Consider the following 288,358-nt stretch of genomic DNA (forward strand, 5'->3'; position numbering starts at 1 on the left):
CATGGACTTAGGTAGCACAGAATGTGTGTAGAGTATCGGCAAAGCTCCTCTTGTACTTGCACAAGGCTAGGAATAATCTATCTTAGGAATCCTCAACATGCATTTTCAACATGCAATTCCTACATGCATGTTCTACATGCAAGTTCTACATATGATTCCTACAGGCAGTTTGTACATGCAACTCCTACATGCAAGTCCTACATGCAACATGCAACATGCAACTTCTACATGCACATCTTAAATGCAAGTTCTACATGTAGAGAGAGAATGTCTTACAATTCCTACATGGAGAGAGAAAAGATCTCCAACTTGTATAAATACCCCATAATGGAATGAAGCCCATACTCTTTGGGGCATTGTATTGAGTTCTACTTTGGTAATCCAAGCAATTGTCTCCAAGTGTCCATGCTTCCTTGCACTCCACGTCCAAAAGTATGTCCTAACCTTGCAACTCCTCCCCTCTCCTCCTCCCTTGCAACCCCTCCTCTCCCTCTTCTCCTCCCAACTCCTCCTCTCCCTCTCCTTCTCCCTTCTCCTCCCTCTCCTCCTCCTTTCTCCTCTCTCTCCTCCTCCCCCTTGCTCTTACACCTTCTTCCTCTCCCACTCCTATGCTCCCCCTAAACCCTTAACCCTTGACCTCCATGATCTACGAGGGAGACGATTTCTCCGCCATATATTGTACTCTGAACCTTGGATCCTCCTTCTAAACCCTTAAACCCCTTCTGAACCCTGTAACCTCTTCTAAACCCTGGACCCTCTTCTAAAACTTGGAACCTACCTTGGAACCTCCTTCTGAAACATGAACCTCCCTCTAATCCTTAAAACTCCTCTTGAACCCTTCAACCCCCAATGAAGGCGAAAGCCTTGAACCTTAATCTTAATGATGCATGTTCCTTTCACACATGCATGCATTATGTTTACTTACCACACTTAAGTCTATGTCTCTCACCAGAATACGACTTAAGGTCCTAAGCTACACTTAGACTACAAATGACAACACTGATAGATCTATAAGTGAAAAAAGCTTCGGAACCTTGCATACTGAGAACACCCTACTCTTCCTGTAGAAGTCATGGGAAAGAGCTAACAATGGAAGAGGGGTATTCTGTACTAATGCCACCACCTATTGAGCCATGTGCCATAGCACTGTCAACCCCACCTGTTATTACTGGAGTTCCCCATCAGACACCAGCATTGTCCTCTTTCCCCCTAGAGGTTGCTTAGCAATGTTACAAGTACATTAGTAGGTACCTCCAAATGGATGATCTAGAGGTGGCACAACTTAAGAAGGAGCCCTACACAAGGAGGTAGTCTGTACTAATGCCCCCACCTATTGAGCCATGTGCCATAGCACTGTCAACCCCACCTATTACTGGAGTGCCCCATCGGACACCAGCATTGTCCTCTTTCCAACCTAGAGGTCGCTTGGTAATGTTACAAGTACATTAGTAGGTACCTCCAAATGGATGATCTAGAGGTGGCACAACTTAAGAAGGAGGCCTACAGAAGAGGTTGAATGGTTAAGTTCCGCAATGGTTGCCATGATGAAGGAAGCAAGAGAGTAGTGAGTGTGATTAGAGGAATGAGTATAGTAGTATCTCACCACTAAAGCAATCAACCCTCTGAGGCACACAAGGAGCCATTTGCAAAAAAATGGGACAATTTCAAGAAGCAAGCCCTCTATTCAATCAGTCAGACAATATTTTGGAAGCATAGGGCAAGGCATATTCTAGCATGTCGGCGGTTAAAAGCCATTTGGATTGATGGAGATGCAATAGCAGAGCTAAAAAAATGTTGAGAACAATGAGCTTCAAGATTGTAAATCTCCTAAAGTAGAAAGAAATGGACAAATCCAAAGTTGCCAAAAATCCATGGATGGAAGAGGGGTAGTATGCACCAATGCCACCACCTATTGAGCCATCTACCATAGCACTATCAACCCCACCAGTTACTGGAGTGCCCCATCGAACACTAGCATTGTCCTCTTTTCGACCTAGAGGTCGCTTGGCAATGTTACAAGTAATTAGTAGGTACCTCTAGATGGATGATCTAGAGGTGGCATAACTTAAGAAGGAGGCCTACACAAAGGGTTGAATGGCTAAGTTCCATGGTGGTTGCCATGATGAAGGAAGAAAGAGAGAAGTGGGCATGATTGGAGGAATGAGTATAGTAGTATCTCACCACTAAAGCAATCAACCATCTAAGGCACACAAGGAGACATTTGCAATAAAGTGGGTCAATTTCAAGAATCAAGGGCTCTACTCAATTGGTCAGATAATATTTTTGGAAGCACAAGGCAGGGCATATTCTGGCATGTCGGTTAATAGCAATTTGGATTGATAGAGATGCATAGCAGGGCTAAAAAAATGTTGAACAGTGAGCTCCAAGATTATGAATATCCTAAAGTAGAAAGCAATGGACAAATCCAAAGTTGCAAAAAATCCATGGATGGAAGAGGGGTAGTCTGCACTAATGCCACCACCTCTTGAGCCATCTGCTATAGCATTGTCAAGCCCACCAGTTATTGGAGTGCCCCTTTGGACACCAACATTGTCCTCTTTCCAACCTATACGTCGCTTGGAAATGTTACAAGTACATTAGTAGGTACCTCCAAATGGATGATCTAAAGATGGCACAACTTAAGAAGGAGATTGATTGAACTTAGGGTAGAAAGGAGCAAAAAAAAAAAGATCGTTTGTTGTGACTGGCTATGCACAAGGTCAAATTTATGTCCCCATACCCTTGATTAGGACCAAAAACTTTCATGAGCCATATTGTCCTACAATAGCGAAGCACACTCCCAATTGCATACTTGGAGCCATCAATATGAACATGAAAATCAATATCCCAATTGGGAGATATAAGGATGGGATCTATGATTAGGTGCCACTTTAGATGCTCAAAGGCTTGGTCGCATTCTTCTGTCCATAAGAATTCCACCAACAATTTGTAAAGTGGTCTAGCTATCATGGCATACCGCAAGATAAATCTTCTATAGTAGCCAGTGTTGAGATATGGTACCATAGATTAAAGGCAAAGGTATGGTATAGGAATGTATTAAAGTAGCCACCCTAGGATGTGGACTACATGATGTGGAGATGTGGATCAAGGATATGATCCACAAGGAGAGATATGGATCATAGGATCCCACAGGTATTGACTATTCAAAGGGCTCTCTCTATATAAGAGGCCTATCATGTATTGTTGAGCAAAAGAAATACACATACACTCAAGATTTTATTTATGAGTCCAAGCTAATCTATCTTGGAACCTAATTGTCTTGAGGTACATGTCATGAGCACTCTCTTCATCATGTTTCTACATAGGTTCCATCCACCTTAGAGCGCTCCATAGATCTTGAGACACGCATGTTTTCTCATGGTATCAGAGCTTAGGTAAGGTCTCCTAGATCACTTATAGGCATGCCTTAGGAGCTCATGAGTTCTCCTAGGTTAGTTTTAGTTTTAGATTGAGAGTTCTCTTCTAGCTAGAGAAATTTCCATCATGCATTTTCGATCTTTGAGAGATTTCCATCCATAGAGATTCTTTGTGAGAGAGAGGTGTTTCGTCCAGAGATTTCATCTCTTTTCCGATTGAGAGAGAGAAAGATTTCACTTTAGTCTTAGGGAGAGAGAGAGAATAGAAACTGTTTGGATCTCAGAAAAGAAGATAGAGAAGTTTTTCTTCTCCATTTGTTCTCTGTTCACTTGGAGAGAGTGCTTGAGAGCCTGACCTCCAATGCATACACTTCAAACTCCCTCGACGATAGCTCATATGGATCTCTAAATGACCCGGGCGAGCAGGATCTACACGGGACTACGAGCAGTGAGTAAGGCAAGCAAAGCAAGCAAGCGAGCTGCATAGTGAGCTCAAAGCAAGCAAGCGACTCTAGCCTCTACGGCCCAAAGATTATCAAGAAGGCTCCTGCATGCAAAAGCAAAAGACGCGACGGCCACAACATCAACGACAGCCAACCGCAAGCACCAAAGATCAACAAAGGCTTCAAGCCTCACAGCCCACTGTCAACGTTCTCTAACGGGCAGCCATCTCCTTCTTTGCACCAGCCTCGTCAACAAGCAGCGCCTGCGCGCAGCCTATCTCCTACAATAGCTCCCAAGGCTCCTAAGGCTGCTAAGGCCCCGAAGCCTCCCATAGCCCAGCAGTGGCGGCTGACTCTCCAACTCCTACCTCCATGCTGACCTCCAGCTTCAACGATTACTGACAGTCGCGACCTGCCCATCTCAGCTTCAATGACTACCTGCATCCACGACTTCTGGCTCTCCAATGCTCGAAATGTTTGCATGCAGACGAGCAGCATGGTCACAACAAGATCCTTCAGCCAGAAACCTTCAACAGGGCGATGCTTCAACAACCTCTGCATATACTACAAGCAGATGCCCTTCGAACGCTCCAAAGCGCCTCCACGAAGCCTCTGCACACAGGTGTTCCACCGACTGCTCCACACAGCTCGTTCCAATAATGCTTGCCCGCGATCCCCTGGTCCGCAGATTGCTCCCAAGAATTGTGCCACAATGTACAAGAACGCATATAGAAATGACACCTTCCTCGCTAGGAACACGCTGAACGTCACAGCAGGATTGATGTGTCCACCTGAGATTCCAGCGGTGCAGTAGACCAAAATGAAGATCATTTCGTCGAACGCCCACGCCCAAGCTCCTACATGATTACTCCCTCCGTCGACAACACAAGTCCATCATCTTATCCTTCACTCTCTCCTAAGGTTCCCCACAATTGACACGTGGCAGTTATAACCAAGGTTAGTTAAAAGTACCCTTGGTTTAGTCTCTTATCTTACTAAGGTTAGTTTAACCTTACCTTGTTCAATGGTCAACTAACTAACAATAACCATGGTTAGGGGTTGGAGTAGATAAGTGCCACCTAAGCACATAGCCCTTGCTAAGCACAATTTGTAAGCAGCATGTGAACAGCCTCTGCCACATCATCAAAGGCTCTTCACAAAAACTTTGACAAGGCATAACTTGCAATCTAGGAGGAATTTGCACACTCTCCAAAAAGGAAAAGCGATCTTCTGTCAAGCTCTACGTGCTTGTGAGATCAGAATCATTGCTAGTAATTATACACTGCCAATATCAAAAGAAATCAATTGGTCAGACCTTTGAAACAAATGACAAATCAAGGCATGAATGCACAAAGCATACCAAAAGCACAAGTGCAGATGACCATAGCATAGAACATGGCATTCACACACAAAGCATTAAGGCACATATAAGAACAAAGCATCATGCATCAAGCTACATCAAGCGAATAAGAGAACGCCATCGACATCGAGTATTGAGAAGTAACAACCTTGCCACCTTTAGCCCACGTGTTTGTAAATCAAGCCTGACCACCTGAGAGTAGCTATATGAAAGCACCCGGGGGAGGTATTGACATGTAAAAGCCATGCTTAACCACCTTATGTAGCAAGGTATGCACTAAGGGGAGGTGATGGAATGTAAACTCACATCTAACCACCTTGCGGGTAGCCAAAGGATCATGGCACCAAGGGGAGGTGTTGAGATATGGTGCCATAGATTAAAGGAAAAGGTATGGTATAGGAATGTATTAAAGTAGCCACCTTAGGACGTGGACTACGTGATGTGGAGATATGGATCAACAAGGAGAGATGTGGATCAGAGGATCCCACAGGTGATGACTATTCAAAGGGCTCGCTCTCTATATAAGAGGCCTATCATGTATTGTTGAGCAAGAGAAATACACATATACTCAAGATTATGTTTATGAGTCCAAGCTAATCTATCTTGGAACCTAATTGACTTGAGATACATGTCATGAGCACTCTCTTCATCATGTTTCCACATAGGTTCCATCCACCTTAGAGCGCTCCATAGATCCTGAGGCACACATGTTTTCTTAGCTAGCATGTCCCTTAAAGACATGTACACCTTTGGAATTTGTAGGAGGAGGCAATTCCATGATGATTTTGATTTTGTCTATGTGAGTTGCAATCCCATGTTGAGAAATGATGTGTCCTGTATTTGATTAGAAATGCTTCAAGACATTTCAAGTGGTCTTGCTTGTTGGAGTGGAAGCACAAATCATCCAAGCATACCTGGAGGAACTTATTCAGAATTGTCTTAAAGGCGGTGAAGATGACTCTTTGGGATGTGGCCGGGGCATTACATAGGGTGAAAGGCATGACTAAATCAATCCAAGAAGCTGTACATCTCTGATCCAGCCACCTTTTCCAACATTGTCTCTATTAAGGGTAGGGGATAATGATCCTTGATTGTGGTGACATTTACATTCTTTAAGTTAACACATATCCTTAACTTCTTGTGGCATTTAGGCACGATGACAATGGGTGAAACCTAATCAATGTGCTCTATCTCATAGATGAATCCGGTATCTAAGAGTTTTTCTAGTTTGTCTAGACCATGGTGCCATATTATGAATTTGTTCATCAATAAGGTCCACATATCTTAGGATGGGCACCTTCCCTAATAGTTATCATGTGTACTGTCACTTTTGGTGAAATTTCCTTCCTTTCCTTGTATGACCATGCTAGGTAGTCTCGGTATTTCATTAGGAGTGCTTTTAGCTTTGTTTCCTCTTCTTGTGTGAGTTGTTTCCCAATGAATACCAATTTCTCTTCCTCCCCTTCAAGGGCGAGGTTTATTGTAAAAGTTTTGGCCGGTCCCTCATAGATTGGAGTCTCTCCAATGTTATCAGTTTCTTGCACTTTAGATTCTCTTACTAGCCTTGGCATTGCTATGGGGACACTACCACTTGTGTAGTTCTTAAAGTAATTTAGCACTTCTCGAAGATCAGCCTCTGATGGTGTCGAACTAGCCTGACATGGGCTATGGGCACTGGGTGGCATAGGATCATTAACCAAATTTTGAGGCTCTTGTGGGATTTCTTTTTCTGAAATCTCATTATCAAGCTTCATCCACACGTGGCCTAAACTTTCGAAACTTCTTACGTTGGGAATTGTGGGGTAACTTTTCCACTGTCAAAGTACTCCCAAGTAATGGTTCGTTTGCTGTGCATAATCCTTCAAGTCCATCAGGGGACCATTCAAGAGGAGGTGGCTCTAATTTTGGGGAGTTGTCTTGGAAAGATACAACTCAACAATCCTAGTTTGGACTCGTTCAAACTCATTGAAGTGGTCAGCCTTGGCTTGGCGACAATGTCCTCCTTCAGCTTTCTTGCGGGATGTTCTACTATTATTCAACTTTGGACTTTCAACTTTGGGAAGTTTGACCACAATTAGGGCATGGAGGATGGCTAAATCATTGTCAAAGACATGGTCTTCAAATTGAGCATTTTCATCCTCTGTTTCAAGGTCCCTAGGAAAATTTGAGTCCTTATTGGAATGGATAGCTTCTTCAAGTTTACTATTCCATTTAGAGTGGTTCTTCATGTGTGAGTGGACGTTTCCATTAGCATCAATTTGTGAGAAGATGGGATCTAGTGTATGGCAATTGTTAATGGTCGCCAATGCTTGGATCCAATTGTTGACATTACTTTGTGTATCGAAGGCATGTTGTTGCAGGGGGGTTTATTTGCTTGACATTGTTGTTGAAGAGGTTTCATACAACGCTCTAGGCACAATTGGTCTTATTGCTCTTGTCCCCAAATTGACTCTTATTGCGGTGTCGTGATTTTGGATTGTCAATCTATCAACTCCTCAATCATGGAGGACTGATGCCTCACGCAACCAAGGATGTCCAAGCAAGATTTGATAAGATGTCTTGGGGAGATCCAAGATTGTAAATTGAAGAGTAAAGTAGACTCCTAAAATTTTTTTGGACACTCCAGTCACTATTCCCAAGGGCTTTGCACGTGAATCATCTGCAAGTTATATGTTGAAATTAGCCTTTTGCATTGGTGGGAGACCCCATTCATCATAGAGCTCCTTGGATAGGACATTCACACCCGCTCCACCATCCACTATGGCTTGGAATTCATCATATGCTTTATGGATCAAAGGCACGGTGATGTTGCATATGTCATCTTGCTCACCCATCTGCACAGGGATATCATCGATGTCTTCCATAGGGGGAGGGGGATTTGCTAGTTCAATCCATCCTTTGAATCTCTCCCAGAGATTGGGAAATTTTTATAAGAAGATTTCGATGGGAATGGACACCGGGCAACTTAGAATCCTAGAGAGTGTGGCACCTTCAAGTTGGCGTGGTGGTACATTATGTTATGATCTTGTTGCTGAAACAGAGGCTCGAGGACAATGTCGATACTTGGTGGGGCCAAGTCAATGATTGGATATTGTGCTTGCTTCTCAGCCTTGAATTGAGCTTGTTCTTTTTGCACCCAGTGTTGAAGTGCTTGATATCGAGCCTTCTCCACTTCTGCATTAGGGTATGGAGCTTTTTTTATTTGAGGATCGGGAACTGATGTGGATGATCTTGGGGTTACTCATTGCTTGGCGAAGGTATAGGCACTTGTGCTTTCTTTTGAATAGGTCTTCTTGATTGAATTGGAATATTAGGACCCTTGGTGGCCTCTTTTTGCTGGCGTGTAATTCAGAGGTTGTAATAATATGCTTGCTTGCTCTAGACTTTGATGATCCACCTCAATAGTGCCAATTGGGACGTCAGGGTTAGACTCATTTTGTTGTGGGGCCTCATTTTTCATGGGACAATCCATCTAGGCATGGCCAATGCCACAATCTCTGTAGAGTGGTTGGAAAGTAGCAGGGCTACCATGATAAGGGCACTCTTTGATCTGATGATCCTCTTCACAACCATAGCACTTGAATGGCGCTCAATATGTGTTGGGCCAAACTTGATTCGCATAGACATGTACTTAGGCACCTAAATATAGTCATTGCTGTCATAGAAGCCTTGAGCCTAGAGCAACCGTTTAGAGATATGGCTCTTGCATTTTTTTTGTGTTGTCGTGCATCTCCTCATTAGAGATTTCTTCCGCTTAGCAGCCTGTACTCCTGGTGGCATGGGAAGTAAAGGGGGAAGTGAAGATGCGTGTTGGCTTTGACCTTTTGCAGATTGAAAAGTCGACATTGGAAGCATACATTTGGAAATCCAATGGAATCCTCTCTTTTAAAGGCAAGGTAGGGTTAGTAAGGGCCATTGGTGTGGCAAAAAAAGCTGCTATTAACCCTTTCTTCTTCCCTTTTGGTGTTGTGATAGAATCATCATGCAAGGATATAGATGCCGTTTGGGTGTTGGCAGAGGTGGATGGGGAAGCTTCCATTGTACTTAAGGGACTTGGGGCCTTCTCGTGGATTGACATTGGCACATTATTGATCTTATGGATCATGAGAAGCACCGGCAGGTGCAAGGATCCTGAACTAATTGAAATGGCCGAGGTTCAACCATCATTTGTTAATGTCATGCTACATTCTTGCCAATCGATTTGGCAGTTAACTACCGAGCACCAAGTTCTTTTGATGATTACCCATTCATCCATAGCACCTGCACACATGACATAACATCTACTAGCCACGCTACAGTTATTCACTAATATGGGCAATTCCACACAACCTATTGCGGGTGAGATCTTTTCGTTCACTACGCGTACCATGACACGAGTGGGTTCAAGTACTACCTAAGATGTTAGGAGCTGGGTGCACACCTCATAGAATATTAGGTCATGACTTGCCTCGAGGTCCACAAAGGCTTTGGCGGAGCAAATACTCTCTCTATATAGTTGGAAGTTTACCTATACCTTAGCAGGTGCAATAATTAGATCATCCATGGGGTTTAGCCCTTCACATATGCCTTGCAAATAGTCACTAGCCCTAAGTTTTTTGCCTTGGCCTACTAGGCTCTAGCTTCCTCTATCACTTACCGTTTCATGTGTGTGACCTTTCTCTTCAGCTCTTTTTCCCAATAAATGGCTTGCATTGTTTGAAGCATACGAGGTCCATAATAGGATTTGAGTTTACTGCCGTTGATGTAACAATCCATCTCACAATTCAGCATGACCCTTGTGGTGTGTTTTCCACAACTCTGTATGAACCCATACCATGATATTTCATCTTATGTTTCATACTACTTATGTTATAGAACTTGGAGTGCTATCCTACCTAATCTACCTACTCACATTAAAAAAACACAAAAACAAACATCTTAAAGCGACAAATGATAGATTTTCAAAGGGGGTGGCTGGAAAGTCATAGCACCTCATCTAAATCTGATTTAAACTCCATTTTTTAGTATTCCACGCATTGTAGGGATCTTGGAGGAATGCCGACAGATACTCCACTCCTGAGCAACTCCTTGTGAGAGCTTTGCAAGCACGTGCCTAACACTTGTGCCACTCAAGTGTCTATCGGATTTGATCAATGTGATTCCACAAGAGTAAAGAGGAAAGGAGAGAAGAAGGGGAGTTTGTTGGGTTTCTATTCACATATAGCCCGAAATAGTTCAATCTTGAATAGAATTGGCTAGTTGCCATGGGGCTTAATGGTCATCATTCATTGAGATTTAACTGAGTTTCAATATTTTTTGAGATGATTCAATGCTCAATTATGGAGTTCATAAAGGGAATAGGGTTAAGAAATGGGAGAGCTAGTCTCATTTAGAGATCAAATTTGCTAAAGGTTGAGAAGTCTAATCTAGGAGTTGAAGGGTAGATCAAGAATGGGAGAGAAGGAGAATAAGGATTGGAGTTAAGAAGAAGAGTAGATCTAAGAAAGGGAGAGGGTGAGTGTGAGTGAGATTGGGAGAGTGAATACATGGAATAAAAGGAGGGAAAATGGGAGAATGCAAGGTTAGAGCATGCTATAACACATTGACAGTGTTAAGGGAGCATGGACACAATGAGCGATAGAGCATAAGAGCACATAAGTGGAGTGAAGACAATACCCAAAAAGTGTGTTAACCGCCACGGTTAACAATTCATGCAAGTGCCCAGTGATTCTAAAGATAAAGCGGAGAAGTAGGAGAGGATGTGAGAAAGGCTCTATGAAATCTGCCATGGAGCCGTATGGGCCAAAGTGCTTCTAAAAAGAGAGAGAGAGAAGCGAAAGAGAGTATAGGGTTAGCCTTCCCTTCAAAAGGTGGATTGTGTAAATTGCCAAAAGTTTGACTTTGGTTCTCATTGTGTACTTGCAAACTTTTGAAATATAAGCTCTCTCATTATCTCTATCTTCTTGTTGAGTGAGACTCTTAAGCATGTATGATAAAAAATTAGCATAAGAGCTTAAAAAATCAACGGTATCCTATGCTAAGGTAAACCTTAGCATATGAGCATTAAAAGGTAAACCTTAATGGTATCCTATAGTTAAACTCCCAAGGCCCACATACACTGAAGAAAACTTCCCTTCACTACATACACTAGAAGAAAACTGTCCTTCACTTCATAGCCATTAATTAGATAGGACTTCACGTAGATATAATTAATGCACAATTACCTGTCTTATTATTCACTTATGATAATAAATTCAGCAAGATTGCTTACAGTGGAAGAGAAAATTTTGCCTCTTGCCTGTAGGAAATGCCCTCCATAGCATAGCCTCCTCTTAAATTTAAAACAGAGATGGAATATCATCGTACATAAACCATCCTGGTACTTAACTTCTACAAATTATCTTTTAAGCAGTACAAGAAATATGAAAATGACACTACTTTTAAAAGATGTTCCAAAGCAATGGAAACTCTCATCATAGAGTCCCAACACATAGCTCCATGTAGATAAAACCTTTATATTTCCAATAGAGTTCATAATTATCCTTCAAATAGAACATGGCAAAGAATCTGCATTCAACGATATATTTTCCATGGAGAAAAAGCGCATAAAAAACTCCAAAGATAGTATTATTGATATTTATTGAAAAGACAGGTTAATACTTAGCAATACATGGTTGCTCAGAGAGCACACGACCATGAGCATGGCCAGATAGTCCAGAATGCTAAGCACCACGATCCCAAAATACGATAATCGACAGATGTGGTGCATGAGAGGATCTCTGAAGGAAATTTAATCTAGAAAAGAATCACTCTTCTCGATGAAATACCATCCACACAATAAATATAGTTATCAACCTGTAAAGAAGTGAAAGATAATTTTAAATAATCAGAGAGAAAATAAAACTTCTGGTTTCTATTTACAATGAACAAATGAGTTTCAACACACATTAAAATTTTCAAAGCCTTTATCCACATGCACCATGAACAGGTACAAGATATTCCACAAACAATTAGAAGAATGTATCATGAAGCATCTTTGATCATGATGGTTTGAGTAGATCATAAAACACTGGTGGCCGTGTTTGCAAGCACAATCCCTGCCACAAGTGAAATTTCAGACAACGTTCTCTTTACTCTCTTTATTTAAAATAGGCTAGCACAAAACAGAACTTAAAACAGTTATAAATCACAGAAAACAAAATTCATGCCAGGGTCTGCATGCTAGAATAGAAACATATGCTTGGAATTTCAATGACATTAATTCAAGGTTCTATGCAGCTAAATAATTACGATAAGACAGAATATGGGTGTTAAGGAATAAATTATTAGCAAATGCTGTACAGGACCTACGAAGGAGAAATACCTCAATAGCTGAAGCCAAGCGCAGTAAGGTTGCCTCAGTCCAGGGTCTTCCTATCAACTGTAAACCAATTGGAAGCCCGTCTTTATCAAAACCAACCTGCGAAAGAAGTTGATATTATTTTACTTATGGAAAGAGAAGTACACATGTATATGAACACGGATATATTCATGTGAGTAGTTTATATTCTTTATATAAATTGCAAACAAATTGTAAGTCCAGACTCCGTCTTTATAAAACGAACCTGCCAAGAAATGATACAATTATGCTTGTGAAATGAGAAGTACATGTGGAGATGAACATGGATATATTTATGTGACTAGTTTATATTCAACTCCATCATGTTTAATCCAACCCTTTGTTTTGACACACAAAGGAGCCCAGTTCATCTTTTTATCCATGGCTATCGGTTTTGCAATTTGTTAGAGAAATTATTTAATTTGTAGGCTTACATAAGGGCCTCATAAGTTTGGTCATGCGGTTGAAAGGTGGCAGGTAGATGCCAATGTAGCTATGCATATTTGGTGGCCGAATCCACCATAGAACTGATTTTTAATCAAGAGTTGAAATCAAAGGAGTGATTTCTCTCTATGCTGGTCTTTAAAATCATGGTATTGACTCTCTTTCTTACAGCCATGTATCTTGAGTGATAGACTTCTTCTGTAGTGTCTCTCTCTAGTTATGAGAGTCGCGCTTCTTGATGAGCATATGGTAGCATAGCGGCTTCTCTGTGTGTAGAAGTTAGTTAAGTTTTCCCTTGAGAATGGATGTATCTGAGCAACAATCTCAGTCCCTGGATGTATCTGAGCAACAATCTCAGTAGGGACGAGCACCCCTTGTTGGTTTAATTCGATAAATAGTTTCTCTTGTTCCAATTGAATCCTCTCTCTTGCTAAGTCTATATTTCTTCTTTATGATCGGTTCTAGCAACTTGTGTCAGAGAGAGCATTGCATCTATTAGCACCAACTTCAACAAAATTCACATCAGATGCTTTCATGTTTTAACACAGGGAAAAAAGAGCGGCGGGGGGGAAGGGAAGGGGGGGAGGGGGGGGGTTAACATTAGCCTTCCAAAAAGAGGAGGTTGCTCTCACTGAAAGATTCAAACACACAATTCCTCTTCACCTACGGGTGCCCTACTTCTAAGATATGGAACATTTTTCTTTCCTAAATAGAACCAAGCAACTTGTAATTTGAAAAGAGAGCATGATATCCAACCCCCTTCATTAGTATTCCCCACCTCTAACCCCCCCCTCATTAATATCTCTTGAATTATTTCAACCCCCCCCCCCTTCTCTTCTCCAGGTTATTGGGAGCTCATGGGAGGAAGAGTTGGAAAAGTGAAGGAGGCTTGAGAGATTTTGACAGAGTCTTGATTGAAACAAAGAAGATGAAAAGGTGTTGACTTCATGCAAGCTTTTCCTCTTACCGTAGCTTTCACTAGAACTCTATGCGATCAGCCATGGGATGGCCAGCCTCTTGACTAATGTTGTGCCAATGTTTCCTTGAGGGAGGTATAAATGCTACCGTATTCTCCGGATGAATCCTCATAATGCCAGGCCCGAAATGCAGAATTGAGAATCATAGAAGCATCCTTGCCAGTTGGCATTTTCAATGAGCTGTTCACTGGTTCATTGCTTGATTTTTTGGTACTTTGGTCACTCCATGGACCAAGAGCACTTCTGGTACTTGGTCGCTCCATGGACCATGAGCATGCCTAGTACTTGGTCACTCCATGGACCAGGAGCATGTTGGGTACTTTGGTCACTTCCCTGGACTAGGAGCGTGTCTGGTACTTGGTCACTCCATGGACCAAGAGCATGTCTGGTACTTTGGTAACTCCCTGGACCAGGAGCATGTCTGACCACTTTGGTCACTCCTTGAACACTCCTTGGACCAGAAGCATGTCTAGTACTTTGGATACTCCATGGACCAGGAGCATGTCTAGTACTTTGGTCACTCCTTCAACCAAGACCATGTTTGATACTTTATTCACTCCAGGGATAAATGGTTTGAGGGGCAAATACTCCCATCTGGTAGGTTTACCCACATGTGCATGACTATGTTGAAACAACTTGAGCCACTCACATGATTTTCTTGGTAGTGGCTTTCAAAGCTACATAAGCTCCACCCATACCAACATGGGCCTCCTCTAAGATGGATTGATTTTTGTGCGAGAGCACACACATCTAGAGATGTGATTCTTCCCCCACTTGTATAGATGCCCTACAATCAATTTGAAAGGGGCAGCTTAAATGACGCATTTGGAGTGAGCCTTTGAGAGAGCTCGTTGGTGGAAAACACATGAACCACACTAGCATACGATGGTAGGAAGGAGTCCATAGCCAACAAGCATCCATCCAACGTTGAGGATAACCTAGAAAGGGTGTCAGAGACCTCAAAGATCTCTCCGAGTGGGACATCAATGGCCAGCTGCCACGTGTCACACGTAGGGCCGTGTGGGATCCAAGGCTTGCCTAGCTCCAAAAGGTCCACTCAGGGGATTGAGGAGAGAGAACTCTTCAGCCTATCAATCCTTGTGCACCACTGCATGTGGGATTGTTCCCCAAGGGCCACTGTAATGTGGCATCACCTCAAGCATGCCTTAGTTGGGCCTTGGGCTTGAATTGCCCATTAACCCATATTTCGGGCTCTAACATCATCCCTCAATTCAAGCACGCCGAACCTTGACGTCAATGCCAAGTGTCAAGATCTAGCAAGGGAAACACATCCATTGGCTACCATAGCATGCGACACACATCACATGGGTGCCGTGCTCGGTCATCAAGTCGCCATTTGGCAAGATCGGAGCCTGCCATCTATCAAGTCACAATGCTACGATGTAATTGTCGCAGTCACATTTCACACACTAGTCGGCCCTGCCTTTCGAGTGTGTGTTCAAGCTTGCATGCCTTTTCTCTACATAAGCCCTCAATAGTGCAGCCTATTTCTTCCACATGTTGCCTCTTGCAAAATAAAAACCTTGCAAACCTACTATTTCGATAGAATGGGTAGAGCAACAAGGAAACCACTTTTATACCATGTCAATAGGACGGGTAGAGCAACAAGGAGACTGCCTTTATACCATCAAAGATATGTCACGTTTCATATAGAAGTTGAGCATGTGCACACATCAACCTCTCATAAAACACAAAATCCAAGAACTCTTAAACAAAAAGGCAATCTACTTAGCAAATATACAACTACACCGAAGGAAAGCCATAAAACTTGTAGGGGAACCCCCCAGGATCAGATAGGAAGCTCTCTTCCACTCAAACCAGACAACTGGTGCCCACAGAACCTCTGAAGGTGTCTTTGTATACTTGTCAATCCTGTAAATCCACAACCTGTTTCCTCAACTCTTCTCAAGGCTTCCCAAACATCTACTTCTTAACGCGTGAAACCTCTTGCATAAACCCGGCAGCAATATTGCAAGCCAGCAGCCTTCAACAACCTACAGAAAGCTCTACCAGGAGACTCCTTCCAACAAACCCAACACCAAACTTAGCACAAGAACAGAAAACCTTATGCCACAACACAGCGCCAACTCTCTTCATGTATGTGGCACACACAAGCCCACAACAGCACCTGGAAACCAATGCAAAAAACTGGCGCAATATCTCTCCATAACCTACCAGTCCTTGCAAAAGCGATAACTTCTGATACAAGGATTGCATTGATGCACTATAAAAATGAATATTGTAGCCCTCGAGCACTCTACAACTTTCCTTCAATAGTCTCTGCACTGCTCGCCAGTCTGTGAAAACTACAGGTATAAGGCAGCTCCCACGGCTCTCTTGTGCCAACATCTCCTCCAAAAACAATCCTGGGACCTTCCACATCAGCTTGCCCATGAAAAACACAACCTCCAAGCTTTTTGGCACTACCAATCCCTCCAAAATCAGCTCGACATGCAGAAAACAACGTCAGATCTGACATGCACCCATGGAACCTTTGCTTTTTCAGTTTTCACTAAAGATGTCTCCAAGTAAACCACATAACCACATGTAGCTAACCGACCTCCACTATTGGCTGCTCATGCAAACTTGCAACCATGATGCAACCACTACCTTTGTCATTAAGACTCCTGTAGAGTGCGCTCATCTCTCAATACTTCCCTTCGTCTCAAAAATCCTCATCACATGCACTTAGCTGCCAGCTTCTCAAGGTCCACAATTAGATTCTTGTGGGTGGAGACTGTCGACTCAAGCTGCAGCACCCTGCTCCCGAGCTGCTGCTCCTCCTGCCTTGCCATAGCCATCTCCTCCTCCCACCTTCTTGCTCCGCCTCCATCTCCCCTACCTACCTCCTCCTCCTCCTTCTCTTGCTCCTCCATCTCCCGCCATCTCCGCCTCCCGCCTTCTCCTCCTCCGCCTCCTCTGTCTCCCACTACCTCCTCTGCCTCTTGCCTTCTCCTCCTCCACCTCCGCCTCCTGCCACCTCCTCCTCTCGCCTTCTCCTCCTCCGCCTCTGCGTCCCGCCACCTCCTCCTCCTCCCGCCACCTCCTCCTCCTTCGCATCTGCCTCCCGCCACCTCCTCTTCCGCCCCCGCCTTCTTCCCTCGCCTCCTTCTCCCCCGCCTCCCGGCATCTCTCCCTCCCACCACCTTCTCCGCCCTCCTCCAGCTCTTCCTCTCGCCTCCTCCTCTCCTCCCGCCTTCTCACCCCATCCCCTCTGCCCCCCTGCTTCTCCTCCTCCTGCCTCTTTCTTCCCCGCCCCCTCCTCCGCCTCCATCGCCCCCCTTCTCCCTTGCCTTCTTCTCCCCCCACCTTCTTGCTTCGCCCCCGGGTCCCCTTCATCTTTCTCCCCTACCGCGCCCATCCTTCTCCACCAACTCTCTGTTGGAGCTTTTTCCTTTTTCCCTTTTCCTGCCCTCCTTTTTTCCCTTTTTCCACCCCGCCTCTTTCTTCAAGGACTCTCCCAAGCCTCCTTGGGGTGAGGCAACTTCCCTGCCCACCGTCCAGGTGGCCTTTTGTTTCTTTTTCCCTTCCTCGCAGCGGGAGTTTTTTGTGCTTGTTCGGAAAAAGAAAATCTTGGCGGTGACCCTTGGTCTGGCCAGAGGGGCTCTATGGCAACACCCTCGAATCCCACAACCATTAAGGTTATCCTTTCTCCAGCTAATAAGCAACATGTGCAGCATGCTGTCTAGTTACTTCAGGACAAGGTAGTTGTGGGCAGAATAGTGAGCCTCAGTCCCACAAGGAGATAGGTGAGAGAGTGGATCCAGGTGAGCTTGACACTAAAAGGAGACCACATCCAGTAGGAGGTCACCATCTATGAAAGAGACGTCTTTCTCATCCAGCTGAGCTCTCTTGCTACCGCCTCGACACTTGTGGAGCAGAGCTCCATCCTCCTTGGCCTGCATCTTGACACTTCTGGAGTAGAGCTCCATCCTCCTTGGCCCGCATATCGTGTACCTTTTCCCTTGATACCATGGCTTCATAGTGGAGGACATGGACACAACACACCATGTTCTTCGATTCCCGATGAAGCTCCACTTCTAGGAGCTTCCAAAGGAATACTGAGCCATCCTTCCATCCATTGGTAGAGCGTTTGGCACGGTGCTGGAGTCCCTGCCAGATTCAGCAGTTTTAGTGGTAGCAGATGACGAGGTCCCTAGGATTAGATTGGTGATTGAGAGCCGAGAGTCCCTAAGAGAGTTGATCCTCCTCGGGACCCTCAAGGGGGGTCCACTTTGTCAGAGAGTGGAGTTTCCCGGTTTACCAAGATAGTGTCTTCGCTGCAGGCAGATGGGCCATCTAGTCCGAAACTAACCTCGTGGTCAGGGACAGTAGACTCCTCCCCCCCCAACCCTCGTAGGACAGGCAGAGCTAGCAGGCTAGAGCCCAGCACTCCGTCAGACAGGAGCATTAGGAGTCACAGACCCCCTATGTGACACCTTTAGAGGGAGAGTGGACCCAGGTGGGAAAAAAGAAAAAGAAACAAAGTAAAATTGGCTCATAAGCGCCACAAACAATGGGTTATACGTAGGGGGAGAGAGAGAGCACGACGAGAGGCACCCGCACGAGGGAGACCCCTTCTTCCAAGCAGCAAGGGCCACAATTCAGCTTGGTGATCCTCCATTAGCGGAGGTGTACCGACCACAGTCACCCTTGCGTCAATAGCATGCCTCAGAAGCTCCTAACATTGCAATGGCAGAAGCTGCTATAGAGGGTAGCCCAGCAACGGTTCAGAAGAACGGGATCCAGAGTCGAGGTGTGCTTGATCAGCAGGGTGGGCCTCTGACTGCCCCTATTCCCTCCCGCCTCCCCCCCTCGCCACTCCTGCTATGATCATCCTCACCACCCGCCCCCCTCCCCCCGCCTCTCCACCTCCCCGGCCTCCCCCCTCCCACAGTAGCTTCTTCATCCTCCCCTCCCCCTATCAGACTTGCCTCGGCTTCCCTACCAGTAGGCAAGGGCAAGGCGGCATCCCCCTCCGCTTCCTCGTCTCAACGGCATATCCCCCTCCCTTCTCAACCCACCCATTCCGGGGGGGATTTAGAGGGAGGGGGCTCGTCCTCCCAATCAGTAGCTCCCAAACTTCAGCCTGGGCGCCCTCTCTTGAGAGACTTTTGGAGATTGGCCTTGGAATTACCTGGAGATCCCGACTTTTACCCTCTACCATTGGAGGTGACACTCATGATCTTGCAGCCTCGGAAAGTGGGTTTAATTAGCGAAGTGGGCTCCCAGACACATCTAGTTTTCCAGTTCGCCTCCACAGGATTGGAGAAGTGGACCACAGGGGCATTTGATGCTATGATGGGGGATCATATCTCACGCATGATGGACGATTGGATGGGTCAACTGGGACTAAATCTTTGGCACACCCATGGTGTTGAAGTGAACTTCCAGTTTAGCTTCACACGAGAGAAGCTGATTTATGGTTTGACAGTAGGGGTTATCAGATTGCCGCCTGAGGCAAGGGTTGATTTGGCACACTATTGGCCACTGCAAAGTGTGCTGAGATGTTCGAAGTGGGGCGTCTCCTTCATTTTGCAGTGGGCACAAAAGATTGGCATAGAGCCTATGTCCACCCTGGTATGCCGTCACATGGTAACGGACTACTTGCCCTCCAAACCCCCCTCAAAGTCACAAAAGGCAGTTTTTTTGGAATAGGCACCCACCCACAGGTGAGCCTTGTTTCCTGCTTCCCCGTCCTCATGAGTTGGACCATAGTGAGTTGGAACGTGCACGGGTTCCACGATCGTGCACATAGTTAACCGCAGTACCTGATCCTTCGGCAGGAGTTGCAGAGGACAGTGGTAGAGCGAGTAGTGGACTTCATTTTGATACAGGAGCGCATGTTCTCAGCATCAGACATCCAACGACATCATCACCTTCTTCGAGAGAGAGGCCCGGAGGTGTGGTCTCCTGCCGTAGGACAAAGCGGAGGGTTCTGCATCTCGGTCTCCTAGGCGGTGGCCTCAGAGGTCTACGATTAGGGTGAGCTTCCTAGGGCGGGCAGTTCGGATGGGAGTCACGATGGGAGAGTCCAAGATTGGTATCCTGAATGTGTATGTCCCAATGTGTAGACGGCACCATCCAACCTTTTGGAGGAGGCTAACAGAGTGTCTGCTAGATGTTGACTCCTGCATCGTTGGAGGAGACGTCAATAACCTGGAGTTTGGGGAGGACAAACAAGGGGGTGCCTTCTTTTTCGAGATGCCAGCAGTAGAGCTCAGCACGTGGGAGTAGTTCATCTTCACGATCAGTGGCAAAGACCTGTGGATAGAGCCAGAGTTTAGGAGGATTCCTGGCAGCCTTCTCTTCTCATTCGGCCAGAGGCGACATGATGGATTGCTTGAGAGGATGGATCACTTCTACATCGGAGACTGGGCACTCCATAGAGGTGGCTGTAGCTCTACAGGGATTCTAGCAGGCGCCACAATGTCAGACCACTCTCCAGCAGTTTTACACCTAGAGCAGCGTCGCCATGGACTTCCCCAAAAGGGGGTCCGCATTCCAAAGAACCTACTGCAAGACGAGGAGGTTCTCGGCTGGTTATTGTAGAGATTTGGCAGCAGCCAAAGTCAGTACCCCGCGAGGGATGGGCTTCGTGGGTGGCAGATGTGATTTAGGGGAGCAGAGAGGAGTTGTGACGGAGGAGGGCTCTTCAAGAGCGCGAGCATGCACGACAACAAGACCTCGCCTCCATAGAAAGGCTCAGGGAATAGGACCTAGGATCCTAGTGGCTCACTGATAGATTTGAGAGTGTGCGCCTCGAGCTCCTGGACACGGAGGTTTGGCAGGCTGAGTTTTCTTACCACTCCACCCGGGCCCGCTGGGTTCAACAGGGGGATACAATGACGAAGCAGTTTTTTCAGACCACTAGGCCTCGATTGGGAGGTACGCAACTACAACGATTACGGGATCCGCAAGGTATCTTGCACACTGATCCACATGAGATTTTAGAGCTGACCACGAATTGCTACAGCCAGCTCTTTCAGGTGGAGAAGGTGACTCCAGCTTGCCTTGTGGCCCATGAGTTAGTTTGGGACCATGTTCCGACAGTAGTCTCGAGGGAGTAGTGCAAGAGACTAAAGGAGCCTTTCATGTATGAGGAGCTTTGGGAAGCCTTGAAGGCCCTCCCGACCCAAAATTATCCTAGCAAAGATGGTTTAACTCTGGCCTTCTTTTGTAACTACTGGGACATCATTGCCAACCCTTTCGGCTCAGCTTGCCAGGAGATTTTCGACACAGGTTCCCGAATCCCTGAGCAGGGGGTGGATTTGTTTGATCCTGAAAGGGGGAGATAGGTCAAACATCAGGCAGTGGAGACCGATCACCCTGCTGGACACCGCATACAAGATCCTTGCTAAGGTCTTGAGTTTGTGGTTGCATCCTCATCTCACTGACATCATCCATGATACACTGATTGGCTTTGTACAGGAGCGCAGCATCCTGGACAACATTTTCACGTTCTCAGAGGCAATGGATTGGGCCAGGGAGGAGTCACAGCCTTTGGCCATCCTTCTCTTTGATTTTGAGAAGGTTTACGAGACAGGGTGGAGTGGTCTTTCCTAGAGGGCACTAGTTAGAGGTTGGGTTTCTTAGATAGATGGATTAGAGGAGTCTCTGTGCTCTATGTGGGGAGCTCTAGTTAGATGCTGATTGGCAGACACACAAGCCATGCCTTCTCTCTCTCTCGCGTGCTCAATCCCCCAGGGCTGTCCCCAAGCTCCCTTTCTCTTCCTTTTTGGGGCGGAGGCAGTAGGCTACTACTTGACATCACAAGTGGCGGGCCTCACAGGGTTGAGGCTCCCCATCAGGCAGGAGGAGTTGTTAGATTCGGAGTTTGCAGATGACACAACCTTGTACGTAGAGGACACCATAGTGAGCTTGGAGAGAGTTCGAGGAGCCCTGGCTATTTATTGTGAGTCCTCTGGTGCACAGATCCACTGGACAAAATTCATCGGTTTCTTATAGGCTATGAGGAGACACAGGGGACTCGAGAGTGGGGAGTGCCTTTGGCTTCCGCTGGATCCCGCGGGCTAGACAATGACGAGGTACCTCGGGTGCCAGGTGGGTATTGATACTACAGCAGAGCAACAGATCGCCCCGGGTCTTGAGAGTATTCGGCTCAAGCTTCTCTACTGGAGCTCGGCCAAACTCTCCCTAGCGGGCCGTGCCTTAGTAGCAAACCAAGTCCTTCTTGCCACGGCCTGGTATATTGCCTATTGCTAGTGCTTTCACAAAGGGTGCATTGGACAACTCCGATGCATGGTTCGGTATTTCCTTTGGGCAGGTTCGGACAGCAGGAGGAACACCAGAGCCCGGGTCGTTTAGCAGACGGTGATTATGCCACATGCATTGGGAGGCTTGGGTATCATTGATCTGGAGATGCGGAGCACAACCCTCTTGGGCAAGTTGGTGGTGCGCGGCCTCACCCCTGGTACAGAGCCCTGGAAGGCTCCTCTTACAGCGAGGGCTTCTCAGGAACACCCCATGCACTAGGGGTAGTGGCAGCATTCACATAGATGGATCTTCTCAGAGGCCCCCCTTACGAGGAGGGTTCCCCATGATGAGGAGCCTCCATAGGGTATGGCAGAGATTAGCAGGGGTCTCATTCATGCTCAGCCCCGTTGCAAAGAGGAGTTCGATTGTCAGTCTCTCATTTGGCACCCGAAGATCAGGGATCAGGATGGATGTATGCTAGGAAAGCGGACTCACATTGGTTGGGCACAATGGGACAGTGGCCCCGACCTGCTCCTTTGGCAGATGAAGCAGATTACCCATGGAGGCAAAGGCGAGGCTTGGAGCCATAGCACATATGCGAGGGGCAGGGCAGCGGATGAGGGAGATTGACTTGACCATCTCTGAGTCTTGATGGGAGGGACTCCACATTTGGATGGACAGCACTTGGTTGGGTCAATTTTCTTGGACTAGGGTCCGTTTGAGGAAGATGATTCAGTGAGGCAGCAAGCAACCTGGTTTCTTCCATGTAGGGCCTGGAGGCCTACTTCAGGCACTCACTGAGAGAGACCCGGAGATGGATAGGAGTCTAGATGGGATTCATTGGCAAATGATAAGAGTTGTGGGCCGATTCAGGAAGGAGTGGCACATTGATCCTCTAGCATCCCAAAGCACGATGCCCCCTGATTTTGCCTTTGGAATTAGGAAAGTAGGCCCCTCAGGGACGTCCAATGGAATCTGAGAGAGTATTTTTGGCCTTCCAAGATCAGCCTTATCAAGCAGGTGGACGAGGTGCCCTTCTTTTCCTATACTACTCGGATTGGCAGGAGGCTTCAGATGGACTCTTTGACATGGACCCCTTCGAGGGAGAGGCATTGGGTGGACTAGGAGGTCCGTTCCAGGTTTTGGACTTGCCTATGGTCTAGTTTGCGGCCGAGGAAGATCTACTTTTTTTGGCTGGCCGCCCATGGAGGCTTACCCATAGGCCTATGGTTGGAGCAGATGCGGGTGGAGGGGCAGTGTCATTGTTGCTCTGCTGGTATTCTAGAGACATTCCCTCTGTCTTTGGAATTGTCGTAGCACAGAGCGGATCTAGATGGGAGCCCTCAGGATTATGACACGCATTCAGTGCCTTCATAAAGACTACACCTAGGGGATGGAGGCCTGGTTGACTGAGGGAGGTCACACGTTCTAGATTGATGAGGTCTCTCCACCTTACCGGATACAGGGTCAGAGCATTCAAAGGATAGAGCTCCATGAGGCGGTCCCTCCTTATAGCCAGGATCCTCATTCCCCTCCGGAGGATAGCATGTGGGAGGTAGTAGGCAGTATCATGGCATGGAACATTTGGGTTGCTTGCTGATGGGTGAACATCCGGTTCCACCTTCGGCTAGCTTGGTCGCCATCTAGTAGGATATCATCTACACCTGGGAGCGTGGAATCCTGCGGTGGGCTCTAGGGCGACTGTTGCGAGGCGCGCACGTTTCTGCAAGACTTGGCCTATAAGAGTTTTCTGCATATTCACTCCGCGAGGGATTCACTGGTTGTATAGTCCCCCCACTTGGCTGTTAGCCCCTATAACGATTCCCTAGGCAGTGAACTGGTTTCTCTGGAACACTTGTTGATCTTGCCAATCAAGTTGCCACTGCTTCTCCACAACCATTTCCTCAACTCGTTCACAAATCTTCTCAAACACTTGCTTCTCAATGTATGAAATCTCAGGCATGAGCCCGGAAACAACCTTGCAAGCCAGCAGGTAGCAGCAACCTATGGAAAGCTCTTCACAGCACGAAGACGCTTCTTCCAATAAACTCCAAATCCCAATGCCAGACTCAGTGCAAGAATAGGAAACCTTATGTCACAACACAACACCAACTCTCTTCCTAGATGTGTACACACAAGCCCATAACAACACCTGGAAACCAGTGTAAAAAACTAGCGCAAAAATCTCAACTACCTGTCAGTCCTTGCAGAAGCGATAACTTTCAATACGTAAGTCGGATAGATGCACTGTAAAACAAAAATTGTAGCCCTCAAGCTGCTCTGTAACTTTCCTTTAAAAAGTGTGTCAAAATTCAATGTGTAGCTCAACATATGGTCTTTGTACTGCTCGTTAGGTTGTGAAATCTCATGTATAAGATAGCTCCCAAGGCTCTCTTGTGCCAGAATCTCCTCCAAAAACAACCCTGGGACCTCCCAAATTAGCTCGCACATGAAAAACACGACCTCCACAGCTTTTTGGTGCTACAAATCCCTCTAAAAACAGCTCGTCGTCATGTAAAAAAACAACCTCAGATCTACTTCTAGCTGACATGCACCCATGCAACTTTTGCTTTTCCAGGTTTTGCTAAAGATATCTCCAAGGAACCACAAGACCAGACATAGCTAACCAACCTCTTACTATTCGCTGCTCATGCAAACTATGCAACCACTACCTTTGTCATAAAAAAGGTTCCAGTAGAGTGCGCTCATCTCTCAGTACTTCCGTCAAGTTTCCAACTCCCTCATCACATGCAATTAGCTTATAGCTTCCCTAGATCAACAACTAGAAGTCCGTGGATGCGCTAGTTATCTGTTAGTAGCGCATCATCATCACTTCTTGTAATTAGGTTCCATCTACAAAATCATATTAGGAAAATCATTATTATGTACAAAAGCAAAACCAAAACTCTTATAGGTTCTCTATTGTTGCTTCCTAGCTCCTATGCCTAGATCTAATCAACACTAGCCTAGATTTATGCTTAGCAATGCTAATCCCACCTACCTACTGGTGCTCCTACGTATGATATATACAGCATGTACCATATTTACAGTAATTTCTTGGGCTCCAAAAATAGGCCCAACAATGTGTCATCACTTCATAGGAAGGTACATGCCCACTTTGATACCATGTCAGAAAGCTCAGAGATCTCTTTGAGTGGGACACAAATGGCCAACTATCACGTGTCACATGTAGGGCTACATGGGCTCGAAGCCTCGCTTGGCTACCTTGAGCATCTAGGAAATCATCCTCAACACCAGTGGCTTTGTCCCTTGAAGATATCCTTGACAAGTGGTCTATGGATTGACGTAACCACTTGGGACACACTAAAACCTTGGAGTCCAATCCTTGGAAAAGAAGGATCCATTTGTTGGTTCTTCCCACAAGAGTGTGCTTATTCCACATAGACCTAAACTCGAGAAGTAGGGTAGAATATACTTAAGAGCTTGATGATCCATTCTTAACTCAAGAGTGTGCTTATTCCACATAGACCTAAACTTTCAGCTCCGTACATAAGCAGGTTCACCTTATGGTCTTCATCAAGTTGGGCTAAGATTGGCACCAATGGCCAAGCTGCTAGCATCCACATGAAGATGAAAGATACTTCCAAAATTGGTTAACGAAGAACGCGTGCTCTTACTAGACATCCTTTTGGATCATCAAATGATAGTTGTTGGGATTTTGAGCTAATAAGCACCATTCCTCGCAGAGTTCTATAAGTGATACAACTATGCCAGGTAAGAGAAATCTTCTATAATAACATACATGCCCCAAAAAGGACTTCACTTCTCTAGGAGTGTGGAATAGGTAACTTAAGTATCAATTCCACCTTGGCTGGACATCAAAGTATGTACGGTGTCTGTCCAGATACTAGCCAATGTGTGCGAGGGATGAACCTGAGTACCCTCCAAAGCCTTTCTGCATCTGGCTCTCCAGATATGCCAGGATGCTATGCTCGCTAGAATTTCCCAAGAAGTATCCACAGAGGCATGTACAGCTGTAAAAGGAAGGTGTGGTACCACATCCAACGAACAGGACTCAATCTGATGACGTCGAACTGAAATGGCCCGAGAGGAGTCAGATCTCTCATAGAATACCTGAGGCCCTGTAAGAGAAAGCCAAGCCACTGAGCCCCATGTCATAAAGAATGAGGAGTGGGCAAAAGAGTGAGGCAATCTTGCCATTGAAAGCAGAGAAGTCATCTCAAAAGACCTTAAGAAACCTCAAGAGTCAAGCGGAGAAGTAGGTTCCCAATTGGTTCACAACACTGATGTTCTTCCTTGACCTGGTTATACCCATCCATGAACGACTACAGGGCATGCCTTTTCACCATCTCTCCTATCCTATTTATGAATGGTAGTTGAAACAACATGAGAATGGCAATATTCAAGCTTTGGTAGTCCACACATGTTCTTCCTTGGACTGATGTTCTTCCTTGACCTGGTTATACCCATCCATGAACGACTACAGGGCATGCCTTTTCACCATCTCTCCTATCCTATTTATGAATGGTAGTTGAAACAACATGAGAATGGCAATATTCAAGCTTTGGTAGTCCACACATGCTCGAAGTTTGCCTGGTTTCCTTTTGGGTAAAATGACAATAACACTTCCCCAATCAAAGTAATCCATTGGATAGATTAAACGCACTTGCTCCATTTTCTCGATGTCTGCCTGCATAGCTTTGGCATAGTTAGGATTCATCTAGAATGGCCCTTTGACCATATGGTTAGTGTCCGGATACAAGTCGATGAAGTGCTCCATGATCTCATTTGGGACTCCCTTTAGATCTTTGTAAGACACGCAAAGATATCCATGTATTCTTGGAAACAATCAGTCAATGTAGATAAGTGAAAAGAGAAGAATTAAATCACTGCAAGGAAATGCCAAATTTGTGAAGCTTGCAGTAAAGTATTATGGACCTTTCCAGATTTCTTAGACTATACAAGGACATGCAGCGCCCTATAGATTGGCATTACCACCTACATAGAGGATACGGAATGGATTTGTTAGCATTTTGAAGGAGTTCTAGGTACAACACCAAAGATGCCAGCTGAAGAAGAAGAGCTAGAGCTTGAAGATAGAGTTCAATTATTTGTTCCTCAGTGTATTGTGTTCCATGAACTTCATATACCAGCCGTAGTGGTGAATGGTTCCGGTTTTCAAAGAAAGTTTAAATGATAAGCAATCGAAGATGGCCAATAGTTTGATGGAGTTCTGAGAGTATAATCGAAGATCGTAGAGGCTTATTGGAAGGATCTAAGATGAGCTCATCTATTTCCCAAGTAAGAGGGCATGTCACAAAACAAGACTATTTGTGCTATGATCCTGCAGGATCAATATGGTGAATCCATGCATTACCCTATGAAACACGTGGATGTTGTAAATGATATTGACCAATTATTAATAAAGATATGCACTCCTTTTTTCTTTTGGTGAAATCCATGTATGTTTATATTACACAAAGAGCAGTCCCCAAAGAGGAGACATGCAATTACAATATCAGAAGATTTCATTGTAAGACAAGTAAAAGTAGTAATCTATCTGACGAACAGACATGCAATCACAAAGATATGCACTTACACATATAGGTCCTACGAAGGATATAGAATGTGTAGGATGCATGTGGGTATTGCATTAATAAACGGTACACATTGTCTGTCATAGACTAACTGTCATAGACTAAGGGTAGAACAATGGGGATGCCTGTGGGTGCCAACCCAAAAGATATGAGAGGGTATAGCCTCTCGTACGTTTCATGGTATGGGGAATGCATGCATTCATATGAGGGATGTCGAGAATGTGACGAGCATATAGAGAAGTCAATGGAAACAAGCACACTCACACGAGCCAATCAACCTTACTTCTGCATGATCTTGCATTCATGTGGTATCAATTCTATGTGGTAGCTGATGACAACGTAAACCAGATGTGATCGTTGGATAAAGAACTATACCTTTGACTCCTTATCAACTGAGGCATCTGTAAATGTGTAACTATTGAAAATGAAAGACCTGTCCATCTATTAACTGTGCCTTAGATTTGCTATCTTTAACTTGAATATTAAGCTTGTACATTCAGTCAACACCCAAAGGAGACCTTCTCAGTAGTCCAGTAATGCTCTTGCAGTCTATGTGCGAAATTGGCCCCAATTGGGTGCTGGAATAAAATGCGGTATAATAAGGTTTGACTTTTTGACATTCATCCAACAGTCTTGGTATCCATAAATGCTTGGGCGCTTATGGATAACAAGATTTTGACTTTAGGATCGAAAAGTTTTTGGACATTTATCCAACAGTCTTGGTATCAGTAAGTGCTTGGGCACTGTCTAGACTTGATGATCGTAGTGCAGAAGAGCCTACCCATGCACACTAAGCTCATGATAGACCTTAACTACACGTGCATGAGTATTTAAGGTGCAGGAAAAGACATCATTATTGCAATGAAATGAAAGAAAATGGAATTTTGAAAACAAAATTGACAGAAAATAACTTTGATCAACAAGTTCATAATTTTTCGAGCATTGCAAGAAGATTGCCACATCTAGAGTGACACCCTGACCTTGGAAGGAAGAAATGGTGAAAACAATTCCTAGAACTCGTAAAAGATGCATTAAATATCAACTTGATATCATAAGGTTAAGATCATTTATCCTTGCCATGAATGTAGCTTTAAGAAAATCCCGTATATCAGTCTCAGACATACTCATTCTTAAAAGCAACAAGAAGCCTAATACTGGTTGCATACAGTATACAAGGGTTTGTAAAATTGACTAATTAAGATATTGCTTACACACAAAACTGATATAATTAGGTACAAAAACCACATGGGCATATAAAAAATGTGGCTTACTGGAACCGTAATTGCTGGGAATCCCAGAAAATTTGGTGCAACAACAAAGCGCATTAAGCTTCCTGCCATAAAGACACTACAGAGTGCTCAGGATATGATCGTCACATTGTAAATCCATTCACTCAAACAATCTTTTCTTAGCTGATATTCAGATGAAGACATATAGAGAGACAGCAATCACATAAAGAAATTCTCCCTAATTGTTTCAAAACCCAATCTAAATAGAGATTAGAGAGTCAAAAAAAGTGATCGTGGGAGGCTCATTAAAAGACTAAAGGGATCCCAGGCATAACAAAACTGTAGTACTGAGAAATCGAAACAGAACGAAGAGGAAGATAGACTAGAGAGGGTATACATAGGCCAACCATCCAAAGCAGCGAGGACCGGATTACGTGAGAGCTCATGATTCCCAAAATACTCTTCCTTCTTACACCAAGAGTAGGTTTGTTCATCAAATACTTCAGGGGCTTATGGAATTGTGCTCTATTCCATTGAGTTGCCAAATTGTGTTTTTGCATCAAGTTGTGCATAAGGCTGCACCAATTGCGAAACCACTAACATATGCATGGACATGAAAAGTAATCTCCCAGTGGGGTTGATGACAAGGAAGAGGCTTATTTAAAAGCAGTTCACATCCTCCTAATGAAATCCACAATTACCTATGAAAACGAGTATTTGAATTTAGTCATCCCAACAATAATGGCTTAGAGAGAAAGCTAATAGGGCAATGAACAAAATATATAAATAATAATTGCAATATCACCAAGTCACAACTTTGACAAAAACTTCACAAAGTATGTTTAATCCCATGAGATGTGAGCACAGCAAGAAGGCCATTTTTATCTCAAACAATCCGTGAAACATTACCAAACGAGTTATCATTAAGACACATATAGATCGTTACCTCCGAGAACAAGATTGCTCTCCCCACATTTGAGTGCACTTTTTGGTATTACAGGCGCAGTCATGCTGCACGTCCAATTTGAAGTTATTTAAAAGAAATCAAACTTTGTTCAAGATTCACAACAGGTGCCACAAAAGGCCATTGAAAGGAGAGAAATTACGGAGTTGTTGGTGTTACAATAACATCTACTGCCTTAAATGCCTCCATATGGTAGAACATGGATCTCCTCCTGCTAACCAGAACCAAACAAAATTATGTGTTGTTTTTTAATCTTATGTTTTGTTTTAAAATCGAAGAGATTAGTCCACAAGAGTTCATATCTACGCACCGCAAGCGTTGAGCAGCCACATAATCACGTGAGCTGAATGAGCGCATTAAGGCCAATGTGCTCCGGACTTCATAGGAGATATCCTTTCTTCTCCTGCGTTAAAGAATGTGTGTTTAGAATGAATAATGTACACCCAGAAGACAAAAAATTAGAAGATAGCCTAGTTACATAGAAAAAGAAGAACATCCTTGCAAACTGCAGACTGCCTGGAGAACTTCTTGCTTTTATGAACATCATATAATCTCTAGACCAAAGAGAAAACCCTGTGCACCATATTTTTTTAACTCATGGCTATCACTACCATCTCCTCTTTCTTTCTTCTCCCCTATTTTTAGTTCATGGCTGTTGCTGTCCTCCCCCTATTAGCCACCTTTTCTTGTTGCCTCTGTCAATCGATATAGCCTATTTGTATCAAGTCTCCTTCACTCTCTGTTTTCCTCACTCCTGATCTCTGATATTCCTCCTTAGCCTCGTTTTCCTCCCTTTGACAGAAAGTATCTCGCTCCCTTTCCTCTCTCTTCACACCTCTCATCTTTTTTTTTTCCAATGCATCAGATCTCATTTTCTTATTTTTATCATTTCTCTCCTTCCCTTATCTATTATCATCGTTTTCCTCTCTTAAACAGATGTAATCGCCCTCCTATTCCTCTCTCTCCACCCCCTATGACTCTTTTTGTTTTCATTTATGCCTCATAGATTGCCCTTTCTCAGACAAATTTTCTCCCTTTTCGGTTTTGTCGTTCGGCTTTAGCTATCTTGTTTCTCCTACATGGGTGAGACTAGAGATTGAGTGTCTCTAAACAGGATAGAGGATCCCCCCCGCACTTGGAATGTCACGTCCATTTAGTATGAGTGCCAAAAAAACTCTTGCCAAGAAATGTATTAAAACACAAAGTGTCATCCTTGTTTTCAAAACATATCATTAAAAACACCGAGGCACCCTTAAATTACGCCAAGAAACTTGGTGGCTGGACAGAAACAAAGCACAAAGGTCTGGGCGAAAGAAAACTAGAGGACTAGGAAGCTAGGTGTATTGCAGGATGCCAGGTAGCAGAATGGTATAGAATAGAAGCTATGAGCACTGTCATATTATTTTAGTGCTTCTCTTTTCCATGTTTGTCTGCACAAGCCCATTGCAAACCCTCAACCCCTATCAGCCCCACCATTATCAGTGCTGATTTAGAGCGACATGGTATACCTAGAGTTCGAGCCTGGCCTACCCTATAACAATGTGTGTTCTTGATCACCATGTCTTTCCCCAAAATCTCAATGAGCATCCACATAGACAACAGATTGAGGCTTCTTGTTTTAGCAGCCAGTATAACCTTTGCAAGTAGTTTCAGCACCTAGCACAAAACTACATGCATCTGAAGACGCCTAGAATGTCCCCCGCTAGCTTGTCACCTCTGCCTCCTCCTCCCGTCACCTCTTGATGTCAGGCTCAAGTTTGTAGGGTAGCATAGAATTGCAGGTGCCCATACTCCCCAGTGCCATCTCGGACCCCTACTCTTTCGATTCCTGCTTCCTTGAACCACTTCGCAGCCCTTGCAAAAGGCGACAGGCCCCTTCAAGAGACGATGAAGATGTTGATGCAAAATAGTTTAGTTGTTGCAAACCCCACTAATGACCTATGTGATGAGGGCAGGGCTCCGACAGGATCCAAGCAAAGGATTTTATAGACCCCATTGATGACCTATGTGATGAGGTCAGGGCTCCGATACAAGATCGAAGCAAGGATTTGGATTTTATATGTGTGTGTGAGTGTCATTCTTACTTTATTTCGTTTAAAGGGATCAATACTGTTGCTGATGTTATTCATGATGATGGCTCTATGCGTCCCTTTTCTCTGGCCAGCCACACAGTATGGTTTGGGTTCTCATTATCGTACTTTGTGGCAGCAAATCACTTGTATGCTTTCACCTTTGGTCCCGATTTCCCTTTGGAAATCCAGGATCGATTAGAGGATTGGACATTGACTTCCCTTGGGTCCTCCTCTCGTCCTTTGAGGCTATCTCAGATTACTGTGCCTGCATTATACAAAATCCTTTTGCCTCAACCCTGGGTTTCAGAAAGGGGTAATTCTGTTTGGCGATTGAATCAGCCAACTAAGTGGTGGAGGAAAAGACTGCAGGAACTTTGGGCATACAAGGTTCCACTTCGGCAACAACTTTTTTTATGGCGAGTGCTTGTGGGAATTTTCCCATCTGGACAGCCGTAGGCACATTGCTCCTACTATAGGTGTCTGATTTCTCAAGAGACTATGCCTCATTTATTATGGCATTGCCAGTCTTCTCGACAGTTTCTGGATTCTCTTCGACAAAGGCTACGAGCGAGATTCCCGACTGTTCTCTTCAGGAAATTTTACCGGCGCTTTGGTTTTCATCCACAGCGACCAGAGTTTCATCTTTTCTTTGTTTGGGCTCACTTTTGGGCACTTTGGACTTTATGGACAGACCGCAACTGTAAAGTCTTTAGTGATCCCAATTTTTCTTTGTTTGGTTTCTTTAAGCGTTCTCTACAACAATCTTTCTTTGATTGCTTGCGGACTTGCCCGATAGATCAAGATGTATATTTGACTTATACTGAGATCTTCAATTGATGTATTTTTTAGCGCCTCTTTTTTGAGGTGAGTATTCTTGTAATATAATCAATCAAAGCTTTCACCAAAAAAAAGTGTGTGTGTGTGTGTGTGTGTGTACTTGATGGCAGCAAATCACTTATATGCTTTTCCCTTTGGTTCCGATTCCACCTTTGGAACTCCAAGATCGATTAGAGGATTGGACATTGACTTCCCTTGGGTCCTCCTCTTGTCCTTTCAGGCTATCTCAGATTACTGTACCTACATTATACAAAATCCTTTTGCCTCAACCCTGGGTTTCAGGAAGGGGTAATTCTATTTGGCAAATGCATCAGCCAATTAAGTGGTGGAGAAAGACTGTGGCAACTTTGGGCATACAAGGTTCCACTTCGGCAACATATTTTTTATGGTGAGTGATTCTCGGAGTTTTCCATCTGGACAGTTGTTGGCCCGTAGGCACATTTCTCATGCTTTATGTCATGGGTGTCTGATTTCTCAGGAGACTGTGCCTCATTTAAAATGGAAAAGAGTGATATATTCCATTCAAAACAAATCATACAATAGGTGGGAGAGAAAGTACTCTATCCGTAGCCTCAACAATGTGGCAAAAAAGCCATGGAGGTGATCTAAAATGCCACGACATCCCAAAAGGGGTCAAATGAAAAAATAATGAGCAGTTCCATGTCCTCATGAAGGATATAAGTCTCCCACGAGCTGCCAAAGAGGTGCCTGTACACCGCTCCCACTGACTCCTGAGAGTGAAGATAATCTCCGTCCAAAAAGTGTCAGCCTCCGTGCATAAATGGCCCCCAAGGACAAAAGAACATCACGAGCACCATATCCGCCATAGGGTAATGCTGGAAAGCACCTCCCAAGCTGACCCTGCAGCTGAAGTAGGCATGGAATCCTGAGCTGGTACCGGTACCAAAAGTAAATCATGCGGCTCCATGATGCTGGCCTCTGTGGGACCTCATCTCTGGCGACGCTGCATGAAGAAACCGTGGTCTCCTGGCTCTGACTCAAAGAGAGTAAAGGCTCCAGATCCTCTCCCCCAAAGGGCAGCGCCCCAAGTCATCAGAAACGACTCAGATGTAACATATGAGAACAACCTGAAGATACCTGTCCATACCACTCTAGAGCTGGTGCAACTCCATAAACAATGCTTGCTAGATTCCTCTGCAAGCTGACAACACATACACAAGGAGGGTCTACCCATCTGCTGAAGCCAAGTACCCACAGGTATGCCCCTATCTATAGTGAGCCAAAGAAAGTAGGAGACTTTCCTGGCTCTACTGATGCCCCAAAAGTGGGTCCAGTAGCTCTGCAAGAGCTCTGCAGTAAGTCCCTGTGCGTGCCAATGCTGGGAAGCAGATGGTAGGTGATGAAAGTCTCTCTGCTGAAGCCTGTAACCTGCCCTCGTCGAGTACTGGAAAAATGAAAGAGGACGAACGCCTGCCATCGGAGCAGGCCATGCCCACTCACCTGGGTCCCAGTCAAGTTCTGCAAGAGGTCGACCCTGAAAAATCCAAAGTCTCCATCTAGTATCCTCTGCAATGGTCAACCTGGAAGAATCTGTGGCCCATTCCTTACCCAGGCAACCAATGACCCTGACTCTCTGCCAAAGGAGCTCCTGTCGATCCAGGGGCTGAGTGGGATACAATCTGTGAGAGGAGTCCACCTCAAAATAAATAAATGGTGCCGGTCCTAAACGAACTCCAATGCATAGCCCAACCTCACTAAAACAACCTGATCAAGTAGAGATGGGATGAACATAGGCTGGATCTGTAAGTATATCCCTCCACTCCTGAGGAATAGCTCTCATGATCAGTAATCTGGTGGCAGCAATCTGTCCAAGTGGCCCATGTCTATCTCTGATCACCTCCTCTGATATCTCCACACCTCCCCTGAACCAATCTCCGATTGTCACAACCCCCTGAGCATGCCATCTGGCCAAGGGAGTCCTAAGTTCTATACCAGGGGAAGATCCCTGGTACCGAACCAGGGGGTTATGGTAAAGTGGCTGTCTGGCAATTTCCTCTCCGGAGGAGGGAACTGCGCTGTTGAGGTGCTGTCAAAAATGATCCCATATCTGAATAAGCCTTTTCACAAGTGGTGAGGAAGGCTGAGAATGCTGGTCCATCGGGAAGATCCAACTGACTCTACCTGCCCACTGACCTGCTGCTCTAGGGGTGCACTGGTGAATCCCATGCAGTAGGAACTGCTTCCACGGCTGATCTGCTCGGCTGATCTGCTGGAGTCAAACCTCTAACAAGAAGTTTGACTAAAAGGGCTCTGCTCTGCATCTTCGGATCAAGAACCCCAAGTCCACCATGCGAGAAGGGTAAATTGATAATATCCCATGAAACTCTGGCCCTAGTGTCCTCAGAACCATCACCACCACTCCACAGAAAGTTCCGAAGCAATCTCCTCACCTGACGGATCGAGTCAACATGAAAGCACCAACATGACGCAATGTACCACATAGTCGCTAGTAGAACCTGGTTGAGTACCAGCGCTCTTCCGGCCAAAGAAAGTCTAGCCGTACTCCAGTAGGCTAGCTTTCTCCGCATACTCTCAAGAACTGGGGCAAACTATTGCGTCGGGGACACCTCCATGCCAACCTAGAGGCCTAGATATCTCGTGGAGGTGCCTCTGGGTATCCATACAAAGCCTCTGTCTCCTCCCCATGCTGGGGTATCCTGCTGAGCTCCAATCCAGATGCCTTTTGATTTGTTCCAATTGACAAGTCCCCCTGAGGCTAGGCAGAACTTGTCAATTGAATCCGCAGCAATAGCAAGACTATATGTATGTCAGGCCCAAAGTGCCATGACTGGTAGCTTGCATAAAGTATCCCATAGCCTCCGCTACGAAAAGGAAAAGGTAAGGTGCAAGCGGGCATCCCTGTCGTACCGATCTAGATAGCTGAAAAGTCGGTCCTCTGCCTCCACAGACCACCATCCTGCTAGAGGAGTGAGAGTAAAGTGAGGAGACCCATAAAATCCATCTATCACTGAAGCCTAGCCTCCTCATAGTGCCCTCCAAGAAACCCCAGTCCACCCTGTCATAAGCCTTCTCAAAATCGAGAAGGAGAACTGCAATCTCCTGTTGACTCTCCTTCACCCAGTGAGTGGCCTCCCAAAAAGTGAAGATGTTATCCAAGATACTCCGATCTTGGACAAATCCTGTCTGAGTAGCTCTAATGATATCTGGCAGCATAGGCTTTAAGCGAAGAGCCAAGGTCTTCGCTAGGATCTTGTAGGGTCCCTAGAAGTGTAATGGGTCTCCAATTACATAGGACTGTCTTGTCTCCCCCTTTCGGGATGAGACAAATCATACCTGTGCATAATGTCTCGCTCAAAGATCCTGTATCGAGAGCCTCTGAAAAGGCAAGAAGTAGATGAGGCCCAATCGTATTCCAAAGAGCTCTAAAAAGAAGTGGCGACAAACCGTCCTCCCCCGGACATCTATCTCTGGGCAGCTCGTGTAATCCATCCGTGATCTCCAGGAGTGATAGTGGGCTATCTAAAACATGACTCATCCTGTCTGAGACCATCTGGGGGACATGACTCCAAATCTCCTCTCTGGCTCTGATCATCTCCTCGGTGACTGGATCAGCGGTGTAAAGAGTGGAATAGAAATCAGAAGTGATCTCAACAAGACAGTGAGGGTCCGTCTGAAGAGACCCGGCCTCATCCACAAGTCTACGAAGACTGTCCGAAGAGTATCTCTGACCCACTGCCCTTAAGAACTCTCTAGAGCATCTATCCCCCTTCTGGATCCAAAAAGTCTATTGGGAGTAAAACCTGAACTGGGCCCTCCTACCCTGAATCTCCTCTAGTCTCTCCTAAGCCTCCGAAAGCTGCCCTCTGATGAAAAGAGAATGAGGAAAACTCTGAATCAATCTCTGAAGTCTGGATACCTCCGCCCTTGCGTTCCGATCTCTGATTCTGAGCTTTTCCTTCTCCTCTTTTGCCCTCAACTGGCAGGCCATGCTGACTCTAGCCAAAGCCCCCTCTACCCACATCAACCAGCCCTGATCCACTGGAGTGTCCTCTGACAACCAAGCCTCTCTCAACGTTCCACGAACTCTGTGTCCTGAAAAACAAAGTCCGAAACTCTCAGAGCTCCAATCGAGAGGTAGGGAGAATCTGTAAAAGGACTGGAGCATGGTCAGATAAAACATAACCTGGGCGGATCCCAATCTGTCCTCCTCTGGCCTGGCCCCATTGGCCAATATAAAACCTGTCAAGTCTGACCAAAGAAAGAGAGCCATGGCAAACCCCGGACCAAGAGAACTGAAGACTGTCAGCCAAGTGACGAAAGTCGTCCAATCGAGCTGCATCATGAAGTCCAGCATGCAAAACAAAACTATCCCACTCCGCTCTCTCCCTATCAGAAAGGCCACCCTTTGTCTGGCCCGACTTGTCTTCAGAGAATTCACCATGTGGAAATCTCCTCCAACAATCCAGGTGTCTGCCTGAGGAAGGGACTCTCTGAGCTGTCTCCAAAAAGCCTGTCTGTCGGCTGGATCCGTGGGAGCATACACATTGAGAACACCAACTGCTGTGCTCTCAATCTGAAGAATAACATAGCGTGCCTTGCTCTCCACTAGTGTACCCTCTTGGGTGATCTCTGAGGCCCACCTGGCTAAAACTGAAATGCAAACTCCCCCCCTCGTGCCATCCGCTGGGCTCCAATATGTCCGGCTCTGTCCTCTGAGTAAGGATCTGCATCTGTCAATCCTGTCTTGGGAGAGCTTATGCTCTTGGATAAGCACAATGTCTGGAGGGGACCCTGAGGAAATAAACCAAAGGGAGTCCCTAAGCAACTGCAATCTAGGAACTCCCGATCTACGACCATCTGCATCTGAGGTAAATCTGCGGCCGTTCAGTCCTCTCACATTCCAAGAAATGATGGAAAACCTAGACATCAGATGGAAGTGAGGGGGTGCCAGTGGCAGCGGCACAAATCACTCTCTCTGATGGCACAATCCAAAGTTGGTCTCTGATCAAACTCCAAATCTGCCCCAACTCATGTAAAATGGCTCCATCCAAGGGAATAGTACTCTGGCGCGAACAGAGGAGCGGAAAGTCAAACCAACCAGCACTCCTGGGCAAATCAAAGTATCCCTGAACCTCAAAGAACAGAAACAGAAAGGCCCTGCCACCGAAGCCAGGTCGAAGAGTCCTAGGGCAAGAATGAATTTGCGAGCCGACAATACGGTGAACCGAAGAAAACTGAGTCATGCTCATGAGCTGTCTAGCACTCTCGCTGTCAAGTAACTCAACTGACCAGCTTTCGCTCCCCCGAGATCAAAAGCTGCCTACGGAGAAACAAAGAATGTGCCCCTCTCTAGAGAGAGTAACAGATCCCAAGTACTCCTCTACCTCCTCTGACCATTGACAAAATACCAAGAGAAGTTCCAATCGAGTGAGGGAGACTGTGGAAACCCCCGAGTCAAAAAGGGCCAAAACTCAATGCGCAAATCTCTGTCAACCATCCTGGGGTCAGGTCTAGGACTCAGAAGAGCTGAAAAGGGCTGAGCCGTCCTAACTCTGCTCCTGGAATAGGTGAGAGGGAGAGGAAGAATCTGCGACGAGGTGCCTGTAAGCATGGGTGACTGATAATCTCGCTCGATCTCATCTGCTAGTATCTCCCAACCCTCACGCCTGTCTGGGTACTGAGCGAAATCTGTGAACGCACTTGCAAAAGATCTGGATAAACCAGGAGTGAAAAGCTGCGAGGACGAGGCTGTACTGGGAGGGGTGTCTAAAAGCCCCCCCCCGCATAGCAACAAAAGAAGGTACTGTGCGACGGGGAAGAGAAAGAGGTCTCGAGGGAACCTCATACAGGCGCATGAGATCCTGGGACGGGCTCTGACTATGACCTGTGTTGTGAAATACCACTCTCTCAATGGACTGCTGGGAAGAGGCATCTGTCACCGTAACTGCAACTTGAGCAGTCTCCTACTGGATAACTGTCTCAGTAACCAAAATCTGAACCTCCGGGGTAGTAGTGTCAAGAGTCATCAAATCCCGAGCTAATGTCTCCTGCACAGTGTGAAGACCTGCCTGCAGATGGTCCTTCGCATCTCCCCTTTCCGGGGTCTCCTGTACGTGTGTCTCGACTCCCTGAGCTACCATCTCCTGCACAGTGTCAAGACCTGCTTGTGGATGGTCCTCTGCATCTCCCCTTTTTGGGGTCTCCTGCACATGTGTCTCAACTCTCTGCCATCTGTGAGCTCATACCTGGGGCTGCTCGTACTGTTGGCTCTCCCTCTGTCTCCGTCTCCTCCGAGCTCTCCGTGAAAGCTGTTCCGCTGGAGGCACCTCCAAGTCCTCTGAGTCCACTGGAGGCTCCCCTGGAGGAGTCTCCTCTCGCTCTGTTGAATGAGTTGAAGCAGGCTCAGAGACCCCTGGAGGCTGAACTGTAGGTTTTGTGTCACTCGTAGGATGAGGTGGATCTGGAGTCTCTGATCGAGGCGGCCGATGACTGGGGCAATCCCTAATAAAGTGACCTCTCTTCCGATAGAAAAGACACTGATCAGGAGGACCCTCATACAAAACCCTCTGCTGCATCTAGAACCCATCTCTCGTGGAGTACGAAATCAAAGTAGGCAAAGGTCGAGGAGGGGGGAACTCTAAAGTGAGTTTGACTCTCGTAACACCTGTACCAGTAAGTGACTGAGCATAGGAAAGTCTAGCACCTGATGGGATGACTATACCTGCCACACTAGCCATATGCTCCACAGCTCTGCGACAAGAGCTGACCTCATCAGGAAGTCCAGGGAAAAGCATCCAAAAAGAGGCCTGGCGCGGTCCCGGGGAAGTAGAACTGAAGTGCTTCCACCAAGGCCACAAATGGATGACTCTGCTCTGAAACTGAATCGGTGAGCTCATAAGTACTCTTTGAGCCTCCTCTGCAGACTAAAGGCCAAAAGAAAAGTACCCTCTGCCAAGCAATCGGAAAACCGTAACTGAGACACCCAATGAGGCCATGCTGGCGTACACCCAATCACGTAACTGTTGGCCTCTACCGGGTAGAAAGCCAATGATGTGCGTCAAACGAAAACCCTCCTATGCTACCTCAATCATCTGCACAATGTCGGGAGGAAAAGAAACTGTGACTTCAATCTCCTCAGTTTCGGCGACGGGAGTGGCATTAGTGTCCTCCATTGTCTCAGCTTGCGCTGTCCTGAGGGGAGGAGCTACGTCTGCTGAAAATACCCACCAAGAACTTGCAACCAACCACAAGTAAATCCCCAAAAACCTGTATAATGAATGCCCCGAACTTCAGCCTGCGTGGGATGAAAAACAGGCCGCTCAATGCTGAAGCAGAAAGCTCCGCCAATGCTTGGAAACAGCCCAGGAACTCAGCTCCCCGAAACACGAGCAGAACAGCCCTGGAGAGGGCCCTGAAGCAGCCCAGCCTGAAACGCAAGGGAGGGGTGGGCAACAGCAAGGGAGGGGCCTGAAAGGCGGCCTAGATGGTGACCTGAAGGGGCGACCTGAAGGGCAAAGGAGCGCGACCAGCAGGGCACGGCCAGACAGCGGGCACGACGCGCGGCCAGACGGGCTGAAGGGGGGGCGACCTGAGCAGGGCACTGCCAAGGGAGCCTGTGCAGCCAAGGCAGCAGGGCACTGCCAAGGGAGCTGGGCGCGGCCAAGGGAGCAAGGCACTGCCATGGGGCTGGGTGATGGCAGGCAGCTGTAGACGGGAGCTCCTCCAATGATTTCCTGTGCCTCATTTATTATGGCATTGCCCGTCTTCTTGACAATTTCTGGATTTTCTTTGACAGAGGCTACAAGCGAGATTCCCGACTCTTCTCTTTGGGAAATTTTTCTACCTCTTTGGTTTTCATCCACAACGACCGGAGTTTCATCTTTTTTTTGTTTGAACTCGTTATTGGGCACCTTGGATTTTATGGACAAACCGCAATTGTAAAGTCTTTAGTGATCCAAATTTTTCTTTATTTGCTTTTTTTAAGCATTCTTTCTTTGATTGCTTGCAGACTCGCTAAATAGATCAGGATGTATATTTGGCTTATACTCAGATCTTCACTTGATGTATTTTCTAGCGCCTCTTTTATGAGGTGAGTATTCTTGTAATATAATCAATCAAAGCTTTCACTAAAAAAAAAGTGTGTGTGTGTGACCAATGGATACTCTCAGCTCGCAAAGAGTTACCTTGTAAAGAGTCTCTTTCAATCCATTCCAAGTGTGAAAGAATATGCTTCCAATCTAGAAACATCTGAGATGTAGGCGATGCATCCTATGGGCTATCCATAGATGCCACTTATTCCTTAGTATGTGCCTTGTAGGCCTAGTTATAGTCAGCTAGGACTATTGGTACAGTTAGTATATGTACCACCTGGGTCAGTTAGGACACTTAGTCCAGTTAAGGCAGTTAGCCCTATGATTTTGTTATGTTGGCTCTCCCTTGAGCCTCCACTCTAAGTTTTACAACAATCTATTACAGCATCTCGTTTTTCTCCTTCTTGCTTCCATTTTTGAGCTTCCATTGCATGTCATAGCCAACAATGGTATTAGAGCAGGTCGGGAAACCATTCCCTTAGCCATTGACAGCTTTCCCAAGCTATTCTGCAGCCTCCTGAGCCCTCATTCCTGCTAGTACACACCCGTGAGTGTTGGTGGCCTTCCAAGCACTTCTGTTGGGAAAAATGCGAGAAGACCGCACTTTGGAGCAACCATCGCGAAGGGAGCTGTGTTTCGGAGCATTTTCTAGCATGCTGGTTTTGCCCGTTCTCTTGTGGGTTCCTAGATTTCTTTGACAGCGGTTGAGAACAAGATTCCCGACTCCTGCTTTTGGGAAATTCTTCTGGCTCTTTGGTTTTCATCCGTGCACTCAAGAGATTGATCTTTTCTTTGTTTAGGTTCGTGATTGGGCACTTTGGACTTTGTGGATAAACAAGAATTGTAAAGTCTTTGGTGATCCAACATTTTCTTTATTTGCTTTCTTCAAGCGTTCTTTGCAGCAATCTTTTTTTGACTGCTTGCAGACTCGCTGCATCGATCATGATGTATATTTAGCATATACAGAGATTTTCAGCTGATATAATTTCTAGCTCCTCGCTTTGAGGTGGCTTTTCTTGTAGTACAAACAATCATGGCTTTCACTATTTTAAAAAAATAAGTGTGCGCGTCCTGGAAGCATGGCATAGTGAAATTGGTTCCTTAAAAAAGGTTGTGTGAAACTTTTGCTGACTGGAGGTTAATTACTATCATTTATAAGCTCCTTGCTAAGATGATTATGCAGAGAGTTAAAGGGATATTGCATCATAGATTGCATCCGAGAAAATATGATTTTGTTCCAAGGAGACAGATAAATGACAACATTTCCAATACACTTATTGCCATTGAATATGCTAAATATACTTCACAGGGTGTTTTGATTATGCAAGTCGATGTTGCCAAAGCTTTCGATACTTCAGCATGTCAAGATTGCAGTATACATGGAGATGGGTAGAGACTCACAGTGGTATCTTGATCCAGACCCCGTTCTCCTAGCTATTGGATCTTGGAGGCTTTGGCTATATGGAGGTTCCCTATTAGATCCTTGCAGTGGGATCCAGGGGAATGGGAGTGGATAGTTGCAGGGCACCGAGAGAAGAGCATCCCCTTCTTTCGTTACACGGTCAGAGATGCTAGGAGATTCCAGCTCAGTTGTAGGGGCTAGAGGCCCTCTAGAGCTCCTCATTGGGATACTTTTCAGATTTCTGCAGAGATGCAGAAAAACTTTTGGAGGAGACTTTAGAAATCCCTCAGGAATAGGAAAATCACGTTATTCATCTGGCTGACTATTTATGGAGGGATTGCAGTGAACCTGTGGAGATCCAGATTTGGGGCTGGCCTTACATGTCCTCGATGCCACTCAGCAGTTGAGTCAGTGCAGCACTGCCTTTGGGAGTGCACTCAGGTGAGGACGGTTTGGAAGGGTGTTGCTAGGATACTTTGCACTTTTCATAGAGCACCCTTCTTCATGACTTGGGGATCAGTTGCTTGGTTGTCACTCACTGGTCCATAGGCTTTCTTTGAGGGACATGACACGGACATAACTTTCTTTGTTCGACGGCATCTTGTGGAGTCATACTCCCTCCGAGATGTTCCGTTTACTCCATTCAGAGCTCCCCACACTTCTGTAGACACATCTTGGGAGATTCTAGCTAGTATCACAGCATGGCATATTTGGAGAGCCAGATGTACAGAGGCTTTGGAGGATTCCCAGGTTCACCCTTCTCAGACTATGGCCAGTATCTGGACAGATACTATACACACTTTGATGGCCATTTAGGTGAACATACAGGGAACCTCCAGGACTGCTACTGCTAGGAGGGTTGCTTTTCTCAGAGTCTAGAAGGATTGTCCTTTCTTCTCTGACTCTCCTTCAGGGATGAGGTGGCATTTTTAGCCGCCACCCGGGATTTTTGTTTGCTCATTTTTTTCTCATGCTTGACATGATGTACTCCCACACTTGAGCTTGCTCTGTGGATTTTATTCATACTTAATGAAGTACTTTTCTTGGGGGGAAAAAAAAACTTCGATACTGTTCACTGGGATTTTATCTCTAACACCATGTCCGAGATGGGCTTTGAATCTAAATTAATCCATGTGATCTATCTGTTATATTCAGCTTCCACTTCTCAATGCATACTTGGAAAGCAATTGCCCAGGACATGGACTTTGTTCAGATCTGTGCGGCAAGGTTGCCCCTTTAGTGCTCTATTGTATGCAATTGCTACCCATCCGATGCTGGTATATATGGATTATTTGACTAACTTGGGACAATTGCATGGTCTTCACTTACCTAGAGCACAATCTTTTTTGGCACAGGCGTATGCTGATGATTCTCTTTTCATGCCTCAAAATAGTCCTGCTGAAATCACGCTTCTCATGAGCACTCTTTCTGACTTTGGATTGGCAATTAGTCTGAATATCAATTTTGACAAATCTAAGATTTGACCATTGAAAGCTTGTGATTGGCACTCGCTTATTTGGCCTGGTCAAATTTTGCCTCCTGATCGGATTGTTAGACATCTAGGGTATCCTATGGGCTGGAATATTACCATCAAATAGCAAATGGCATGGGTGTCTGAGAAGCTTTATCAGAAGTTGGATTATTGGAAATTATCCACATGGCCACTACATGTTCGCCACAGAATTGTTCAGTCCATTATTATGGCTCATGTTTTGTACACTGGACTACTAAAGATCTCAATACTTTAATGTATCATATGGAGACGGTTTGGAAGACAAAATCTTGCAGGATAGGTTTGAGGCTGCTAAAAATGCACTTTATATGTCCTCCAAAGATGCATGGGGGTCTAAATATTCTCGACATCAGGTATCATATATTAGCGAGAAAGATTACCATGCTTCCTACCTTATTTCAGCAAAATCAGCCATGGGCTATCATGTTGGCAACCATGTGTATGAACATGAGGACAAAGGCATATGGGGATTGGATTACTGATCATTGGGAAGTGGTCATTGGCAAATTTTATGGCATTATCCTTGGATGCCCTTACTCCTCTTCTCTATTACAAGATTGGAAGCAAGTGCTTTCTAAAGTTAAATAGTCTCCTGTCAATTCAACTCATGCCAATTCTCTTCGCCATGAAAGTATACACTGGAGCTCAGTTTTCGATCTTCCTCTTGCCTTAAAGGAACCAGTTAAGGCATACAATCTCATGAAACTTGGAATTCATTACATTGATGATGTGGTGGATGTTCAGGGGAATATTTTATCATTTCCAGATGCTTGTCGTCGATTTCCCCTTGGTATGCATCATAGACCAATATGGAGGAAAATAAGCATCTTGTTGCAACACCTACTCCCAATTCCACATTATGATGGCTCCCTCCAACTTCAGAATTGGCAGCTCATGCCCTATAATCATGGATTACCCCCATTTCTTTGCAAGCCATTTCTTCTATGCAAACTTATAGGCTGATTTTGCCTCCTCTATGGATTGCGCAGCATGGGAATACCCTCTGGCATCTGCACAAATCTCTTTCATGGTGGAAGTCAAATCTCAAAGTAGTATGGAGAAATAAGGTACCTTTAAAGCAAAGATTGTTTCTTTGGAGATGTTTGGTGGGCATTTTTTCAGTGGGGGTCACTTTGGGCAAACGTGGGATTGAAGGTCCTCATTGTTTGAGGTGTTCTACTTCTGCAGAGATAGTTCCACATCTTCTTTGATTTTGTCCTCACTCTAGAGCACTCTTTTGGACAGCATTTCCCACTGTCTTTGCTTGAGATTCCCAGGTCATCGATATGGGAAGTTTTTTTGTTTGTTTGGCAGATTGACTCCGGCACAGGCCCAATATTCTCTCTTTTTTCATTAGGTTAGATTTTGGGTGTTTTGGACTATTTGGAAGCAGAGGAATCAGGTCTTCTTAGGCAATCCATTGCTTCAACCGTATGAGTTTTTTAGAGCATCATCACGGCAATCTCTGTGTGATGCTTGTCATGAGAATGACTTAGATGTATCTTCTTTAGAGGTGTTTTCTCACTGCTTTTGATTTTTCAGAATAGTTTGTTTTCTAGGCTATTCTCATTGTAAAAAGTTTTTCTTATTATAAATTCAGTGATTTCACCCAAAAAAAAAAAAGTGTGTGTGTGTGTGTGTGTGTGAGAGAGAGAGAGAGAGAGAGAGAGAAAGAAAGAAAGAAAGTTTATTAAAGTCTTCGGAAGACCGATGGGTCTATGAGACTGTGAAAATCCTGATACAACGAGCTGTGGTAGTGGAGCTACTAAACGAGCGTCCATACCAATGCAAAATGCAAAATGCAAAAAATGCAAAAAATGCAGAATGGCAGTACTAAGTCCTAAGTACAACATAGTCGTGTCGATGGTCGACTATATAGCAATCTCAGCATCATCATCAATATCATCATCATCCCCAGCAACAGCAGGATATCAGGATGGATGAGGCACTGGAGGCATGAAGTCGGCAATAGAGTGCTATCGGCCACTCAGAGGTGCGGTCCTGGCACGTCTCCTGGTCGTAGCTCTGCGTCTAACCAGGGCTACTGTGACCCCCGTCAATCAGGCTCCAACTCTAAACAAGGAGGGGATGTCTCCAAGTGTGATCTGTGTGTCGACCCTCTGTTTGAGCTGTCGGGTCACGGGCTCCGAGTCACGAGCATGTTGAGGCCTCGTCTCGTTGGGGTCCATGTGATCTAGTTGAAAGAACTCCGTGATAGAGCTCTGAGAGGGATCAACCAAGAAAAGTCTGCTCCTGCCTCCGTGCTCGGAGTATCCTCTTGCGGTGTCTAAGTGCCTCATGAATGAAACCTGCCAAACACCGTTGGTCTGGGTAGGAGAGGAAATGGGCTAAAATCCCATAACTATCTCTGAAGAGGCAGTGAAAATGTCCTCGGATCTCATAGTACACAGGACACCTAAAGATGAAATGCTCCTCTGTCTCAACCTCTTGTATGTCACATAGTGTGCATATGCGCCGCTTCCTGGGTAGTCGCTCTGCTCTGCCGCTCTCGATGCGAAGTCTGTGTGAAGAGACCCAGAACTGCCCAAGAGAGATCCTCATCGAGTGGGGTAGGTGAATTTGTGTGTATCCTGGTGGGCCAATGAAACCCTCTGCTGTGATATGTAAGAAGTGATCTCTGTAGAATCTAAGCTTCACTGGGAGTTCACTCGGTTCCAACCAGGTCCGAAAGTGTGTAGCTGTAGTAGATCCTCACGGATAACCTAGTTGACCTCGTGTGATAAGAGGGGAGAGAACAGAGCATCCATGCTATACTGGAAGAGAGGTAGTCTATCCATGTGGAGCCCCAGTCGCTCAAACCATCTCTTTGTACGTGCATACTAGCACCTCTGATCTCCTCCTACTGCAAGTGCCATAGAAGAGGATAGAGCTATCCATGGTAGCCTGCTACGCCCCAAGGTATAATCCCCATATTCCCTAACTCGGTATAGATATGTGATGACCTGAAATGCAACATCTAGCTGTAAAGGGGGTGACCCAAACTCAACCTGAATGATCTGGTGAGGAACGGATGACTTACCACGAATCATCCATGATAGCATGAGAACCTGTAGCCGCTCCACACGGGCCCACTCTGTATCCGACAAGTCTGGCCCCCAACAAGGATTGCCGTACATCCCCGTTGGGCGAGCCAAGGAGTCAAAAAGCAATCCCTTGGTGCGTGGATCCTGAAAGTGTGAGCGGAAGCACTGCCTCTCTAGCCTGGCCAATGAGGCATATCCTCTACTCAAGCGTGCCTGCATCACAGGTCTCATAGTGAAGCTCGGTCCGGAGAAGATAACCCCAAGATAAGTGTATGATGAAACTATCTCAACAGATGACCTCGCAAATGTGAACTGCTTTTGACGCATGATGGCTTGAGATGTATTGAAGATCATGACCTTGGTTTTACCTAGGTTGACCTTCAAATCATGAGACTCACAAAAGGACTGTAGTGCGTCTAGGTGTCTCTGAAGCCTCTCTGCTGAGGAAGACAAGAGAACCACGTCATCTACATAGAGCAAAATCTAGATTAGCGTGCCCGCAAGAGAGCAACCTACACCCCCCTATGTCTGCATCATTGTCTCAAGCTCGTCAATGTAGAGACCAAACAAGGTAGGGGACAAAGGACATCCTTGTTTGACCCCAATGGTACTCATGATCTCGTCTGTCCACCCGGATCCTATCCAAACTCTGCCAGAAACTCTCTCGTAAAGTGCCATGACAGCCCAAATGATCTCCTGGTCATAACCCAAGTCCTGTAGGCGCCATATGAGGCGGGCTCTCGAGACCGTGTCAAATGCCTTGCGAAAATCCACAAAGCAAGAATAAACCCTCTGCTTTTGTGACCTCGCCTCCTCGATGATACATCTGAGCGTCAGAATGTGGTCCATGGTTCCATGATCATGCCGGAATCCGGCCTGTCCTGTTGCTCTGAGTCCTCGACACTCTGCAAGTCTGCTAACCTCGGAGTCAAGTACTGATGCATAAATCTTGGACATGACATGTCCAATCATAATGGTCATGTAGTTCTCCGAGCTCATGGGATCCCCTGCCTTGTGGATGGGTGAGATAGTGTTAATGGTCCAAGTGTGTGGAAATCCCAAGCAAACCGCTTCATTAAAAAGCTTTGCTAAGATCGGGGCTAGGAGGTTAATCCCATATGCAATGAACTCAGTGCATAGTCCCTCATGATCCTTCGCTCGGCCATTATGAAGTTTCATTACAGCATCCTTTACCCCTCCTCTAGTGAAGAGGGTGCATGATGTGGGACGAGGCATGTGTGAGAGGCTAGGGACTAGCTGATTTGGGATGTCATAAAGTGTGCGTGCATAATCAAACCAGATTTGGGTGTCAGTGAGTGGCGGAGGGGACCGTCCTTCTAGAAATCTCCGCCAGAAGTCCTTAGAGTTGTTACTAAACAAAATGTTCAGTAGATCCTCCTCGTTTCGACGAACGAAGTATAGTTTCTTCCTCCGTACCAGTCTACGGTATTCACGTAGCATATCTGGTGCGCTCGGAAGATTGTTTTTGGTTTCGAATCTGAGTTGACGGCATAAGGCCTTACACTCATCATCATACCAACTATTACAGGGTACGGTTCCAGGGGGTGGTGGGCGGATGGAGCGGGTGGTGTGGGGAAAAGCGTGAATGGCAGCCTCATGTAGTGAGCGGGTGACAAGGGCAGCACGATCCTCTAAAAGGGATATGAAGTCAATACAAGCGAGAAGTATGTACAGACGGCCAGAGTAAGAAGGTGAGTGATCCCGATCAAAGCGTATATCGTGGTAGGTGGAGTAAGCACTGAGTGGGATGCAAGGTGCTGTGCGAAGGGAGGTGGAGATGCGAAAGAAAAAGTATGTATGATCAGCCCCTAGGGGGAGAGGTGCTACAATGAAGTCAGTAATGTGAGATGTGAAGACAGGGGATCTCATGATGTAATCAACAACACTAGAGCGGCCATCTGTCAAGACCATTATAGATAATGAGATCATGTATTCTGCCTAGGTCTAATAGGGCTTGCCCATAGGATGAGAGTGCTCAGTGGACCTCGCCTGTCAACCGAAACCCGTAGCATACCTGCCTCCTCAAGGTCAACATCTACCAATAGCTGCAATTTCCTTTGTGAGAGTTTTAGACAATTCTTGTGAAAAGAAAATCGATGCATCTTACCCAAAAGACAACCCTCACACACATGTTTGGAAACTCTGTGAGTTTGAGGTACATTATTTGCCATCTGCTGTGAATGTAGCTTTGCAAGAGCTCTATACTTGAGATGGCCCATTCTCTCATGCCAAAGATGAGTTTTAGCAAGCTGTGAATCTGAAATAGCCAATGCTTCAATAGAAAGTGCAGCTCAGTGATGATCAAGGTTATAAAGCCCTTTTTGCAAAGTGCCAGTGAGAACTATGGCATTGTCATCACGAAGATCATAAACTAGGCATCTGTAGCCATCAAAAATAACTCTGAAACCTGAAGTGGCAATTGCTCAAATTGAAATCAAGTCGACTTCAATTCTAGGCACAAAAAGAACATTTGTCAGAGTGACAGGATGGCTAGTTATGGATGTGAGCTGCACATCTCCAATTCCTTTTACAGCATATGAAGCATTATTAGCACGTGACAATCCCCCCTCGAGGTGCATCAGCTAAAGAATGAAACAATTGTCTGCAAGATGTGACATGCTTGGAAGCACCACTATCAAAGTACCAAGACTGAGCATCATTAGCAGTAAAGAATGCATCAGCTTTGGAGGGATCAAATGAGCAATGGACAGCCCATGCCCAGTCATCCTGAAGAGCATGTGCATGTGAAGCATCTCTTAGCTCATGGGATTCAATAGCATGAGAGGCATTAAGTGTCAATCCTACTTTCTTTTTCTCCGAAGCAATGCGCTTCCTGCATTCTAAGATGTCATGTCCAGGCTTGTGACAATAGTTGCATCTTTTCTTCTTTGACTTATCTGCTGTATTTTTAGATGCATGTGAGGAATCGTAGCTGCTATGCGCAGATTTTGGCTTGCCCATAGGCTTGGAAGCCTTGCCTCTTCCTATCTGCTATGAAGCAAATGCATGATCAGGAATAATGGCTTGTCTATTAGCTCTACTTTGCTCTTCCTGCAAAAGCAAAGTAACTAGCTGAGAATAGTGGTCTGGATTACCCATGGCCACTAATCGAAGGGTTGTAGCAAACCCTTGATATGAATCTGGCAGTCCATTCAATGTGGTACTGACAAGCTGTGAATTTGGCACCACCTCATCAATGTTGGCAAGTTGTTCCATGAGGTCCTTGACCTTTGTCAGGTATGCATCCATAGAGTCACCTTCATTCATGCTGACTTCCTGTAATTGCCTTCTCAAATATGCAACACGTGCCTCATTGCGAATCTAATAGAGAGAAGCCAATTTATCCCAGGCATCCTTTGCTGTCCTGCAAGACCGTATGTGTGGAATAATGATTCTCTTGCATGATAAAGCAATACATGAATGTGCATTTGCATCTCTTGCATCCCATCTTGACTGTTCCTAAGTTGGAAGAGCAACAGCACGAGTGCTAGAAGATGAGGCATCAGGAGGAGTACCCCCCGCAGAGGGACCAGCAGTAGAGACAACCACTGTAGCATTGGCTGGCCTCAGATCAACCCCAGAAACAATATTTCACAAATGCTTTGCAACAAGAAAATGTTTCATGAGATTAGACCACATCGGATAGTTGGTGCCATCCAACTTATCATCTTCACGAAGAACGCCAAATAGATCTTGATTGTTCCCAGCCATAGCAAATCTGATACCCTGAAAGAGACCTGAAAACCCAAAAGCCTCAAGGCTATCACTGCAAAAGCTGGCTGTCCAAAAAATGACAGCAAAAATCTGCAAATTTCCAACCCAAATCAAAGGGCAAATGCAGATCTGACCCAAATGTGACTGTGGCGGGCAATGTTCACTGCAAAAACAGTAAATCTGGCAAAAGCCCCAAATTTAATGAGGGCAAATAGGCCAAAAAGAGGGCAAATGCAGAAAAGCCCCAAATTTTGCTGAAATTTTGCAAATGTGACCCAATGTATGCGAATGTGACTCAATGTCTTGCAGAAAAGACTCAATGTCTGAAAATCTGACTCAATGTCCGCAAATGTGACTCAATGTTCTCCAATCTGTCCCAATGTATTGCAATCAAAAGAGAAATTGCAGACAAAATCCCAAAAAAAATATAGCCTCAAGGCTTGCAATAGCAGAATTAGGACTTGCTATCCACAAAATGACTGCAAAAGTGCACCTATCCCAAAGTATGAACCTCAAAATGTAGGCTTTCCAAGCTGTTGAAATGGCTTGAGAAGATTTCAAACAGTAGAAGAAAGATGAGGAGAGCAAAAGCCCTCAAAAGCCCCAAATTTTGAGACTACTCTGCAAATGATTTCACACATGCAAAGGCTGTATCAAATCCCGGAGCAAATACAACGCAGGTACAATGTACGATGAGCTGTATAATTGTATGGATGCAAAGTACGCTGGCTGTACAGAATGTACGACGAAGGTACGGAATCCAATGTACGGTTGTACGGATGCAAGATGTGCGGTTGTACAGAGATAGGTACTATGCAGTTACAAGAGCTTCCGTACGCCTATACGGAAGATGTACGGCGATGTAGTTTCAAATCTGTACAGTTGCTCAGGTACGTTGTACGACTACTCAGCTACGTTGTACGGAACACAGGTACACGGCGATGTAGTTTCAAATCTGTACGGTTGCTCAAGTGCGTTGTACGACTACTCAGCTACGTTATACGGAACACAGGTACGCTCGCACGTGCAGGTACGACGTGGCAAGTACGAAATGGGTACAATACCTTCTGTACGCTTGTACGGAAGGTGTACAGTGCAGTACAGACCTGTATGCAGGCTTTGAGTACAATCGTCCGTACAGTTGTACGGAATGCATGGAAGGGGGTGCAGGGAGTCCGGGGGTAGGAAGACGAGTCAAGCGTGGCCCTAAACCATTGTAGGATTGATGAAATGAAAAGAGAGAGTGCAGGTTGCAAAGAGTCGATAGAGTCTACCGTCACGTCAACTAAGATAATGGGAAAAGGAGTACAAGGTACAAGTACTTAGACCTAGGACTAAGTGTCCTAGGTGTCACATAGGACTAAGTGTCCTATGTGGCCTAAAAGGCACTAACACTACAAGTGCCTATATTTATGTCTACAAGGCACATACCATGGCCTATAGGGCATCACTAGAACCACCAAGAGATGGCCTACAAGATGCACATCGTATTGCTCCAGCTATTTGTTGTAGGTGTTTAGCTCCAAGGGAATCTGCATCTCATATTTTTTGACACTGCCCCAAGACACGGAGCTTCTTGGGCATCGTTCAGCAAAGATTGAGACTGAGATTTCCTCAGGCTTCTTTTGGCAAGCTTTTCTAGCTGTTTGGGATCTATCCTCGACAGCTGGATTTTAAGCTATTCTTGACCTAGGTTCACTACTGAGCACTCTGAACTCTCTGGAAGGATAGAAACCACAGAGTCTTTCGTGATCAATTTTTTTCTACTTTTGTTTTCTCCCGTCGTTCTTTGCAACAATCGCTCGTCGATTGTCTACAAACTCAATGCATAGATCATGATATATATTTGTTCTACACCAAGATTTTCCCTTGATGTAACCTTTCAGCTTACCAGTTTTTTGGGATAGCTATCTTGTATAAAGCATAAAAAGTTTTCACCAAAAAAAAAAAAAAAAAGTGTGTGTATGTGTGTGTGTGTGGTTCGTTACTAGGCACTATGGACTCTACGGAATGATAGAAATCATAGAGTCTTTGGTGATTCTACATTTTCCACTTTCTCTTTTTTTAATCACTCTTTGCAGCAATCTCTCTTTGATTGTCTGCAAACTCGTTACATAGAACATGATGTATACTTTTCATATAGTGAGATTTTCTAGTTGATGTAATTTGGCATATCTCGTTTTTTGGGATAGGGAAAAATCACTTGAGACTATATATTTTAACCCCTCCCACCTTTTTTATGCTCGTCGTAAGGGGGATTTTCGCTCAAAAAATAGAATTCCCCTTTATTGTAGTGGTTTTCTAAGGTAAGCTCTAGATGTTTTCTTTATATATATATATATATATATTCACACACACACACACACACGTGTGTGTGTGTGTGCGCGCGCGCGCACGCCTAGTTTTCTAGATAGGAAGGTAAAGTGTTTTTGATTGATTGTTTGTTTTTATTTCTTCTAGTAGAAAAGAAGACATATAAATACTTGCTCGTCTTTGCCTAAGCTTTCATGCTTAATTTAGGATCTTTTTTTTGTAGACTCGATTCACTGGTTTACTGTGATATAAAGTATCAAAATTTTCACCAAAAAAAATAAGTGTGCGTGTGTGTCTCTCTTTGATTGTCTACAAACTCATTATATATAGAACATGACATTAGAACATGACATATACTTGTCATATAGGGAAGTTTTCTGTTGATGTAATTTGGAATATCTCGTTTTTTGGGATAGCCAAACTGTAATATAAAGTATCAAAATTTTCACCCAAAAAAAAAAAGGTGTGTGTAATCTTTTGGCTACTCGGAACCTCCTGGGGAAAATTTCAGATCATCTTCGCCTCCGTTTCCCGAGTCACATATTTGGGAAACTTTTTTGGTTATTTGGCAGATTTAGGACGTCTTTATCTCAATACTCACTCTTTTTCTCATGGGTGAGATATTGGGCTCTTTGGACAATTTGGGAAGAACATAATTTGGCATATTTGGGCCGTCAGTTTCAAAAGTCATATGAATCCTTTAGAGCCTCATTGCGGTAATCTTTATATGATGCCTGCCATGAGGGTGATATACATGCATCTTGCATTGAGCTTTTCTTTTTATGCTTCAGATCTGTGGAATACTCTCCATCTTGGAGACTTTCCCTCTTGTAAAGTTTTGATATTATAAATACACAGCACTGGATTTTACTTTTTTTTTTTTAAAAGTGTGTAATCTTTTGGCTTACCAATTTTTCTCTTGATGTAATATTTTGGCTTACCAATTCTTCTAGGATAGCTATCTTGTGTGAAATCGATGGCTAGACTACTTGGAGGCCACCTTTGAGCACAAACCGTGAAATAAAAGAGTGTAAAGGTTGCAACCGACCAGCTGAGTTGGAATGGCTGCGACAAGCCTACAGTAGTTTGTGATCAACTAAATAATAGCCACCCAACTTGGTGAAGGAAGAGCAAGCTTGACAACTTTTTGAATGGACGACTACCTGTGGAGAAGAGCTTGCAATAGGCGTTGAAGAAAGGTGACTAGGAGCTGTGAAGCCGATGAACAAGGAGCAGCTGCATTGCTTAGAATGAAGGAGAAGACACAGAGAATCTCACTGGGACTTCTATTAAGTATGAAAAACAAGGTGGGGATCCCACTATGGCCCTGCCTTTTGGAGTGTCATCATAAGTCCAAGTGTAAGTAGCTCGATAAATATTTCGAGTAACTTGTGAAAGGAAACGGTAGGTGTGAATTGGAGGGAAAGGAAAAGAGAAAAAGCAAGTGAAGGTGAAGGAATATTGGGAAAGATAGATGAGTGAAAGAGAGGAGAGAAAAGAGGTGAAAAGGTATATGTGTGTGTTTGTATCTTATGTTACATGTGGTAAAGCAATAAAGTCTGCAATTTCCGAGTACATGTTTTTTGTATATATAGAGTCAGTGCGACTTAGAGAGAGGAGATTATGGCTCAGGTGTCCAAAGGGTTGATTCAGCCTAGCTCATCTCCTTTTTTCTCACCGGTACTTTTAGTACAGAAGAAAGATGATTCTTTTCGAATGTGTATTGATTACCGCGCAGTAAATAAGATGACCATCAAAAATAGATTTCTGATACCATGCATAGATGATGTGCTTGACCAGCTCAGAGGAGCAACAGTTTTCAGCAGGATAGACTTGAATAGTGGTTATCATCAAGTCAGAATACAACCACAAGATGTGCATAAAAAATCTTTTCGCAATACATTTGGGTTGTATGGATACTTAGTGATGCCTTTTGGGTTACCAAATGCTTCAGTCACATCAATAGAATGATGGATCGCAACGTTCTTCAGTTTGAGGATTACAAGCCAGTATCCACACCATTAGAGCCTGGTTTTCATTTCTCATATGAGGATACAACGGTGCATGCGATATCACTTTCTATCAATAGGCAGTTGGTTGTGTGATTTATTTATGCCATACCAAGCCAAATCTTCTATATGTTGTCTCACAGTTGCGCAGATACATGCACAGCCCCTCTACACACCATTGGCAGGCCCGTGAAGCTTGTCTTTAGGTATCTCAAAGGCACTCAGCATTTCGGCGTTCTTTACAAGGCAAATTCTTTACTTGTCATGCTTGGATTCACTGCATGTAATGCATGGATTCATGCATTTGGGCCTTCTTTAGAAGGCCAATTCTTCACTTGTCATGCATGGATTCACTGATAGTGATTGGGCTGGCTGTTCCAAACCCATGTGTCACATAGTGGCAACTATTTCATGCTTGGTACACTTCATGCATTTCTTGGTTCAGCAAGAAGTAAAGTACAGTTGCTACTTCCAGCTGTGAGGCTAAGTACAGAGCAGCTTTTACAGCTACAGTGGAGTGTTTTTGGCTCTGGAAGTTACTTGCAAATCTTCATGCAGTCAAACAACTCCTATCGTCATCTTCACTGATAGTCATAGTGCTTTGGCTGTTACACAGAATCCAATTTTCCAAGCCCACACAAAGCATATTGAGGCTGATTATCACTATGTCAAAGAGAGATTGTCAGCAAATGATATTCAGTTGTCTTATGTTCCCACTGAAGAAACTTGGCAAATCTCTTTACAAAAGCTCTTCCTCAACCTACGTTTGAAGCTTTCTCAAAAGCTTTGAACTTAGAACCTTTTGTAGCTTGATCTGTTATGCTCTGTACAGTCATAGGTTGCTATATCCATATAGGATGAACATGTGCAACCATGCCATTAGTTCTTCAAGTATTCTGAGACATTCTAGGATACTTCAGCCCATACCATGGAGGGGGGTTTGTAGGCCATTCCACAGGCTATTCATAAGTGCCTTCTGTTCCCTGGTATGTGCCTTGTAGGCTAGGATATAGGCAGTTAGGACAGTTAGGGCACTTATGACATGTGCCAATTAGTACACTATGTACGACTAGGACACCCTGTCCTAGGGTTTCATTACATTGGGTGTACTTTGTACTTTTCATTCATTCTTGCAATTCATTATAGCATTACGGTTTTGCTCATTTGCTTCCACCTTCTCCATTCCATTGCTTCCATCTGCCTTCAATGGTTGACATCAATGTAAAAATTTGAATAACTAATGTCTCCATGCTTTCAAAGCATGGATCATGGCATACAAATCTTGATCATAAGTGGGTCAATTTTTTTGAGAAGGTGAAAGCTTCTTGCTTTCGAAGGCAACTTGCCTCCCTTCTTGTAACAAAACCACTCCAACCACAATGCTACTTGCATCGGTTCCCAAGAAAAACAGTTTCTAGGGATCAATAATCTTTAACATAGGTCCTTGAGCCACTTCTCTCTTTATTGTGTCAAAGCTCTCTTGTCAAATTTTCCTCCAAACATAAGGAATTTGTCTGAGTTCAACTCAATCAATGGAGAGACAATATCAGAATACGCTCTGATACATCTTCTATAGAACTGTCAAGTCCTAAGAGGATTGCAAAGCTGTCACATTCTTAGGCACCAGCTAAACTACAATTGCAGCCACCTTCTTTGGATCCATTTCAACTCCATCAAGAGTTATAATGAAACTGAGATACTCAAGCTTAACCATGCACAACACAGTTTTCTTTTTATTTATGTAGAGACTAGCTTATCTCTTTGAGAAGTGCAGCGGACCTGAACAGAAATGGAGACAAATAAATAAATAAATAAAGATGTATTAACGTTCTCGGGAGGCCTCACAAGCCTATGGGACAAAGTACAGCAAATGGAATGAAACTCATACAAGCCACTGAGGGCTGAAGCAGAGGAGGAGGACTAGTGCCCGCTCCGAGTGGGACAACGAGAGTGGCAAGTCTCACAAAAGATCAAGTTCAGTTGATCGTCCAAGTCAGCAGGCACGAGGGTACATTTTGAATGCAAATGCACAAGCGCCAGACAGCACTTCGAAGGTTTCGAAGCTGGCTGTGGAGACACGAGCGGAAGAAGGAAAAACCTCCTTCGGGTATGGGTTGGACTACACTTAATCAAAACATACCAAATCAAAAAGTGCTTTAATAAAGGTATTAACACCTTAGAAGACCTGAAAGGGGACACATTTCCAAAATGAATCAATGGAATGGAGATCAAGGAGTTTTGGCCACAAGCACAAGTCATCATAGTAGCCATGATGAGCCAATTTCTAGGCTGATTCTACTGCATATAGAAGCTGACACACAGCCCTATAAGGGGCTGATCCCTTTCCTCAAATAGGATGACTTACTGCCCCTAGGGACCAACTCCCTCCAATGGTGGGGCTGACTCCCTGCCCCAACTAGGCTGACCAGAGCCTAGGTGGCCAACCAATAGGTTGGCTCACCTTTGCTCGTATAAAGCCTGCTACGGGTGGGGCTGCAGTACCAAAGGGTGGCCGCACAGTCCAGCTCAATGCACTTTCATATAGGCTTCCATGCCACAGCAGAGCAGGCTACAAGGGAGCCACAAACAAAGGCGTAACTGCCCCGGAACCTTCTGGGAACACCTCGCAACAGTGTGCCATCATAGCAACCTGCCCACATGGCCATTGGGGCCTGAGCCACCTCCACTTAGGCAGATCTTCCCTACCCTACACTACGCTAACCTCACAAGGAGCGGGCACACCTACAACAAAGGCTCTCACTGCCCTAACCTAACCATGGTATCAAGAGATGGTGACCTCCAACACCCCCTCTCAGCTCTTGGATGTAACATGATCTCCAGGGAGCTAGGTGTGCTGCTGGAACAACTGGAGGAATCCGTCGTGTGATGCTCCATCGCTGAGGGCTGCCATAGATACTATTGAAAAAGCCCCCTCTTGGCACGAACCATCTCAACACGATCACTGGGAGCCTGGTACTGCTGCACCTAGGGCCATAGGTGCTAGACATACTCCTGTAGTCCAGTACTGTACAGATACAACAATCCAACTGATACTGCCATAGGTGCAAGCTGCTTCTCTGCATGGGCATTGTGTCTGACAGCTATAAAAACCCCTGTGAAGCCCCTCTCAGGTCCAAACTGGTGCATTGCCCCCAAATCGATGAACCTATGTACCCCAGAAACAAACTGCTCACTATGATCAATCTGTGCAGTCTGGATTCCCGCACTAACAATCATCTAACCCAGCCGGATCTTAAGAAGCTCACCAAACAATAGGTGCATGAGAATACAAGGAAACCCCCTCTAGGTCTGCGATTTCATTACGTTTGGACAAATACATACTGCCACCTGACTCGATGGGAACAACTCATCCTGGCTCGAGGTCCTGCCTCAAAGTCGAATGCTTGCATTCCTAACCATTTTCTGTGAGTTGGTTTTCAACCCTTGGACTTGGATCCATCTCCGTACATTTGGAAAACGTCATAAGGCATTGCTCTACTAGCCTTTATATTGATCGCTTGATCATCATGGATTCCAATCGTTAACATATTTGACTTGAATGCACCTCGCATCTGAGTTTGACATGAAAGACATGGGAGACCTCCCTCATCATAGAAATTTGGAGAGATGAGACTGGCATCATGGTTGCACACGTGGCAAATACACTTGGAAAGTTTTGAAGCAGTTCCAATTGCATGATCGCAAACCCTTGACTGCTCCGATAGTTTTGAAGCAATTCCAATTGCATGACCGCAAACCCTTGACTGCTCTGATAAAATCGAACATTAAGCTTTCAGCTTATGACAAATCTTCTACAACCGATCTTAATGATACACAATTCATTTGCAGCTGTAGTTATTTGATAATCAGAAGGCTAGAAAAACCTTTCGCAGATAGTGTTTCTCAGTCAATTTATGCAAAATCCCAAAAAGTCACATCTTGATGCAACCAGAAAGGAGCTCAAATATCTTAGTTGATACTTTATATTTTACTTTTAGAAAATCGGGAAGTTATGCTTTGCGATTCTTACCCACTACTTCTCTAGTGCGATTAAAGAGGGGGTGTTCACACACATAGATTAGACTATATGTTCATATGTCCCTTAGAGGATCATATTGAGTTCATGGGATCTAATCATAAATTCTCATGTTTTTCCGACCCTAATTTATTAGTGTAAAGTCAGCAAGTGTTGGTGTTCTCTCTCCCCAATACTTGTGACACTCAACTTTCTTCCCACACTCTCTTCCTTCCGTCAACAGAACCCACCCTCTAGCACAAAGAACACCCATGTAGATCAGCTCATTCTCCAGGTTTGAGAGGCTTAGCTTCCTGGTATAGAGCTATTTCAATCTCAATGCCAATGTCTCTATGCAGTAGCAACGTTATCAGACCCACACGTGCTATTCAAAGAATAATCCGTTCATGCTTCTGATGTGCCGCATCTAGAAGAAGCCTGCTTCTAGGTAATCAACGAGCTTGTCAGTTTTTATAAGAGGAGTTCTATATACAAAAATTTGGGACCATGTGATGTATACGACTATTCAAAAAGAGGCAAACAGGGGATTTTCAGGCACCTTTGAACTGCATGTGGAAAATCTACGATCGCCAAAAGGCTTTCTTGAGGACCCAGAACCAATGCCACACTACAAAGCTCTAGCTGAGAATATGTAATCCTTTTTTAGATATTGTACCTCTTTTATATCACCATGGATTGCCCACCTGTAATTATGTCATCTAGGATTTCTTGATGGTACTCACATCTAGCATTGGCTTATTGGAAGTTCGGTATGCAAGCAGGTATGCTTGCATATTGGATGATGTGATTGAGGTTTTTTTGCTGGTACTAACATTCATACTCACAGCCAGCATTAGCATATTGGAAGTTTGGTAAGTATTTTACCTGGTCGTCAAGAAATTTCTTTCAGTATTTGTATTAGAGAAGTGATGTTGGCAGTTTGCTCAAGTTTTTGAACTAGCAGAAGGATTGCTTGCTCAAAAAAGGAAAACATTAAAAGGAACTGTGTGCAAAATACTTTTGGCTAGATTTACAGAGTCAAGAGTTGCAATGTGAAGACGTAGAGGTTATTATGATTTGACAAGTTATTTGATAAGAAAATCATGCAAAACACTAGAATGTACAGCTGGTGGACTTACACCGTTATTTGAAGACAATTTTCAAAGTAGAGTGTGACATTGATTGATCAGATGACACAAGGCATAGAAACTTGATTTTGAAGGCAGGAAATGACTAGTAGGTTTAGATTTACTAACCCTGCAATATAATGAGAATTGGTAGCAGTGGCGATCTCTGAGCCAATGCTCACAAGATGGCCTATTCGCATTTCTTCTAATTCAGGCAAGATGATCTCCTTCATCTACAAGTCCCGAAAATGGTCATAAAATATTTAACAACTGATTGCTCTGACAAATAAGAATTATACATAGCCTAGTGTGTATGGACAACATTTGGGGACACACAATTCATGCAATTTGAAGCAAGGACAGGTCCCATAATAACAAACCATAGATCTCGCAAAAAAATTGCAACTGAATCTGTTCTTTACAACTGGAACACATCGTCACCTTAACTCCATACTTTTGTTGAAGAAGTTCAAGAGCCTTTTCGCATGCTTCCAGCACTTCTGGGGTAGAAACATCATTAAACCACTGCATATTCCACATTAACATGTAGACCCAATGATCAAACCAATAATCTAAAGTGGCTTTAGCTCTTTTACACTGATTTAAACATGTATACATACCTAGCATAGAAAGTAATTATGCTACAGACTTTCACTTGGTCTCACCTCAGTATATTTACCAAGTGTTAGAGATCCTATCACACTTGCAATATCCGGACCGTCTGAGCTTTCAAATAAAGGAAAACTCACTACCTACAAAAAGGAGCAGAATTTGAGCAGCACAATCAGGATCACCTGCCAAAGAACCTGGAGTGCGCATCTATAAAAAAGCCACTTAAGAGTTTCAAGGAAAGATCAGACTAGAGAAGGACAGATTAGAGAAGCTGAAAAGTGACATGGCAAGGAAGAATGAGGATCAGCAGAAAGCATAAAATGCCTCCGGCCTCACTGCCATAGCACCCTTTTACGAGTCTGAAACTCAGATCATCAAAGAATCAAGTGCTTACTGGCTTGGAGACTGTAAGATCGTTTGGATCAGATCCTGCCATGGCTGCATAACTGCATTTAAAGTATCAACCCAAAGACAATTCTATATTTAGTCTTCATAAAGCTTACTTTTCAGGAGATTATTAAAATTAAGATAAATGTTAGGATTCCAAATACATCCAGCTAGAAATCAATACTTACCTCCTTCTCTTAAAGTATTTCAGTAACCTGAAAACGCCCTGTTAGAAATCACTGACCCTCATGTGAGTTTTGATTGTCAAGCAGTGACTGCCAAGTTCTCAACTGTTGAACAGTGCCACATTATCGAATCTTGCATGAATATCAAACATTTGCTACGTCACCAACCAGGATTCAATTGGCAACAGGTGCCATGCCATCGATTTGGTGTGTTTATCAAATAGGGTTCGAACAAATGGTGCTTCCATCGAGCCTCCATCGAACAAAGGTCAAGTGCAAGCATTTGTGGCGATGAGTCAGAAGCCATTGAAGGCTGGCTATTTCGGCTGGAGGTCAGGGGCAAATCACCCTGACTTCCTGACAAAAATGCGGCAGCCATAAGGGACTGGTGCCACTGCACTGGTTCAAGGCCAGCAAGTGAGAGAGCTTGGCCTAGATGTTTGAGTATACAGTCGGCACTTGCATTCAACTGCAATCATGGAATCGGCACTCAAGTCACACAACGAAGTCACTTTGGGAGTGAGTAGTGAAGCGAACTCGGGGGGTTGCAAGTGAGAGCGCTTGGCCTAGATGTTTGAGTATATAGTCGGCACTTGCATTCAACTGCAATCATGGAATCGGCACTCAAGTCACACAACGAAGTCACTTTGGGAGTGAGTAGTGAAGCGAACTCGGGGGGTTGCAAGCTGTGAGTGAGTCGAAGCAGTCGCAACTCACAAGCCGAGTTGAAGCAGCCAAGAGCTCCAAGATGAGCAAGGACGAGGATCCCACTGAAGCCCTCATTTGACACAGGTAGGATCCACATCATCCCTTCATTGTCATTGTTGAATTGCTTCTGTAATAGTTCGATAGTGGGTGAATAGGAGCTTCGCTCCTTGATGGTTACGTGTAATCAAGAAGTGCTTCTTGTGTAATTTGCATTTGTGAATACATGTCCATGGTGTTGTTTTTCTGCTGTATTTGGTACCTGGTCGAAGTAGGATTGTGATTTGAGAAGCTTTCATCCTATGAGTTGCCCCTTGAAAGTAATAACGAGTTTCCACTATGTGTGGTCGAGGGAAGCTGGTCACGGTGTGTTTTAATCTCTGATATGATATCGAAGTCAAATGTTAGTCCAGTTCCAAATTTCACCCACTCACTAAAGAATCACCTCAAGATGGCTGGCCATTTTCCCATCCTCAACTTTGGGGAAACCAGAAAGCTTGAAAAGCCTAACTATCCAATGTGAAAGATGAAGGTCTAGAGTCACCTCTTGTTAGAGGAGTCTAACAAATCACTATTGAGTTCCGAGGACTAGCCAAGAGTGGGGTTAGCACGGCCTGGTATGCACCCATATCTAGATGTGTTGAGAGCTAGGATGTTCAGATGGACCGTGTCCGTCCCTTTCATGGCAGCTTGATGCCCCTGATCCCTTGGTCCCACGGGAGGATATCAACCGTCTCCAGCTCTATACGTTGTGGACTTGGGGGGGGGGGGGGGGGGGGTAAGACTTCCCCACCAAGATCCAGTTCTACCATGACCACTGCTTCAGAGTATCGGAGAATGAAGTGATTTTCAGACTCTGATATCTAGAGGACATGAGTCCCATACGCTTTGAGGACTGCCATAGAACGAATGCGGGTCTCTTCCCATCAGCTAAGGATTGAGACAAGGAGAGCAATGGATACGCTCTAGTGCCAACCTTGGTAGTCTCCACCTAGGTTAAGCCCAGACCATGTGAAGATAAGTGATCATCTAGAAGATGGCATCAATCTGGAGTGGTGTCGTGGGGCAAACTTTGCATGTATGATCTGGTGGGGGACTGAGGGCTTACTCTCATCCAGGATCCCATAGTCACTTGTAGCCTCTCAAAATGCCGCCACAGTGAATTGCTGATAGGTCCCTCCCCCAAAAGGGTCTTGTGTATATGGCTGTCGGTCTCACAATTGTGTCAAATAGCCATCCCTTCATCGGGAGGTCCTGGAAGTGTGCTTGAAAGCATTGTCGCTCTAGCTAAGCTAGAGCTCCTTGTCTTTGTGTAAGTCGTGTCCTGGCTACATGGGTCACCGTGAAGACTAGCCCTGAAAGATAGCCCCTAGATAGGTGCATGACAACAATCTCCACTGACTCCCCTCGACAAGTGAAGCTGTGTCGATATAGTACTACCCGTGAGTTGTTGAAAGTCATAGCCTTGGTTTTGCCAAGGTTGATTGTCAAATCTCTCTCTCCAAAGCACCTCTAGGGCCTCTGGGTATCTTTGTAAGCATGTTGCTAAAGAGGATAGAGGGACTATATCTTCTGCATACAACAGTATTTGTATCATCAAATTGGCCAGCAATGATCCCTCGCCTCCTAGGCAGTCAATGAAGGTTGTAATCTCATCAATATAGAGCCCAAATAGTGTCGATGAGAGGGGGCACTCTTCTTCACTCCATCATGTCTCCTGGATCTCCTGAAATCACCTAATCATACAAGATCATAGGACTGTGTCAAAGGCCTTCTAAAAGTCTACAAAGCAAGCATAGACTTTTTGGAATCTCAATCTCGCCTCATCGATGACTGCCCGTAGAGTGAAGATATGATCAAGAGTGAAATGATGTCTCTGAAATCCAGCCTATCCCAATGCCCATTGTTCGTGTGTTTCTATGTAGGAGCTGATCTCCCTCTCTAGTATTGACCCATAAATCTTGGCCATTGTATGACGGCACATTAAATCCCAATGTCCATGGGATCCCCTACTTTATTGTATTGGCACAATTGTGGTTGTAGTTCAAGCAAGGGAAATCCGTGGCATATAGCATGATTAAACATATGTGCTAGGATCGGGGCCAAGGCCTCCTTCCTATGTGTAAAGTGCTCAGTCTGTAGCCCCTCATGGTCTTGGGTTCTCCGGTTGTGGAGCCAGTGTAATGCAGCATGCACATTCTATGCAGTGAACAAAATGCATGTGGTGGCTCTGGGAACATATCTTGTAGTGCCTGAACCGTGGTGCCATAGAGGAATGTCCCATAGGTATGCCACACATTTGGGTTTGTAATGGGAATAGGTGGCTTCCCCTCAGATAGGAGTCTCATACAAAGGGTGGGTCACCTCCTTGAAAAGATCGAATCACCTCATCCATCCTATGTGAGAGGAAGGTCTGCCTCTTAACGTTGTGTCAAACGTCGTGAGATCTGTTGTTCCTTGGACCTCATCAAATGTCCCAGAGCTTGCTCTCGTATGAGGTGAGATCTCATCTCTCCACACTCATCATTAAACCATGAGTTCTGTGGCATCTCCCCAGTGAAGGGCGTACTATAGATCGGGTTGTGGGGAATGACTTGGTGGCAGCATCATGGATCACAAGTACAAGTGTGTCTAAGGTATGGGCGAAATCTGCATCATCTCCAAAGGGGTTCACTAACCTACAGGACAAGTGGCTCATGTACACTCCATAAAGAGCATGGTCGAAGTGTAGCCAGACCTATGTGAGGGCAAGGGGATCACGTCCTATGTCTAGTAGTGCAGTTGAGATGCTAAATGACAGGTATGAATGGTTGGCATCAAGAGGGGGGGGAACTATAAATTCTTGTACACATGTCACAAAAGCTGGAGAGCCCAATGAGTAGTCCACACTGCTAGTGACCCCTACATGTGGGAAGCAGGTAAGCCCTTCAGACAACGGTATCACTAAAGACCGTTATATACGATCAATTTGTGTACTTCTCCTATCTCCAGTAGGTGTCTCCCATATCGTCACATCCTCCGAATGTCTCACGATCCCAAGCTCTCCTAGGTCCATCTCTAGCACTCTGAGGGGGTTAACTCGAAATCCATCAACTCCACCTACTTGTTCCCTATGCATGCATTGAAGTGTTCCCTATGCGTGCATTGAAGCCACCTAGGAAGAGTACCTCTCCCAACCTAGAGAACTCCATAATATCATCATATATCGCCTCATAAGGGCTATGACCCCTGTAGTGACCTCATACACGTATGATGATGTGTTTGGGGGGGAAGTAACATATAGCAATAAAGAGCAGCCATGTATCAGGTGGTTGCAACAGCATCGACATGTGCCGTGCACACTCCTCCTTCCCTGTCACAGAGATAAGCGGTCTCAGGTGTGATCTGAAGAGAACTCCTACCCCCCAGAGCCTCGTGCCCCACTATCTCTCCTCGTCTCGTCTGTAGGCTGACTCCCAAGAATATCCTATGGCTATGGGTAGTCCTCTCGACTCTCATGTATCTCGATGTAGAATATCATCTCTCTGTCAGTGTAAGCCTCTGAAAAACCTCTTGGATCAGACCATAAGATGCCATTGCAGTTAGATACTGCCATCTTCAATTCGTGTTGTCTCCCTACCACATGGCCTCGACACTGTCATGCACTCTAAGCTGGCCAAGGGATTGCCCTTGGCCAGCTTGGAGTCTCTTCGCATCAGCTCGAGATAGAGGCTGGTAGGATGTGACGCATGGAGGATGGACGGCGACCAGGCCGAGAGACCAAGATCTGCCCTTGTTGCACCATGGGAGAGGTGGAGTCAGAGGAGCACTTCATTTGCAGATGCCCGCTATATTATGAGCTCAGAGGTAGATTCCATTGTCTCTTCACGGATGGCTTTGGACCTCTCTCACGAGTGATGGACTACGAGGATCAGCATTGCCTAGCTCTTTATGTCAGGGAGGCCACTATGTTTCGACGAGACTACCTCAGAGACCATCAGCACAGACCGGAGCGTGATAGAGCCCAGCCTGATAGAGCTCAGGCACACGCTGTACCAGAGGACAGAGACCAGGAGGAGCACGAGGAGGTCAGAGCTCACACAGGACACATGCCTCCACCCTGTGGATGTACATATGAGATGGTTTGTAGATGCCGCAGGATCTTGTTACATAGGGGACGTACTCGCCGCTTCATCTCCAGACGATCCAGGATGATGGCAGCTTTTCGGAGGAGACTTACTCATGGAGATCTCGCCCCACCAGCCGCTCACCTCACCTTTGCTCAGATTTGTACTCTCATTCTCATAGCAGGAGGCAGAGTCAATGGACAGGATTTCCAGTATTATTTTGGTTTTCAGACTCCGTGACACCTGGACTTGTATCTTTGCATTGGCATATTGTACTCATCCCCCCATTTTGCACCCAGGGGCGGTTTCCTTGCATCTAGTTTACTTTGTATTTAGGCTCAGATTTGACATTATGTACTTTCACTTGCATTGTATTGCGTAGCACTTAGATGATATTCGACGATGCCTCTTCTTTGTGGCACGTTGATTTTGTGCTATCTTGTATGCAGAGTTCTTGATGTCCCATGGGCCCATTTTGGCCTTTAGTGGACAATAATACACTTTCTTTCTTTCTTTCTGACCTCTCTCGGATAATGACTTTCCCTTTCCCATCTTTGTAGACAGCCCATTTTCCTTCTTTGGCTGCCTACACGTACCATTCCCTCTCTTTGATGCTCCTTGTTGGAAGAACGTGAGGTTATCATCCAAATATGTCTTGGTTCCCTTTAGCATGGCTCTCATGATCATAAAGGTGGATCTATCGATGGCAGTCTTGAATTGTATTACCATCGGCCTCGTGGGTGCGTCATCCTTCCCCACTCTTCATGCACTCTTAAAGGTGGTTTACAGTGGCTCTTGTCAAACATAGGGCTGCTTCTAGGAGACCATAGCAAATCCACGCAAAGACCATTGTCATTGCTCTATGACAGGTTTCTTATCATCACAGCTTCATTCATTGCCGAACTCCCCTTTAGCTTCCACCTTGGCCACGCAAGTATTAGATCCGATATACTTTGATTTGATTATGTTGTATTCATTCTGGGTGATAATCCTGCTTAGAGGCACCATCGATGATGCTCGCTTAGAGGCTCCACCTTTTCATCTGATTATGTTGTATCCATTGCGGATGATGATGCACGACTAGAGGCTCCACCCTTGCAACTCATTGTATGAGACTTCTTTTAGTCTCATAGACCCTTCGATCTTTCAAAGAATTTGAATAAACTTTCTTTTTTTCTTTCTTTCTTTCCTTCTCTTTGCACTTCGATCACATCCTCTCCCTTGAGTACTCTGCACATCTCCCCACCTTCCTCACAGATATGGAGAACATTCTTCTTGTAGAAGATTGAGCCGCTCTAATCACCGGCTAGAGCATACAGACAGTGATTTTATTGCTGCTTTGTGGATTTCTGCAAGGCATTTGACACAATGTATAGAGCTGGCCTTATCACACGCTTGCAAGATCTAGGTTATAGTCAAGAGATCATGTGGACAGTCATGGCACTCTACGAGAGGATCTTAGGTGCGTTTAGAAGGCTAATTGACGGAGACTATCGGTGTCAAACAAGATTGCCCACTATCACCATCTGTGTTTGGCCTCTACATCGGCGAGCTTAAGACCTTCATTGGGACACTAGGAGGGACAGGCTGCTCTCTTGCTAGATCCTTCATTCCAAATTCAATGGTATGCAAACAATGTGGTCTCACTCTCCTTTCAACTCAGGGCCAAATTCCAAGAGAGTATGATCGTTGATTCCACACATAGTATGAAGACTGAGTTTTTAAGTCAAATACCATTGACCAAGAGGCACTAGGGAGACGGCGTAGTCCAGGCCCAAGCAAGAGATATGATAGACCTGTCAACGTGTCGATGCACAGATCAAGCTTGAGGATCTTCCCTCCAAGTTCACCAGACCAAAGGCACATCCAATGGGTGTGACAATGGCGCTCGTCCAAAGGAGGGCCACACCCTGTACATTGTCGGAGTCTTCTATTGATGTGACTCCTCTGCCAACGGATAGAGGATCACCACAGTGATGCCACACCATAGCTTCCGTTCTCTTCATCAGTGTTTTATGTTTATGTTGTACTTGTCTTGGTGCAGATGCACGCTTAGAAGCCCCACTCATTGAGCTCATTGTATCTGGTCTTTGCAGTCTCATAGACCCTTTAGTTTCCATAAACTTTAATAAACATCTCTATCTACAATTAAAGAGATTTTCAAGATGCAAGATGTGGACATTGAGTCACTAAAAATAAGATAGGGGCAAACAAAGGAGAGGAAATCATGCATAGGCTGCGGAATCATATGCAGAAGGACATGAACAAATGGAAAGAGGAGATGTAAGCACAATGGAAAAATCAACTAAGTCAAATGCAAGGATATGGCCTGAAGACTAGAGAAAAAACCAGCCATCATTCTCCACTCATCAAGGAGCTAAACGCCCCAATTGTCATTCTCATTTGGAAAATGAGACATTGAGAGCATGCACACAGCGGGAAGAGGGGGACTTTCAGCCACCCCTAAATGAAGAGTTGAATACAATAAAAGAGCAAGTTAAATCCTTTCAAGCACAAGAGGAAAAGATGACAAACAAAACTCAAATCAATAAATGAGACATTTAGGAAGGAGATGGCAGCCATTCCAGCCAATATGCAGGGAAAACACACAGAGTTCATTCATTCAACAAATAACTGAAGGAAAGAAGAAGACTCTAGAGTGGAAGAAAGTGTCAAAGAAGAGTGCATCAGCCCCAAAGAAGGCATTCATCTACGATAGTCTAGAGGAGGAGAAACGATGGTGTAAATGCCTTAGTCAGAGGCCTAGGAATGGGTGACACCCCGATGGCAGACACAAAAGCACTCATTACCAAGATGGGAGTCAACCTCCCTCGGTCAAGACTCCTGTCCCCAATCTGGTGAACATGGAGGGAAGATTGAGTCTCTTGTGTGACTGGTTCTCAATCTCGGCCTCATGAACTACTAGTGATCTACTGGTCTGTACAATTTTGTTGGTAAAACTGTCATCATGCTCTAGGTAGAGCTTGGCTGTGTGCCTCAACGACTCCTCTATGTCCTGAGCAAGTGCTCTCTGTGTCTAACAATCTCATGATGAAGGAAGCAAGGCATCTCTGATCTGGATAAGAGAGGAAGCTGGAGAGGGGTTCAAAACCATTTTTGAAAAGACAGTGATAATGACCTTGAATCTCATAGTACACAGGGCACCTGAAAGCAAAAAGCTCTGGAGGACTTGATCTCATGGCAATCACACACGGTGCATATGCAGCTCTCCAAAGGTATGCCCTCAGCATATCCACTCTCAGTACGGAGTCCGTGCGATGAGACACATAAGTGTCCGATCAATATCCTCAATGAATGCGGGAGGTGGATCCTGGTGGATCAATAAAGCCCTCCTCAGAAATCCGTAAACAATAATCCCTGTAGAAGCTGAGCTTCACTAGAATGTCCTCGATATCTATGAGTAAGGTAGAAAGACGTGCGGAGTACTCAGGGGAGAGGATGTGATTGAAGTGTAAAGAGAAAGAAAGAAATAAAGCTTATTCAAAGTCTTCAAAAGACCAAAGTGCCTATGTTACTAAAAGAAGCCTCATACAATGAGTTGAAAGGGTGGAGCCTCTAATCAGGTGTCATCACCCACAATGAATACAACATAATCAGTCGAAAGGGTGGATCCTCTAATCGAGCATCATTAGTGGTGCCTCGAAGCAGGCGTCATCACCCACAATGAAAAAAACAGAATCAAATCAAAGTATATAAGATCTAACAAATCAGAGAAAGGTGGACCCATAGCCAGGGTGGAAGCTAAAGGGGAGTTCGGTGATGAATGAGGTTGTGATGATAAGAAACCTGTCAGAGCGCTGACAATGGTCTCTACGTGGTTCCTCTATGGTCTCCTAGAAGCAGCCCTATGTCTGACAAGAGCCATTGTAAACCCCCTTGGTCGTATCCCCAATCTAGTGAACATGGAGGGAAGATCGAGTCGCTTGTGTCACTGGTTCTCAATCTCGACCTCATCAACTACCAGCGATCTACTGATCTGTACGATCTAGTTGGTAAAACTCCATGATCATGCTCTAGGTAGAGCCTGGCTATGTGCCTTGACGACTCCTCTATGTCCTTAGCAAGTGCTCTCTGTGTCTAACAATCTCATGATGAAGGCAACAAGGCATCTCTGATCTGGATAAGAGAGGAAGATGGGGAGGGGTTCGAAACCATCTTTGAAAAGACAGTGATAACAACCGCAAATCTCATAGTACACAAGGCACCTGAAAGCATAAAGCTCCTCTGACTTGATCTCATGGCAATCACATAGGGTGCATATGCGGCTCTCCCAAGGTATGCCCTCAACCTATCCACTCTCAGTACGGAGTCAATGCGATGAGACACAGAATTGTCTGATCAATATCCTCAATGAATGTGAGAGGTGAATCCTGATGGATCAATGAAGCCCTCCTTTGAAATCTGTAAGCTGAGCTTCACTTGAAGCTCACTGGGTGCCAGAACAATCTAATGTGGGACCGATGGCTTGCTGTGCGAATCATTCATGACAACAAGAGAACCTGTAGTTGCTCTACCCGGGCCCACTACACCTTTGATAAATCAAGCCCCTAACAAAGGCTGCCAGACATACCCTCTGGGCAGACCAAGGAATAAAAAAGAAGAGACTTGGTCCGAGAGTCCTTAAAGTGGGAGTAGTAGCACTACCACTCTAGTCGAGCAAGTGCGGCATATGCCCCACTTAGTCGAGCGTACATTACTAGTCACATCATGAAAATAGGACTAGAGAAGAGAATGCCCAAGTATGTGTATGATGGTACGACCTCCACTGTGACCCATCTAGTGTGAATTCCTCTCTGTGCGTGGCTGCTCGAGAGGTGTTGAAGAGTATTCTGATGGTCTTCCCAAGGTTGACCTTCAAGTAGTACAACATAGAAAAGGTATACAATGCACCCAAATGTCTCTGGAGGCCCTCCACTAAGGATGAGATCAATATCACGGCATCCGCATATAAGAGGGCCTGAATCCAAGTGCCAACGACAAAGCCACTAACCCTCTCTAGTATCCCCATGAAGTTTCAAGCTCATCTATGCAGAGGTCAAACAAGAAAGTAGGCAACAATGGGTAACCATCTTTGATCCCAATAGTGCTAATGATCTTCTCGGTCCACATAATGGCCCAAGACATCTCCTGATCATAACCCAAATCTTGCAAGTGCCTGATATGGCGGGCTCTCAGCACTATATGCGGCACTGTATGAAAAGCTTTGTGAAAGTGCACAAATCAAACAATATACCCTCTGTCTCAATGCCCTGACCTCTTCAATGACACCCCTGAGTGTAGCTTGTTCCTCAACCTTGAGCCCCTACATCTCTACAAATTAGTTGACCTTTGTATCGATCACTGATGCATAAATCTTGGACATGACGTGCCCAATTAGGTTTTGTACTTTTCTGGGCTTATGGGGTCCCCTACCTTGTGAATGGGCATAATGGTGCCAATAGTCCATATGTGAGAAAAGCCTATTGCAGACCGCTTCATTAAAAAGCTTTGCTAAGATTGGGACCAAAATATCTATTCCATATGGAATAAATTTAGTGCATAAGCCCTCATGATCGCTAGCTCGACCATTATAAAGTTTCAAGGCTGCGTGTTTGATACCAATAGCTATGAAAGAGTGCAAGAGGTAGGACATGGCTACTTGAGTCATGTGTCTATGTCATAGAAAGAAGAGCAGTCAGGTATACAGTGTAGATAGACCAAATGCCTTAACAATGTGTTTAGGGACCACGTAGACACATTACTTGTAAACTCTTGTATCACAAACATATTAGACGTACAAAACTGCCAATTAGAGGCCTACACAGAGACACTTTTATTTTTTAAAATTAAGAAATCCATATATTTTTTTATTACAAGAGGCGGTCCCCAAAGTGGAGACCCTAGAAAATTTCATTGTAAGACAAGTCAAATAGATAGGCAATCATAAAAGGATTGCTTGAGCGACATTCGAAAATAGTTGAACATGGAAGAAGTAGGCTCTCTAAAGACTCTGTGGTTCCAGTCTTTCCATTGAGTCCAGAGTGCCCAGTATCGAACCCATGTGAAAAAAAGGTCAAACTACACACTCCGTGGGTCAATGACGAAGATCCAAAAAAGCTTGCCAAAGCAAGTAGGAAAAGCGGGCCTAGAGGCGCTGCTCACACACACACACATTTTTTTCCCGAATTTCTTTTGCGTTATATTACAAAGCCACTATTCCAAAAAAGGGGGGAAAGTGCTCACACACACACCCCCACGCGCGCGCGCACAAAAACAACAAAAGAAAGAAAGATGTATTACCATCTTCAGGAGGCCTCATGGGCTATGAGACAAAGTACAAACTAAGAGAATAACTCATACAAGCTAGCATGGACTCAAGCAAAGGTCTCGCTAAGGCCCTTTGTTGAGTAGTATGCTAAACTAGACTCAAAAACTCAAAACTCAAAAATAGTACTCAATCTCAGAGTCAAAACACATAATGAGGTGCCATGGTGGCTCTCCTGTGAGCTACAAAAACATCTCATGCGGGGTCATCTCTCGTCGTGGCGGGGGACATGGTCTCCCCCGCGGTCTCCATGACCTCTGTATCCAGTGGGCCATTTCAAGGGTGATGCCTCTGCTTAGGTAATCTCATCCGAGTATAGCTATGATGGGCTAAACCTACATCGTCCATGCTCTGATGTGTCTCTGCATCGTGTGTGGTCCCTACATCTCTAGATTCGCCTCTCCTCGTCGTCTCATCCCATTGACCCATGCCGCCCTCATATACTTCTCTACTCCACTATGTCTAGGGCCGACTCAATAAGTGTAGAAATGTATGACGTGCCACTGAGCTCATTCCATCTCTATCCCCCGTGGTGAGAGAGAGAGAAAAGAAAGAAAGAAAGGTGTATTCACGTCTTTGGGAGACCCCGCGAATGTATGAGACAAAGTACAAAATATATGTAACCCATACAAGCCACTGTGGGCTGAAAGAAAAGGGCACACTAAGGCCCTTGCTGAGTAATAAGTGCTAAGCATGCACAAAGCTAGCACAAAATAGAAGGAAAAAGAGCAATCAAGCACTGCTCAGAGCCAAAGCTCCAAGTACATGTGCAGGCTCCATATAACCCGGCTCCTTGATGGCCCTCTGATGTGATGCAAAGAGCTCACCTATCTGTGTCTATCGGGCTGTCTCCCACGGTGGGGGGGTTGGATCTCTGTATCCGGTGGGCTACATGGAGAGTAATGCCTCGTCTCTAGCGGTCCCCTCTGAGGAGGACTGAGATAGGTCAGACCTCAATTGTGGGTGCTCTGGTCGCCCCATGTGTCGTGTGTGGTCTTCGCGTCTCTCGTCCAACCGTATTCTGGCGACGGATCTCACTGCTGATCCATAGTGCTCTCATCTCCTCAAGCTCCTCCCCCTCAAGCCACAGAGAGAGAGAGAGAGAGAGAGAGAGAGATTTTTTATTAAAAGTCTTCGAAAGACTGAAGGGTCTGTTTGAGATTGAAAAGAACCAGATACAATGAGCTGAGCGGGTGGAGCCTGTAAGCAACGAATGGAATTTAGGGGACAACATAGGCAATTGAGGTAAGCTTAATTGTAAACGCTTGTATTGCAAATATATTAGACCTACAAAACTGCCAATTAGATGCTTACACGAGAATTGTGTCCTCAACAGAGCATGCCATAGGTGCAACCACCTCTACTGTCCACCCAAGCTCTAGCACTCTGCATAAACACGATAATTTTCTATGAGCTTGGAATGACAAATATTTCAAAATGGTATAATATATGATCTGAGAAAGACTGAGGATCATCTAAAATAGTAAAGTTATCTGAGAAAGAGATACCCTTCAGTGGAGGTACGACCATGAGTGGTTTTTAGGCCAACAAGACCACATAATGCAGATGGTATGCGAACAGACCCTGCAAAATATGAGATACCTCTGTAAGTCTGTTGCTCAACTTAGGTATCCGGGAAACATGAAAGAACACACAAAAGCTGAGAGTATCAACTGTTTAATATTTCTTTATGGAAGAAAGACAATACCTCCACCATCTGTCCCTAAAGCTGCTGGACACAATCCACATGCAACTAATGCAGCAGATCCAGCAGAAGAACCTCCTGTGTATCGCTTGGGATCATAGGGATTTCTAGCAGTTCTGATGCCAAAGCAGTCCACAAGAAGTTCCATTTAGAAATATACAGCTTAAGGTACTCTCTCCCAAGCTTTTAGTTGGTATAGAACAAGGATATTCATAGTAAAATTTCCTTCAAACTGCCTGTATTCATCATATCCTATACTGCCTATGATATAGGATATGCACCTAATACACAGTTTAGAAGTCCTTCAAATTCTTTAGTGTGCTCATACCCATAGTGAGGATTATTGCCAGTTGTCCCTGATCCAAGTTCATGCTGATTCGTCTTTCCAACAAATATGACTCCACATTCACGGAGCCTTGCAACACAGACAGCATCCTTTTTTACCTCCCGAACTTTGTGGAACCAGGTTGTGCCACCTAGAACACAGGCATGGCGGATCATGAGCAAATAACAAATTAAATGTCATAGAATTGCCTAGAAAGGGACCATATTAGTACCACCTCAAAGTCAGAACATAATTTATTCTCTACCAAGAAAAGCACAATCACTTTCAGAGACTGCCTCTGCACACCCTGACATTGGCAGATGCAAGGAAGTTGACGATATACACATTTGCTGCATGAAAAGGGTTAGTGATTCCCAGTGAATCAAGGCTGATATGTTAAATTGGAATTAGAAAGAGGTAATATCATCATTCCTGAACTCTTCAAATGCAGAGGACAGGACAGAGATAGGAGGTAGAGACCTTAAGCTAGGGCACATGGAACTTTTCCACAGGTCACTTTCGCTCAAAGCTTTATCCTCAACATCCAGCAGGAGACATTAGACGCCATCACATGGAATCACAGGAAGGTAAATGTTTCGGGATTCTTACAACCTGAATGTGACCAATTCCTTTTCTTCTATGAAAAAAGATCCTTTAAACAATCTCAACATAGAGGCAAAACAGTTTAAGGAGCATTTTAATTTTCAGGTGCCTTGCGTATTATGAGATTTGAGGTCATTATCATGGGTTTCGGAGCTCCATCTAGTTTCCTCTCCTACCAAGATCAGAGATGTCTAGATGAATTCATTCATGAGGTGGCCAAGCATATAGAGCATTTGCTAACACCATCACCCCCATTCACAAGGCAGGAGATCCCATGAGCCCTAAAAACTACAGGACCATTATGGTTGGACATGTCATGTCCAAGATCTATGCATCCATACTTGACAAAGGGGTTAGCCTAGTCGCAGAGCTTTGGGGACTCAGAGCTGTGAGACACGTGGGTATCCGGATAGATCATGGGACCATGGATCATATACTTACACTCAGGGGGGTCATCCAGGAACTAGAGCATGGAGATAGAGGGTCTATTCCTGCTTTTTTGTGGATTTCCGCAAGGCTTTTCACACTGTGCCCAGAGCCCGGCTCATCAGACATCTACAAGAGTTGGGATACGATCAAGAGATCACCTTGGTAGTCATGGCACTTTATGAGAGTCTCAAGTAGGGTTTGGACAAGTGTAGGGTAGACAAAGGAGATCATGAGCACCATTGGGATCAAACAAGGTTGTCCATTATCACCAAGCTTCTTCAGCCTCTACATAGATGAGCTTAAGACCTTTAGTTGGAGGGTCTGGTTGCTTTCCAGCCAGATCCTTGCTCCAAATTCTCCTGTATACAAATGAGGTGGTATTACTCTCTTCCTCAACAGAGGATCTCCAGTGAGCATTTCACCTTGGATGGATTGCCAATGCAAGTGGTTGCATCCAACACATACTTGGGAGTCCTTTACTCTAGCTTGTTCTTCACGATGTGACTAGCATTACAAGCCCAACTGAGCAGGGGGTAAACTGCACTGGCCAGAGACTCAAGTGGCAGTGCTTTCACTCTCACTTCCAGGACCCTCGGACCAAGACTCTTTTCTATGACTCTTTGGTCCGACCAGCAAGTATGTATGGCAGCCGTTGTTGGGGGGCTGACCTATTAGAGATAGATTGGGCTCAAGTTGAGGCTTCAGGTTCTCAAGCTTTTACGAATGATTCACAGTAAGCCTTTAGTCCCACATTTTTAGTCCTGGCTGAGTTCAGAGCATCCCCACTACATCTTGATGCAGCTTTCACATTATCACATATCTCTACCGCATTAGACAGTATGGGTCTTGCACAACAGGGTGACGAAGGCTTCCTTGGTTGGCTTTTTTCTCCTTAATGGAATTAGTGGCAGAGGGTGACCAAAGGTGTTTGTATGCATGTACATGCAAATGGTTTGAGAGCCTCTCCACATGGATAGGTTACCTCTATTCTAGTATAGCGTTGAGGCCCCTCCATCCCGCTCACATTTCATGAGGTGAACCAGATCATCCGAAAGGATCTTTTATAATTAAACATTTAGGATCTGGTTGGCACCCCACGAGCTCCCTATGAAGCTTAGTTTTTACAAAGACCTTTGCTTCTGCATTTCAGCAGAGAGTTTCATTGATCCACCAGGGTACACATGGATCCACCTCCCCCACTCCCTGAGGATATCTATCGGGTAGTTCTACGTCTCATCGCACCGACTTCGCATTGTGACGATCATAGGGTATACTCAGAGAGGTTCACATCTGTACTCTATGCGATCATTAGGAGATCGAGTCGGAGGAGCATTTCGCTTTCAAATGCCTAGTGTATTATGAGATCAGAGGTAGCTATCATTGCCTCTTTACGGATGATTTCAAACCTCTTTGTCTTCAAATGAGAGGTTCTTGGCGGCTTTCATCCATGATATCGTCCGACATAGGGAGCATTTGCTCAGATTACAAAGGAGCTTGCAGACCACAAGTAGCTCCAGCTCCAATTGGAGTACAGCTCCAAAATTTCTCAGCTTGCATCCCCTGGGTTGGGCTGAACCCTTGGCCCAACTTAGGTTAGCTCTAGCATTGGGGTACATTGTGTATGCATGCCACCATGGAGTTTCCCAAGTCAAAATAATTTGTTATCTCGACCCCGGCTAGCAAGATTTCTTAATCAACTATTGCAGCTGCCCATGAAGAGCATTTACGATCCACAAGAGGGTATATTATCTAGATCATGAATTTCAAGAGCGCAAGCTCCAGCTTGTAGGTCTAGAAAGGAGAGTTCATGATATGGAGGGCAACAGAAGCAAGAAGTTCTCCATGAGGTATTCCACAAACGTAACGTGTTTCCACCAACACCTACTGGTTTCTAAAGTACAAGAAATGGTCACCACTCGAGTGAAGTCAATGAAGCAAAATACAATTGCTGATGTAAATAGCAAGGTGAATAAAGCTAAGCTCTACATAGAAGTGGAAGAGTAGGAAAGCCAGAGAAACTCACAAGTGGATTTCATGCATGGGGGGATTACCAAATGGCTGTCTTTGGCAAACAGAATATACAAAAGATAAATTCAACTTCCTCAAGAATGTAATCTAGATGCCATTTGAAAAAGGGAACATAGATACAAGTCTCTCAAACAAAGAGCCACTAAACTTATTAAAGTAAAGAAGCCACGAACGCTGGAAAATGGGCGGCCTACCGTGAAGGACAAGCATTGATTAGAGAACTCAAACATGAAGGGCAAGCATTGATTAGAGAATTCAAACGTGAAATCCAAAGACTCTCAATTTTAAATTGATGTAATGAAGGCCACACTATGATAGAACTAGAATATAGGTATTGTCTATAATAATTTTGAGCTGCTTTATGCACTCTCTAGGAGATGCCTTGTGCACTCCCTCTGTAGTAGCTCTTTTTTTATGTGTACCTTGTCTCATAGGCCCATGAGGCCTTCATATCTTCACCTTACGGGCAGTCATTGAGAGGCATCCTCACGGTCCCAGAAAGTCTACACATGTTTTGTGGACTTTCGAAAGGCTTTCGACACTATTCCACAAGCGCACATGACCAGACAGCTACAAGAGATGCAGATCCCAGCGGTTATGATATGCGGGGTGATGAGCTTGTATGAGTCAATCAGAGGGAAAATACCTGCACGCCTCTCAAAATGGTTTGACAGATATGGCATACAGATGGATCGTCTCCCCCCTTCCAGTATAGCTTGGACACTCCTAATCCTCTTGTGCCCGCAGGATGAGATCAACCTTATCATACGGTTAGACTTGCTTCAGCTCTATATGTCACAAACATGGGGAGGGGACCAGGATTTCCCCACCAAGACGAGATTTTATCGCGACCATTCTTGAGAGAATCGGAGGACGGAGTGATCATCATCAGACCCAAGTATTTGGAGGGCACGCGAGTATCACATGCCCTTAGGATTGCCATTGGGCAGATGCGAGTCTCATCCCATCACCTGAGGATTGAGATAGGGAGAGCCGCAGGCACACCTAGGGAGCAGCAGTTGTGCATATTAGATTGGACTATAGTTCCATGTATTTGTCGATCATAGGCCCGCGAGGCCTCCCGAAGACGTTAAAACACCCTCGCAAAAAGAGAAGAGGGGGAGATGGACAACACATGATGGTGTCAAACCCAGGAGATGAGGGGCACGAGAGGGGCTGAGATTAGCAATGTGGAATTGCAATGGTAAAGTTTGGTCCGCGCCTAGAGGTTTCTTGGAAACATACACTGACAGAGACATGATCTTCTACACTGAGACCCATGAAAGCCTGGAAAGAGGGCTGCCGACAATAATGGGATATATCTGGGAATCAGCCCATACGAAGGAGATGAGGGGAGACAATGGGATACAGGGTTCAAGAGGCGTGGCTGTCCTTTTCAGAGCATAGGTGAGACCACTCATATCTGTGATCCGGAGCGAGGAGCACGCACGACATATTTGGGTGCGAGTTCAACTACCAAATACACGTCCAATTTTCATTGTAGTGTGTTACTTTCCCCCAAACACGTCATCCCACACACAAAGTCACCATTGATGGGCACAGCCATATGAGACTATTCATGATGACATCACAAAGCTCTCTAGACAGGGGGACACTCTCCTCCTTGGTGACTTCAATGCACGTACTGGGAACAAACAGGTTGGCTTGCTAGATTTCGACGATGATTCCCTCATAGTAGCGGTGATGGATGCAGTAGAGCTGGGGATTGTGAGGCAGTCGGCAAATGCAGATGCACTAGTGACAGCATATGGGAGGCATCTACTTGAGTTGGGGTCTATCCACGACTTTATCATATATAACGATCTCTGGAGATGGCCATCATCTGGTGGGCTCACTTGTTTCCCACATGGTGGAGGGAGAAGCACAGTGGACTACCTGTTGGGCCCACTAGCCTTCGCCTCACGGATACACGATTTTACTATGTCTCCTCCTCCACTTAGTGCCGACCACTCACACCTTGCTTTCTGTATCTAGGCTGCCATGCCAGGGCCCACTCGCGTTTAGATCCATTTTGATCACACTCTTGAGCCGGTGTATGTGAGCCACTTGGCCTCGGAGCTTCTAGTCTTATTTGGAGATGATATGGACCTCGCCCATGTCTCAGATACACTTGTCTCAGTGATGCAAGATGTTCCACCAAATCCTTTCCCACGACTCGATCTATACGTGTCCCAAATGGAAAGATGCCCCAAAACCCCTAGTTTGTGACTAGTGCAGAGAGATGAGAGCCCACCTCATACGTGAGCGAGCACTAGGACATTTGACCTCACTTGAGGCACATCAGGTCTCACACCGAGTGACACGGCATAAGAAGCGGGCTTCACTCATACACAAGATGAATGAGGTGATCGGATCATCCTTTCATGGAGGAGATCCTACTATGGACTAGGGGCTCCTATCAGAGGGGAAGCCGCCCATCCCCATCACAGATCCAGCAATTTGGCATACATATGCATGCTCCCTCTATGACGTCCCGGGGTAGGCACCACCTGATATGTCCTCTATGCCCAGACCCACCACGTGTCACTTGTTACTACATAGAATGTACACGCTGCCCTTCTCCAGCTTCATAACTGGAGATCACCAGATCATGAGAAACTATGCATTGACCACCTTGCTTATGGACAAGATGTCTTGACCCCGATTCTAGCACAGATGTTCGACCATACCGTACGCCATGGCTTCCCACCTACCTAGAGCACTACCACCATAGCACCGATACACAAGGCAGGTGATCCCATGGACATTGGGAACTACTGCACTCTTATGATTGGCCACACTCTGGCTAAGTTATCTAGGTCGGTACTAGAGAGGGAGATCAGCAGCCACACACAGGGTCACAAGTGGCGGGCTCTTGGACCAGGCAGCTTTTCGGAGACAGCACTCCACCCTGGACCACATCTTCACCTTAAGCGCTATCATTGAGGAGGCGAAGTCGAGGCACCACAAAGTCTATACTTGCTGCGTAGACTTTCCTAAGGCATTTTATATTGTTCCATGTTCCCGCCTGATCAAGAGGTTGGTGCAGATACTGCTGTACATAGATGACATAGTCCTCATATCATCCTCAGCAGAGGGATTGCAAAAACATCTAGAGGCTCTAGAGATGTTATGGAGAGAGAGAGACTTGACAGTTAACCTTGGCAAAACCAAGCTTATGATCTTTAACACCTCACGAGCAGTGTCCCGTCGCCATAGCTTCACGTACCGAGATGAGCCATTGGAGATAATGCAGTCTTACACATTTGGGGGTAGTGTCCATGGGACCAGGTTTCACGATGATCCATGCAAAAACATCACGACTCACACGAGGACGGGGTGCCCTGGCCCGACTAGAGAGGCGGTGCTTCCAGGCACACTTCCAGGACCCTCGGATATAGGCTTGGCCTTTTGACACCCTGGTGAGACCGACTCCCATGTATGCAGCACCTTTATCGGGGAGTGACATTTCAGCGACAGAGTGAAAGATTTGAGAGGCTAGAAGTAACTATGGGATCTAGGATGACTCGAAGTAAGCCCTCGGTCCCCCATTAGATTATATAGGCAGAGTTTGTTAGAATTATTGTTATAATTTAGCCGTGACCAATGTAATGTAATAAGTAGGTTAGGGGCACTTTTTCCTCATTTTAGAGGTTTTCCCCCCTAACCACAGTTAGTTCGCTAACTACAGTTAGTGAAGGATAAGGTTTTGTCACTTAGACAAAACCTATCCCACTCTTCAATTGTATCACACTCTTCTATTGCAACTATTGCTCTCCTGCTCTCACACTCTGCTCTCTCTCCCTCTCCAACTCAGAGCAGGTTGACCCTGCTCTCTGCTTCCTTGCTCGCAAGCTCCCTGCTCCAAGAACAACAGATCGTTGCTCATCCGTACAAGCCCGTCGTCCGTACAGTCCTCCATACAATCTGTACGAACTGTACTTTCTGCACCGCTGTACTCAGCTCATGCGCCGTACCAGCTCCTGCCGTCAGGTCCGTCCATACATCGCCCGTACAGCCCCACATCTGCAAGTGCCATACACTTGTCCGTACCTGCACGCGCTAACAGTGCCATCCATACGCACAGTACAACATACGGCTATATGTCCGTATGACGCTCCAACCGTACAAATAGCTCCCATGCTTGCAATCCGTACAGCTGTACGTTGACAGCGCATTCCGTGCACCTGCACGTTAAGTGCATGCACTCTATCTGTACAAGTGTACGACGCCATACAGCCTGCAGCATCGATCCCTGTTGTCCATCCGTACAAACTTCCAACAGCACCAGCCAACAGGTCGTTCGTACAGATATTGTTCCGTATTGCTGTCGTACACAGCAGCCCGTACATAGGAAGGTACCCGTCCGTACAGCAAGGTTGTACATTCCGTACAGTTTCGTACTTTTGTACAAAGTGCGTCGCCAACCTTCGTGTGCATTCAAGGTCTTCCTACAGGTACATTTTGCAGGGAGCTATTGGTTGGTAAATCAAATTCCAGGCAGACTTTTGCTTTGCACGCCATTTTATGGGTAAATTTGGATACATTTTGTGTATTGGGAATTCTATCAAATTTAGGGCTTTTGTATTTGTTGCAGAGAATTTCAAAAATTTGGGGCTTTTGCAATCACACTACAATTTGGTAGTGAAATTTGGGGCTTTTGCAGGCAGAGTGCAATTTGTGCAACATTTGGGGCTTTTAGACCATTTGCCCCTTTCTGGTTGCAATTTTAAGCCACAAATTGGGGCTTTTGTGTTTTGAAGCACTTTTGGCAGGTTTTGGGAGAGATTGGATGCTCTGGCAGATTTCTAACAGAGACATTACAGAGATTTGAGTTGCATTTTCAGCCAGTGTTTGGCTGTAATTTTTTTTGGGGAATTGTGCACTCCATTCCCAGCAAGGGAATTCAGATTTGCATTTGCTGTATTTTCTTTCTCAGACATGGCCCAGCAAAATTAGAATGATTTCCAGTTCAGTGGTCTCTCACAAGAGGATAAGCTGGATGGTACCAACTACTCCCTCTAGAGTTTTCTGGTACGCAACATTCTGATTTCCCGTAATTTGTGGGACGATGTAAATGGGGATGAGATCTGGCCAACAAATGTGGCACCTAATATCCCTCCCCAGCAAGGAGAAGGCAGAGGTCGTGCACAGGGTACAGCTGCAGGACAAGTTATTGGTGCAGTTATACCTACCACTCCAGAGCAAAAGAGATGGGATTCACGTGATGCTTTAGCTTTGTCGTGTATTTCTCTTTCAGTGAAAAGATTCATCATTCCGCATATCCGGTCGTGTAAGACCTCAAAGGCAGCATGGGATATTTTGGAGAGCATGTATGCAGCTCGGAATGATGCCAAGGTGTCTTTTTTGAAAAGAGAATTGTCTCATACACATATGGAAGAGGGTGACTCCATGTCAGTGCACCTCACAAAGCTACAGGATTTACGAGAGCAATTGCTGAATATTGATGAGATCATTCCTGATTCAGAGATGATTACCACTACTCTGAATTCTCTTCCTGAGTCTTATCTCAGCTTTCATACCTCGCTGAATTTGTCATTGAGGGGGGGTGCAAATCCTCTCAATTTTCACGAGTTGATAGGACTTCTGTTGTAGGAAGAGCAAACCAGGAAAAACATGGCTTCACGAGCAGGTGAACATGCCATGCTTTCAAACGTCAAGCCTAAAGGAAAGGGACAGACAAAGACATCAACAAATCATCCTTCCAGTGGTTCATGACAGCCTTCTCAAAAGGCTAAGGGTAATGCAGGTAAGCCCAAGAAGAAGGGTATATGTCATTACTACAAAAAGCCAGGTCACTACATTGGAGAATGCAAGAAGAGGCTTGCAAAAGAAAAGAAAAACAGCTCCGGTATGGCCGTTTCAGATTCAGCTCCTCATGCATCTGACAATGAGCAAGCTACAACCAACTTCGTGGAGCACGACTATGCCTTCTTGTCTTGCATTTCAGACTCTCAGTTGGCTGCTTTGGATATTACAGCCACTTGTAATGATGACTCTTATGCTTTTCTGACATGCAGTTATGATTCTTCCAAGGATGCATCAGCTTTCAGTGTCAATGAGACACAAAATACATGGTATTTTGATAGCGGTGCCTCAAAGCATATCACTTCGAAGAAGTGTCTTTTCACATTTCTACATCCACCTCCCGTTGGTAAAAAGGTCACATGTGCCAACAACTCCTCCTATTCAGTTCGTGGTACAAGACAAGTTGAACTTACAGCCATTGATGGCTCAAAATTCAAAATTTCTGATGTCTTGTATGTGCCTGCTATCACAAAAAATCTACTTTCAGTGTCCACTATTAACAGAGCCCATCACATCCAGAGATCGAGGAGACCACACCCTCCACCACCACGGGAGATAGCCCGATAGACGCAGATACGTGAGCCCTTTGCATCTCATCAGAGAGCCACCGTGGAGCCGGTTCATGCACTTGGGACTCTAGCTCTGAGCACTCGATATTTTCATGCCACCCTCATACTATTTTGCTACTTTTTTGCTGTTTTGTACTAGTATAGCTTGTTAGTACTCAGCAAGGGCCTTAGTGAGGCCTTGCCCCGACCCATAGTGGTCTATATGAGTTACTTGAACCTGTACCTTGTCCCATAGGCCCGCGAGGCCTCCTGCAGACGTTAATCTCTCTCTATTGACCGGCACCCGTCGAGCTCCCACCCGTATCCCTAGGGGGACGGGGCCTATGAGACTCAGGTTTTCGAGACCCTAGCCTGCACCATTTGGAACTGTAATGGTACCTTATGGTTAGACCTAGGGAACTTCTCGGAATCTTACACAGGATGAGACATAATCTTTTACACAGAGACACCAAAGCCTAGAGCGTCCACTATTGATAGTCAGTGGCTACACATGGGAGTCAACCTTCAAAAATGAGACAAGGGATATAGAAGGAATTCGAGGATCAGGCGGGGTCGTAGTATTGTACAAGTCTTCCCTCGCTAGAGCCATCTCCATTGAGAGGAAGAACGCACCCTCCCAATTCATGTGGATCCGAATCCGATGCATAGCCATTCGTGACCTTTTCATAGAAATATGCTACTTCCCACCAAACACATCCCACTTCGCCAGAGTGGCACGAGAGGAGGGTGAGACATTGCCATATGCACCCTTACATCAGGATATCCCAGACCTTTCAGCTCGCGGGGAAGTTCTCCTTGTTGGGGACTTCAACGCCAGGATGAGCACACGCCAGGCACGACTCCTGAACTTCCGAGACGACTCTATCATGCTACCAGACATGGACCTAGACGGAGCAGGTATGACTATGACCAGGATCTCATTGGACCGGCACGAGCCTATTACACCATATGGACACACACTCCTTGATCTAGGCAAGATGCATGATCTCATCATCTACAACGGGCTTGACATATGGCCCTCCTCAGGTGGTTTTACTTGCTTCCCACATGGGGGGGGCACTAGTGTAGTAGATTACATCATGGGATCCCCTACCTTCACCTCACGTATCACCGACTTCACCGTAGCACCACTCCCTCCAGGAGCTGATCACACATACCTATTCTTCACTATCGCCACCTCACGCTTAGCCACACCACACACACCACATATGAAGCACGACACCTACCACGACATACACTTTAATCACAGCCTCTCTCCTGCCTACTCTGGACGCCTAAATAGACTCCTAACCTACATCGATCACATACCACTCATAGAGGACCGTGCTGCCTTGATTAGTCGCACACTCCACAAGGCTGCCCTCCAAATCTTTCCCCATACCACACGGTCCACTAGACCACCACCTCTTGGTTCTGTACCCTTCAACAACTGGTACGATGCAGAGTGAAAGGCTTATCGTCGACAACTCCAACTTGAAACCAGGTCTCACCTCCCGAACAAACCAGACACGGTACGCAAGTACGGACGTCTCTTATGTCGGAAGAAGCAAGCATTTCTTCGTCGAAATGAGGAGTTGCTGCTGAACATCTTGTATAGCAACAACTCTAAGGAATTTTGGCGGAGATTCCTTGAGTGTAGGTCTCCATCACCCCTCACCAACACGAGAGTTTATCACACGTATGCACGCCACCTTTATGATGTCCCACACCAGCCTACTCCGGATCTCATACACACACCTCGCCCCACCACTTGCACGTTGTTCACCAGAGGGGGAGTCAAGGACGCAACATTGAAACTGTACAATGGCCGAGCTAAGGACCACGAGGGGCTATGCACTGAGTTTATCGCATATGGGATCGACACGTTAGCCCCGATCCTAGCAAAGCTATTCAATGACGTTGTTTGCCTTGGCTTCCCCCACACTTGGACACTCAACACCATCACCCCCATCCACAAGGCAGGGGATCCCATGGACCCGAGTAACTACAAGACTATCATGATTGGACATGTGATGTCCAAGATCTATGCAACAGTATTGGATGCGTTGGTCAGCCTGTCTGCAGAGATGCGAGGGCTCAGAGCAGAGGGTCAAGCCGGTTTCAGGCGAGACCATGGGACTATGGATCACATCCTTACACTCAGGAGTGTCATAGAGGAGGCCAGATCACGGAAGGAGAGGGTATATTGCTGCTTTGTGGATTTCCGCAAAGCCTTTGACACAGTACCTCGAGCTCGACTCATCACACGCCTACATGCACTCAGATTTGATCAAGAGATCATCTGGGTAGTCATGGCACTTTATGAGAGAGTCTCAGGCCGAGTTCGGACAGGCGCAGGTTGGACAGATGAGATCTTGAGTACCATAGGGGTCAAACAGGGTTGTCCCTTATCACCAACCATGTTTGGCCTCTACATCGATGAGCTTGAGACTTTCATGGGGGCTTCCGGAGGCACCGGTTGCTCACTTGCTGGGATCATCATCAGGTTTCTTCTTTACGCAGATGACGTGGCACTCTTGTCGTCCACACCCGAGGGGCTCTAGCGACACTTGGATGCACTGCAAGCTTTTTGTTTATCCCATGATTTGGAGGTCAACCTTGGCAAGACCAAGGTCATGATCTTTAACACCTCTTGAGCAAACATGCAACGGAAGCAGTTCACTGTCGGTGGGTCACCAGTTGAGATCGTATCCTCATACACTTACTTGGGGGTCATCTTCTCCGGCCCGATCTTCACAATGAGACCAGTGATGCAGGCCAGACTAAGTTAGGGATACGCCTCACTGGCTCGGCTAGAGAGACAGTGCTTCCACTCCCACTTCCAGGACCTTGGGACCAAGGAGTCGAAACCAAGGCTCTTCTCTTTGACTCCTTGGTCCAACCAACCGGTATATATGGCAGCCCTTGTTAGGGACCTGACATGTCAGAGATAGAGTGGACACGGGTGGAGCGCCTGTAGATTCTCACGCTCTCATGGATGATCCAGGGAAAACCATCTGTACCACATCATATCATTCAGGCCGCGTTTGGTGCTTCTCCACTCCAGCTAGATGCAGCCTTTCAGACCATCACATATCTACACCGGGTTAGATCATATGGGGATTGTACATCAGGGAGACAGAGGTTGCCATGGTTGGCTCTCGATTCCCCCATGAGGTTGGCAGCAAAGGGAGACGAGCGATGCTGGTATGCACGGACTCACAGATGGTTTGTGAGACTAGGGTTTCACATCGATAGGATACCTCCTTTTCGGATGTGCACAGTTTTCGAGCAAAAACCTACGAGCAGAAAAGTCCGAGCAATAATTTTTGACACCAACCATGCTTGTATATTTCTCAAAGGAATATACAATTCTTTCTTAATTTCTCATTTATGGAACCATATACTTACTTATTTTTCATTATAACCCTCATTTTTGAGAACATCATCTATATATGAACAAACAGTGAACACTTTAGAAACTCCTATAAATACCTTCCTACCATACTCTCTTTTGAGGATTATGGTAATTCAATCAATTTAAAAGAGTTTCCCTAATCTTTAGCAATCCCATATTTGAAGCTCTCATATAACAATGTATACCATATTCCTTGGATGATTAGGAAAAATATATTGGAAACCTCATACTTGAAGCCATTATGATTGATCATAAATTAATCTCTAATACATTATCAAATATGGGAAGGCAAGGGAGGGATTTTCAAAATATTCCCAATTCTTCAAACCTAAGTACTTTTAAGGAAATGTGGTCTCTATTGAACTCCTTCTTACCATAATATGAATTAGGGAGAAGTTGTAACTCTCATATACGTCATGAAATTTTTAATTTTTCTCTTTTATAACTATAAAAAGTGTAATTTTAAGCCTACCATTGCATAGATCATGAGATTCTGAACATTTTTTCCTTTTATAGCTCCTCAATCTGAGCTAAGGAGCAAAAGTTATGACCCCTTCTGCGTAGGATCTCCAAGGGTATTCCACCGGCGGAATAGGGTTGGGGCAAGCTCTTCAAACCATATTCCTCTAGCAAAATACACTTAGAGGGTCTATTAAAAAGATATTATATATTTTTCTTAGGTCATCCTGAGGAATTGTAAAGAGGATATTTGCTCAAAATTTTATGATCCAACCAATGGTGAAAGAAAAAGAAAGGATTTTTGAAAGTCGTAAATAAGTCACCACTTAGACATTATATATGTATATTATATAAAGGTATATTTATATCTATATCTATTTATCAATATTTCATATTTACTTAACATATTCTTTGAAATAATTTGGATTTTTTTGCTCCCCAAAAATGACTTGAGCCTATATATTTGGACCCTCCCACCTTTTGTCCACTCGTCGCTTAGGGGTTTTTACTCGAAAAATGGAAAACCCCCCTCCTTTTCAGTACAGTTTAGATGCCCCTCCGGTACTCCCACCCACCATCCCGATCGGGCCACACACCAACCAGGTCATTCGAGAGGATCTCCTACGGCTGCACGCCTTTAGGACTTGGTTGGAGCCGATGGAGCTTCCAATGAAGCTGAGTTTCTACAGAGATTACTGTCTTTGTATTTCAGAGGAGGGATTCATCACACCGCTAGGGTACACTGAGCTTCATATGCCTCACTCACTACGGATCTCCATCGGACAGTTTCGGGTATCATCACATTGCCTCTGCATAGAGAGTGGCAGAGCAGAGGGGATCCCTAGGGAGCATCACATATGCACACTGTGCGACTGTCAGGAGGTTGAGTTGGAGGAGCATTTTATTTTCAAGTGCCTAGTGTACTACGAGATCCGAGGTCGCTACCACTGTCTCTTCAGAGACGGCTCCGGGCTCCTTTCCAGATTCCTCGCCTACCCAGATCAGAGATGCCTCACAACCTTCATTCACGAGGGAGTCTGACACAGAGTACTTACTCAAGCGACGGGGCTTGGCCACACCATCAGACACCTCTCAAAGCAGGATCACAGAGTTCTTTCCATGCCAGTCTCTAGCCGCAAACATGACAGAGACCCTAACCCGACGATTGCAGCACGACACATGAGACATTGAGGGGACACACAGATCACTATGGGAGACCTCCCGTCTTGTTTGGACCCGGACACGTCCCACGGGAGTCACGGTGGCTCTGGTCTTACGTCGAGCCTCCTCCAAGAGACCGAGACGCACGGCACCCCTTGACGGATGCCAGCATCCCATCACCAGCTATGCACCAGCCAAGGCGACATGACATACGGAGGATTCCGCTCTGCTCCAGTCTTTTTTTCTTTTCATTGTCACACCCAGATGTATTTGATTATGAATGATCAGACTTAGGACTCAGCATGGGTGATGATGCTCGTTTAGTAGCTCCATCCTTACTGTGATCCTCATAGACCCATCGGTCTTCCGAAGACTCTAATAAATTTTTTCTCTTTCTCTCTCTCTCTTTTCACATGCAGTCCCTAACCTATTACACATGCCACACTGCACATCCTGTACCCTCTTCACTAGGGCGGGGATAAAGGATGACGTAATGAAACTTCATAATGGCCGAGCGAAGGATCATGAGGGACTATGCACTGAGTTCATTGCATATGGGATTAACCTCCTAGCCCCGATCTTGGCAAAGCTATTCAATGAAGCTGTTTGCTTGGGGTTTCCACGCACTTAGACCATTAACACTATCTCACCCATTCACAAGGCAGGGGATCCCATGAGTCCGGAGAACTACAGGATCATCATGATTGGACATGTCATGTTCAAGATTTATGCATCAGTACTTGATTCTGAAGTCAGCAGATTTGTGGAGTGTCGAGGACTTAGAGCAACAGAACACGCCGGTTTCAGGCGGGATCATGGGACCATGGACCACATTCTCGCGCTCAGATGTATCATTGAGGAGGCGAGGGCACGGAAGCAGAGGGTTTATTGTTGCTTTGTGGATTTTCGCAAGGCATTTGACACAGTTCCGAGAGCCCACCTCATACGATGCCTACAGGATTTGGGTTTCGACCAGGAGATCATTTGGGCTGTCATGGCACTTTATGAGCGAGTTTCAGGCAGAGTCCGGACAGTATCTAGATGGACAGACGAGATCATGAGCACTATCGGGGTCAAACAAGGGTGTCCATTATCACCTAGTTGTTTGGCCTCTACATCGACGAGCTCGAGATAGCTTTTTGCTTGGATGATCTGCAACAAGCCATTGGTCCCACATTAGATCATACTAGCAGAGTTTGGGGCGACCGCTATAACTTGATGCAATCTTCCAAGTGGTCACTTATCTCCGTAGGGTCAAGCATTTTGGTACCACAAAATCCGGACAACAAAGATTGCCAAGGCTAGCCCTAACTTCATCTATAGCATGGGAGATAGAAAAGAAGAAAGTTTATTAAAGTCTGCTAAAGACGATGGGTCTATGAGACCGATAGAAAACCTGATAAAATGAGCAAAAGGGTGGAGGGAGTTCAAAGGAGCTCATATGCTCGGACACGCAGATGGATAGATTGCCACTGTTTCAGTATACCCTTGAGGCTCCATCCATTCCGCTAGCCTATCAGGAAGTGAACCAAGTCATCAGCGAAGATATGTTGCAGCTCCACACATACATGACCCAGTTAGAACATACTAAGCTTTCGCTCAAACTCTGCTCCACACATACACGACTTGCCTAGGGCCTACTGAGCTTTTGGTCAAAATCAACATAGATCATTGTTTACGAATCTTAGATGAAGGGTTTACCTAGCCGCCGGGATATTTCCAGATTCATCCCCCTCATACACTCAAGATATCAATTGGTTAGTTCTGAGTATCTTCACTCAGGCTACAGGTTGAGACAGGGTAGGCAGAGGGCATCCCATGTGGGAGGCAGATCTGCACTTTATGTGATATGCAGGAGACCAAGATAGAGGATCACTTTGCATTCAAATGCCCGATATACTATGAGATCCGTGGACGATATCATTGTCTTTTTAGTAGTGGTTTTGGCCCACTTAGAGAGTTTCTGGCACATCCTACTTAACGATGTGTGGCCACTTTCCTTCTTGACGCCCAAAGACATAGAGACCAGCATATATGAGCACAGAGGAGAGCACATGAGGGACCAACTGAGCCCAAACAGAACACAATCATGAATTTTTTCTCGGTGAACCGAGCAATAGCGGCAAGGGACCAGACCTAGTAGAGAGCCGTAGTGCATGACTTGAGAGACCCGATCCCAGGTGGACACTCACATGAGGATACATCCATATACTCTCTCTTCAACGTAGGCAGACAGACCAGTTGAGTGATGGCAGCACTTGTCCACATACGAAGACTACAGTGGAGGACGAATGGATCGGTACAATCCGAGCACCAACATGCTAGCCCTTCACCATATCTTGAGCCTCTGTCAGACGAGATCCTCTTATCTCTCCTTAGTTGTCTAGTGGAGTTGGTCCCACAAACAGCAAACACAGGTCCACTCACTCAAATGGACAGCTGACTGATTAGTAGACGGCTAGGGGCTCTCCCCTTGGTCTTTCCCCCTTTCGGGTTTCTCTCGCAATAGCAACAGTGCAATGTCTTACTTTTTTCTCGTCACAGACATCAGCGAAGACCAAGATAGAGGATCACATTGCATTCAAATGCCCCACCCTTATCTTTCATTGTATTTGGTATTTTTTCAATATCAGAGAGCCTTTGGTCTTTCGTAGACGTTAATAAACTTTCTTTCTTTCTTTGAATCTCTCTTCAAACATCTTTCAAAGATATCAGAGCCTACCAAATTCTAGATATTGATTAAGGCTAGAGTGCCAATGCTTCCATCTTTTAGCATTATATCTCAGATATTTTAGTTGTTTCATTTATGTAATTTGCACTTTAGGGAGTGTAAAGACACCTACGCATGGTGTATTTCATGATGTTTTCAGATTTTGGTGTCATAAGCATTTTTTGTTTTCTCATAGCATGATCACAGAGTTCTTCTAGCCAGGCCGCGCAGGTTACCACTGATGAGACCAGGTTCCAATGACACATCATACCCGACAGAGGATGGGCACAGAGGATGGGCACGTATGTTACACATGGAGACATCCCCTCCATGTTTAGGGTGGCCGACTGGGGTTACTGTAGCCCTGGTTCGACTTAGAGCTTCTAGGAGGAGACCACGCTAGGCAGAGCCCACGGATAGTTGACAGCACTCTATTTCCAACTTTATGCTACCACTATCCCATCGGACGCTAGGTCCTTCATGATGTGGAGCTGGATTCTGCTTGGATTTCGCTTGTACTCTAATGACATATGATGCTCAAGGGTCACGGTAGTAGATTATGTGGTCACAAAGTCACATACAAAGCACTTGATTGATACATCAAGATTGAGGATGAGTCTCTTTTATCAAGCCATAAAGCAATGTCCATAGGCATCATAGGAACAAGCAATGCTATGAAAAAACAAAAAATTAATGCACATCCAAGGCTAAGAATGGACTACAAAAAAATGCATGTATATGAAAAGGAGATAGAGGCAGCAATGGCACAAGGGCGAATGCGCCTAATATGTCAAGAAATGAGCAAATACATAACAAATATGCTGCCATCAACAGCCCAAAAATGCTTCACTAAAAGCAAGGGGAGAAGTGCAGGGATGCCATGTAATCATTGGTACGACCAAGACTACAAGGATGCAAATAGAGCCTGGAAAAAAGTAAATCCAAAAGAGGAGGAGGGCAAATCTCAAATGTATAGATAGGTAGTAAGACATTAGAACAGGATATATCTCAAAAATAAGCAGCTTGAAAGCTTTGAAGATCTGAAACAAAATCCCTGAAAGTTCTTTCAGAAACTACACGACAGCACACCCCAAGAGAGGAAGGCACAATGGGAAGACATGATACAGTTTGTCAAAAGCTTCTATGAAAGAGATGGAGAAGAAATAATCAACCAAGACTATACTATCAAAGCAACAAATGATAACAGAGGACATGGAAGACAGACTGATAAAACTAGCTAATGGGAAGATCCATACACACAAGGGCTACTAGCAAAGTTGCTAACATGGGGAGGTGAGAAAATAAAAAAAATGCTTACAAGACTTATAAATATGGCTCTAGAGGATTAGATTGGCAAATAAGCAGGATTGTACCGATTCATAAGAGAGGAGATAGCAAGATGGCAAAGAACTATCGAACAATCATGGTAAGTAGCCTAGTCACAAAATTATATGGAACTATCCTTGAGCAGAAAATCAGCAGATGGGCGGAGGAACAAGGAGTGAGGGTGCCATCCCAAGCAGTGTTTTGCTCCAAACACTTAACGGTTGATCATATGGTTGCTATTAGGGCTGCAAAAACTGAAGCAGTCAAAGGTAAGAAAGAGGTTATCTAGTACTGCTTCATAGATTTCAGGAAAACCTTTGATACAGTGCCGCATAAGAGATTAAGGGAAAGACTGGAAAAGCTCAAAGTTCCTCAAGAACTCAGAGAAGCCACATACCATCTCTATGAGAAGGTGCTAGCTGAGTTAGTACAGCCGCTAGTAGACAGGTCATGCTCCAAGGGGAAAGCTGTAATAAGAAGTGACATAGGGGTTAAACAAGGTTGCCCCCTCTCACCGACACTCTTCGGTATTCTTATCGATGAGTTAAAAGAGTGGATGTGAATGAACAGACGGAGGGGGTTCAGATTGCAGGGTATGCTTTGTTAATGCTTAGCTACGCAGATGACATAGTATTCTTTGCAAAGAATAAGGAGAACCTACAAGCACATTTGCCCTGAAAGGTTTCTACAAAAACTCATGGATGCAGGTCAATATAGACAAATCAAAGGTAATGGTCATTAGGACACGCCACAAACAAGTAGACGTCACATATGGAGGAGAGCCCCTAGAACTAGTCAACTCATATAAATATGTAGGACTAGATTTCACGGACAACTACAAGTGGAATGCATGCATGGAAAGAAGGGTTTGAAAGCGTTATATAGCTTCCAAAACAAATGCAAGAAGGTACACCTATCGAATTGGGAAATGATAAAGTTTCTGTACACCATGCTTGTACAGACAGTAATCCTCTGCGGATGCCTTGGGCACCCGAGCTGTCTAGAACATACTGGGAAAGATAGAAACTATACAAAAATGTTTCCTGATAGGGGAGTTGGGGGTCAAGACAAAGACACCCTATCCAATCCTATTGGGTGAGACGGGTATGTTGCCTCTAGAGGAGAAAGCATTGGGCCAATTCATGGCCTACCTCAACAAAGTGGAGTAGAGGGACGCTAGTAGGATACCACACAAGGCGATGGAAGCTACACAAAGCGTGGGCTGGCACAGTGACGGAATGAAATGGATGGAAACATGGGGTATAACAGCCACTGGTTTACCACAAGATGATGTGAAATAAGGGAGATTGTGACGTAGAAAATGCTACAAAAACTCCGCCAAAACCTGGGGGCAAAAATGCAGTTTTATAAACTCAATAGACAGCCATGGAATGCAGAAATACCTCGGGGAAGACATATCAACATTAAAAGACATCTCATGTGCAAAATCAAAAGTAGCTCACATGACCTTGAAGTAGAGAGGGGTAGATGGACAAGACCATAGATTCCTAGAGCCGAAAGAACCTGCAAACTCTGCCTTACAAGGGAGAGGGAGAATGAACACCATGTACTCCTACGATGTAGAGCCTACACACACATCAGAGAAGGATATGGGACAGCAGAGATAAAAAACTGGTTCAATGACAAGTACAAAGAGTTGAGATCCTACCTCACTCGTGAGCGAGCCTTGGGCCACATGATGACACATGAGGCACAACGGATCTCACGGTGGTACGTAAGAGGTGAGCTTTCCGCACACATACGATGGATGAGGTGATCTGATCATTCTCGGCGGGCGAGATCCTACATTACGTGGGGGCCTCTACCTGAGGGGAAGCTGCCTATTCCCATCATAGATTGGCACACATATGCAAGCTCACTTTATGACGTCCCAATGCAGGCACCACCTAATATATCCTCTATGCCCACGCCCACCACATGTCACTTGTTCATTGCACAAAATGTACAGACTGCACTCAGTCGGCTACATAACCGGAGAGCTCAGGACCATGAGGGGCTATGGACTAGGAGGTATTGGCTCCGCTTTCGCACATATGTTCAACCACACTGTATGCCACGGCTTTCCACCAGCTTGGAGAACTACCACCATTGTACCAATACACAAAGCAAGGAATCCCACGGATACTAGGAAATACCGCTCATGGTAGGGTGGCTTAGACACAACCTCGGTGGACAAACATGACAATGCCACAGTCACACAATACAGCAACAGGAGGGAGTGGAGTGAGACAGTGCAACAAAGCTCTATTCCAGCCATGGGAGCAGAATTCCAAAGCACTCTACGTAAATACTTGTGTCTCCATTCTCGAATCGTTGATACTGGACAAATAGTCTTTTTTGCTAATTATAGAGATGGAGAGCCGAGTGCGTGTCAGATATATAGTTGGAAAATTAATAGAGCCAAAACTGAGCCGTATTAAAGCTTGAGATATTTTGACACTTGTGAAGATTCAGACTAAGCCTGACATACCATCTCTCTTACTGTCAAAAAAAATATATTTTCCCATTAGGAAATTATTTAGCATGCTTATGTCTGTATGGCATACCCCGAGATTCATATGGAAAGCAGTCAATCTCATCCTTCACAGCCATAAAAATTCCATCTAGAATCGAGAGGGGGTCCCCTGCCAGAAAACCAGTAGTTATCTCAGTATAATTTCAATTTCCAAAAGAGAACAACTGACAAGTTCAACCCTCACAGTTACATACAAAAATATTGTTGATCAATGAATCAAAATCTCTTCCCCTTATTAATGACATTGCAATCAGCTTATGCATACCTTCAGAGAAACGACGTGTTGAAGCAGCAGCTTGCTCTCGAATGTCTTCTGAATTGAAAGAGATAAATAAGGACATGGGTGGTTCTCTGGTCTGAGAATCCTCCACAGCTGCAATGAGTCGATCGGCTACCTGGAAGAAATTCGTTTCTTTTAAAATGTATTCATTTTTTAAATATTTGTTGGGGTTCAACCATAAAATGGTACTCAAGGTATAGCAAACTCTGTTTTCTCTTGTCTTAGGCAATATGTGATAGACTGAAAGGTGCAATAAGGCATAGTAAAACTCTCTTTACATCTGATGGAGTGATAGATGTGCTGCGATATGCATGAGCGTAGTCTCGTATACGCCGGTGCCGAAATGGAACATTGGACTTCTCTGCTTCCCAGCCAGCCAATGTGCTTGTGGGAAAACACTCTAAAGCTACCCCCACCCTAGCAGCAGGGGAACTAGTGTCTTCAGCAACTTTGACTGCAGGCTCAATTTCTGCAAAACAACACATTGGGAAAGTATTTATTTTCATTCTTAGATTGACAGTCTGTTGTCTTAGAAACGCCAGTTGAGACATCTGCTTCATTCTTTCCTTCCTTTAGCATACTTCACCACACTGCTCATTATATTTCCTTGAAACGATGCATCTTCTATGTCCAAAAAAGAACAAGGGCTATTGTACCTATACGTCAAAGGAGCGTTGTTCCTGGAAATCAAAACTAAGAATAGGTGAATGTAAACCTCCCAATAACACGAACAGAACAAGGATAGGCTATACCAAAATGGGAGAGCTGGTTAATGTATTTGGGCTATGCCTCTATAGAATGTAGCTCCAACCTAAGGCCAAATGACTCAAGGAAAGCCCCACAAAAAATTACCATAGTCCACGTATGTTCCCAATTCTCTACAAGAATGGCACCCCCCTCCTCCCCCTCGAAAAAGACATCTATTGAGTGAGTGTAACAGAGGGTGACTTTTACTTAGGCTAAAAGTTAGTGGAAAGGCCTTTATTGGCTTGTAACTGTTTTTCCTTTCTTTAGGGGATACCATAAGTTGCCACGTGGCATCCTAGGAGGTAACCCCATATGCAATATGTTTTGTATTCACCTGGGCCATATCTATATAAGGGCCCTAGTTGTACTTGGTGATGGGTGTTGGAAGCAATGGAAGCACAATGAAGAAAAACGAGATGCTGTAATAGGTTGATGCAAAACTGAAGTGTGGAGGCTCATAGAAGAGCCAACATAACAAAACCCTAGGGCTAACTTCCCTAACTGGACTAGGTGTCCTAACTGACCTAGATGGTACATAAACTAACTGTACCAATAGTCCAAATTGACTAAAACTAGACCTACAAGGCTCATACCGGCATCTATGGATAGCCCATGAGATAGCCTACAAACCCCCCTCCATGGTATGGGCTAAGGTATCCTGGACACTCAAGATACCTAAATATCTAGTGTCATGGTTGCACATGTTTGTCCCGTAGGATATAGCAACCTATGACTGTACAGAGTACAACAAATCAAGTTACAAAAGGTACTAAGTTTAAAGCTTGCCGAAAAGCCTCAAACTTAGGTCGAGGTAGAGCCTTCGTAAAAAGATCTGCCAAGTTATCTTCAGTGGGAACATAAGACAACTCAATATCACCTACTGATAATCGCTCTCTGACATAGTGATAGTGAACCTCAATGTGCTTTGTGCGAGCATGGAAAACTGGATTCCGTGCGACAGCCAAAGCACTCTGACTATCAGTGAAGATGACGGTAGGAGCAGTCTGATATGCACAAAGATCTGCAAATAGCTTCCGAAGCCAAACACACTCCATTGTAGCTGTAAAAGCGGCTCTGTACTCAGCTTCACAGCTAGAAGTAGCAACTGTACTCTACTTCTTGTTGAACCAAGAAACACATGAAGTACCAAGCATAAAACAATTGCCGCTATGTGACACACGAGTGTCAGAACAACCAGCCCAATCACTATCAATGAACCCATGCATGACAAGTGAAGTATCAGCCCATAAAGAAGGCCTAAATGCTGAGTGCCTTTAAGATATCTAAAAACACGCTTCACGGCATGCCAATGGTGCATAGATGGGCTGTGCATATATCTGCTCAAATGTGAGACAGCATATTGTAGATTAGGTCTCGTATGGCATAGGTAAATCAAACAACCAACTGCCTGCTGATAAAGAGTGACATCACATGTACCGCTGCCATCCTCAGAAGAGAAGTGAAAACCAGTCTCTAATGGTGTGGATACTGGCTTGCAATCCTCAAACTGAAAACACTGCAAAAGCTGTCCAATGTACTTGGATTGTGACATTAAAATGCCCCCCTCACTGCTAGCAAATTGAATGCCCAGATAGTAGTGCAGAAGACCAAGATCAGACATAGCAAATGTCTGCTGCAAATCAACTTTAAAATCTGCAATTTTCTGAGCATGTGTCCCAGTTACAAGCATGTCATCCACATAAAGGACTAAAAACAGCAAATCTGCCCACGCTCGTGGATGTAAAGGGTAGCCTCTATAGGGCTGTTCTGAAAGCCAAGTGTGAGCAAGTGAGAATGAATTCTCGAATACCAAGCCTGAGGTGCTTGCTTCAATCCATAGAGGGCCTTTTTCAAGCAACATACCTTGCTTTCAGAACCTTCAACCTCAAAGCCAAGAGGTTGGGAAACATAGACCTCTTCTTGCAAATGCCCATGAAGGAAAGCTGTCTTAATATCAAGCTGATGTATCTCCCAATGAAAGTGGGCAGCAAAGGCAATAACAATGTGAATGGTAGTGATCCTAGAAGTGGGAGCAAAAGTCTCCTCAAAGTCAATGCCATGCTGCTGAGCATAGCCCTTAGCAACAAGACGGGCTTTGTAACGGTCCACTGAACCATCAGCTTTCTATTTGATCTTGTAAACCCACTTAGTTCCAATGAAATTCTTACCATAAGACAAATCACACAACTTCCAAGTGTCATTTTGATAAAAAGGATCCAATTCAGCTTGCATGGCCTTCATCCAACAATCATTCTGAAAGGCATCTTGATGACATAATGGCTCTTCATTGCATGCTGTAGCAACCAAAGCATAAGCAACAAAACTAGCATGCTCTTTCTGGACAGCTGCTCTCGTACGGGCTGGCAAAGGAGTGTCTTGTTTGCTGTCTTTTAATGTGTCAAGGAGCCAACGGAGTACCTTTTTAGGCTCTTGAATTTCTGCTCTTTCCTGGTTAATAGCCCGGTGCAAATGATCCTGATCAATGATAGGCATATCAGGCTGATTCTGCATGTACATGGGGCTGTAAATAGCCAACAGATGGAGGAGGGACAACCTCAGATGGAACATCATCCTGAGCATCAGATGGAAACAAAGGCATCAAGCTGTCAAATATGTCTAGGGCATCAACAACGGGCTGTTTTTGACAGTCCAGCAAAGGCATAATGGAAGATTCATCAAACACAACATCCCAACTGACAAAACACTTGCCCATGCCGGGCTGATATAGCTTATAGCCCCTGCTCTTTGAACTATACCCAACAAAAATGCATTTAACAGTTTTATCATCCAACTTAGTGCGTCTCTGTGAAGGCACATGAGCATAAGCTAAGCATCCAAAAGTCCTCAGGTGGAAAATGCGAGGCTTACGACCCGTCCAAGCCTCATAAGGTGTGATAGTTTGCAATGCCTTTGTAGGACATCTATTCAAGATGTCATTTGCACACATGACGGCACTCAACCACAACTTATTAGGCAAATGTTTGCCTTTCAACATGCATGTGGCCATTTCCATCATTGATCTATTCTTCTGCTCAGCCACGGGATTCTGTTGAGGAGTATAAGGTGCATCGATGATTAATGCCACGGGAAGCCAAAAAAACAGCAAACTCCTTCGACATGTATTCACCCCCCTGTTTGTATTAATGTGAGCAATGTGCAGCCCACTCTCATTCTCAACCAAGGCAATAAAGTGCTTGAAGCATGAAGAAACATCAGACTTGGATTTCAATGCGAAAATCCAAGTATAACAAAATAGTAGAACCCCCCAAGAGCTGCAATCCTCATGGGTCCACAAACATCACTATGAACCAGATAAAGCTTACGTGAAGCACCAACTCTCCCATCCTTGGGAAACGCAGCACGGTGCATCTTACCAAGTAAGCATGGTTCACAAATATGTTTGGTAGGCATATGCATTTTGGGAAGATCCACAACCATATCTTCCTTATATAACTTCACCAGGGCTCCAAAATTGAGGTGTCCAAACCTCTCATGCCACAAATGAGTATCTTCCATGGTAGGATCAATAGCAAAGGCATGTGCATCGGCAAGTACAGCATCATCATCTGAACATCTGTCATAAGCATCAAGTCTGTAAAGACCGCTAGACAATGTGCCAGTCAAAACCAAGGTAGAGGCATGTGTAACATCATACAATGCACACCTCACACCATCAAAAATAACCTAAAAGCCACATGTAACAATGGCTGAAATAGAAATGAGGTTCTTACGAATGCCTGGAACATAAAGCACATGCTCTAGAGTGACAATACCACCAAAGATAGAAGTAAGAGCAACTTGCCCAATATCCTTCACGATATATGATGCATTATTGGCACATGTGACACTACCCCCCTTAGATGTAAGCTCCAATGAGCTGAATAACTTCCTGCAGGAAGTGATGTGCTTGCTAGCACCACTATCAAAGCGAACATCTGAAACTGCCATACAAGCATCATGAACATCAGGATTATACTGACATGTAACCAAGAAAGCCCAATGGTGGTCTTGTGCGAAATTAGCAGACTAGTGTCGATCTTCTATGATTGGGCATGGGTTGTCCATTGCTCATTTGATCCCTCCAAAGCTGATGCACTCTTTACTGCTAATGATGCTCAGTCCTCGTACTTTGATAGTGGTGCTTCCAAGCATGTCACATCTAGCAGACAGTTGTTTCATTCTCTAGCTGATGCACCTCGAGGGGGGACTGTTACATGTGCTAATAATGCTTCATATGCTGTAAAAGGAGTTGGAGATGTGCAGCTCGCATCCATTTCCAGCCATCCTGTCACTCTGACAAATGTTCTTTTTGTGCCTGGCATTGAAGTCAACTTGATTTCAATTTCAGCAATTGCTACTTCAGGTTTCAGAGTAACTTTTGATGGCTACAGATGCCTAGTATATGATCTTCGTGATGACAATGCCATAGTTCTCACTGGCACTTTGCAAAAAGGGCTTTATCACCTTGATCATCATCCAGCTGCACTTTCTATTGAAGCATTGGCTATTTCAGATTCACAACTTGCTGAAACTCATCTTTGGCATGAGAGAATGGGCCATCTCAAGTATAGAGCTCTTGCAAAGCTACATTCACAGCAGATGGCAAATGATGTACCTCAAACTCACACAGTTTCCAAACATGTGTGTGAGGGTTGTCTTTTGGGTAAAATGCATCGATTTCCTTTCCAAAAGAATTGTCCAAAACTCTCACAAAGGAAATTGCAGCTAGTACACAGTGATGTCTGTGGCCCAATGAGGACAAATGCCGTTGGAGGATACAAGTATTTCATGACTCTCATTGATGACTTCACAAGGTATTGCTGGGTATATCCTTTAAAGGCCAAATCTGAAGTTTTCTTATGCTTTCAGAGATGGCTGAATATGGTTGAGAATGAATCAGGAAACAAGCTTGTCACCCTCAACACGGATAGGGGGGGTGAGTATATGTCAAAGCAGTTTGATGCATTTCTATCCTCACGAGGCATTATTCACTCATGCACTACTCCTTACACTCCTCAGCAGAATCATGTTTCTGAAAGGAAAAACAGGTCCACAATGGAGATGGCCAGATGCATGCTTAAGGTCAGTCATTTGCACAGTTCCTTCAATTACTGGTGTTGTAACATTGCCTCCCCCAAGAAGAGTCAACATCCTCGACAATGATATTAGGAGGCTGCTTTTTGAGCTTGTGTACGCTTTCCAAGCAACATTCTGTTCTTAACCATCTTACCATTGTACTAAATGTTCTTGAATGATAGTACGTTGTGTAAGCTTCTTCAATCAAGTCTATGAATCTCCTCTCCTACCAGACTATTACAATAAGTACCTACTTCTTCAAACAACTAAAATGAAGAACTAGATGCACTCCACATCCTCTGATAGGACTAGCAAGGCTCATAAAAACTTCCAAGCAAAAACAAATTCATAGGAGGAGCTCCCCGTCTGCTGCTGCCCGCCCAGCCCCCGCTCCATAGCTGCCTGGCCACGTAGGCCCCCTTGGCAGCCCCCGCTCCCTAGCTGCCTGGCCGTGCAGGCCCCTTGGCAGCCTCTGCTCCCTAGCTTCCTGGCCGTGCAGGCCCCTTGGCAGCCCCCGCTCCCTAGCTGCCTGGCCGTGCAGGCCCCCAGGCAGCACTTCGCTCCCTAGCTGCCTGGCCGCGCAGGCCCCTTGGCAGCGCCCAGCTCACACGTCACCTGCGCCCTGTTGCCTTGGCCGCGCAGGCCTCTGGCCCTGCACCCTGCTGCCTCAGTCGCGCAGGCCCCCTAGGCAGCGTCCTGCTCAGGTCGCCCCCCCACTTCAGCCTGAATTTCACGCCCCCCTCCCTTCAGCCTGCTGTCCTGGCCGCGCCAGGCCACCTTTCAGGCCCTCTCCCTTGCTGATTGCCTGCCCCTCCCTTGCTTCAGCTTAGGCAGTTTCAGGGCCCTCTCCCGGACTGTTCGCCTTGTGTTCCGTGGAGCTGAGATCCTGGGCTGTTTCCAGGCATTGGCGGAGCTGTCTGCTTCAGCACTGAGTGACCTGTTTGGATCACACGCAGGCTGAAGATTGAGCTTTCTTTTTACAGGTTTCTTTGGGGTTTTACTTGTGGTTGGTTGCGAGTTCTTGGTGGGTATTTTCAGCAGAGGTAGCTCCTCCCCACACGACAGCGTAAGCTGAGACAATGGAGGACATTAATGCCACTCCCGTCGCAGTTCTACTTCCCTTGGACCGAGACAGGTCTCCTTTTGGATCCTTTTCCCTGGACTTCTTGATGAGGTCAGCTCTTGTCGCAGAGCTGTGGAGCATATGGTTAGTGTGGCAGGTACAGTCATCCCTTCAGGTGCTAGACTTTCCTATGCTCAATCACTTACTCGCACAGGGGTTACGAGGATCAGACTCATTTCAGATTTCCCCCCTCCTCGACCTTTGCCTACTTTGATTTCATACTCCACTGGAGATGGGGTCCAGATGCAGCAAAGGGTTTTGTACGAGGGTCTTCCTGATCAGTGTCTTTTCTGTCGGAAGAGAGGTCACTTTCTTAGGGATTGCCCCAGTCGTCGGCATCGATCAAAGACTCTGGATACATCTCATCCTCCAAGTGACCCAAAACCTACAGCTCAGCCTCCAGGGGTCTCTGAGCCTGCTTCGACTCATTCAACAGAGCGAGAGGAGATTCCTCTGGGGGAGCCTCCAGTGAACTCAGAGGACTTGGAGCTGCCTCCAGCGGAACAGATTTCACGGAGAGCTCGGAGGAGACGGAGACAGAGGGAGAGTCAGCAGTATGAGCAGCCTCTGAGCCTGCTTTGACTCATTCAGCAGAGCGAGAGGAGACTTTTTTGGGAGTGCCTCCAGCAGAACAGCTTTCATGGAGAGCTCGGAGGAGACGGACACAAAGGGAGAGTCAGCAGTACGAGCTCACAATTGGCAGAGAGTTGAGACACATGTGCAGGAGACCCCGGAAAGGGGAGATACAGAGGACCATCCACAGGCAGGTCTTGACACTGTGCAGGAGATGGTAGCTCAGGGAGTTGAGACACACGTGCAGGAGACCCCGGAAAGGGGAGATCAGAGGACCGTCCGCAGGCAGGGCCTCACACTGTGCAGGAGACAGTACCTCAGGATTTGATGACTCTTGACACTTCTACCCCGGAGATTCATTTATTGGTTTCTGAGACAGTTATCCCGCAGGAGACTGCTCAGGCTGCGGACACGGTGATGGAGGTGATGGATGCCTCTTCACAGCAGTCCAGTGAGAGAGAGGTATTTTACGACACAGGTCAGAGTCACAGCCCGTCCCAAGATCTCATGCGCCTGTATGAGGTTCCCTCGAGACCTCTCTCTCTTCCCTGTCGTACAGTACCTTCTTTTGTTGCTATGAGGAGTGTCCTCTCAGACACCTTCCAGTATAGCCTCGTCCTCGCAGCTTTTCACTCCTGGTTTATCCAAATCATTTGCGAGTGCGGTCACAGATTTCGCTCAGTACCCAGACAGGCATGAGGGTTGGGAGATCCTAGCAGATGAGATTGAGCGAGATTTTCAGTCACCCTTGTGTACATGCACTTCGTCGTAGATTCTTTCTCTCCCTCTCACCTCTTCCAGGTGTAGAGTTAGGACGGCTCAGCCTTTTTCAGCTCTTCTGACTCCTAGACCTGACCCCAGGATGGTTGACAGAGATCTGCCCGTTGAGTTTTGGTCCTTTTTGGCTGGAGGGGTCTCTACAGACTCCCTCACTAGATTGGAACTTCTCCCGGTATTTTGTCGACGGTCAGAGGAGGTAGAGGAATACTTGGAATCTGTTACTCTATCCAGAAAGGGACACATTCTTCGTTTCTCCGCAGGCAGCTTTCGTTCTTGGGAAAACGAAAGCTAGTCAACTGAGCTACTTGACAGCGAGATCGATAGACAGCTTTTGAGCATGACTCAGTTTTCATCGGTTCACCGTATCGTCGGCTCGCAGATTCATTCTTGCCCTAGGACTCTTTGACGTGGCTTCGGTGGCAGGGCCTTTCTGTTTCTGTTCTTTGAGGTTCATGGAGACTTTGATTTGCCCAGGAGTGCTGGTTGGTTTGACTTTCAGCTCCTCAGTTCATGCCAGAGTATTATTCCCTTGGATGGAGCCATTTTACATGAGTTGGGGCGGATTTGGAGCTTGATCAGAGACCGACTTTGGATTGCGCCGTCAAAGAGAGTCATTTGTGCCGCTGCCACTGGAATCCCATCACTTCCATCCAATGTCTAGGCTGTCCATCATTTCTTGGAATGTGAGAGGACTGAACAGCCGTAGATTTATTTCACATGCAGATGGTCGTAGATTCGGAGTTCCTAGATTGCAGTTGCTTAGGGACTCCCTTCGATTTATTTCCTCAGGGTCCCCTCCAGACATTGTGCTTATCCAACAGCATAAGCTCTCCCAGGACAGGATTGACAGATGCAGATCCTTACTCAGAGGAAAGAGCCGGACATATTGGAACCCAGCGGATGGTACGACGGGAGGAGTCTGCATTTAAGTTTCAGCCAGGTGGGCCCCAGAGATCACCCAAGAGGGTACACTAGTGGAGAGCAGGGCATCCTATGTTATTCTTCAGATTGAGAGCACAGCAGTTGGTGTTCTTGAAGGGCCTGAAAGGGGGAAGCAGAGCAAGAGGGAGAGAGTGTGAGAGAGAGAGAAGACACAAGTGTGCGGGTGTGAAGTGATGAGCCACACCACAAACTCATTAGTTTTATTAGGATTAGGTTTTACCCTATGACTGTCTTAAGACAGTCATAGATGTCTTAACTTTAATAAAGGGGTGGCAATGTGCCTTTACCCCAACAACCTCCCACCTAAAGGCCAATGTGCCTAAAGGGGAGAAAAGAATAAAAATTACAGCAATATACAGTTACTGTATACAGGACCATAAAATAAGAATGGTCTCATCCTAATCCCATGATGTGGCGGCAATGTGCAAACCGCTCAGTAGGCAAGCTCTTAGTGAGCAAATCTGCAGGATTATCATCAGTATGCACTTTCACAAGCTCAAGTCGCTTGTCTTCCAGTACCTCCCTGATGAAATGATATTTCACATCTATGTGCTTGGTCTTCTGATGAAAGACCGGATTCTTTGCCAACATGATAGCACTCTGACTATCACAATGCAAAACCGGCATATATCCTGTAATGCCCAAGTCTCCCACCAGCCGAGTAAGCCATATTGCTTCCTTGCAAGCCTCAGTGGCTGCAACATATTCAGCTTCAGTAGTTGACAGTGCAATGCATTTCTGCAACCGAGACACCCATGATATAGCACCTCCTGCAAATGTGAAAATATAACCGGTAGTAGACTTCCGGTTATCTGCATTCCCTGCATAGTCTGAATCTGTAAAACCATGCACCAATGCATCCTGCCTACCATAGCATATGCACAAGTCTTTGGTACCCTTGAGATACCTCAAGACACCTTTCACTGCTTCCCAGTGCCTCTTGCCTGGATTTGCCATATACCTGCTGATGACTCCCACCGCAAAAGCAATATCCGGACGAGTGGCAACCATGGCATACATCAAAGATCCAACTGCAGATGCATACGGAACCTTGGCCATTTCAGCCTTATCATCATCTGATCTGGGGCTGTCCTTACTGCTGAGTTTTAAATGTGGAGGCAACGGGGTACTAATAGACTTCCCCCCCTCCATTTTAAAGCGCTGCAGTACTTTGTCAATGTACTCTTTCTGTGACAGAAACAAAAGTCCCTTGGACCTGTCACGAGTAATCCGCATGCCAAGAATATGATTTGCATCACCCAAGTCTTTCATGTCAAAAGACTTATGCAGTTGTTTCTTCAAAGCACTAATCTCATGCTGAGATTTACTGGCAATAAGCATGTCATCCACATATAGAATGAGTAGCATCAAACTGCCATCCTTTGCCCGTTTGGTGTACAAGCAATGATCGGTCTCACACCTATGATACCCTTGGGACTGCATGAAGGCATCAAACTTCTTGTACCATTCTCTTGGCGCCTGCTTGAGTCCATACAAGCTCCTCTTGAGCTTACACACAAGCTGCTCTTTCCCTTTAACAGCATATCCCTCTGGCTGACTCATATAGATCTCATCATGGAGATCTCCGTGAAGAAAAGCTGTCTTCACATCCATCTGACATAAATCCATGTCGTCATGAGCAACAAGAGCTAACACTGCTCTCAAAGTAGTCATCTTGACTACAGGGGAAAAGATCTCATCAAAGTCAATGCCCTTCTCCTGCTTAAATCCCTTGGCAACCAATCTGGCCTTATACCTCGGTAAAGCATTTGAATCCACTTTGACTTTGTAAACCCACTTGCATGGCAAAACCTTTCTGCCTGCAGGTAACTGCACCAAGTCCCATGTATCATTTTGAAGTAGGGAGTCCATTTCTGACTGCATGGCTTTCTCCCACTTCTTTTTCTCTGTTCTTCCCATAGCTTCCTTGAAGCTGGAAGGCTCACCACAATCTGTCAGCATGATAAAATCAGCCACATTATTGGCTCCTGGAACAAACCTGGCAGGAGGCCGTTGTACACGGGTGCTCCTCCTAACAAAATGTTCCGGATTAGGCTGCTGTCCAGCCTGTTCTTCATGCATGACGGGTGGCTGTACCACCATATCTGGCTGTTCTACAGCCCCATCTGCTGGCATATCTAGTGGTGCATCATTGGCAAAATTATCTGGCTGATTTTCAGCCTGTATACCCTCTTCAACAGGGTTATCTGCAGCAGCCTGCTGCTGCATATAAATGGGCATTCTTTGCTGTCCAACATCATCATAAATAACCCTCCTGTATTCCACAGGTTGCACGGGTTCCTTGTGTACACTATCCTCTTTAAAGATGACATCATTACTGCGTATAATCTTCCGTTTAACGGGATCCCATAACCTGTACCCTATTTCACCTTCGTCACCATAACCCATAAAGATGCATCTGATAGACTTTGAATCAAGTTTGGTGCGCAGTTCTTTGCGTACATGAGCAAAGCACTCGCAGCCAAATACACGTAAGTGCTTATATGAAGGTGGCTTGCCAGACCACACCTCCTCTGGCACTTTCAACTCCAAAGCCTTGTTTGGCGACCTGTTAATAATGTGAACTGCTGTTTGCACGGCTTCTGCCCAAAAGCCATGGGGTAATGCAGCATAAGACAACATACATCGAACCTTCTCCTGAATAGTTCGATTCATCCGCTCACTTGCACCATTTTGAGATGCATTATGAGGAGCTGTGAGTTCCTGTTTGATGCCCTTAGCTTGGCAAAACTGCACAAAAGCATGTGACACATACTCACCCCCATTATCGGATCTGAGGCATTTCAGCCTGCTACCTGTCCGATTCTCAACCTGAGCGACAAATTTCTTGAAAGCATCTAAGGCATCGCCCTTATGCTTCAAGAAATAGACCCACACTTTGCGTGTGGCATCATCAATGAAAGTAATAAAATATTTTGCACCCCCTAGTGATAACTGTGGCATCTCACACAAATCAGTGTGCACTAGATCAAGTGGTGCTCTATTCTGGGGAGTTCTCCTCTTATGAGGAGTCACAGAATGCTTGCCAAATATACAATGATCACAAGTAGGCAAATCTGAAAAAGAAAGAGACGGCAGATAACCCAAACGTGACAGTTCTTGCATTCCTTTAACAGACATGTGTCCCAACCGGCTATGCCACAATGAAACCTTTGGCAGCTCGGTTATGGCAACAACATGATTACCCACACTGGAAACATAAAGAGGGTACAAGGTATCACTCTTAAAACCCTCAGCCACTACAACCTGGCCATCAGTAATCACCCATTTGGAATCCCCAAATGTGGTGTGGTAACCACTGTCATCCAACAAGCCAGTGCTAATCAGATTTTTCTTGATTTGCGGCACATGGCGGACACCATCAAGCATGAATATGTGTCCATCAGGAAATACTATCTGTATACTGCCAATCCCTGCAATCTGACATGCATAGTTGTTCCCAAGATGAACAACTCCATGAGTACCTGTGTAGGAAGTAAACCACTCCCTATGAGGAGTAACATGAAAAGAAGCACCTGAATCCAAGAGCCAGGTGTGCATGTCATGGCCATCAATAACCAGAGCATGTGCTATTATAGCAGAAGAGCATAAAACATCATGTATGTCACTGTCATTGGCCTCTGCTGCAACATTCACTGCATCCAAGTCATCTGCCTTGGCCTTGCCTTTGCCTTTGCTTCCATTGCCTGCATCCTTTGTTTCAGCCTTCTTGGCTTTCTGATCCCGCATGAACTTGAAGCACTTAGACTTCACATGTCCCTTCTTGCCACAATAAAAGCATTCAATATCCTTTTTGCCACGGGACTGACTGCGGGATTTGGACTTACTAGCAGATCTCCCCTTCTGCTGAGTCCTGCCTCTATCCTGTACCTGCAAAGCATTTGAAGACTTGCTGCCCGCATTATTCTTCCTGCTCATCTCCTCGATAAGGAGAGAGCTCTCTACATCAGCATACATAAGAGTGATATTTGAATTAGACAGGGTGGTCTTGAAAGTGTCCCAACTCTCAGGGAGGGTACACAACAAGAAAGTAGCCTTGAACTCCTCATCAAGGTTAACCCCTGTGCAATCAGCTGTGTAAAGATGGCATTGAACTCACTCAAGTGTGAGGTCATAGCTGTACCTTCCTTCATGCGAAGATCAACCAGCTTCTTCAACCAATAAACCTTACTGGCTGAACTCTTTTGGGCATATAACTCTGCTAGCCTCTGCCATACACCATAAGAGGTCTTTTCAGCCTGAACATTATACACAAGAGAATCACTGAGAGTAAGCATGATAGCAGCCCTCGCGGACAGATCTAGCTCCTCCCACTCATCATCTGACATCCCAGATGGTTTGACACCCTTCACCCTTATGGGCTTAGAAATCTTCTTAAGCAGAAGTACATTCAAACACTGTTCTGCCCATAAGGCATAATTGTGTGCCCCTTCCAACTTCTTTATGTTCAGAATTGATGATTCACTTCCCCCTGATGCCATATCAGATAAGGGAAGTACCTGACTCCCTGTAAGTCAAAAAAGGACTGAATAAAATTCTGATTTCTCAGAAAAAACCTGCTCTATCAAGAGCCAGAAGCACTCACAATAGTGCTGTTTTTACTGTCAAAAGAATCTGCAGCAAAACAGTAAATGTCCTCCAGTTACTGTACCTTCTGACACACTGTACCGTGCTCAAATAGGCATAAAAATTCTGATTTCTCAGAAAAAACAGTAATTTCAGAATGCTGCAGTTGCTTCACAAGTGCTTTAACAGTGCATCATCAGCTGACAAAACACAAAACACAGCTGTCCGCACAAAACACAGCTGTCCTGATCACTTCTCCCACCTCAGATGAGGTATTGCACTTATTTAATATGCATAAACCACTTGGCATACACTTGACTGAAAAAAAAAAAGAGGTCCAGACACTTCAGCCTGTCACAAAACCTGCAACAGAAAATGGGATAAATCCCACGCAATCACCCTTCTGCCAAGGGGATAAAAGGCATCTGAAGATCTCTGACAGTAACCCAAGTGCTCTCAAGCAAAATCTGAGCAAAAGCCCTTTGATCTGACACCTGAACCAAGTGAAGAACACCTCAACACTGAGGTAGCATACAAAATGTAAATCTCTCTGACAAAATCGACTAACAGTGTAATGCAAATACTGCCCTGTGTAGAAATGACATACACAGATCCCAACGTACAAACACTCAATGAGGAACCTTTTGAGCACTGTCAACGATGGACAGTTAGGGACCGAGTAAACTCGATGCGCCCTGGCCAAGCGTGGCTCAACTGAGGTTCTCTGAGTGTTGCACAAGAAATGTGACCTGCAAGAAAATGTCACCTCGACATTGCGGAAATCGAGACAAATGTGTGCTCTCTGGCACCACACTACCTCAAGGCATACAAAGCATCAACTGCCAGGCAAAATCCCTATGATCTGCTCACCCGGAAACTGAGATTTAAGCCCAGTAAAAGCATAAAAGTCTCTGCAAAATCAAGGCATTTCCTTCACGAAAACAGATAACTGTGCAATCAACCACACACTGTGGTTCTCTTCACCTCAAGCACGAGGTAAATGAAGGTACTTGCTGTATTTTCAAGATAACACAGTTTTGTGAACTGAAAAATGACCCTGAATCAAGAGCAGAGAGCTCTTTCTCCTTCTTTTTCTTCCCACAAAAAAAAAACTGTCTGCTGTACTTGATGTACCTTCACAGTGTACGGAATCCCAGAAGAGAGAAGAGAAAAAAAAATCTCGACGATCTCCCTGATGCAGCTCCCTGTACCTGCGGGGTGTAGTTCCGTACGGATGTACGGCTCCTGTACGGAGTCCGTACAACAGGTACGGATGTCCGTACCTGAGCGTGCGCTGCGCGCTCTGGTTCCGCACAGCCTGGTGCAGTGCACAGGCTGCCCCTACGCAGGCTAGCAGCTAGCAGCTGCTATACAGCCCACGCTCAGCTCTAGACCCGCGCCTGCGCCCGTGCCAGCTCCCGTGCCCGCGCTCGATGCCCGTGCCCTGATCCGTGCCCGTGCCCGATGCCCGCGCCCGCGATGCAATGCCGTCGCTGCTCGAAGCCCGTCCGTACGGCTGTACGGACGACGTACGTCCGTACGACGCTGCTACTTGCTGGCTAGGTAGAGGTCGAGGGGTAAGGTGGCTGGGCAAGGGTAGAGGGGAAAGGTGGCTCTGATACCAGTTGAAGGGCCTGAAAGGGGGAAGCAGAGCAAGAGGGAGAAAGTGTGAGAGAGAGAAGACACAAGTGTGCGCGTGTGAAGTGATGAGCCACACCACAAACTCATTAGTTTTATTAGGATTAGGTTTTACCCTATGACTGTCTTAAGACAGTCATAGATGTCTTAACTTTAATAAAGGGGTGGCAATGTGCCTTTACCCCAACAGTTCTCAATGTGTACGCTCCCATGGATCCAGCCCGCAAACGTGCATTTTGGAGACAGCTCAGAGAGTCCCTTCCTCAGGCAGACACCTGGATTGTTGGAGGAGATTTCAAAATGGTTGAATTCTCTGAAGACAAGTCGGCCCAAAGAGAGGGTGGACTTTCTGATAGGGAGAAAGTGGAGTGGGATAGTTTTGTTTTGCATGCTTGACTTCATGATGCAGCTCGATTGGACAACTTTTGTCACTTGGCTGATAGTCTTCAATTCTCTTGGTCTGGGGTTTTCCATGGCTCTCTCTCTTTGGCTAGGCTTGACAGGTTTTATATTTGCCATTGGGGCCAGGCCAGAGGAGGACAGATTGGGATCCGCCCAGGTTATGTTTTATCTGACCATGCTCCAGTCCTATTACAGATTCTCCCTACCTCTCGATTGGAGAGCACAGGCTTTGTGAGAGTTCCGGACTTGGTTTTTCAGGACACAGAGTTTGTGAAACGGTTGAGAGAGGCTTGGTTGACAGAGGACACTCCTGAGGATCAGGGCTGGTTGATGTGGGTAGAGGGGGCTTTGGCTAGAGTCAGCATGGCCTGCCAGTTGAGGGCAAAAGAGGAATTTTCAGGCTGTAAAGCCACTGAGGTATAGATGCCTTTTGTGATTGTGTGAGTTTGTTCAAAAAACCAATTGGTGCATACAGTGCGTATACCCAGTTATAAAAGATTGCAAGTATTCCCCTAGCATAGGGAAAAGATATTAGCCTTGGTTGTAAATTTATAGCTTTGTGGTTGAGGTTTTTGACCAATTGTCAATATTTGGGATTATGCCTGTATAGCAGGGGGTTTTGGAGTTGGTATATGCACTTCGAGTTTCAGTTTTAAGATAGTGTTTTTTAAATTTAAAAAACCAGCCAACCTGGGCAGACCTTTGAGACCTAAGATTTTATGGATAAAGGCAAAGCTATAGCAATGGAGGTTGAAGAAGAAGCCTCACGGGTGGATCCCATAGAATCGGGAATTCGGCCGACACAATAGGTGTTGTGCCCTCTGGCCATACATTGTCGGCTAGGATAGTTTTGTTTTTTTTTTCCCAAGAAAGAGACTTCTATTAAGTAAGAGAAAAAACCCACGAGAGCAAGCTCAAAGCGGAATACATCATGAAATCAATCATGAGGTTAAATAAACCCCCTCAAAGTGAGGTGGAAAACAACCAAGGCCGAGGCTGAAAGTGCCACCTCAACCCTGTAGGAATCTTAGAGAAGAAAGGAGAATCCTTCCAATCCCTGAAGAAAGAAGCCCTCCTAGCTCAAGCTGCACGGGAGTCTCCCTGCATACTCATCCATACGGCCATCAAGGTATGTATGGTGTCTGTCCAGATATACTAGCCAATGTGTGCGAGGGATGAACCTGAGTTCCCTATAATGCCTCTGTGCATCTGGCTCTCCAGACATGCCAGGCTACTATGCTCGCTAGAATCTCCGAAGAGGTATCCACAAAGGCATGTACAGCTGCAAAAGGAATGTGTGGTATTACATCCAAAGAATAGGACTCAACCTGATGTCAAATCGAAATGGCCCGAGAGGAGTCAAGTCTCTCATAGAATACCTGAGGCCCTGTTAGAGAAAGCCAAGCCACTAAGCCCCATGTCATAAAGAATGGGGAGTAGGCAAAGTGACTGAAAATCCTGGCTACCCCCATCCAAATCATCCTCACCTATCTGCAATCCCATAAGCAATGCTGAATAGTCTCCAAAGCAAAGAGGCAACGAGGGCAAGTAGGGTCGGCTCCGAACCTGGATCTCCAAAAGTTCACTGCAATCCCACCATGGAAAGAAAGCCAAAAGAAAAGAGTGATCTTTCTATTCCTGTGGGATTTCCAGAGTCTCTTCCAAAAGCACCTCTGTAAATCCGCAGTGATATCAAATGTGTCCCAATGAGGAACGCAGTGATATCAAATGTCTCCCGATGAGGAACTCCGGAAGGTCTCCGACCTCTACTACTGAGTTGGAATCTCTTGGCACTACTGACCATGTAACGAAAGAAGGGGATGCTCTTCTCTCGATGCCCTGCATCAATCCACTGCCACTCTTCAAGGTCCCACTACAAATACCTAATGGGAACTCCCCCATAGAGCAAAAGCCTCCAAGATCCAATGGAGAGAAGCCAGGGGTCTGGGTCGAGGAACCACTCTAAATCTAATCCCTGCACCAAAAGACCTACAACCCTGATAGGCTGAAAAGCAAACTCAAGCAAGGTGTCCTCTGTGGACTTAAGCAATCTGCCACCATCATGCATACTAAAAACCCAAGCATCCTCATGTGCATCTCAAAAGGCCAAAACCTGAAGAGGAACACCACCACTCGTAAAAGTACCTGCCCAAGTGGAGCAAGTGAGTGGCATATCATCTGTGTCTACCCAATCTGCTGGAAGGGCTGCCTCAATCTGCAACATCCTCCCTGCACTCCCTTTGAGATGTCTTGTCAACTGAGATTTAGTCTCCTCTGAAAGCCTTCGGAAAGCTTTCCATGACCCCAATGATGAGGCGAGTCCCCTCTCCCACCTGGACCACTGCATGTAGAGTGAGGCACCAAGTGGTTTGCCATGATTATCCAATATACAATCATTCCACGTGATCGGTTGCCTATCAATCTCTTCACGAGAGGAAGGGAAATCCTCCGCAGAGTGCTCCTGAAACTGGCCCATGCTTTCAGTATGGCAACCATGAGAGGGGACGAAGGTGATCTGAGGTGTGCTGTGGTGAAAATCCACCTAATACTGCTCATTCAGTCTCCTCCTGAAGAAGGTGCGCACGTCTGTATGCTCCTAATAAAAGAGCCTTCCACGGCTCCTGTCCTGGCATAAGTCCCCGCACCACCATCTTGCAGAGTAAAGCTCTACACTGTAAGTCTGGATCAATAATATTGAGACCCCCTTCCTGTGTAGGGAGGATGAGGGTCTCCCAAGCCACCCTAGCTAACGCATTTGCTGTGCCATCAAGCCCACTCCAAAGAAAATTTCTGATTGGTCTCCTGAGCTGAGTGATGCAATCCCTAGAACGGCACCAGCAAGAACAAACAAACCAAGCCGTGGCCAAGAGGACCTGGTTGACCACCACAACTCTAGAGGCAAGATCCAGCTTGACTGAGCTCCAAAAAAGGAGCTTCCTCCTGATGCTCTCCAACATGGGAGCAAACTGCTGCATGGAAGAAATATCCAAGCCGACCTGGCAGCCCAAATACCTGACTTGCACACCCCTTTGAACCCAAGTGAATCCTATGTCAAGCCCCCAAACTGGAGTGTCCTCATTATTGATCCAAAAGCCATTGGATTTATGTCAATTTATCTGCGCCCCCGCCACCAAGCAAAATAAATCCAATGCTGTCCTGAAAGAAGTAATCGTCTGTGGTGTGGCATCCAAATAAATTGCTGTGTCATCTGCCAACTCACTGTCAAGTAGCTGCTCTTCCCTTCTAATGGGAAGTCTCAGCCCAAAGATGTCAGCTTGAGATCTAACATAGATACTCATAGCTTCAGCCACGAATAAAAAAAGAAAAAGAGCAAGGGGGCATCCCTGACGGACTGATCTGGAAATCTGAAATCTCTCACCCCTTACCCCACCCATAAGTACCTGGCTGTGGGCTGATCTGTACAAAGAGGAAACACCTCCGATCCAAGCATCAGTAAAGCCAAAACGTAGAAGGGTGCCCTCCAAAAAACCCCAATCTACTGTCATGAGCTTTCTCAAAATCCAAGAGTAGAATGGCTAGATTCTGGCCGCTCTACATGGCCCACTCTGAAGCTTCCCAAAAAGAGAAAATGTTATTAAAAATGCTTTTGCCATGCACAAATCCCGTCCGAGTGTCATGAATAAGATCCGGGAGAAGGGGCTGCAATCGGAGGCTGATTGCTTTGGCCAGAATCTTGTAACATGTCCCGAGAAGTGCGATAGGCCTCCACTAGGACACTAAATTTCTACAACCTTCTTTCGAAATAAGGTGGATGAGACCCTCTGTGAGTGACCCGAGCATCTCACCAAAGTCCCAAATGCCCTGCAGGGGTGAAGTAATGTAGTCTCCAATCATATCCCAAAATGCAATGAAAAAAGAAGAGGTGAGACCATATGAACCTGGGCACTTGCCCTTGCGAAGGCCTGAAAGTGCAGTCCTGAACTCTGTGTTGGTGAAAGGTGCATCAAGCAAAACATGCATATCTGGTTTCACCAACAAAGAAATGCTCTGCCAAATAACCTGTCTAGAATCCTCTCTATCCCGTGTGTCAGGATCTGCAGTAAGAGGGGCGGCATAAAAATCTGAAGCTATGCGCATCACATCATTCGGATTTGTCTGTAAAACCCCATGTGAGTCAATAAGTTGGGATACACTCTCTCTACTATGTCTAGGGCCAAGAGTAGAAAAAAAGTGTTTATTGACTCTGCCACCCATCTGAACCCAGAAGGACTCCCATGCATGAAAGGCATACTCTGCTCTCTGATCAAGCAATATTTGTTGATGAGCCCTTGCTGCAGCAAGGCGCTCTTGAATCCAAGCATCTGAAGGCCGTTTCTACTCTTCCCTCTGCAAAGCTGCCAACTGCTGGCGAACACCAATCTCATGTCTGAGAATATCTCGTCTCCTAGTACAAGCAACTGAGTGGTAGAAGTCGCTAATACCAAAAAGGACAGCAGCTACATGTGATGGATATGGCTGCCCACCTTGGTCATGAGAAACCCATATCTGCAGGGCTACCTCTGTAAGGTCCTCCTCTGTGTACAAGGCATCTGGAATCCTGATGCTGGCAGACCAACCTCTCAAGTGAGGCTCTGAGATAGCCAGCACAACAGGAAAGTGGTCTGAAGTGGAAACCCCAGCAACAATGCATACCGATCCACCTCTATCTAGTGCCCAATCATCTACATAGAATCTGTCAATGCATGCATGAATAGGCATCTGCTGCCTCCTGTTCGACCAAGAGAACAGGAGGGACTGTGGCTGAATAAGAAAGGCATCATCCAACCAAGTATCTCTGCCACAATAGTGAAAAAGGAAGGCATCCCAAGCTACTCTCTTCAAAGAGTGAAGTCCTTCTTCTCTACCCCCTTTTTTGTCTGACGGTAACTCAACCATGTTAAAGTCACCTCCAATCACCCATGAATCCGCAATGGGGGCCCAGGAGAGCAAATCCTTCCACATAATGACATGTTCCCCTCTAATGTTGGAGGCATACAGGTTAAGGAAACTAGCCTTACGCCCTCCAATCAAGAGAATAATCCACTGAGCCCTAGACGGAATCATGACTCCGTGTCCAACAACTAAGGGGAGAACCAACTGCGAAACTGAAATAGAAGTGCCTCCCCTAGTGCCCAAGGCAGGCGACCAAATGTATGGCCAGAAAGCAACTTGCCAAGTCTTCTGTTTGTGCTCCTGAATAAATAAGATATCAATGGAATCCCCAGTAACACTTGGATGAAGCTGATCCTGGATCAGCTATCTGCGGCGGCGATGTGGGACACCACCTAGGCCCTGTATGTTCCAGCTAATAATCCTCATCGACAGGAGGATGTAGAGTGAAACACCTTACCCGACCTAGTTGCGGAAACAAACCCCTCAACAGGGGAAGACCTCCTGCTCGAGGAGCGAGGAATTGAACCAAGTGGCGGAAAATCAACAGGGGAAAGAACCCTGCTAGCTACCAGAGGGCTTCTTGGGCCTTTTCTTCCTCCTCGGGCAATCCCTGACAAAGTGTCCAATGGTCCTGCATATCCTGCACTGATCTTGCCTGCCTGTAATCTCTACTCTCTGGCGAAAAAAGGAATCATCTGGGCGCTGGATCATAACATGGTCCATCGTGATGTTAGGATCCTTACAGAGGACCCTAACTCTAGATACCCCATCAGCCTTGGTTGCCTCTACTACAGTCAATGGCAATCCAAGGAGGGGTGGGATCTCAGCAACCGCGCCGAAATTCTCCCCAATAACAGAAAAAAGTCGATGGTAAACCTGGGGAAGCCCATGAAATGTAATGAAGAGCGAAAAGATTTCCTTATCTGCCTCCATTGGGTCGAAACCAATATCAAAGGCATCAAAGAAGATCTTCCTGTGTCCCAAGTGTAAAAACTCAGCTTTGAGCACTGTGCTCGCAGCCTCTGGAGTGTCAAAAACAACCTGGAAAAAGCCTCGTCCTAGAAGACGAACATCTAACAATCGTGGAGAGACCCGAAGATGCGTGTGAGCAACGTGGTAGAGCATTCAATCTCTACGTCCTTCTTGAGCTCCTACAACTCATCTTTAGAAAAAGTAATAGTTTTCGTGGCCAGTGGAGGTGGAGTAGGATTGGCTGACGGAATATCCATCACCAATCGAGGTGAGGAGGCCGACTCGGACACTTTTGAGGCTCTGTCCACTCCAAAAAACGCTGCGGGAGAAGGAAGAGGGAGAGATAGGAAGAAGGAAAAAGAATGCAGGGGGTACGGAGCGGGGTAGAGGGAGGGCTGAGGCAGGAGCGGTGGGAGGGAGCGGGGTAGAGGGAGTGGGGGAGGGAGGAAGGGGGAGCGGGCTGAGAGGGGAGGGGGCACCTGAGCGGGAGAGGATAGAAGGGGGTAGAGGAGAGGGAGGTAAAGGCGGGGGGGTAGAGGCGGGGGTAGGGAGCGGGTAGAGGAGAGGGGTGGAGAGGCGGGGGGAAGGGTAGGGGGAGGGTAGAGGTGGGGGGAAGGGTAGAGGCTGGGGTGAGTGGAGTAGGGAAGGGGGAGCAGGCTGAGAGGAGAGGGGGCAGGCTGAGAGGGAGAGGAGGGGAAGGGGTAGCGGGCTGAGAGGGGAGGGGGCGGGCTGAGAGGGAGAGGAGGGGGAGGAAGGGAGAGGCTGAGGGATGGGGAGGGGGAGGGGCTGAGAGCGAGGGAGGGGGCTGAGGGAGGGGCTGAAGGAGAGCGGGCAGCAAGGGAGCGGGGAGGAGCAGCAGCCGGACCTTCATGATGGTAGGATAGCTTTGGCTCAGCAACTACAAGCAAATAGGGCAATCCGAACGTAGACAAATGGTTCATTTCATTACACATTCCCTAAATTTGTTAGTAATTCAGCCCCCCACTAACAATTTTCTCTGACAAAGGTTCCTATACTAATCCCAAGCTCGGGATGCTTCATCAGGAGGCAAGGGGCTGAAGGAGAGGGGGCAGCAAGGGAGTGGGGAGGAGCAACAGCCGGACCTTCATGATGGTAGGATAGCTTTGGCTCAGCAACTACAAGCAAATAGGGCAATCCGAACGTAGACAAATGGTTCATTTCATTACACATTCCCTAAATTTGTTAGTAATTCAGCCCCCCATTAACAATTTTCTCTGACGAAGGTTCCTATACTAATCCCAAGCTCGGGATGCTTCATCGGGAGGCAAGAAGTGTTTTTTAAATTCTTTCTTGAACCCCTCCCAGTAGTGGATGCCACACCATCTCTTTGTTCTTTAATCCACCACCTATCCGCGCAGCCTCATTAAACATATGAGTGGCCTAGTTGATTTTCTTCATGTCATTTTTGACTCCACAAATGGCAAAACCTTCTTCCCGTTTGTGCAACCAGGCTTCTCTAACATCCAAGCTACGGTTGGTCATCCGACCAGAATACTTTTCTGGCCTATTATTATTGGTAATATTAGGTATCTTAGCCCTCCTAGGCTCGACTGTATGAATGCTGATTTCAAGCTCCATCCGAGCTTTTCCTTTATCCTCCCTGGATGGTCCCTCTTCCTCATTTAGTACAAGTAAAGGATTTTATTTTTGGGCTGAATGATAGAATCAAGATGGAAGTTCGGGCTGTATATGCAAACACTCTAGATGAAGCAATAGCCATAGCCTTGAACTATGAAGATGTCAAAGGTAGCAAGCCAAGTGGGTTTGTGCAAGCTGGGACTCGGTATGAGTACTGAAAAGGGGAATTAAGAAGAAGTGGATTAGTAAAGGTAGTGTCTCACAGCCTAGTGGCCAAGCCAAGCAAGCAAAGCCAACAAGGGCTCCTTTTGAACCAAGTGCCACCATAGGAGTGACGAGAAAAGTAACTCCAATGGCAGCCCGGGGTTGGTCAAAATATTCCTTGATCCCAAAACGAAAAGAAAAGTGAGTAGAGAAGGCTCATGTTTTGGATGCCTTCAACCTCATCAGTGGAAAGATTGTCCACGAAATAAGGATCATCGAATGGTTGAGATGGTGATCTCAAAATGCAACGTGCATATGGAGGGAAGTCCCCGACTACATGCAGATCCATCAACGTGATCTTCTCATAGGTCAGTACTTGTATTATTATGTGTGTATGTTGCTAAGTTAGTGGGTAGTGTACCTGATAATATCCTATCTAAGCCCGTAGCAACGAGGTATACACAACGAGGTATACAGCATTTAGTGATACGGAGTTAATTAAGATGAAAGGGCAAGTGGCCAATCATGACGTCATTGTATTGTTTGACTCAGCGTCAACACACAATGTAATTAACTCTAAGCTCGTAAAGAGACTAAAACTAAAAACTAGTCCATCTGACTATGCATATACAGTTAGAATGACAGATGGAAGTTCAACTGAAGTATGGAACCAAAGGGTTACCTAATTAAAACTTTGGATTCAAAACTCTGCAGAGAAGCTGGATTTTGAAATGACAAGGCTTGCTCACGCAAATATAGCCCTTGGAAAGGCGTGGCATTCTAAGAAGAATTTAGCCATTGATTGGAAAAAGCACATTTATCAGTTCAAGATGAACGATGTGTTATATGTCTTATGAGGTGAAAGGGATTTGCCTTAGGGACCGTTAATTTCCATGATGGAAGTTTGAAAAACTCAAGAAGAGTTTTTGTTTTTTTGTACAGCATCGGTAGAGCCGATTGACGGTCCATCGACTAGCACTGACACTACCCAAGATGGGGAGATGGCCAAATTGGTTGATCAGATTGCATAGCAATTCTCTAATTGTTTTAGGGATGAGTTGCCTTATGGTTCATCTCCACAGCCGAATGTTCAACATAGGATTGAACTTATTTGGGAGGCAGAACCCGTAAATAGGCCTCCCTATAGATTAAGTTTTACTGAGGAAGCTGAGGTGGAAGAATACCTCAAGCTGTGGTAGATTCCAGCCTAGTTTCTCACCTTTCGCTTCACTGGTGATATTAAAGAAGAAGAAAGATAATACTTTCCGTCTCTGTATAGATTACAAAGGACTGAACAATATTATTCCTAAGCACAGGCATCCGACCGCTCGGATTGACAATTTGCTAGATACATTACATGGAGCCATAATTTTCAGCAAGATAGATCTTAAGTGTGGCTACCATTAGACCCGGAGCCGAGGATATGCATAAAACTGATTTTTGAAGCAGATTTAGACATTACGAGTTTTTAGTGATGTTGTTTAGGCTTGCCAATGCTCCAGCTACATTTGTCATGCTTATGAATGATTTACTACGCCCGTATAGCGGAAAGTCTGTAGAACATTTTATTATTATTAACAATGTCTTGTTTACATCAAAAGTATTGTTGCGCATCATGAACACTTAAGAAAAGTGTGTGTTCGATACTTTGAAGAAAGCCAATCTGTATGTGAATAAAAACAAAACCGTGCTGTGCATGATAAAGCTTGAGTATCCGGGGTTCATTTTTACTCCTAATGGGGTGAAAATGGATCCAAAGAAAGTGGTTTCGATACTAACCTGGCCTATTCCTCAGAGTCTGATCGCTATACATTTATTCTTAGGATTTGTCCAATTTTTTTAAAGGCATATCAAAGGATATTTCAAGAAGTATCGCCTTTGATTGACCTCACCTTAATGTAATCTCAAAACCATCTTTTCTAAACCCCCTTGCTGCTGTGGCATTTCCCGTTTCAGCCCTCGTAGAAATCTCATAACGTTCATTTCCATTTCTGTTTCCTATTTTCCTTTTATGTTTCCCTAACTATGATTTCAAGCCCCTACAGAGGATGCTGTCCTATATGAAAGCCATATATCAACATGAATGGACTATAGTGGTGACTATGCTTAGAGCTATTAAAGGCAAACTTGTTACGCTCAAGTTGAGGCAACATATCCTCGGAAGGGTCGATCGACATTTTCCTTTAAAGGATCAATGTTTGTATTATATTTGTTTGGGCTTCACGTAAATAATCAAAAAGGAATCAAGGTCAAGGTCCTTGGTGAGGGTGACATGGCACAAGACTAGGTGGATCTAAGGCTAAGGGGTCTAAATGCATTAAATGCGCCAAGGGGCAAATGATTTCAATGATATCCCAAGAGAGGGGTAAATGATGCATTGAGGAGATGCCCTCAAATGTAGACATGTGGCATACTAGATCCATCTAGGAAATTGGGGCTTGGTGGAATTTGCAAGGTGAAGCCCTCACGTAGTTGGCGGTTCTGTCAGTTTACTACCACCGAGGTTGGCTGGGAGGAAATTTTGTGTGCCTACCCCGTGATAGATTGTTAAACTGATGCTGTGAAGTGAGTGAAAGATAGAGAGCGTGATATTTTGGTATCAGAGCCAAGCGATCTGTGAAGGTGTCGACAAACGATTTGTGAAGGTGTGGACGAACGATTTGTGAAGGTGTGGACGAACGATTGGCGCAGCATCTGGCTGTGTTAAATTCTGGCAGATTGTTTGCGTCGTCTGGTTCATGCCATCCAATAGTTCGTTAGCATTGGGTGTGCGTTGGACATCAGAGTGGCGCACGCGCAGGTTCATGGCTTGTTGCCTTCAGGGCTCCTTGGCATCGCGGGGGGGGGGACTAGCATTGCACACGACGTACACTCCACGAGATGAAGCACCCAGTCTATTTAGATGGCGTCGTGATTGGTTGGCGGAGCTTTGGTTAACACCAAAGGCTGGAGCGGAACATCATATGGCTGTTGGCGTTCGAATCATGGGTCAATTGCTCTGCAAAGTTCGTGCATTACGATAGGACAAATGGCTTTTTAGTCGTGGGCTCGACTATTGGGTCTGGTAGCCCACAAAGTTACCGCGGAGTTATGTGCATTTGTTGTGAACTGTTACGGAAATTTTATTTTCTGATATATCTTGCTTTGGATATTATTACTTTAGTCTAGTGTGACTATGGCAAAGTACTCCATAGGAGCGCACCGGACGCGGCGGGGGTCCTAGTGGATACTTTGTGTGGTTAGTTGGGGACGCCTGACTAGCTTGTGTTTTGCCATGCTAGATGGTCGGTATTGTGGGTGATTCCATGTTAATATTGATGTCGCTAGTGTTATTGGTGTTGTGCTTGATTATTGTGCTTTGAGCGTGGTTATGTTGGGATCGGTTGATTCGGTGATTCGTTCAATCGATTGTTAATAACTGATGTAATTGGCGGCTTGAGTACAGGTGATACTCATAGCAAGGATTGGAGTTAGTGCGAGGGTACCGATCGAGGTGTCGCACAGCACATTATATATGGCCATGGGCCAATTTTGTATTTGTTTTATTATTGCAAGTTTAAGCAATATATTTTGTAGTGGACAAAATTTATTTTGGGCCCTAAGATGGCTATGTAAAGCAAATCCCTCATTTTTGGATGAGAGGGATAATTTTGGCTCTTTGGTGCTTTTATGAAATATCATAAATACTCTAGATGAGGAAGCGTGAGCCACTCATCTAGGGGGGGGAGATTGTACCCAGTCTGCTGTCGTTTTTGTGGTGTGATGGTGTTCTTCTTCTCCAATTGATTAAGTGGTGAATTTGTGTGTGTGAAAGAAATACCCTTCTTGGTTTCAGTGGTATCAGAACCTTGGTGACACTCTTGTAAAGAAAGAAAAGAAAAATCTGAAGCTTCCTCGTGTGGATTCAAGAAGAAAAAGACGCCTTGGAAAGAGAAGTTTTGTGGAGGAATTTAAGAGGACTGCCTGACTTGTGTGCACAAATCAGAGCTCATGGGGAGAGAAAGCTTGTACCGAGGAATGTACCCATGCATGTGTTATGGAACTCCATTGGCTACACCGTTCTCAAAGCTCTGCAGTTCTAAGGGACTCCAAAGATCCCTTGATTTATAAAAGACTAAAGGCTCACTTAGTCTTGGGCGAATACGCTTCGAAGTCTGCACCAAGCAACGCATAGGCTACAATTGCCATATATATTTAATCTTTCTCGACCGCATGAGTTCCTACTCGTTTGAGTTTGACGTGCATAGACTTGTCTGCCGCCAAGACCCCAGTAGCCTCCTAGAGACTGCAACAAGGGTCATGAATTACCCTCCTCTTTGCCTCGGGCATTGAGAAACTTATGGGCCCATCGCCTCTAGCCCTCCATAACTTGCGCAGCAGCTGCCTTTGGTAACCTCGGGACTCGGGAGTCTTCTCTTCGTTTGCGCACCCGTCTGCAGAGTGCAGTCCCACAGCCAAAAATAGCCGGCTCATAAAAGAACCTCCGCGCACGCTCATCTACAATCACTGCTGACTAGCAGCCAGACTTTGTTCGCGCGCAATGCAACCGTCTACATAGAGGCCACCATTGTAGCATCTGCCTACCTACAGTCTTTGGCTCACGGGCCTCTGTCAACATAGATAGCTGCAAACTCCATAGCGCCGCCTTTTGGAAAGTAATCTCTGCGAAGCCACTGCCATCATATATGAAAGGTCCTACCATCATACGATGCACAGAGACTTGAAGGCTAGCAGAAGACAACGTATCAAGTCAAAGGATGCTTTGACTATACAAAGGTTCAAAGGCCCTCTAAGAAAAAAAAAAAGGAGAGAAAAATTCAGTAAGCTACGAGGCTCAGTAAAGTGAACGGAGCTCAACAAGGCGAAGACCATAGCCAAGTCTGAACGCTTGAATCTAGAAGACGATTGGAACCACGAATCACCGAGCAATTAATTGGAGATCAGTTGAGCGCAAGAAGACTATGAGCGAGATCATCGGTCACATATCTCCCGCTCTAGTCTTTTCTACCTCTGATCAAAGAGCGAGATAAGTGATTTCTTTTGCTTTATATTTCATACACTTAGTATCTTCCGCCATCCATTTCTTATCATACACTCGAATCACACTTTTCCGTTTAATTCTCATACACTTAGTATCCTTCTTCTTTTTTTATCCGCTCCGCTTTATTTGTATTTATTGCATTATCATGGCGCATCAGCCACAACCACCCACGCTCCAAGAGCAGTTAGACGCACTTTAGGCACAGTTGGCCGATGAGCGTGAGCATAGGGTGAGATTGGAAAAGAAAAGCAATGGTAAGAAAAGGAAGAGACACTCATCTGACGATGAGTCATCCGACGATGATACTATTATCAGGACAGTCAAAGCCACACTGAGAGCACAAAATTCGAGGAAGAAGAGTAAGATAAGTAGAAAAGCTTTCTCATTTCAAAATTTTGATGGAAAGAAAGAAGCATGCACTGTCTTGTCTTGGATCAATCAGCTAGATGATTATTTTTCGGGGGAGAAATTCTTTGAAAAAGATAAGATTAAATGTGCTGCAAATCATTTAGTAGAGAGTGCTGCACTTTGGTGGAACATCACTATCTTGGAAGTCTTTTCAAAAGCTCATCAAGAGAGATTTCCTTCCCTCACATTTCAAAGCAAGAGTTAGACAACAGTGGGATACTTTCAGGCAGTTCGATAAGAAAACGATCTCCACATATACTGATAGATTTTGGCAAACGTTGATCCAATTACAGTCCTTAGAGAAAGTTAAAGAGCGAGATCAACGAAGGAGGTATGTAGCAGGTCTAAAATCTAAGTTGAGAGCCGAGATTAACATGTTTCATCCTCGCTCACTGAGCTTTGCAATTTCTCTTGCGATGAATTGTGAAAGGAAGAATGGGATCCCAAACGAAGGGAAAGATTTAGAACAGCATGTACCTTTCCATAAGAAAAAGAGATTTGATAAAAAGCCTTTCTTTAAATCTAAAAATGGTTTTACTCCACAAAAGACAGATTCTTCTTCGAAGCCAAATGGTGGAAACTTTCCAAAGAAAGAAATAAGGTGCTTCAAGTGCAACAAGGTGGGACACATAGCCATTGAGTGTCCTGAAAGAAAGAAGACCCCGATAGCGAAAGTGCACATGATTGACAACGAAGCAGCCAAGCAAGAGGGAGGTAAGTATAATTTTCATGCTCTTCTAAAGATGAAAGGTTTCATTAATGGCAAAGAAGTTGTTATTCCGCATGACGATGGTAGTACACATGATTTCATTTCGAAAAAAACCTTAGCAAAGCTAAACCTAGAGTCTTTCCCATCTAACTATAAGGTCAAAGCTGCTTTTACCAAAACAAAGAGTACAATTATACTAGAGAAGTCAAGAATCTTGAAATCTCAATCAAACCCTATAAGAATACACGAGACTTTCTAGTGGCACCCCTACAGGGAGTGGACATCATCTTAGGAATGCCATGGAGGCATCAATACAATCCTAAGATAGATTACGATTCACATCAGATGTGGATTGAGGACAGACAAGAAATATGTCTGAAAAGCTCAATGAAATCTGAGGTCAGTCCTTTACTCAACCACACACAAGCTAAAAGAGTAATTAGAAAACGTGAGAAGACATATCTTTTTCTAGTGAATACGGTAACGGCTACTCAGCCAAACACTAAGCCTACGCACCAAAAATTTCTTTCTCAATTTTCTGATTGTTTCTTAGAGGATTTACCGCCTAGACTACCATGTTCTCGACCTGAAGATCATAGGATAGAAATCCTACCGGGCAATACTCCACCTTGCAAAGCTCCTTATAGAGTCAACCAGCTAGAGCAAAAGGAAATACAAAAGCAAGTGGAGGAACTGATAGAGAGAGGATTGATAAGACCCAGCAATTCTCCTTAAGGAGCACCTGTCTTATTAGTCAAAAAGAAAAATGGAACCTACTGAATGTGCATAGACTATCGTGCACTGAACAAAATCACAGTGAAGAACAAGTATCCAATCCCTAGGATTGATGATCTTTTGGACAAATTGAAAGGAGCCAAGGTCTTCAGTAAGATAGATCTCAAATCCGGCTATCATCAAGTTCGTATGGTAGAAGAGGATATATACAAGACTGCCTTTAGAACTCAAACGGGACATTATGAGTTCCTAGTTATGCCTTTTGGGCTAACTAATGCTCCAGCTACTTTTAGTAGAATGATGAACCGAATCCTTCTTAAACACCAAGATTGTTGTTGGGATAAGTGTGATCAAGGGCTTGCTCTATGGTGCATGTGTGCATCTAGGGGAGTCACCTGTGTGTTTGTAGAGGCACATCTAGTGCTATGATGATATAGGGACAGATTGCCACTGATGTAGGGAAGGTGCCACCTTCTTCCCTTTCTATAAGAGAGTCACCTCTCTCACAATCTATAGTGAACAACATTTTGGTTTCATCTTGTGCTCTCACTCCTCTTTCAAGATGCATCTATTCTATCCCACGTGATTCTACAATTGGTATCGGAGCTTTAGGTTCTAGATCTAGCCTAGCAACCATTCTCCAAGCCCTTTGTGTTGTAGAACCATCTTTGTAGGGCGCTCCTTCAGCTCGAAGCTTGTCGCAAAATTGCGCCGCCATCGCCTGTGCCAACAAGAATACAATCCACCGATGTATTGCGTAATGCCGCCTCTGTGGTCACTCATTTGCAAATTCCTCTGAGCACGAGTTGGGCGACACTACAAGCAAGTTGCTGATGAAGTCTAAGCCAGTTTGGTCAAGTATTGGAGGAGCAACAGACAAAAGACCAGACGATTTTGTCAAGCTTCTACATGGCGACCTAGCGCAACATTGTGCCTCTTCTTGCTGGTAGCCCTGGTCTGGTATACTAGTGTTATTTCTGCATAAAAATCCCCTTGAATAGAGCTACGAGCTATGCGAATTGCACCCTCCAATCTACCTTGGTCTCTACTGATAGAATTTTGCATATTTTGGTCAAAGGGTGTTGAGCAATCACCAAAGTGTGGGGCTTCCATTATTTACTACAAACTTTCATTGCTTTCATTGTACTTGGGTAGTAGAACTCAGTCATGGAGTTCATAAGTGTCCTTATACTTTGCATTTAGAATGATGACTATGTGATTCTCTTCTGATGAGTACTTGAATTGTAAACATGACTAAAACCAAGCAAGTAGAGAAGTTTGATGGAGCGCTAGTGCTATGATGTGTCTAGTGTGTGACCTAAGTGATGATGTAAGCCAAAGGCCCCCACATGGGAGGTTCCTTTGATTTAGGCAAATCCCACTGATATAGGGGCTGATTGCCACTGATGTAGGAAAGGTGCCACCTTCTCCCCTTTCTATAAGAGAGAGTCACCTCTCTCACAATCTATAGTGAACAACATTTTGGTTTCATCTTGTGCTCTCACTCCTCTTCCAAGATGCATCTATTCTATCCCACGTGATTCTACAATTGTGTGGTAGTATTTTTTGATGATATTCTCGTGTTTAGCAAAGATGTTGAGGAGCATAAAGAACATCTGAAGCTAGTCTTTTCACTCTTGAAAGAAAATCAATTGTACATAAACCCTGAAAAGAGCAGTTTCTTTCAAGATCAGATAGAGTATTTGGGTCACATTGTATTTGTCGATGGGATTCCAGTAGATCCAAAGAAGATAGAGTGCATAGTCACATGGCCTAAACCCCGAGATATACATGAATTAAGATCATTCTTGGGATTGTGTAGCTTTTATAGAAAGTTTGTCAAGAATTTCGCATACATGGCACATCCATTAACAGACCTTCTTAGAAAAGCTAAGCATTTCTCATGGACTGAGCGTCAAGATAAATCTTTTACAGCTTTGAAAGAAGCTCTCACACAAGCTCCTGTGCTGCAACTACCCGATTTCTCTAGACCATTCTTTGTAGTTGTAACCGATGCTAGTGGATATGGAGTTGGAGCCGTACTTATACAAGATGGACATCCAATAGCATATGACAGCCGAAAATTAAAACCAACAGAATGCAATTACAGTACATATTATAAAGAATTAACCGCTGTTGTGCATGCTTTACGAATGTGGAAACATTATTTGATGGGAGCTGAGTTTCTTATCAAAACCGATCAACAAAGTCTCAAGCATTTGTTAACTCAGCCACTAATATCCGATAGGCACATCAAGTGGGCATCATTTATACACAGTTTTAGGCCCATGATTCAGTATCAACCTGGAAAGAAAAATGTAGTTGCTAATGTTCTTAGCAGAAAGCCAAGTATTACTCACATGACTGCTATAGAGACCCAACCTTTTGAAGGTATGAAGAATTCTTATCAAGGGGATCCAGACTTCTCCGATATATGGAACAAATTAGAAAACAACAATTGGAATCCTATGTTGGACTATTCATGCAATGATGGATAGCTCTTTTATCAAAAAGAAATTATGCATTACTTGACCCCTTAGACAAATTGTAATGGAGGAAATGCACCAACCACCATATATGGGACATAGGGGAGTGACTGCCACTTTACAAGTGATAGCAAGAGAATTCCATTGGCCTACTATAAGAAAAGATGTGGCTAAATTTGTACCCGAATGCATCACTTGTCAGTAGATCAAGAACTACAAAGGAAAGACCCCAGGATTGCTAATGCCTTTGCCTATTCCTATGCAACCTTGGGAGCAAATATCTATGGATAGGTTTTCCTACTACAGTGAACCAAAATGATATGATTTGGACGATAGTAGATCGCTTTAGTAAGCAAGCTTATTTCATCCCATGCAAGAAGACTTTAACAGCTCAACAAGCTGCACATTTATTCATCAAGCATATCTCTGTTCATCATGGCTTGCCAAAGATTATAGTGTCTGATCGAGATTCGAAGTTTTGCAGTAATTTCTGGACTCCATTATTTCATAATCTAGGCACTAAGTTAGACTTCTCATCAGCTTTTCATCCAGAATCGAATGGACAAACTGAGGTTACAAACAGTACTATTCTAGATATGATAAAAGCTTATGCGGGAAGTCCACCAAAGACTTGGGACAAATACATTCATCTCTTACAGTTTGCTTATAATAATACTTCTCATTCGGCAACTGGAAAAGCACCCTTTGAGATTATCTATGGGAAGGTTTTACCTATTCCTATCACACGATTGACCCATAGAGTGGAAGCAGCAGATGCATTACCCATGACTATCAAAATATTCTCAAAGAGGTTCGAGAAGCCATAGCAATCGCTCAAGAGAAGTACACAAAACAAGCTAATAAGAAACGAAAACACATGCTTTTTAAAGAAGGCGATTATGTACTTCTTCGGATTGAGAAAAGAAGATTAAAGAATGTTGAGAAATGGCCAGTAATCAAGATGTCCCCACGTTTTTATGGACCATTCAAGGTGATTCAGAAAATCACTGATCTAGCTTATAGGCTTGAATTACCTGATAATTGAAAAAAGCATAATGCTTTCCATATCAGCCTCTTAAAGCCCTTCAAAGGACCTTTACCTATTCATCCTGTCTGTGAAGAGGCTTCATTGATTGTTGATGAAGAAGAAATTCTAGAGCCTGAATGCATTATTGATCATCAACAAACCTCGACCCGAAAAGGAAATGTCTATATTAAATATTTGCCCAAATTTAAGAATCATCCAAGAGATGATGCTCAGTGGATGCCTAAGCGGTTCTTTCGAACTTTTCCAAACCTCATTAGTTCCTATAATCAAACACGCAACTGAGGTCAGTTGCAATCCAAGTAAGAGGAATGTTACGGAAATTATATTTTCTTATATATCTTGCTTTGGATATTATTACTTTAGTCTAGTGTGACTATGGCAAAGTACTTCATACGAGCGCACCGGACGTGGCGGGGGTCCTCGTGGATACTTTGTGTGGTTAGTTGGGGATGCCTGACTAGCTTGTGTTTTGCCATGCTAGATGGTCGGTATTGTGGGTAATTCCATGTTAATACTGATGTCGCTAGTGTTATTAGTGTTGTGCTTGATTATTGTGCTTTGAGCGCGGTTATGTTGGGATCGGTTGATTCGGTGATTCATTCAATCGATTGTTAATAACTAATGTAATTGGTGGCTTGAGTACAGGTGATGGAACTCATAGTGAGAATTGGAGTTAGTGCGAGGGTACCGATCGAGGTGTTGCACAGCGCATTATATGTGGCCATGGGCCAATTTTGTATTTGTTTTATTATTGCAAGTTTGAGCAATATATTTTGTAGTAGACAAAATTTATTTTGGGCCCTAAGATGGCTATGTAAAGCAAATCCCTCATTTTTGGATGAGAGGGATAATTTTGGCTCTTTGGTGCTTTTATGAAATATCATAAATACTCTAGATGAGGAAGCGTGAGCCACTCATCTAGGGGGGGAGATTGTACCCAGTCTGCTGTCATTTTCGTGGTGTGATGGTGTTCTTCTTCTCCAATTGATTAAGTGGTGAATTTGTGTGTGTGAAAGAAATACCCTTCTTGGTTTCATGAACGAATTTTGGGGGAGCTTGGTTGTGCTTAGTCGCTGAACAAGGGTCAAGATTGCAAGAAGAGGCTAGTCTCGTGGGCCTGCTCACATTTGGCTGGACTAAGAATGTAACTAGGATTTGGAGAGGCACTGCGCTTGGTCGAAGTGCTTTGGTTTGTTGGTGCATGAGCTCGTGGAAAAGAGTAGACAGTCCCGCATGTTCGTGGTCACAAGGCAGGTAGGAAGGAGTAGGCAGTCCCGCATGTTCGTGGTCACAAGGCAGGTCATAAATACGTATTGGAGTGGCTTGCAAGGATATATTGATCTCTCCATGCAGCAGGAATGACCAGGGAGTTTTCTATTCTTTTTAAAATCAATTGGTATATGTTAATTCATTTTGCCTTAAGATTTGAGGTTTCTGAGATTGCAGGAGATTCCCTAGCATAGGGAAAAGCAGTTTTGTTCTGCAGTTTGATCTATGTCTGATTAGCTGTAAATTTGGGAGTTGGACTTTCGATTGTAGAAACAATTTTGGTATTTTTATTTATTTTTTTTAAACACACCCATCGATCTAAATGGAAGTTGAAGAAGAAGCTTCTAGAGTGGATCCCGTAGAGTCGTGAAACCAAAAAGGTAGTTTCTTCCACACAAATTCACCACTTAATCAATTGAAGAAGAAGAACACAATCACACCACAAAAGCGATACCAGACTGAGTACAATCTTCCCCCCTTAGATGAGTGGCTCACGCTTCCTCATCTAGAGTATTTATGATATTCCATAAAAGCACCAAGGAGCCAAAATTATCCCTCTCATCCAAAAATGAGGGATTTGCTTTACATAGCCATCTTATCCCTCTTGCTTAGATTGCAACTGACCTCAGTTACGTATTTGATTATAGGAACTAAGGAGGTCTAGAAAAGTTCGAAAGAACCGCTTAGGCATCCACTGAGCATTGTCTCTTGGATGGTTCTTAAATTTGAGCAAATATTTAGTATAGACATTTCCTTTTCGGGTGGAGGTCTGTTGATGATCAACAATGCATTCGAATTCTAGAATTTTTTCTTCATCAACAATCAATGGGGCCTCTTCATAGATAGGATGAATAGGTAAAGGTCCTTTGAAGGGCTTTAAGAGGCTATCTGGAAAGCATTATGTATTTTCCAATTATCAGGTAATTCAAGCCTATAAGCTAGATCATTGATTTTCTGAATCACCTTGAATGGTCCATAAAAACGTGGTGACATCTTGATTACTGGCCATTTCTCAACATTCTTTAATCTTCTTTTCTCAATCCGAAGAAGTACATAATCGCCTTCTTTAAAAAGCATGTGTTTCCATTTCTTATTAGCTTGTTTTATGTACTTCTCTTGAGCGATTGCAATGGCTTCTCGAACCTCTTTGAGAATATTTTGATAGTCATGGGTAAATGCATCTGCTGCTTCCACTCTATGGGTCAATCTTGTGATAGGAATAGGTAAAACCTTCCCATAGATAATCTCAAAGGGTGCTCTTCCAGTTACAGAATGAGGAGCATTATTACAAGCAAACTGTAAGAGATAAATGTATTTGTCCCAAGTCTTTGGTTGACTTCCGGCATAAGCTCTTATCATATCCAGAATAGTACTGTTTGACTCTGGATGAAAAGTTGATGAGAAGCCTAACTTAGTGCCTAGATTATGAAATAATGGAGTCCAGAAATTACTACAAAACTTCGAATCTCGATCAGACACTATAAACTTTGGCAAGCATTGATGAATAAATGTGCAGCTTGCCGAGCTGTTAAAGTCTTCTTACATGGGATGAAATAAGCTTGCTTACTAAAGCGATCTACTATCGTCCAAATCATATCATTTTGATTCGCTGTAGTAGGAAAACCTGTTATGAAATCCATGGATATTTGTTCCCAAGGTTGCATAGGAATAGGCAAAGGCATAAGCAATCCTGGGGTCTTTCCTTTGTAACTCTTGATCTTCTGACAAGTGATGCATTCAGCTACAAACTTCGCCACATCTTTTCTTATAGTAGGCCAATGGAATTCTCTTCCTATCACTTGTAAAGTGGCAGTCACTCCCCTATGTCCCATATATGGTGGTTGGTGCATTTCCTCCATTACAATTTGTCTAAAGGGTCGAGTGATGCATAATTTCTTTTGATAAAAGAAGTATCCATGATTGCATAAATAGTCCAATATAGGATTCCAATTGTTATTTTCTAATTTGTTCCATATATCAGAGAAGTCTGGATCCCCTTGATAAGAATTCTCCATACCTTCAAAAGACTAGGTCTCTACAGCAGTGATGTGATTAATACTTGGCTTTCTGCTAAGAGCATCAACAACTACATTTTCCTTTCCAGGTTGATACTGAATCATGGGCTGAAAACTCTGTATAAATGATGCCCACTTGATGCGCCTATCGGATATTAGTGACTGAGTTAACAAATGCTTGATACTTTGCTGATCGGTTTTGATAAGAAACTCAGATCCCATCAAATAATGCTTCCACATTCGTAAGGCATAGACAACAGCGGTTAATTCTTTATCATATGTACTGTAATTGCATTCTGTTGGTTTTAATTTTCGGCTCTCATATGCTATTGGATGTCCATCTTGCCTAAGTACGGCTCCAATTCCATATCCACTAGCATCGGTTACAACTACAAAGAATGGTCTAGAGAAATCGGGTAATTGCAGCACAGGAGCTTGTGTGAGAGCTTCTTTCAAAACTGTAAAAGATTTATCTTGACGCTCAGTCCATGAGAAATGCTTAGCTTTTCTAAGAAGGTATGTCAATGCATGTGCAATGTATGCGAAATTCTTGACAAACTTTCTGTAAAAGCTACACAATCCCAAGAATGATCTCAATTCATGTATATCTCGGGGTTTAGGCCATGTGACTATGCACTCAATCTTCTTTGGATCTACTCGAATCCCATCGCCAGATACAATGTGACCCAAATACTCTATCTGATCTTGAAAGAAACTACTCTTTTCAGGATTTATGTACAATTGATTTTCTTTCCATAGTGAAAAGACTAGCTTCAGATGTTCCTTATGCTCCTCAACATCTTTGCTAAACACCAGAATATCATCGAAAAATACTACCACACAATCTTGGTGTTTAAGAAAGATTCGGTTCATCATTCTACTAAAAGTAGCTAGAGCATTAGTTAGCCCAAAAGGCATTACTAGAAACTCATAATGTCCCGTTTGAGTTCTAAAGGCAGTCTTGTATAGATCCTCTTCTACCATACGGACTTGATGATAGCCAGATTTGAGATCTATCTTACTGAAGACCTTAGCCCCTTTCAATTTGTCCAAAAGATCATCAATCCTAGGGATTGGATACTTGTTCTTCACTGTGATTTTGTTCAGTGCACGATAGTCTATGCACATTCGGTAGGTTCCATTTTTCTTTTTGACTAATAAGACAGGTGCTCCATAAGGAGAATTGCTGGGTCTTATCAATCCTCTCTCTATCAGTTCCTCCACTTGCTTTTGTATTTCCTTTTGCTCTAGCTGGTTGACTCTATAAGGAGCTTTGCAAGGTGGAGTATTGCCCGGTAGGATTTCTATCCTATGATCTTCAGGTCGAGAACATGGTAGTCTAGGCGGTAAATCCTCTAAGAAACAATCAGAAAATTGAGAAAGAAATTTTTGGTGCGTAGGCTTAGTGTTTGGCTGAGTAGCCGTTACCGTATTCACCAGAAATAGATATGTCTTCTCACGTTTTCTAATTACTCTTTTAGCTTGTGTGTGGTTGAGTAAAGGACTGACCTCAGATTTCATTGAGCTTTTCAGACATATTTCTTGTCTGTCCTCAATCCACATCTGATGTGAATCGTAATCTATCTTAGGATTGTATCGATGCCTCCATGGCATTCCTAAGATGATGTCTACTCCCTGTAGGGGTGCCACTAGAAAGTCTCGTGTATCCTTCTAGGATTTGATTGAGATTTCAAGATTCTTGACTTCTCTAGTACAATTGTATTTTGTTTTGGTAAAAGCAGCTTTGACCTTATAGTTAGATGGAAAAGACTCTAGGTTTAGCTTTGCTAAGGTTCTTTCCGAATGAAATCATGTGTACTACCATCGTCATGCAAAATAACAACCTCTTTGCCATTAATGAAACCTTTCATCTTTAGAAGAGCATGACAAGTATACTTACCTTCCTCTTGCTTGGCTGCTTCATCGTCAATCATGTGCAGTTTCGCCGTCGGGGTCTTCTTTCTTTCAGGACACTCAGTGGCTATGTGTCCCAGCTTGTTCCATTTGAAACACCGTATTTCTTTCTTTGGAAAAGTCCCACCGTTTGGCTTCGAAGAAGAATCTATCTTCTGTGGAACAAAACCATTTTTAATTTTAAAGAAAGACTTTTTATCAAATCTCTTTTTCTTATGGAAAGATACATGCCGTTCTAAATCTTTCCTTCTTTTGGGATCCCATTCTTCCTTTCACAATTCATTGCAAGAGAAATTGCTGAGCTCAGTGAGCGAGGATGAAACATGTTAATCTCGGCTCTCAACTTAGACTTTAGACCTGCCACAAACTTTCTGCATTGATCTCGCTCATCAACTTTCTCCAAGGATTGTAATTGGATCAACGTTTGCCAAAATCTATCAGTATATGTGGGGATCGTTTCCTTATCGAACTGCCTGAAAGTATTCCATTGTTGTCTAGCTTTTGCTTTGAAATGTGAGGGAAGGAAATCTCTCTTGATGAGCTTTTGAAAAGACTTCCAAGATTTTGGTTGCCTTTTACTGTGGTTAGTGATGTTCCACCAAAGTATAGCACTCTCTACTAAATGATTTGCAGCGCATTTAATCTTATCTTTTGCAGAGAATTTCTCCCCTGAAAAATAATCATCTAGCGACTGATCTAAGACAAGACAGTGCGTGCTTCTTTCTTTTCATTAAAATTTTGAAATGAGAAAGATTTTCTACTTATCTTACTCTTCTTCCTCAAATTTTGTGCTCTCAGTGTGGCTTTGACTGTCCTGATAATAGTATCATTGTCGGAATCATCGTCGGATGACTCATCGTCAAATGAATGTCTCTTCCTTTTCTTACCATTGATTTTCTTTTCCAATCTCTCCCTATGCTCACGCTCATCAGCCATCTGTGCTTGAAGTGCGTCTAGATGCTCTTGGAGCGTAGGTGGTTGTGGCTGCTGCGCCATGATAATGCGATAAATACAAATAAAGCGGAACGGAGGAAAAATAAAGATATTAAGTGTATGAGAATTAAACAGATGAAATAAAGATGTGATTCAAGTGTATGGTAAGACAACGGATGGCGGAAGATACTAAGTGTATGAAGTATAAAGCAAAGAAATCACTTATCTTGCTCTTTGATTCGGAGGTAGAAAAGACTAGAGTGGGAGATATGTGACCGATGATGTCGGTAGTCGTCTTGCGCTTGATTGATCTCCAATTAATTGCTCGGCGATTTCGTGGTTCCAAATCGCCTTCTTGATTTGAGCTTCTTCGGATTTTGCCTTGCTTCTTCTTTTTTTGAACTTTAGAGCTCTCTCTTTTTAAAAAAAAATAAATTCCTTAGAGGCCTTTTTGAACCTTAGGTCCTTTACCCTTGCTCCATATATATGGTCAAAGGAAAACTTTGACTTGAAAAAGAAAAACGTTGCATGCGTAAAACTGCTCACAGAGGCTGCTCCTGAGTCTGAAAATCACAGAGCGACAGTCGGGTAGAGAGGTTGTGATTTAAAACTTCATTGACGCGAGCGTGCGGATGGAGGAGTAGGGCACGGAGGCCAAGAGATTATGGGACTGCTTGAATGCATGTCTGCTCTGCGCGCGGACTCAGAGGTGATTTCTTTTTCTTTTTTTTTTGAAAAAATTCACACAGCTAGCAAGCTGCATCGGCTCATAGTCCTGCATACAGAGATTCCGATTGGCGCAACTCCCAGTGTTGCATTGATGAGCCGGCTGCCAAAGACTGTAGGTCTACAATCTGTAGACAGCGGTGCGTAGTCTAAAGGTGACTGGTCTTCAATCGTTGCTAACGAGGTACTCCGCAATGCGCAGCCTGAAAAAAGGGAAGAGCCACAGGCTCTAGACGGGTCTAGGCTCCCCTTAACTATTGCGGACTGTAGGTGGGCGCACGGAAGTGTTGATGGGTGCGCGGGCATCGAAATGCTCACTGCAGTGCTCAGTGAGTCAGTGCATCCCAAGTACGCTAGTCCTCTGGCTCTGGAGTCTGTGCACACGAGACAGTGACCCTCTGAAGGGCGGTGGATTGCACAATTCGTGATGGCAGCTCCTCTATCACCGCAGTGCTATAGGCCGGTTCCCTTTTGCAACAAGATACATGCTAAAAGCTTCGTAATCTTTCCTTCTTTCATTCCGTGGGTTTTCTTTTTGAATCCACACGAGGAAGCTTCAAACTTTCTTTTCTTCATAAGAGCATGACCATTGTGAGCGTGACCAAAGCTCTGATACCACTGAAACCAAAAAGGTAATTCCTTCCACACAAATTCACCACTTAATAAATTGAAGAAGAAGAACACAATCACACCACAAAAGCGACACCAGCAGACTGGGTACAATTTCCCCCCCCCAAGATTAGTGGTTCACGCTTCCTCATCTAGAGTATTTATGATATTCCATAAAAGCACCAAGGAGCCAAAATTATCCCTCTCATCCAAAAATGAGGGATTTGCTTTACATAGTTAGGGCCCAAAATGAATTATGTCCACAACAAAATATATTGCTCAAACTTGCAATAATAAAACAAATACAAAATTGGCCCATGGTCATATATAATGTGCTGTGCGACAACTCGATCGGTACCCTCACACTAACTCTAATTCTCGCTATGAGTTCCATCACCTGTACTCAAGCCGCCAATTACATTAGTTATTAACAATCGATTGAACGAATCACCAAATCAACCGATCCCAACATAACCGCCCTCAAAGCACAATAATCAAGCACAACACCAATAACACTAGCGATATCAGTATTAACATGGAATCACCCACAATACCGACCATCTAGCATGGCAAAACACAAGCTGGTCAGGCATTCCCCAACTAACCACACAAAGTATCCACTAGGACCCCCGCCGCGTCCGGTGCACTCCTATGTAGTACTTTGCCATAGTCACACTTGACTAAAATAATAATATCCAAAGCAAGATATATCAAAAAATATAATTTCCATAACAAGTTGGGAGTCCAACCGACCCCGCAGGTGTCACGCCTAGCTGGCCATACACTGTCTGGTAGAAGAAGAAGAAGAAGAAGAATATATTATCGTCCTCTGAAGACCAAAAATCGGTCTATGGGACCTGAAACAATACAAAACCTTACATGCATAAAGACTCCTCCCTCAAAGGGGAGGGTAATAAGAGAAACTACCTTTATGTCTAGGTGAGTTTCTGTGCTTGAAAAGCTCAGATACAAATGTTCCTAAAGCTGAGGGTGACGCCTTATGTAGCAAATCAGCCAGTCTGTTATGTCCCTCAAGAAGAGAGCTGAACTTTTTCCTAATGTATGCATAGTAAGGGCATATCATTACCATGCGTTCTTCTGTTTCTGGCATACCCTGGTCACATAATTGGCATATTCTGCTCTCTCTTGACACGTCTTTCCATCCTCCTATTTCAAATTGCAGCTGGTGTGATCGGGTGCGGAGTGAAGCCAAAGCCCTCCGCTTATGCATTGCCATAGGTGTGCAAATGTACTTCTGCGTGGCTGACTCCTCTGCCGTATAAGTGGGCCAATATTGGGGGTTGATAAATGTGCAGTAGTACTCGAACTTATCTCTATTTTTAGCTGTTTGCCATTTCCTGTGTAGTGCATTCAGCAGGTCACGATGAAAAGCATCTTCATCTACCTCCTCTGGTGAGTAGTTCAAGTACTCCTCTACCTCCCACTTCCTGAACCAATTTCTCAGATCTAGTGCCCATCCAAATGCCGAAATCTTGCTCTTGTTTGTCTTTTGGGACTTTTGACTTTCTCCCCATGCCCTCTTTGGCAGCCTTTCAGCATCCATGCCTTTGACCTTTGTAATGTATCTGAGTATCTTCTTTAAAGCATGTAACTCTATGGGTAAGCATCATGTCTCTAGAAGTAGCAAAGAGTAGGGTATAGTAGCCTTGATGCCAAGGTGTCTCCTAATAAAAGATTTCTGCATTTTTTCCAAATCATTCCATTTCGAGGATGATATACTCCCACCCCACACCTCTACTCCATAGAGCATTGTCTGTATCACATATGCCCCAAAAATCATGTTTCGTACTTGCCATCTTCTTGTATTGCTATTACTGCAGTCATTTTCAAATTGGTAATACTTTCCCCATCCTACATCAAGTCTCCGTTGCACACAGCTGCTCCATTTATTATTGGCTAAAATTTCAATGCCTAGGTATTTGAATGAGTGCATTGTATCAACTGGTTGACCCATGTATGAGATTGAGGGGGGGTTGCTTGGCTTTATAGTTTTGACTGTCATGAGTTTAGTTTTGGTAACATTAACAGCCAGCCCACTTTCCAAACAGAATATGCCGAGTATATCCATCATTTGTTGCATCTTGCTCTCACTACCAATGAAAACAACCACATCATATGCATAAAGAAGCAACCAAATCCCAAAACCTGCTAGGTTAAGACTGGACAATTCTCTTTTACATGCTTCTTTGTGCACCAATTCCTCAAGTCTATCAATGCACAAACCAAACAAGGTGGGTGAGAGCGGGCATCCTATTGCATTATTGGAGGATGCCTTGCAATAAATTTTAGCGCAACAATTACAAGCAAATGTAGGGCAATCTGAGCTCAAGAAAATGGTTCATAGTATGTCTACTAGACCATCTCGTGAAGAGAGAGGTAAATCTCCAATGGAGCCTGAAACCAATGTTCATACGATCGAGCCTAAGAGGGCTAAGGTGTTTAATATTGCCAATTATAGGCCAGAAAAGTATCAAGTCGGATGTCTGACCGTAGTTCCAATATCATAGATACCTAGTTAAACAAATGGGACAAGGCCTTCGCCATTTGTGAAATCAGGAATGATATGAAGAAAATCCGCGAGGCCACCCATATGTTTAATGAGGCAACGGATCGGTGGTGGATAAAACAGCAGAAAGATGGAGTGGCATCCACTACTTGGGAGGGGTTTAAAAAAGAATTTAGAAAACACTTCTTACCTCGTGACAAAGCATCCCAAGCTTGGGATCAGTATCGAAACCTTCGTCAGAGAAATTTATCAGTGGCGGAATACACTGATAAGCAACCTCAAGCTAGGGCAGATTCAACCCAGTTTCTCACCTTTTGCTTCGCCAGTGATATTTAAAAAAAAGAAAGATGATACTTTTCGCCTCTGTATAGATTATAGAGCATTGAATAATATCACTATTAAGCAAAGGTATCCGATGGCACGGATCGATGATTTGCTAGATGTGTTACATGGGGCCGTAATTTTCAGTAAGATAGATCTTAAATGTGGCTACCATCAGATCCGTATAGAGCCGAGGATGTGCATAAAACTGCTTTTAGAAGCAGGTTTGGACATTATGAGTTTTTGGTAATGCCGTTTGGACTTACCTATGCTCCAGCTACATTCGTCATGCTTATGAATGATTTACTACGTTCGTATATCGAGAAGTTTGTAGTATATTTTATTGACAATATTCTTGTATTCAGTAAAAATATTGCTGAGCATTACGAACACTTAAGAATAGTGTTCACTACTTTCAGGAAAGCTAGTCTTTATGTAAATAAAAAGAAAACTGTACTGTGTATGGTAAGACTTGAATATTTAGGATTCATTATTACTCCTGAGGGGATAGAAATGGATCCAAAGAAAGTGGCTACGATACTGACTTGGCCTATCCCTCAGAGTTTGACCGCTTTGCGATCATTCTTGGGATTTGTCCAATTTTATCAAAGGCATATCAAAGGATATTTCAAAATAGTATCGCCATTGACTGATCTGACCTCAGATAAAGTACCTTTTATATGGGAACAAAATCAACAGGAGAGTTTTAACACCATAAAACAAGCTGTGGTCTCAAGACCGGTGTTAAAAATAGTTGATCCCCAAAAACCGTTTTTCCTTGAAACCGATGCAAGTGGCATTGCGGTAGGAGCAATTCTCCTCCAAGAGGGAAGGCCAGTAGTCTTTAAAAGCAAGAAGCTTTCTCCCTCTCAACGAAATTGGCCAACTCATGAATTAGAGTTGTATGTTGTTGTCCATGCTCTCAAAACATGGAGACATTATTTGTATGGATCAGAGTTTTATGTTGATGTTGATCATGATACTTTGAAATATTTTTGTAAACAACCTGACTTGAGAGGCCGCCAAGCTAGGTGGGCAAAACTCATGCAGGAGTTTAACTTGACGATTCGGTACCAAAGAGGGAAGGATAATAAAGTTGCTAATGCGTTGTCACGCATTATGCATAATATGAGTTTCACGGTATTAGAAAGTGCTCTAATGACCGAGATAAGAGAAACTCAAAAGGTGGACGAGTTCGTCCAAAGCCTTTGGCCTAAGGCTCATGTATTTAAACCTGGGGAAAAGGGTGACCTGGCATCCAGAAAAGGCCAGACTTATGCAAGATATACCATAAGAGATGGTATGCTGAAAAGAAATGGCAAGGTAGTAGTACCTAATCAGAATGATCCCAGACAGAGAGTCATCCAACAATGCCATGATAGCCCATGTGTGGGACATCCAGGAGTCGAGAAAACATATGATCTCGTGAAGCAAGATTTCTTTTGTCCAAAAATGAAAAAACATATTCATGAATATGTGACACGTTGTTTTTCGTGTCAGGTAAGTAAGGCAGAGCGGGTAAAGCCACCCAGACTTTTACAACCTCTAGAAATACCACTAGGTAGGTGAGAGAGCATTTCCATGGACTTTATTGTAGGTCTGCCTACGACACAAGGTGGATATGATCCTATCCTTGTGGTAGTTGATCGTCTTACCAAGATGGCTCACTTCATTCCAACTAGAGAGTCTGTTAGTGCCCTGCAAGTGGCGGATTTGTTTATTAAACATATACTCGTTTGCATGGATTACCCAAATCCATAGTGTTAGACAGGGATGTCAAATTTACTAGTCATTTTTGCACTGCACTGTTTAAGACACTAAGGACTGAGTTGGGAATAAGTAGTGGGGATCATCCAGAAACGGATGGTCAGATGAAAAGAATCAACCAAATTTTAGAGGATATGCTTAGAGCATATGTGTCATTGAGGCAACATACATGGGACAAGTGGTTGCCACTGTTAAAATTTGCCTACAATGATAGAAAACATTCCTCTACAAGGTTCAGTCCGTTGAGCTGAACTATGGTTATAGACCTGGCAAATCCAACTACAGCTGGAGTACCTTAGAAAGTGCCTAGTGCCGTGAACTTTGTGGTTCAGGTGCGGAAGATGCTAGCCCTTGCAAGAGCTAACATCCGCCAAGCTATGGATAGAGCTAAGGCGTATGTGGATGAAAACCAATCCGTTAGAGAATTTAAGGAAGGAGAAAAAGTTTTTCTTAGAGTTCCTTCACACTGTAAGTCTTTGATTGTAGGAGAGTGTGCTAAGTTATCACCCTGATATTGTGGGCCGTGGTTAATTCTAAAAAGAATAGGCAAGGTAGCCTATAAATTAAAATTACCACAGGGTTGTAAGGTGCACCTAGTGTTTCATGTTTCTCGTTTAAAGAAATTTTTGCATGTAGGTGACTTACTAAACGAGGGTGTTGTTTTGTTTCAGGAGATAGAGGATAATGCAGGACGCAAACCAACAAGAATCCTGGACCGAGGAACAATGCAAGTACGCAAGCGGTAAGATGCCCACGGTGTTGGTTGCATGGCATGGTTTACCTCTATCAGAAGCTACCTGGGAATCCATATACCAGTTACGGAGAGTGTTCCCAAACTTTATCATCGAGGATGCTGATGCCTAAAGAGGGAAGGAACGTTACGCTCAAGTTGAGGCAACATGACCTCCGAAGGGTCAATCCACATTTTCCTTTAAAGGATCAATGTTTGTATTAGATTTCTTTGGGCTTCACGTAAATAATCAAAAAGGAATCAAGGTCAAGGTCCTTGGTGAGGGTGACATGGCACAAGACTAGGTGGATCAAAGGCTAAGGGGTCTAAATGCATTAAATGTGCCAAGGGGCAAATGATTTCAATGATATTCCAAGAGAGGGGTAAATGATGCATTGAGGAGATGCCCTCAAATGTAGACATGTGGCAAGCTAGATCCATCTAGGGAATTGGGGCTTGGTGGAATCTGCAAGCTGAAGCCCTCACGTAGTTGGCGGTTCTGTCAGTTTGCTACCACCGAGGTTGGTTGGGAGGAAATTTTGTGTGCCTGCCCCGTGATAGATTGTTAAATTGATGCTGTGAAGTGAGTGAAAGATAGAGGGCGTGATAAAACTCCACTTTTTCTCACGTATACACATAGCATATCTTTCAACTTTTGATTGACATGTTCCGTTAGACCATCTAACGATGGATTATCAAACATGTTCATATTCAGCTAAATTTTCAGCAACTCTCCAAAAGTAACTATTAAACTTGCTATCCCTGTCATCACTAACAATATCATCTCATAGCCCGTATAATTTGAAAACACATTCGACAGATGGCCTTGCCAACTCAAGGATTTTCATATTTTTCCTAATTGGAATGAAATAAAGCCGTCTTGGTCAATCTATCAATATTCTCACAGAAAGTCATGAATTTGAAAACACATACGACAAACAGCCTTGCCAACTCAAGGATTTTCATATTTTTCCTAATTGGAATGAAATAAGCCACCTTGGTCAATTTATCAACTATTACCCACAGTCTCACACAAAGTCATGAATTCTGTGTGTTCTAGGTACATCAACAATGAAATCCATAGAAACACTTTCCCACTTGCTAAATGGTATTTCTAGTGGATAAGCAACCACCTAATGTAAGACGCTACACTTTATGTACTTAGCACTTCCAGCATTTAACGACATAATATTGGGCATCCTTACTCATACTAGGCTAGAAGAACTATCGCTTCAAAAGGGCATAAGTCTTTTGAATTCTCGGATGTCCCATATCCACATTAAGATTACACTATTTAAAAAGTTGGCACCTAGTGTCTTTATGGAATACCAACTATAGGTGCTTCACCAACATAGGCGATACAATCTCTTCATGGAAATTACTAACTTATAGTAGTTATTTAATGTCGACCATCGGTCTTGAAACTATATAACAATTATCATTAGCATATTTTATCTACATACGGCCTCTTGCTTTAAAAACTTTTCAAATTTTGAATAAAAGTGATCAAGTTCACATTTATACTTCAAGGACTACATGAGCTCATTATGAAATTGAGTAAATAGACATTTGGCTCAATGCCCCTATTATGGCATCGTACTAACCTTTACGATATCTTAACTTTATAATCAAACTCTTGCATCCAATCTTAACTCATGCTGATTTTACAATCACTTGATGTTACCTTTTCTTTTTTCTCTTTTTTTTGGGAAGGAAACGAATTTCTTTTTAGTGGAACCAAAATACCTGATACACGATTTCATTTACCCGTTGGAGGTCAACATCTCCTGATGTCACCTTAGTGAGAGAGGGCTAGTGCTTGTGGGTGTGCCCACCCAAAGTGAGGCTAGGGTAGGTGGAGAGAGGGTCGATGTTGTGAGTGTGCCCGCCCTCCGTGAGGGTAGAGTAGGGTAGAGATGTTCCTCCAAGCTCTCATGGAGGTGCCTATGTGGTGTGCCTGTGTGGCCACCTGTAGGGCAGCACATATGCAGCAGTTGAGCAACCCCAGGAGCCTATGTGTAGGCAGAGGTGGGCCGACTGTTGGTCGGCCACCTAGGCACTGCTGTAGGCATGGACGCGGGCTAGGAGGCCAGCTTCTATGGCTGTGTGTGCAGCCCCTTTAGGGTGTGGAGGAGAGAAGGCCAGTGCGCTCTCTCAGTGGCCTACCAGTCGGCCCTACGGGGCTTGTGTTCAGCCCTCATATAGGGGGAGGTGAGCAGGGGTGCAGCCCTGATATAGGGCCTTGTGGAGCCCCACTTGTAGGGCAGGGGGTCCGCCCCCTAGGAGCCCATTTGTAGGGCTGTGTGCCCAGCCCTTAGGTGCTGCAGTCAGCTCACCTACCAGCAGGGGTCAGCCCTAGCCTACCAGCCAGCTAGGGAGGGGCTGGGGGCCATTTATAGGCCCCTCCTCAGCCCTCATTTGTCATGTCTTTGAGTAGGTGTGTGGAGCAGTCCTTCCACTCTCAGGGTGCAGCAGTTGAGCACCTCTTGTACACCTCTCAGGGTGCAGCAGTTGGGGAAGCTTTCTAGAGGGACGGTCCCCCTCACCTCTCACTGACACCCAGATCTGGCATAATTATGCACGCACACTATATGACATCCCAAATCAGCCAGTCCCAGAGCTCTCACATATACCACGCCCCACTTCCTGCACCCTCTTCACTAAGTGGGGAGTGAAGGATACCGTAATGAAACTTCATAATGGCCGAGCGAATGATCATGAGGGGCTATGCACTAAGTTCATTGCATACGGGATTAATCTCCTAGCCCCGATCTTAGCAAAGCTCTTTAATGAAGCGGTTTGCTTGGGGTTTCCACGCACCTGGACCATTAACACTATCTCACCCATCCACAAGGCAAGGGATCCCATGAGCCTAGAGAAATACATAACCATTATGATTGGACATGTCATGTCCAAGATTTATGCATCAGTGCTTGATTCCGAGGTCACAATCGATTCGCAGAGTGTCGAGGACTTAGAGGAGCAAGACAGGCTGGATTTTGCCGGGATCATGGGACCATGGATCACATTCTTATACTCAGATGTATCATCGAGGAGGCGAGGGCACAGAAGCAGAGGGTTTACTGTTGCTTTGTGGACTTCCCGCAAAGCATTTGATATGGTCCTGAGAGCCCGCCTCCTCCGGTGCCTACAGGGTTTGGGTTATGGCCAAGAGATCATTTGGGCTGTCATGGCACTTTACGAGAGAGTCTCAAACAGAGTCCAGGCAGGGTGGGGGTGGACAGACGAGATCATGAGCACTATTGGGGTCAAACAAGGGTGTCCTTTATCACCTACCCTGTTTGGCCTCTACATTGACAAACTCGAGACAGTGATGCAGACACAGAGGGGGGGAGGGGTGGATGCTCTGTTGCTGATGACACTCTGATCCATGTATGCAGATGACATGGCACTTTTGTCTCCCTCAGCAGAGGGGCTCCAGAGACACCTTGACACACTACACTCCTTTTGTGAGTCTCATGATTTGAAGGTCAACCTCAGTAAAACCAAGGTTATGGTCTTCAATACATCTCGAGCCATCATGCACCAGGAGCAGTTCACGCTTGATGGGTCACTTGTTGAGATAGTTTCATCATACATGTATCCGAGGGTTGTCTTCTCCGGACACATCTTCACTATGAGACCCACGATGCAGGCCCGCCTGGGTAGGGGATACGCTTCACTGGCCAAACGAGAGAGACTATGCTTCCACTCACACTTTTAGGATCCACGGACCAAGGGGTTGCTTTTTGACTTCTTGGTCTGCCCAACGGGGATGTATGGGAGCCCTTGTTGGGGGCTAGACTTGTCGGATACAGAGTGGGCTCGTGTGGAGTGGCTACAGGTTTTCATGCTATCGTGGATGATTCGCGGTAAGCCGTTGGTTCCTCACCAAATCATTCAAGGTGAGTTTGGGTCATCCCCATTACAGCTAGATGCTGCATTTCAGGTCATCACGTATTTGCACTGAGTCAGAGAGTAAGGGGGTTACACTTCTGGGCGCAGCAGACTACCTTGGCTAGCTTTGTCCTCCTCTATAACACTTTCAGCAGGGGGGGACCAAAGATGCTGGTATGCACGCATTGAGAGGTGGTTTGAGCGAGTAGGACTCCAATGGATGGACTCCCTCCCTTCCAGTACAGTATGGATGCTCCGTTTTCTCCCCTCCTGTCACACGAGGTCAACCAGGTAATCTGTGAGGATCTGTTGCAACTACACACATTCCGGACCTGGTTGGGACGTAACGAGCTCCCAATGCAGCTCAGCTTCTACAGAGATCACTGCTTGCACATCACAGAGGAGGGTTTCATCGACCCACCAGGATATACACAGATCCACCTATCCCACTCATTGAGGATCTCTATTGGGCAGTTCCGGGTCTCTTCACATAGACTTTGTATTGAGAGCAGCAGAGCAGAGGGCATACCCAAGGAGAGCCGCATATGCACATTATGTGACATGCAGGAGGTTGACACGGAGGAGCACTTCATCTTTAAGTGCCCTGTTTACTATGAGATCCGAGGGCGTTTCTATTGCCTCTTCAAAGATAGTTTTGGGGCTTTGTCCCGATTCCTCTCCTACCCAAGCCAAAGATGTTTGGCGGGCTTCATCCATGAAGTAGTCAAGCACCGCGAGAGGATACTTCAATCACGGAGACAGAAGCATACTTATTCCTTAGCAGATCCTTCTCAGAGCTCTAGAGTCCTTTTTGCCATATCACATGGACATCCACGAGACGAGGCTTCGACGTGATCGCGACCCAGAGCCAGTGACCCGACAGCTCAGACAGATGGTTGATGGGCAAATCACACCTGACATCCCCTCTCTGTTCAGAGTTGGAGCCCGATCGACAGGGGTTACTGTGGCCCTTGAAGGGGACTGAAGGGGGAAGCAGAGTAAGAGGGAGAGAGTGTGAGAGAGAGAAGACTCAAGTGTGCGGGTGTGAAGTGATGAGCCACACCACAAACTCATTAGTTTTATTAGGATTAGGTTTTACCCTATGACTGTCTTAAGACAGTCATAGATGGCTTATCTTTAATAAAGGGGTGGCAATGTGCCTTTACCCCAACAACCTCCCACCTAAAGGCCAATGTGCCTAAAGGGGAGAAAAGAATAAAAAATTACAGTAATATACAGTTACTTACTGTATACAAGACCATAAAATAAGAATAGTCTCATCCTAATCCCATGATGTGGCGGCAATGTGCAAACCGCTCTGTAGGCAAGCTCTTAGTGAGCAAATCTGCAGGATTATCATCAGTATGCACCTTCACAAGCTCAAGTCGCTTGTCTTCCAGTACCTCCCTCATGAAATGATATTTCACATCTATGTGCTTGGTCTTCTGATGAAAGACCGGATTCTTTGCCAACATGATAGCACTCTGACTATCACAATGCAAAACTGGCATATCTCCTGTAATGCCCAAGTCTCCCACCAGCCGAGTAAGCCATATTGCTTCCTTGCAAGCCTCAGTGGCTGCAACATATTCAGCTTCAGCAGTTGACAGTGCAATGCATTTCTGCAACCGAGACACCCATGATATAGCACCTCCTGCAAATGTGAAAATATAACCGGTAGTAGACTTCCGGTTATCTGCATTCCCTGCATAGTCTGAATCTGTAAAACCATGCACCAATGCATCCTGCCTACCATAGCATATGCACAAGTCTTTGGTACCCTTGAGATACCTCAAAACACCTTTCACTGCTTCCCAGTGCCGCTTGCCTGGATTTGCCATATACCTGCTGATGACTCCCACCGCAAAAGCAATATCCGGACGAGTGGCAACCATGGCATACATCAAAGATCCAACTGCAGATGCATACGGAACCTTGGCCATTTCAGCCTTATCATCATCTGATCTGGGGCTGTCCTTACTGCTGAGTTTTAAATGTGGAGGCAACGGGGTACTAATAGACTTCCCCCCCTCCATTTTAAAGCGCTGCAGTACTTTGTCAATGTACTCCTTCTGTGACAGAAACAAAAGTCCCTTGGACCTGTCACGAGTAATCCGCATGCCAAGAATATGATTTGCATCACCCAAGTCTTTCATGTCAAAAGACTTATGCAGTTGTTTCTTCAAAGCACTAATCTCATGCTGAGATTTACTGGCAATAAGCATGTCATCCACATATAGAATGAGTAGCATCAAACTGCCATCCTTTGCCCGTTTGGTGTACAAGCAATGATCGGTCTCACACCTATGATACCCTTGGGACTGCATGAAGGCATCAAACTTCTTGTACCATTCTCTTGGCGCCTGCTTGAGTCCATACAAGCTCCTCTTGAGCTTACACACAAGCTGCTCTTTCCCTTTAACAGCATATCCCTCTGGCTGACTCATATAGATCTCATCATGGAGATCTCCGTGAAGAAAAGCTGTCTTCACATCCATCTGACATAAATCCATGTCGTCATGAGCAACAAGAGCTAACACTGCTCTCAAAGTAGTCATCTTGACTACAGGGGAAAAGATCTCATCAAAGTCAATGCCCTTCTCCTGCTTAAATCCCTTGGCAACCAATCTGGCCTTATACCTCGGTAAAGCATTTGAATCCACTTTGACTTTGTAAACCCACTTGCATGGCAAAACCTTTCTGCCTGCAGGTAGCTGCACCAAGTCCCATGTATCATTTTGAAGTAGGGAGTCCATTTCTGACTGCATGGCTTTCTCCCACTTCTTTTTCTCTGTTCTTCCCATAGCTTCCTTGAAGCTGGAAGGCTCACCACAATCTGTCAGCATGATAAAATCAGCCACATTATTGGCTCCTGGAACAAACCTGGCAGGAGGCCGTTGTACACGGGTGCTCCTCCTAACAAAATGTTCCGGATTAGGCTGCTGTCCAGCCTGTTCGTCATGCATGACGGGTGGCTGTACCACCATATTTGGCTGTTCTACAGCCCCATCTGCTGGCATATCCAGTGGTGCATCATTGGCAAAATTATCTGGCTGATTTTCAGCCTGTATACCCTCTTCAACAGGGTTATCTGCAGCAGCCTGCTGCTGCATATAAATGGGCATTCTTTGCTGTCCAACATCATCATAAATAACCCTCCTGTATTCCACAGGTTGCACGGGTTCCTTGTGTACACTATCCTCTTTAAAGATGACATCATTGCTGCGTATAATCTTCCGTTTAACGGGATCCCATAACCTGTACCCCATTTCACCTTCGTCACCATAACCCATGAAGATGCATCTGATAGACTTTGCATCCAGTTTGGTGCGCAGTTCTTTGCGTACATGAGCAAAGCACTCGCAGCCAAATACACGTAAGTGCTTATATGAAGGTGGCTTGCCAGACCACACCTCCTCTGGCACTTTCAACTCCAAAGCCTTGTTTGGCGACCTGTTAATAATGTGAACTGCTGTTTGCACGGCTTCTGCCCAAAAGCCATGGGGTAATGCAGCATAAGACAACATACATCGAACCTTCTCCTGAATAGTTCGATTCATCCGCTCACTTGCACCATTTTGAGATGCATTATGAGGGGCTGTGAGTTCCTGTTTGATGCCCTTAGCTTCGCAAAACTGCACAAAAGCATGTGACACATACTCACCCCCATTATCGGATCTGAGGCATTTCAGCCTGCGACCTGTCCGATTCTCAACCTGAGCGACAAACTTCTTGAAAGCATCTAAGGCATCGCCCTTATGCTTCAAGAAATAGACCCACACTTTGCGTGTGGCATCATCAATGAAAGTAATAAAATATTTTGCACCCCCTAGTGATAACTGTGGCATCTCACACAAATCAGTGTGCACTAGATCAAGTGGTGCTCTATTCTGGGGAGTTCTCCTCTTATGAGGAGTCACAGAATGCTTGCCAAATATACAATGATCACAAGTAGGCAAATCTGAAAAAGAAAGAGACGGCAGATAACCCAAACGTGACAGTTCTTGCATTCCTTTAACAGACATGTGTCCCAACCGGCTATGCCACAATGAAACCTTTGGCAGCTCGGTTATGGCAACAACATGATTACCCACACTGGAAACATAAAGAGGGTACAAGGTATCACTCTTAAAACCCTCAGCCACTACAGCCTGGCCATCAGTAATCACCCATTTGGAATCCCCAAATGTGGTGTGGTAACCACTGTCATCCAATAAGCCAGTGCTAATCAGATTTTTCTTGATTTGCGGCACATGGCGAACACCATCAAGCATAAATATGCGTCCATCAGGGAATACTATCTGTATACTGCCAATCCCTGCAATCTGACATGCATAGTTGTTCCCAAGATGAACAACTCCATAGGTACCTGTGTAGGAAGTAAACCACTCCCTATGAGGAGTAACATGAAAAGAAGCACCTGAGTCCAAGAGCCAGGTGTGCATGTCATGGCCATCAATAACCAAAGCATGTGCTATTACAGCAGAAGAGCATAAAACATCATGTATGTCACTGTCACTGTCCTCTGCTGCAACATTCACTGCATCCAAGTCATCTGCCTTGGCCTTGCCTTTGCCTTTGCTTCCATTGCCTGCATCCTTTGTTTCAGCCTTCTTGGCTTTCTGATCCCGTATGAACTTGAAGCACTTAGACTTCACATGTCCCTTCTTGCCACAATAAAAGCATTCAATATCCTTTTTGCCACGGGACTGACAGCGGGATTTGGACTTACTAGCAGATCTCCCCTTCTGCTAAGTCCTGCCTCTATCATGTACCTGCAAGGCATTTGAAGACTTGCTGCTCGCATTATTCTTCCTGCTCATCTCCTCCATAAGGAGAGAGCTCTCTACATCAGCATACATAAGAGTGACATTCGAATTTGACAGGGTGGTCTTGAAAGTGTCCCAACTCTCAGGGAGGGTACACAACAAGAAAGTAGCCTTTAACTCCTCATCAAGGTTCAATCCCTGTGCAATCAGCTGTGTAAAGAAGGCATTGAACTCACTCAAGTGTGAGGTCATAGCTGTACCTTCCTTCATGCGAAGATCAACCAGCTTCTTCAACCAATAAACCTTACTGGCTGAGCTCTTTTGGGCATACAATTCTTCTAGCCTTTGCCATAGACCATAAGAGGTCTTTTCAGCCTGAACATTGAACACAAGAGTGTCAGAAATAGTGAGCATGATAGCTGCCCTTGCGGACAAATCAAGCTCTTCCCAGTCATCAGCTGCCATGTCAGATGGCTTGACACCCTTCACCCTTATGGGCTTAGAAATCTTCTTTAACAGAAGTACATTCAAGCACTGTTCTGCCCATAATGCATAATTGTGTGCTCCTTCCAGTTTCTTTATGTTCAGAATTGAAGATTCACTTCCCCCTGATGCCATATCAGATAAGGAAAGTACCTGACTCCCTGGAAGTAAAAAAAGACTGAATAAAAATTCTGATTTCTCAGAAAAAACCTGCTCTATCAAGAGCCAGGAGCACTCACAATAGTGCTGTTTTTTACTGTCAGGAAAATCTGCAGCAAAACAGTAAATGTCCCTGCAAATACTGTACCTTCTGACACACTGTACCGTGCTCAAATAGGCATAAACAGTAATTTCAGAATGCTGCAGCTGCTCCACAAGTGCTTTAACAGTGCATCATCAGCTGACAAAACACAAACACTGCTGTAAACACTGCTGTACTGATCACTTCTTCCACCTCAGATGAGGTATTGCACTGAGTTAATATGCATAAACCACTTGGCAAACACCCAAAAAAAAAAAAAAAAAGACACTTCAGCCTGTCACAAAACCTGCAACAGAAAATGGGATAAATCCCAAGCAATCACCCTTCTGCCAAGGGGATAAAATGCATCTGAAGATCTCTGTCGGTAACCCAAGTGCTATCAAACAAAATCTGGGCAAAAGCCCCTTGATCTGACACCTGAACCAAGTGAAGAACACCTCAACACTGAGGTAGCATGCAATATGAAAATCTCTCTGACAAAATCATCCAACAGTGTAATGCATATACTGCCCTGTGTAGAAATGACATACACAGATCCCAACGTACAAACACTCAATGAGGAACCTTTTGAGCACTTTCAACGATGGACAGTTAGGGACCGAGTAAACTCGATGCGCCCTGGCCAAGCGTGGCTCAACTGAGGTTCTCTGAGTGTTGCACAAGAAATGTGACCTGCAAGAAAATGTCACCTCCACACTGCGGAAATCGAGGCAAATGTGTGCTCTCTGGCACCACACTACCTCAAGGCATACAAAGCATCAACTGCCGGGCAAAAGCCCTATGATCTGCTCACCCAAAAACTGAGATTCAAGCCCAGTAAAAGCATAAAAGTCCTCTGCAAAATCAAGGCATTTCCTTCACGAAAACAGATAACTGTGCAATCAACCACACACTGTGGTTCTCTTCACCTCAAGCACGAGGTAAATGAAGGTACTGGCTGTACTTTCAAGAAAACACAGTTTTGAGAACTGAAGGATGATCCTGAGTGAAGAGCAGAGAGCTCTTTCTCCTTCTTTTTCTTCCCAAAAAAAAATTCTGCCTGCTGTACTTCCTGTACCTGCGCACGTGTGCAGAATCCCAGAAGAGAAAAAAAAAATTTCGACGGTCTCCCTGATGCAGCTCCCTGTACCTGCGCAGTGTAGATCCGTACGGATGTACGGCTCCTGTACGGAGTCCATACGGCAGGTACGGATGTCCGTACCTGAGCGCGCGCTGCGCGCTCTGGCTCTCTGTGCGGCCTAGTGCTGTGCACTGGCTGCCCCTGCGCAGGATAGCAGCTAGCAGCTGCTGCTGTAGCGCTAGCTGCGTGAGCAGCTGCGCTGCTCGTGCCCTGCTCTACGCCCGCGCCCGCGCCCGCGCTCGCGCCCTAATCTGTGCCCGTGCCCGCGCTGCGATGCCTTCGCTGCCTGCAGATCTGCGACGCCCGTCCGTACGGATGTACGGACGACGTACGTCCGTACGACGCTGTCACCCGCTGACCCGCACCCGCGCCCGCACGCTGGCCCGTTGGCCCTTGCAGAGGCTAGGTAGAGGTCGAAAGGGGGGGGGTAGGCAAGGGTAGAGGGAGAAGAGGCTCTGATACCAGTTGAAGGGGACAGAAGGGGGAAGAAGAGTAAGAGGGAGAGAGTGTGAGAGAGAGAAGACTCAAGTGTGCGGGTGTGAAGTGATGAGCCACACCACAAACTCATTAGTTTTATTAGGATTAGGTTTTACCCTATGACTGTCTTAAGACAGTCATAGATGTCTTATCTTTAATAAAGGGGTAGCAATGTGCCTTTACCCCAACAGCCCTTGTTAGACGCAAAGCTATGATAAGGAGACCTCACAGAGCCACACCAGTGAGCAGCCGGTAGCACTCTATCGCCAATTTCATGCCTCCATTGCCTCATCCACTATGATTTCTTGATGGCGATGATGATGATGATGATCTTGGCATCCTTGAGCAGAAGAAGGCCGAGTCCTTGTTTCAGCTCTAGAACCATGTCGATCGATGCAAGGACAAGGTCATTTATTTTCCTTAACTATACTCCTCATGTGATTAATCACGTGAAGCACATGACTGTGGAGCACTTGGCATCCTTGTATAATCGAACCTCTCCCATGAAGAGGGTTTCCCTCGAAGTCCAGATGCCATTGTTGGATCCCAAGAAGTCGTCATCGATGCGAGAGCAAATCAACAGATTACAGGAATCTTTGAAGGAGAAACATGATCTAACTTGTTGTCCTTAATGGTCCCTCTTGTAATCCAGGATGCAAAGTTCTTAAAAGGTCCATCTCTTCAAAAAAGTATAAAAAAGAGCTTCTAGAAACCCATGCTTCAAAGCCATTCCACTATGATATAAATGAGACCCCTTTAACATTATGTAGGGTTATGAAAACTTCATGGACAAAAGCACGTAACATTTTTTCAAGTCTAAATATGATTGTATCAAACCAATTAACTAGGAGGCTAAGTTCAAATCCTCTTTTAAGAGACTACACCTTACTAGCCGCAATCTATGGGACCTAAGCCAAAATTGCATCTCGATATATCTGGATGTTTTACTGACGTGGTGTGGTAATGCATCGTGCACTAACAGGGTCCTCCTTTTCAAGTATGTCAACCATGCGATTATTCTTCCGATTGCATAAGGCCCATTGTGGCCTGCCTCAGTTTTGGTTTAAAGCTGGTCTGAACCATGCCTTGAGCTGCATGCACCAGAATGCCAGGATGGAGCCATATGCCTGATCCTTATATTATATTTGCTGTGTTGGGGGAAAGGTTTTGCACATGTGAACCCCAGGAGTATCTAAGCAGTAATATGACTTCAGGCTGCTGCAGTTCAGAAGTTCAGATCTGTGTCTTTGCAACCTCTTTTTTTGTTGGAAGCAGCCCAGCTCCTTGGAAGGATTTCTCTTTGCAGGCACCATTACATTGAGGCATATTGATCCCTATGAAAGGGTTGCTGCGAGGTTGAGATGACATATTTGGGACACTAGCATGGGGCACAGAAGCATGGACAGTAAAAAAATGGCAGTTTTGTGAGCTAGGCAAGTATGTTAAGGGTGTATTAAAAAAAGTTCATATGCTGGACATCAAATTGATTTCTACACCCATGGAGCCAGGACTGAAATCGGAGGACTATTTGGATCGGCCAACTGTTGGTACCGCTCTCTACTAGAAGCTAGTGGGGAGCTTGATATATCTCATGACTACTAGGCCAGACTGTTCATATGCTGCTGTCAGCTGTGTCAGTTAGTTTGCCAAACAGATATATTTCATATATGTTCACATGATTAGCTTCTGTGTTGTAAGATCGTTAGATGATAGAGAGAGAGCAAGGTGCAAAGAGTCGATAGAGTCTTAGCCGTCATGTCAATCTTGAGTAAAAAAGAAAAGAAAGAGTACAAAGTACTTGTACCTAGACCTAGGACTAAGTGTCCTAGGTGTCACATAGGACTAAGTGTCCTATGTGGCCTAAAAGGCACCAAAACTATAAGTGCCTATATTTATGTCTACAAGGCACACGCCATGGCCTATAGGGCATCACTAGAACCACCAAAAGATGGCCTACACGTGTAACAATGTCACACAAACCTATGCCCTTGGCAAGCCCAAGAAGTTGGTAATATATTCGAAATATTCATGTGAATCAAATCCTTTTTCATATTTTCTTAACAGACAGTTACTCTTGAAAAACAATAGCGACTCTCATGCTGAGACAAAGAAATTATTATTTTCAAGGAGTGGAATCGTTGCATCTTGTTCCAGTCCATTGACCAATGTAGAGGTCGCATTTCACCCATGTTCCCTATTACAGCTCAACATCAAGACACACCGTTGTTGGTTCTCCCATTGTGTTGTGTGCTACCTCCCCACAAGATGCATGTATTGGCTCATAAGAAATGATATTTGAGCTTCTCATGCCTTAACTTTTGTTTCGGGGACATACTACATTTAATTTCCTTTTGAAACATAAAGACATTAACTTCACATTTACAATATATTTATACTCATGAAACACTAGCGCTAGGCCAATGCTGGTAACACATTGCAAATTGACTACTTTACAATCTTGCAATCATGAAATAGAGAAATAGCACATAATTACCTTGTGGTGAAAATTGAGGTATAAACATTGGTGCATCCGGAATATTTGTATAAGACAGCTTCTGCAATAATAAATAAATATGCCTTCGTAAGACCCAAATATATCCAACCGTACAAATTCAGATTTTTGATGTTCTAAAGTCCAAATTTCTAAATAAAAATGACTAGTTGTAGCCAACATTAAAAGGAACTCTAATAAAAGCCTACTTTCAGATTTGCAAGCACCTTTGGATGATAAGATTCACTACCCCTTTGCATTCCATAACATCTACAGTTATCTAGAAACAATACACACCAAAGAGATTCGCTACACCAACTAAAGTGACAAAAAATAAGCCAAGCTAGTGATCCCCAAGTGATGTAACAAGTGCCTCTTCTCGTCATGTCAACAATGCAATGCTTTGCCAGCCTGGGCTCCTCTGCATGTCCAAATGCAAGGCTGAACCGAATCCAAAACTATGAGGCACCTTGGGCTCCTAGAGTTGACTAGCAGTCCATTGCGCTAGAATTGCTAGAAAAACATGGAAGTTTGTCTCTTCCAATAGGAATTTCCAAAGTTAACTCTAAAAGGTCAAATTGATGTCAAAAGACTCCCAATGTGCTCTTCTTGTGGAAACCTCAAGTAAGCTCTAGATATCACTACGCCTAGCATTCATGGCTATGTAGTCAAAATATGAGAGTGTCCTATACGGAGTTGTTGTATCTATACTCTCCCATTGAACCAAGGAAGGTGCTAGAGTGAGCATCCACTATAGAGCCAAAGGCGCAGAGTGAAAGGGGCTGGCTAGCAGCTCGCATCAACCATCTCTGCCTTACAAATCCACTTCCAGCGTATGCAGCAAGATCCTCAAGTGGTTGATACCTCATGCAGCTTAGGGCTGGTCCTATAACTTGGCAAAAAATTGAGGATGTGGTGGCACAAGAAAGTACAGCAGTGCAAAAAGCTAGGACAGTTCCTTGTTGGATGTTGTGTACTCTCCAGGAGAGCAAGCTCTCTGCACCTCTTCCTAGCCGCACACGTAGTGACACTGGACATGCTGAGGATGCCCACTATCATGACTGAGCTTGGGCCAGTAATTTGCTTGACATGGATGAACCTGATTGTTTTGATGACGCACATGATAATGTGCATTGGATGCAAGCTATGCAAGCACAAATAGACTCCATCTAGAAAAACCACACTTTTGAGTTGAAAGACCTACATGTGGGCAAGAAAGCAATTGGTACAAAGTGGGTATATAATCAAATGCAGATCAGATGGTTCTATAGATAGGTATAAATCCTGTCTTGTTGCAAAGGGCTATGCACAAAAGAAGGGCATAGATTATGATGATACCCTTACTCCCACTTCTCGTATGACTACCATTAGGTATGTTGTTGCCATGGCTACATTTCATAGATGGACTATCTATCAATTGACATAAGGTGTGTGACCTCCTGTAGGAGGTTTATGTGTCTCAAACCATTGGTTTTGTGGTACGAGGCAAGGAAGACAAGGCTTGCATGTTAAAGAAGGCCTTGTATATCAAGTGCTAATGACACATGGTTACAAGAATGGAAAGTGGTAGGCATGGCTGCTAGGATGGAGCTGTTCCAGGAGGTGGAGGGTGTAGGCTAAGCAGTAAAAGCTACCAGATTTTTGGGATTAGGATTTATTTTGGGGGGGAATTAGCACAGTATTTTTCCTCTTCAACTCTTTTGTGGCCACCTTAAGATGCTGCCAGAGGTATTGTGAAGGACAATGGAGACGCATCACAAGTCTATTTGGCATATTCTCAATACTATGCTGCAACCTTTTCAGCTTGCCCCCGCTTGTTTACTACTATTCCTTTGTTGGATTGGAAGTATGATCAGGCACTCCGGTTACACCCCTTTCACATTTGCACATCTCTCTACTAAGAAACCTTATCATCTCTTGCTTCCACAGCAAAGGATCCATCTCATGGTAATCTTTTTACACGTCTCTTGCTTGGTGGAAGGCTGGCCTTCGACGCAACCAGGGTAGCAAGCTTCCTCTCAAACAGCGGGTTTTCTTGTGGTGTTGTTTGGTAGGGGCTTTACCAGTTCTTTATTGGTTGCCCGGCAGATTTTTCCCTCGGACTGCCCTACATGTTGCATCTCTGAGCGAGGCCATGCTACATCTTTTCTAGACCTGTCCTACTGATTGTGATTGTCTTTCCAAGCTATGAACACATCTTCATGCTCGTTTTCCTCAGATTACTTTTGGTTATTTGTTCGATATGCCTTTAGGCGAGAATCGATCTCTCTGGGATGCACATTCTCTAGAGACCTTTTGGCTCAGTTAGAAGTCTTTTACTACTGCTTTTAGTTCTAAGCAGTAGCTGTCTCGTTCTAATGAATATTGCTTCTTACCCAAAAAAATGTGCGTGTACGTGTGTGTGTGTGTGTGTGTGTGTGTGTAAGTGAGCAATGCAAACTCACTGCATAGATCATGATGTATATTTGTCCGACACCAAGATTTTCTTTTGATATTATCTTTCAGTTTACCAGTTTTCTGGGATAGCTATCTTGTAATATAAAGCATTCAAAGTTCTCACCAAGAAAAAAAAGTGTGTGTACTCTATGAAAAGATAGAGATCGTAGAGTCTTTGGTGATCCTGTATTTTCCACTTTCTCTTTTTTTAGGCACTCTTTCCAGCAATCTCTCTTTGATTGTCTGCAAACTCATGATATAGAGCATGATGTATACTTGTCATATAGTGAGATTTTCTATTCATGTAATTTGGAATATGTTGTTTTTCGAGATACCTAAACTGTAATATAAAGTATCAAAAGTTTCATCCCAAAAAAAAAAAAACAGTCTGTGTGGAATCTGGCTCGAAAAGATGCTGTAAAAGAAGTTAAAAGTCATGAGTTTCTAGATGTCAATAAGGCAATCATTTTATAATTGCCTCAGTGCTCGTTAGATATATTCCTCTATCTACTTGTTTTATATTGAAATCTTCTGATGTTTTGTAATGACATGTCCTTTCTTTGGGAACTGCTTCTTGTAACATAAACAAATATGGATTTCACAACCAAAAAAGTGTGTGTGTGTGTGTTGCGTTTGGTGAATCTCTGGAAGGAATTACAGCCCACACTCCCGGGCTATACCTTTCAACACAATGCTCAATCTTCCTATCAGGCACGCTTGCATAGATGGTATCAGGTTGATCCGCAGCATTGTGATGCCTTTACTTGTCAACTTTGGGTTGATCATGCCCTCACGTATTCTAATCATGCTCCTCTTTGGTTGAGGCTCTCCATGCATGACTTTCCGGAGGACAGATTGCCTTGCAAAAGGCTTATGTTGGTGAATAACATTTAAAGCTATGGTTTCTGATGCCATTCAGCCTCTCTCTTCTTAGATGCTCTTTGATCTGATTATGCGTGGCAAGCTTTTGTTGCTTGAATGCAAGCTGTGATTCCGAACTATGGTAAATCATTTATGCGAGCCACACGGGAGACTGTTGTGCATGCTACACTCGCTTGTCAGAGTCTGACTAAGCTCAGTCACCTTCGGCCTTTGTCTTCTGATCAAGCCAAATTTTGTCTCCAATCAAATGATCGAAGAAAGCTTGCTAAATGGGAAACCCGATCTCGACAAAGAGCTTTTTTGGATAAAGGCTCCTCTTCGAAGCAATTTCTCAAAAGTTTGCATTACAAACGACAGGCTACAAACATTTGTCGGGCCCGGATGCGTCATGGTTCTTGGTCATCATCTCGCCCTGAACTTGCTGATTTTTGTGTGCGGCACTTCTCTTCCCATTTTGGGCATGTGGACTTTCCTTCTCCTGAGATTTTTTCTGCACATTTGCTTCTTTTATAGCATGTCCATCCAATTCTTTCTCAAGCTCAGGCCTTGGAGCTCGAACTCCCCTTCACTGAACGGGAATTGTCAGATGCAGTTAAATCATGTGGTAGATGGAAATCTCCAAGATGGGATGGCCTCACTGTTGAATTCTTTCTTGCTTTTCGGGATAGCCTCAAATCCCCTCTCCTGCAAACGGCTAATTCAGCTTGGGAAAATCAGCAAATGCCCCTGTCATGGAAAAACGGACTTGTAAAGCTTTCCTAAGAAGCAAATTTCTGAATTTATCACTGATTGCAGACCAATCACGCTTATGCCAATCATTTACAAGGTCATAGCTAAAATGCTTGTTGACCATATCAAAGGCTATCTGCATGATGGGCTGCATCCTTCTCAATATGGCTTCGTTCCTCGTATGCACATCATGGACAATATTGCCAATGCTTATGTTGGGATTAAATATGCCAAGTACACACAACAGGATGTTTTACTCTTATAGATTGACATTGCCAAAGCCTTTGACACAGTTCAATGGGAGTTCATCTCGCAAACAATGCGATCCTTGGGCTTTGGAATAAAAATGCAGCAGGTTATTTATTGGCTCGACACGATAGCAATGCTGCTTGTATTCTTTCTAGAGACATCTCGGAAGAATGGACTCTTCGTAGTTCGGTTCGTCAAGGCTGTCCCCTTAGTGCCTTACTGTATGCTATTGCTACTCATCCTATGCTGCAATACATTGATCATCTAGTGGCTACAGATTCTCTCCATGGTTTGGAACTGGATGAAAATCGCAGCATGATTGCTCAGGCTTATGCTAATGATTCTTTCTTTACTCCAAGGAATACTCCACTTGATCTTTCGGCTTTGATGCAAGCTCTTTCAGTTTATGATTTGGCAGCTGGCCTTCATGTTAACTTTCAAAAGTCAAGGCTTCTCCCATTGCATCTTCAAGACTGGCACAGTCTCTTATGGCTAGGGGAGATCATCCCACCCACTCAGTTGGTTCGTCACCTTGGTTATCCTTTGGGCTGGGGACTTACTCATCAACAGCAAATTGATTGGGTTCTAGTCAAGCTCTGAAATAAACTTGAATATTGGAAATTGGCAACCTGGCCTTTACATGTTCGCCTCCAAATAGTGCATGCAGTCCATACTTATTGCATATATTCAATTCTATTTGCCTATGATCATGTTCACCAAGGCAGATCTTGATTCCTTTATGTCTGTCATTATGGAGATCTTTTGGCATTCTAAACATGGCAGAAAAAGTCTCAGACTGCTTTCCGTGCATCGAATCTGTTCCCCTAAGATGCATGGTGGTTTGAGTATCACTAACATCCAGGTGCACATCCTTGCTCACAGGGTGAGAATGTTGCTGCAATTTCTGAAAGGTGATCAGCCCTGGGCTCTCATGATTGAATCACTGCTCACACATATCAATACTCCTGCTTTTGGTCATTGGCAACCCACTCAGTGGGATTTCTTGTTTGGGTGCATTGATGGCATTTTGCATGGCTGCCCTATGGTCTTCAAATTGCTTCTTGACTGGAAGCATATTCTGTCTCACCTGGAATGGCATGGTCGACAGTCCCTGATGGGTAATTCTTTGCGAGTTGAAAGCATTCACTGGTCAAAAGTTTTTCAGCCTCTGCTTGCTTTACAGGAGCCTTGCCGTTCTTACTTTATTTCTTTTAAAGGGATCAATACTGTTGCTAATGTTATTCATGATGATGGCTCTATGCTTCCCTTTTCTCTGGCAGCCATACAGTATGGTTTGGGTTCTCATTATCGTACTTTGTGGCAGCAAATCACTTGTATGCTTTCACCTTTAGTCCCAATTCCCCCTTTGGAACTCCAAGATCGATTAGAGGATTGGACTCTCATTTCCCTTGGGTCCTCCTCTTGTCCTTTGAGGCTATCTCAAATTACTGTGCCTGCATTATACAAAATCCTTTGGCCTCAACCCTGGGTTTTAGAAAAGGGTAATTCTATTCGGCGATTGAATCGGCTAGCTAAGTGGTGGAGGAAAAGACTGCGGGAACTTTGGGCATACAAGGTTCCACTTCGGAGCAACAGGTTTTTTTATGGCGAGTGCTTCTAGGAATTTTTTCATCTGGACAGTTGCTGGCCAGTAGGGTCATTGCTCCTACTTTATGTCATCAATGTCTGACTTCTTAGGAGACCGTGCCTCATTTATTTTGGCATTGCCCGTCTTCTCGACAGTTTTTGGATTCTCTTCGACAACGGCTACGAGCGAGATTCCCAACTCTTCTCTTTGGTGGGAAATGTTTTTGGCTTTTTGGCTTTCATCCACCACAGCGACTGGAGTTTCATCTTTTCTTTGTTTGAACTCGCTATTCGGCACTTTGGACTTTATGGACAGACCGCAATTGTAAAGTCTTTAGTGATCCCAATTTTTCTTTGTTTGCTTTCTTTAAGTGTTCTCTGCAGCAATCTTTCTTTGATTGCTTGCAGACTCGCCAAATAGATCATGATGTATATCTGGCTTATACTGAGATCTTCACTTGATGTATTTTCTAGCACCTCTTTTCTGAGGTGACTATTCTTGTAATATAATCAACCAAAGTTTTCACCCAAAAAAAAAAGTGTGTGTGTGTGTGTGTGACTTTCGGTCCCAAAGACCCGCGAGGCCTCCCACAAGCATTAATACATGTTTCTCTGTGTGTGTGTGTGTGTACATGCGCTTAGTGTGAGTGTGTGTGCGTGTGAGAGATCCCGTGCTAGCCCTCGTGCTCCCACGCTGCAGCTGCTTGTTTTTCCCTCAATTTGATGCCCTCGAGGTTCCATTTGACGCCTGTTTTGTGTTCGTATGCTCTGTCAGAAAATTCAAAAAAAAAATCTTCATACTATTAAAAATCTGCACGATTTTGTCAGTACAGTTTTGTCTGTACAATCCGGGAAATCCGCACAGTTTTGTTGTCTGGAAAAAAAATAAAATTTAAAAAAAAAAAAAAATATATATATATATATATATATATATATATATATCGTACTGTCAAAAATCCATACGTCCGTACAGCCAAGAAAAATCCGTACAATTTTGTACCTGCTATGCTTTCCTCCTTGTAAAGCGCTGTTGCTTCCAAGCCTTTTCCTTAACTCGAATGGCGGATTATTCCTATGAGAAAACCTTTCACAAAGACAAGTCGGTTTTCAACAAGAAACAAAAATAGGTGATGGATTCATATGATTCCCTTCATGACTCTGCTGAGGCTCAGCTTGTTTATGAGGTTATGCATGAAGGGTTTGAAGACACCCGCAAAGGTTAGAAAGATCCACTTCCCACCACTGGCATTATGGTGGAAGTGGATGATATATTTGATCCAGTTAAGGAGTATGCAAAGCATGCCATTATAATTTTCTTCCTAGGACGGATGCCTGCTGCAACAAATGTTGGGAATTGGTTGACTTGAACCCTGGGTGGTTCTTATGTCAAAAAAGTTCATTATGCAGCGAGGGCTTTTTTGAAATCATCATGGCTGATGAGGAGCACCGTCACGTTTTGCTGGAGCACTCTCCTCTCTTTTATGGCCAGCAGATGGTCCATGTTCTGCCTCCCACCCGAGATTATCAAGCATTGATTCGGCATCGTTGCCCTATTTGGGTAGAAGTTGTGGATTTTCCTCAATGCTTGTCTTCTCTTCTACCTAAAATTGCAGCTTCCCTCGGTAAGGTGGTATGTCCACCGCGACCAAATGGAAATTCGAATCGCTTCTACATTTTGTGGGATACGGATCATCCCACTCTAGCTTCATATTCGGTTACTGTGAATAATGTTTCCATGGGGAGTGCCTTTTACAAGCTCAAGTGGGGGCTGTTTGCAGGTGCTTGCTTTGAATGCAAGCGATTTGGGCACATGGCTTCACAATGCCCTTCCCGAGCTCCACAGATGCCAGTGCAAGCTGATATGGTTCAGCCTTTGAATAAGAATGCAAATGCCTCTTCTGTGGTAAAAAACAAAGGGGTCAAACAGTTTTTGTCTGTTCAAGACAAAGACAAAGACAAAGCCCTGGCTGTCTCAAATGGTAATGCTTCTTTTCCTGTGCCTTTGTCCTCTCCACCTCAGGGGAAGGGGGAAATTTTTTTGACTGATGGATGGCAAACTCCTCGCAAAGTGATCTCCCCCAGGCAACCTTTGCCTTCTTGGACTTGGAGTGGTGCATCCTCTCATGGGAAAACACCTACTGAAAACTCTCGTGTTGGCTTCACCTGGGCTGCTGTGAATGCAAATCGGACCTTGTTTCTTGAAGAAGAAGTTGCTGCACTTTTGTCCTCTCCTCAGGCTAATGCTTCATCCCAAGGCAGAGGCCCAAACATTGAGGTGGAAATGCACACGTAGACAGGCCGTTAGTTGCTGTACATACATGTCCCATAACTGTAAATATGCTTGATCATCTGAAATGTATTACTCTCAATGTACAGGGAATGTGTGATGGTCGCAAATGGAAATTGTTCTGGATGTATATCAATCAATTGCAGCCTAATATAGTCGATTTGCAAGAGCATAATCAGCATATGTATGCTGGTCAGATAGCCCATTTTGCTGGTTATGATATCTTCTATGCTGGAGAGCACTCCTTTTCTGGCGTGGCTTTTTTGGTAAAGCACGACCTTCAACCTGTTGTGGCTCTCAATGATCGCCATGGTAGATGGATTATTGTTCAATGCCTTGTTCAAGGGGAAATTTTTAAATTTGCATCGGTTTATGCACGGATCGCAATGGATGTCCGAAATTGTGCATAATCCTTTCCTAGACCATTCAAGGTCACAGAAACTAAATCATCATCTTCCACTGGCGACCCAATGGAAGCAAGTGCATCTGCAATCTTCTTCACCTTCGTGTGGTAGTCATTGATGCTCATATTTTTTCTCTGCACATTATGCAACTCCTGCTTGAGCTGCATTTTCCTGGCTTGCGTTTTTGTGCTGTACATTTTTGTCAAAGTATCCCATGCCTCCTTCGGCGTGCTTGCATCCTGAATATGCACAATCATAGAATCTGAAATACTGATAGACAGCCAATACATAACTTTTTTGGCTCTCTCATGCCATCCTTTAAATGCCTACAACTCCTGTTGATTGGGAACATTAGGAATAACTAGTTCTTGTTTAGCTCCAGTAATGAACTCCCAATAGCCTTTTCCTTTAAGGAAATTCGTCATTCTAAACTTCCATGCTTGGAAGTTGTTCTTGTCAAGCTTTTCAGTGACTATCTGTAAAAGAGCATCAGACGCCATTACAAAACACTGCAAAAAACACAACTTCTGCCTCACAAGGGCAAATCTGCAAAACTGACGAAAGTGGTATTTGACCACACAGTCACTTCCTAGTGACGATTTTGCATCAACAGACAAGAAAAATGATTCTATCACATGCTTCCAAGTTATAACTTTCAGCATAATGCTCAATCTTCTTATCGGGCACGCTTGGACAGATGGTATCAGAATGATCCACAGCATTGTGATGCCTTTACTTGTCAAATTTGGATTGATCATGGTTTCACACATTCGGATCATGCTCCTCTTTGGTTGAGGCTTTCCTTACATGAATTTCCCACTGAAAGATTGCCTTGCCGAAGGATTTTGTGGATTAATAATAGTTATCTGGAGCATGCTGACTTTAAAGCCTTGGTTTCTGATGCTATTCAGCCTCTCTCTCGTCAGATACGCATTGGTTTGGATTATGTCTGGCAGGCTTTTGTTGCTCGGATGCAAGCAGTTATTCGTGATTATGGCAAATCCTATATGCAAGCCACAAGGGAGACTGTAGCACATGCCAAATTTACTTGTCAAAGTTTGACTGAGCTTGCTCATCTTCGCCCTTTGTCTTCAGAGGAAAGCATGCTCTTATGTCAGGCTCAATTCTCTCTTCAATCCAATGATCGCAGAAAGCTTGCTAAATGGGAAACTCGATCCAGACAACGGGCATTTTTGGATAAAAGATGCTCTTCCAAGCAAGTTCTTAAGAGTTTACACTACAAAAGATAGGCTGCCAATATCTGTCAGATCCGGATGCCTGATGGTTCTTGGCCAACATCTCGTTCAGAGCTTGCTGATTTGTGTGTGCAGCACTTCTCCACTCATTTTGGGCATCTAGATACTCTTTCTCCTCAGGTCGCATCTACACGTCAGCTTCTTTTGTAGCATATTCATCCAATTCTGTCTGATGCTCAGGCTTTGGAACTTGAACATCCCTTCACTGAAAGGGAATTGTCTGATGCACTGAGATCCTGTGGCAGATGGAAATCTCCAGAATGGGATGGTCTCACTGTTGAATTTTTTCTTGCATCCTGGGATCTTCTTAAATTCACCTTGCTGCAAATGGTAAATACAGCATGGCGAAATCAGCAGATGCATGTGTCATGGAAAAAGGGTCTTCTCAAGCTAATTCCAAAAAAGCAGCTATGTGATTCACTTGGTGATTAAAGGCCAATCACACTCATGCCATTCATTTACAAGATCATTGCCAAAATGGTGGTTGATCGGATTAAACGTTATTTGCATGATGGGTTGCATCCCTCCCAATATGGCTTTGTTTCATGTCGCCATATCACCGATAACATTGCCAATGCTTATATTGGGATTGAATATGCCAAATACACGCAGCAGGATGTTCTACTCTTGCAGGTAGATATTGCAAAACCCTTTGACACAGTTCAATGGGATTTCATCTCGCAAACTATGCGAGCTTTGGGGTTTTGACAAAAAATGCAGCAGGTTATTTACTGGATTTACAGAGATGGCAATGCGGCTTACATTCTTTCTGGGGATATCTCTGATGAGTGCATTCTTCGTTGTTCGGTCCGCCGAGGATGCCCTCTCAGTGCTTTACTGTATGCCATTGCTACTCATCCTATGCTGCAATATATTGATCATCTTGTGGCTATAGTGTCACTTCATGGCTTGGAATTGGATGCTAATCGCAGCATGGTTGCTCAAGCTTATGCTGATGATTCTTTACCCCGAAGAATACGCCCCATGATCTTGGTGCCTTGATGTAGGCCCTCTCTGTTTATGGTTTGGCAACTGGTCTTCATGTTAATTTTCAAAAGTCTAAGCTGCTCCCTTTGCATTCGAGAGACTGGCTAACCGACAACAAACTGATTGGGTTTTGACTAAGCTTCGGAAAAACCTTGAGTACTGGAAACTCGCAACCTGGCCTTTGCACGTTCGTCTTCGAATCCTTTTGGCATATATTCAATTTTACTTGCCATTCATCATGTTCACTAAGGCAGATCTTACATCTTTCATGTCTGTCTTTATGGAAATCTTCTGGCGATCCAAACATGGCAAAAAAAGTCTCAGGCTGCTTTCGATGTATCACATTTATTCTCCCAAGATGCATGGTGGATTGAACATCACGGATATTCATGTGCATATTCTTGCCCACAGGAGGAAAAAGGTGCTACAATTTCTGCAAGGTGATCAACCTTGGGCTCTTATGATTAGGACTCTAGTCACTCATATCAGTGTTTATGCGTTTGGTCATTGGCAACTCGATCACTAGGATTTCTTTTTTGGCTGCACTGATGGCACTTTGCCTGGATGCCCTTTTGTCTCCCGCTTGCTTCTTGACTAGAAGCATGTTCTTTCTCATCTGGAATGGAATGGACGGCAATCTTTGCTTGGGATTTCTTTGAGAGCTGAAAGCATTCACTGGTCGAAAGTCTTTCAACCTCCCTTGGCTTTACAAGAAACCTCGACGTTCCTACTTTGTCTTGTTTAAAGGCATCACCTCGGTTGCTGATGTTATAGATGATGCTAGTACTGTGCTCCCCTTTTCTCTAGCAGCCACTGCATATGGATTGGGCTCTCATTATCGTCCTTTGTGGCGACAAATTACTTCTATGCTTTTGCCTTTTGTTCCGATTCCTCCTTTGGAACTCCAGGACCGGCCGGAAGATTGGACTTTGACTTCTCCAGGGTCCTCTTCTTGTGCTTTGAGGCTATCTCAGATTACTATACCTGCATTGTATAAAATCCTTTTGCCTCAACCTCGGGTTTCAGAGAGAAATGATTCTGTTTGGCGAATGCATCGCCCAACCAAGTGGTGGAGGAAAAGATTACAGCAACTTTGGGCCTATAAAGTACCGCTTCGGCAACAGTTTTTTTTTTTGGCAAGTTCTTTTGGGAGTGTTTCCATCTGGACAGCTATTAGCTCATCGACACATTGCTCTTGCACTTTGCCACAGATGTTCTGCTTCTTCGAAGACTGTGCCTCACTTGGTTTGGCATTGTTCGTGCCCTCGTGAGTTTTTTATCTGCTTCAACAGCGTCTGCGAGCGAGATTCCCATCTGTTCCGTTTGGGAAGTTCTTCTAGCTATTTGGCTTTCATCCATCCAGACCAGAGTTTCATCTTTTCTTTGTTTGGGTTCGCTACTGGGCACTATGGACTTTATGGACATATAGGAATTGTAAAGTCTTTGGTGATCCTACTTTCTCTCTGTTTGGCTTTTTTAGGCGTTCTCTGCAGTAATCTTTCTTTGATTGTTTGCAGACCCGCTGCATAGATCATGAGGTCTTTTTGGCATATACTGAAATTTTCAGTTGATGTAATTGTTGTGAGGGAAAGAGTGAGGGGGTGGAACGATGAAGACAGAGAGAGAGAGGGAGACACAAGAAGTGTGGGTGTGTAAAAGTGTTGAGCCACACCACAAACTCATAGGTTTTATTAGGATTAGGCTTTCACCCTATGACTGTCTTAAGACAGTCATAGGTGTCATAACATTTTAAAGGGTGGCAATGTGCCTTTACCCCAACAACCTCCCACCTAAAGGCCAATGTGCCTAAAGGGGAGAAAAGAATAAAAAATTACAGCAATATACAGTTACTGTATACAAGACCATAAAATAAGAATGGTCTCATCCTAATCCCATGATGTGGCGACAATGTGCAAACCGCTCTGTAGGCAAGCTCTTAGTGAGCAAATCTGCAGGATTATCATCAGTATGCACCTTCACAAGCTCAAGCCGCTTGTCTTCCAGTACCTCCCTGATGAAATGGTATTTCACATCTATGTGCTTGGTCTTCTGATGAAAGACCGGATTCTTTGCCAACATGATAGCACTCTGACTATCACAATGCAAAACTGGCATATATCCTGTAATGCCCAAATCTCCCACCAGCCGAGTAAGCCATATTGCTTCCTTGCAAGCCTCAGTGGTTGCAACATATTCAGCTTCAGTGGTTGACAGTGCAATGCATTTCTGCAACCGAGACACCCATGATATAGCACCTCCTGCAAATGTAAAAATATAACCGGTAGTAGACTTCCGGTTATCTGCATTCCCTGCATAGTCTGAATCTGTAAAATCATGCACCAATGCATCCTGCCTACCATAGCATATGCACAAGTCTTTGGTACCCTTGAGATACCTCAAGACGCCTTTCACTGCTTCCCAGCGCCGCTTGCCTGGATTTGCCATATACCTGATGATGACTCCCACCGCAAAGGCAATATCCGGACGAGTGGCAACCATGGCATACATCAAAGAACCAACTGCAGATGCATACGGAACCTTGGCCATTTCAGCCTTATCATCATCTGATCTGGGGCTGTCCTTACTGCTGAGTTTTAAATGTGGAGGCAACGGGGTACTAATAGACTTCCCCCCCTCCATTTTAAACCTCTGCAGTACTTTGTCAATGTACTCCTTCTGTGACAGAAACAAAAGTCCCTTGGACCTGTCACGAATAATCCGCATACCAAGAATATGGTTTGCATCACCCAAGTCTTTCATGTCAAAAGACTTATGCAGTTGCTTCTTCAAAGCACTAATCTCCTGCTGAGATTTGCTGGCAATTAGCATGTCATTCACATATAGAATGAGTAGCATCAAACTGCCATCCTTTGCCCGTTTGGTGTACAAGCAATGATCGGTCTCACACCTATGATACCCTTGGGACTGCATGAAGGCATCAAACTTCTTGTACCATTCTCTTGGCGCCTGCTTGAGTCCATACAAGCTCCTCTTGAGCTTACACACAAGCTGCTCTTTCCCTTTAATAGCATATCCCTCTGCCTGACTCATGTAGATCTCATCATGGAGATCTTCGTGAAGAAAAGCAGTGTTCACATCCATCTGACATAAATCCATGTCCTCATGAGCAACAAGAGCTAACACTGCTCTCAAAGTAGTCATCTTGACTACAGGGGAAAAGATCTCATCAAAGTCAATGCCCTTCTCCTGCTTAAATCCCTTGGCAACCAATCTGGCCTTATACCTCGGTAAAGCATTTGAATCCACTTTGACTTTGTAAACCCACTTGCATGGCAAAACCTTTCTGCCTGCAGGTAGCTGCACCAAGTCCCATGTATCATTTTGAAGTAGGGAGTCCATTTCTGACTGCATGGCTTTCTCCCACTTCCTTTTCTCTGTTCTTCCCATAGCTTCCTTGAAGCTGGAAGGCTCACCACAATCTGTCAGCATGATAAAATCAGCCACATTATTGGCTCCTGGAACAAACCTGTCAGGAGGCCGTTGTACACGGGTGCTCCTCCTAACAAAATGTTCCGGATTAGGCTGCTGTCTAGCCTGTTCGTTCTGCATAATGGGTGGCTGTACCACCATATTTGGCTGTTCTACAGCGCCATTTGCTGGCATATCCAGTGGTGCATCATTGGCAAAATTGTCTGGCTGATTTTCAGCCTGTATACCCTCTTGAACAGGGTTATCTACAGCAGCCTGCTGCTGCATATTAATGGGCATTCTTTGCTGTCCGACATCATCATAAACAACCCTCCTGTATTCCACAGGTTGCACGGGTTCTTTGTGTACACTATCCTCTTTAAAGATGACGTCATTGCTGCGTATAATCTTCCGTTTGACGGGATCCCATAACCTGTACCCCATTTCACCTTCGTCACCGTAACCCATGAAGATGCATCTGAAAGACTTTGGCTCCAGTTTGGTGCGCAGTTCTTTGCGTATATGAGCAAAGCACTCGCAGCCAAACACACGTAAGTGCTTATATGAAGGTGGCTTGCCAAACCACACCTCCTCTGGCACTTTCAACTCCAAAGCCTTATTCGGCGACCTGTTAATTAGGTGAACTGCTGTTTGCACGGCTTCTGCCCAAAAGCCATGGGGCAATGCAGCATAAGACAACATACATCGAACTTTCTCCTGAATAGTTCGATTCATCCGCTCACTCACACCATTTTGAGATGCATTATGAGGGGCTGTGAGTTCCTGTTTAATGCCCTTAGCTTCGCAAAACTGTACAAAAGCATGTGACACATACTCACCCCCATTATTGGATCTGAGGCATTTCAGCCTGCGTCCTGTTCGATTCTCAACCTGAGCGACAAACTTCTTGAAAGCATCTAAGGCATCGCTTTTATGCTTCAAGAAATAGACCCACACTTTGCGTGTGGCATCATCAATAAAAGTAATGAAATACTTTGCACCCCCTAGTGATAGCTGTGGCATCTCACACAAATCAGTGTGCACTAGATCAAGCGGTCCTCTATTCTGGGGAGTTCTCCTCTTATGAGGTGTCATAGAATGCTTTCCAAAAATGCAATGATCACAAGTAGGCAAATCTGAAAATGAAAGAGACGGCAGATAACCCAAACGTGACAGTTCTTGCATTCCTTTAACGGACATGTGTCCCAACCGGCTATGCCACAATGAAACCTTTGGCAGCTCGGTTATGGCAACAACATGATTACCTGCACTGGAAACATAAAGAGGGTACAAGGTATCACTCTTATAACCCTCAGCCACTACAACCTGGCCATCAGTAATCACCCATTTGGAATCCCCAAATGTGGTGTGGTAACCACTGTCATCCAACAAGCCAGTGCTAATCAGATTTTTCTTGATTTGCGGCACATGGCGAACACCATCAAGCATAAATATGCGTCCATCAGGAAATACTATCTGTATACTGCCAATCCCTGCAATCTGACATGCATAGCTGTTCCCAAGGTGAACAACTCTATGAGTACCTATGTAGGAAGTAAACCACTCCCTATGCGGCGTAACATGAAAAGAAGCACCTGAATCCAAGAGCCAGGTGTGCATGTCATGGCCATCAATAACCAATGTATGTGCAATTACAGCAGAAGAGCATAAAACATCATGTCTGTCACTGTCACTGTCCTCTGCTGCAACATTCACTGCATCCAAGTCATCTGCCTTGGCCTTGCCTTTGCCTTTGCTTCCACTGCCTGCATCCTTTGTCTCAGCCTTCTTGGCTTTCTGATCCCGTATAAACTTGAAGCACTTAGACTTCACATGTCCCTTCTTGCCACAGTAAAAGCATTCAATATCCTTTTTGCCACGGGACTGACTGCGGGATTTGGACTTGCCAGCAGATCTCCCCTTCTGCTGAGTCCTATCTCTTTCCTGTACCTGCAAAGCATTGGAAGACTTGCTGCCCGCATTATTCTTCTTGCTCATCTCCTCCATAAGGAGAGAGCTCTCCACATCAGCATACATAAGAGTGACATTTGAATTAGACAGGGTGGTCTTGCAACTCTCAGGGAGGGTACACAACAAGAAAGTAGCCTTGAACTCCTCATCAAGATTCAATCCCTGTGCAATAAGCTGTGTAAAGATGGCATTGAACTCACTCAAGTGTGAGGTCATAGCTGTACCTTCCTTGATGCGAAGGTCAACAAGCTTCTTCAACCAATAAACCTTACTGGCTGAACTCTTTTGGGCATACAACTCTTCTAGCCTCTGCCATAGGCCATAAGAGGTCTTTTCAGCCTGAACATTGAACACAAGAGAATCAGTGAGAGTAAGCATGATAGCAGCCCTTGCGGACAAATCAAGCTCCTCCCACTCATCATCTGCCATCCCAGATGGCTTGACACCCTTCACCCTTATGGGCTTAGAAATCTTCTTTAGCAGAAGTACAATCAAACACTGTTCTGCCCATAATGCATAATTGTGTGCCCCTTCCAATTTCTTTATGTTCAGTATTGAAGATTCACTTCCCCCTGATGCCATATCAGATAAGGAAAGTACCTGACTCCCTGTAAGTCAAAAATGACTAAATAAAATTCTGATTTCTCAGAAAACCTGCTCTATCAAGAGCCAGGAGCACTCACAATAGTGCTGTTTTTTACTGTCAAAAAATCTGCAGCAAAACAGAAAATTTTCCCTCCAGTCACTGTACCTTCTGACACACTGTACCGTGCTCAAATAGGCATAAAACAGTAACTTCAGAATGCTGCAGCTGTTCCACAAGAGCTTTATCAGTGCATCATCATCTGACGAAGCACAAAACACTGCTGTCCTGGACACTTCTCCCACCTCAGATGAGGTATTGGACTGATTTTATATGCATAAACCGCTTGTCATACACTGTTTTGTCCACTGAAAAAGGCTCCAAACACCTCAGCCTGTCACAAACCTGCAACAAAGTATGGGACAAATCCCAAGCAATCACCCTTCTGCCAAGGGGATAAAAGGCATCTGAAGGTCTCAAACAGTAACTTAAGTGCTCACAAGAAAAATCTGGGCAAAAGCCCCTTGATTTGACACCTGTACCAAGTGAAAAACACCTCAACACTGAGGTAGCATACAAAAAACAGCGCTCTCCTGGCACCTTCACCTGACAAAGTAATGCATAAACGGCCCTGTGTACACAGTAAGAACACAGATCCCAACGTACAAACACCGAAAAGAAAATCTTTTGAGCACTGTCAACGATGGACAGTTAGGGACCGAGTAAACTCGATGCGCCCTGGCCAAGCGTGGCTCAACTGAGATTTTCAAAGTGTCGTACACAGAATGTGACCTGCAAGAAATGTCACTGAATACACTGCGGAAACAAGACCAATGTGGGCACCCTGGCTCCACACTGCCTCAAGGCATACACTGCATACACTTCCAGGCAAAAGCCCTTTGAAATTGTCACCCGAAAACTGAGATTTGCACTCAGCAAAAGCATAAAAGCCCTCTGCAAAATCAAGGTATCTGACCTTCCCGAAACAAAATAACTGTGCAACCACCACACACTGTGGCACTAGTCACCTCAAGCACGAGGGACATGAGTGTACTTGCTGTACCTCAAACACACAGTTTTGAGAACTGAAAAAATTCCGGGAATGAAGAGCAGAGTGCTCTCTCTTTTCCTTCTTCCACAAAAAAAAAAATATGTGCCTGGTGTACCTGCTGTACCTGCGCAGGGTACCTGCTGTACCCTGTACCTGCGAGGGCACGAATCTCAAAAGAAATTTCGACCTGTACCTCCTGTCGTAGCGTCCGTACGGCCGCGTCCGTACGGTACGGCTACCTGTACGGCGTCCGTACAGTCGGTACGGATGGCCGTACCTGTCCGGTCGACGGGCTACACGCAGTCGGTGTTGCGCGCGGTCGGTGTTGTGCGGTGCGCGCACTGGCTGCGCCCGCGCAGCTAGCAGCAGCTAGCTGCTGCTGCAGCTATAGCTGCGTGAGCAGCTGCTCCTGCGCTGGCTGCTCACCCTGCTCGCTCGCGCTGCCCCGCTTTGCTCGCGCGCGACCTGCTCCTGCTGCCGCTGCTGAGGGTACGATGCCCGAGAGGAGAGGGAGTGGTAGAGGGAGGAGTAGACCGGAGTTGAGAGGGAGAGGTAGAGGCTCTGATACCACTTGTGAGGGAAAGAGTGAGGGGGTGGAAGGATGAAGACAGAGAGAGAGAGGGGGACACAAGAAGTGTGGGTGTGTAAAAGTGTTGAGCCACACCACAAACTCATAGGTTTTATTAGGATTAGGCTTTCACCCTATGACTGTCTTAAGACAGTCATAGGTGTCATAACATTTTAAAGGGTGGCAATGTGCCTTTACCCCAACAATTGTAGCACCTTATTTTGAGGTTGCTACTCATATAATATAATCAATCAAAGATTTCACCAAAAAAAAAGTGTGTGTGTGACTTTCTCTTTGGTTCTATTGAGGGCAAGGTCAAAGGATGTCCTTTTGTCTCCAACCTGTTATTGGATTGGAAGCACATTCTCCCCCATTTGGAATGGCATGGTCGTGATTGGTACCACTAGGACACTAGGTCCTAGGGTTCTCTGCTTTTGCTTCCGTGAGCCTACAGTGGTATCAGAGCACTTCCTTCGCGGACCTACTCCCTACTTCTAGCTTCCTACTTCTAGCTCTAGCTCCCGCACTTCAGCTCCATCATCAAGCTCAGCTACCGAACGTCCCGCACAGCTCTAACGCAACCCCGTGACCTCCTTTCCGTACGATTCCGTACAGTCGTACGGATTTCCGTATGGCGCGTCAACTGTTTTTAAAAAAGAAAAAAATTCCATGCCTCGTACAGCCATCCGTAAAACGTGTCAAAACATGTCCGTACAATTGTACCGATTTTCGTGCTGTCCGTACAATTGTATGGATTTCCGTACAGTTTTCGATTTATGTACAGTTTTTAATTTCCGTACATTTCTGTACTCGACATCCATACCGGCCGTATCATTCCGTACCATCTGGAGCAGACATTGCAGCAGATCTGCAATTTTTTTGTGAAATTTGGGGCTTTTGCATTCGGGCTACGATTTTGCAGGCAGATTGCACAATACTTTCATATTTGCAATGAATTTGGCAAGAAATTGCAAGCCATTTGATCACATTAGCAAATTACAGCTTATTTTGGGGCTTTTTCAGGTTTGAATAGCAAGTCCTATTTTTTGCAGTTGCAAGCCTTGAGGCTATCTTTTGGGTTACTTTGTCAGTGCTTTTTGACTTGTCCCATTTGCAATGGCAGGCAACAATCATGATTTATTTGGCATTCTTCGTGAAGATGATAAGTTGGATGGCACCAACTATCCGATGTGGTCTTCTCTCATGAAACATATTCTTATTGTTGCAAGGCATTTTTGGAACATTATTTCTAGGGTTGATCTGAGGCCAGCCAATGCTACAGTGGCTGCCCCTACTGCTGGTCCCTCTGCAGAGGATACTCCTCTTGATGCTTTATCCTCTAGCACCCCTGTTGCTGCTCCTCCAACTCAGGAACAAACAAGATGGGATGCAAGAGATGCAAATCCACAATCCTGTATTGCTTTATCATGCAAGAGAATCATTATTCCACACATCCGGTCATGCAGGACCAAATTCGCTTCTCTTTATCAGATTCGCAATGAGGCACGTGTTGCATATTTAAGAAGGCAATTGCAAGAAGTTAGCATGAATGCATACTTGACAAAAGTCAAGGACCTCATGGAACAACTTGCCAATATTGATGAGGTGGTGCCCAATTCTCAGCTTATCAGTACCACATTGAATGGGCTGCGAGATACATATCAAGGGTTTGCTACAACCCTTCGACAAGTGGCCATGGGTAATCTAGACCACTACTCCTTTGATCAATTAGTCACTTTGCTTTTGTAAGAAGAGCGAAGTTGTGCTAATAGGCAAGCTACTATTCCTGATCATGCATTTGCTTCACAGCAAACAGGAAAAGGCAAGGCTTCCAAGCCTATGGGCAAGCCTAAATATGCGCCTAACAGTGGCAATTCCTCCAATGCATCTCAAAATACAGCAGATAAGTCAAAGAAGAAAAGATGCAACTATTGTCGCAAGCCAGGGCATGAACTTTCAGAATGCAGGAAGCGCATTGCTTCGGAGAAAAAGAAAGCAGGATTGACAGTCAATGCCTCACATGCAATTGAATCCCATTAGCCAACAGATGCCTCACATGCACATGCTCTCCAGGATTGATTGGGAATGGGCTGTCCATTGCTCCTTTGATCCCTCCAAAGTTGATGCATTCTTTACTGCTAATGATGCTCAGTCTTGGTATTTTGATAGTGGTGCTTCCAAGCGCGTCACATCTTGCAGACAGTTGTTTCAGTGCTTAGCTAATGCACCTCGAGGGGGGACTGTCACATGTGCTAATAATGCTTCCTATGCTATAAAAGATTTCACTAAAAAAAAAGTGTGTCACATTGCTCCTATTGTTGCCTACATTCTCGTGATTTTCTCTTTATGCTTCAACAACAACTTACAAGTACTTTAGGCAAGCTATTCTGGACCTTAGTGTTAATCCTGCCAGGCAGGGATTTGATATTTTATTTCATAGGGTCCGTCTTTGGGCACTATGGACTCTATGGAAGGAGTGTAACCGTAGAGTCTTTGATGACTCTGACCTATTTGAGTATCATTTCTTCCATGCTGCTCTACGGTGCGGTTTCTTCACTGCATCAATTTTTAGAAGGCAACAATCTGAAACTGGAGGATGTTGTGGTTGATCCTCCTCCAGTTTGATCTTGTAACTTTTTACTTGGCTGCCTCATGACTTTTGCTCTGAGGCTTTACTTGTAAATTTTTCCTTTGTACTTATTGGTGGGTTTTTACCTCTTTCTGGGGTTTCCCACACAGAAATAAAAGATTTCACTAAAAAAAAGTGTGTGGTGCTGAAAAAGTACATCAAGAGAAAATCTCTGTGTAGGACAAATATACATCATAGTCTATGAAGCGAGTTTGCAGACAATCAAAAAGTGATTGCTGCAAAGAACGAAAGGAGAAAACATAGGATCACCAAAGACTCAGCTTCCTAGTTTTGGGATAGTTTTCTTGTAATATAAAGCATTCAAAGTTTCACCCCAAAAAAAAAAAAAAAAGTGTGTATGGTGCTAGAACAATTTTCACCCAAAAAAGTGTGGTGCTAGAACATGAACCATTTGTTGCCCATAGAAAAGTGGAGAGTGTTCCAAGAGCATCTGTTTATGCTACTCATCCACCATAATAACTTCAAAAAAACCCTTGGCTGTATAATGCACTTTGCGAACAAAACAACCACCTAAAGTGCGTGTCCACCAGTTACCCACATCAGTTGCAACTAGCATACGGCTTGGAAAGAAAATAATCACTGTGTGTGCTTGGCATATTCACGCACCAGATCCACAACATCATCAAGCTCCACCATTATCCCAACAGTGGGAGCGAAGTCTTTCCAATCCTTGCGGGTCTCTTCAAATCCCTCATGCATCACATCATATACTAATTGGGCCTCTAGAGAAATGCATTGGGTCATCCTGACCCAAATCCTGCTTCTGCTTCTTGTGCTTATAAGTCTTCATGGTAGCCAGTAGCCTTTTCAGCCGGTACCACTTCTAGAGCTTCAAGACAGGCTTCAGGTTTGGACTCTTCTTTCATCACACTCATCCATTCGTCCTTTAAAACTGTCCCATATTACAATGTCCTCTTTATATAAAGCTCTATTGCCTCCACCTTGAGCTCCAGCTAGGGCAAATCAGATTTGGCATTCCAAGGTCCCTCTTCAACAACAAGGCACATTCTATTGGGGGTTCTCCCGTCTGGACAGCTTCTAGCACACCGACGTATTGCTCCAGCTATTTATCGTCGTTGTTTGGCTCCGAGGGAGTCTGTGTCTCATATTTTTTGGCACTGGCCCGACACCCATGACTTCTTGGGCCTCCTTCAGCAACGGTTGCGATTGAGATTTCCTCATGCTACCTTCGGCAAGTTTTTCTCGATTTTCGAGATTTATCCTCGCCGACTGGAGTTTGAGTTGTTCTTTTCCTTGGTTCGCTATTGGGCACTCTGGACTCTCTGGAAAGATAGAAACCACAGAGTCTTTGGTGCTCCTACGTTTTCTATTTTTCTTTTCTTTCATCGCTCCTTGCAACAATCTCTCTTTGATTGTCTGCAAACTCATTACATAGACTCTCATGTATACTTGTCCTACAGTGAGATTTTCTCTTGATGTACTTTTCAGCTTCCCAGTTTCGGACAGCTCCATTCTAATATAAAGCATCAAAATTTTCACACACTAAAAAGTGCATGTGTGGTGCTTAGTGATGCAGGCATGGTTGTATCCTTCCATAAGCAGCCATGAAATACGGTTTGGGACAGCATTACAAGCTGCTATGGCATTTATTGCAGCAAATGCTTTATGATTTCCAGCATTTCCCTCGACTTGAAACTATTGATCGTCTCAAAGACAGCATCACAGGAAGCTATGGCATTTATTGCAGCAAATGCTTTATAATTTCCAGCCTTTATCTCGACTTGAGACTTCTGATCGTCTCAAACGATCTTCCTTGTCGATCATTGCCTCTAGAAAATGTTAGTTGCATCTCTTTATAAAGTTTTGCAGCCTCCTTCATGGGTGTCAACTCAAGCAAATCGTGTTTGGTCTATGACACATTTACCCTGGAAAAAATAGTTGAGGCAAATTGGGGATTGCAAACTTCCTCTTCGTCAGCAAGTTTTCTTTTGGAGGTCCTTGGGGTTCTTCCATTTGGAACAGAAATTGCCTCGCCGTCACATTACTCCTGCTATTTGTCACCAATGTCTATCCTTGCGGGAATCTATGAATCATTTGTTTTGGCATTGCCCTAATATCTCATGATTTCTTGTTTATGCTTCAGCAACAACTTACAGCTCATTTTTCTTCTGCTCGTTTTTTGCAAGCTATTTAGGATCTTCAATGTTCATCCTAACAGGTAGGGATTTGATCTTTTCTTCATCGGCTTCGTTGTTGGGCACTATGGACTCTATGGAAGGACCGTAATCATAGAGTCTTTGGTGACCCTTCCCTGCCTAGGTAACATTTCTTCCATGCTTCCCTACGGCTGTCATTCTTTGATTGCCTGCATGCACAGGATCGGGATTATCCTACCTTTTTGTCCTATAATGAGATCTTTTAATGTTGTAATTACTTGTCCCCACTTTTTTAGGGGATAGTTTACAGTTTCTTGTAATATAACACGACTGGATTTCACGAAACAAATGTGAATTTAAGATGACTTGCTCACAGTTTGTGTGAGGGAAAATGTAGGGGGAGCTCCAATGATGGATCTCACATCCATGCAAGTACATTGCAAAACGGTCTCCACGACTATGAAAGAATTGTTCCCATAAGGAAGAGAAACGTGATTGAAGGTTCATTAATCGAGCTAATATAGATTTGCAAAATGGGATTTTGAAAATTCAATCATGAACTGCTACCTGAAAGTAAATAGTAAACATAAGAGATTGGTGCTCTTTACATCACATCATGACTACACATTGGAGATTATCTGATAGAGGGGAAGGAGAACTCATCTCATTGAGTTGGATTTCATAGACGGTGGAATCACTAACCAATGTTCAGAAGATTTCTGGGCTGCCAATGATAGAGCAGAGACATTCCTGACGGTATGAATGTGGCAGTTCCTTATGTTTCAAACATCGTGGTAGGAGTTGGAGTTCCTCTGTCTAATTGGTTTTTTCTTGACATTTCTCATGATATGAGACCTGCCCTTGCTGGCCCTCTGACCTGATGTATCTCCATGTTTCCTTCTCTTCTTCTCATGCTTGGGTTGAGGGCTCAATGAGCTTACTACATGATGGATTCTATACATGACGGATTCTATACATGACCTGATGTATCTCCATGTTTCCTTCTCTTCTTCTCATGCTTGGGTTGAGGGCTCAATGAGCTTACTACATGATGGATTCTATACATGACGGATTCTTCTCATGCTTGGGTTGAGGGCTCAATGAGCTTACTGCATGATGGATTCTATACTTGTTTAGGACATGCATACTGCCTCTCTCTGTTAGCTTTTCTGAGAGCTACATAGTTCACAATTTACTTTGAAATGGACTCCCTCCTTGTTGAAACCATCACATCACGAAATGAACAAGAGAGAAAACTAACACAAATATAAAATTGGGTAAGAATCCTAATAACCAAAGACTATAGCAGCAACCAAACCTCTGTGTATCTGTTTGCACGTAGCATGCTTGAAACAATCCAACTACCAGCTAGATAACTCTCAAGAGCCCATGTAGATAATTTAAGGCCATACCCTGTGAGATGAGGGGCTGCAAAGGCAAAAGTCGAAAGGTATCTGTAAGTGATTTTTTTTTAAAACAGACACCCAATAGTTTCAGCAATCATGCAGAAAAATTATGATTCTTTTTTAAATGTAAGAAAAACCTATTCTCAAGCGCACAAATAAATAACAAGTGATACACCTGTCACATTGAGAATACATCAGAATACCATTTAGATCAAGTTCTCACTGCAAGGGTTCCATCCAAAGAATATAAGGTTGAAGTTCTACTATTCACATAGATCAAAATGAATCCAAGAAGATGCCGAAATTCCTCAATTTCAAGCAAAATAACCTTCCACTTTATAACCTCATGATAGTCACCCCACGGTTTGGCTACATCAATTCCACCATGCATATTATACCCCACACAATCCCAACAATATCAATGATGGGTGTAGACCATTGTACAACATATGCTCTCACATAATACATACATATCCACCCCGTACACATGAGTATCCATCTACAGAAAGGCCTTCAAGTCAAGTTTTTGTTGGAACTCAAAAGAATGAACGCTCAAAGCATTATCTTTGGGCTTTCAATGTTGTGGAATTGTTGATGAATATCAGTATTCCCTGACATCAATTATCTCTGAGTTGGACTTGGAGCTCTTAAAGATTCTCCAGCAAAGACTGTTACAGACATGCAGAATACGTCTAATCGAGAAGATATAAGAGAAAGGATTATGCTGTGTCCAAAACTGCTTGTTGCAAAAACAAGAAAGCAAGAAAACAAGAAAGCAAAACCACAGCCATGTCCAATCGATCGTTGGAGGAGCTCCCTAGCTGCTGCTGCCCACCATTGCCTTCGCCCAGCCCTTGTCCCCTAGCGCCTGGCCGCTCAGGCCCCCCCTTGGCAGCTCCGCTCCCTAGCAGACTGGTCGTGCAGACCCCCCAGGCAGTCCCGCTCCCTACCTGCCTGGCCGCGCAGGCTCCCTGGCAGCCCCACTCTCTAGCTGCCAGGCCGCGCAGGCTCCTTGGCAGCGCACAGGCCACAGGTCGCGCAGGCCCCTGGCAGTGCAAGCCCCTTGGCAGGCCGCGCAGGCCCCCTGGCAGCCTCTCGCTCCCTAGCTGCACAGGCTGCGCAGGCCCCTTGGCAGCGCACAGGCCTTGGCTGCGCAGACCTCTTGGACCTGCGGCCTGCTACCTCGGTCGCGCTCCTTCTTCAACCTGCTTCATCAGCCTGCTGTCCCTCTTCAGCCTGCTGTCCTGGCCGTGCCAGGCCACCTTCCAGGCCCTCTCCCTTGCTGATTGCCCGCTCTCCCTTGCTTCAGGTTAGGCAGTTTCAGGGCCCACTCCGGGACTGTTCCACTTGTGTTCCGGGGAGCTGAGATCCTGGGCTGTTTCCACACATCAGCGGAGCTGTCTGTTTCAGCACTGAGCGACCTGTTTGCATCTCACGCAGGCTGAAGATCGAAGCATTCTTTTTACAGGTTTCTTTGGGGTTTTACTTGTGGTTGGTTGCGAGTTCTTGGTGGGTATTTTCAGCAGAGGTAGCTCCTCCCTTCAGGACAGCGTAAGCTGAGACAATAGAGGACACTAATGCCACTCCCGTTGCCGAACCTGAGGAGATTGAAGTCACAGTTTCTTTTCCTCCCGACATTGTACAGATGATTGAGGTAGTAGAGGAGGGTTTTCGTTCGACACACATCATTGGCTTTCTACCTGGTAGAGGCCATCAGTTACGTGACTGGGTGTACACCAACATGGCTTCTTTGGGTGTCTCAGTTACGGTTTTCCAATTGCTTGGCAGAGGGTACTTTTCTTTTCGCCTTCAGTCTGCAGAGCAGGCTCAAAGAGTTCTTATGAGCTCACCGATTCAGTTTCAGAGCAGAGTCATCCATTTGTGGCCTTGGCGGAAGCACTTCAGTTCTACTTCTCCTGGACCGCGACAGGTCTCCTTTTGGATCCTTTTCCCTGGACTTCCTGATGAGGTCAGCTCTTGTTGCAGAGCTGTGGAGCATATGGCTAGTGTGGCAGGTACAGTCATCTCTTCAGGTGCTAGACTTTCCTATGCTCAGTCACTTACTGGCGCAGGTGTTACGAGGGTCAGACTCATTTCAGATTTCCCCCCTCCTCGACCTTGCCTACTTTGATTTCGTACTCCACTGGAGATGGGGTCCAGATGCAGCAGAGGGTTTTGTACGAGGGTCTTCCTGATCAATGTCTTTTCTGTCGGAAGAGAGGTCACTTTATTAGGGATTGAACCAGTCGTCGGCATCGATCAGAGACTCCGGATACATCTCATCCTCTGAGTGACCCAAAACTTACAGCTCAACCTCCAGGGGTCTCTGAGCCTGCTCCGACTCATTCAGCAGAGCGAGAGGAGATTCCTTTGGGGGAGCCTCCAGTGAACTCAGAGGATTTGGAGGTGCCTCCAGCGGAACAGATTTCAAGGAGATCTCAGAGGAGACGGAAACAGAGGGAGAGTCAGCAGTACGAGCAGCCTCCAGGAGTCTCTGAGCCTACTTCGACTCATTCAGCAGAGCGAGAGGAGACTTTTCTGGGGGAGCCTCCACTGAACTCAGAGGACTTGGAGATGCCTCCAGCACGGAGAACTCGGAGGAGACGGAGATAGAGGGAGAGTCAGCAGCCCCAGGTACGAGCTCACAGTTGGCAGAGAGTTCAGACACATGTGCAGGAGACCCCGGAAAGGGGAGATACAGAGGACCATCCGCAGGCAGGTCTTGACACTGTGCAGGAGATGATAGCTCAGGGAGTTGAGACACACGTGCGGGAGACCCCGGAAAGGGGAGATACGAAGGACCATCCGCAGGCAGGTCTTGACACTGAGCAGGAGATGGTAGCTCAGGGAGTTGAGACACACGTGCAGGAGATCCCAGAAAGGGGAGATGCAGAGGACCATCTTCAGGCAGGGCCTCACACTGTGCAAGAAACAGCAGCTCAGGATTTGATGACTCTTGACACTTCTACCTCGGAGGTTCATTTATTGGTTTCTGAGACAGTTATCCAGCTGGAGGCTGCTCATGCTGCGGACATGGTGATGGATACCTCTTCACAGCAGTCCAGTGAGAGAGAGGTAATTCATGACACAGGTCAGAGCCAGAGCCCGTCCAAGGATTTCATACGCCTGTATGAGGTTCCCTCGAGACCTCTTTCTCTTCCCTGTCGCACAATACCTTCTTTTGTTGCTATGCGGAGCGTCCTCTCAGACACACCTCCCAGTACAGCCTCATCCTTGCAGGCTTTCACTCCTGGCTTATCCAGATCTTTTGCGAGTGCGGTCACAGATTTCGCTTAGTACCCAGACAAGCATGAGGGTTGGGAGATCCTACCAGATGAGATTGAGCGAGATTTTCAGTCACCCTTGCGTACACGCACCTCGTCGCAGATTCTTCCTCTCCCTCTCACCTATTCCAGGTGTAGAGTCAGGACGGCTCAGCCTTTTTCAGCTCTTCTGACTCCTAGACCTGACCCCAGGATGGTTGACAGAGATCTGCCCGTTGAGTTTTGGTCCCTTTTGGCTTGAGGGGTCTCCACAGACTCCCTCACTAGATTGGAACTTCTCCCGGTATTTTGTTGACAGTCAGAGGAGGTAGAGGAATACTTGGGATGTGTTACTCTATCCAGAGAGGGGCACATTCTTCGTTTCTCCGCAGGCAGCTTTCGTTCTCGGGGGAGCGAAAGCTGGTCAGCTGAGTTACTCGACAGCGAGATTGATAGACAGCTTTTGAGCATGACTCAGTTCTCATCGGTTCACCGTATTGTCGGCTCGCAGATTCATTCTTGCCCTAGGACTCTTCGACCTGGCTTCGGTGGCAAGGCCTTTCTGTTTCCGTTCTTTGAGGTTCAGGGAGACTTCGATTTGCCCAGGAGTGCCGGTTGATTTGACTTTCAGCTCCTCAGTTCGAGACAGAGTTTTATTCCATTGGATGTAGCTATTTTACATGAGTTGGGGCAGATTTGGAGCTTGATCAGAGATCGACTTTGGATAGTGCCGTCAGAGAGAGTCATTTGTGCCACTGCCACTGGCATCCCATCACCTCCATCCGATGTCTAGGCTATCCATCATTTCTTGGAATGTGAGAGGACTGAACGGCCGCATATTTATTTCAGATGCAGATGGTCGTAGATCCGGAGTTCCTAGATTGCAGTTGCTTAGGGACTCCCTTCGATTTATTTCCTCAAGGTCCCCTCCAGACATTGTACTTATCCAAGAGCATAAGCTCTCCCAGGACAGGATTGACGGATGCAGATCCTTACTCAAAGGACAGAGCCAGAATTATTGGAGCCCAGCGGATGGTACGAGGGGTGGAGTCAGCATTTCAGTTTCAGCCAGGTGGGCCCCAGAGATCACCCACGAGGGTACACTAGTGGAGAGCAGGGCTTGCTTTCTCCTTCTCGATTTTGAGAAGGCCTATGACAGGGTCGACTGGGGTTTCTTGGAGGGCACTATGAGGAGGCTAGGCTTCAGTGATAGATGGATTTTATGGGTCTCCTCACTTTACTCTCACTCTTCTAGCAGGATGGTGGTCTGTGGAGGCAGAGGACCGGCTTTTCAGCTATCCATATCGGTACGACAGGGATGCCCGCTTGCACCTTACCTTTTCCTTTTCATAGCGGAGGCTATGGGATACTTTATGCAGGCTACCAGTCATGGCACTTTGGGCCTTCATATGCCTATCCAGCGGGAGCAGGAGCTTCTGGACACTGAGTTTGCTGATGATGCGGCACTGACAGTCAAAGGAGATGCATATAGTCTTGCTACTGCTGCGGATGCAATTGACAAGTTCTGCCTAGCCTCAGGGGGACTTGTCAATTGGAACAAATCAAAAGGCATCTGGACTGGAGCTCAGCAGGATACCCCGCCATGGGGAGGAGACAGAGGCTTTGTATGGATACCCAGAGGCACCTCCACGAGATATCTAGGCTTCCATGTTGGCATCGAGGTGTCCCCGACGCAACAGTTTGCCCCAGTTCTTGAGAGTATCCGGAGAAAGCTACCCTACTGGAGTACGGCTAGACTCTCTTTGGCCAAAAGAGCTCTGGTACTCAACCAGGTTCTACTAGCAACTATGTGGTACGTTGCGTCATGTTGGTGCTTTCATGCTGACTTGATCCGTCAGGTGAGGAGATTGCTTCGGAACTTCCTGTGGAGTGGTGGTGATGGTTCTGAGGACACTAGGGCAAGGGTTTCATGGGATACTATCATTTTACCCGCCTCGCAGGGAGGACTTGGAGTTCTTGATCCTGAGATGCAGAGCAGGGCCCTTTTAGTCAAACTTCTTGTTAGAGGTTTGACTCCAGGAGATCAGCCGTGGAAGTAGTTCCTACTGCATGGGATTCACCAGTGCACCCCTAGAGCAGCAAGCCAGTGGGCAGGTAGAGTCAGTTGGATCTTCTTGACGGACCAGCATTCTCAACCTTCCTCACCACTAGTGAAGAGGCTCATTCAGATATGGGATCATTTTAGACAACACCTCATCAGAGCAGTTCCCTCCTCCAGAGAGGAAATTGCCCGACAGCCACTATATCATAACCCCCTGGTTCGGTATCAGGGATCTTCCCCTGGTACAGAACTTAGGACTCCTTTGGCCAGATGGCATGCTCAGGGGGTTGTGACAGTCGAAGATTGGTTTAGGGGAGGTGTGGAGATGTCAGAGGAGGTGACCATAGATAGACACGGGCCACTTGGACAGATTGCTGCCACCAGATTACTGATCATGAGAGCTATTCCTCAGAGGTGGAGGGATATGCTTACAGATCCAGACTATGTTCATCCCATCTCTACTTGGTCAGGTTGTTTTAGTGAGTCTGGGCTATGCATTGGAGTTCGTTTAGGACCGGCACTGTTTACTTATTTTGAGACGGATTCCTCTCATAGATTGTATCCCACTCAGCCACTGGATCGATAGGAGTTCCTTTGGCAGAGAGTCAAGGTCATTGGCTGCCTGGGTAAGGAATGGGCCACAGATCCGTCCAGGTTGACCATTGCAGAGGATCCTAGATGGAGACTTTGGATTTTTCAGGGTCGACCTCTTGCGGAGCTCGACTGGGACCCAAGTGAGTGGCGGTGGCCTGCTCCCGTGGCAGGCGCTCGTCCTCTTCCTTTTTTCCAGTACTCGACGAGGGCAGGTTACAGGCTTCAGCAGAGAGACTCTCATCACCTACCATCTGCCTCACAGCATTGGCACGCACAGGGACTTACTGCAGAGCTCTTGCATAGCTATTAGACTCACTTTTGGGGCATCAGTAGAGCCAGGAAAGTCTCCTACTTCCTTTGGCTCACTATTCATAGGGGTATACCTGTGGGTACTTGGCTTCAGCAGATGGGTAGACCCTCCTTGTGTATGCGTTGTCAGCTTGTAGAGGAATCTAGTAAGCATTGTTTATGGAGCTGCTCGAGCTCTAGAGTGGTATGGATAGGTATCTTCAGGTTGCTCTCATATGTTACATCCGAGTCCTTTCTGATGACATGGGGTGCTGCCCTTTGGGGGAGAGGATCTGGAGCCTTTGCCCTCTATGAGTCAGAGCCAGGAGACTACGGTTTCTTCATGCAGTGTCGCCAGAGACGGGGTCCCACTGATATTAGCATCATGGAGCCACAGGACTTATTTTTGATACCAGTACCAGCTCAGGATTCCAGGCATACTTCACCTGCAGGTTCAGCCTGGGAGGTGATTTCTAGCATTACCCTATGGCAGATATGGTGTTCGCGATGTTCTTTTGTCCTTGGGCGTCATTTATGCACGGAGGCCGACATTCTTGCTTCCATTTGGGCGGAGATTATCTTCACTCTCAGGAGTCAATGGGAGCGGTGTACAGGCACCTCTTTGGCAGCTCCTGGGAGACTTTTATCCTTCATGAGGACATGGGACTGCTCATTATTTTTTCATTTGACCCCTTTTGGGATGTTGTGGCATTTTAGACCACCACCATGGCTTTTTTGCCACATTGTTGAGGCTAGGGATAGAGTACTTTCTCTCCCACCTGTTGTATGATTTGTTTTGAATGGAATATATCACTTTCTTGTTAAAAAGAATATGTCTAATCTACAAGCTTCAATATGCTGCTTCCAACTGAGTAGGTTGAGCTGAAAGTAGATCAACAATAATGAATGTAAGGGTTCACCAGAACACAAGCATTGGGCACAAGTGCCTCCTGCTCTATGAAGAGAGTATTTCTATCCTTCGAAAATTCCCAAATAGATGAAATATACAAGGCTCCAAGAGCTGTGAATGAAGGGATCCTAGCTGATTCCTCTAATGCACAGAATCGTGAGCCACTCCCCCGGCATAGAACAATCCTAGATGTTGAGTGCGCTGCAAATATCTGAAAATGTGTTTTGGTGCATACCAGTGAGTGTCCTTTGGTGGACTATACATATATCTGCTCATTGTGACACCCCATACTGAAGGTCATGATGTGTGTTGAATAGATACATGAGGCAGCCGACAACCTGGCGGTATAGAGCAACATCAAAGGGTTCACTACTGTCATGCATTGACAGCATAGGTCCTGGTTCAACTGGAGTTGAAATTGACTTACAATTCTGCATTCCAAACCTCTGTACATAGTTGGACCGTTTCATGACAATGCCCTCTTCTAGATACATAACCTGAATTCCCAAGTCATAATGCGACAGCCCCAAGTCTGAATTCTCAAAAGAAGTTTCAAGATCAGTCTTGAATTCTGCAATTTTGACCTCATTGGTGCCTGTGAGCAACATGTCATCCACATAAAGGATGACTATCAACAATCCCCTTTGTCCTTCTTGACATAAAGGTACTCTCAAGAGTCAATTGGACTATTGTTTAAAACTTGGCTCGTTTCCACCTGTAGATCTATCTCCATCATCCTTTCCTCGAATTCTCTTGAGCAATGTGAAGCTCTCTCTAGAACTCACCCCTATACCCAACACTTGCCATTTCTCCTCCTCTCTTGGTGCCATCTGTCCCATAAGGGATCTTTCTTCAAAAACTCTCTCATGGACTCCCCTTTGCACCTCTTCATTAATGCATGATCCTTGGAATAAACCTAGATCCAAGCCCCACCAAATGGAAGCACTATCGTGTACTATGCTTTTCCGCCTCAGCATACCAAGCCATGGGCTTCCGCGATTATGGTCGATGTAGCATCCCTTCCCCTTAAGAATGGATTATGTCCTCCAAAACAAGATTGGGAAACCTCCTCTGGAGATTTCTTACCCTTTCCCATGTTGAACTTCTTCACGTTGATGAAAGAAAAGTGGTAGGGAAACTAGTGAAGAGCCTATGCAACCGAAGACAGGATGGGTGTGAAGCAACTCTCTTTCATTCCATGGAAATGTTTACCAGTTCAGCATGCGTGGTCATGCCTCAAACAACCAGGAGTTACTTTCATGAAAGCAAAAAAACAACCAGCAATCACCATAATTCAATTAGCTCTGTAGATGAGGTCGGGACTCCCTATGGGATCAGACTAGCAGTATGGGCTCCAATAGATATAGAGCGAATGCACAATGCCCAGAGCATGTACCCAGACCACAGAGACTTGAAATGATGCCCTCAACACACCACAAATAAGCACAAAGACACAAGGAAGACTCTCAATCGAGATGGTACAAATGATACGATGAACTCTTATCATGTTTTGCCCAATCCCAAGCTGCAGACATTCATGTCTTGCAGTCAAATATAGTTTTGAGGTTTTCAGAGATGTCCTCATCCATGAGGTCTTCAGTCCCGCCTTCCTGCATCACAAGAGGGCCACATGTGTTTACTTGCATGATCCTGATCACATATTTCATCCTCAGCCCATTGACTCTATTCTTATGCAACATCCCATCCAAATCAGCCAGTTGATAAGATCCATTTGGGTACTTCTTCACTACCTGATACGGTCCTTCCCACTTAGTCACAAACCGTGTCCTGAAAGTGAAATCCAACTCACTGTCATATCTCAGAACTAGATCCCCTTCTCTGATATACTTATCTTTGTACTTCAGATTGACCCTCCTTTGATTTGCTTCTTGAGCAGCAACATAATGATCCACAGCCTTCAACCGGTCCAGTTGTGCTTCCTGCAAACTTAATAACCTATTTGCATATGCTGAATTTGGCTCCTCGTTCATCTTCATCAGAAATTGAAGGGCTGGAATCTCCACTTCAATTGGCAAGAGAGCTGCTTTGCCATACAACAGATGAAAAAGGAGAAAATTGTGTACCTTGTTTTACGACGACACGATATGCCCACAAACACCATGGTACAGTGAGGTCCCAACTTTTCTCATGGGTTCTTATCATCTTTCCCACGATGCCAGTTAACGCACCATTGAAATACTCATCCATAGCATTGTATTGTGGATAGTGAGGAGTTGCATACCTGTGTTTGATTTTTAGTTTGTCACAAAGGAGATCCATCAATTCACTTCTGAACCCGGATCCACGGTCAGATAGAAGCTCCAAGGGTACACCAAATCGGCAACAGATATCTTCATAAATAAACTTACTAACTGTCTTTGCATTGACCGCCTTTACAAGCTTTGCCTCACCCCATCAAGACAGATAATCAACAGCAGTCAACAAGTAACAGTTTCCTCGTGCAGTCATTCGCATTGGTCCAATTGCATCAATACCCCATTTCTCAAAGATGACTTACACCAATGCGTGATGCCACCCTGTAAGGAAGGCCATACATACCCCTCTGTCAGAATCTTCCTCAACATGATCTTGAAGGCAAAGTGGCCTCTGCATATACCTTCATGATTGGCTTCTAATATATGCAAGATCTCCGGATGCCATGGTATCCTCCTGAGAATCAAATCAGCTCCCTTCATATACAGAACATCACCAATCATGACATAAGGTTGACAGGCTTTCACAAATCTGTATCTTTTTTGCTTGGGTATCTCATCAAGAACTATTTTGGTTAGCAGAAAGCTTTCTTCTTTTGCCAGGAACTCCCTACCTCTGTAAAGAGGCTCTTGTATTCTCGCAGCCTTCACATGTGCTTCAGTCATTCCCTGGGCAGCATCATGAGCAACAGTATTCTGACTTCTATCCACATCATAGTTAGGGGAAACAGAAACGCGGAAACGGGGAACGGAAACGGAAACGTTTCGGGATTTTTGGGAGGGTTGAAACGGGGAAACGCCACGTCAGCAAGGGAGGGGAGTAGATGATGATGGAGGGCTGAAGCAGGCTGCAGGAGAGAAAGGAGAGGAAAGGAGTGAATGGGGCTGAAGGAGGGCTGGAAAACCTTGAGGATGGAGAGAGTATGAGGCTAAAGGAGTGGAAGGAGGCCAAAATCGAAAGCAAAAAGACAAAAAACGGGGCTGGCGGTAGATTTCGCGTGATTTCGGAGACCTAGCAGCCTGTGTTGTCTAAAACAACACGTTTCAGGGCTCTGAAACGCGTTTCAGACCCTGAAACACGTTTCAGGAAACAGGGCTTCTCTGAAACGGCGTTTCAGGCCTGGCTAGGCTCTGAAACGCGTTTCAGCGTAACTGTGATCCACATGCTAGAGAGTCCAGGCTTAAAGCTGTCCCAATCTTTTCTTGATGATACTCACTTAGTTCCTGAGATGGACATGTTTTGTCTTCCAAACACCTAAAATCTGTTGTACAACCAGCAAAGGATCACCTTTGATTATCAATCTCCTAATTCCCAGGTTAGCACATACCTGGAGGCCTTCATACAAAGCTGTGTATTCAGCTTCATTATTGCTGCTTGCCTTGAGCTGAATGCATGCCCTTTGAACCTCCTTCCCCTCTGAATCATGCACTGCAATTCCTCTAGTTGCTTTATTTAAACTTTTTTTTAAAGAGCCATCAAAATGCAAGACAAATGCATTTTCCAAAACTTGGTCCTCCATCCTTGCTGTGCGCTCTTCCACTTCTTTCACCAAGATGGGACCCTCTTTGTACGTGAGCGGATCAGCCAATGATGCTCTTGTAGATTCAGGAAGGTAAATGAATACTCTTCCAATTCAATTATCCACCTAATCATACATCTCGAGAGAGTAGTATTGCTCAACAGCTGCGGAAGCAAGGTACAACTGGTCAAGACTACGAAAGTTTGAGACAAGAAGTACAGTCGGAACCTCCGACAAGCATATACCAAGCTGGCCAACACCAACTGAGCTACTGTATATCCCCTTTCAGCTTGACTTTTCACCCTACTGGCATAGTACACAGGCCTCATGTACCTCGAGCTTTTCCCTTGTTGCAAGAGTATTGCTCCAATGGCATCAGGACCCACTGAAGAGTTCACATAAAATGTATGCTTGAAATCAGGAGCCTTCACACTAGAAATGTGACCAAGCATCTCTTTCACAGCTTCAAATACCTCTTCACATTCACAAGTCCATTTCAATGGCTCATGCTTAACCATTTGCTGGAGCGGAAACAACACCGAGGACAGCATGTGAATAAACCTTGCAAGATATTTCACTTTTTGAATGAAAGTATGCAATTGCTTGGTGTTCGAAGCAGTAGACAACATCATCAATGCCTTCGCTTTATTTGGGTCAGGTGCAATTCCATTTTCAGAAACAGTATGCCCCAAAATCTTGATACTACTTCTTGCCAAACAGCACTTAATAGGATTCAGCTGTCCGCCACTTGCATCCACCCTTTCAAACACGGCATCTAGCTTTTGCAAATGCTCCTTGCAATTACTATACACACAGATATCATCAATAAAGACATTGCAAAATTTATCCAAATAAGGAGCCAGTACCTCATTAGAATTTTCCTGATAGTGAGTCGGGGCATTCTTGAGACTGAAGGGCAACATACTCTCCATTTCCCTTTTTTTTTTGGAACAATCACCACAGGGCTGGCCCAATCCGAATGCGTCACTGGCATTATAATATCAGCTCTCAACAACTCCACTATCTCTGCTCTCAACACTTCTGTTTGTTCTGGGCTTGATCTCCTCATAACATACTAGCTTAGCATTCTCTTTTAACTCAATTCTTAGTGGCTTCCCCTGGAATCCCCTAATTTCTTCATACGAGGTGATGAACGAATTGGGTCACTTCTGCAACATCCTACAATATTCTTCTTTCTCTCCAGGAGTAAGATCTGGGTTTATTGTATTTTATTGTATGCTGAACCAGTTCTTGTATAGGCTTATGAGCATCCCTGGGCTGCATGAATCTCTCCATTACCTCACTCCTGTTCACTGAGTTCAGTTGTGAGATCCACTTGAAGATTTTCCATCCTTCCTATAAAGGCTACATTAGCATCATCAATGTCCTCCTCAGGCTCTTTTTCAAGATCAGAAACTTCAGCATGACAAACCATATCAAACCACATCCTCTGTCCCTTAGAACCATGTACTGTGATCACTCCATTTCCCCAATTCTGTATTGCTCCTACCTTCCGTAACCAAGGTCTTCCCAAAATGAGAGGGTCAGCTCCTAGACCAGCCGGCATGACATGGCAATCTACCTTGCAGTGGACCTTGAATGCTTCAATTTCCAGTCTAGCCACAATTCCCAGGGTCTTAACCTTTGCATGATTCGCCATTTGGATGCGGAACCTTAAAGGGGATGAAATCTTTAAGCCCAATTTCTCCACACATGATTGTGTGACTACACAGATTTGAGCTCCACGGTCAACATAAGCCTCACCAAGTCCCACTCCTTTGTGCCAGGCTTCTATTGAAGGCGAGATATTCGGAAGCTCAGAAACTCACATTTGTTTGATTGTTTCCTTCCGAGGGCTCCACTTACCAGGGTTTACTGCTCTTCTCCATTCTTTCTTCAACTTGGGACACACGCTGATCATCTGACCAAACATGATGTCGGGCTTCCGCTTGGAAAGATCCTCTACCAAATCATATTCTCCTTGCTCCTTCCCAATCGGATATTCTAGAGTACTGAATTTTCTTCTAGGCTTCTAGACTTGTTTAATCCTCTTTCTATGGTAAGTAACCCCCTCTTTAGCAGGTTCTCCTTTCTTTGTACTTGTGCTTGCTTCATCTTCACAGTCTCTTTTCCCCAATGCCATGGCTGTCACTTCATCCTCTTCTAACCCAAGCAAGAATGGTCTCCATTCAGTATTTCCATGTGCCGTAATTAGAGTTTTCTTGCTTAGTAGATGCCTCCAGATTGAGGTTGCTAGTCGTAGACATGGTGTAAGAAATGTACTCAAAGTGTCGTGAAAATCACTGTCTGAATCAACTGCAAAACACTGACTATAGCAAGTGAAATTTAAACTGTCGGTTCCGAACCTATTATTTCTCAATGAATCCTTCAGATGGAAAAAAACATTCTTGAGTCTTGGGAAGTTATAACCGAGTGCCACACGGTGACCTCACGGAGATCTCAACGAGATCTCTCAATAATCCTTATTTCGGCCAGTGAAGATAGAACTGCAACATATAATCCGATATGAATTACAAGGCTTGTGGCAAATGATGCAAATGATGCCAGGAATAGACAAGAGGCTTTACAAGGCTGAAATGATGTGCACAATGCCGAGTTAATCAACAAAGAAGGAACAAACCACTGATCTAGCAAGACCTTGCATGCACTCGTAAATATTGAAGAGTATGAAAAAGAAAGCAGACATTAGGGGAGATTTGGGATCTCCAAAGGGCCTCCGATTAGTGTTTCCTAATTTCAAGGAATTAGAGAGGCATTTGAGTGGAGGAGGAAGGAAGAGCAATAGATGAAGAGGCTCCTATGGTCGACATTGCTTGCTGCAAATACACACAGCAAATCTGCAAACACCATTGCTATAGAAAGAATAGAACTTTGTGCAAACATGAGTCGAATCAGAGTCACCTTCGTGTAGAGGAACTCCTTCCTTCCTTCGATGTGAGAACCTAGAGCTGGAAACCTTCCTCTGATACCATGTTGGAAATTGAAGAAAGAATCACTCAATCCTCTGGATAACCTTCATCTTCTAGTAGACTCTCTCACTTGATCACAATGATGCTTCCTTCGATGTGAGAACCTAGAACTGGAAACCTTCCTCTGATACCATGTTGGAAATTGAAGAAAGAATCACTCAATCCTCTAGATAACCTTCATCTTCTAGTAGACTCTCTCACTTGATCACAATGATGCTCACCTCTCTCAAAAAACATAGCACACAGAATGGCAACGAGACGGGAGAGAACTCAAGATATATCCGTCCACCAAACAGTGGGAAAGCTGGCCCAATGGTGAACACAAAAGAACATCCAGCAAGGCCTGGGATAAAACTGGACTGAGTTCTCTCTATGCACAGGTGCACTCTCCTCCTGGATGCACTGCCTATAGAGGAAGGCTTCAGCAAAAACTGGATGAGAAAATGTGAGGGGGGAGGGGGGTTTATATAGGGGGCAGGAAGCCCCCTGATCTGGCCGACCCAGGTCGGTTCTCCTGAGGCTAGACCGACCAGCATTTGGTTGGCTGGCCAACCTGCCAGATTGGTCCTGGCTGACCTCCACTGACCCCCCCTGGGCAGCCTATATAAGGGGCTGTCACCGGTTCAATCCCCTTGCTGCTGTTGCACCCTCAGCCAGCCCTTTAGGCCCTGCCATGCAGCATATGTACCTGCTGAGTTCCCCCCCCAGCCCCCTATGATCTAATACCCCCTTGTCCCCTCAAATCAGGGGCTCATAGGTGGGAACATTGATCTCTAACACTGGATGCCCCTCAAACCAACAAACCCATAGGGGCAAATTGGCCAACCTAGAAGCCCCCTACTGGCCGACTTTCTAGCCTGCCCAACTGACCTGGTAGGGCACTCATTTTGAGGCCCTGGCCACCTGGTGGGCTGCCACTGGCCCAGGCAGGCCTGCCCTGAATCTACCCTTTTTTAGGCCCCATACCAGGGCAAAACCACTCCCAATCCCCCCCCTCCCCCCTACTTAACTCAGTGGTTGGAGTATCGCCCGGCGAGAGTCATTGGTTCAAACAAGGCCCTGTTCCGCAACTGTTCAGGGCCTCTTCCAGGCCCTGGAGCCCTTTGAAACTGCTCCTACAGCCTGAGCACAACCTCTGTACCGCTGCTGACCTGTAACAGGTCATTGCCCCCCCAATCGCAGACAGCCACATGGCACTGCCATGCCTCTTCTGTCCTCCATGGTGGCTTTCAATTGCCAGGTACCCACTCCTTGTGCTGCCCATATGGCAGCCTGTTTGCTGCCCACGTGGCAGCCCATGATTTGTTGTTTTGCCCTATGGTTCCCTCCCCCCGCCCCCCCCACCCAATGCTCTCCCCTCCTCAATGCTCTCCTCATTTGGGGCTTACAGATGGGGAGGTAACCAACCCTATTCCAACAGCTCCTGCCCAAATGATATTTTGTCATTCCCATGTCTTTGAGCATACACTTGGCTGCCTCTACGATGCATGTGTTTTATTTTCCAATCCATTTATTGCAGGTTAAAGCTGCTTTATAACTGTTTTACTCTTTGCCTTTGTATTCTCCTACTTCGTGCCTCCACCATCTTGGTATTTCTAAACAGCTAAAAATGCAAAAGATCAAGACCATAAGAAGTTTGATGCTTCTGTTGCATTGGCACATTAAGAAGCAACATGTCACACAGTTATGTACTGCAGTACCCACGATACGATAAGACTTGTCAAAAACATTTGCAACTGCCACAGCAGCCACCTCATAGTTTCTCATTCCCTAATGGCCAGCCTGCTATATCTAATGCAGTCAAAAGACTCCTAGGTCTACTGCAGTCAAGAGCCTCCAATATTGCATGTATGTGTCTTATCAACTAAGACAGGGCTATCTTCTAATAATAAAACCCCACACCGCTTCGACCCAACATTCCTGTTGATATATGTTGCATTGGCACATTAAGAAGCAACATGTCACACAGTTATGTACTGCAGTACCCACGATAAGATAAGACTTGTCAAAAAGATTTGCAACTGCCACAGCAGCCACCTCATAGTTTCTCATTCCCTAATGGCCAGCCTGCTATCTAATGCAGTCAAAAGACTCCTAGGTCTACTGCAGTCAAGAGACTCCAATATTGCATGTATGTGTCTTATCAACTAAGACAGGGCCATCTTTTAATAATAAAACCCCACACCGCTTCGTCCCAACATTCCTGTTAATATATACCTTGTTATTATCTATACACAACATTCAATCCACCAGTTGTTTCTATCTATACACAACTTGTTACTTCCTACCTTGCGCATTTTGAACATATGCCTACATTGTATGAGTTTCAACATTACATTCAACCGTCTTAACGACTATAGAATCGAAGTTCTACTATGGCACTTTCTGGATGGAGGCTTCCCATATCTGATTGAAATACAAACAAAAAAAGCACGTTCATGAGCAACTAACCTTCTATCTTTTGAGGCTCATATTTCACATCACTTATTTTCACGTCCTCCACAGAAGGCATAACTTTTTGGCCCATCTCTGAAGAAAACAGTAGAAGGCAAACCAGTGAGCTCTAAAACACTTCTGGGATCACTCATGCCTTAATCTTCTTTAACTCTAATGAAAAACATCCACATAACCATAACATAGAGCAAATAACTCAAATATATTATTTTTGTGAATAAAAGACAGCTGCAACAGCTGAAACATCCATACAACCATAACATAGAACAAGGAAATCAAATATTCTTCTATATCAGTGACACCCTGCTCCCCCTACGCTCCGTGTACCCCCATCACACCCTGATCCCTCTCTGCTTCCTGCTCCCCCTCCGCTCGTTGCTCCCCGGTCGCACCCTGCTACCCCTCTGCTCCTTGCTCCCCTGTCACACCTCGCCCTCCCAGCCCACCCTGCCCCCCTCGCACAGCTCCCTCCCTGCCCTCCCTAACAAATCCCACCCCTTCCCAGCTCACCCCCTTTTCCTGCTCCTCCACTACCCCCTGCCAACTCCCACCCCATCCCCACCCCTTTTTGCCTTTTCGCCCCTTCCCAGCACATCCCTGCCCCCTCTCCAACTCTTCGCTGCCACCCCCTGCACCTCTGCTGCTTTTCCAGCTGCTTCCGTCCCCTCCTTAGTGTACCCCCAGCTTCTTTTCATCCAGTTTGGCATATACCCGCAACATATTTACATGATAGTTACACATGCAAGAAAAATAAACAAGACCCCACCTTAGCTTGTACACATCCTCTTTGCTCCATAGCGATGATCCAAGAGATAGTGAACTGAGACATAGAGTGCCGGATAGGTGGACACCGTCCCCTCCACTTTATCCTTTTGATTTTAGTAATGACCAATACCCCCCACATGGCTTGAGAAAGAATGATAAGGGAATAGAAAGACAAAGAAAGATACACAGAGACAAGAAGGACAAGGAGAACGGAAAGGACCAGCTCAACATGAGGATGACCCACACAATGAGAATCAAGCCGATAGCACTGCCACATACCAAGACGGCACTACCTCAGCCCCCCCCCCCGCCCCCCTAGAGACTCCTATGGCCCAGCGGCCCCTTTGATTATCTTTCTTAAGACAGCCCCAACCAGGTCAAGTCAATTAAGACCTCAGTGGGATGACAACTCCAAGGCAGAGTCCTCAATACCGAAGATGATTCTGGTTTGATCTAGCAACTATCCTTGCTTGACATCTAGACCACCACGAGAGCCAGCCATCTTCAAGGTCTAGACATGCATCCCAAACCAGATGCCCCTACCTCTAGCTGCTGCTCCTTGGTCAATAGATCTATGTCCAGAGGAGGCTCCAACTCTTCCGACCCCAAACACTGAGCCCATGGCTCTTACTTATAGGCCTAGAATTTGCTATCTTTAGCAATAAGCCTTAAACTTAGGCCACATGCATAAAGTAGCTTTACTTTACTAGAGTGATGTTTTTCCCATAATTAGCTTTGCTAATCTTGGGATAGCCATGCCCTTCTTAGACTATCCAAATCCATGGAATCTAAACCTCATCCTCCCTAGCCCTTGGGTTAATCTAGGTCCTAGGTTAGACAATGCCCTAAACATAGATGCAATCCATGTTAGCCTGGCCTTAGACAGTGCAGTCTTGGTTATGTTGGGGTAAAGGCACATTGCCAACCCTTCTTTCAAAGATAGGACACCTATGACTGTCCTAAGACAGTCATAGGGCAAACCTAATCCTAATAAAACATAAGTGAGTTTGTGGTGTGGCTCACTCTCACTTCACACCCGCACTAGAGTGTCACTCTCTCTCACTTTCACTCTCTTGCTCCCTTCCACTTCTCTTCCCCTCTCAACTGGTATCAGAGCCTCCTCTCCCAAGCCTCCTCTTCCTTGCCTACCCCTTTCCGTACGGACGTACGGCCAGATCCGTACGGCCGTACGTCGTCCGTACAACTGTACGGACGGACTGCGACGAACAGTGCGCAGGCGGCGGCGAACAGGGCGACAGCGCGGGCGCGGGTCAGATCGAGGTCACGGGCGTGGTCACGGTGGTGGTGGTCGCTGGTCGCGGGTCTCCTTGCACAGGAGCTGCTAGCTGCAGCTTGAGGCGCCGCATCCAGCTAGCAGCCAGCAGCTGCTACTAGCTGCTAACCCTCTCGAGGCATTGTGAGGGCGTAGGGTAGCAGATCAGGGCGTCGTCGGGTTGCGATACTGCATCAGGCAGCTCCATAGCTGCGTGGCGCAGCTATTCCACGGCAGCCGTACGGACTGTCCGTACAGTTGTACGGACTGCCGTACAACTGTATAGACGACAGTCCTTCATCCACTGCAGGTACAGTAAGGTTGGCGTCGACAGCAGGGTACAGAAGTACAGCAGGACTTGTTTGTTTTGCTGCAAAGACTCAACTCGATTTTTTTTTGGGGGGAAGCGTGCTGCTGCGAGGACAGAAGTACAGCAGGTACTCTGCAGGGACAGAAGTACAGCAGTACATGAAGCATTTCTGATACATTCCTGAAGCATTTCACCTGTATACTGTGCATTTGTTGAGGTACAGCAGGTACTCTCGTGTCACTCACGCTTGAGGTGACTTGTGCCACAGTGGTGGTGTTTGCGCAGTTACTTGTTTTTCAGGAAGCTCAGATGCTTGTTTTGCAGAAGCTTCTATGCATTTACTGAGTGCAATTCTCAGTTTTGGGTGACCTTATCAAAGGGCTTTTGCCTGGATGTGTTTGCAGTATATGCCTTGAGGCAGTGTGTAGCCAGGGAGCACACATTTGCTTTGTTTCCGCAGTGCATTTGGTGACATTTGTTGCAGGTCACATTCTTTGTACGCACTTTGAAAATCTCAGTTGAGCCACGCTTGGTCAGGGCGCATCGAGTTTACTCGGTCCCTAACTGCCCATCGTTGACAGTGCTCAAAAGATTTTCTTCTTGGTGTTTGTATTTTGTGATTTGTATTGTTACCGAGTACACAGGGGCAGTCTATGCATTGCACATTGTCAGGTACAAGTGTCAGAGAGATTTCATATTGCATGCTACCTCAGTGTTGAGGTGTTCTCCACTTGATTCAGGTGCCAGATCAAGGGGCTTTTGCCCAGACTTTGTTTGATAGCACTTGGGTTACCGACAGAGATCTTCAGATGCATTTTCTCCCCTTGGTATAAGGGTGATTGCTTGGGATTTATCCCATTTACTGTTGCAGGTTTTGTGACAGGCTGAAGGATCATTTACTGTTTTTGTTTGGGGTGTTTGTCAAGTGGTTTCTGCAATTTAACTCAGTGCAAGACCTCATCTGAGGTGGGAGAAGTGATCAGTACAGTCAGTACAGCAGTGTTTACAGCAGTGTTGGTGGTTTTGTCAGATGATTGTGCACTGTTAAGCACTTGTTGAGTAGCAGCAGTCTGAAATTACTGTTTTTTATGCCTCCTTGAGCTCAGAACAGTTTGTCAGAAGGTACAGTATTTGCAGGGTCATTTACTGTTTTGCTGCAGATTTTACTGACAGTAAAAACAGCACCACTGAGAGTGCTTCTGACTCTTGAATAGAGCAGGTTTTTCTGAGAAATCAGAACTTTTATTCAGTCTTTTTACTTCCAGGGTGTCAGGTACTTTCCTCATCTGATATGGCATCAGGGGGAAGTGATGCTTCAATTCTGAACATAAAGAAACTGGAAGGAGCACACAACTATCCATTATGGGCAGAACAGTGCTTGAATGTACTTCTGTTAAAGAAGATTGCAAAGCCCATAAGGGTGAAGGGTGTCAAGCCATCCGATATGTCAGCTGATGACTGGGAAGAGCTTGATTTGTCCGCGAGGGCAGCTATCATGCTCACTATTTCAGACACTCTTGTGTTCAATGTACAGGCTGAAAAGACCTCTTATGGTCTATGGCAAAGACTAGAAGAATTGTATGCCCAAAAGAGCTCAGCCAGTAAGGTTTATTGGCTGAAGAAGCTGGTTGATCTTCGCATGAAGGAAGGTACAGCTATGACCTCACACTTGAGTGAGTTCAATGCTATCTTTACACAGCTGATTGCACAGGGGTTGAACCTTAATGAGGAGTTCAAGGCTACTTTCTTGCTGTGTACCCTCCCCGAGAGTTGGGACACATTCAAGACCACCCTGTCAAACTCGAATGCCACTCTTATTTATGCTGATGTAGAGAGCTCTCTCCTTATGGAGGAGATGAGCAGGAAGAATAATGCGGGCAGCAAGTCTTCAAATGCTTTGCAGGTACAGGACAGAGGCAGGACTCAGCAGAAGGGGAGATCTGCTAGTAAGTCCAAATCCCGCAGTCAGTCCCGTGGCAAAAAGGACATTGAATGCTTTTATTGTGGCAAGAAGGGACATGTGAAGTCGAAGTGCTTCAAGTTCATACGGGATCAGAAAGCCAAGAAGGCTGAAACAAAGGATGCAGGAAATGCAAGCAAAGGCAAAGGCAAGGCTAAGGCAGATGACTTGGATGCAGTGAATGTTGCAGCAGAGGACAGTGACAGTGACATACATGATGTTTTATGTTCTTCTGCTGTAATAGCACATGCTTTGGTTATTGATGGCCATGACATGCACACCTGGCTCTTGGATTCAGGTGCCTATTTTCATGTTACTCCTCATAGGGAGTGGTTTACTTCCTACACAGGTACTCATGGAGTTGTTCATCTTGGGAACAACTATGCATGTCAGATTGCAGGGATTGGCAGTATACAGATAGTATTTCCTAATGGACAGTCATTTATGCTTGATGGTGTTCGCCATGTGCCGCAAATCAAGAAAAATCTGATTAGCACTGGCTTATTGGATGACAGTGGTTACCACACCACATTTGGGGATTCCAAATGGGTGATTACTGATGGCCAGACTGTAGTGGCTGAGGGTTTTAAGAGTGATACCTTGTACCCTCTTTATGTTTCCAGTGTGGGTAATCATGTTGTTGCCATAACCGAGCTGCCAAAGGTTTCATTGTGGCATAGCCGGTTGGGACACATGTCTGTGAAAGGAATGCAAGAACTGTCACGTTTGGGTTATCTGCCGCCTCTCTCTTTTTCAGATTTGCCTACTTGTGATCATTGTATATTTGGCAAGCACTCTGTCACTCCTCATAAGAGGAGAACTCCCCAGAATAGAGCACCACTTGATCTAGTGCACACTGATTTGTGTGAGATGCCACAGCTATCACTAGGGGGTGCAAAATATTTTATTACTTTCATTGATGATGCCACACGAAAGGTGTGGGTCTATTTCTTGAAGCATAAGGGAGATGCCTTAGATGCTTTCAAGAAGTTTGTCGCTCAGGTTGAGAATCGGACAGGTCGTAGGCTGAAATGACTCAGATCCGATAATGGGGGTGAGTATGTATCACATGCTTTTGTGCAGTTTTGCCAAGCTAAGGGCATCAAACAGGAACTCACAGCCCCTCATAATGCATCTCAAAATGGTGCAAGTGAGCGGATGAATCGAACTGTTCAGGAGAAGGTTCGATGTATGTTGTCTTATGCTGCATTACCCCATGGCTTTTGGGCAGAAGCCGTGCAAACAGCAGTTCACATTATTAACAGGTCGCCAAACAAGGCTTTGGAGTTGAAAGTGCCAGAGGAGGTGTGGTCTGGCAAGCCACCCTCATATAAGCACTTACGTGTATTTGGCTGCGAGTGCTTTGCTCATGTACGCAAAGAACTACGCACCAAACTGGATCCAAAGTCTATCAGATGCATCTTTATGGGTTATGGTGACGAAGGTGAAATGGGGTACAGGTTATGGGATCCCGTTAAACGGAAGATTATACGCAGCAATGATGTCATCTTTAAAGAAGATAGTGTACACAAGGAACCCGTGCAACCTGTGGAATACAGGAGGGTTATTTATGATGATGTTGGACAGCAAAATATGCCCATTTATATGCAGCAGCAGGCTGCTGCAGATCACCCTGTTCAAGAGGGTATACAGGCTGAAAATCAGCCAGATAATTTTGCCAATGATGCACCACTGGATGTGCCAACAGATGGGGCTGTAGAACAGCCAGATATGGTGGTACAGCCACCCGTCATGCATGAAGAACAGGCTGAACAGCAGCCTAATCCGGAACATTTTGTGAGGAGGAGCACCCGTGCACAACGGCCTCCTGCCAGGTTTGTTCCAGGAGCCAATAATGTGGCTGATTTTATCATGCTGACTGATTGTGGTGAGCCTTCCAGCTTCAAGGAAGCTATGGGAAGAACAGAGAAAAAGAAATGGGAGAAAGCCATGCAGTCAGAAATGGACTCCCTACTTCAGAATGATACATGGGAGTTGGTGCAGTTACCCGCAGGCAGAAAAGTTTTGCCATGCAAGTGGGTTTACAAAGTCAAAGTGGATTCAAATGCTTTACCGAGGTATAAGGCCAGATTGGTTGCCAAGGGATTTAAGCAGGAGAAGGGCATTGACTTTGATGAGATTTTTTCCCCTGTAGTCAAAATGACTACTTTGAGAGCAGTGTTAGCTCTTGTTGCTCATGATGACATGGATTTATGTCAGATGGATGTGAAAACAGCTTTTCTTCATGGAGATCTCCATGATGAGATCTATATGAGTCAGCCAGAGGGATATGCTGTTAAAGGGAAAGAGCAGCTTGTGTGTAAGCTCAAAAGGAGCTTGTATGGACTCAAGTAGGCGCCAAGAGAATGGTACAAGAAGTTTGATGCCTTCATGCAGTCCCAAGGGTATCATCGGTGTGAGACCGATCATTGCTTGTACACCAAACGGGCAAAGGATGGCAGTTTGATGCTACTCATTCTATATGTGGATGACATGCTTATTGCCAGTAAATCTCAGCATGAGATTAGTGCTTTGAAGAAACAACTGCATAAGTCTTTTGACATGAAAGACTTGGGTGATGCAAATCATATTCTTGGCATGCGTATTACTCGTGACAGGTCCAAGGGACTTTTGTTTCTGTCACAGAAAGAGTATATTGACAAAGTACTGCAGAGGTTTAAAATGGAGGGGGGGAAGTCCATTAGTACCCCGTTGCCTCCACATTTAAAACTCAGCAGTAAGGACAGCCCCAGATCAGATGATGATAAGGCTGAAATGGCCAAGGTTCCGTATGCATCTGCAGTTGGATCTTTGATGTATGCCATGGTTGCCACTCGTCCGGATATTGCTTTTGCGGTGGGAGTCATCAGCAGGTATATGGCAAATCCAGGCAAGCGGCATTGGGAAGCAGTGAAAGGTGTCTTGAGGTATCTCAAGGGTACCAAAGACTTGTGCATATGCTATGGTAGGCAGGATGCATTGGTGCATGGTTTTACAGATTCAGACTATGCAGGGGATGCGGATAACCGGAAGTCTACTACCGGTTATATTTTCACATTTGCAGGAGGTGCTATATCATGGGTGTCTCGGTTGCAGAAATGCGTTGCACTGTCAACCACAGAAGCTGAATATGTTGCAGCCACTGAGGCTTGCAAGGAAGCAATATGGCTTACTCGGCTGGTGGGAGATTTGGGCATTACAGGAGATATGCCAGTTTTGCATTGTGATAGTCAGAGTGCTATCATGTTGGCAAAGAATCCGGTCTTTCATCAGAAGACCAAGCACATAGAAGTGAAATATCATTTCATCAGGGAGGTACTGGAAGACAAGCGACTTGAGCTTGTGAAAGTGCATACTGATGATAATCCTGCAAATTTGCTCACTAAGAGCTTGCCTACAGAGCGGTTTGCACATTGCCGCCACATCATGGGATTAGGATGAGACCATTCTTATTTTATGGTCTTGTATACAGTAACTGTATATTGCTGTAATTTTTATTCTTTTCTCCCCTTTAGGCACATTGGCCTTTAGGTGGGAGGTTGTTGGGGTAAAGGCACATTGCCAACCCTTCTTTCAAAGATAGGACACCTATGACTGTCCTAAGACAGTCATAGGGCAAACCTAATCCTAATAAAACATAAGTGAGTTTGTGGTGTGGCTCACTCTCACTTCACACCCGCACTAGAGTGTCACTCTCTCTCACTTTCACTCTCTTGCTCCCTTCCACTTCTCTTCCCCTCTCAGGTTAGGCCCTACTTAGCCAAGTTATGGACATAACATTTTCCCGCCTTTAAAAGTAGATTTATGCTAGCATAAATCAGGGTAGGAAAAATAATCAACGATTCTCAGATGACACTTTTCAATCTAGAATTAGATTCCAATGGCAGTATCTGTAATGTAGTATCTATAATGAGCTTGGAATCTATAATTATCATACAAGGTAAATTGAGAAGTATCCATCTAGAGTCCTTTGAATAAAATCAAAAATTGATTATGGCTCACTTACTCAATTCTTTATCTAAGGATTCAGTCGGCAATATTCAACATCCTGTTGAATATCATGATTCTAATTCATATCAGAATCATAACAGTTTCTTGTTAAAAAATATCTGTGTTGTAATCTTTCAATTTTCAAGAGCACATGAAAATTTTAGAAACCTATTACTACACTCTTTCTAACTTTCTTAATAGGATGTAAAATAAGCCAATAGTAACAACCTTACCAAATGTCATGATCATTTAGTACGCTACTTATCATGCTACCTAAAATTCATCATGTATATGCTACCCAAAATCCATCGGGTATGTGATTCCTCAAAGATTACTTACTAAAAAGGCAATCCATGACACTACCACGTATCAAGCAACCGAAGTTCTTACATAATCACATTGGCCCTAGTAAAGTGATCAGCTTTACTAGGGCAAGCTGCGTACTTGACTGAGTTTTCCATCCATACCTCTCGAGTCTCTGTCAAGGCCAAGGTGTTTTGATTTTGACATAGGTTGGGGCAGCCCTATTAGTATAGTCTAGAATGATTTTCTAGAATCTAGCAATAGATTCACTCGTCCAAGATGGATTTGTTCATACCTTAATTTGGATGTGGATCGTACCAAGGTCTATACTCATGAAGATCCAGATAATTTTTCCGGATGGATGGTCTGTAGTGGTATGGAACACTTCAGATGCATCAAAATCCCTATGTGGCAGGAAATCAAAATCAATATTAAGGGGCACATAATTTCAATGATTGGTATACAGTTTCCAAATGAATTCCTATGGAGTGGGCTAGATGGCACAACAGACACTATTGCCGGGGTGGCTTGGGAGACCTTGATATCTCGACCTCCCCCATTGTGTAGTCTACAGATCCTCTACTCTCTAGGTATGCCTGCAATTCTCCCTATCTCAATCCTCAACTGATGTGGCGAAACTCGCAACTGTCTGACGGCAATCCTTAGTGCATGTGAAACTCTCCTATCCTCGAGATACTGAGGTCCGAGGACGAGACCATACTCCGAGACCTTCAGGAAGTGGTCATGGTAGAACAGGATCTTGGTGGGAAACTCTTGGTCTCCCCCCCAAGCCCGGGACGTATGAAGCTAGAGGAGGTCCAACCGTATGATACACTTGATCTCAACTCATAGGATCATGTTGTACTAAAAGGGGGAAAGTCTATCCATCTAAATGATGTGGCTATCAAACCATGTGGATACCCGTGCATACCATGTTGTATCAACACCGCCCTCTGCCAGTCATCTGAATGACTCTAGAACCAGCCTCGGTAATCTCCACTAGTGTAAGGCCCAAAGTCTGTGTAGGAATGTCACTGTCTGAAAGATGGCATCAACTTGGAGAGGGGTCATGGCGAACTCTACCTGTATGATCTAATGGGGGACCAAGGGCTTACTCTGAATCATCCTAGATTCCATAGTCACCTGCAGCCTCTCAAATCTCTTTCACTCTATCGCTGAAATGTCACTCTCACAAAAAGGTGCTGCATACATGGTAGTCGGTCTCACCAGGGTGTCAAAAAGCCAACCCTTCGTCGGGGGTCCTGGAAGTGTGCCTGGAAGCACTGCCTCTCTAGTCGGGCAAGAGCACCCCACCAATAAGAGATGAAGATCAACAAACGAACGACGCAGCCAAACACATTCAATTGTCGCTGTGAAAGCTGCCCTAAACTCAGCTTCACATGAGGAAGTAGCTACAGTAGATTGTTTCTTGCTCAACCAAGAAATGCAAGCTTTGCCCAAAAAGAAACAATAACCACTAGTGGACTGCCTGGTGTCATAGTCTCCAGCCCAATATGAGTCACTGTAAGCATGCATCTGCAAGTCACCCCCCCTGGGAAACATCAAGCCATAAGACTTTGTGCCTTGCAAATAACGGAAGATGCGTTTTACAGCCTGCCAATGTGTTGTCTTTGGGCTGTGCATATACCTGCTCAGATACTGCATGCTAAATATCAGGCCGTGTATTGCACAAATAAATGAGGCATCCAACAGCCCGGCTGTAAAGTGTGGCATCCACTGATTCACCTGCATCATACATAGTAAGCTTCAGCTCTGGCTCCATAGGAGTGGCTATAGGCTTACAATCTTGCATGTTGAACTTATCCAAGAGCTTTTGCACATACTTGGATCGAGACATAACAATGCCACGCTTGTCTTGTATGAAGTGGATCCACAAATAGAAATTTAACATGTCCAAATCTATCATGTCAAATTCAACTTTCAATTCAGCCTTGAAATCTACATAAAGAATGATGACCAAAACATCCCCCCCATCCTTCTTGATGTAGAGGGTGCTTTCTGTGGGACTATTGTGTAACCCCTTACTTGTCAGGAAGGCATTAATCTTGGCATACCATGCATGTGGGGCTTGTTTCAGCCCATATAAAGCTTTATTCAGCTTGCAAACTTGAAGTGCATTGCCCGAAAGTTCGAAGTCAGGAGATTGTTTGACATAAACCTCTTCCTGCAAGTCCCCATTAAGGAAAGTTGTTTTTATGTCCAACTGATGGACATTCCAAAAAAATTTTGCAGCCATGGCAATAACTGACCTGATGGTGGTCATCCGGGATGTAGGAGCAAAAGTCTCCTCATAATCTATGCTCTTTTTCTGGGCATAGCCTTGGCAACCAGCCATGCCTTGTACCTTTCAATGGACCCATCTGGCTTCCTTTTCACTTTGAAAACCCATTTGGTACCAATGGCATATTTCCCTGGTGGCAAATCCACAACATTCCAAGTCTGATTTTTATCAATGGACAACAATTCATTGAGTATGGCATTCATCCACTGCACATTATCCTTGGCTTCTTCAAAAGTGTTAGGTTCTTCTTCATCAAGAAGAGTACCCGCATAAGCTGACTCAACAGAAAGAGCCCCCCCCTGCGTGCATTACCGCACTACGAGTCCTGCCAGGCAAAGGTGCCTCAAGTCTACTCTCCCTGAGAGTCTGTAGCAACCAATTTGGCTACATGTATCTCTTGAATCTCTTGCCTGACAACATCATCCACTGCCTATGGAGGAACAAAATCAGCATATGGCTGAATCGGGGCATGTGGACTAGGTGGAGGTTGCTGTAAATTCTGATTTTCAGCATGAGCCTCAGCTGGGGAACCAAAAGCTTTAGGAAGCATCCCCTCAAAAACATCATCTGAAGAAGCTGGAATAGTGAATTCAGCATGTGTATGAGCTGAATTCTATGAAAAAATAACATCTCTACTCACAAAAATCTTGCGTGTGGCAGGATTGTAGAGACAATAGCCTTTGCTTTGTGCACTATACCCAACAAATATACACTTTAGTGCCTTATCTGACAACTTATGTCAAAACTCCACAGGCACATGGGCATATGCAACTCATACAAAAACACAAAAGTGATCCACTGAAGGCTTTCTCCCATGCCAAGCCTCATAGGGAGTGATTATCTTCAAAGCCTTTGTGGGAGCCCGATTCAAAGCATAATTGGCACACATGAGGCCTTCTAGCCAAAATCTGTGAGGCAACTTCTTGCTAGTAAGCATGCAACTATCCATCTCCATGAGAGTGCGATTTTTTTGCTCAGCTTTGCCAATTTGGTGAGGGGTAAGCCTCACTATAAGCTGATGTGTGATGCCTTTTTCCTTCAAAAATGCCTCAAATTCATGAGACATATACTCCCCCCCTCTGTCAGTGCGAAGTGTCTACACCTTGAGTCCTGTCTCATTTTCAACCATGGCCACAAAGTGTTTGAAAATAAATATCAAGCTGAAAAAGACCCCAATACAAAGTGCCAAACAACATCAAAGCATAATCATTCTCTTTGTCTTGGACTGCACACTTAGCATCATCTAAGATAACCTGAAATCCTCCTCAATAGAGAGAGGACACTGAAAGTAAATTCTTCTTTATACCTGGCACATAAAGAACATCAGTAATTTTGAAATATGTGCCATCCGTGGAGGTAAGTATGATGTCACCCACTCCACACACTGCATAAGAAGAATTGTTTGCACATGTCACCTTCTTTTTAGCGGGTGGTGCATGCAGAGATGCAAAAAGACTCTTCCTTGAAGTGATGTGCTTGGAAGCACCACTATCAAAATACCAAGTGTTTAGTGTCTCACTGACACTGGAAGAGCATGCATCCTTCGAAGGGTCATAGCTGCAAGTCAGGAAAGCATACGAGTCATCCTCAAGAATGGCTCTAGTATCTAGACCAGCCACTGGAAAATCTGAAATGCAGGACAAAAAGGCATAATCCTCTTCCACAAAGTTGGCTGTAACATCCCCTCCATGTGCATTAGGAGCTGATGCATCTGAGACAGCCAAACCCGAATCCTTTTTCTTCTCCTTTGCTATTCGCTTCTTGCATTCACCAATGTAGTGACCCGGCTTCTTGCAGTAGTGACAAATGCCCTTCCTCTTTGGGTTCTTTGCATCACCTCTACCTTTATGAGAGGGCTGTCCAAATCAGCTTTATGCTGATGTGGGGGCTGATTTCCATGTTGCTTTTGCTTTCCTTTCCCTTTGGGCCTGAACTTTGAAAGCATGGCATGCTCACCAGCCCGTGTTGCCATGTTCTTTCTTGTTTGCTCTTCCTGCAACAAGAGTCCTACCAACTCGTGAAAGAAAGAGGATTGCTAGCCCCCCTCAATGACAAATTCAGCGAGGTATGAAAACGGAGATAGGGCTTAGGAAGAGAATTCAGAGTGGTGGTAATCATCTTTGAATCGGGAATGATCTCATCTATATTCAGCAACTGTTCCCTCAAATCCTGAAGCTTGGTGAGGTGAGCATTCATGGAATCACCCTCATCCATGTGTGTATGAGGTAGCTCTCTCTTTAGGAATGAGACTCGGGCATCATTTCTTGCTGCAAACAGGCTCTCTAAAATATCCCAAGCTGCCTTCGAGGTCTTGTATGACCGAATGTGAGGAATGATAAACCTCCTTACAAAAAGGAAAATAACTGAAAGAGCTTGTACATCGCGTGAATCCCACCTTTTCTGTTTTGCTGTGGGAGCCACCAAAGTAGCAACTGCTGCTCCTACCACTTGTCCTGCACCTTGACTTCTACCCCTGCCTCCACCTGTAGGAAAGATCGATGTAGCCATAGTTTCTGGCTTTATCTCATCTCCATTGACATAATTCCAAAGATGTCTGCCGACTAGAATGTTGCGCACCATAAAGCTCCACAAGGAGTAGTTGGTGCCATCCAACTTATCCTCCTATGTGAGGACTCCAAAGACCTCATTGGGATTGTTCTGAGCCATATCTGCCAGACAACTCAAAAATGCAGTAAACTAGACAAGTGAAATCCCTTCGTGGGATTTAAGATGCACAACCAAAGTCTGCAAAAAATCTGCCCAATATGACAATTGCTGTCATAGCCTATCAAAGGCTTAAAATGCTCTACAAATGCCCAAAATCTGCAAAAAATGGCAAAAGTCTACAATGTGACTCAAATTGAGTCCAAAACTGCTCGCAAAGCTCCCAAATAATCTATCCACTGCCAAATTGCATCCAAAATGCAAAAGCCCCAAATTCCTCCAAGAAATTGCAACTGAAAGAGAGAAAATCAACCAAAAGCCCCAAATTTTGCCTGCAAGAATGCAAGCAAAACCAAAAAGCCCCAAATTTTTGGAGCAAATTCTGCAACCTGATTACAATGTCTGACCAAAAATTGCACAAAGGCACTCCACAAAATGCAATGTGCCTACAAAAACTCACAAGCCCTAAATTCTCTGAAAAGAGAAGAAGCCGCAAAGGAAAATCTGCAAGATTCACCTCCAAGGAAAAACAACTACGAAAGTACAGCCTGTACGGCGAAATCCGTACGGATGTACGGACGGTGTAGTCGGATGGTGCAATACGGCCGATACAGTACTGACACCGTACAGTGTACGGCGACTGTACGGTAGAATGTACGGCAATCCGAATGCAGGGCGTGTGACTTTCGTATAGTCGTACGAACTGTACGGGCAAGTACGAAGCTGGAGCAAGAGCCGTACGGGGCTGTACGACGAGTTGGTACGGAACTGCAGAGTTGTACAACACGAGCTGCAGAACAGTGACTATACGGATAGCGAGCTGGAACTTGTATGGCGTACGGACGAAATGCGGCAAAGTAGGGGAATCTGTACGTTGTATGGACTACTAGCAGCAGCAGGAGCACGAGCAGTACGGGCAGAAGGAGCTTGGGCTGGAGCCTGGAGGCAGGAGCTCAACGAGGCTCTAATACCACATGTAGAAAGGTGAGAGCAAAATGTTGAACTAGAATAGATCAAATTGAGTGAGTACAAGTGAGGAGGTGGTTTTGTCTAAGTGACAAAACCACACTAACCCACTAACTGTGGTTAGGGGGGAAAACCTCTAGTGAGGGAAAAGTGCCCCTAACTCACTTATGGATTACATTGGCAATTGCCTAGAATATGCCAATAACTCTAACATGAGATGGTAAGTGAATGTCTGTGTAACACGAGGCAAGATCACAAGAGATAGACCAATAGAATGGTGCCATGCGGCACCCATCCCCTTCATCCATGATGGAGGTATGTGGAGGCTTGCACCTCATCATGTGTTCCCTTAAAAATATCTAACCCCCTGTCCATGACATAATGTCATGGATGTCCTATCCTAGGACCTAAGGTCTACCTACCACTCTTTTTTACCTTTTATTAGTCCTAACCCAAAATTAACCCAAGGGTAATTTAGTGAACTAAGTCCATAGTTCATCACTCTTTCCAACAGAAGCTTCTAGTGCACACTCTTCAACACTAGAGCTTTCCGCTGGTCTGCCAAAATATCCAATAACCCAAGTATCACATAGTCTATCTGAAGCCACGATCAAGGCCCCATGTGAGCTCCATCTTTGTTGCTCCAAGGAATCGAGCTAACTTGTTCCAATCGTAAACCTCTAATGGTTGGTAGTAAACCTCTAGTAGGTACCTCACCTGCTCCAAATTGGCAAATGTGCCATCCACAAATAAGGTTGTATCATCAATAAAATCCAAATCCAAGACCTCCACCTTCTAACAGATCGCGAGATGCATCCCGACCAAGCCCATCGCCTATGATCTAAGGAATTAACCAAGGACCTTGACCACAACTAGAAAAAAAAGGGGCCAAAGGGCAGCCTTGACGCACCACGTGGGAGAGGGAGAAGGCCTCCCCTGTGTGCCCTAGTAGTGAGAGCACCATGAGTCTGAACCAAGGATGCCCTCTATGACCAACACTTTTTGGGCTTTACATCGACAAGTCACAACCTTTATTGACCAGCTTGGAGGCCAAGGGTCACTATTAGTGAGGTGACACTTATCCCCTCGGCAGTGTGTTTATAGAGACATCTTAAGGCCTTGGAGGTGTTTTGCGATTGCATCACCACGATCCTTAACACCTCACAGCTATCCGTACAGACCATAGTTTTACATAAACGGGAAGCAGGTGGACATTGTATAAGCATACAATTACTTCAGGGCAGCGTAATACTAGGACAGTATTCCTAATGCTTCATGCAGCCAAGGCACACCTCATGTAGGGTTAAGGAGCTTTGGCACAGTTAGAGACACGGTGTTTTCAAGCACATTTTCAGAATCCCTCAATGAAGGGGTATGTAGAAAAGAGGGCCGTAGGGTCACAGAAGGGAGATGTGAGGAAAGAGAAAGAAGGCAGAGGGAGATGGAAAACGGTTAGGGGGGGGGGGAGAGAGAGAGAGAGAGAGAGAAACGGTTCGGGGGGGGGGGAGAGAGAGAGAGAGAGAGAGAGAGAGAGAGAGAGAGAGAGAGTCTTCGAAAGACCTAAGGGTCTATGAGATTGAAAAAACCTGAAGGGGTGGGACCTTAAGCGAACATCCACACCCAAGCGTATTAACGCTAAATCTAAAATCCATGAAAAGTAAATATATGATGTGATGTCACTGTGGTGGGAGGGAGTACATGGCATATCATATTATGTCAATGAGCAAGAAACAGCCATGGAGAGCTCACTACTAGGGGGAGGGAAGCAAATGGCTGAAAAAAACTGCCTATCCATCTATGCAATGGGTCCTTGTATGCTAGCTCAACAACCAGATCCATTGGTAGGCTAAGAGTGGACAAGAGGGTCTCAACGGATAGTGGTCTAGCGAAGGATGGTGTCGTCGAGAAATTAAAACCCATGATAGAGCATTGCATGTGATCGACTTGAGTAGTCCTCTATGGTAGCTCACCATTGGACAAGTGCCAATTGCCAAACTCTTGGCCGCCTCATGGTAGCTCACTATCGCACAAGTGCCACTTGTCAAACTCGAGCATCAATGCTTTCAGTCCCATTTTTAGGATCCTAGAACCAAGTCTCTCCCTTTCGACTCTCTTTTTCATCCAGCTAAGATGTATGGCAGTCCTTTTTGGGGGGCAAATCGCCTCTATGAGTCTTGCTAATCAGTACTGTCTGACCGAAAAAACTCAGTGATCGTACTCTGAGTGGCGTCTAGATGTGCGTCGTGATCTCCCCTACATGCGATAAGCAATTGCTCTTTGTAAAGTACGGCCTCACGAATGAAAGCTACCAAGTATCTCTGGTCTAGGTAGGATAGGAAGCTAGGTAGGAAGCCAAAGCCATCTTTGAAAAGGCAGCGATACCGACCTCTAATCCCGTAGTACACAGGACACCTGAAAGCGAAATGCTCCTCTAACTCAATCTCTCGATAATTGCACATGGTACAGATGCGCGGCCCTCTCTGGGTATGTCCTCCGCTCAACCACTCTCTACACGTAAGCGGTGTGATGAGACCCAGAACTGCCCAATCAAGATCCTCATGGAGAGGGGGAGGTGGATCCGTGTGTATCCGAGTGGGTCCATGAAGCCCTTCGCCGAAATCCATAGGCAGTAATCTCTGCAGAAGCTCAGCTTCAAAGGAAGCTCCCCGGGTGCTAACCAAGTCCTAAGTGTGTGTAACTATAGAAGATCCTCTCGAATGACCTGGTTCACTTGTAATGTGTGAGTGGGATAGAGGGGCCTCAATGTTGTACTAGAAGGGTGGTAGCCTGTCTATATTGAGCCCAAGGCTCTCATCCATATGCAAGTACATGCATACCAATACCTCTAGTCACCCTCTGCTGCCAATGTCATGGAGGAGCATAAAGCCAGCAAAGGAAGCCTGCATCGCCCTGTGGTGCAAGACCCATATTGTTGAATATGAAAGAGATATGTGATGACCTATAACGCTGCATTGAGCTGTAGTTAAGATGCCCCAAACTCAGCTAGAACTATTTGAAGTGGGACAGAAGGCTTACTGCAGATCATCTGTGAAAGCATGAGAACCTGAAGTCTCACCACTCGAGCCCACCCCACTCCGTCTTTGATAGATCATGCCCCCAACAAGGGCCGCTGTACATATCTGCGGGTCGAACCACTGAGTGGAAGAGGAGAGACTTGGTCTGCAGGTCCTAGAAGTGAGAGTGAAAGCACTATTGCTCAAGTCTAGCCAGTGCAACATACCCCCTGCTCAAGTTGGGCCTATAGTGCTGGTTGAATCGTAAAAAATCGGGCCAGAGAACAAGACCTCCAGGTAGGTATAGGATGCAACTACCTCCATTGGTAACCCATCCAAAGCAAAATGCTCTCTGTGCATGGCTGCCCGAGATGTGTTAAAGATCATGACCTTGGTTTTACCAAGGTTGACCTTCAAGTCGTGTCTCTCACAAAAAGTATGCAATGTGTCTACATGTCGCTGAAGCCCCTCTGCAAAGGAAGGTAGTAGAACCACATCGTCTGCATATAGCAACATCTCAAGCAAGGATCCGGCTAGAGAGCAACCAGTCCCTCCTAAGGTCCCGATAAAGGTTTCAAGCTATGTAGAGGCTGAACAAGGTCGTTGATAATAGAAAACCTTGTTTGACCCCAATAGTGCTCGTGATCTCCTCTGTCCATCCTGCACCAATCCGAACCATACTCGAGACTCTCTCATAAAGTACCATGACTGCCCAAATGATCTCTTGATCATATCCCAACTCCTATGTGTCTGATGAGTCAGGCTCTCGACACCATGTCAAAAGCCTTGCGGAAATCGACAAAGCAACAGTACACCCTCTGTCCCCATGCCCTGGCCTCCTCGATGACCCCCCTTGAGTGTAAGTATATTGGTCCATGGTCCCGTGATCTACTCAGAAGCTTGTCTGCCTCTTGGCTCTGAAACCCCAAAGCTCTGCGGCCATGCTGACCTATACATCGAGTACTGATGCATAGATCTTGGACACAACATGTCCAATCATAATGTTCATGTAGTTTTCAAGACTCATGGGATCTCCTACCTTGTGTATGGGTGTGATGGTGTTAAGGGTCCAAGTGTGAGGAAAGCATGTGCAAACTGCTTCATTAAAGAGCTTTGCTGGGATCGAGGCCAAGGTATCTATCCCATAGGCAATAAACACAGTGCGTAGGCCCTCCTAATCTTCCACTTGGACATCATAGTAGTTAGTATGCTTGGACATGCACATGGTTTGCACGCCTCAGACTTTGTATGGATATACTCCAACCATTCAGTACAGTATGGTGGCCACATCTACTCTGCTCACCTATCATGAGGTGAACCAAGTTATCGAAGAGGACCTCCTATGACTCCACACATACAAAAGACTTGGCTAAAACTTTAATTAGCCTAAGCATCGACAACGCTCTATTATTGATGTCCTTCCCTAATAGCATGAGTCCTCACCAAATCTAGAGCCACGGTCAGCTGAGATCATCTCTTCTTATCCTTAGCTGACCTTAGCTGACTGACAGAGTTGGTCCCACATGCAAGAAAACATAGATTTCACCACTTAGAAGATAAACTGATCAGATGGCCAACAAGTATCTCTTCCTGCCCTTTCTTTATTTCTTTCTTTCCCACTCTCTTTCTTGCCATCACTTATGGTTCATAAGTACATAAGCATAGCATCCAATTATAAGCTAGCATAGATTTTGTAGTTCAGCATGCACTTGTGTATTTTCATGTCAATGTGCATCCCATATGTTTGTACTAATTTGATCATACATTGTATACATTTATTGTTCATATGCATTGTTATCATGAGCTCTATGTTTATCTTTAGAGAGCAATGCCCCGCATATTCTACACCTTTTCGGTAGGAGATATCCGCTGGATATATAGGCCTCCGTCTTGGCTGTTAGCCTGTATGTACCATCCTCAGCCCTATTTTGATAGCTGATTTGTATGGGGGTTTTTTCAAGCATTAATAGAAGTTTCCTTTCTTTGCCCCAAAAAAAAAAAAGAGCAATGCCCCTTGAGCATCTCATATTGTCCTTTTATTGGATAAGTTGTATAGATAGTCAAGCAATGCAGCTTCAAATGTCTTAACATGCAGCAAAAACACGTCTCAATGATGATTAAATCATGTAAATAATGCCTTACATCTTCCTTAGTACGGCATACCCTCAGCTCAAGCAAGCATGCATAGCTGGTCTCATCATGAAGATCAGGCCTGAAAAGAGGACTCCGAAGTGCATATAAGATGCAACAATCTCACTTGGTGAAGCGCTCTCAATATGTGGCTATTTGAGACATGTTAAAGATCATGACCTTGGCTTTACAAAGGTTGACCTTCAAATCATGTGCCTCACAACATGTCTAAAGTGCATCCAAGGTCATTGGAGATCCTCGGCTCATAAGGAGAGTAGGACCACATCGTCCACATAAGATAGAATAGGGATTAGAGGATCCAAAGGTGAGTCTCCTTCGTCTAGTGTCATGATAAAGGACTAGAGCTCATCAATGTATAGGCCAAACAAGGTCGGTGATCATGATCTACGTTGTCCACCCAATTGTCGTCTTGCATGATACCCTCTCATAGAAAGTCCGGATTGCTTATATTGTTGGAAATTGGTATCATCCTAAAATCTAAGGACGAAAGAGAAAGACAAGGAAAGTACTCATGATAGAAGGCACAAAGATCTAGATTGATTTATTCATGATGTGACACTACAATATATAGTGCCAAGTACAATGTACCACACACTAATCTATATGGGATAAATCCCTAAGTGCCACATGGCACACCTACACACTCACACACAAAGGACCACACACAAAGAGCACTCCTAGTGGAGCACTTACACCCAACAAACCCTCCTTAAGTGATACACTAGGAGGATAAAAACCACAAAAGAACCAAGATCCAAAGAACCCCTCCTCAAGGAATATCCTCATACTGTGTCAAGGATAAATCTAGGCTTATGGTTTCTCATGCCAGTGTCTCTGGTCAAGGATAAATCTCATAGCACTAGTGTCACATGCCAGTTATGGGTTTCCAAAGGTAGAGACAAGAGAAGGATCTGGTAAACACAATCACATAGAGAGAGAGAGAGAGAGATGGACCTTGCCACACAACCCTCCTCAAGAGACATCTCTCCTGCTGGTCAAGGATAAATCTGGTACTCATGGTCCAGTTTCTCATGCCATGTCAGGGGTGCCTCATGGGTAGGGACAAAATAATAAGGCCCACAACTCATTACACATATCAAAACACACATAAAAGAGAGATCTTCCACATGGCCTACATCATGTGGTGGCCAAAGGTGTGTACAAAGGTTGTACCAGGGCAGAGTACCCATAATCATAAAATATCATCATGGAGAATAAATCTTTTTATGCACAAGGCAAGTGCATAGAACCCAGCAGAACCATGAAGCAAATGGGAAGGTCTTACCACTTTTCGTGGCAGTGTCTAATCCCTTACATGAGAAATAAGATTCAGTTCTTTAATATCTTTGAGAAGAGAACTGAAATAAAAATCTGCAGCTCATAAAAAAAAATACATCTTTTTGTATGGCAAGAGAACGCAACAAAGAGCTGAGATATCAGAATATCTGAGTGAAAACAACTCCCTTTGGAACCACATAATCAAGAGCAGAAAAATAATTTGTTCTTCAGCAAGATATCCAAAAAGAAGCAGAACAATAATATAACAGAGGACAGCAGAACCTCGAGTAGAGACCAATCACAAAATGAATGTGTGCAGCGCAGCTTGAGAAGGAAGTGTGGCGCACTGCTGCAGCATCACGTTATATCGACGATAATGAATAAAGAAGAGATGGCTGTCGACATCTTGAGCAGCCAAGCTTTCAAACCGGTAGATCCAGAAATGTCACACGCGGTTGTACCCGAGAGAACTCCTTCAAGCTGAACTGAAAAAATGATGATATCTCCCTGTCATTCTACCTCGTCATTCTCCTAGCTGGTTGAACCATTGTCCAAATCCTCTAAAAGCTGGGCGACGAGATGGAGAGAGGGCATGTGTACAGCCCAAAGTTTTCCGGTCAGGAGCAGCTCATGAGATGCGCACAATCTTGGAAAGGTATTCGTAGCCAGAGGTAGGTGTAACCAGAACCATGGCGGCCTGCAACCAGAAATAGAGGAGTTTGGAGAGGATAATCTCGAGCTGAGAGGGAAGAAGAATCTACGTTAGGCTAGGTGAGCTATGACTGAGGTGAAGGAGAGGAGAAGAGAATAAGATGAAAGGGCGCTAGGAGATAAGCTAGAAGAGGGAGAAAAACTAGAGTAGACTAACTATGAGCTAGGAAGAGGGAGCTATGGGTGAGGAGTCTATGGCTCTGATACCAATTGTTGGAAATTGGTATCATCCTAAAATCTAAGGACGAAAGAGAAAGACAAGGAAAGTACTCATGATAGAAGGCACAAAGATCTAGATTGATTTATTCATGATGTGACACTACAATATATAGTGCCAAGTACAATGTACCACACACTAATCTATATGGGATAAATCCCTAAGTGCCACATGGCACACCTACACACTCACACACAAAGGACCACACACAAAGAGCACTCCTAGTGGAGCACTTACACCCAACATATATAATACCCTAGATTATGTATTTGCACGACCAATTGAGCCCATGGCATTGTATCAAAAGCCTTAGGGAAATCCACAAAGATGTAGGTCGATCCAAGTGGGGGCGGTGGGATGCAGGAATCCGTGATGTGAGAGGCAAAGCTAGGGGATCCAATAAGGTAGTCAACTACACTGAAACCTCCTCCATGTAGAAAAAAAGTGAGCCCTACTGGAAGTAGTTCATCTGTAATCACATCGTGCATCTTACCCATATTTATGAAAGCGTGCCCATATGAGAGATAGCAATGAGGGGGTAGAGGGAGAGAATGTACAAACGGTGGAGGAGAAGGAGAGTAAGAGTACACATTAGATGTCATATCAAAAGGCACCAACAAAAATGGTGGGTTGGACTTACACAGTCCCCTCCACAATCACCTCTAACTCTCTAACATTACTCCCTTTTTCACCTTCATCCTTCCCATAGCATTTTTGCCCTACATGCTGCTACTGTGGGTATAAAGACACCCATCTTTTACCAGTAAAATGATGCTTATCATCCTAGTAAAAGATGGGATGGATACTCTTGCACGTATTCTCTAGCTGCAATGATTGTTCATCCTCTGGTAGCCCTTTCCAATGTCCATCTAATAAGGTAGTCAATTTATACCTTATTGCAAAGCATTCTCTCTCTGCAATCCACAATGCGCTTGGGGACACAGAGGATATGGCCCTCCTCATCCATAGGTGGCAACTCTTGGAGAATGTGCACATGCTGGTGCACATGTGGTTCAGCAAAGATGCATGAAACACATTGTGGATCTTGAAGGAAGGCGGTAGCACGTTAATTCCCCAACCATGCAGATGATCTTGTAAGGGCCATAAAACCGATCAGCAGGCTTTGTGTTGACATTATCCTTCAAGGAGGCATAACAACTTTTGTGGAAACGTAGATATACATAAGCCCCTTCCTTGAAAACCAAGTACCTCCTACAATCATGCGCATACATAAGCCCCTTCCTTGAAAACCAAGTACCTCCTACGAGCTTGTAAGGGCCATAATACCGATCAGCAGGCTTAACAACTTTTGTGGAAACGTAGATATACATAAGCCCCTTCCTTGAAAACCAAGTACCTCCTACAATCATGCGCATACTTCTTCTCATTGGTTGGCCATCTTGGATATTCCTTTTAGCTAGTCATAGAAGAGCCTCCATCGTCTTGTGCTTGCTGATTTTCCACAGCCATGTCTGCAACTGAGGAAGGCATTCCCAATTTTGCACCCATACACTGCCTCAAACAGGCTCATTCCAATAGAGAGAAGCTCGGTGGTGTTGTGGTAAAATTCAGTAAGCGCAAGCCACTTGTCGCACAACCCAAGTGGAGCCATGTCTCTGATAGAAAACTAAATATCAATCCAATGAGTTCAACGAATGAAAATATAAAAGTTCTATGCGGATAAATATAGGAAATGCATGGGGGATGTTGAATCACATGGACCGAGCTCTCCTATGGACCCTCATCTACTCTAATGACAATACTAATCTAAGGTGGATGAATCCTAAGAGTGATCATGATCTATAACTCAAGTCAATTAGGTTCCAAGATAGATTAGCTTAGACTCATAAAAAGAATCTTGAGTTAGTGCAAAGTGCTTGATTGATATTCCTTTAAATGAACCTCCCTTTTATAGGTGAGGGTACTTACATCCATATGCTTGCTCACATGTGCAATATCTCCTCCATGCCATGTGGCAGCTTGCCCTTTACTCATACCTTTGCTCTTCATGTGCTCATGGCACCACAACTCTCAACACCTCCCCTTGGTGCCATGATCCTTTGGCTACTGCAAGGTGGTCAGATGTGAGTTACAAGATCAAATCCTCCCCTGGGTGCTTTCATAGCTACTCTCAGGTGATCAGGTTTGATTTACAAAATATAGGCAAGGTTGGCAAGGTTTTTTGTTTCTCAATACATTCCATTGATGTCACCTTTTGGCTCATGGCTTGATGACGATGCTGTGTAGTTGACCTGTTGGTTCTTCAATCTGCAATCTTCTTCCTTGTGTCCTAGCTTCTTGCAATGGTGACACTTTGGTTTGTTCTTCAGTCTGCAATCACTTTGATAGTGACCCATCCTTCCGCTTTGGTAGCACTTCGTTGATGTTTTATTGAATAGTGCTTGTTCTTCATTATAGTTGTTGCGTGTTGATGTAGATGTCGATGTTGATGTTGATGCCTTTAACTCTCTTTCTTTTTCAAGAAGAGAGGATACACATTCCTCAAACTTTGGATCTGGCAAATTCTTCAAAGTGGTTGTCAATGCACTATACTCTGCAGGCATGCTTTTAAGGAGAATTGCAAGTGCATCTTTCTCCCCTACTTTTGCATTTGTGCCTTCTAGTTGGGTCATCATGCTTTTGATTTTGTTGACAAATTGTGCCATGGATTCATTGAAGCCCCCACGTGCATAGCATAGAATTCAATCTTAAGATGGATTTCTTGGTTTTTGGCTTTTGCACCAAACACTGTGTTCAACTCATCCCATGCATCCTTGGCATGATCCTTGGAGTCTATATGATAAATTATGTTTGAACCCAAGTGCAATCCAATGAGCGATAGTGCTACTTCATCTTTTTCCTTCCACGCATCATTTTGTGTTGTGGCTATGTCTTCTTTTACAATCTTCCAAAGCTTTTGATGCATCAGGAGATACCTCATTTGTGTAGACCACGTGTGAAATCCTTCCCCAGTGAACTTCTCAACAATTGGGGTGCGTATTGCCATTGCAAAGGTCTTACCAGTTGAAGATACTTTCAAATCTGGCAATGTCTAATTGCATTCAGAAAATTTGAGTTGACAAGCGTGTAGAGCTCGACAAACCGGTTATTTTTCCTTTTTGAAGCGTGTGCAAATTCTTTCTGGATTGGAAGTTATGGCTTGTCGAAATTTTCTTGAAGAAGAGGGCCTTTGATGATTTGGTAGAGGCTGCTCATATGCTGAATTCAAACTGTGCCTGTGAGGAGGCAACTGTGCCTAGCACGAGGCTGTGACATGTGGCAGTTAACTAATCTTGCACCTAAACTTAACCATGGTTTAGTGTGGTGAGTTAACTTAACCATTGATCAAGGTAAGGCTAAACTTAATCATAGTTAAAGCTTATCCTACCACGTGTCTCTGCCAACAGTTGCCACATGTCCTAAGGTAGACCTCAGACAAGAATGAATGGAAAACTTTAAGATCTGCAAAAACGACGTCGACACGGTGAAGGCGACACGAACGATGATCTCCACAGCTGTAGGGTCCCGTGTCAGACACGAGGCCTATGAAGAAGAGGCTAGGCAATCGGAAGCAGTAGATGATCGAAAGCACTTGGAGCTGTGGACGGACAGAGCCGCTTCTACGTGTGAAGACTGGAGTTGGGTGAGGCCACGGGTAGAGTTGCTGGAGATGCAAGCAAAAGCCGCTGGAGATGGTGCACCGGCTGGGCTAGCTGGCTGCAAATGAAATGCCTGTGGGTCAGCTACGTGAGCTTTGGTGCAATGAAGTTGCAGGCGGTGAAGGAGATGCAGGCGGTCGTTAAGGCGTTGGAGCTGAAGTCATTGCTGCTGGCTTTGGTGGATCTGCAATTGCAGCCGAGGCTACAGAATGCATTTGATGGGCGTGTTTCTTGCGACTCGGGAGCAGGGACAGGCATCGCAATGGACTGGAGCAGATGTTTGGTGAGGGAGAGACTTTGTATGAAGCATGCTGCAGCTAAGGTCGTTGTTGGAGAAGCTCTAGAGCCACATGGGATGGAGCTAGCTGAAGGCAGACAATTTGGAGAGGTCTACCTTTCACAGTCCGTCGTGAAGGCGCTTGGAGCTATTGTCGGTCCAGGAGATATGGGCTGCCCATGAGCTTTGAGTTGAACGTTGGAAGCATGAAGGTGCTTTTGTGGTAGTCAAGGTCAAAGAGCCTTGAGGATCCTTCTCTCTATTTCAAGAACTGAGCCTACCTTGCTCACACCTCTCTCTCTCGAAAAACTATCAGAAGAAGAACATAGGTCTCTCTTTCACACAATCTGTCAACGGAAGAGATGTCTCTCAAATGTAGACGAAAATCTCTCAATCAAAAAATTTACATCTAATCTAGGAGAGCTAGGACCTAAGCTCCGATACCATGTTGAATCACATGGACCGAGCTCTCCTATGGACCCTAATCTACTCTAATGACACTACTAATCTGAGGTGGATGAATCCTAAGAGTGATCATGATCTATAACTCCAGTGAATTAGGTTCCAAGATAGATTAGCTTGGAGTCATAAAGAGAATCTCGAGATAGTGCAAAGTGCTTGATTAATATTGCTTTAAATGAACCTCCCTTTTATAGGTGAGGGTACTTACATCCATATGCTTGCTCACATGTGGGATATCTCCTCCATGTCATGTGGCAGCTTACCCTTTACTCATACCTTTGCTCTACATGTGCACATGGCACCACAACTCTCAACACCTCCCCTTGGTGCCATGATCCTTTGGCTACTGCAAGGTGGTCAGATGTGAGTTACAAGATCAAATCCTCCCCTGGGTGCTTTCATAGCTACTCTCAGGTGATCAGGTTTGATTTACAAAATATAGGCAAGGTTGGCAAGGTTTTTTGTTCTCAATACATTCCATTGATGTCACCTTTTGGCTCATGGCTTGATGACGATGCTGTGTAGTTAACCTGCTGGTTCTTCAATCTGCAATCTTCTTCCTTGTGTCCTAGCTTCTTGCAATGGTGACACTTTGGTTTGTTCTTCAGTCTGCAATCACTTTGATAGTGACCCATCCTTCCGCTTTGGTAGCACTTCGTTGATGTTTTACTGAATAGTGCTTGTTCTTCATTATAGTTGTTGTGTGTTGATGTAGATGTCGATGTTGATGTCGATGCCTTTAACTCTCTTTCTTTTTCAAGAAGAGAGGATACACATTCCTCAAACTTTGGATCTGGCAAATTCTTCAAAGTGGTTGTCAGTGCACTATACTCTGCAGGCATGCTTTTAAGGCGAATTGCAAGTGCATCTTTCTCCCCTACTTTTGCATTTGTGCCTTCTAGTTGGGTCATCATGCTTTTGATTTTGTTGACAAATTGTGCCATGGATTCATTGAAGCCCCCATGTGCATACCATAGAATTCAATCTTAAGATGGATTTCTTGGTTTTTGGCTTTTGCACCAAACACTGTGTTCAACTCATCCCATGCATCCTTGGCATGATCCTTGGAGTCTATATGATGAATTATGTTTGGACCCAAGTGCAATCCAATGAGCAATAGTGCTGCTTCGTCTTTTTCCTTCCACGCATCATTTTGTGTTGTGGGTATGTCTTCTTTTACAGTCTTCCAAAGCTTATGATGCATCAGGAGATACCTCATTTGTGTAGACCACGTGTGAAATCCTTCCCCAGTGAACTTCTCAGCAGGTGGGGTGCGTATTGCCATTGCAAAGGTCTTACCAATAGAAGATACTTTCAAATCTGGCAGTGTCTAATTGCATACAGAAAATTTGAGTTGACACACGTCTAGAGCTCGACAAACCGGTTATTTTGAAGCGTGTGCAAATTCTTTCTGGATTAGGAGTTATGGCTTGTCGAAATTTTCTTGAAGAAGAGGGCCTTTGATGATTTGGCAGAGGCTGTTCATATGCTGAATTCAAACTATGCCTGTGAGGAGGCAACTGTGCCTAGCACGACGCTGTGACATGTGGTAGTTAACTAATCTTGCACCTAAACTTAACCATGGTTTAGTGTGGTGAGTTAACTTAACCATTGATCAAGGTAAGGCTAAACTTAATCATAGTTAAAGCTTATCCTACCACGTGTCTCTGCCAACAACTGCCACATGTCCTAAGGTAGACCTTAGACAAGAATGAATGGAAAACTTTGAGATCTGCAGCAACCACGTCGACGCGATGAAGGCGACACGGACGATGATCTCCACAGCTATAGGATCGCGTGTCAGACGGGAGGCTTGCGAAGAAGAGGCTAGGCAATCGGAAGCAGTAGATGGTCTGTCATGTGCACGGATTGGTATCTGACGTGTACTAGGTACACAGAACTAGCTCAGGTTAGCCTGGGGAGGCTTAGAGCTAGGCAGGCTTGATTCTCGGGTTGAGTGGCAAGGGTACGAACTATTTATAGGTCTTCACTATTTTTGGCGCCGGGGCCCGAGTCTGTAAAAGAGGCCCAGGGGGTTCAGTTCTCAGTGTGCAGTTGGGAGCAAGTCTCGTTCCCAGGTGCCAGGTCTGATCTTGGATTGAGTCGCGGATGCGCGCCTGCATCTTAACGTAGCCCAAGGCCCAGTGGCAGATCCAGGGCTTCACAGCGCCACCTGGTGGTATGGGACACCAGGCTGGTTTGGATCTGATTGGGAGTTCGTGCCAGTAGCTCAGCTCGTGGCTCGGAGGGGACATCTCCTGATTCGGGATCACATCCCGTAGATGTCATGGTTGGGTGGTGAGCAGCCTGCTCAGTTCTGATGTTGTGTGAGGTTGTTTTGCAGATCAGGGGTTTCAGGAGTGTTGGGACGTGTCAGTTGGTATCAGAGCCAGCTCCTGAGGTAGGAACTTCTGATGCGGGAATTTTTGACGGATTTTTCCTCCAGGTATGCCCTAAATTTCGAAATCTGTTGCTGCGTTTTCTGCTGGGTACCTGGGTTAGCAAGGGTGGACAGATGTGAGGGAAAAGGAAGAAGAAAGGAGGGAGAGATTTCGAGATCCCTGAAAGAGCCTGTGAGCGAAGGCTGTAGGAAGTGGAGAGAGAACAGAAAGGTAGGCGAGAGAGGCGAAAAGGCTGCAAGGGAGGCGTAGAGGTGACGCCCAGGGCAGTACGGTAACAGGCGGGTGCAAGGAGAGGCTCAAAGGGCAGCGAACAGGCTGTGTACAGCCTGCGTAGAGGGTGCTTTTTTCGAAAAAGCACCCCCTCCAAAGCTAGGGGAGCTTGGCCTTTTTTGGAAGTAGGGCTTCCAAATAAGGCTGCCCTGCTCCCTATATAGATGGGGCAGGGTACCAGCCTACCCACAGCCTTGCCTAGAGCCTTGAAGCAGCTCCTCGAATCGCGAGCCTGCCTGCGCCAGCCTGCTTCGGCCTGTCCGTACCTGCGCCAGCCTGCGTCAGCCACTGTACGCAGCCTACGTCAGCCATCGCCATCCGTACGGCTCTGCATCAGCACCGTACGGATCAGCAACTGCACCGTACAATTTGCGCCAGCCTGCGTGGCGCCTGCGTCAGCAGCCGTACACTGCTTGCGTCAGCTATCGCCATCCGTACGGTACCTGCAGCAGCGAACCCTGCCTGCGTCAGCACCTCCTGCTTCGAGCCGGTACCCGCAGACTGTACGGACGCCGTACAGTCCATGTCAGCACCTGTACGGCCTCCGTCAGAACCTGTACGGCCTGCGTCAGCAGACCGTACAGCCACGTCAGCAGCACGCTTGCTGCAGGATTTCGCACGTGCATCCGGTAGCAGGTTCAACGAGGTCTCGGGATTCGTGGGCTTCCGGTTCGCCAGTTTCCAGCATCTCTTTCCGTCGGCATCTCTTGGGACGGTTTTCCTCTGCTCCATTCTCCTTTGCGCTTCGTTTCAGTCAGTTATTTCTCTCAGTTCCTATTCAAATCAGATTTCAGTCATGTCTGATGCTGCAAATCCCGAGTTCACCATGGGAGAGCAGGATTTGGATTACACTCCTGTGGGAGAGGAGGATCAGGGTCTCTATGATGACCTGATAACAAAAAAGGCCTTCAGTGAATTTACAACTGCTCTAAATGGAAAATTTGAGCAGGTCAATGCAAATCAAACGGGGTTGACACAGCAACTCCAGGGGATTCAAGCAACTCTCACCCTTCTGGCTAGCACTGTGCAGACACTCACGCATGTGGATGCTATGGCTTCAGTGCTAGGCCCGAATATAACTCCAGACCCTTTTCCAGGAGATCAAAAGTCTAGAACGAAGGAAGTAGTTGACACTTGGTTACACAAGTGGCAGGTACACTTCAGTTCCACCCATACCCAGATGAGAAGAAGATCCAGCTTGCAGCGGGGTTCATGTCAGGTAAAGCATTACTATGGTGGAAGGAACTCCAGCCTAAGCCCGATACATGTGAAGGGGTCTTCAGGAAGGAGTTCCTGAAGAAGGAGGATGATTACGATATCGTTGGCAAACTCAAAGCCCTCGATATGTCAAAATTAAACTTGACCTTTGAAGTTTATCTTCAAAGATTTCGGGATCTGCAAACCAGGGCCACTAAGATGGATCCAGTGACCTTGTTAGGTTTCTTCGTGGATGGTTTGCCGGACTCCTACAAGTTGCAGATAAAGAACAACAATTGCACAACGTTGCAGGAGGCCATGACTTATGCGCGCATATACGATGATACCATGGCCGGTACCAAAGCAACCACAGTGACCGACACGAGTGGAAAGAACAAACGCAAGTTCTTTCAGCATACGACTGGTATTGGGGAGACGAAGTCTACGGACAACGCCTCCAAGAAAAACTTGACTCCAGCCAAGAATGGTAAAGCCCGTTTCCTTCGCACTCTGAGGCTCAAGAAAGAAGGACGATGCTTCTATTGCGAGGAGCGGGGCCACACAAAGAATGAGTGTCCTAAGCGCAAGAACCAAAAGTTGGTGCTAGGACCGAAGCTCCAGGCGGGTCCACGTACCGCAGCCAAGGGAGCGAACCAAGTCGCGATGACAGGTATTTCAGTAAATGTCATTACCTGCCCACTCTCTTGTAATTGTACTTTCAATACTTCGTTGTTTGGTTCCCATGATCTTTTCCGAGTTTATGGAGAAGTTATGGACCAACAGGTTCACATTCTCTTTGATCCGGGCAGCTCTCACAATTTTGTTAATTACAAATTTGTGCAGAAGATGGGGCTGTCCACAGTACCTAGCGACCACACCTATGAGGTGGCTGGGAAGCAGTTTTGGGATCGCAAGGTTGAAGCGCTTCCTATCCGGATTCAGGCCTACACGGGAGCTCTTACATGTTATGTTATGCATCTGGAGCATGTAGACTTGTTGATCGGGATAGAGTGGTTTAAAACCCACAATATTCAGATCGGATGGACGGAGCATACGCTTTCTTTTGTAGATAAGGACACCCAATTTTGTATTCAGTGTGATAAAATTCCCTCTTCTCAGGGGCCTATTGTATCTGCGATGCAACTTCGGAATATATTAAACAATTCTCATTATGATGTCTATCACTGTGTTTTGATTCCACTTTCTTCATTTGTTGATTCTGTAATTAACAAGAATGAATTAAGTGTGTTTGAACACCGTGAATTGAGAATTTTGTTAGATAGTTTTAAGGATGTATTCCCAGCTCAACTGCCGGAAGGTTTACCCCCAGAACGGGCAGTAGATCATCGCATAGACTTAGTCCCAGGGGCTCAACCTATCAGTGTACCACCTTATAGGATGAGCCAGGTAGAGGAGGATGAGTTAGCTAGCCAGCTGCAGGATTACCTGCATATGGGCTATATCCGCCCAAGTAAATCACCTTGGGGTGCACCTGTCCTCTTAAGAAAGAAGAAAGATTCTTCCTGGAGAATGTGTATAGATTATAAACGATTAAATAAAGTCACAATTAAGAACCGCTATCCTTTACCTCGTTCCGATGATTTGATAGACCGTTTGGCTGGAGCGAAGTATTTCACTAAGATTGATTTGCGTACGGGTTATCATCAAATCCGTATCTATGCTAAACACATAGATAGGACCGCATTCCGGACTAGGTATGGTCATTACGAGTTCCTCGTATTACCTTTTGGTTTGACCAATGCTCCTGCTACTTTTCAGCAGATGATGAACGATTTGTTCAGGGATTTTCTGGGCAAATTTGTTGGAGTGTTCTTAGATGACATCTTGGTATATAGTAAAACGCTTGAGGATTACATAGGACACCTCCGGGTTGTCTTAGTTGTTCTAAGACAGCATAAGCTTTATGCCAAGATGAGTAAATGTGACTTCTTTATGAAGGAGATCATTTACTTAGGACACAAGATTTCTTCTGAAGGTATTAGCATTGATCTGGATCGTATCCAGAAGGTTTTAGAATGGCCTATCCCTCAGACTGTGAAACAACTTCGTTCTTTCCTAGGATTTACGGTATTTCTTCGGAAATCTGTGCGTGATTATTCACATATCACGGCACCCTTGACAAACATATTGAAAGGTCGTGGACGCAGGTCTACCCAGCCGATCTCTTGGAATGATGCAATGAACAAGGCTTTTGAAACCTTGAAGTTTTCTATCAAGGAAGCACCTGTTCTTGCATTACCCGATCCTACCCGGCCTTATGTTTTAGAGGCCGATGCGAGTGATTATGCGATTGGGGCAGCTCTATTCCAAGAGGGCAAACCTGTAGCTTTCGAGAGTAAGAAGCTAGACGACACTCAATATCGTTGGCCCACACTTGAGAAGGAACTTTATGCTGTAGTGTACGCTCTTAAGGTTTGGAGACACTACTTGTATGGTTCAAAGTTCCTTGTATTGACTGATCATCGGTCAATTAAGTATGTGTGTGATGGATCAGAATTGAGGGGAAGGAAAGCTAGATGGGCAGAATTAATGCAAGATTTTGATTTTGAAATACGTTATCGTAAGGGTTCCCTGAATAGTGTGGCGGATGCCTTAAGTCAACTTAAGTTTGTAAATGCTTTGTCATTTACAGAAATATCCTCAGACCTATTTCAATCCTTGAGAGGGCTATACGCAACTGATAGTCATTTTAGTTGTTATTGGCAGAGAGTCCAGGATGGGAGCTCAATGGTTGACCAGGACTCAGGGATTGTGCCACCTATGGTACAGGCGGCGGGAGGTCAGTGGATGATTAGGAACGGCTTGCTGTTCCGGAATGAAAAGATTTGTGTGCCTGATGTTCTGGACCTTAAATCCAAGATTCTCTGGGAGTGTTCTTCTTCTGATAGTTTTTCGAGAGAGAGAGGTGTGAGCAAGGCAGGCTCAGTTCTTGAAATAGAGAGAAGGATCCTCAAGGCTCTTTGACCTTGACAACCACAAAAGCACCTTCATGCTTCCAACGTCCAACTCAAAGCTCACGGGCAGCCCATATCTCTTGGACCGACGATAGCTCCAAGCGCCTTCACGACGGACTGTGAAAGGTAGACCTCTCCAAATCGTTTGGCCTTCAGCTAGCTCCATCCATCTGGCTCTGGAGCTTCTCCAACAATGACCTTGGCTGCAACATGCTCCATACAAAGTCTCTCCTTCACCAAACGGCTGCTCCAGTCCATCGCGATGCCTGTCCCTGCTCCCGAGTCGCAAGAAACATGCCTATCAAATGCATTCTGTAGCCTCGGCTGCAATAGCATATCCACCAAAGCCAGCAGCAGCGACTTCAGCTCCAACGCCTTAATGGCCGCCTGCATCTCCTTCACCGCCTGCAACTTCATTGCGCCAAAGCTCACGTAGTTGACCCACAGGCATTCCATTTGCAGCCAGCTAGCCCAGATGATGCGCCATCTCCAGCGACTTTTGCCAGCATCTCCAGCAACTCTTGCAAGTCGCCCGTGGCCTCACTTGACTCCAGTCTCCACACGTAGAAGCAGCTCCGTCCGTCCACAGCTCCAAGTGCTTTCGACCATGACACGTCCCAGCACTCATGAAACCCCTGATCTGCAAAACAACCTCACACAACATTAGAATTGAGCAGGCTGCTCACCACCCAATCATGACATCTACGGGATGTGATCCCGAATCAGGAGATGTCGACTCCGAGCCACGAGCTGAGCTACTGGCACGAACTCCCAATCAGATCCAAACCAGCCTGGTGTCCCATACCACCAGGTGGCGCTGTGAAGCCCTGGATCTGCCACTGGGCCTTGGGCTACGCTAAGATGCAGGCGCGCGTCCACGACTCAATCCAGGATCAGACCTGGCACCTAGGAACGAGACTTGCTCCCAACTGCACACTGAGAACTGAACCCCCTGGGCCTCTTTTATAGACTCGGGCCCCGGCGCCAAAAATAGCGAAGACCTATAAATAGTTCGTACCCTTGCCACTCAACCCGAGAATCAAGCCTGCCTAGCTCTAAGCCTCCCCAGGCTAACCTGAGCTAGTTCTGTGTACCTAGTACACGTCAGATACCAATCCGTGCACATGACATACTCCCCCTCCTCTAAGAACTCACTCCTGAGTTCGGTAAAAAACCCGGAAATGTTCTTTGGAGGTTTTGTAATGTCTCCCATGTTGCATCCTCCTCAACACGATCCTTTCACTTAATCTTGTATTCCGTGATAGTACGATTACGAATCTGTCTTTCACGAAATTCAAGAATACACTCAAGTTCGTGAGGAATAAAAGTCAAATCTGTAACTTCTATAATCTCATGAGGAGAAACAAGTTGATCATCGGCACCCAATACTTCTTTCAGTCTACTGACATGAAAGACTGGATGTACTTTAACATCAGGAGGCAATTCTAGTCGATATGCAACTGGTCCAATTCTTTTAATGACCTTGAAAGGACCACAGTATCTGGGGGATAATTTCGGAACCAAACCAGTACTTAGGCTCTTGGATTCCTTAGGAATTCGCAAATATACCATCGTTTCTTCAGAGAACTCTCTAGGTGAACGATGTCTATTAGCATAAAATCTGTCCCGATCTTGGGCACTTCTAATAGACTCCTTGGCAAACTGCAACATTTCCTGCATATCTAGCAAGAAATTCTTAGCAGCATCATTTTGAATTCCTTTTAATCCAACCATAACTGGTGACTTAGGTTGAAACCCGTACATAAGCATAAAAGGACTGTAACCCGTACTAGAATGCTTTGCACTGTTGTAAGCAAATTCAATGATAGGTAGATAATCTTCCCATGAAGACTGTCTCTTAGATACATATGCCCGAAGCATGTCTTCAACCAACTGGTTGACCTTCTCTGTACTGCCGTCGGATTGTGCATGATCCGAGGAACTCATACTTAGAGTAGTTTCCAACTTCTCAAATACAAGTGTCCAAAAGTTACTTGTAAACTTTGAGTCCCTGTCACTGACTATGTCAGATGGCAAACCATACAGCTTAAACAAGTGGTCCACAAATTCGTGAGCCAACTGAACAGCTGAAATAGTTGTTCTAGTAGGTAAGAATCTAGCCATTTTTGTCAAACGGTCAACTATGACCCAAATGGAGTCATGACCCTTGCGCGTTCGAGGCAAACCAGTAATAAAATCCATGGAAATACTTTCCCATTTATTACCTGGAATCTGTAATGGCTGTAATAAACCCGTGCTTCTAAGGCGTTCTGCCTTAGTAACCTGACAAACTCGGCAACCTACTACATAGTTCTCAATAAATGCACGCATCTTAGGCCAATAAAAGGTATGCTTCTCAAGAGACAGAGTCCTATGTATACCCGGATGTCCCGCACTAGGAGCATCATGACATAGGTCTCTCTTTCACACAATCTGTCAACGGAAGAGATGTCTCTTAAATGTAGACGAAAATCTCTCAATCAAAAAATCTACATCTAATCTAGGAGAGCTAGGACCTAAGCTCTGATACCATGTTGAATCACATGGACCGAGCTCTCCTATGGACCCTAATCTACTCTAATGACAATACTAATCTAAGGTGGATGAATCCTAAGAGTGATCATGATCTATAACTCAAGTCAATTAGGTTCCAAGATGGATTAGCTTCGACTCATAAAGAGAATCTTGAGATAGTGCAAAGTGCTTGATTGCCCTTTTATAGGTGAGGGTACTTACATCCATATGTTTACTCACATGTGGGATATCTCCTCCATGCCATGTGGCAGCTTGCCCTTTACTCATACCTTTGGTCTACATGTGCTCATGGCACCACAACTCTCAACAGGGAAGAAACCAAACATATTGTTGCAAGTTCCAACTTCTTAGGTGTCAATTGAACCCTAGGCAGACAAGAGACAACCCGGCAAACTGAAACATCTTAGTAGCCGGAGGAAAGGAAAGCAAAAGCGATTCCCACAGTAGCGGCGAGTGAAATGGGAGTAGCCTAAACCGTGAAAATGGGGTTGTGGGAGAGCGATGAAAGTCCCGTGTTGCTAGGCGAAGCGGTTGAGTACCGCACCCCACATGGTGAGAGTCCAGTAGCCAGAAGTACCACTGGCTTACGCTCCAACCCGAGTAGCATGGGGCACGTGAAATCCCGTGTGAATCAGCAAGGACCACCTTGCAAGGCTAAATACTCCTAGGTGACCGATAGCAAAGCAGTACCGTGAGGGAAAGGTGAAAAGAACCCCCATCGGGGAGTGAAATAGAACATGAAACCGTGATTGAATCATCTGCCACTTTCCTCGGTAGCTCAGCGGTAGAGCGGTCGGCTGTTAACCGATTGGTCGTAGGTTCAAATCCCACCCGGGGAGATTCATCCATTTCCAGTGTGCAATTAGTTCTAGATTCACCACCTACCTCGCCTAGATTAGCGGGAATTGGGAGATGGATACTTATAGAGGTATAAGGAATATCTTGGAAAGGAGAAGAAAAAAACTCTTAGGAGACAAGAGAAACGAAGGCAGTTAGCAGTAGAATAATACCAATCATCAATCCGAATGAATAAGAAGATACTCTCCCACTACAGGTTTCAGCTCCGAACAAGTAAGAAGCCCAAGCTTGGGAGATGGAGGCTGAAGCGCAAAATTCAAGCCACATTGCAGCTTGCAAGCACCCTCACAATGACTTGTGCCTTCAAATCACACTGACCTTTCCGTAAATTTGGCATTTATCATGAGAGCGATTTATGTGTTAATAGAGGGAGTGCTTGATTGGAAGCCCAAAATTTTGAGATAGCGAAGATATCGAATCAGCCGGCACCGCCACTAGAATATCGCGAACGCTTCTCCATTAGCACTTTACAGACTAGTCGGCAAGAGAGAACAATTTCAAAATACATAATCGGCCATGATATATTCGTTATGCATTCACTGCCCACGTTTAAAGTTTAGATTACCGGTCGCGCGGTCAAACAAACGACTAAGGTAGTCACATTACCTCTGAGAGCAATGAAAAGACGCAAACAAATTGCCCCAAGTGAAGCTGCTTTCGGGGGTAGTCTTGACAAAACTACATGCAAGGCTGCAGGAAGCTGCCGATCTGTAGAAGCATTAATCCAGGACACAAGTGAGTTTCAAGCGGAGCGTATCCTGCTTGCTTCTGAATTTCTCGATGAGCAAAGCATGTGAATGCTCGATAAGCAAAAGCTTTGTCCAAGATGAACTAGCTAAGATTGCCACCGAGCTGAGGATTCACCAGATTGCAAGGTGTAAAAGGACGCCAATTGTATGTCATGGGATGCAAAGCAGCTGGAATGGAGTTAGATACAAAGATGAGGGCATTGTAGGTGGCGAAAGGAGGCAGGGGGAGGAGGAATCGAGGAAGCAGAAACCGCCGAGGAGAAGCTATGGAAGGTGTACTGTGATACCATCGCCAGACTGCTATTACAATCCCATTGCCAGCCTGCTTTTACATCCTCATCGATTTGCTCCGCCTACCACCCTCTTCCCCAGAATTCCCTCTTTCTTTCACAAACTCAACGCACCCATCATGGCCATCATTGCCCCTTGAACCGTCCCAAAGTCAAACGCACACCCTCCCATGGGCCTTTCCTCTATATGTGGGCTCAGCCCCATGCCCTTGGCGTGGCCACCTGGCCTCCTTGTGAGTGTGCGGATGGCCTGACCACCATCGCCATTCAAAGGCTGCAATCTCTCATGGATCACAAGAGATGCAGATGAGCGAGACAGGCTCTGACAGCCGCTTTAAAGATCGTTCCCGCCTTTCGCCAGCCCGGTGGAAATGCTTACACTAAGGTTTTGGAGTCGCACTGGTGGGCAGACGTTCCCCACGATTCAACCCGCAACATAAATGCTCACTGAGCTGACAAGCTCCCCGTGATTCTGACAGCGCAAGAAGGAATATGAGTTTAGGATTGGCCAAAGCGAAGGTAGCCCTGAAATGCTCATGGAGAATGAGGAAAAACCCGTCTCCAACAGGGCGCTGCAGTGCTAGGTTTTGGGCATTCCCTCCAACGTGTGAATGTCCTCTTAGCTTGGCAACCGAGACATCTAGCAACCATTGGCCAAATGAATCCAACAAATACCCAAATGCTCTAGCAGCCTAAGGAAAGCTTGCGTGAACCGAATGGATGCTCGCACCTCCTCTTCCCCAAACTCGCTTTCTTCTTTCATTAAAATCAACGTACCCATCAGTGCCCCCTACTCAAAGTCAAATGTTCACAGAAAACCTGTAAACTATACAACGAACCACCAGTGCCCATCCTTTTATGCTTAAAGGATTTAGGATCTTCTCTTTTTGAGTCAAAGTCACCAATTGTCCATTAGCTCTTGTATTAGTACTAATTTTTAGTATTTATATTCATAACGATGGATGAAGGCTACAAAGAGGGTTTAGTTTAGGACTCAATTGTGTTCTCACCCCTCGTTGCATTGATTGTGGACAGAGTTTTCTCCTCTCGGCATTGGTTGCCTTTTTTTGCTTCTACATTTGCTCTTGTATGTAGGGATTAGGGCTAAAGAGACGGTTCAATTTAGGATTGGATCATGTTCAAACTCTTGTCTTCATAGGGGGCTAGATTTATCTTCTCCTAGCATGGGGGGATGTTTACAGTTCTCCGTTTACTTTTGCAAAGGCATATTGCTGTCCTAGGGTTTCTCCTCTAAGAAATGGAGGTTGTTGCTTCTCATATGCTCTTGCATTTGCATTGCCTCATTGCTATTGTTTCACATGCAAGCTTTTCCTTTGTCACCTAGAGGTCATATATTCATCTTTAGTAGTGCTCCCTCCATATTCTTCTTTAATAATGAAATTTGTGGTCTTCTTCTCATATTTACTAGTGCAATTTACTCCTCATCCTTATGCATGGTGATTTCATCATTCTAGGCAAATACATGGTGGTGGAGGTGGGGACCCCCTTTGGGAATGTTTTGTCTTTGTTTGATGTTATGAAGATTCAGATTGTGATTGTGCCATGAGTGATAGAGGTTTGCATTGTCTTAGTTACTTTCATGTAGGAGTGTTTTTTGTTCTTGTCTCCATTATTTTGTTGTAAATGTTGTAGATCTTGTAGATGTCGATGTTGAATTGATTGAGGCTAAAGGTTGGGATGCCTTTGCATGCATAGAAAGTACCATCATTGTTTCTTTCAATTTGTTTTTGGAGTAATTGGGTTGTGGGTTTTCTATTTGCTTAGAGAGGTAGTGTTATTAAGTAGCGAAATAAGTTTTCATATTAAGTTCATTTTTGTTTGCTTAGTTTGCAGTCCATGCATTGCACATCATTTGATGATGACACCTTCAATTGAACCTTTGACCGTTTGTCTTCAAAAACTTGCAATTGACTTACGTTTCTATGTCGTATGACAATGGTGGTGATCTACTAAAGGCATTGGCATTGGTGTTCTAAATGATGGTCACAAAGTTGTGAAGGGGGTGGAGGGAAGCTTTCAAAAGCAAAAGGCAAAAGGTGGGAATGGGTGGTATTGATACGGTAAATGGTTTGGCTAAGGGGAGTGCCAACAGAATAGCAATGTAGGCATGGGTATTAAGGTGAGGAGAGCTAGTCGATGGGTGTGAGGAAATGGATGTATCAACAAATATAGTGTTGATTCAAAACTATGAACCATTTTGATGAAGTAGTGAAATGATAATCGACAGAAAAGCAAAGCCCTTCCCACCACCTACACTCTTGCATTTTATAGCATGTTTGGGCTCCACAAGTAGAGGATCTAGGCTTTGATACCACTTGTCACGAAAAGATAGAATAGCCAATAATATTTAAATGTTGCAATGGCCCTCCAATGGGGGAGGAGTATACAGATTTAAAGGGTGTGCCACCAACTCTCATTAACAGTGAATTCCTTTGCTATCAAATGTGAAACCAAAGATATTGAATGAATTCCAAGTATGCAAAGTTGGTTTAGGTTGCGATTAATCAATAGTTAAGGTATGTAATTGTTGTGACAATGAAGAATGGGAATCTAAGAGTTTATGTGGACTATAGGAAGATGAGCAAACAAACAATCAAAGATCCATTCTCATTGCTCTCCATTGACAACATCCTCAACAAATTGCAAGGCATGAGGTGGATTCATTCATCGATGATATAGTGGGGGCAACCAGATCAGCAAATGGGGTGCATACTCAAGCAAAGTCATGCCATTTGGTCGAAGAATGCACCAGTCACATTCCAACGCTTCATGGTAGAAACCTTCCAAGAATATATTGACAAATTCCTATGAATTCCTAGCGATCTTTGACATTTCAATCTATAGCAAGAAGCTAATGTACATGGAATGCCTATTGAAGGTATCTAGAAATGTTGGGAGACCCAAATCTCCCTTAACCCATACAAGTGTGTGTTTTGTGTGTTCTTAGGTTCTTTTTGGGACACACAATTTTAGGCTGAGACACCATGACTAAAAGGTCAAAGTTTGATGTCATTTGAACGAGGGAGCCTACCAATATTAAGAAATTTTATTCATCCATTGGATTCTTGAGATTCTATTAGTGTTTCATCAATAAATTCATTTATTATTGTTTCATCTATATTAGTGTTTCATCAATAAATTCGGAATATCCAAACCCTTGCATCAGTTTGCAAACGTAGGACACAAAGTTTGAGTGGAATGCTAATAGAGTTGAATCATTCCAAATGCTATAAGAGATGGTTGAGAAGGATCCAATACTCTAGCACCTAGACTAGAATAAGATCTTTCATGCACATATTGATGCATCAGGAATGGCAATTGGGTTCATTATGGATCAACAAGATGGGAACATGGATTTTCCTATCTCCTATGCAAGCATACGTTCACAATAACAAATACAAATTCCTCCAGCACCAAAAGGGAGGCCTTGGGAATAGTGTATAGTGTGCAAAATTATTGCCACTTTTTATTGGACACCTCATTTGTATTACTTGTGAATTACTAGGCCTTGCTCTATCTAACCAAAAAAACAATAATGAAAACAAGGTTGATTAGATCAATGTTGTTGTAGGTATTCAATTTTAAGATCATTCACAAAGCTAGTTTGTCTCATTGTGGCACCAACTATTTGTCTGACACTATTGTCTCTATTTTACCCAAGTGCAGGCTCCGAGGGTGTTGGTCACCTACAGTCATGTCATTGCTCGTTGTAGCATAGGTGTTCACAAGTATAGCATAGGTCCTCGGGTCGTGTTCCAATGAGAGGTGTAGGCTGAAGCGTGGAAAGCAGATCTCATGCGTGCGTGAATGAGAAAGAGAGCTTGATCGTAATGATTGATGGAGGCTCTTGCCTCCACAAGAGTTCAAGGGTTTAGAAGGGGATTTCAGGGTTCGAAAGGGGGACATGGTTGAGAGAGCTAACTAGGAGTTCCAAGGTTCAGAGGGGGTTGCAGGGTTTAGGAGTCGTCCAAGGTTGTGGAGTGGAGAGCTAGTCTCCTTCGCGGATTCGAGGGGTAAGGGTTGAGGAGGAGGGACAAGGAAGGAGGAGGAAGAGAGAGGTGAGTGGAGGAGGAGGGAGGGAGGAGGAGGGAGGAGAAAGAGATGGGAGGAGGAGGATGAGGAGGGAGAAGGAGGAGATGGAGGAGAAGGAGGAGGAGGAGGAGGAGGAGGAGGAGGGAGGAAGGAGGAGGAGGAAGGAGTACAAGGGTAGAGAGTGCAAGGGTAGGGCATGCTAGAACACATTAGTGTAAGAGAGCATGGACACAATGGAGATCAATCACATGAACACAATAGTGAGCTTGAACACTAAACCCCAAAGAGTGGGAGCTTCATTCCATTGACAGATATTTATACATGTTGGTCTCTACACCATCCGTAGGTACCTTCGTGGTGGGACCTCTTTTGTAGGAGACCTTTTGGACAGGAGTCCCTCCACTTTTGGAGGGGACCTTTTGGGTCTCTACACAAAGTGGGGGGACCTTATGGGTTTCTACACAAAGTGGGGGGACCTCTGAAAGAGTAGGCTTTTAGTCTTTCTCTCTCTATATTTAGTATTTCTCTCTCTAGATCCTGATTTTGAAAGTATGATTGGATCTTTTCTAGAAAGGATTTTGGTTATCCTCATCCTTTAAGATTTATCATACCATCTTTTAGGCTCAGGATATTACAAGTGGAGCTTTGCCGCTACTCTACACACACAATGCTCTCATAGTTGTTGTCTTAGACTACACTTCTAGCCCTTGTTGCCACAGGGTTAACAACTTGTGGGGGTTAAAGGTCACTGTGCCTTTACCCCGGTTATGTACAATACTCAAACACATATATAAATGAATGAAAAAGAAGATTAGGGTGGTTTTGCACCCACCAAAACTTGTGTGGCTCTTGAGAGTGCTCTCAACGGAAGCAAGAACGGAAGAGGGAGAGAGAGCGAGAGAGAGAGACAGAGAGCCACACAAGTTTTGGTGGGTGCAGAACCACCCTAATCTTCTTTTTCATTCATTTATATATGTGTTTGAGTATTGTACATAACTGGGGTTAAGGCACAGTGACCTTTAACCCCACAACCTCCCACTTAAAGGACAATGTGCCTTTAAGGGAGAACAACCAGTGAGCATACTATCCAATGCCCATCAATACACGACAATACTCAAACCACTGACTAGGTAGACTCTTCGTCAGCATATCTGCAGGGTTATCATCTGTATGAACCTTGACAAGCTCTATGCGCTTGTCCTCAAGTACCTCCCTGATGAAATGGTACCTGACCTCAATGTGTTTGGTCTTTGCATGAAAGACCGGATTCCGTGCTAGCTGAATAGCACTCATGGAATCACTATGCAATGTCGGTACACCTGTATGAATCCCCAAATCTCCCACTAGCCGATCAAGCCATATAGCCTCCTTGCAACCCTCTGTGGCTGCAACATACTCAGCCTCTGTGGTAGACAAAGCAACGCACTTCTGTGCACGAGACATCCACGACACTGCACCACCTGCAAAGGTGAACACATAACCAGAAGTGGATCTCCTACTATCCACATGCCCTGCATAGTCTGAATCTGTGTACCCAAGTACACGCATGTCTCCTTTACCAAAGCAAATGCACATCTCCTTGGTACCCTTCATGTACCTCATGATGCACTTAACTGCCTCCCAATGCCTCTTTCCTGGATTAGCCATATACCGGCTAACAACTCCCACTGCAAATGCAATGTCTGGTCTAGTAGCTATCATAGCATACTTAAGACTCCCAACTGCTGATGCATAAGGAACCTTGGCCATCATGGCCCTCTCCTCATCTAATTTGGGACTATCTGTATGACTCAGTTTCACATATGGAGGCAATGGAGTACTCACTGCCTTCCCCCCCTCCATATTGAAACGCTGTAATACTTTTGTAACATACTCTTTTTGTGAAAGCCAAAGGAGTTTCCTACTCCGATCACGCGTGATGCGCATACTAGGAATATGACCTGCAAGTCCCAAATCCTTCATATCAAAGGCCTCATGCAACTTGGCCTTTAATGCATCTAGCTCATAAGTATTCTTGCTAGCCAATAGCATATCATCCACATATAGTGCCAGGATTATCAGGCTACTATCCTTAGCCCTTTTAGTGTAGAGGCAGTGATCAATTTCACTCCTTCTAAAACCCTGGGACCGAATGAAAGCATCAAACATCTGATACCATTCTCTAGGCACTTGCTTAAGACCATAGAGACTCTTTTTCAGCTTGCAAACTAAGTGTTGTTTGCCCTTTTCTTCAAAGCCTTCCGGCTGCACCATGTAGATGTCCTCATGCAAATCCCCATGCAAGAAAGCTGTCTTGACATCCATTTGCCTAAGCTACATATCCTCTACTGCCACTAGTCCAAGCATGCATCTAAGTGTGGTCATCTTCACAACCGGAGAGAATATCTCATCAAAGTCCACACCCTTCTCTTGCTTAAACCCTTTAGCAACCAAACGGGCCTTGTATCTAGGCACATCATCACCTGTGACCTTCATTTTATAGACCCATTTACATGGCAATGCTTTCTTTCCATGTGGCAAAGAAACCAAGTCCCAAGTCTTATTCTTCATAAGTGAACTCATCTCTGATTGCATAGTATACTCCCACTTGCGTTTATCATCACGCATCATAGCCTCTCTGTAGCAAGAAGGCTCCCCGCAATCAGTAAGCATCACATAGTCTACCCCTGGAACAAACCTATCAGGTGGTCTAGACACTCTAGATGATCTTCTCAAGGGCATTTCAGCTTGCTGTCCCACTTGCATATCAGCCACATTTGGCTCATCATTTCCACCAATAGATGATCCATCATCTACCCTTGATTGTATACCTGTGGGAGTACTTGGTTGTACCATTTCTTGCACATTTGGTGCATGGACAGCTTGCTGTCTATCAACATATGCAGGTGGATTCACATCCTGGAAAGTGATTCTCCTCATTTCCACATTCCTCATGGGTGCCTTATGCATCTTCTTCTCATTGAAGACCACATCATGGCTGCGTATGATCTTGTTTGCTTCTGGATCCCAGAGACGATAGCCCATCTCTCCACTTTCACCATAACCCAGAAAGATGCATTTCCTAGACTTAGGATCTAGCTTCTTTCGAAGCTCTTTTGGCACATGTGCATATGCCTCACACCCAAAGATACGCAAATGAGAGTAAGAGGGCTTCTTGCCACTCCATGCCTCTTCAGGAATACCTCCATCCAAACTCTTACTAGGTGATCTATTGATCACATGCACTGCAGTCTTCATTGCCTCAGCCCAAAAACCACCAGAAAGACTTGCATTGGAAAGCATGCATTGCAACCTTTCTTGAATGGTACGATTAATCTTTTCTGCAACTGGATTTTGCTCTGGAGTACGAGGGGATGTAAGCTCCCTCTTAATCCCACGAGTATCACAGAAATCCTGAAAGTCATGAGAGAGATACTCTCCACCATTGTCAGTCCATAGGCATTTAAGCGTTCTACCTGACTGATTCTCAACCAAGGCCAGCCATTTCTGAAATACCTGAAACACATCACTCTTTCGAGCTATAGCATAAGCCCACACTTTCCTAGTTGCATCATCAATGAATGTCACATAGTATTCAGCCCCGCCTAATGACCGTGTAGGCATGGGACCACATACGTCTGAATGCACCAAATCAAGCATTTCAAACTCTTTCTTTCCCCTTCTTTTATGGGCTGATTTAGTCTGCTTCCCATAGAGACAGTGCTCACAAAATTCAAAATCAGAGAAACTCAAATGCGGTACATAACCCAAACGGCATAAGAGTTTCATTCTATTCTGGCTCATGTGCCCCAACCTGCAATGCCACAAAGAAGTGCTTGGCTGCTCGGTTATTGCAACAACATGATCAAATACCCCTGATACATGTAAGGGATACAAAGTCCCACACTTGGCACCCCTGGCCAAAAGCATAGAGCCCTTTTGAATTTTCCAACTTTGAAAGCCAAAAGTGGTGTGAAAACTAGCATCATCTAGTTGACCCACTGAAATAAGACTCTTGGTCAGCTTAGGCACATGTCTCACATGTTTCAAAACAAATGCAGACCCATTTGCAAAAGAAAACTTTATGTCACCTGCTCCCACTATGTCACATGCATAGTCATTTCCAAGATGCACACAACCTGTCTTTCCACTATCATAAGTGGAGAACCATTCCCTATGGGGAGTAACATGGAATGAAGCACCAGAATCCAAAATCCAATCCTGGGAATATGCATCATCTGAAGTGGTAAGCAACTCTGCAGATAAACTAGACATGAAGAGAACATCATTGTCACTATCACGTGTGACTGCATTGATCTCCTCGATCTTCACTTTTCCTTTGTCCTCCCTTGGACTCTCTTCCTTTTGATTTGCACCCCAATTTGCATTCTTTTTCTTATTCTTTTGCTCTCTTTTCAGCTTGTAGCAATCCTTTTTCATATGGCCCTTCTTGCCACAATGGTAACACTCAATGTTCCGTGCCCTGGATTTGCTACGAGACTTCCCTCTTTCTTGGGACTTCCCCCTGAACTGTGATCTGCCCCTTTGCACATTTAAGGCTGCATCCTGCTTGTTGCCATCCATAGACTTCCGTCTAATCTCCTCGGCCAACAAGCTACCCACAACATCATCAAATTTCAGTACTCCACCAGGTGCAGAGTTACTGACAGCTGTACGGAAGGTATCCCATGAGGATGGCAATGAACATAAGAGAAATATTGCCTTAGTCTCCGCATCAAAATTCATTTTCTGAGCCTGAAGCTGGCTGAAAATAATATTGAATTCATTCAAGTGAGAAGCAATGGAGACCCCTTCCTTCATCTGCAGCTCAAACAACCTCTTCATGAGGTAAACTTTATTAGAGGCAGTTTCCTTCTCATAAGTGGCACACAGTTTCTTCCACAAATCTTCCGTAGTCTGCTCATTTACTACTGTGAAATAAACTGACTCTGCAAGATGAAGTCTAATAGTAGACTTTGCTAATGCATCCAACTCATTCCAATCATCCTCAGACATATCCGCAGGCTTAGCTTCAATACCTGCCAAGGGTTTAATCTGCTTCTTTTGAATAAGCACATCCCTTATTTGTTCTTTCCACAAAGAAAAGTTTGTCCCATCAAACTTTTTAATGCTGAAAAACTCCTTTTCAGGCATGGAAGAGGATGCCATGATGCAAATAAAGCAAAATCCCAAATGCTAGTGCCTGCAAGAGAGAATCACACCAAATACCAAGTGCACCCAAATGTATATGCCACAATAGAGTGAAATATCACCAAAACTCAAAGCTCAAAGCATCAAAAGATGCATCAGACTCATGTGCATATACTATGCATCCATATGAGCAAATTTGGCCCAAACGAAAATGCCAATAAGTGCCAAATGACTCAAGCATAAACACTGTCCACTGGCATATGCATCAATAATGTCTCATCCAGGAGAGCATAGCACTATCAGTGCATCACCTGCAATGTTTCAAAGCTGTCCCTCAGCATAAAATAGCATCCATGTGCAAAGCGTCCATAAAAAATAGCATCCCACAAGGCAATTTGGGCCTATCAGCGCATCCAACAAGGACCGCAATGCATCCAAATGGCCTATAAATCATCCACTGCAACCCAATGCACACCACGAATGAGCGCACACTGCTCGAACTGCAACCAGAGTGATCTGCATAAGGTATGCTCAAGAAATCATAGTCCCACGGTAATGAGCGCTACTGAAAATAGAACCTGAGATGCCTCAAAACATGGGCGCCATTGCATAATCGGAATCAGCAAGAAAATCTGCAAATATCTCTCTTCTGCCAGAACTCCAAAATCCCAACCGATGAGTGAGAAATGGGAGTCAACACTTATCCACTGCCATGTGGCATAAATCTAAGGTTTCAAAACGTTAGTATGAAAAATGCATAACAGAGAGACGAAATCGAATACACAGAGATTTATAACTCTGAAAATCCTCCACCGAATCACGCAAGAACTGATAGGTAGGGGTTTTTGGGCGTCCGGAACGCAATGGGACAGACGGTTTTGGAAACCGTGGCCTCAATCACTGGGTCCAACACACGGACTGAAAAACGTTTTTGGAAACAGAGCTATCTGTAAACTCCACCGGAGTGCGAATGATGAGCAACATAGAAGTTTTAGGACCTCCTGAGTCCACTGGAACTGACAGATCTGCAAATGGTTGCTCCAAACTTGAGTTCCAACACCCGGGCAAAAAACGCAGGAATTGACATAGTGAGTCAGAAATCCACTGAAATGATCTCAGATTCAAGAATGAAGGTGTTTCCAAGCTCCTGAAGTAATGTGGACACCAAAAGCAAGCAATAGTTGCCTCCACAAGTCAATACGGAGTCTCTGTCATCGAACGGAACAGGGAAAAGCTCAAAAAACGACTTTTTCTTTGAAAGCTCTTAACAGGCTCTCAAAACCACTTCGCAAAGCCAAAGTGACTTTTCCAAAGGTTCCTCCAAGGTCTCTGCACACTCGGATGCAAGTAAAGTCACCCACAAAGCTTCCCACAAAGCTTCTCCTTCTTCCCACAGAGCTGCTGAGCTTCCAAGCATTCACGCACGCTCAGCTAGATCACCCGGGCTCTGATACCAGTTGAGAGTGCTCTCAACGGAAGCAAGAACGGAAGAGGGAGAGAGAGCGAGAGAGAGAGACAGAGAGCCACACAAGTTTTGGTGGGTGCAGAACCACCCTAATCTTCTTTTTCATTCATTTATATATGTGTTTGAGTATTGTACATAACTGGGGTTAAGGCACAGTGACCTTTAACCCCACAGCTCTTTGTTTCTCTCTCTCTCTCTTCCGTTCTTGCTTCCGTTGAGAGCACTCTCAACTGGTATCGGAGCCCGGGTGATCTAGCTGAGCGTGCATGAATGCTTGAAGCTCAGCAGCTCTGTGGGAGAAAGGAGAAGCTCTGTGGGAAGCTTTGTGGGTGACTTTACTTGCATTCGAGTGTGTAAAGACCTTGGAGGAACCTTTGGAAAAATCACTTTGGTTTTACGAAGTGGTTTTGAGAGCCTGTTAAGTGTTTTCAAAGAAAAAGTCGTTTTTTGAGCTTTTTCCTGTTCCGTTCGATGACAAAGACTCCGTATTGACTTGTAGAGGCAACTATTGCTTGCTTTTGGTGTCCACTTCACTTCAGGAGCTTGGAAACACCTTCATTCTTGAATCTGGGATCATTTCATTGGATTTCTGACTCACTGTGTTAGTTTCTGCGTTTTTCTGCCCGGGTGTTGGAACTCAAGTTTGGAGCAACCATTTGTAGATCTGTCAGTTCCGGTGGACTCAGGAGGTCGTAAAACTTCTATGTTGCTCATCATTCACACTCCGGTGGAGTTTACAAACAGCTCTGTTTCCAAAAACGTTTTTCAGTCCGTGTGTTGGACCCAGTGATTGAGACGACGGTTTCCAAAACCTTCTGTCCCATAGCGTTCCGGATGCCCAAAAACCCCTACCTGTCAGTTCTTACACAATTCGATGAAGGATTTTCAGAGTTATAGATCTCTGTGTATTCGATTTTGTCTCTCTATTATGCATTTTTCATTCTAAGGTTTTGAAACCTTAGATTTATGACACATGGCAATGGATAAGTGTTGACTCCCATTTCTCACTCATCGGTTGGGATTTTGGAGTTCCGGCAGAAGAGAGATATTTTCATATTTTCTTGCTGATTCCGATTATGCAATGGCGCCCATGTTTTGAGGCATCTCAGGTTCTATTTTCAGTAGCGCTCATTACCGTGGGACTATGATTTCTTGAGCATACCTTATGCAGATCACTCTGGTTGCAGTTTGAGCAGTGTGCGCTCATTCGTGGTATGCATTGGGTTGTAGTGGATGATTTATAGGCCATTTGGATGCATTGCGGTCCTTATTGGATGCGCTGATAGGCCCAAATTGCCTTGTGGGATGCTATTTTTTATGGACGCTTTGCACATGGATGCTATTTTATGCTGAGGGACAGCTTTGACACATTGCAAGTGATGCACTCATAGTGCTATGCTATTGCCATTGCAGTTGGCATTTTCTTTTAGGCCAGATTTGCTCATATGGATGCATAGTGTATGCACATGAGTCAGATGCTTTGAGACATGAGTTTTGGTGATATTTCACTCTATTATGGCATACACATTTGGGTGCACCTGGTATTTGGTGTGATTCTCTCTTGTAGGCACTAGCAGTTGGGATTTTTGCTTCATTTGCATCATGGCATCCTCTTCCATGTCTGAAAAGGAGTTTTTTAGCATTACAAAGTTTGATGGGACAAACTTTTCTTTGTGGAAAGAACAAATAAGGGATGTGCTTATTCAAAAGAAGCAGATTAAACCCTTGGCAGGGATTGAAGCTAAGCTTGCAAATATGTATGAGGATGATTGGAATGAGTTGGATGCATTAGCAAAATCTACTATTAGACTTCATCTTGCAGAGTCAGTTTATTTCATAGTAGTAAATGAGCAGACTACGGAAGATTTATGGAAGAAACTGTGTGCCACTTATGAAAAGGAAACTGCCTCTAATAAAGTTTACCTCATGAAGAGGTTGTTTGAGCTGCAGATGAAGGAAGGGGTCTCCATTGCTTCTCACTTGAATGAATTAAATATTATTTTTAGCCAGCTTTAGGCTCAGAAGATGAATTTTGATGCGGAGACTAAGGCAATATCTCTCTTATGTTCATTGCCATCCTCATGGGATACCTTCCGTACAGCCATCAGTAACTCTACACCTGGTGGAGTATTGAAATTTGATGATGTTGTGCGTAGGTTGTTGGCCGAGGAGATTAGACGGAAGTCTATGGACGGCAACAAGCAGGATGCAGCCTTAAATGTGCAAAGGGGCAGATCACAGTTCAGGGGGAAGTCCCAAGAAAGAGGGAAGTCTCGTAGCAAATCCAGGGCACGGAACATTGAGTGTTACCACTGTGGCAAGAAGGGCCATATGAAAAAGGATTGCTACAAGCTGAAAAGAGAGCAAAAGGATAAGAAAAAGAATGCAAATTGGGGTCCAAATCAAAAGGAAGAGAGTCCAAGGGAGGAAAAAGGAAAAGTGAAGATCGAGGAGATCAATGCAGTCACACATGATAGTGACAATGACGTTCTCTTCATGTTTAGTTTATCTACAGAGTTGCTTACCACTTCAGATGATGCATATTCCCAGGATTGGATTTTGGATTCTGGTGCTTCATTCCATGTTACTCCCCATAGGGAATGGTTCTCCACTTATGACAATGGAAAGACAGGTTGTGTGCATCTTGGAAATGACTATGCATGTGACATAGTGGGAGTAGGTGACATAAAGTTTTCTTTTGCAAATGGGTTTGCATTTATTTTGAAACATGTGACATGTGCCTAAGTTGACCAAGAGTCTTATTTCAGTGGGTCAGCTAGATGATGCTGGTTTTCACACCACTTTCGGCTTTCAGAGTTGGAAAATTCAGAAGGGCTCTATGCTTTTGGCCATGGGTGCCAAGTGTGGGACTTTGTATCCCTTACATGTATCAAGGGTATTTGATCATGTTGTTGAAATAACCGAGCAGCCAAGCACTTCTTTGTGGCATTGTAGGTTGGGGCACATGAACCAGAATGGAATGAAACTCTTATGCCGTTTGGGTTATGTACCGCATTTGAGTTTCTTTAATTTTGAATTTTGTGAGCACTGTCTCTATGGGAAGCAGACTAAATCAGCCCATAAAATAAGGGGAAAGAAAGAGTTTGAAAAGCTTGATTTGGTGCATTCAGACGTATGTGGTCCCATGCCTACACGGTCATTAGGTGGGGCTGAATACTATGTGACATTCATTGATGATGCAACTAGGAAAGTGTGGTCTTATGCTATAGCTCGGAAGAGTGATGTGTTCCATGTATTTTAGAAATGACTGGCCCTGGTTGAGAATCAGTCAGGTAGAATGCTTAAATGCCTATGGACTGACAATGGTGGAGAGTATCTCTCTCATGACTTTCAGCATTTCTGTGATACACGTGGGATTAAGAGGGAGCTCACATCCCCTCGTACTCTAGAGCAAAATCCAGTTGCAGAAAAGATGAACCGTACCATTCAAGAAAGGTTGCAATGCATGCTTTCCAATGCAAGTCTTTCTGGTGGTTTTTGGGCTGAGGCAATGAAGACTGCAGTGCATGTGATCAATAGATCACCTAGTAAGAGTTTGGATGGTGGTATTCCTGAAGACGCATGGAGTGGCAAGAAGCCCTCTTACTCTCATTTGCGTATATTTGGGTGTGAGGCATATGCACATGTGCTGAAAGAGCTTCGAAAGAAGCTAGATCCTAAGTCTAGGAAATGCATCTTTCTGGGTTATGGTGAAAGTGGAGAGATGGGCTATCATCTCTCGGATCCAGAAGCAAAGAAGATCATACGCAGCCATGATGTAGTCTTCAATGAGAAGAAGATGCATAAGGCACCCATGAGGGATGTGGAAATGAGGAGAAGCACTTTTGAGGATGTGAATCCACCTGCATATGTTGATAGACAGCAAACTGTCCATGCACCAAATGTGCAAGAAATGGTACCACCAAGTACTCCCACAGGTATACAATCAAGGGTAGATGATGGATCATCTATTGGTGGAAATGATAAGCCAAATGTGGCTGATATGCAGGTGGGACAGCAAGCTGAAATGCCCTTGAGAAGATCATCTAGAGTGTCTAGACCGCCTGATAGGTTTGTTCCAGGGGTAGACTATGTGATGCTTACTGATTGCGGGGAGCCTTCTTGCTATAGAGAGGCTATGATGCACGAGGATCAACGCAAGTGGGAGTATGCTATGCAATCAGAGATGAGTTCACTTATGAAGAATAATACTTGGGACTTGGTTTCTTTGCCACATGGAAAGAAAGCATTGCCATGTAAATGGGTCTACAAAATGAAGGTCACAGGTGATGATGTGCCTAGGTACAAGGCCCGTTTGGTCGCTAAAGGGTTCAAGCAAGAGAAGGGTGTGGACTTTGATGAGATATTCTCTCTGGTTGTGAAGATGACCACACTTAGATGCATGCTTGGATTAGTGGCATCAGAGGATATGGAGCTTATGCAGATGGATGTCAAGACGGCTTTCTTGCATGGGGATTTGCATGAGGAAATTTACATGGTGCAGCCGGAAGGCTTTGAAGAAAAGGGCAAAGAGCATTTAGTTTGCAAGCTGAAGAAGAGTCTCTATGGTCTTAAGCAAGTGCCTAGAGAATGGTATCAGAAGTTTGATGCTTTCATTCACTCCCAGGGTTTTAGAAGGAGTGAAATAGATCATTGCCTCTACACTAAAAGGGCTAAGGATAATAGCCTGATAATCTTGGCACTATATGTGGATGATATGCTATTGGCTAGCAAGAATACTTATGAGCTAGATGCATTAAAGGCCAAGTCGCATGAGGCCTTTGATATGAAGGATTTGGGACTTGCAGGTCATATTCTTGGTATGCGCATCACGCGTGATTGGAGTAGGAAACTCCTTTGGCTTTCACAAAAAGAGTATGTTACAAAAGTATTGCAGCGTTGGGAAGGCAGTGAGTACTCCATTGCCTTTATATGTGAAACTGAGTCATACAGATAGTCCCAAATCCGATGAGGAAAGGGCCATGATGGCCAAGGTTCCTTATGCATCAGTAGTTGGGAGTCTTATGTATGCTATGATAGCTACTAGACCAGACATTGCATTTGCAGTGGGAGTTGTTAGCCGGTATATGGCCAATCTAGGAAAGAGGCATTGGGAGGCAGTTAAGTGCATCATGAGGTACATGAAGGGTACCAAGGAGATGTGCATCTGCTTTGGTAGAGGAGACATGCGTGTACTTGGGTACACAGATTCAAACTATTTAGGGCATGTGGATAGTAGGAGATCCACTTTTGGTTATGTGTTCACCTTTGCAGGTGGTGCAATGTCGTGGATGTCCCGCGCACAGAAGTGCATTGCTTTGTCTACCACAGAGGCTAAGTATGTTGCAGCCACAGAGGGTTGCAAGGAGGCTATATGGCTTGATCGGCTAGTGGGAGATTTGGGGATTCATACAGGTGTACCGACATTACATAGTGATTCCATGAGTGCTATTCAGCTAGCACATAATCCGGTCTTTCATGCAAAGACCAAACACATTGAGGTCAGGTACCATTTCATCAGGGAGGTACTTGAGGACAAGCGCATAGAGCTTGTTAAGGTTTATACAGATGATAACCCTACAGATATGTTGACGAAGAGTCTACCTAGTCAGTGGTTTGAGTATTGTCGTGTATTGATGGGCATTGGATAGTATGCTCACTAGTTGTTCTCCCTTAAAAGCACATTGTCCTTTAAGTGGGAGGTTGTGGGGGTTAAAGGTCATTGTGCCTTTACCCCGGTTATGTACAATACTCAAACACATATATAAATGAATGAAAAAGAAGATTAGGGTGGTTCTGCACCCACCAAAACTTGTGTGGCTCTCTGTTTCTCTCTCTCCCTCTTCCGTTCTTGCTTCCATTGAGAGCACTCTCACAACTCCCCTAGACTGATTTGATTATCCGTCCTCAGGTCATGGTTGGGTTTGTAGACGATGTGCTGCTGTGGTTGTCTTTACCCAATGAGTATGCTTGCACATTGACCGTGTTATCAGACCTCCTATTGATCCTATCATCATTGGCCTTCATCCATTCAAGGTTATATCCTTTCCATATTAAGAATTTCAAGACAAGAATGAAGGAAAATCCGAATGCACAAGTTGTGAACTTCATTGTGCTCATGGATCCGAAAGGTTGTCCTGACAAGGCATCTTTTGATCGTTAGAAAGCAAATGATTGTAACTACTTTGTTCTTTCACAGAAGGTAGAATGGCCGAACCCCTAGGAGTGCTCAAGAGGATAAGAATCAAAGTATTTGACTTCACATATCCCATTAAATTTGTGGTGATGGATTTCACTCAGTAGTTTGGTCATGAAGCGATCCTAGATAGGCCATGCCTATGTATGTCGAGTTTGGTGCATGACTGGCACTCAAAGAATATTTACCTACACCATGATGAAACAAGTCATGCGAGTAGACCTTCTAACCTATAAGGCCTAGGATGCCTAATCACTATAGAATTTGACACTACAGTGAGGAGGACATCCATGAAAATGGTCCAAGCATGCGAAGTGGAGAACGACAACAATGAAGAGGATGAGCGTTGGTATGCCCCCCTCCCCGAGCTAGAGTTTTCCCATAATTGGATGCATATCTTGGCAACCATAGACATCTCGAAGAGAATAGGATTCCAACTGACGATCCCCCAACTAGAAGAACAAGGAGCGGTGCACCCCTCCAAATGTTCAACATGCTCAAACCCTGTGAGATGAGCAAGGGAAAGTCAGAGTAAAGTCAAACCTTCACTAGCTAATGTATGTAGGTGCAACCACCTTACCATGAGTTCTCCTCTAACTGGGGATCTCGATTGAGCAAAGTTATAGCTCTTGTGGGCTCCATAATAGCAAAGAGGAAGCTGCCTTCAGGTTCTTGAAACTCCCTAAATCCAAGAGCTCCAAGAACCCCACCAAGGGTAAGGAAAAGCTTCGAACCATGGTGGACGAGGAGGAAGACGATGATAATGAAGATTTGAGACAAGTCCCTCCCCCACTACAAGGCCTATATGATAGAGGATTGCAAGATCCTCTACCACCAAGCCAAGAGAACACAAGAGGAAGGTGGCTTCCAAGGGTGCAATGACCCTACCAAAGTGAAGGAAGGCAACCTAGCACCCGAGGGGGTTGAACCACAACCTATTTACATAGCTAATGACCTCACCATAGAAGAGGAGAGAGCCCTCATTGCCTCCTCCTAGAGTATAGGGACTACCAAAGGATGCAATGGCCCTACCAAAGTGAAGGAAGTCAACCTGGTACCCAAGGGTGCTGAACCGCAACCCATTTACATAACCGACAACCTCAATCCCAAAGAGAAGAGAGCCCTCATTGTCCTCCTCCTAGAGTATAAGGACTACTTTGCTTGGAAATACACTAATATGAAGGGTGTGCCAGCAAAAGTCATGCAGCGCACCATCCCCATGATGGATGATGCTAGTTATCCTATGAATCCCAAGTACGCACTTTTAGCAAGGGAAGAAATTAAAAAACTCATAGATGCCAAGTTCATCTATGAGATTGAGCATACATACTGTTGCGGAGAGTTATAGGTAGTGGAGGTGCAATGGTTGAGCACCTCAAGTGTTAATGGGCAATTGCTATCGATGTGCTTGACTTTGCTCTTGTGCTTGGAGCTTTGTTGCTACTTCCAAGACCTTATCTACAGTAAGATTTTTTGCCTTGTTGCCCATGGGACTCGATGGAGAGCTCTGCCCATTTCCTTAGAGAGGTGTATGAGAGGTTTGTCTTGCTGGCTTCTTTAAAGCTCATTCCTTCCTAAGCCTCTCGTCCTCCTTGGCATCCATTTTATTGGTCTCTTCTTCCTACTTTTGCCTAAGCTTTGCTTCCTATTTCTAAAGAGACTCTTGCTCTTTTTTCTTCTTACGTCTACTTCAGCCTTTGCTTCCTGATCTTGTTATGGCTAGATTGGCCTTCTCTTTTGTTCGTAGGTGAGCGCTGTGTGGGTATGGGCTTTAGAGGGGTTAGAGCTGACATTTGTGTGTTGCCCTTGGAGGCATTGCCAATGTTGTTGGATATGGGGTCATCGGATAAGAGATGTAGAATAGGCATGAAAAACATGGGATTCCTAATCCAATGTTGCGAGTTAGTGCAGATGTTTAATAGCTTTGCGTAAAAGTACTCATCCCAATTTATCTCCTTTAGCTGATGTAGGTGGGTGAGCAGATTTGGGAGGATCACATTGTGATGCTTTGTATGCAGTAGCTAGGCTAGTAAGATAACTGCTCTGAAAGCCTTGGCAGTGAAACAAAGTTGCTGATTAGATTAACATGGATTCCACCCTATGTATTTTTGTGTCATATAAGACTAGCCCTTGGAGCCTCAACATCCATAGAGAATGTGGAGTCATCTGACATAGGGCGAGATAGTGTGGGAGTGCCTTTTGAGGGTAGATGGAAGCTTTGAAATTTATTAGCAGCACCTGGGTACACTAAAATGGTAGAAGTTGTAGAATGGACTTCTTTTCTATATATGAATCCTAGTAACGTAATAGGGCAGCGCTACCCATAACACAATGACATGCATTATTGATGCATTGAGTCAGCGTTATTATCATAGCGGGTGGCATCTTCCTTAAAGTGGTGTTGTTGCATTATGAATTCATTGCGTTAGCCTTAATGTAGCAACAACAAGTGTTATATCGTAGCACGACCAGAGTTGCAACATTAGGCATATAGCATCGACTTCCACATTGCAGCAACAAGCGTTATACCATAGCAAGACTAGGGTTGCTGCATTAGGCATATAGCACCGACTTCCACATTAGTAGTCGTTGTTGTGTTAGCCTTAAAGTAGCGAGTTAATATTTTCTTACTTGTTCAAAGATGTGATTGACATGTTGATCTTTTTGAACTTCACTTATGTGGTGGTTAGTGCAAGGGGTAGGTGTGCTGACACTTCAATCGTGACTTGTAGACAAGAATGCCGTGCTGACTTCGAATGTGATGGGGTGACCTAGGGACCCTAGAAATGGAACTTGTGTGGACTTCTCAACCCTTGTCACCTAATTTGACGTGTGCTGAGCTGACTTTGTTAGTGTAGACCATAACTAGAAGAGGGTGCTATTTTCCCCTAAGGTCTGACTTGTTGTTGCGGAGACCCCCTATTTTCACCTATTTTAAGGATTGCCTATTTTCAAATAGAACCAAAGATATGATCAATGAAATCAGGTTTGCAAGGGTTTAGTATACCTGGCCTCCTTCCAAGTCACATATTTATTGAGTGCACCTATCAAGAGGGCTGAGAGTTGTGAACAAATGGCATTATCAGCTCGTCAGTGTTGAATTGTGTGGTGCAAGCACCATCATCTATTGGGAGCAATATGGCCTTAAGGTCTTCATAAACTTGAGGAATAGCGTGAGTTTCCATGGCAATTGTGGAGATGGCTATGCCTGAAGCTGGTATCTATAGAGTCGGGGTGGCAGTAGGTTCTTGTGGTGCTGCTCGATTTTTAGGAGGAAGTTCTTGTGGGGCTACCATGCTAGCTATTCATGTTGAGGTATAAGCAAAAGAGGTACTTAGTGGTTTGCTTTTGGGAACCCATAGGGGCACATTAGGTGATTGGGCCTGAAACTTCTCTTTTGATGCAATAGTTCTTGTATTTTTGCCCCTTTTTTGGGAGCAAGTTCTTGTGTCACTACTACTACGGTGGTCGACAATGTCATCCCCTACAACATAAGAATTTGTAGGTATAAGGGGGTCATCTATGACTTTGCCTTAGTGATATTTCCCCTTGATGGGTGGGCATTAAGTTCTTGTGGGTCTACCTCCATCATAGAGGTAGGTTCTTGTGGTGCTAGTATCGCTCGGCTTCTTGAGGGGACTGAACATTGCCTTGTGCTCATGGGGGTATCAAAGGAAGGTGGAGTAGCTGTGTGTCGAGTCTTAGGTACCATGCGATTCTAGTAATCTCTTAGGAATCCACATGGGGTTACTTCTTTGCTTTTCAATTTTTGTTGCACATTTCCTTCTTTGCAATCTCCTTGGTTTAGCAGTTCGTACCCAAATTGAAGTAAGGGTGGAAGCAAAACTACATGATGAATTTGACCCTCTAGATATTGTAGAGTATGGATGGGAGCATATCTTTGGGAATTCAGTGGGGTCCTTTCTCTTGAGGTGGATAGGCCAGGGTTGAGGTCATCGATATGATGGATAGAGCTACTGGTGGCCTTCTTGGCCTTCCTCCTGGTGTCTTAATGGTAACATCATTCAATGAGGAAGGCACTACCTTGATGCTAACTTTTCCACCTAAAGTGTTGACTCTAGTAGGCGTAGATCAAGAAGCTTCAGCTGTGCTTAATGGATTTATGGTTCTCTTGCTAGCTGGGGCGGGTCCGTTGGACTTGTAGGTCACGGGGATCACAGGTTCTGAGCTTCCCAAACAAATTGAGACCACTGAGGTATGACCATCATTCATCAATGTTGTGCATTCTTGCCAGTTGATTTGGCAATCAATTGCCCAACACCAAGTTCTCCCAAGGATCACCTGTTCATCCATGGCATCTACAAGCATCACATAGCATCTATTTGCCACCCTATGGGTATTTATTGATATTGGGTATCTCCACATAACCTGTGGCTGGTATTCTCTTACTATTTACTACTTGTACCATGACAGGAGAAATGTCAAGAGTTTATCATACACCTCTTGAGAGATCAGGTTGTGCCTCACCCTAGTCCACAAAGGCTTTAGGAGAGCATAGAGTCTCCTTGTACAATTGAAAATCTACTTGTACTCTAGCAGGTGCAATGATTAGATCATCCATAGGATTTAACCCTTCCACAATGGCTTTACAAATTGATAAGAGCCTTAATTGCCTTGATTTTTCCTGGTGGGTCGAGCCTCTTTGATCTCCTACTTTCGCATGCGGGCAACTTTCCTTTTTAGCCCCTTTTCTTGATGGGTAGCTTGTAGCATTTGGAGAGTTAGGGGGCCATAATAATGTTTGAGCTTACTTTGGTTGATGTAGCCATCCATTTTGACTTTGCCTAGGGTCGTGATGCTTCATGACCCTTGCGGCATGATTTCCACAACTCAATATGGACCCATAGCACAATATTTAAGGTTACACTTAGTATTCCTCACACTGTATAATAGCACAAGGTCACCTTACTTAAGGTACTTATTTCAGAAATTGTGATCAAAGCACTTTTTTCGGCAGGTTTCTTGACCTTGATACAATATGCTACTCTTAATCTCATCTCATTGAGCTTTTCAAGCTCTATTAGCATTTCAGGAATGGCCTTCTATTTTTGATAGCCACCCTTAGGCTTAGAGCTATAAATTCTATGGGCGTAATTGCAAACGCAAGGCTAAAGGGCGTGTAGTCAGTCATGACTTTGTACACTGTAAGATATGCCCAAAGACTTGGCCATTTACTCTAGGGTAGTAGGGAGAAGATTTTCTATGGACGAGTGTCATTATGAAGTGAGTTCCTCAATCATTCACAATTTAAAGTGGGAGGCCAAAACGTGATATAATGCTCTCATATAGGAACTTTGCAGTTGCTCTCACATCAGCCTTCCTCATGGCCTCCACTTCATGAAATAGTTAGTAGCCACGATAATATATCGGGCTTGCATCCATTTTGCCGCTAGAATGATTGGACCTATAAAAGCAATGCCCCATTTTTCAAAGGGTTGATCAGTAAGAACTCTTGTTAGAGGCATATAATCTTGCTTAAGAGGTATGGAAGTTTTCTGGCAAGGGTTGTAGTGCTTAACAAATTTGACTGCATCTACAAAGAGAGTGGGCCACCATAAACTAGCTTGTAACACCTTGCGGGCCCATGAGCTCTCCTATGAAATTCCCTTATGAGATGCTCAAATGGGCTTCTTCCAACACCTCTACAAACTTATTCTCATAGACATAGTGGTGCATAATGCCATCATGTCAGCTATCAATTGGTACAATGCCACACCTTTGATGAGTTTTCTGGCCCTATCTCTATTAATGGCCTTATCTTATGGGAACCGCTTGGCCAAAAAGTTTCCAATCTCCTGAGACCATTTTTGTATTAAATTTACAAGGAATAATGGGGCATTAGGGAGATCATCATCCACCCTAGTTGTAGGTTCTCCATTTGGGATTTAGGACATATGATCATCCATAAAATGGGTGCATCCCTTTTGTATAGATACGGTGAAAGCAAACTCTAAAATAATAAGCATCCACCGCGTGATGCATCAGGACATGCATGGCTTATTCACTAAATACAGGAGGGCCTGGTGGTCCACAAAGAACACAAACTTGTTTGCTAGCAAGTAATGATGAAACTTCTTTATAGCATAAGCTATTGTCTTTCCTTTTCATTGTTGTGTAGTTCATCTCTACATCATTAAGCTGGCAACTTGCAAAATATATTAGATAGTCCAAATTATACTCACCTAGTTGCCCCAACACACACCCTATTGTGCTAACTTGGAGGCACCTATATGAACAAGTTTGGTGCTTGCAAGATTGGGAAAGATTGGTGCTTGCAAGATTGGGGTGGAAGCCAAAATGAATTTAAGGGTTTTGTACAAGGTTTGGCAAGTCTCCGTCCAGTGGAATATGATCAATAGCTTATACAAGGGGCGAGCAATCTTGACATAGCTATAAATAAATGTACAGTAATAGCCCATATGCCCAGTAAATTTTTGCACACCCTTTCCATTAGTTGGGGGCAACAACTCCAAGATGAGCTTGATTTTGTTTTGTAATTCCCAAAAATTCCATTCTCAGATACAACATGGCCTAATATAACCCCATGTTTGACCTAGAATTAACTTTTGGGAGGGTTAAGGGAGATCCTGTAGAGGTGGCACTGCTCAAAAACAAGTGTGGAACGTACAAAAATGTATTCTAAAAACACCTCTAGGAAATACCTCGGGTACTTTTTTAAAGCTGTGTCATTAATCGTTGGAATGTTGTGAGAGCATTGATTCTAAAGAGCATCACCTTGGAAGCATATCCTCTCCATTTTGAGGCTAATTCTATCTTATGTTGATCCATTGGTGCTATGGATACTTGATTGTACCCAGAGAATCCATCTAGGAAGCTATAAGCCTCCTTTCCTACAACTCTCTCTAGTACATGCTCTGTAAAGGGCAGTGTGGACAGTGTTCTTTTTTTAATCGTAGCATTTATCTTGTTAAAATCAACACATACTCGGATTTTACCACTTTTTCAAAACAATGACAATGGGGAACACCCAGTCCATATGTTCAATCTCATAAATGAATCTTGCATCAATCCACTTATATATTTCTTCTCTATCGATCATCACATATTTAGGATTCATAGGACACAAAGTTTGAGTGGAATGCTGATAGAGTTGAATCATTCCAAATGCTATAAGAGATGGTAGAGAAGGATGCAATACTCTAGCAACTAGACTAGAATAAGATCTTTCATGCACATATTGATGCATCAAGAATGGAAATTGGGTTCATTACGGATCAACAAGATGGGAACATGAATTTTCCTATCTCCTATGCAAGCATATGTTCACAATAACAAATACAAATTCCTCCAGTACCAAAAGGGAGGCCTTGGGAATAGTGTATAGTGTGCAAAATTATTTATTGGACACCTCATTTGTATTACTTGTGAACCACTAGGCCTTGCTCTATCTAACCAAAAAAACGATAACCCCCCCTTGAGTTTTTGGACCACTAAGTTTAAGACATTGGTGGCCACCTTATCTATGTTCGCTTCCTTGGCAAGTGGAGCTACCTCCTTGGCTTCACCGGTGCTAATGATTTTGCTTTTGTGAGACACATCGCGGATGAAGCCACTTGCAACTTTTCTATTTGGGCCTTGACCTTCATATTGTCATCTAAGAGCATAGTAGTCTTGCTACACAACTCAAACAAAGTGGGGTTTATGGTGAAGAGATGATCATGAAGCTTGGCATCCCTTAGCCCAATGAGGAAGCATCACAATAATTGTTCATCATTCATCCTCTCGTGAGGTATCTAGTGGGAGTTCAAATGTTTGATCCTACAATATACTCTTGTAAGGTCTCATAATGTTTCTGCTTTACCTCATATAGTTGGTTGATAGGGCTCCATCTAGGATTGATACGGGCAAACCAAAAGAGTGATCTTTCTACTCTTGTAAGGTCCCATAGTCTTTCTGCTTTACCTCATATAGTTGGTTGATAGGGCTCCATCTAGGATTGATAGGAGCAAACCAAAAGAGTGATCTTTCTATTCCTAAGGGATTTCTAGAGCCTACACTAGAAGTTTTTTCACACAACTGTGGAAATCTGAAAACTATCCCAATGGGGGGCCTACTGAGCTAAAACCTCCGGGCATTTCTAACTGTGTAGTGAAAGAAGGGGAAGCTCTTCTATCGGTGCCCATCATCAATCCATTCCCACTCCCCTGTGTCCCACTGCAAGAACCTATAACCTATATGGGAACCACCATATAGCCAGAGTCTCCAAGACCCTAGCGCAAGGAGAATAGGATCGGGGTCAAGATACCACTGTGAGTCTCTACCCCACTCCATAAAACCTACAATCCTGACAGGCTGAGATGCAACCTCCAAAAGAATATCATCAGAAGACCTGATAAGGCTACCTCCAGACTGAACATCAAAGAGTAGGGTATCCTCATGTGCATCCTATAGTGCAATAATTTGTAACGGAATGCCCATCCCTAAAAATGCTCCCCACCAAGTGGACTCTGTGATCGGCATATCATCTGTGTCAATCCACTTTGGCGAAATGGCTGCGTGTATCTGCTATATCTAGAGTGCACTCCCTTTGAAGTGACTAACTGTTGTCCTTTGGAAGTATCATAAAGCCAAGCGCCTACTGTAGAAGCAGGTCCCCTCTCCCATCTAGACCACTACATATAATGTGACACTCCAAGTGGCCTACCATGGTCATCCAAAATTGAGTCATTCCACATGATTGGCTGCCTATGAATTTCTTCACGAGAGGTGGGTGGAACTCTACAAAGAGTGTTTCTAAAGTAGCCCCAAGCTTTCAAAATAGCAGCCATGAGAGGGGAAGGGGGAGATTTGAGATGGGATGAAGTAAAGATCCATCTGTTGGCTGTCCATCCAATCTCCCCCGTGAGAAGGGGTACAAGACTGAATGCTGCGTGAGAAAAAATCTTTCTAGGGCTCCTATCTAGGCATCAATCCATGTACTACGAATTTGCACAGCAAGGCCATACACTACAAGTTTGGGTCAATAATATTGAGACCTCCTTCTCCTATGGGGAGAATGAGGGTCTCCCAAGCCACCCTGGCTACAACATCTGAGGTGCCATCTAAACCACTCCATGGGAAGTTCTTAATAGGTCTCATGAGCTGAGCGATACAAAACTCTAGATGTGCACCAGCATGAGCAAACAAACCAGGTAGTGGCCAATAATACCTAGTTCACAGCCACAACTCTGGATGCAAGGTCAAGTCTTGGTGAACTCCAAAAGATGAGTTTCCTCCTGATGCCCTCCAACACGGGAGTGAACTGCTGTGCCGAAGAAATGCCAACCCCAACCTGGCATCCCAGATATTTGATGGAGACTCCCCTCTAATGCCTATGTCATTCCCCCTAACTGGAGTGTCCTCATCATTGATCCAAAAGCCATTGGATTTGTTCCAATTAATGTGTGCACCTGCTGCATGAAAAATAGATCCAATGCTATCCTGAATGAAGTCAGTGTCTATGGGGGCATGCAAAAAAATAGATGTATCATTTGCCAATTCACTGTTTAAGAGCTCATCCTCTTGCCTCATAGGAAGCCTGAGCCCTATAATCCTAGGCTTGAGCTCTAATGTAATAGCTCATAGCCTCAGCCACAAAAAGGAATAAAAAGGGGGCTAAGGGGCAACTAATCTGGTAATCTCAAACCTATCCCCCCTGACTCCACCAATCATAACCTGGATCTGGGCTAATCTGTCGAGGGCTGACACCCCTATGATCCATGCATCGGAGAAGCCAAAGCAAGTAAGTGTGCCCTCCAGAAAGCCCCAATCTAACTTGTCATAAGCTTCCTCAAAGTCCAAGACTAGAATGGCCAGCCTATGGCCATTATGCATGGCCTAATTTGAAGCCTCCCAAAATGACAAGATGTTATCAAAGATGCTCTTGCCATGCACAAAATCTGTCTGCGTATCATGGATAAGTTATGGGAGAAAGGGCTGCAGATGAAGGCTGATAGCTTTATACAAGATACCTAGCAAGGTAATCGGTCTCCACTGAGACACTAAATTCCTGCAACCCCCTTTCGGAATCAAATGAATGAGGCCCCCTGTATGTGAGTCTGGCATCTCACCCGAGTCCCATACACCCTGCAGGGCTAAGGTAATGTGATCCCCAATCTGATTCCAAAAAGTAATAAAAAATAAGGGGTAAGTCCTTTTAAACTAGGACATTTGCCCTTGTGAAGGGTAGAGAGAGCAGTCCTGAACTCTACATTGGTGAAGGGTGCATCAAGTGAGATAGTCATATCGCCTGTCACCAACCTAGGTAAGTGTCACCAAATAACCACTCTAGCATCATCTATGGCCTAAGTGTCAGGATCTATTGTAAGAAGGGAGGCATAGAAATTGATGGCAACCTACAAGATGGCATCTGGATATGTTTGAAGAACTCCACCCTGAGTCAACAAGCTTGTGAGGCGCTCTCCCTACTATGTCTTGGGCCAAGAGCAGAGAAGAACTACTTGTTGATCCTACCTCCCGTATGAGTCCAAAATGACTCTCTGGCATGAAAGGCATTCTCTGCTCTTTGATCTAAAAGTGACTGCTTTTGCTGAGCCCTTGCTACAGCAAAGCACTCCTGAATCCAAGCATCTATAGGCCTCTTCTGCTCCTCCCTCTAGAGGGCAGATTGTCGGATAGCTGAGATGGTGAACTCAGAATGCGACGTGGAAATGGAGGAAAGTCCTAGAGCAGTTGGACTCGTGCCATTTGGCCTTGATGGTACTGAGAAGGCTACCTCGGAGCTTCAAAAGCTTTGTTACGATTGTGACAGGAGGACAGAGGACCAAACCTCTGACTTTTGAGGAGTTGGGTCCATTACTGTGACAGGAAGAAGCTAGGGAGAAGCTCTATAACAACGACAAAGATGACAAGGCGCTGCTGGCGAAGGATTACGGTGGCAAATGTAAGGGCAAGCCTAACGGTGGCAAGTCCAAGAAAGGTGACTTTGACAACAAGGACACTTCCAAGAGGAAGCAGAAGAAGAAGTGCTTCTATTGTGACACACCATGTCACTTTGTGAAGGACTGCAGAAAGAAGAAGGCGGATCATAAAAATAGGAAGGAGTCCGACTCAGATTCAGAGGGTGATATAAAAGCCAAAGCAAGTGTGGTAATTGAAGAGTTTTCTTGGTGACATCTCTGTGTGTTACTGAGGTCAGATATGCCGACCTAGAAACCACAGTGATGATGTATGACATTGAGATGTGGGTCGACGAGGAGTCAAAGACCTTTGTGAAGGTGAAGGACAGCATGGAGTGCTTGGTATCTTCTAGGTGCGTGGCTGTTGATACTGACACGAGGGTGGATTCCATGGAGTGCCCTGGGGTTTCATGTTCAGATGGATGCTGTACTTTAGAAGGGGGTAGTCCAGGATTAAGTTCAGAGAGAGTGTAATGAAAGTTTATGAACCCCTACCTTAGTCAATCCAAGTAAAAAATTTTATCTTTGGATTAAATGATCAGATCAAGATGGAAGTTCAGGCTAAGTATGCGAACACGCTAGATGAAGCAATTGCCATAGCCGTGAACTATGAAGATGCAAAAGGGAACAAACCAAGTGGGTTTGTGCAGGTTGGGACTCGGTATGAGTACCCGAAGAAATCTAAGTTTAAGAAGAAGTGGATTAGCAAAGGGAGTGCCTCACAGCCTAGTGGTCAAGCCAAGCAGGCGAAGCCAGTTGAGACTCCTAAACCAAGTACCACCATTGGAATGAAAAGAAAAGTAACACCAATGACAGCCCAGGCTTGGTCGAAGTCTTCTTTGAACCTAGAGCAAAGAGAAAAAGCGCGGAGAGAAGGCTTGTGTTTTGGATGCCTTCAGCCTCATCGGTGGAAAGATTGTCCATGAAATCGATAAGATGCACCACATTTGTGTCGTTAGCGTGCGCACACACACACACACACACACAGTTGTCATTTGGCAGATACCTATCTCATGCTTAAGTCCTAGCCAAGATGGCTTCCTCCTCACTGGTTCCAATGGGCATGATGAAGAACTTAGTATCAACCACATGATTATTAACCTGTAATGTAATAGTAACATAACCCATAACTTTTTTTTTTTTTGCTTGTAGATCTAATGGTGGTAGGTTGAGGGGTGAGGGTACCCCTAGTTTTTTTTTTTTGCTTGTAGATCTAATGGTGGTAGGTTGAGGGGTGAGGGTACCTCTAGTAACCACTCAACTTGGCTCTAAGGAACACTCCTAGCTTTACAGACTTGCCATCATCCATCAAATGACACCCATCCTGATTCGAGCAATTGAAAGATAAAAGTCACTAATATCAGAGAGGGTTGCGGCTAAGTCTAAAGGAGAAAGCTGCCCATCCTGCAAATGAGATACCCAAGTCCTCAACACTATCTCCGTAAGGCCCTCCTCTGGATAAAAGGAATCTGGAATGCTAACACTGGCAGAGAGGCCCCTCACATGAGGATCTGGGACCATCAGAACCACTAGAAAGTGATCCGAAGTGGACACGCCAACTACAATCCAAACAATACCACCTCTGTCATCAAGAGCACAATCATCCACATAAAATTTGTCAATCCGTGCATGTATAGGCATCTGCAATCTCATGTTTAACCAAGAAAATAGGAGAGAATGTGGCTGAGTGTGAAAAGCATCATCATATCAAGCATCCCTTGTGGCCACTGTACTGAAAAAGGAATGCATCCCACGCTGCTCTCTCTAGGGAGTGAATGCCACCTTCCCTACCACCCCTTTTGTCTGAGGGCATTTCAACCATGTTGAAATCGCTCCCTATAATCCAAGCATCTGCAATATGTAACCAAAAGAGCAGTTCCAAAAATGAACACAATCCCCTCTAGAATTGGGTGCATAAAGGTTTAAAAGACCAACCTTATGCCCACCAATCAAAAGTATAATCCACTGAGCTCTGGAATGTCCAATCACCAAGGGGAGTATAGAAGAAGAAATAGAAATGCAAGTACCTCCCTTGATACCAAAGGTAGGTGACCAAAAAGTATGGCCTAAAAGAAGCTTACCCGACTTGGCACAATCCCTGACATCCAATTTGTGTTCTCGAATCATCAGAATGTCCATGGGACCACCCCTAGTAACACCTGGATGAAGTTGGTTCGAATCAGCTACCTGTAATGACAGTGGTGAGGTACACCCCTGAGGCCCTGAATGTTCCAACTAACAATACTCATCTGCGAGAGGAGGAGGCCGGATGGAAGATCCTATCCGACCTAGTAGTGGAGAAAGCCCTCTCCTGCGAAAAGTTCCTCCTATTAAGAGGAGGGAAGTCAACTAGTGATAGCACACCCACACCTGCTAAGGGGGAAACTCTATCCATGGATGTCTGAAAGATGTGCTCCCCAAGCGTAGAGGGTACAAACCCCCCCTTTGCCTCAAACTCAATAGCCAAGTTTGCCATAACTGAAAATCAATTCCTAGGAAGTACCTCTGGTGCAGGAGTGTGAAGGAGCCCTCCGGAAGGAGGAGTGGAACCAATAACCCCCTTACCTCTATCAGGTGTAGACAGCCATGCAAGAGAAGAAGAGGGGTGCTGTAATAACTTGGCATGGTGCTGCATGACCTTGGCATGAATCTGCATGACCTTGGCCACAACTTTGGCATTGTTTTCAAGTAAGGCACGGGTCTACGGCAAAAGGTTCTCCCTAGGTGAGCGCTCCTACACATGAACACATGAAGGGGTAGGAGCAGTCTCATTTGCACATGAAACCAGGACATGAATGTCTACTATCTAAAGAGACAAGTCCATGGCCCCATCAGTGGTAGCATGAGGTGGAACTGGCCCCCCAACTCTGCCAAGCACCCAATGGGGGACGATCAAAATAGGATGTGCTGACTGTCCCGTCCGCATTGTAGAAGTACCAGGATGAGAGGCTGACGGTCATGGCTATGAAGTCAAAGGTCTAGCAGTGTGTGAAGTGATAGGAGATGGTCGTGAGGAAGGTCCACATCGGGTGAAGCTATGAGGTGCACCCGTGGATCTTTTAGGTCTTTTCTTTTTCCTTGGGCAATCACTGGCAAAGTGCCCAAGGGTCTTGCAAATCCTACACTAATCCTATCTCCCTGCAATCTCAAGTCTCTGTTTGAAGAATGAGCCATCTGGACGCTGAAGCATAATGTGGTCATCCGAGATGTTAGGGTCAGAGACAATGACCCTAACACACGATACCCCATCAGACCTGACTGCCTCTGTTGTCGAAGAAGGCATCTGAGGAAGGGAGGGAATCTTAGTAACCACCCCAAAGGCAACTCCAATGGAATGTAGAAGTCGATGGTACACCTGAGGAAGGTCGGGAAATATGATGAAGAGTGACATTCTTCGATTGTCCTCCTTGACAGGATCAAACCCAAATGAAAAAGGAGTAAAAAAAATCCTCCTGGAGCTCATTGCTAACAAGCTAGCCTAAAACACTACACGTGCTACCTTCGAGGAGTCAAAAACAATATGGAAGAGACCTCGCCCAAGTAGATGAACATCTGTGAGGTGCCCTATGAGGTCTCCAAGTAGAGCAGTGAGCACTAGTGCCTGGCTTGTAACCTAGAAGGGTGGGACCCATGGATGTGAGCAAAGAGCGATTTCGAGCTCTCCTGCTCTATATCTTTTTTTGAGTTGCTGCAATTCTCCTTTTGAGAAAGTGATGGTTTTCACGGCTGGTGGAAGCGAGTGAGGATGCTAAAGGTTGGGCCATCGTCAATCAAGGTGTGAAGGCTGACTCGAACACAAAAGGCTCTGTCCGACCAAAAAATGATGCTAGGAATGGCTAGGAGGAGGAGGAGGAGGAAGGAGGATAGAAAGAGGAAGAAAGAAGAGTAGGGGGGGGATGAGGGAGGGGAGGGTGAGGGCTAAGGGGAGAGAGGCTAGGAAAGGCGGTAGCAGGGGGAGAGGTGAGGCAGCCTTGAGAGGGAGAGGGAGTTAGGAGGGTAGGGCGGAGAGGGAAGGGGGAGTAGAGGGTAGGCGAAGAAGCAGGGAGGGCTAGGGAGAGAAGGCAGAGAGGCTAGGGGATAGGCAGAGAGGGAAGGGGGTAGGCAAAGGGGCTAGGGAGTGAGAGCAAGGAGAAGAGAGGCTGTAGAGGGTAGGCAAAGAGGGAGGGAGGGCAAGAGGCTAGGGGGTAGGCAGAGGGGATAGGGGATAGGAGGAGGGGCTAGGGAGAGAGCACAGAGAGGCTAGGGGTAGGCAGAGGGGCTAGGGAGTTCGGGCAGAGAGGAGGGGGTAGGTGGAGAGGTGAGAGGAGGCCATACGATTGAGGAGAAGGGCAGCGGGGTTGAGAGGAGAGACAAAAGGGGTACAAGAGGGAGAGGAGAGGGCTGGCAGAGGGGAGGAGTTGAGTCGAGAGGAGAGGCAGGGCCATATGGTTGAGGAGAGGGAGGGGAGCAATAGAGATCAGGGAGGAGGAGCAGCTCGTTTCCAGTCTGCACCCAAACTTAATTTGGATATTACTAACCGTGATTTTTTTTCCTTTAAGATCTTTTCTCTCTACCACTTCTCTTGAACCATCCTCTAGCTTGAGGCAAAATCCCATCAAATGCTTTACCCTTCTATCCAACTGGTCCCTTGAAGAATGAGCAATTGCCTTGGAGGGCCTGGCGTATCTGGCCTGGTGCTTCTACATGTGCACGTCTTGTAATGAGTCAGACCTCCCTCGGTTTGTGGCGTTCTCTCTTCCAACATCTTTCCATTCCCTTGAGTCGATTGCAAAATCAGCCTAAATGAGGAGGCTTCTAAGTGGTTTGAATGTAGAACGATAAAATGTATGCCTTTCACTTGAAATTTATTTTGTCTTTCTTCTTCATGGAAGGAAGAACAAATAGAGGTAGAAGTTTAGTTGGGTCTAAAGTCACTTTTATTTTCATCCAATGCATGTGGTAGTGCACTAGGACAAGAGATTGCATCATTCCATCTCCTGTCCCATTCTGTTCAAAGCTTAGAGCCTCTAGAACAAGGAGCCATCACTTATCAAATTGGAAATTTTGGGCTTTGAAAGCAAACTAAAGTGGCAAACATTGCTTTGTCTCATCTTCAAGAAATAGTCAAGGTGAATTTTCTATCTTTAACCCATTTTGATTTCTTCTTGTATGATCATCCCTTATCTTTGCATGTCATCTTATTTACCTTAAGAGTTAGGGTTGGGATGATTTTTTGATGTTATACTATTATTCTTTAAAGGAGTGTTACTTGACTCAAAATCCCAATGATAACGACACTATACTATTATTTCTTTAAAGGGGGTTACACGGTCTTTATCTATTCAAAATCCCAATGGTAATTACATTTAAGTGGGAATTTTTTGAGCCCATGAGGTAGGATTTTTGGCATTGATTATGTTTATGCTATGAGATCATAGTGATTTTACTATGTCAAAGACAAGTTTAGTGGACCGCTTGTGTCTAGGCTTTCGTCTTGTGCTTCTGATCTTTATTTCTCCAATTTTTTGTAGTGTATACAACTTATCCCCTCATCTAGCTCGTTTTTGCATTTTATAGAGTTCATGTGCTAATTGATTACCTATAGAGAGTTTTTTTAGTGCATAACTTTGGACATTATCTCAATAATTATAGCACGTAATTCACCTTAGTAGGTAAATTACAACATGTAATTTACCTTGGTAGGTAAATTCTAGCAATTAAATCTTACAAAAAAAGGTAATATTTGTGATCTTCATGATAGGCAATTTACAATTTATCATGTTGTGGATCCGACATGTTGTTAAAGTATGGGCCATTGGCATGGTCATCATCCATGTACATATGTTGGAACATCTAGTATAACATGGTGTAGATGGATGGATCTAGAGAGCTCTAGAAGGGATCTAATTCAATGGTGAAACAATATTAGGGTTTGGTATAATTGTATTACATTCTCCTACTTAGTAAGAAAGAATTTACATTTGTATAGCGGAGGAGTTGAGGTCTCTTATCTCTTCATTTGTCTATAGTGCATGAGGTATGTATTCACTTCACCTGCTATCATATATATTGTGCACTTTTAACATTTTATTAGGGCCTATGGTGTGTCCAATATTGATTGGATGTGAGAAGATGTTTCTCATGATCTCTTCGTTAATGAATGTGAGGGAATGATAATGACACTATACTATTATTTCTTTAAAGGGGGGTTACACGGTTTTTATCTATTCAAAATCCCAATGGTAATTACATTTAAGTGGGAATTTTTTGAGCCCATGAGGTAGGATTTTTGGCATTGATTATGTTTATGCTATGAGATCATAGTGATTTTACTATGTCAATGACAAGTTTAGTGGACCCCTTGTGTTTGGGCCTTCCTCTTGTGCTTCTGATCTTTATTTCTCCAATTTTTTGTAGTGTATACAACTTTTCCCCTCATCTAGCTTGTTTTTGCATTTTATAGAGTTCATGTGCTAATTGATTACCTGTAGAGAGTTTTTCTAGTGCATAACTTTGGACATTACCACAATAATTATAGCACGTAATTTACCTTGGTAGGTAAATTTTGGCAACTAAATCTTACAAAAAAAGGTAATATTTGTGATCTTCATGATAGGCAATTTACAATTTATCATGTTGTGGATCCGACATGTTAAAGTATGGGCCATTGGCATCTAAGGAAAAAAAAGAATGTAGTTGAGAATTGCTTCCCCTAGAATAGAGCAAACCAATGTACTGAGAGTGCTCTCAACGGAAGCAAGAATGGAAGAAGGAGAGAGAGAGAGACAGAGAGCCACAAGTTTTGGTGGGTACAGAACCACCCTAATCTTCTTTTTCATTCATTTATATATGTGTTTAGGTATTGTACATAACTAGGGTAAAGGCATAGTGACCTTTAACCCCCACAACCTCCCACTTAAAGGACAATGTGCTTTTAAGGGAGAACAACCAGTGAGCATACTATCCAATGCCCATCAATACACGACAATACTCAAACTGCTGACTAGGTAGACTCTTCGTCAGCATATCTGCAGGGTTATCATTTGTATGAACCTTGACAAGCTCTATGCGCTTGTCCTCAAGTACCTCCCTGATGAAATGGTACCTGACCTTAATGTGTTTGGTCTTTGCATGAAAGACCGGATTCCGTGCTAGCTGAATAGCACTCATGCAATCACTATGCAATGTCGGTACACCTGTATGAATCCCCAAATCTCCCACTAGCCGATCAAGCCATATAGCCTCCTTGCAACCCTCTGTGGCTGCAACATACTCAGCCTCTGTGGTAGACAAAGCAATGCACTTCTGTGCGCGAGACATCCATGACACTGCACCACTTGCAAAGGTGAACACATAACCAGAAGTGGATCTCCTACTATCCACATGCCCTGCATAGTTTGAATCTGTGTACCCAAGTACACGCATGTCTCCTTTACCAAAGCAAATGCACATCTCCTTGGTACCCTTCATGTACCTCATGATGCACTTAACTACCTCCCAATGCCTCTTTCCTGGATTAGCCATATACCGGCTAACAACTCCCACTGCAAATGCAATGTCTGGTCTAGTAGCTATCATAGCATACATAAGACTCCCAACTGCTGATGCATAAGGAACCTTGGCCATCATGGCCCTCTCCTCATCTGATTTGGGACTATCTATATGACTCAGTTTCACATATGGAGGCAATGGAGTACTCACTGCCTTCCCCCCCTCCATATTAAAACGCTGCAATACTTTTGTAACATACTCTTTTTGTGAAAGCCAAAGGAGTTTCCTACTCCAATCACGCGTGATGCGCATACCAAGAATATGACCTGCAAGTCCCAAATCCTTCATATCAAAGGCCTCATGCAACTTGGCCGTCAATGCATCTAGCTCATAAGTATTCTTGCTAGCCAATAGCATATCATCCACATATAGTGCCAGGATTATCAGGCTATTATCCTTAGCCCTTTTAGTGTAGAGGCAGTGATCAATTTCACTCCTTCTAAAACCCTGGGACTGAATGAAAGCATCAAACTTCTGATACCATTCTCTAGGCACTTGCTTAAGACCATAGAGACTCTTCTTCAGCTTGCAAACTAAATGCTCTTTGCCCTTTTCTTCAAAGCCTTCCGGCTGCACCATGTAAATTTCCTCATGCAAATCCCCATGCAAGAAAGCCGTCTTGACATCCATCTGCATAAGCTCCATATCCTCTGATGCCACTAATCCAAGCATGCATCTAAGTGTGGTCATCTTCACAACCAGAGAGAATATCTCATCAAAGTCCACACCCTTCTCTTGCTTGAACCCTTTAGCGACCAAACGGGCCTTGTACCTAGGCACATCATCACCTGTGACCTTCATTTTGTAGACCCATTTACATGGCAATGCTTTCTTTCCATGTGGCAAAGAAACCAAGTTCCAAGTATTATTCTTCATAAGTGAACTCATCTCTGATTGCATAGCATACTCCCACTTGCGTTGATCCTCGTGCATCATAGCCTCTCTATAGCAAGAAGGCTCCCCGCAATCAGTAAGCATCACATAGTCTACCCCTGGAACAAACCTATCAGGCGGTCTAGACACTCTAGATGATCTTCTCAAGGGCATTTCAGCTTGCTGTCCCACCTGCATATCAGCCACATTTGGCTTATCATTTCCACCAATAGATGATCCATCATCTACCCTTGATTGTATACCTGTGGGAGTACTTGGTGGTACCATTTCTTGCACATTTGGTGCATGGACAGTTTGCTGTCTATCAACATATGCAGGTGGATTCACATCCTCAAAAGTGCTTCTCCTCATTTCCACATCCCTCATGGGTGCCTTATGCATCTTCTTCTCATTGAAGACTACATCATGGCTGCGTATGATCTTCTTTGCTTCTGGATCCTAAAGACGATAGCCCATCTCTCCACTTTCACCATAACCCAGAAAGATACATTTCCTAGACTTAGGATCTAGCTTCTTTTGAAGCTCTTTTGGCACATGTGCATATGCCTCACACCCAAATATACGTAAATGAGAGTAAGAGGGCTTCTTGCCACTCCATGCCTCTTCAGGAATACCACCATCCAAACTCTTACTAGGTGATCTATTGATCACATGCACTACAGTCTTCATTGCCTTAGCCCAAAAACCACCAGAAAGACTTGCATTGGAAAGCATGCATTGCAACCTTTCTTGAATGGTACAGTTCATCTTTTCTGCAACTGGATTTTGCTCTGGAGTACGAGGGGATGTGAGCTCCCTCTTAATCCCACGTGTATCACAGAAATGCTGAAAGTCATGAGAGAGATACTCTCCACCATTGTCAGTCCGTAGGCATTTAAGCATTCTACCTGACTGATTCTCAACCAAGGCTAGCCATTTCTGAAATACCTGGAACACATCACTCTCCCGAGCTATAGCATAAGTCCACACTTTCCTAGTTGCATCATCAATGAATGTCACATAGTATTCAGCCCCGCCTAATGACCGTGTAGGCATGGGACCGCATACATCTGAATGCACCAAATCAAGCTTTTCAAACTCTTTCTTTCCCCTTCTTTTATGGGCTGATTTAGTTTGCTTCCCATAGAGACAGTGCTCACAAAATTCAAAATCAGAGAAACTCAAATGCGGTACATAACCCAAACGGCATAAGAGTTTCATTCCATTCTGGCTCATGTGCCCCAACCTGCAATGCCACAAAGAAGTGCTTGGCTACTCGGTTATTGCAACAACATGATCAAATACCCCTGATACATGTAAGGGATACAAAGTCCCACACTTGGCACCCCTGGCCAAAAGCATAGAGCCCTTCTGAATTTTCCAACTTTGAAAGCCAAAAATGGTGTGAAAACCGGCATCATCTAGCTGACCCACTGAAATAAGACTCTTGGTCAGCTTAGGCACATGTCTCACATGTTTCAAAACAAATGCAGACCCATTTGCGAAAGAAAACTTTATGTCACCTGCTCCCACTATATCACATGCATAGTCATTTCCAAGATGCACACAACCTGTCTTTCCACTATCATAAGTGGAGAACCATTCCCTATGGCGAGTAACATGGAATGAAGCACCAGAATCCAAAATCCAATCCTGGAAATATGCTTCATCTGAAGTGGTAAGCAACTCTGCAGATAGGGCTTGTAGCTTGGCAGCCCACCGCAAGGGAACCCTACCGGGGTATTCCAGTTTCGAGGGTATTGGATAACTAGACATGAAGAGAACATCATTGTCACTATCATGTGTGACTGCATTGATCTCCTCGATCTTCACTTTTCCTTTGTCCTCCCTTGGACTCTCTTCCTTTTGATTTGCACCCCAATTTGCATTCTTATTCTTATCCTTTTGCTCTCTTTTCAGCTTGTAGCAATCCTTTTTCATATGGCCCTTCTTGCCACAATGGTAACACTCAATGTTCCGTGCCCTGGATTTGCTACGAGACTTCCCTCTTTCTTGGGACTTCCCCCTGAACTGTGATCTGCCCCTTTGCACATTTAAGGCTGCATCCTGCTTGTTGCCATCCATAGACTTCCGTCTAATCTCCTCGGTCAACAAGCTACCCACAACATCATCAAATTTCAGTACTCCACCAGGTGCAGAGTTACTGACAGCTGTACGGAAGGTATCCCATGAGGATGGCAATGAACATAAGAGAAATATTGCCTTAGTCTCCACATCAAAATTCATTTTCTGAGCCTGAAGCTGGCTGAAAATAATATTGAATTCATTCAAGTGAGAGGCAATGGAGACCCCTTCCTTCATCTGCAACTCAAACAACCTCTTCATGAGGTAAACTTTATTAGAGGCAGTTTCCTTCGCATAAGTGGCACACAGTTTCTTCCACAAATCTTCCGTAGTCTGCTGATTCACTACTATGAAATAAACTGACTCTGCAAGATGAAGTCTAATAGTAGACTTTGCTAATGCATCCAACTCATTCCAATCATCCTCAGACATATTTGCAGGCTTAGCTTCAATCCCTGCCAAGGGTTTAATCTGCTTCTTTTGAATAAGCACATCCCTTATTTGTTCTTTCCACAAAGAAAAGTTTGTCCCATCAAACTTTTTAATGCTGAAAAACTCCTTTTCAAACATGGAAGAGGATGCCATGATGCAAATGAAACAAAATCCCAAATGCTAGTGCCTGCAAGAGAGAATCACACCAAATACTAGGTGCACCCAAATGTGTATGCCACAATAGAGTGAAATATCACCAAAACTCAAAGCTCAAAGCATCAAAAGATGCATCTGACTCATGTGCATATACTATGCATCCATATGAGCAAATCTGGCCCAAAAGAAAATGCCAATAAGTGCCAAATGACTCAAGCATAAACATCGTCCACTGGCATATGCATCAATAATATCTCATCCAAGAGAGCATAGCACTATCAGTGCATTACCTACAATGTGTCAAAGCTGTCCCTCAGCTTAAAATAGCATCCATGTGCAAAGCATCCATAAAAATAGCATCCCACAAGGCAATTTGGGCTTATCAGCGCATCCAATAAGGACCATAATGAATCCAAATGGCCTATAAATCATCCACTGCAACCCAATGCACACCACGAATGAGCGCACACTACTCAAATTGCAACCAGAGTGATTTGCATAAGGTATGCTCAAGAAATCATAGTCCCACGGTAATGACCGCCACTGAAAATAGGACCTGAGATGCCTCAAAACATGGGCGCCATTGCATAATCGGAATCAACAAGAAAATTTGCAAATATCTCTCTTCTGCCAGAACTCCAAAATCCCAACCGATGAGTGAGAAATGGGAGTCAACACTTATCCACTGCCATGTGGCATAAATCTAAGGTTTCAAAACCTTAGAATGAAAAATGCATAACAGAGAGACGAAATCGAATACAGAGAGATCCATAACTTTGAAAATTCTCCACCGAATCACGTAAGAACTGACAGGTAGGGGTTTTTGGGCATCGGAACGCAATGGGATAGACGGTTTTGGAAACCGTGGTCTCAATCACTGGGTCCAACACACGGACTGAAAAACGTTTTTGGAAACAGAGCTGTTTGTAAACTCCACCGGAGTGCGAATGATGAGCAACATAGAAGTTTTAGGACCTCCTGAGTCCACCGGAACTGACAGATCTGCAAATGGTTGCTCCAAACTTGTTCCAATACCCGGGCAAAAAACGTAGGAACTGACACAGTGAGTCTGAAATCCAATGAAATGATCCCAGATTCAAGAATGAAGGTGTTTCCAAGCTCCTGAAATGAAGTGGACACCAAAAGCAAGCAATAGTTGCCTCTACAAGTCAATATGGAGTCTCTGTCATCGAACGGAACAGGGAAAAGCTCAAAAAACGACTTTTTTCTTTGAAACCACTTAACAGGCTCTCAAAACCACTTCGCAAAGCCAAAGTGACTTTTCCAAAGGTTCCTCCAAGTCTCTGCACACTCGGATGCAGGTAAAGTCACCCACAAAGCTTCCCACAAAGCTTCTCCTTCCTCCACAGAGCTGCTGAGCTTCAAGCATTCACGCATGCTCAGCTAGATCACCCGGGCTCTGATACCAGTTGAGAGTGCTCTCAACGGAAGCAAGAACGGGGTAAAGGCACAGTGACCTTTAACCCCCACATGTACTGAGTATCTTCATGACTTGCTATGCATAAATATACTCAATTATGACACCTCATACTATATGTCCATCCTTATTTTGCATACATAGATCAAATAGCCCAGACCTTGCTGGTATAAAGTCTAATCAAATGGATCTCTTCTCATACTTGTCTCCATATATGTGGCGATTAGCTTGTAGTCCTCAAAAGAAAACCTCTAGAGTAGCTTCTAATATACTTTCTCTACATCATGATGATACCATCTACTCATTGTGAAACTTGTATCCCCAAATATAAATGCAATAGTTCCAAATCACTCATTCAAATGAAGCATGTAATTTAGACTTGAAGACTGCAATGCCCTACTCATGGTGGGGGTCCTGTGAGTGTCATATCATTGACATAAAGTACAATGATCAAACATTCTACTCTAGTCATTTTGACATAGAGATTGCTTTAAATTGGACAATCAAAAATTCTACTCTAGTCTTTTTGACATAGAGATCCTATGAATTCTACTCTAGTCTTTTTGACATAGGGATACAATAAAAAATTCTATCTAGTCTTTCTGACATAAATTCTATGAATTGGACTATTGCAAAAGCCACATGTAATGACATAAGTATGTATCTTCTCATACCATGCTCAAGGCGCCTACTTAAGGTTGTATAGAGCTTTCTTTAGCTGATACACCTTATGTTTTTGCCCCTTCTACACAAAACCATGAGGCTAAGATACGTATACCTCCTCATGCAAATCTCAATGCATGAAATTGGACTTTATGTCCACTTGATGTGTGTTGTTGGCTATATCCCACGACTTCCGCTGGAAGAGTAGGGTGTTCATTGTATGCAGGGTTCCAATGTTTTTTGTCACCTATAGATATATCGGTGTCATTGTTTGTAGTATAAGTGTAACTTAGGAACTCGGGTCATATTCCAGTGAGAGACATAGGCTTAAGTGTGGGAAGCAAACATTGTGCAATGTTCATCAACATGGTCAGAGTAAGGAAGGTTTTTGCCTCCATCAGGGGTTGAAAGGTTTAGAAAGAGTTTGAGAATTAGAAGGAGGTTCATGGTTTAGAAGGGGTTTCAAGGTTCACAAGAGGTTCCAGGGTCTAGAAGAGGATTTAGTGTTAGAAGGAGGATCCAACGTTCACAATAGAGTACATGATGGAGAACTCATCTCCCCCATTGATTACAAAGGTCAGGGGTTGAGAACTAATCTAAGAGGGTAAGGGCTTAGGCAGAGCATAGGAGTGGGAGAGGAAGAAGGTGCAAGAGCATGGGGGTGGAGGAGAGATAGGAGAAGGGAGGAAGAGAGGGAGAGGAGTTGTAATGTTGGAGGAGAGGGAGAGGAGGAGTTGCAAGGTTGGAGGAGAGGGGAGAAGGGGGCAAGGTTAGAAAATGCTTTTGGACATGGAGTGCAAGGGAGCATGAACACTTGGAGACAATTGGGAACACCAAATTACAACTCAACACAATGTCCCAAAGAGTGTGGGCTTCATTCCATGATGGGATATTTAAACAACTTGTAATAATTGTAAGACTTTCTCTCTCTACATGTAGAACTTGCATCTAGGATGTGCAAGTAGAAGTTGCATGTTGCATGTAAGAAGTGCATGTAGGAATTGTATGTAGGAACTGCATGTAGGAATTGTATGTAGAACCTGCATGTTGCATGTTGCATGTAGGAATTATTTGTAGAACTTGCATGTAGAATATGCATGTTGGATTCCTAAGAGAGATTATTCCTAACCTTATGCAAGTACAAGCGGAGATTTTTTGCTAATCCACACATGCATTCTGTGTTACTTAAGTCCATGTTAACATAGAGTCAACATACCCTGAATCCATTTTATTACCCATCCTCGAGTTATGGCCTATTGTGATCATGGAGTTGGGATGCCATGCTTGTAACCCAGTTATGGCTATGAAACTTTTAGCATGATCGTTGATCATGTTGTAATGTCTTCACACCATAAAATGTCTGCTCTATTTCTAAGAAACTTGTATCCACTTGAAGAGAGGTAGACGGTCTTGTTGTTGCTGAGGCTGTGGACTCTGTTGCCAAATCTTCTTGAGAAGAGGTTTGGAGGGAGTCTCGATGCTGAGGCTATTTATTCTTTCATTGAATCTTCTTGATCTTTGGCATTTCTTGCTATTCTACATTCATGTTGGATGGGATTTCACCCGGATCATTGAACTTGTAGATTAGTTCATAGGCAGGTGTGATATTCGTGCATGAGGAGATGGTTGTGATGTTTGGCGGGGGGGGTCTCGTTTTGCTAAGGCTGCAGACTCTTTCATCGAATCGTCTTGAGATTTGGCATAGCTTTTTGTCTTGCTTGTGAATTCATTGCATACTTTGAAAGTGTGGAATGAAAGTTTGTGATACTATTATTGATGCAATCTACTATGTGCCTATGTGAAATCGTGTGAGTGCACATGACCTATTGACTATGTAGGGACTAACTATATGCTTATTTGTGGGTTTTCATAGGGCAACTAAGACTCAAGCATCACCTTTGTGTTCTAGGTTGAAATCAATTAGGTCTATCTATATGTGCAAAAATGTGCATGTGCACGTGTAACAATCTAGTGCAAACTATATGTGTGAAAATGTGCATATGTCAATGAGTGCTTATGATACAATCTAAAGCTAGCTATGGAACTCAGGGATCCTAAATCTTAATTATTATAGGGGATGGCTTGTGTGTTGATGAAGTAGCACTTCAATTGGCTCCCATTTATTGTTATGGTGACTTGGACTCCATCCAATGTTTCCAGCAACACGGCTGCAATGGGATTCATCTTTTTTACTCTATAAGGTCCTTGACCTAGATATTTGAGTTTGCCCTTGTGGACTTTGGCATTGTATAGCAGAACTAGGTCATCTTCCTTAGTCTCTTTATCTTTAAGGTTATTGTTAATTGATGCCTTCCTTCTTTGTTTTTCTATTGTCATGGCATGGTAGGCAACTAACCTTGTCTCTGTGTGCTTTTCCAATTGATAGATTCTTTACTTGAGGGACTCATGGTTGCCCATGCATTCTTGCACTACTATGCGTAGGCTTGGTATGAAAAAGTCTAGTGGGACCGTTGCTTCAAGGCCGTACACCAATTGAAAGGGCATAAATCTTGTACTGACCTTTAATGTGGGTTGATATGCCCATAAGGTTGCATTCAACTTTTCTCCCCATTTAGATCTCTTGGGCTCCACTTTTTTGGCAAGGACAATGCATATTATCTTGTTGGTGGACTCATCTGTCTAGTGCCTTGGGGATAGTAAGGTGTGCTTTTTCTGTGGATAACCATAAAGCCAGACAAAAGTTCTTGGATTACCTCATTGACGAAATGTGTTCCTCTATCTGACACAATTTCAATGGGGCATTCAAATCGTGTAATCATATTTTCATACAAGAACTTTGCTATGCTTCTAGCATTTGCCTTTCTCAATGCTTTAGCTTTAGCCCACTTTGGGAAGTAGTCTGTGGCCACGTTGATGTGCTTCTGGCATCTGCCTTTCTCACTGCTTTAGCTTTAGCCCACTTTGTGAAGTAGTTTGTGGCAACAATGATGTAGTGTTCTTGTGTTCCCTTTGCGGCTAGATGTATGGATCACAGGAAGCCAATTCCCCATTTTTTGAATGGTTGTTGAGCAATAATTGTCGTTAGGGTGTTGAAATCCTTGTGTTGGGGTTTGATTGTTCTTTGACATACATCACATCATTTGACATAGTCGTAAGCATTTGCCCAAAGGGTTGGCCATCGATATCCTACTAAGAGGATTTTCCTTGATATTGCTTCCCTTGCAAAGTGTCCTCCTACAATGCCTACATGCGCTTCATGGATGATGAGTGGGATTTCATGTGGCATGATGCATTTGCGCAAGATGTGATCTTTTTCCATTTTATAGAATTGGCTGGCTATCAGTTGATATGGTGTAGCTTTGATTATGAGTTTTTTGGCTTCAACTGGTCACAATTTTGACAGGTGTCTGCCTGTCATTAAGTATCCACTAATATCTACACACCAATCTGGAACAATATCTATTGGAAATATTGTGGCATTTGGCAAGTCATCTTCTATTTTAGTAGCTCCTTCTCCCTGACTTGACACAAGACATGTGATCAACAATGTAGTGTTGGGCACCTTTGCGGACCACTATTTTGAAATTGAATTCTTGAAATAAGAGGAGCCATTTGGTTATTCTTCCCATTGTACATGGACAGTTCACAAGATAAGGCAATGCTTGATGGTTAGTGTAGAAAGACAAAATCATTTGCAAATAAATAGTGTCGAAATAGGCGATGGCTTCTCTTGCTGTGGTGGTATAGTTGATTTTTGCATCATTGAATTGTCGACTGGCAAAGTAGACTAGGTAGTCTTTCTTATGTTCACCGGGTTGGTAAAGCACACTCCCAATTGCATACTTGGAGCTATCTGTATGAACATGAAAATGAATATACCAATTGGGAGATATAAGGATGGGTGTTGTGATTAGACACCCCTTTATAAGCTCAAAGGCTTGGTCGCACTCTTCTCTCCATAAGAATTCCACCAACAATTTGTAAAGTGGTTTGGCCATCATGGCATACCACATTATAAATATTCTATAATAGCAATTACATAATGATTTTGATTTTGTCCATGTCAGTTGCAATCCCATGTTGAGAAATGATGTGTCCCAAAATAGCTCCATGGGTGACCATGAACTGGCATTTTGTTGGACTTAGGGAGATGACATACTCCCTGCATTTAATAAGAACTTCTTCAAGACATTTTAAGTAGTTTGGCTTGTTGGAGGGGATGCACAAATCATCCAATAATACTTGGAGGAACTTATTCTCATTAGCAGTGACAGCAGTGACTTGAAGGCAATGAACATGACTCTCTGGAATGTGGTAGGGGCCTTACAAACACCAAAGGGCATGAATCTATAGGCAAAAATTCCCCATTCTATGGCAAATGCTATTTTGGATTGGTCGTCAAGAGCAATTTGCACTTGGTTATAACCACTAAAGTCATCAAGAAGCTGTATATCTCTGATCCAGCCACCTTTTCCAACATTGTTTTTGTTAGGGGTAGGGGATAGTGATCTTTGATTGTGGTAGCCTTCACATTCTTTAAGTTGACATATATCCTTAGCTTCTTGTTGCGTTTAGGCACAATGATGATGGGTGAAACCCAATCAGTGTGCTCTATCTCATAGATGAATCTTGCATCTAAGAGTTTTTCCAGTTGTTCATTGATCATGGTGCCATATTTTGGATTTGTTCTATATGGTTCACATGCCTTAGGGTGGGAACCTTCCCTAATAGAGGTATCGTGTGTAGTACCACTTCTGGTGAAATTCCCTTCTTTTCCTTGTATGACCATGCTAGGCAATCCCGGTATTCCATTAGGAGTGCTTTTAGCTCTGTTTCATCTTCTTTTGTGAGTTGTTTCCCCAATGAATACCAATTTTTCTTCCTCCCCTTCAAGGGCGAGGTTTATTATTCTGATTTTGGCTAGTCCCTCCAATGTTATCAGTTTCTTGCACTTTAGATTCTTGTACTGATCTTGGCATTACTATGGGGACAATACCACTGGTGTAGTTCTTGAAGTACTCTGGTACTTCACGAAGATCAGCGTCTAATGGTATTGAACTAGCCATACATGGGCTATGGTCACTAGGTGGCATAGTATCATTAATTAGTTTTTGAGGATCTTATTGACTTTCTTTTTCTGGAGTCTCATTATCAAGTGTTATCTGCACATGTGGCTTAAACTTACGAAACTTTTTCCATTGGGAACTGTGGGGTAACTTTTTCACTGGCAAAGTATTCCCAAGTAATGGTTCATCTATTGTGCATACTCCTTCGAGGGTAGCTCAGCTTTTGGGAGAGTTGGCTTGGTAAGCTAAAACTCTACAATCCTGGTTTGGACTCATTTGAACTCATTGAAGTGTTTGGCCTTGGCTTTGTGGCGACATCCACCTTTGGTCTTCTTGTGGGATCTTCTGCTATTGTTTAGCTTTGGAGTTTTGACTTTGGGAAGTTAGATAGCCATTAGGGCATGGAGATGGCTAAATCATTATCAAAGACATGGTCTTCTAATTGAGCACTTTCAACCTCTGTTTCAAGGTCCCAAGGAAAATCCGAGTCATTATTATCATTGACTTCTTTAGGATCACTATTCCATTCAAGGCCAACCATAGAGAATGGCATTTTTTGATTTATTGGCTCTTCATGTATGAGTGGAGGTTTTACTCGCATGACCTTAGCATCAATTTGTGGGAAGATTGGATCTAATGTATGGCAGTTGTCAATGGTCACTAATGTTAGATCCAATTGTTGATATTGCTGTGTATCTCCAGCTAAGGCATGTTGTTGTGGGAGGGCTGATTTGCTTGAGATTGTGGTTGAAAAGGGTTTATCCAACGGCCTAAGCAAATGGGGTTTATTACTCCTGTCCCCACATTGACTCTTACTACTGTGTCGTGATTTTGTATTGTCAATATATCAATTCCCCAATCATGGAGGAATGATGCTTCATGCAACCAAGGACGCCCAAGCAAGATTTGATAAGATTCCTTGGGGAGATCCAAGATTGTGAAGTGAAGAGTAAAGCAGACTCCTGCTACTTTTGTGGATACTCCATCCATTATACCCAAGGGATTTGTACATGAATCATCTGCAAGGTGTATGTCAAAATGAGCCTTTTGCATTGGTGGGGTACCACATTCATCATAGAGATCCTTGGATAGGACATTCACACCTTCTCTACCATCCACAATGGCTTGGATCTCATCATATGCTTTATGGATCAAAGGCAGAATGATGTTGCATATGTCATCTCATTTACCCATCCCACAGGGATATCTTCTATTTCTTCCATAGGTGGAGGGGGATTTGTTGATTCAATCCATCCTTTGAAACTCTCCCAAAGATTGAGACAATTCCATAAGAGGATTCCAATGGGGATAGACACAAGGCAACTTAGAATGCTAGAGAGTGTGGCACCTTCCAGTTGGCATGGTAGAACATCATGTTTTGGATCTTGTTGCTAGAACAAAGTCTTGAATACAGTGTCAATACTTGGTGGGGCCAAGTTAGGATCATGTGCTTGCTTCTTAGCCTCGAATTGAGCTTGTTCTTTTTCCCCCCATTGTCAAAGTGCTTGAAACTGAGCCTTCTCCACTTTTGCATTAGGGTATGGATCTTCTTTGACTTTAGGATCTAGACCTGATCTTGGTGTGCTTGGCTTCTCATTACTTGGTAGAGCAATAGACACTTGTGCTTTCTTTTGGGTAGGTCTTCTTGATTGAATTGGGATAGTTAGGCGCTTGGTTGCCTCTTTTTTTTCGTGTGTAATTACATGCACATGTTGCGATAAAATGCTTGCGGGCCCTATATTGTGATGATCTACCCCAATAATGCAGATTGGGACATCGGTCTTAACCTCATTTTGTTGTGAGACCTTGGTTTTCATGGGACAATCCATACAAGCATGGCCAATGCCACAATCTTTGCAAAGTAGCAGGGCTACCACAATGATGGCATTTTGCAATCTGGTGATTCTCTCTACAACCCTAGCACTTGATTGGTGCTCAATATGTGTTTGGACGAACTTGATTCGCATAGATAGGCATTAAACCTTTGCTCCTTCCACATAGTACACTGGGTACTCAGCGTCGTAATCAAATTGTGAATCCATTTCCTCAACTTGAAGTTGTTGTATTGGAACTATCGGAGGAGCTGGATTTGATGCTCTTGGATATTGTTGCGGATTACAGATTTTGATTTCTGAGTAATTTGTGGGGCTTGGAACAAGATTCAGGCTCAGAGCTAGTGATGCTTGTGCAAGTATTGCCTGTACACTGGGATGGGTGCTGACTGGTTTTGTTGAGGGCGGGGCGCTCATGCCCCACTGACTATGCAGATGTGGCACCATAACCTTGGCGGTTAATTGGCTTGTGCATTGATCCTGCCACTTAGGATGGGACATTCTTTTGTTGCATGAATGGCCATGCAATGTGGATATCACACATTTTCTCCCCTTGGATAAGTCAGAGGTGGTGGCTAAGACATGTGAAGCTTTTGTTCCATGGCATGCATCATTTCTTCTCTTAGCTTCATGGTCATGGCCTCTAGGAAATCTTCATTAGATGTTTCTGTAGTTGACTTGGCTTTGTCCTTTTTAGAGTGCTTTTCGTGTGCACTTGCTCTTACATCATCACTACTATGTCAAAATCTGTCATTCCATCTGCTATCTCAATTGCTGCCGCATGAGCATCTGTGAATGTCTCATAACTGCCAATATTTTTTATGTCCTTGCGGATTTTCTTCCTTAGGCCTGCAATGAACCAAGCTATCAGGTACTTGACGTGGGTCACACTTTGCAATCAGGCACTTCATTTTGCCCAAGTAAGTGCATACATCTTCCTTGTGACCTTATTCGAGCTTGCTTAGTTGGAAAGAGGGATCATCTTGAAGTCTTTCCATTTGGAACCACCTCTTGAATTTGGTTTGCGCCAAGTCCCATGTGGCTCTCGTTCTTCCACTATAAGGTCGAGATACCATTCAGAGGCTTCGTCAATTAAGGCCATGGGTAACCATGCTACCTTGGTTTCAACTGATTGATCCCCTCCTGCTCGACATGCAGCATCAAAATGCCGGACGAATCTTGCTTGATCGCCCCAAATTCTAGTTTTGCCTGCCTTGATTGTTATTGTGTCGGTCATAATTGTTGCGATAGAGAAAGAAATTGTCCCCATCCACTTCTAGGTCAAGGTCACCATCATTGCAATGGCAATCTGCATGTTGTAAATTGGAGGAGTCAAATGGATTGGATTAATTACAAAGGGGGAATTTGGGGAGGTTGGTCGAAGACATTGGCTGCGAGCGTAGTTGGCTGAAGGGGAAAATTGATGTGTGTGTGCGTGTGCCTATGGGATTGGAGTACTATACAAGAAGTGTGTGAGTGTAGGTGTGCTAGAAGGTACTAGTTAGGTGTGTCAGGTTGGTGTGATGAGTGAGTGATCATAGAAGGTGATCGATTGAGATAATCAGGGAGATGATTGTGGATCTGGGATCTACCTACATGGAGATAGTTGCCTATATATGTAACCACTCTATGAATAAACAACCACATTTGTGTCTCATTGTTTCTACATGGAATTACATGTGGTATCACAGCCACTCAGCCTCCATGAGCCTCCTTGAGTCCTCTTGGATTCCACTAAGATTCTCCTAGATTCTTCATCTTTCCCAAATGAAGATTTTCTCTCCCTCTTTCCTTCTTGAATTTCCTTAAGCTTGTTCTCCACCTACATACCACCATTTCCCAAGCCCTTTCTATTGTAGCTTCCCCTCACTAGGGCACATGTCCACCTTGGAGAAATTGCGAAGTTAGTGCTCCTACAACCCGTGCCAACAATATTTATAGTCCGCGCAATTTCTTGAAATGCAACCTGTTGGAGTTATAGTTCGGTAATTCCTCTTAGAGGAAGTTGGGCGACACCAAGAGCTATCCAAGGCTCAAATTTGAAGGCAAATGCTGCAGTAATTGAGGCATACTAACGAAAAAACCAATCGATATTAGAGATTTGGCTATGACGACCTGATGTGACACTTCACCCAAGCTTGGTCTTCTCTAGTCCTATATCTTTCATTGCACAACAAAAGCCCTCAAAGAGCTGCTCTCATCTAGTTGAATTTCATCCTCCAAGTTTACATGTACTCTGCAAGCATTTCTAGTGTATTTTTTGGAGTTTTTTTGCAAAATTATCGAGAGGTCGATATGGTACATCCTCCTCAAGTCCAGTTGTTGATGTATATGTGTTAGGGGGGCTAGACATGGGTCAGTGTATTAGGGACCATTATGTTATAATTGTGCCTAGGATTGTCTCCCTTGAGTGCACGAATGTGCCAGTGCAAACAGATCGTCAATTCAAGGTCATGGGTAAAAGTTATGAGCGAATTAGTGAAAACAATAGCCCACATGGGGGTGCAAATTAACGAGTGATAGGGATGCCAAAATGATGTTTCTTGGGCTGGAAACATTTCACGTACTGTGGTGTTTCCGTGTGTGAAATCTTGGCTCTAATGGGATCCAATTTGGATCCCAAATGGGCGCATTATGGTTGGTTAAAGGAGGGGTGAAAAAATGGCCTTTTGGGGCGGTCTTTGGGCTTAAGTGTTTGTGTGAATGTACTTTAGACTTTAAGTCTATGTGTGAATGGACCTTAGGGGCAAGTGGACTAACCTTAATTAAGTTGGGCTAACTGCTAGCTAGTTCAACTAGTTCAGCTCCCCTAACTAAGTGAGCCTAACTAAGTTCAATTAGTCAGCAAGTTTAGTTAGTTTAACTAACTACAGTTAGTCCACTAACTACAAATTCGCTAACTTGACCAAAATCCAACCTAACCTACCCTAGTTCACCTATGTAGGGTTAGGATTCGGGCACTTTTTTTTTGGGAAAGGGGGGGGGGCAACCACCGTTGCTGCCAGCCCGGTGGGGGAGTGGCGAGGAGTTAAGGAGGTGGTGGGAGGAGAGAGTATGAGGCGGTTGTGGTGGAGGGATGGTATGGGGGAGGAGTGTCGAGCGGAGAGGCGAGAAGGAGCCGAGGCAGTCAGAGGAGGTCGCGTGGAGCGAGTGGAGGCGGTGGCATGGAGATGCGAGGGTGGCGAGGTGGGCATCGTCATCAATGCATGGGTGGCCTTGGGATAGGCCGCCATTGACACGCTACCATGAGTGGGCACTGCTGCCTGTGAGATGCTTGCCTTTAAGGTGGCCTAGAGAGAGAGAGAGAGAGGTGAGGGGGGAAGTGGAGGGGGGGTTTGTGGGTAATGGAGGGGGGGTAGGTGGGTGGTGGTGGGGGTGGAGGACAGGGGGGTGGGGGGGGTGAAGGAGGGAGAGGGGTTGGAGGGGGGTTTGGGGGGTGGGGATGGTGATGGAGAGGGGGCCGGGGTGGGTGGGGGTGGGAGGTGGGTGGCAAGGTGGTGGTGGGGTCGGTGGAGGGGGGGAGGTGATGGAAAAGTTGACAAAATTTTAAAGGGAGGAGGAGATGATCACCTACAACGCTCTCCCAAATCTTGTCATGTACCGGGATTGTTGAGGATGAATGGATGGTGGGGGGATGGCGACGTTATCGCTATGAGAAGGGCTCAACGATGAGGATGGAAGGAGGGTGGTGGTCGATGGAGAGGGAGGAGGGTCTTGCGTAGGGCTCAAAATGGGGTAGAGGATGGAGGCTAGATGTGGAAGAAGAAGAATGAGGGGGTTTTTATAGGAATGGAGGTGAGAGGGGTTTAGGGTTACAGTAAAACCTTTCCATGCCCATAACTTTTCAAGGTTATCATGGATCGCTCTTTCACATATGTCTACTTGTTACTTGAGACACTAGTCTCCCGGGAGTGGCACCAAATGTTGGCTCTATCCCATGGCTTCTACAAGAAGAGCCGGGTGTTCATTGTATGCAGGGTTCCGAGGCTTTTTGTCACCTATAGATATATCGGTGTCTTCTAAACCCTAAACCTCCTTTTAATCCTTAGACTCTTTCTAAACCTTTCAACCCCCAATGCAAGCAAAAGCCTTCATTACCTTGACCAAGTTGATGGAGAACTCGTCTCCCTCGTTGATCATGGAGGTGAGGGGTTGAGGAACTAATCTAAGAGGGTAAGGGCTTAGGGGGAGCATAGAAGTAGGAGAGGAAGAAGGCGTAAGAGCATGGGGGTGGAGGAGAGGGAGGAGAAGGAAGGAGGAGAGGGAGAGGAGGAGTTCCAAGGTTGGAGGAGAGGGAAGTAGGAGGCAAGGTCAGGACATGCTTTTGGACGTGCTTTAGGAGAGGAGGAGTTGCAAGGTTGGAGGAGAGGGGAGTAGGAGGCAAGGTTAGGACAGGCTTTTGGACGTGAAGTGAAAGGAAGCATGGATACGTGGACGCAATTGCATGGAACACCAAAGTAGACCTCAGCACAATGCCCAAAGAGTGTGGGCTTCATTCCATTATGGGGTATTTGTACAAGTTGGAGAGCTTCTCTCTCTACATGTAGGAATTGTAAGACCTGCATATGCTCTCAAAATCATAATTAACCACAATTAATCCAAATGCATGACAAATGTTGAGCGTCTCCTATAAGGTAATGGATTAGCCATCCCATTCTCATGTATCCTACCTAACAGCCATTTGGGCATCCATTTGGATGCTTGAGTAGTTGTCATTTCCTCATTCATTGCATCCTCCATAGTCGCCTCATCTATGAGCATATTAGTAGGCTAACCTCTTGCTAAAATGGGCTATTATCCCATTACTATGGGTTTTAGTTCAGCACCTTAATGTGAGTTTGAAAGATGTACATCTGGCTAGCTCATATTGTTTAGAGGATTCAAGGAAGTAAACACATCCTACATATACATTTCATGCTATTTTGTGCAAGAAAGCAAAGGATGTAGTGAGTTTTCCACAAACACAACTTATCCACTTCCTACAATCTACTTGGTAGCTAGAGGGTAGAGGTAGTATCCTTTGGTTTTGGAACTATAACCGACAAGAATACATTTTATATCTTTGTAATCAAGCTTCAGTAACTATTGCTCTAGCACTAATGCATATGCCAAGCATCCAAACACTTGAAATGAGCCATAATTTTCTAATAACTCCAACTAATCTGTCCTTTGGGAATGATACATGATGCATTTCCCACAAGACCCACCCCTTACAAACACGATGGGGTAGGAGCATGTATCTTTGGCATCTCAAACACAATATCATGTCCTTACAAACACTAAAAGCTATGAAATTTAAGATGTTGAAATAGGGCATGCCAAAGATCTACATCTACCATTTCTGAAGTAGTAGCCCCACTGACAAAGCATCCTGTGTAACTCTTTCACACTAATCCATCCTATATATGCCATGGCATAATGTACCTAAAGTAAATGATGTCCCCATTCCAAACATCATGAACCGAGCATCTGTCATCAACAACATAACAAAACTAAATCAATAGCTAAAACTAATAGTAGGTTCTTCTTCATTTCATGTACCCACAAAAAATTAGAGAGTCAATGTCCCACCATTTTTTGCGACGAGCAACACTTTGTCAACTCCTTTTACTAGATATGACTAGTTGTTCACACATGTGATTGTAACTCCATGAGATGCATTCTCAAGAGAGGTAAACATACTATGCTATGGACTAATGTGCTTGCTAGCACCACTATCAAAATATCAATACTCAAAGTCATGTATCATGAAGGGATAGCTACACACCACTCAGAATGTCCGATTCTCATCATATGCATGAGTGTATGTAAGATTCACTAAGTCCTTTTCCCCACTAGATGTAGGAGTGTTAGTCATTGCCATGCCTACATTTTTCTTCATTTCCTTCTCAATCCACTTGTTGCACTCATGGATGTAATGTCCATCCTTTTGTAATCATTGCACTTGCCCTTCTTCTCTTTCTTACACCCCTCCTACACATCCTTGCCAGAAGTACTAGTGGAAGTAGGCTAGCTTA

The 288,358-nt window shown here is 44.6% G+C and overlaps 1 protein-coding gene across 1 annotated transcript; it reads right to left on the bottom strand.

The window, feature by feature from the left end:
* Positions 1–11,808: 11,808 nt before the first annotated feature.
* FAAH (fatty acid amide hydrolase) lies at positions 11,809–234,377 on the bottom strand. Its single transcript, XM_087392616.1, has 21 exons — positions 234,347–234,377; positions 234,089–234,190; positions 180,562–180,671; positions 156,061–156,121; positions 96,063–96,253; positions 95,770–95,899; positions 95,536–95,613; positions 74,461–74,608; positions 74,136–74,248; positions 73,936–74,011; positions 73,742–73,813; positions 61,114–61,165; positions 60,773–60,859; positions 60,549–60,632; positions 60,237–60,340; positions 30,279–30,371; positions 30,111–30,179; positions 29,951–30,015; positions 29,047–29,108; positions 12,523–12,618; positions 11,809–12,256 (listed from the first exon to the last, which is right to left on the bottom strand). Exons 3-21 carry the CDS (start codon positions 180,586–180,588, stop codon positions 12,200–12,202), a joined length of 1,665 nt encoding a protein of 554 aa, XP_087248742.1. The 5' UTR covers positions 180,589–180,671; positions 234,089–234,190; positions 234,347–234,377; the 3' UTR covers positions 11,809–12,199.
* Positions 234,378–288,358: the final 53,981 nt, after the last annotated feature.

The sequence above is a fragment of the Dipteris shenzhenensis genome, chromosome 21, assembly GCF_047967505.1.
Source record: "Dipteris shenzhenensis isolate YYH24624 ecotype China chromosome 21, Dip_SZ_1.0, whole genome shotgun sequence".
NCBI lineage: Eukaryota > Viridiplantae > Streptophyta > Polypodiopsida > Gleicheniales > Dipteridaceae > Dipteris > Dipteris shenzhenensis.

Bases quoted from the DNA above. Each gene is read 5' to 3' on its own strand.
- FAAH (XM_087392616.1), bottom strand. From the start codon at position 180,588: ATGCTACGTGCAAACAGATACACAGAG. The intron at 61,166-73,741 runs GTAAGCATCTAA...CTTTAAATGCAG, and splicing joins GTTGAGGACACAATTCTCGT to TTATGCAGCCATGGCAGGAT. The intron at 12,619-29,046 runs GTAAGCCACATT...CTTCTTTCGCAG, and splicing joins TCCCAGCAATTACGGTTCCA to GTTGGTTTTGATAAAGACGG.